The sequence below is a fragment of the Tauraco erythrolophus genome, chromosome 16 (genome assembly GCF_009769465.1).
Source record: "Tauraco erythrolophus isolate bTauEry1 chromosome 16, bTauEry1.pri, whole genome shotgun sequence".
Classification (NCBI taxonomy): domain Eukaryota; kingdom Metazoa; phylum Chordata; class Aves; order Musophagiformes; family Musophagidae; genus Tauraco; species Tauraco erythrolophus.
In genome coordinates this window covers 8,680,304-8,883,533 of record NC_141480.1, presented here as the reverse complement: position 1 = coordinate 8,883,533, position 203,230 = coordinate 8,680,304, and the positions used below count along the sequence as shown (strand labels likewise).

The following is a 203,230-nucleotide window of genomic DNA, read 5'->3' as shown; positions in this document are numbered from 1 at the left end:
TCACTTGCTTCATCATTGTTTGGGCTCTGGCTCAGGAAAGCACTTACATGGGAATTCAGCTCTAAGCATGTGATAATGTGCTTTCCTGAGGACAGGTGTGTTTAAGCACATCCCTTTGATGCCAAAATTAGCATTTTGATGGCATTTGCCATAATTTTGTAGGTATTACTTTAGGAGTTTTAGCAAGTGAAACAATTCTGGTTTATGTCCCAAATGTAATTCGTGCTACAGTAAAATAGTATAAGGCCTAGAAAGTGAAGCCAAGAATGATTCTGCAAAGCTCTGTATTTTTCCTTTGGTGAGTCATTTTTAAGGTTAACTTAGTTAATTTTTAACTGTAGTCTGTATTTGTGGTACAACTGCTACATAACACACTGAAAATTTACATCAATTTCAGTAATACCTTGGTCTGCAACCAGGTCCATTAATAAATGGGATTGCCCAGAAGGTACGGTGAGGCATGGCACCGTCCAGAGAGCGGAAAATGGATGGGATCTGGCTCTGTGACTGCCACTAGTGGGCTGTGACTTGATCCCTCAGCACAGTTAGTACTGTAAAGAATTTTCCAGAGAATACCAACTGCTCTGAAGAATATCAAAGGCTTTTAACAGAGTATCTGTGCTGACCTCAGAGGGTAATGAAATTCAAAATTTTTCAGCCAAAATTTGTAATTTATGTTACTAACTTTTTTTTCCTCACCTGTTTTGTGGAATAGAGGGTCATTTTCTTCTGGGAATCCTGTTATTTTGCAGTTGTTGTATCTGAATAAACTCACCTGAACAATCTGTCCCTAGTGCTTCATTTTATGTCATGGACATTGAACTGAGTGGGGGCAAGAAAACTGTAATTCGTGTAACTCACAGACTTAGCGAAGCTGCACATGCCTAGAAGGACGACCTGAAGTCACTTTTTCAGACAATTTGGACTACTAATACTAGTATATATATGTGTGTGTGTATTTATATTTATTATTATGTAAATCTAACTACCAGAGAAATATGGGAAGAGCTGAAAGCCATGAATGGAGAAGTCCATCCATGCTGGGCTGCCAGAGGATGCTAAGGAATGATTCAGAGGAAGATAGGCTGACCATCTCATATAGGACATCCTGTATTTTTTGGGTTTATCTCACTGGATCTGTTGGACTCTGAGTGTCCTGTCGAACCTGAGGCTTAGGCCCCCTGTATCCATTGAGACTGCATTATTGATAAAGACCAGGTACAAATGGAATTTCCATATGCCTCAAAAGCTAGTCCTAAGTCAGTGTAGAGCAGATATCCTCTGGGTTCTTTGCATTTTAAGTTTTCAGTCTTATAACATGTTCGTGCTTTTCTGCTTTTGTGGCTCATAACTCTGTTTTCCAAGTCCAAGATCAAAACCTCTCATTTGAGAACTCCTGCATTGTGTAGCTAAAGGACCCAAAAGAATGAGTAAATCCTGCCTGTCCTACACATTGCAACTGTGTTGTAAACAGCCCCCTTCTCCCACTGCATCTGCAGTGCAGATGAATCATTAAGTGGAAAGTCTTATAAATAGTAGAAAACGCCTGTTCGTTTCTAAATTATCTTCTCACTGAAAGCTGATCTGGCCTGCAGGAATGCATGTTGGCAAATGTGCTAATTCCTACACAAGTATGTTTCGGGGTATAAAACAGCTGTTTGTGGGATTATTCTCTAGGTCTAACTTCCCTCTTCTCCCATTTTTCTTTTTATACACTATGGAGTAGGATATAAGGCATATTGCAGTGCACCAGGATCTAGAATGGTGGCTTGCCATGGATAATAGAAATTTACTCCCTCTTGTATGGGGCTGTCCAGGACTGTTTGAAGGGAGGTGCCTCAGAGCTGCTTGCCTGTAGCCTGTACTTGTTGAGAACTGGGTGCTGATAGCTCAGATGAGCTTCAGTGGGTCGAGGGATTTGGCATTTGCTGCACAACATCAATCTGCTAATGGGACCTGTGCAGTTCATTTAGGAAAACACAGTATTACACCCTCAGTGGGAATCTGCTCTGTTTAATACCATAAAGGCCAGAAGAAAAGTCTGAGGTTTAACACGTCCTGGATATATCAACGTGAAACAAAACATAGGGCTGATCCCTCCTTCCCTTCCAGCTGCAGCTGAAGTCCTGAATCGGTCATGTGGGATCTGTGTCTGCAGATCTATGGCATCAGACCCAGCCCTCAGCTGAGCTCTCTTGAAGATTATTGTGTCTTGTCTACAATAGGAGTGAAAATTATAGGAACACCCCATCCAAGCCTGGCTTCCTCTGAATCCTTCCTTGCGATGGAAAAGGTTTGTAGCTCCACTTTCTAGGTCATTTTCAGCCCACCTTCAATCTTACCTCTTAAATGCAGATTCCTGAAGTGCCAAGTATCTGTGCCATTATTTTTCCTCTTGCAATGTGTGAAGTGGGTCATAGTGCCAGTCCCGTGGCGACCAGGTGCCCTCCTGCAGGCCTGCTTCATGGCAGGGCAGAGGGTACTCAAGACATGAGAGAGACATACTCTACTCTCTTAAAAGATAATTCTTTTCTTCTTTATCTGCCGTTTACCTTAATCTAAACTAAAAATCACCTTGTACGCTTTTCGGCTTGAAAAACAAACCAGATGCAGATTTGCCAAACAAAGTTTGTTTTCCTCCTGCTGCTGTTAATGTCTGAAGACATTCAGTAGTGCTTCCTGGTGCCTCACTGCCAGTAGCTATCCTTTTGCAGCAACAAGTTTCTTCTCCAAAGTTACTGAACAGTTTTATGGATTCGATGTTATTAAAAGCCCCAGTGCTGTTATACCGGTTCCCCTTCTCTTACAAGAATAAATTACTTCAATATAATCGCTATTGTGATGGAGAAGTTTGCAGGCAGAGTGGAGAGGACTACAGCGCTTTGCATGTACAAATACAGTTAAAAAGATGCAACGTGTCTGCATATACAATCTTCCACCATTAAGTTCACTTGCCTGTAGGAATGAGGTAAAAGTAGCAGCAGTGACCCACCCTTTAAAAAGAGCATAGAGAGCACTTTGATATTATTTCACTAGCAGCACATCGGGACAAGCCCTTGCCTAGTACCTGATCATCTTACAGCACTTCTCCCTCTTTGGCAGGACAGCTGCTCTAGGGCTCTTCCAAGTATTCCCACTATCCTACATGGGTGGTGGAAAACCAAAGCTAAACAGAAGATTCTGGGTGAGCCGAAGCTGTTCTCAACCATCAAGACTCAAAATAACGAAGTTGGCTGTTAAATCACCATTTCCCTTCATGGATTCACGGCCTTGCTCTTTTGATGGTTTCAAATGATCTGAAGGAGAAAATGTTCTGAAAAACTGAAGAGTTCACATTCCACTCAAATCAGCCAAGGACGTAAAGTTTCTTTCATCAGTGCCGGTGTCTGAAATGTAAAAGTTAGGCAGGACAAAAAGTTGTCTACCTTCTCCTTCTAAGACTTTGATTCTTGGCAACATTTTGTCCAGTGTCAGGAGGAATCCATTCGGAGCAGTTTGTTGAACAACCTTCCCCATTTCTGAAGAGAGTTCCGATGAAATATCACTGACCTTTTAGTCTGATACGTGTCCGAGTCATTCTCCACATAAGTCTGTTTCTTTAGCAGGTGCTCTCCTCTGTAGGCTTATCTTTCCATTTCCTTCTAGGGGGCTCACACCTAGTTTACTATGAACATAATGGGAGAATCATAATCTTTTGCTTTCCAGCTAACAACGATAGTGTCAAACAGTCTCGCAAACTGTGAGTAAGTGCAGAAACCCTACTGCAAAAGTCTTTGCATCAGCTTTGACCTGGGGAAACTGAAACACCTCATTTTCAAACCTAGTGAACGACAACACACAGGGACACTTGTTCTGGGTGCTGCACAGAGGCTGCAGCTGTTATGTCCATCCCTTGATCACAGGGGATGCAAAAGATAAGGAAACAGAGCACAGATTCCTGAATTCCCAGCTGATAATTTTAATTAGGCAGTTGAGATCCTGGAGGAAATGAGTGTGAGTCTGTGTAATTCCTAGATAACCAAAAGCCTGACCCTGCGCTGTGAATCAGGCAAATGTCCCATTGACTTCGGTAAGAGCTTTTTGAAGAGATGGGTACAGGCGGGATCTGACTCATCCTGTGCCAGAGGCAGGTAGCCTTACAGCATCGGAGCACTGTTAATAAGGCTAGAATATCCTAAATCTTTCCATGCAACAATGTCTCAGCAATGTAAGTGACATATTATATATATATATAGACTAAACTATATATAACAACTGCACAGAATGTGGTTATATTTTTATAGAGGGAGTTTCTGGTGATTATAAACTAAGCTATCAATTCTCATATTTCCAAGATCCAAAGATAAAAATATCACTATATAACAAATGCAAATATTGCATGTATTTCATTTTTATTATACTTGAATGCTGACAAAAATCACAAGCAAATAGTTACTAGCTTAAATATTTTAAAAGTCTTACAATAAGGCTCCTTTTGTTCCATTTTATGCTTTTTTTAAGCTGATCTTCTTTCAGAGCAATATATGGAGCAGTTCCTGTGAAGATTTGTGGTAGTGGGAAGATTTGTGACAATCTTTCAGTGCAAATATGCATGTTCCTCATCAAAGTATTGTTCTTCCTTTTGGGTAGACAGAAATTCTATGCAGGGATGAAAGCAGAATAGCTAAAGTGGTCTCTAAATTTGCAATTTTACTTATTTACAATAAAAGCATCAACAATAGTGTCATTGTTTTCTTCTATGTTACAGGCAGCTATAAATAAATGAGAGAGTTCACAAAAAAATTCAAGGTTTCACTACAAGAGACTCCATATGATTAGAAAAGAGCTGAAGTTTAGTCCCTGGATATTTGCTCCGGGAAATAACATGATTTAGGTGTGTGACTAAAATTTGTGATCTGTCTGTGGGTCAGCTAAAATGTCGTTTACAACATGCTCACCCTGATTGTTCCTTCTAAGTATCCCCAAGATGTCCTGGCTTTCTTTTCTCAGGGTGATACCAGAAATCAACCAACCTTCACAAGATCACAAAGGTTCGGTGTGTGAAATGCTTGAGGAGAGAGGGGACATACATGAAAGTTATAAGCCAAAATGGCATCTGCAAATGGAAATAGTCACAATTCCTTTGGGCACAGTGGCAGGAGTCAGGAAAGACGTTCAGTAAAAAAGAGTTCAGTGGCTTCAATTGCAGAAATAAACAAACCTCCGGACAAGAGACAAAATCATTACTGTTATCTAGCAAACCTTTATTCTAAATGGAATGTTAATTTCCTATCAGCCTGATTTACCGATACACTCTGAAACGTAGCCAGGTGCAAATTCTCACCATTTCTTAAGTCGATTTCCTGGTGGTTCACCTACCACAGACAGTTTAAGTATAGATATGAATGGAAAGAGCTGCATGGATAATGCAGATCAATGGCTGTCTGAGGAGTGACTCAGTGGTAATGCCTTTCCTCGCCACTCTGAGCCAACCCCATAAAAAAGCACGCCAGTCCAGCCTTGCAGCCTTGGTAGTGTGGCTGCAGTCAAGCTGGCTGGGAGCCACAGCAGAGATACACCGACATACAGGAAGGCAGTCGCTTTTCATAAGCTCATCGTGTGCAAGGAGCATCTACAGCACCATGGAGCTCTGGTGTTTGCAGCTGGTAACCTCAGCACAGCCCCACTAACTTGTGCTCTCCTCTCCTGGTGTGACCCTGACCCTAGTGGCTAACTGGCCCAGCAGTGCCTGGCAGTCCTCCCGGTGCTCACCAGCAAAGAGATGATGTGTGGGTCGCAACTCGCAGGTCAGCCCTGAAGAATGCAGGAGAAGACACAGACGCTCCTTTGGGAACCTCATGGGAGTGAGTGGATATCCTTGAAGGGCAGCACAGGGAATACGGGCTGTGAATGCTTCCATGCCCTTTCCCAGTCTCAGCCCCTCCATCTGCCTTAAGGGGAGAGAGGCAGTGAACATCTTTGCTCTTCTGCCCTTTTATATGGGCACAATAAATCCCAGCCTATATACCTTCAGCCATAGAGGGGCAATGCATTTCCCGTGAGCAGAAGGATTTAGAATGTCTCTGGAAACGGGAGTTCAGCCATGAAGGGACTGATAGAAGTACATATAATAAATAAATAACCACAGCCGCAGCCCTGCTTCTACAGGAGCCTCCTGACAATGATTTGGCTGATTCCTTCCACCAGGTCTCTTCTCTTTGCTGGCTTTTGAGGCACAATGGATTTCCGTGCTGGCGAAAGAGCTGGGGCGGGGGTGGGGAGGTGGCGAGGTTTTGCAAAAGAAGCCCCAGAGGAGCCCCACATTGGCGACCAGGCTTCTTCCTGCCCCAGGGTGCCGGGGGGTTCGGCACAGCCCAGCCCAGCCCCGTGCCGCAGGGCAGAGCCGCTGTTGCATTCGGGGTGCACGCCCGGGGTTCTGCCCGGGGTGGGATGGAAGAGGAAGAGACACCCCCCACCCACCCCCTCCCCTTGACCAGAGCGCTGCTGGGGCGGATTTCGGGCTGGCGGTGGGAGGAGGAAGCCGCGCCGAACGTCGTTATATGGCGGGTCGGCGGCGGCGCGTCCTCTGCTGCCCGGAGCTATGCGGGGCCGGGGGCTGCTCTGCGGCATCGCCCTCTCGCTGCTGCTGCTGCCGCCCCGTGAGTACGGGGTGCCTGGCCCGGGGGGGGGCTGCACCGGCCGACCGTCGCCCTGCGCGAGTGCCTCTGGCTGCATGAGCCCCCGGGGAGGGAGGTGGTGCGGAGGGATGGATGGAGGGATGGATGGATGGATGGTTTGGTGAGGGGATCCTCCAGCTTCTCCTACAACCGGCGCTGAGCTCTCGTCTCCCGCCCCGGCTTCGTGCTCTTTAACTCCCGGGGGTGCGGAGAGGGTCGGGATCGTGAGCGGCTCCTCTTGTGTCTCCCCAGGCGCGGGCGTCGCCGCCGGCGCGGAGCTGCAGCCCGAGGTGGTGGTGCCGCGCTGGGCAGCCCTGGACAGCCCTGGCAGACAGAAGGTAGGTCGCGCCCAGCGCTTTATTTATGTTTTGTTTTCAAACCCCTGTATCTTTCTTTGCCAGGAGGAGGAACGATGTCGTGATTAGCACAGGACCTTGTGATGTGCGCTTTGGGGTTTTTTTAAACAGCTCTGTGAGAAGGTGCAAGGATGAGCCAGGGAGCCCATCTGCAGTGCGGGGAGCTGCTGCAGCTCCACTGAACCCCGAGAAAGGCTGGGCGAGCTGGGTGGCACATCTCAGGCACTGAGCGTGGGACCTTCACCCTCTGCAAAAGCTTGTAGTCGTTTACCTTCTGTCATGACTTAAAACCTTGGTGAAGTCCACTTGATCTATATGCCTGCAAAAGGGCAGTGAGGCAATACAACCAGTGGCATTTAGGGAACAGCTGAATAGAGGTGTCTTCTTTAGGAGGAGATGAAACCCAGCTGTGAGGTTGCTTCACTGAGAAAAGCCAACCAGCAGCTCAGGTGCGTCTAGCAGTCTCAGACACCATATGTATTGATAGGTCTCACTCCACTTCTCGTATGTGGACGGATGAAGTGATGAGTCAGTAGTCCACAGCCGCTCTGAGAGTTGCTGGGGTGCCAGACTTAAACTTAGCCACAAACTGTGGTTCAATTTCCCAGTATTTGCATTGCCACAATCAAGAAGCTGTCAGTTGCGTAGTCTAATGAAAGAGGAAAACCCAGATGATATTTATGTTGTGAATGAGAAAAAGGGAAGCCACAGCATTATACTAAAGAAAAATCATACATCTCCCTGTAAGTGGCGTTATTTTGTGGTTTGTGCTCTCTCCGTATGATGAGACTCTCTAAAACTTTTTACTGTGTTGTATAAAAAAAACCCTACAATGACTCTGTCATGATCTTAATTCTCTTTAAAATGTCCTTGTAGTGCTGCCTGCAAGTTTTGGTTCTCTCTGTTATTGATAGTGACACAAATACATCTGGACAGCATTTCCCCTTATACAAATCTGCTGGGTCTCAGGGGTTGTACTTGGTTTGTTTCAGGCAAGTTCCTGTTGGCTCTAAAACCAGTGTTAGCAAAGCTTATGTACAGCTGGGATATTTCAGTTACACAGCAATTGATGGACTGTGAAGTAGTGGGATTATTGAAGGAGAAGGGAAAGTGTTATTAGTGACAATGAAGTTTGCACAACCTTGATGAAAAAATCCTCAGACCCCCCCAGTTATGGGCCAGGCAGACGCCATTGCTTACATGTTAGCAAAACAGACCTACCCTGAGCACCTGCTCCTTCAGTAAACTAAACTCAGCCCCGTGGAATTAGCTGCTGTTGTATATATTAAATGTATTAACTTGTTTTGCACCATCTGTGTGGGCCTGGTGTGATGTCCTGGAAACTGAAGGAAAGATGAACAAAACCCAGAGTGTGAGCAGGGAGTCGATGACAGGAGAAGTTTGTAACTGAGCTGGGAATTGATGAAGCGGTACCACAGCGTGTCTTTGGGCCAACAGATCGTTCCACAGAATATCCTATTCAGTCAGCCTTGCTTTAGTTTGCTTTCAGTTGATCCGTTCTGCAAAATCCCCTCCAACACTGAGTTCGAAAATTGTATGGGTTGATCATCTCATCAGTTTTTATGACGATTTTTTTTTCTTTCAGCAGAATAGAGAATTCTGTTCTTCTCCAATGGGTTATTTGTCTTCTAGGGAGTTTATTCATCCATTTCCTTTATGAGAAAGCACTCAGACTCAGAAATCCCCAGCTGGCCTTAGCTTGTGGTCCTGCTTTGAGGGAGGTAAAACTGGAGACCTCCAGAGACCCTCCTAGTTGGTTCTTTAGAAAGCGTATTCTATACTTTCAGTCTCTTGAATGTTTTGTTTTTTTTTTTTTTTTAAATTTTGGTTTAAGTGGATGCATTTGCCATTGTGCTGAGAAATTTGGGTGCTTTCTGTTAACCCCAGTAGGCTTTGGAGAGCTGGCTGTCCTGTGTTGCCGTTCGGAGCTGTAGGCAGATTGCAAACCAGGGCTGCGCCCATGTGCTTGAACACATTAGAAAGTTGCTGTCATGGTTTCCAGTCCCTTGCAGCCTGGGACTAATATAAAAGCAGCTGTGAAATGCTGTCTGAACAACAGCTAGAGCCTAAAGATGTCTAAGGGACCCTGTTGCATGCCTTTTACTGTCATTTTCTGCAAGTAAAGGAACTATCTGAAAATCTCTGGAAGAGGCATGATTCCTCCTGTCCTGAAATAGGCTCTTAAAGATGTTTTTTTCTGCTGTGATGACAAAGGAAGCTTTGTTGACTAGCTTATATATTTGACTTGTAAACCTCTGCGACAAGTTAGGATGCCTTGTGATGTGGTCCCGAGCACAGTGTAGAGAAGGGGGTGCAGTGCACCCCTCCCACCCAGCTTCACCTCCAAGCCCTCCAGCACCAGGACTTATTGCCTTGTCTGAGCTGTTATTTCTTCTGAGCTCAGACACGGTATCCCACCTGTACTGCTTCCCGACCCTGCATGGCTGTGCCATGGGGATGCAGCAGCATGCCTGGAGCTGGGAGCCACTGTGGCCTGTCCCTTCCCTTCCCCAGCACTCCAGGTCTGAAGGTAGGAGGAAGGTGAGGAGTGGTTTAAGGTCAGCTGCAATTTCCGGGGGAACAATTTGTGTTTCTGGGTGTGTTCATAATTATGATGATGTATGAGTAACAGGCACCATCTCTTTTGCACTCAGCATCCGTTCAGAGCTGAAGTTAAGGTAAAAGCAGAAGGCCAGGAGCTCATCTTGGAATTGGAGAAAAATGGGTAAGTGTGCTTGTGCATTCCATTCTGACTTGTGATCTCACTGAAATAATGAATAAGGATTACAGTGAAGTCAACAGGAAAACCTCTACTGACTTCAACAGGGTTTTGATAAAGACAGGATGAGGAAGTTCTTTTCTGGATTTCAAGGTTATTTCAGGTCTGAGTCCCCACCGATGTTAATCAGTCAAGCAGTGCTGACTGTAACAGCACTTTGTCAGCAAAAAGCAGATATTGACCTGGCCCTCAGTGTGTAAACTTATTTTTGCATCATAATTCTTACAACTTTAACTAGAAAATGTTGCTGGTATGAACAGCCACATATTTACCAAATGGCTCAATGTTTTCAAGTCAGCGTGACTCTGATGAGGATTTCATTTGCTGTGATCCGAAGAGGTCCTGCTCCGTTTCCTAGGACAAATGATCTGACAGTTTCAATTCCATTAGTGGCCTTCATGCTAAAGTAGACTGAAAAAATGCTTTTGCATTAACTGAAATGCAACCGCCTCCCAGGCATGATACAGCAATGCTGTGTGATATATCAGCTGAAGCTGCAGGAGATTAGGTAGGTAGAAGGATTCTGATCTAGAGGCAGCTCCAGAGGCTCTCTGCCCTGTGAGTACATTAGTTTCCAATGGTGCAACAGCAGCTGGAAATTTAGCTGCGAGAAGCTTGTTTTTGCTAAGCAGTTCACTTTCACTCACTGTTGGTGTTTTATTTATTTTTAAGTGGGTCTGAAGATTTGTCTATGGCAACACAAGCAAGTGTTTGCCTACTAGAATCAGTAGGAATAATAACCTTGGAAAAATGACCCTGATTATATTTTAAATGTCTTGTATGGACATCCCAACCACAGAGCTTGGGGGCTCAGCTTTCCTCCTGAAAGAGTGGAGTGTCAGAAGATCTTATTAGTTCTGATGGCAGTGCATAAACCTAAATGATATTCAGGGTGTTTTGGAGGAAAACCAGATTTTTCTTGGCACTGTCTGCAGTAAAGACTGAAATCTGGTGGCTGATGAAAGGCGAGTACATCCTACGAGGTGTTTTCTGTAATAGGCCACATAAGCTACTGAAAGGTTCAGAGCTGCAAAAATCGGACACGTTTCCCAGGCAGTCATGCACCTGTGTAGAGCTAAACAGAAACAGCTATAAATTCTGTGTGTTTTGGCATCTCTCAGCTGGGAAAATAGAGAGGTGGCAAAAGAAACCAGGCACCGTAAGCACGGCTATCTCAGTCCTGTCTAATGCAGGAAAAATAGCTGTTGCTGACACCAGTGGTCAGCAATGCCAGTCTCTGATCTGAAGCTGGAGGCAATGTAACTGCTAATGCTGCTGGGGGGGTCTCCCTCCTCGTGTCAAGTCTTGCTTATTCTGCAATCACTATGCAAAGGTGGATTTATTCCTGACACAGTAGAAGCTGGCAAGAGCAAGGCTCCTTGCTGAACGAATCCGTTTGTGCTCTGGGCATGATGATGTAACCTCCAGGTGCCTTGCAGGAGCTATTTCCACTGCAGACAAACTCATTGCTGGTGTTAGTAAACAGAATTGTAATAATAGAAGGTTTCTATTGTGTTTATTTCCTGAAATCTGTTTTCATTGATTGAGATGTATACACACAGGCTTAAGTGTGCACAAACACTTCCACTGTGAGATGAATCACCTTACTAGGACTGATGAAATATAGCAAGTGGTTTGGAGTGTTTTATTTTTGTTCTGTAGAAAATGCAAGTGATTCATAGATAGCAGTGCTTCACGTGGGAGTCTCGCCAGGCCTCAAGTCCTTGTTCAAGAAAGGTGATGGCACGATCCCAAATTGCAAGTCTGAACTTGATTAGATGGGAGCCTCTGGAGAGCCACCACTTTTCAGAGACTTGTGAAGATGCACAAGTAGTTTAGAGACACTCAAAAGAGAAATGATGAAGCAAACAAAACCATGGAGTCCCTGGGAGCCCTGTGGATGCTGTAATTATCAGCGTCCATAGAACCCTTCTAAGTGGAGGCAAACTACTTCTTGTCAAAGTGTGAAGCAAGGCAGAGTCCAGCCTGGCTCCTGGGGTTCCCAGCCTGGGGTTGCTCCCCAGAACCCATCACCACTGCTATTGCTTATCCTACAGCGGAGCCTGAGGTTCTAGCTGAGGTTTGAGGTACTGAGTAGTTGCAGCATCAGAGACTTCTTCTTTGAAGGGTTTGTTGGGCACCCAGACAGTGGGAGAGAAGGTGAAATTCCCCAAGTGGGAAGTGTCCCTTCAAAGCTGTCTGAAACCTGGCTGCTCCTGATTTTGAATTCACATGAAAGAGTATAACAGAACTCCAACTTTAAGGAAGTAGCATGGGACTTTTTAATTTAAAATAAGCCCTAGAGTTCTGGGTCATTGAATTGATATGGTTTAGAAACCAGCCTCTGGAAACCAGCTTTGCTTCTGAGGTTGGTGCTCTGCTCCCCCTCTGCCCCTGGGCTCAGCACAGGGGTGCAAATGCACCCGCCTGGCTCCCGTTTCACTCTCACATCCGTATTCCAGACTCCCACCACTCAAAGAAAGCATGAAATAGTTTGGGTCTGGTTGGGATATAATTTACGCAATGGTTCTCAAAGCTAGAAAGGAGATATACCAAGCTAGTGAAACTGTTGTAAGTGATGTTCTCAGTGGATTAGGCAGACTTGTTAGCATTCACCACTCTCCTCATGGAGAGACAAGGCTGATGAGAATATGAGCTTGCTTTGAAAGGGGGGAGAAAAAGCCATAGTCTGCACGGCTTTGGTAGGGATGCACTAGCTTTGAAAGAAGTGCTGTTTTCAATATGTGGAAGAAACTTTCACCAAGCCTGTGATTTCGTATTCCATATGAAAAGGACATTGTGTTCATCCACAGAGTGAAACACAGAATTTACTGCATATCTTTCTTCAGAACTGTGCACAACTCTGTATTTTGTAATAAGCTCAACGTACATCTGAGTTTGGGCTTCATATATCTACAAATACAATGATTGCATTAGCAGTTAACATAATATTGCATTATTTCCTGTTCAGGAGTTTGATAAGAAGGCGGAACCACACTGTAGTTCCAAGCAGAGTTCACAACTCTAGTCAATGTTTCTCAATAACAACAAAAGTATATCCCCCAAACGACTCAGCCTTCTTTTAAGTGACTCAAAACCATGTCCTGCAGCTGCGGGATTGGAAAGCTCAAAGTTGCACAAACAACAAATATATGGAGAGATGCCTGTAAAGCAGCTTTAAAATTGGCTGAGGCTTAGGAACGGAAGAATCCGAGTTGCAAACCTTGGATGAAAAGTGACTTTTTCAAAAGGCATTTGCATTTGTTAATAAAAAGCAGCTTTCAGCCAAGCAGGGAGGGGACGCTGAGACACTGTGAATGTGTGTGGCAGCACTGCTTGGTGAGAGCCTTTTCTTTCCAGCGAAGGGGAGAGCTCATACTTGCACAGCAGAAACCTGCGTGGAATTTGTCATCTCACCTGAGTGCAGGAAAAGTATGAACAAGACTTTCCTCCCTCTTCTTCTCCTCCTCTTTGTGTGTCATATGGGGAGAGCAGTCTTGGGAAGGTCCACTCAGCTGCAAGGGGCAGTGGAGGCTTCTCCAGGAGAAGTCACCGTCTCCAGGGGATGTCCCTGCCTGCGAGTGAATCCCGTGGGCATCGTGGGGCGTGGCCATGTGTTTTAGCTGCTGCCTGCCCACAGCAGCCACGGTGGCGTGGGGCACTCAGTGGCAGAGCCCCAGGGGAGGTGTGCAGCAACTGGCTTTCTTTGCCAAGAAAGTCCAAAGCTCATCTGGTCTGACCTCAGGAGAGATCCAGGGAGTTATTTTTAGGCAACTGGATCTGATAGGGAGCAGTATCATTTCCAGTCTCTTCTGGCCCCACCTGGGCAGGTGACGAGCACTCCAGCCCCGCTCAACGCTCTCAGCAGTGCGATAAAGATCTGCGTGTCACTTGTATTTCACCGTTTCCTGCTTTTGCTCATTTTCAGGGCCTCTTCTACCAACTGAGTGAGGGAGAGGGGAGTTTGCTGCCTGCCTCCAAGCAGGAAGGATATATGAGATTATTCCAGTGATGGGCTACACATCATCAGTGTCTAATGGGCTTCCTGCATGGGGAGGGGGTAAAGGTTACGTAAAGGAGGGAAATTGAGTTTATCCTGCTCTACTGTCTCTTGGAGTCATCAGAAAAACAGGGTTGGGACTTGGAAAGCCCTAGCTGCTTTTCAGCCTCCCGATTCCCTGGGGATATTCGGTGATTTCTCTGTGTTCGCGGCAGGGAAGAAGAGACGAGGAAACGGAGCCCTTTAAATCTTTTGCTCCCTGACTCATTATCAGCCAGTTTCAAATTTATTTTATTTCCTTTTTCCTCTCCAGGCTACTTTTATGGTTCCCATTGGTAAGCCAAGGGGCTATGTGATAAATTTTGCTTGTGTCCTGTAATGTGATTTACACAGTGAATGTCACTGATGATGTGGATGGCAAAAGGGGATGGAGAGTCTTTAGCTTGGGATATTTTCCTTGGCCTTTCAAACAGCTAGTTTAGTTCCATCTCAGTAACCGAGAAGCTACTTCTTCCTTCCAAACTGCTGCTCTTTCCACAATGAATGTGTTCTCATATATAAGCAAAGGCTCTTGAGGAAGTGAGCTTAAGAGCTCCAGGCTTTGTCTGGATGAGACTCACCAACACTAAGAAAAAAATTTTGGATTTCAGGGATTTAATGAAGTGCCAGATTTTGGCTGGAGGATTCCAGAGAGATGAAATCTCCAATTTCCCACTAGTGGTGGATACAGAAAGCAGGCCTGCCTTCTTGTCTTGTCTGGTGTCATGTATTGGTGGGGTTCAAGATCAGGTCACCTCAGGTTTTGATAATAAATTCTGACTTTAGGGAACACTTAAGTGTCTGGGAGGTAAGGGATCAAATTCCCCTTCTTATCCTACTTGGGTCCTGTTGAAAGGCTATGGAGTGGGACCACAAATTGTAAATGGAAATCTGATGTCTAAACTTTCTTGGGAGAATCAGTTCCCTCCACCCCCAGATCCTGGCAGCCTGGCTGGACAGATTTATTGTGATTTGAGGAAAGGGACAGGGAAAGAGATGTAAGAAATTGCAGACTTCACTTTTCTTGGTCCCACAATTGAAAAATTAAGAATCAATGTTTCTCATGAGAGCTTCATGGACCATTTAGCTTTTGGTTTTTAGGAAGAAATAAAAAAAATGTGTGTCTCTTAGATACTCATGGGTGTTTTTAAATTGGCAGCTGTTCATGCAGACTAGCCCCTCTGTAAAATGAACCCAAACAAAGATGCTAATGGGACTGAATTATTAAAAAAAAAAAAAAAATTACTTCTTGCTCCAATTAGCAAGAGCAGTATTGTGCCTCCAGGGCCCTCCCAGTGCCGATGGGTGATCTCTGGCTGGTGGAGCTGAGCATCTTCATGGTGATCCTCCCGGATAGGGGACTCCAAGCCCCTCTGAGGCTTGTGCTAGCAGTGATGTTTCACAGGCGAGAGAAAACTGCTCCCATTTGTTAGGAAAATAGGGGTGAGGTTCTCCAGAGCAGCTGGGAAAAGCACACGCCCTCAAATGAACATGGTCGTGTGAGAAAGGCCCCAGCTTCCCTCCTGCTGTTTTTAGGAGCGTCTGGGTGTGCCATGTTGCCCTTCTCTCCCCAGCTGCGGTGGCCAGATGAGCTGGAGGCCATGTTCTTGCACTGTCCCCGAGTGCCACGGGGCATCTGCCCCCTGAGAAAGCTGGGTTCTGCCCCGCGCCCTCAGCCTGCCTCTCCCACTGAATATCCTTGGCTCACGTGCGAAGTACGTGACCTCCCTGGCACCGGGACTCGATGTGGCACACCAGCCACGCTGCCCGACAACGTCAGCTCCGTGCCGCAGGGCCCTTCCAGGGAGCAGCACAGCGGCAGGAGGAGGGTTTTGTTTCAAACAATGATATCATTGACAGGCTGGAGTGGGACCAAGATCGCTCCATGTCGGTCATCAGCAGAAACAGTCTCAAGCCATCTGTACGTTATGGCACTGAGCCACTCTTCCTTCGTTTGGCTTCCTCACTTGTATTTAACCCGGCTCCCAAGGCTTTCTGGGGAACAAATCCTGCCAAGAGCTGGCTATTCCACCCTGAGCTGGACACTGAGCTGGATCCTGGGGAGCGACTGATCTTGCCGAAGCCTGTTGCTGTTGGAAAGGTGTGAGGGCTTCTTTAGAACATCCTGAGCACCCATGTGTAGCTTACCCTGGCCTCAAACAGCCCCACGTGGCTGCAGCCGTGATCAAGGTTTAGCACAGGAGAGTGCTCCCATCCAAAATGAGCTTTTCCTCTGACTTCATCAATTCTTCATGCTGATAACTCCTCTAATGAGGGACTCCATGCTGCCTTTTAGGAAGATGATGTGTGCTAGCAATCTGTCAGCTGCCTGACTGGATCTCAGAAGCCTTTAAATGATGTTATTTTGCATCCAAAATTTTGCAGCTTCATCTTGAGCTGCTGGAGAGGTAGTCACTGAGACACATAATGTAACAGAGCAGAAAGGATGGAATTGTGTTGTGACTTTCAGGCTTTCCACCTCTGGCAAAGGTGAATCAGATCCGTTAGTGTTTTGCAGGGCTGAGCTCCCCTGGAACCAGCGCTTCAGCCTGGTGGTGATACTGTCGTGAAACAATGGCAGATAAAGGCCACTGCTAAGGTTTTGGGGTACATGTGTCTCACTAATCTCACCAACTAATCCAACAACTGGTACATGTGGAGAAGAGGGATGAGACTGGCTGATAAATTTGGTGTGCTCTGTGATGGAAAGAAGGCTTCTTTCCTATTTATTTACGGTTTGATGGAAGGCTGGATGCTAGCTGAGGAAGTGAGCTGGGCTGGGAATGAGCTTTCACAGGCTCTGAGGTGCGATAGCACCCCAGGGGTGTTGCAAGACATCCTGTTGTTTTTCCTCTTTCCTCGCTGCCCTCCCCACCGCACACCGCGCGATGCCCTGACAGCCCTTCTCTGCGGTGCTGCAGGAGCCCCCAGGCTCCCCCGCTTTAAGGCAGGGAAGCGTCTTCAAAAGAGGACTGTTTCAGCACAGAACAAGAAGCTGGACCATGCATAGGGTGCCTGCAATGTAGGATAGGAGTCAAGTGGTGGAGAGAGGCTTGAAAGTCATAACATGGCACCAGTCAGCCAGACGATGCATGCTTTCAGCTCAGCAGCTGCGTAAGTGACCCTAGAAATTCAGGCAGACCTCTTAGCTCCTTAATCCACCCTAGAAGGTGGCAGAGCCTGAATCTGCAGGTAGGAAGAGATGTGCACACACCCCATGTGTTGTGGGGCATCATCCTGTGCCCTGAAACTTGGTGTGTTGGGCTCTGGAGCTCAGCACCGTGGCTGGGCGGCAGCACTGGGGGCCGGGCGGGAGCCAAAGCACTGAGGAGTTTTATGGTAGATGCTGGAGAAGAGAGAAAATAGCTGTTCATGGTGAATGCTTTCCAAGAATAAAGGAGCGGGAAGAAAACACAAGCGTGCTTGTTTGGGAATGAGACAAGTAGGCTGTGCAAGCCTCAGCTACTGGAAATCCATGGGCTGGCTTTAGTAGCACTGGGCGGATGCAGACTGGTTTACTGTCTGCTCTCGAGATGACAGTCTTACACAGAGCAGATACCTGCCAGAGCACATTGCTCAAGGCAATTTCCTGTGAGTTAATGCGATCTGTTGATTAAACATTTGTTTCTTGCAGCCTCATGCTGAGCAAGCTACTGCAGTCAGAGAGATGAAGGGAGTGATTTTCTGTGGGACGGTGCTTCTTATCTTCGGTTTCCAGACCCGGGATAGCTGAACACAGCAATCTTGCCTTCTGATCACTGACAAGATCTAGTGATGAGAATTAACACATCAGAAAGAAACAAAATGAGCTTTCCTGGGCTACAGTGAACTTTGAAAGTGGAAATAAAAACTCTTGTATTCCTGACATCAAATGCTGTCGAATACAACAGTGGCACACGGTTTGGTTTGACACTAAGCCATCCTTACTTGTTCAGGTGTCTGAGCCTTTGGATGCTAAATGGGGGAAGCGCTTTCAAACGCTCTGATAAAAGATGTTTCTTGTTGCTCTGGCCTAATTTAATTAGTTATCGTCAGCACCCAATCCCTTATTCAAACAGGGAAGCCTTTAAGGTAGTTTAGACCTGACTGACACATACCAGAACCAAAAGCAGATGGAAAAATCTTTAGTTTTGCTTCTGATACAGCTTTCTTCATCCAGCCTAAAGAAATCAAGCACAGAAAAGAAGAAAACTTTTTCTTTCTTGCAGGTCATAGTTCAAAACTCTGGTGCATGAAATGCATCGAACGGGGATGTGGAAGGACTGAGCTGCAGTGTTGCCGGTGTCGCACTGCCCAGGATGCACGTGGCATCCTCGTGGCATGTCAGTGGCCCGACAGCACTGCAGGGTTGCTGCAGAAGTGCGTTTCATAGATGGGGTGTGTTCTGTGATCCTTCTCCAAATTTTTGGAAGTGAGGCCATTGTTTAAAAAACTCTTTTAAACCTACATTTTACTGCTGCTGAGATGGACACAGGATATGACCTTCTTGGTTTGGCCCAGATCTTGACTCGCTGTACTTTTTTACACCACTGTTTTGCAAATGCAGATGTTTAAAAAGAAGGGGAAGGCTGTTTCCTCTGGAACCAAATCAAAACGCTTACTATTCAGTGTACAGGAGCGCCTTTTATAGACTTTTGGTCTGATCCTGGTCTGAAGACAGGGAGAATATTGTCTATATGAGCATGACACAAACAAATTCAAATTAGGGAATCAGCATTTTCCCAGCACAAAGATGTGAATTGGCTTCTAGGCAGAAGTTGAAATGCAGATGCAGATTGGTTTATAATTATGCTCAGATTTGAGCACTGGAGAGAGTCTGGATTTGAGCTGAGAACTCACTCCAGTGCCCAGATGTGTCCTGAACTGGCCTTTCGTGTGCTTGCTGTGCTGGACTTGGTGCACTGAACCTAAACTTAGTATATCTGGGGCATAACTTTGCAGTAGTAAAGGAAACTCTGCTTAGAGACTCACACCCATTAAGGCAGGATGATGATGATGAGTTTCCAGGTTTTTTTTAAGTCCTTGTGTAAAAATTGAATTGTTCACTTGCAGCTATTGGAACTGGATCTTGGCACCTACTCAAACTCAGTGACGGGCTTTCCTTTATTGTTTTAATTCAATAAATGTCTTAAAAGAGCACTTAGGAAGATGGGTCACTGCACTCTTTCAGAAGTGGGTGTGCTCCACAAGAAGTGCTCACTCAGCTCCTGCCCAGGCAGCAGATGGATGGTGACAGGGTCAACCATGCTTCCACCTTCTGACCCTCTGCCATCCCAGTGCACTCTGCACAGGGAAGCACAGCCTGCGGTGCTGGTCCTGGAGCGGCTCTGATGGCTCCTGTGCCAGCAGGAAGCCATCAGCCGCTGCCTCCCTGGGGACGGCGTGTTATCAAGTGCCTCGCAGATGGAGAGTGCCGGTCCTGAGCCGAGTGCAGAGACACAGCACAGCTGGTGTCCCCCAATACCTGTCTCCTGCCTGCCCTCTCTGTGTGCTGAGGTTGTTTTTGCATTACAGGTAGCAAATAGCGACCGCCCCAAGTCCACAACAGTGGTTTGCAGCTACAGGAATATTTGCGCTGACCTCAGAAAGAGCAGGATCTGGCTGATTTTCTAGCACACCTAGGAAGCAGAAATCCAGGTCTAGAGAAAGGTCTTATTGTCTTTTTTTTTTTCTTTTCCTTCCCCCTCCTGTGTCTGCAGAAACCTCTTTGCACCAGGCTACACGGAGACTCATTACAACCAAACTGGACAACCCCAGACCACCTCTCTGACCCACACGGTGAGTGCAGAGACCCTTTCCCTCCTGCAGCGTGCAGGGGAGACCAGGCAGGGGGCCCAGAGGAGCGGGCGACCTTCTTCCTTCAGAGCCTTTCTTCCAGGCCATGGCTCTACTTTAAGCTGAAGGGAAGGGCGGTTTGACTTTCTGACCTGGGGAGTTCCAGCAAGAAAGTGTCTCCATCCCCCAGCAAAAGTAAAAATGTCTTAGAGTTTTGCCCGAGCTCTGTTAAGAGAGCCAAGGTCAGCTGCCAGTATTGTTCTCCTCTCTCTGGGTTCTGGGGAATCATTTATTCCTCCCACTGCTCAACCTCTTGCTTCTACTTTTGCCACTGGGTTCTCTACACTGGGGACATTCCCAGCCTTTGGGAAAACCAGCCCGTGTAAGCTGTCTGCAGTTCAGTAAAAATCCCATGAATTACTGGTCTCACGCAGGCCTTGGCTGACTCTCCGCAGTAGTGGCACAAAGATGCGCATTGGTTGTGCTGCAAAAAATAAAGAGATAAAAACCCCATGAGATCATCTTTACTGATGCTGCCCCGCAGCGAGGGGAAGGGATGTGATGAATATGTTGTCACTCCTGCCCCAAAGCCTCCTTGTCCCTGCCGGAGACCGCCTTTGTCTTGCCAGGAGCCCCCAGATGGGGACTTCCCCACTGCTCGTGGCGTCATCCTCGCTGGGGCTGAAGGCATGTCCTTTGGGGCTGAAGGCACGTCCTTCGGGGCCTGACCCAGGGCCAGCTGCCATCGATAGGCAGCTCCTGTTACAGGCAGAAAGCTTTGGATCGTCCTTAGTGCTGCAGCCAGCTTGAGTTGCTTCCTTGAGGATTCAAAGCTCTTAATTTTTACTGGCAACAAGGAGCCGTTTGATGCGTTCGCAGAGGCCACATATGGCAGCTGAAAGGCCAAATTTCGCTGCAGACTCACAGAGATTTAGTTATGGCAGTCAGCTGCTAAATGCAGCGGAAAGAGAACAATTACTGGAGTGTTGGCAGCACTCCCATGGGACTCAGTGATACCTAAATATAGCATACATCCATCCCGAAACTGCATTGCCAACCCTGCTCCCCTCTGCTTTCCAGGACCACTGCTTTTACCACGGGGTCGTGAGGGGCCGGGAGCACTCCAGCGTCACGCTCAGCGCGTGCAGAGGGCTGCGGTAAGTGCCCGCTGAGGCCGGAGCTGCAGGAATGCCTCTGCTCAGCTCCTCAGCCTGCTGCCACTCGAGCGCTGGTCCCCAGCAGCCTGCTTGCCTTATTTCTTTATGGGCAGATAGACCTGTTCTCAAATGCCACCCAGCCAAGGATCCTGAGCGTAAAAGGGAGCGTGTCGGGGGAAATGTAGAAACTTGGGTATCATTAGTAACCCCGGCCTCCTGGCCAGCTCCTGAACTCCTTCCCTCTTTGTTCTGGCAACATGAACTCGTGCAATGAGTGAGTTTACCTCGAGAGTCCACTGGAACAAAAGACTCTCTTGTTAGTGATTCAGGGCTGCATCCCAGACAGGGACAGGGACAACGACAGGGACAGGACTCGCCACGTCCCAGCCCAATACTCTACACTAATGCAGAAACCAGCCCCTTCTCTCAGTCTCTCACAACTGGCAAGTTTTTGTGCGCATTTTGGGGCAAAGTCTTCAAGTCTGAACTTCCTCCTGGGTTATCAGCCCCACCCTCTGCTTTCTCCCTGGGTGATGCCGGGGTTGTTGTGTGTGTTATGAATTTAAAACCTTCACTTTGGTAGTAATGGAGTCTTTGGCAGGAAAAGACGGTCTGTATCCTCGGCAGGAGTAAATGAAACGGCTTGTTGTGACTGAGGAGCTGCGTTCATTTACACCAGCTCAAAGTTTGTTTCCGAAACGCCACATGGGCTTTATTGATATTAGTGGTCATCTGCTCTCGAGCGCTGATTGGAAGCTGTGCTGGTGGGACCAGCTCCAGCCAGGAAACAGCCCATGCCAAAGCAAACCCGAGACTTCTTAAGTGAATGTAACGCAGGCCAAAGAGCCCAGGGAGATAAACAGGACAGTGCAGCCACCTGTGGTTTGCAATAAATAACCCAAAAGCAAAAGTAGCCACAAGTGTGCCTTGCTTCTGTCAGCCTGCTTTTTCCTGGGATCTGCCTTCCTAGCTGCAGAGGAGACAGATGTCTCCTTGGTGTACACATGTGGTGGGATTCCTGCGCTGCTGAGCTGGCAGCTCCTCGGCATTGTTTTCTAATTGCCAGGAAGGCACATGAGCCGAGCACGCGTGCGGCTGTTTTCGCTCTGAGCCTTTGCAGGGAGCCATGCTGCCTGTCGAGCCAAACATCTTCTAGTGGCCATCAAACACAGGAGATTTCCAGCTCTCCTGGCTGTAACATGCTCGTTGAGAAAACCAGAACCGTATGACCATGTGCAAGTCCCAGAGAGAACTGTGGTTTTTTTCTGTTGACAAAGTCTTCACATTTTTTAGGTCTTCTGTTGAAGCCAAATTTCTTTGATTGGTTGAAAAGCTTCCACTGCCCCTAAAGAAAAAGCTGTATTTAAAAAAAAACAGTACTTCTCAGGTTAGCATCATTGCAGCACATGCTCCAGTAGCCCCTTAATTGAATGCCTGAGCCCACTGAATAGATTTTAATATATGTAAGTTTGGGGATTCCCCTCTCTGGACTCAAAATGTTCCCATCCTTTTTATTAATGAACTGAATGGCCTGGTAAGGATAAATGCCTTGCCAGGGTCAGATGGGACCTCAGCAGCAGAAGAAGGGTTTGTCTCCGGTTGCATGATAGCAATTAACTTTCCCTCTTATTGCTTCCTGTTTCAACAGAGGACTTATTGTATTGAGCAGCAATTCCAGCTATATCTTAGAGCCGGTTCCCGACAGCCCAAATCAGCACTTGATCTACAGGGTGGATGACCTGAGGTTGCAGAGAGGAGCCTGTGGCTACCAGGGCACTGGGGACGCAGCCAAAGACTTGCTCAGGGACTTCACAACTGGGATGAAACTACCTCGCCAGAGGGTATGCAGGGCTCAAACTGGGTCCATGCGTGATGCTTCAAATTTCCCACCCGTTCCAAGCCCACAGAGCCTGTTGTTCTCTGGGAGCATAGTTCAGCAAGTCAAATGAAGGAGAATATTTAAGAAGGTTTGTAGCAAGCTGGTTGCCAAATAGCAGCTCCAGCGGGGAAAAAAAAGAGTGTTGGGGACCATCATGTAGCATGAGGAATCTGGGCTGTAGTTGTTCATGCACAGATTTGTGCATCCGATACATGAACAAATGAATGTGCTGAGGACAGGCTCATGGGCACTTGCTGTAGCTAAGCTGACTGGTGATACCTGGTTGCTAGAAGTCAATCGCATTTGGAGGTCCCTGTGTGCGATGGGATGCGGTGAATGGCCAGTGAAAAACAAACTGGGGAAAAATGGCCTGTACGTATGTTTTGCGGATAGTTTCTTGGGGGATATTGGGGAAATAACCTGTGTTGCTGCTGCCGCAGGTGAAACGGGAAACTCTGCAGTCTACAAAGTACGTGGAGCTTCTGCTTGTGGCGGATTATGCAGAGGTAAGAAAAGGGATCATGTTTATACCACCTGAGCACCAGGCTCAGAGTGAGCATCCCACCTGCAGCATCTCTTGGGGCAGGGAGGGAAGCTGGAGCTCAACAGTTTTCCTCTTGCCATCCCAATGGTCCTGTCCCCACCAGCAGACAGGGAGAGCTGTGTCTTGGTCACTTTTGTCCTAGCAGCCATAACTCCTCTGCTATCACTGTCAGTCAATGCTGGCCAGAGGAGAGATGCAGGTTGTGATTTGGTTGAAGGACTAGGGTTGGGGGTCAGTGCTTGCCTCCCAATGTACCAGTGATGTGCCCTCATTATTAATGGGAGAGACTGCCTTCAGCCTAAGGTGACTTGGGGGTTTCTAGGAGTGATGTGCTTGTAACTCTGCAGTACATTTAATCTCTAGAGAAGATAACCATGATTATCCTCTGCTCTGAGATGGTAGCAAATATATAAATAGACGTTTTCAAGGCTCTAGATGATAGAACAGGGCTGGAAGAGACCCAGCGAAGTCAGCAATCTCTCCCCCATCCGCAGCCTGGACAGCACGCCAGACATACTTACTGACAGTGCAAACCACGCAATGTTCTGCTGATCATCTAATCTCCAGCACAGACAGGAGTCAGGCTGGTGCTATTTGTTATTTACAACTTGAAACTCCAATAGTGAAAGCCACGTAGTGCTCTGGGCTATAATTTATTCAGAACAAAACTAAAGAGGCAGAACCTATTTCAACCTTCTCTATTAGGCAGCAGGATATCAGGAAACTATGAGAAAACACATTACACCCAGGAACTGCCATATGTTGTTCACCGTTTCTTTAGACAAACTAGAAGAGACACCCATGCAGTGTTGTCATTAACTGCCCTTACGCATTTACTGTCCCCCTCAATAGAAGAAAAGTCCCAGGTTTTGTTGTCTGTTAAACAAAAGCCTAAACATTTTGCAACTTTAATTCCTTGAATCAAACAGTTTTCTAAAATTAACTTGTTAATTGCCACGTAGTTTAAATAGACAAACACGTTGGATGAGATGAATGAGATGGGACGATTGCTTTGGCAGCCTCAGACCTGAAGTCATGTTACCATATATTTTACTTGAAAAATTTGTCAGTTCTTTGTCAGTCCCTGGCTCTGAGGGCTCTGATAATCTTGGGTTGCTTCACTGAGTTACTACCACCTCTTGAGTAACATCACTGCTGTGGGATGCCAGGAATGAATTCTGAATATACATGTATGGGTGGGCTTATAGTCAGATGTACAGTGAAGGAAAGTTTTTGGGCTTCATCTGATAGTTACTTTCTTATTCCCAGAGGGATGTGACTTGCTTTAATACATTTCAGCTCTTCCTAGTTGCCTTTGTGCTGTCTGACATGTTCATTTTGTTCAGTTTCAGAAACATCACTTCAACATTGAAGCAACAAGGCTTAAATTAGTGGAGGCTGCTAATTACGTCGATAAGGTGAGAACAGGTGTGCGTGAACTGAGGGAAGCAAAGTCCAAATCATGAATTGGGATAATTAATTGTGACAGAGGAAGACTGCCTTCTTGGGAGAGAGAATAATGTTTTAACAGTTCTCCCCAGTGACTTGTGAAGTGGAGAGCATCTGACAAACAATTCTGTTGTTGGACATCAGAGGCAGAGTCGTGGAATCTCCATTCCTTATCTTGGAGCCAGCATGAGCATCTCTGTGTTTTGATACATCTCTGTATTAACTGTGTTACCTAAATACTGCTTTTTGACAAAAGACTAAGATATTAATTTCAAATTGTAGAAATCTTGGCAAGTAGAGGTGGAAGAAGCCTTCAGAGGTCGTCCTTGCAGCGGTACCCTCTGCTGCTGAAGTAAATGTCACAACTTTTTAGATCTACTCCCTTCATACTCCCATTCTCCCTTTAAACTCCTTCCACCACTCCCTTCGCCACCTCGTCCATGAGCATTTGTCATGATTGTACTTGACACGGGCAACAGATTATTTCCTTCTTATTTTCAGGAATTTTGGTGTATCTAAAGATAAACACGGTCTCAGTCTCCAGTCTTTGTTTTCCTAGATTATTTCTCTATCATTCATTTAAAAATGAAGGTTCAGCATCTCTAGTTCGATTGAGTTTAGGTTTGTGGGTGTTGCACATTTCTCTCTGCAGAGATGTGGCGCTAAGTTGAAATGCATTTCCAGAGAGAACATCCTCTCTGGACGTGTGTATCTGTAGTAGCATTTAGCAGGGTTTATATACAAGTTTTAAACGACAGTAAAATAAATTAATGGTGCTCATTTTGTCATCTCTTTTCCTTCCTGTAACTTAGTTTTACAGATCTCTGAATATCCGGATTGCCTTGGTGGGGCTGGAGATCTGGAGTAACTGGAATAAATGTGAAGTAACTGAGAACCCCTACTCCACCCTGAAGTCCTTTTTGGCTTGGAGTAGCAAGGAGCGGGTGCACAGAAAACACGATAATGCCCAGCTAGTCACGTAGGTTTATTTCTCCTGAAACAACCTGTTTCTGACTAGTACTTTGGGTGGATGAGAAATCAGTATGTGAGATTATGTCATTCTAAGATTCAGAGTGGCAGATTTATGTAGAGGCTGCTCAGCCAGTGCTAAGCTCTGGCACCCAGAGCACAATCACCTTAGGAAAGGTGGAGATCACAGCCTATGCAACAGTCTCAATACACAAGCACTAAAGTGCATCAACTTGATTGTGTTTGCATGTCAGAGGCAGCTGCACATGATCTATCACAGCTACATGTACAATTTTAAGAAAATCTGAACCATAAGCAAGACCTGTAGAGGGGAGCTAAGCCCTTTGAAGAAGCCATTTGTTCCTAACTCATCCCTCTGAGACACAGGATGTGGTGCTGGGAGCTGGCTGATGATCTGTGACTCATCCTACCAATCTCATTAGGGCCAGTAGCTAATTTCTGGCCATACTGTCAGAAACACAGATGTCATTGGAAGAAAAATTTGCAGCAACTCTTAGACCTCTTTTCCTCTCCCATGGTAATTCATCCACCAGTAAATAGTGGTGAGTCAGAGAAGAAACCTGTAGGACTGAAATGCGGAAATGCAATGCCTTTTCCCTTGGTTTGTTTTTTGTTTTTTGTTTGTTTGGTTTTTGTTGTTGTTGTTTTTTTCCCCTTTAACATTACTGTATTTCACTTTCACCTAGTCATGTCCTGAGCACAATTTCCAAGGCTCCCATTTCAGACATGCTGACAGGGACAGTGCAGAATTTCAGCTCAGCAGGCAGGAGCCGAGCGTGGCTGCACCTCCAAGGTGTTATGTAGTACTCTGTCAAGTTCCTGAATGCCAAGCCAGCAAATAGCAGGCAAAAGATAAAATTAAGTATTCAAAACAGTACCCAGGAGGATCCAGAAATAGTCTTTCCTGTGCTTGTTGCAAAGCTCAGCGGGAGCACTTTTTGGCACCAAACCATTATAAAAAATAAGATTGGCTGGTTGGCCCATAAAATGAAGTAGTAGTCCAAGAAAAATAGGTCTTAAGGCTTTGTAGCTCTGCTATAATGTTCTGTACTTCAAGATATTACTAAAGAAAATGTATTCACCTGACACACTATGTGTACAAAGCTGTGGACTGCAGGATGCGTTTCTCTGCCGTGCCTTCTCAAGTGTCTTGGTGCCATTTCATGGTCTTTCTGGATTGATTTTAGGGGTGTGCCCTTCCAAGGTACCACAGTAGGCTTGGCTTCCGTGATGGCCATGTGCTCTGATTTCCAGTCAGGAGGAGTAAACATGGTAAGTAATTGTTAATATCTTATATGATGTTACTTGCCAGCAGTCAATATGTAGGATAGATGCCTCCTAAAGCCCAGGAAGAAAATATTCCTGGGAACTCCTCTAGCTCATGGGCTCATAGGTGGGAACACCTTCAGCAGATGTTTTCTACATGTAGTAATAAGGAGTGCCACCTACCCCGTTGACTCGGGGGTGCACAGGACAAGCACAGGTAAAATGCTGATGTGCCTCTTTGGCCTTGCACAGGATCACTCTGATAATGCCATTGGTGTTGCTGCTACCATTGCCCATGAGATGGGACACAATTTTGGCATGAATCATGATTCAGCTGGCTGCTGTACTACCCCTGCAGAAGATGGAGGCTGCATCATGGCTTCTGCAACCGGGTGAGTTCATCTTATAGAGTCTCACAGAGAAATGTAAAGGGCTTAATTACTAGAGTCTTGGTGGTGTAGGAGATAGAAATGCAGACTGAAGGAGGGTCTGTTGCTGCCTGTTGGAGCCAGTGTGTTCATTGAGAAAATACTGCTGAGCAAACCCTGGCTCGTATATCAATAGCAATTTGCCATATTCCCAATGAACTCGTTCCTGCCTGAGACTGACCTTAGGTAACGTAGTGACCTGGCAGCATTTAGAAGTGGGGCTTCAAACTGTCTGGTAAAAAGGAAAATTTTCCTGTCTTCTGTTCTGAGAGACTGCCTCAGGACCCCTCCAACCCCTCGTCTCTGAGTTTGTGCTTCCCACTCTGTCCTACCAAATGATCCATCACCCCAAAGCAAGTTCAATGCATCTGTGCACACGTCCTTCTGCAAAACCTGGACTGCCTGTTGCCAGCAAGTACAGAGAAATGAGAGGTGACCAGAAGGCGTGGAACCTTGGCATGTAGAAGTTTATGTGGGTTTCATGTCTGTGTTGCACACAGGATACATAGACAGATAATTGATAGGGTTTCTAAAGCATCTCATGCAAAAGATAATGTGTGTTACAATGTGGCAAAGAGAGGAAAAAGGATTGCTTCAGGAAAAAACTGGTTTTATTAAAAAGCACAGCAGTAGAATTATATTTCTGTGTTGGAAGACATGAAAACAGATCAACTGCTTGATGTCTTACGAATGCTGTTTGGTTTCAGTGAGCCACAGAAAGCCTGTGTTTAAAAGGGAAGAAATAACTGGCTTTAAGAGAAAGGGGAAGAAAGAGTGACTCTGGAAACCCACAGAGATTCCAGATCTTGTTTTGGATGATGAACCACAACAGCTTCCATATTTCAGTCACGTAAAAATGTCAGCTGAACCCACTCACTTAAAGCCACATTCCCTGTTTCTTCAAGCCTTGCTCCTTGTGGTTTCGCAGTTTTTAAACAAAATTGTCTCCATTAGATATCTTCTTTTATGTGAATGATTTCCTCCAACTAAGGAAAACCATTTAGGTAAGAAGTGGAAATATATTGTCACGCACGTAGAACGTGCAATACACAACATGTACTCACACAAGCATGGTGATGAATAGAGTGCATAGGCTCAAGCCCTGCAGCAACAGAAATTAATAATTCATGTAACAGAAAATATTCATGTCCTTTGCAATGAGGCAGTAGGTAGGAAAAAGGAAATGTTATTTATATCAGTTAAATTCACAAGCAGTTATTCACAGTCTAGGTGCTGGATTCTTAGGCTTATTCAAGCAGAGTTAGGAATAAGCCACAGCTTCAGCATTGGGCAGGTAAGGACAGCCATGCTTGTCAGCTGGCAAAGTCAAGTCTAACTCAACACATTTTGTTTTAGTAAAGTGTTTTTGTTTTTAAGGCCATTATATTACTAGACAGTCTTGCAGTGCAATCACCTTATTTTCTAATGTGATCCATATGGATCTGATTTTGAACACACACACACACACGTGCGCGCGCGAAATACCGATCCACTTTTTCACAATTTCAGAGACTTCAGAGAAGGACCTGTGTCCTTTGAGGCTTGTCAGGATTTGCACATGCTCATTTCTGGTTCTCTAAACCATTTCCCAGATCTGTCATGATGTTTTTCTACACTGTCCATATTCAGGCACCCGTTCCCCAAGGTGTTCAACGAGTGCAATAGAAAAGAGCTGGAGAAGTATCTGCAGTCTGGTGGAGGGATGTGTCTCTCCAATATGCCGGATACCAGAAAAATGTATGGTGGGAAGAAATGTGGAAATGGCTACTTGGAAGAGGGGGAGGAGTGTGACTGTGGAGAGGTGGAGGTAAAAATTGTTCAGATCCAATCATTTGGGGTTTAGTGGGACGCAATGATTTTATTATCTATTTTGCAACTACAGTTATGTGATATGTAAACAGCTTCTGTTTGTGCAGGAGATATGCCTGCCTTCGCTGTATGAAAATGTATATGCAGTATAAATCAAGGTTGTAAAGCATCATGTCTAACTAAATTCATAGTATGCAGTACACTGCGTCCCGGAACTCAGGGATGGTGTAATGCGTGGTTGAACAGAGGTGATGAAAACTTCATTTGAAAAAAGAACAGTAAAAGTGATCTTAGATGTTGCAATTTCATATATAAGTTCACTTTACCTATGGCTCCATTCTTGGTAACGATGAGGCTTCACTTAACACCGTGTCTCACTTCTCCAAATCCATACTTTGACTGATAAGACAAAAGGGAGCTGGAATCAGCAGCGCAGGCTCACCAGATGTAGTGAGCACAACCTATAGTAGCCAGTCAGTCCAACATAGGATACAATTACGCAGTCCTGTAATTCAGCACGTGCTGGGTATCATGAACATATTGCGGAAGGAAGGCTGTTCCTCTGTTCACCTGTAATTCATCGTGCACGAGAACAGATTAGTGTCAGCCTCACGCATTGGTGCTCTGGCACATTCTTGTCTTGAACATCTGCCTTGTAAACTCTGCTGCATCTCGTTGTCTTCCAGGAATGCCATAACCCCTGCTGCAATGCCAGCACCTGCTCCCTGAAGCTGGGTGCCGAATGTGCCCACGGCAGCTGCTGTCATCAGTGCAAGGTGGGATCTCTGGGTTTTCATAAAAGAGGAGAGATTAACGGTGGTGGAAGTGTGAGGCTGAAAAATGGAGGGGAGAAGGGAGCAAACACAGCCAAGCACGGAGTTCAGCTCCTCATCTGCAAGGAACATGGTCTGATTTTTAGTTACAACAGCTACGAGTGCAATCAAACTAGACAACAAACTATCTCAAAAATGAACATAGGCAAACAAACATTTCTCTTAAGCTCATTTTTGTGTTTGTACATTGACTGCGTGCTCTTACTGACATAACCTGAGCATGTGGAAAATATTTTTCCAGGAATCCAGCTGGACTCAGTCCTTTCACAAGAGACTTGGAAAAGCCTCCTAGACGTAACTGTGTGCCCGTCTGTTCTCCGTGTCCATGGTGGACAGGACAAGAATGAACTGGGTAAACTTGTAAGCAAGGGAGACATAAGTTATGCATTAGGAAAATGTCTCCAGCAGAAATGACAGGCAAACATTGAAAAAAACTTCCCAAACAGGGAGGGTTTTGAGAATAGATTGCACAAACGTCTGTCAGAAATTGTTTAGGTAAATCAGATCCTGCCCTAGGGTTGAGGGAGATGAATTCATGTCCCCTTGAGACCTGGCAGCTTTATTTTCTGTGCATGATCTCATTGCTACCTAGGGAAGGGATCCAGCCATTAATTTGATTCTACACAGCTCATGCAGTTAATGAAGATACAGAGTCATTTGGATCACAGCTGACCTCAAAAAACTTAAGACAGGGTGGATGAAGAGATGCATGCAAGATTTTTTCTTATCTGCAGAGTGACATTGTGCAGACACGAAACCACAAAGGAGCCAAGCAATAATTCATTTTTTTTCCCTTTGTATCTTTTTAGCTCATGTCTCCGGGAACTCCCTGCAGGGAAAGATCAGGACTCTGTGACCTCCCAGAATACTGCACTGGCGAGTCACCATTTTGCCCCCCCAACTCTTACCAAATCAATGGGGCTTCCTGCGACGGAGGAAAGGCCTATTGCTACAGCGGCATGTGTCTCACATACAAAGACCAGTGCTTGCAGCTATGGGGGCCTGGTAAGGACACCACTTGCAGTGAAATACATTGTCTGTAGTAGGCAGTAGTACTTTCCATACCTGTTATCAGTGGCAAAGTCTGAGGAGCCTTTTCTCCTGCCTTGCTCACTTGGAGGAGGCAGCAAAAATTTCCCATGTTCAAAACCATCCCAGAAAAAGAACAAAAAAGTGGTTGGCATGGGGTGAGATGGGCTGCAGGGCTCCACAGGAACCAGCTACATGAGTCTCTTCCACGCAGGAGCAAGGCCAGCACCAGATGCCTGCTTCGAGAAGGTTAATGCTGCTGGAGACATCTACGGGAACTGTGGGAAGGACATCTACGGCAACTACAGGAAGTGTGAGATGAGGTAGAAAGCAGAGTGGCAGCCAAGAGTTGCTTTTTGGAGATGTCTTTATATATTACAAAATTATGGGTCAGTAGATAAAGCTGCTCCATGCTTTGGTTTCACTCCCTGTCTCTGCCTTCTGGGAAACCACCTGCATCCTTGTTGGACTTTGAGTCCTTACAACTGAAGCTTTTAAGTTTACTGTTTTCCCTACCTTTTGCATTTTAAAACATCTAGTTGATTTTTTTCAAAGCAATAGGAGAGAAGATTTTCAAATCCAGAAGCTAAAATGTAGCCTTTTAACTGAGACAAAAACTTCTTTGTCTTATCTGTGATTTTGTTGGGGCTGGCCTACTCATGGGGACTGTGACATGGTACCATCAGTACCCATCAGACACTGTTGCTTGGGCTAGCTCTTCGATGGTGCTTGATCTTTTGTCATTGAACAATGACTCAACACTGCTGCTTTAATTTACTTGTAGAGCTGATGCCTGTGAAACATGCAGCAAGCCAGAAATAATCACTTTAGCCTTTCCTTTGAAATCAGAGATGCTAAATGTGGGAAGATCCAGTGCCAGAGCTCTGCTTCCAAACCCTTGCAGTCCAACGCAGTGGCCATAGACACAACTATCCACACACAGAGGACACAGCTGAGGTGCCGAGGGACCCATGTGTACAGATCTGAGAGTGAAGAAAAGGAGATGCTGGATCCTGGATTGGTGTTGACGGGAACAAAATGTGGGAGCCATCATGTACGTACAGTCCTGCCTGTAACGGCTTGGGGGAAGTTCCGGGTATCGCTTTTCCATCTAGAAAGTGCTTTGTGGTTATCAAGCCATTCATTTCTTATGTCTAATGCCTTTCTAGGGAATTTTTTCTGTTTGTTAAAAACATAATTTCTTAGAGGCTCTTGAGAAGCAATGGAAAAATACGCACCGAAGGCCATACCTTCAGCCTTTGCCAGATGCCAGGGCCAGTGCTACATTTGGGATTCACTAGCTGACTGATATTGTCTTGCTTAGAGGTGAGACACACAATTAGAAATCAAGACACCTGAGAGCTCCTCCACAGATTTGCCACATGGACATGGCCAAGCTATTGACTTCTGAGCTTGCTGAGGTGTGTTAGCTGGGGTTTAGGGTAGTGATTAAATGTTTGCTTGGGAGTCAGGAATGTTGTTCTGTCCATGCTATTACTTGTATTGCCAAGGTGTGTGGGACCTCGCAAGTCACAAAGTAACGTGAGGCAGTAATATGGTACATAACCCACAGAGCTAACACTGAGCTTTTGGATCCTTTCTCTGCAGGTTTGCTTTGAGGGACGCTGCCAGAACACATCCATCATCTTTGATTCTGAAAGCTGTAGCAAGAAGTGCCACGGGCATGGAGTAGGTGTCTTCCTTTTCATCTCCGTTTCAGATGAAGCAGGATGGGCTGCCATTCATCTGTGGGTAGTCGTTCAGCTCAGTTCTGATACCATGCTTAGATACGCTCTGGACTTCTGCTTCTTGATTATTAATTTGCACATTCCTTTCATGTTTGATGAATTTTCTGATCCATTGAGTGTCCCTTTGATGTAGGATTTGAGGTCTACAGGAGGGATATGAATTGCAATGAATGAAAAAGAAGAAGGGGTAATCTTACAGAAAAATATTCTGGGCCCAGTTTAGGTTGAATAAAAAAAAAAATCACACTTACTGAGGGAAAAACATAGTAAAAAGTCATATTTAGAACAGTTTATCCCAAACTGTGCTCTGCTATGCCTCCAGGGATGGAAAGAAAAGGCTGGTGAAAAATTTTTATACCTTTTGCTGATGTTTCTGACACAAAACATTCGCATCTCTTCATCCCTACGGTCCAGTTAGGCAATGGAGAGGAGCGATAAATCCAGCAGCGTGAAGCAGTGTGCGCCTCCCTGAGCAGCTTGAGAAGCCCCATGATGAACCTACAAGGAGAGAGGCTCACGCTGCTCTTTCACTCCCAGTTTGCTTCATTTCTTATGATGCATGAGGCTGATAGGAACTGATTGCCAGCTATTCCACAGAATCAAATTAAACACTACAATTAGCACAGGACACCCCTAATCAGAGGGATCAGCCCCTCTTCAAGGGGCTGCCTAGAAAACAAATAGTGATGGGCCAAGCAATAAACCTAAACAGTGAGGAATCTTCACTGGATGAAAGGGAAGACTCCTGTCCTTCAGTTTAGAGATAAGAACAAGAGAAAGGAATTTCTAAATGCTGCTTTTTCTCCGGAATCCACGTTAGTGGCACTTCAGCTGAAGAGCCCTTGTCTTTTGGAGAAAGGGAAAATTTCTCAGGAAATAAAGGGCACTTTCACTCCCTGAAAAGAAAATGTTTCCAGGCACTTAACTCCCTATTTATGGTAGTAAGAGTTTCTTCCATAGTGTTTTACCCAGCAAGGGCTTCATGTTTTTTAGTTTGTAGATTCTTTACGAGCTGGCACTAAAGTCTCTGAGTCTTCCTGCTCCAGGTCTGCAATAACAACAAGAACTGCCACTGCAACCAGGGATGGGCCCCTCCATTTTGCAACAAGCAGGGAAGGGGAGGAAGCTTGGATAGTGGTCCCCCCATGCCCGAAGGTGAGTGGGACCAACTCTACTATGGTGGCTCTTCGGAAGGACTTGAGTTAGATCAGGAGCAGAGTTTTCTATTGAACTAACAACTCTACTTTCTTGTCCTCAGGCCCGTCAGTGGTTGTGATAACTCTGGCAATCCTGGCTCCCATTCTCCTCCTCATTGGAATCATGTTTTTATTCTATTATCTGAAATGCTGGAATAAATTTGGCATCTGTTCTCTAAAGAAGACCCCTCAGTTCAGGTAAATAGTCAGTGCTGTGCCTTGTCTGCTTCCACCCACTCCTTTTCAGTGTCAGGACAGAAAAGAAATGGCAAAGGTTGTGAGGAATATAACTAAATGGATTTGTTGGTATAGTCAGTATTTGCTTCTCATTTTTTGACTTCAGTTAAAATAGAATGGAAAATACAGCAAAGAAAAAGAAAGGAAATAATACTTATTCTTTTCTTTCTCTCATTGTCAGCGACAGCTCTGGAAATGGGCACGCAAACCCTGCCTTCAAGTTGAAAACTCCTCAGGAGCAGAGGAAGGTAGGGGCACGGTCACCGTCCACCTCCCTGGGGAGACATGCAGCTGCCCTAAGATGTGGGATGTGGTTCCCTCTGACACTGCAATCCAGGGGGTGGATTTATCAAAGGATGGGAAAAATAGACAGCCCCCATGGCTGAAAGTCAGCGGGAGCTGGATGTAGCATCTATTTCTAGCCATTTTCTTAATGGTAGGAGCTGGGATTTGACCAGGCCTGTGTGGCTGCTTGTCTCTCCTGACAGATCCTCTTCTGTCACATCCCCTTCTCAGAACTTAGAAATTGCAAACACTGGATTTATTTGGAAGTGTTACTTATAACACTAATGCCTGAGTTTCTCTGTTACTCTTGATTCCGGTTTCTACTTCATGATCCCAAATTATCCCAGTCTGTCTAATCAACGCCTGCTAGACGTGTGTAACACATACAGGTGTTGCATACAATGCTTTCTACTGTGTGACTCAAAGACCTCATGAAGATTCTCAAAAGCGTAGCAGAGAGTAAAAAGGTGGTTTGAAGTGGAAATACCTAACTCCTGGGATTTGTGGGTCTTCTGCGCAGGTGATTGGCTTCCCGGAAATCCCAGCAAAACCTCCTCCCCAGCAAACTCCAGCCCTCCAAATGAACACGCAGCACCCACCTGCCTTCTCCACGGGCTACGGCTGCGGCACGGGGCAGCCCGCCAGGCTGGCACAGCCCGCACCCGCAAAAGATGCTGCCCGGTGGATACCCCCAAGCAGGCCAGTGCCTCCGGCTCCCAGACCCCCTGTCTCTCAGGTATGGAGTCACGCTGTCGTCCTACAGGTATGGTTTGATGGGAGGTTTGTTCCCAGTGAGGCTGGGGCAGCCTCTCTCACCCCGTCAGGGGTGTAGGAGTCGCCGTGCTCACCAGTGTGTGCTCCATCTTGCCACAGCACCATTACCAGTGGTCCTTCTGGCTTTGTAGTGTGGCAAATGACCGTGCTGGACACTATCATGGACAATTACTCTTTGTTCAGGTCCCCCGATGCCTCTGACCAGGAGTCAGAGCCTGGATCACACAGCAGCATTCACTTTACTAAGGTCATCTAAACATTTTTTAGCTGCAAATCAAATAAATGATTTTCCAGGAGCAAAAGGGCTGTACAGATTTTTCACTAAGCAAGCCTAGCAAAGCTCCTCTTACCATTTGCATGTATTTCATTACCTGGAAGCAAAGCCCTCTGAGATGAGCAGTCAGTGATAAGTCTGAGGTTCAGTGCTGAGTACAGGATCTCCGTCCCTTGGGATGATCCCCCATGTATCTCGCATTTGGCCATTCCTGGACTAAAGCCTGGAGAGCCTCAGACAAATTTTAATGTGGAGCAGGAATGAGACCTTTAGCATGTTGCACAGGAAGCAGTAGATTTATCTCAGACTGATCCCATGTTATGGGAACATCCTAGCCACGAGGTTATTTTGAGGGTTATAAGGAAAGGGTATTGATTTACTTCTCTTGCTGGCAATTTTGTTCTAAGCTTAGTACAGACCCCACATTCTTATAGAAAAGATGACCAATCACTCAGACTGACTTAACCTTGTTTTACCAGAATATTTCTCTACTAGCTTTATTAGGTTAGGGCCAGCAAAGGAGCAAAGGGCTCAGTGATGGGGGATAGCAGGAGACTGACTCCCAGGCAGTCTTTTCCTGAAGGATATAGAGGAAAACAAAACTAAAATATATTAGTGGATGAGATTTGTTTCTAGCTCCATTGTTCCTGTGAACAGCTGGCACTTGAGCAGGAAAGAAAACTAAAACAAAAGCAGGAAGCTGACTGTAGTCAATAAGGAATAGGTATCCTTCCCAGCTGGTTGTTGACACGTTCCGCACAATCTCCATCAGATTCCCCCTCAATGCATCCAGTCTCTTTATATCAGTCAGACCTACTAGATGGGACACTTTTCCTGGGATTTCCAAAAGAAACCTTGCCATTTCTGGGTTGGAGGAGAGCCACAAGATGTAGAATGTACAAGGGAAGTCATTAATTTCACTGTTTACTAGTGTCAGTGTCCTTCCTAGATGTTTGCAGTATCTGCCGGATTTGCTCTCTTGCTATTCCTGTAGGAGCTCTTTGGACCCGCTGGTTGGTGGGATTTAGTCTGCTTCGTCCTTCCTGCAGTCACAGGTCCTTGGAGAGCAATAGATCCCCAAGCATCGGCTGATGCAGCCGTTGAGCATCACATTTGTGCATGGTCTAAGGAGACTGTGGGGGTTTTGGGTGCCCTTCAAGTTGTGAGTGCAGCTGTGTTTATTGAATCAACACCTGTAAGCCAGCGACTTAGCACAGAGCCCAAGCAACAGCAGGCAGTTAGCCCTTGTGTGGGTAACTTCTCCCAGGGGCGTGCTTTACACTGAAATTCGTTAGATGAATGGAAAATATAATGCTCTGAGTATCCTCTTAGGGACAGCTGTGTGCACAAACAAAGTAATAACTGCCTGTAGGTGGGTGCAGGGCTGCGTTTGTTTGTATGGGCACACGTATATACATAGTTTCTTCCCTCTGAGGGTGATGAGGCACTGAACAGGTTGCCCAGAGAAGTTGTGGCTGCTCCATCCCTGGAAGTATTCAAGGCCAGACTGGATGAGGCTTTGAGCAACCTGCGAGTGGAAGATGTCCCTGCCAATGGCAGGGGGGTTGGAACTAGATGATCTCTGAGGTCCCTTCCAATCTAAACCATTCTATGATTCTATGTATGGAAGGTTTACAGGCATTATATGGGCAATTATATAATGATTGTGGGTGAAACTTGCTTCCAACCTTAAGTGCATCAATAATAGGGCTAATTAAAAGGCTCTGGAACATAGCTTCCCTATTACTTGCAAAATTCAAGGCTTAAAATGTCTGTATCTTCTAGTAGCCAGAATATAACGTGCTTTCAGCCCACAGCTCCATTTAGGCAGCAGAGCAAGGTAACCCTGTTACCCTGTTTGGTTGTCCTCGATTTGAAGCCAGCTGCCCAGCAGCCTAAAGCCAGTTATCTTGAAACTTAATAGGTGAAAAACCCTACATATTGAAAACCACTAGTGACCCACATAATACGGCAAGTAATAGCAGCAGCCACCAGCACTCCCTCCTTGCTTCAGAGAGGAAGAGGTCTTTGTAAGCATGGCTTTACCTGTATCCCTTCAATCCTTTGTCTCAGGCAGGGATGCTACAGGCTGAGATGTGATGGAGGCTCCTGCCCAGTCTGTAAAGTTTCTCCTGTTTTTCATCATACAGCCATTAGATTGTAATATCCCTGGGGCTAACTCCAAACCAGAGACATCGAGGTGTGCAGTTGCACACCCAATCTGCTGTCTCAGACTTACAAAAAATCAGAAATACTATCTCTGTTTTCAGGCCAGGCACCTCAAAATTGTTTCTTTCTTGGGCAGGATATTTCCAGGCCCCGGCCACCCCAAAGAGCTTTGCCAGCTAATCCCGTCCCAGCCAGACCCAGAGCCCGGCCAGGGAACAGCCCTGCCATCCCACTGCCTCCTGCGCACCTCAGAACCCCGGGACGACTCCAGCCTGAGACAGAGGTAGGCACCGAGCACTGCGATGGGAAACTTGGCAGTGTGCCCTCACCCCAGGGAATAAAACGACTCTGAAGGGAGTAACCTTGCCATCATATGGCAAAACGCCTTCATGCACAGACCCAATGGGTGGAAACAGAGAGGCTGGCGGGTTGGTTGCCTTTATTGCAGGGACATCTGTTTTCACCCGTTTCTTATTCAGCATTTACTAGTTAAGCCAAACAGTTAATTCAGTCTTCCACATCCCTGAGTGCTTCCTCAGGTAAAATGTTTGTGTGAGTGGGGCTGAGCAATGAGGGGGTGTGTGACCCAGAATGGTTAGCGAAGAGCAGCAAAACAGGAAGGTCCACACAAGACTTGAGGATCACAGTGCGGAAGAGAAACCTTCTCCAGCCTCTTTAGCCATGGCAAAGGAGAGGCTTTCTCTGCAGGGAGTGTTTCCCAAAAGTGTCCTTAATAAGGGACTTTGAGTCGCAGAGCTCGGGTCCCTGCAAGCTGGACACCTTAACACAAAACACCTGCACTCCGTGCACCACAGGTGCTGCCTCCAGCCAACAATGTATTTGAGGTCACCTGAAAAAAAACAAAAAAAATCTGCATAAACTTCATTGTGCTACTGGTGTGAGGGTTTCCTACCTGATGAATTAGGGTGTGAATGCATGTGAATGGGGACAGGCTTCCCCTGGCCCACTATAACATCAGCTCTGGGAGGAGGAGAGGGCAGAGTGTGCTCTTTCGTCAGCACTGACCCCTCTCTCTTTTCCCCATTTTCCATCTCACCCAGAATACTGCTGTTGGGACGGCTGGAGCAGTGAATGTCTTGAAAGTGGGGCAGCCGGGCTTCCGTGGGCACTCATGAAGCAGTCTGTTCCCAGCTGGCTCTGACCTTCACAGGGGACTGGATGGCCTTCAACACCCAAAAAAACCATTCATAGCCACAGACAGTGTCTCGGTTCCTCTCCTCTAGCCTCACCTGTTTCTTATGTGACTCAAGAAGCTGTGGTCAGGCTTGGCAGGAGTGTGCCCAGGAACTACACCGGTACCTGCCAAGCTGAACTCAACTCTCTCTGCTGATAGCCTTTTCCATATAGGGATGACTTGTTTATACGGTATTTAAATATTATTGTGCAATATCTAATGCAGGGATGGGGTAATGGGGGTTTCACATGTTTTTAATGAGTTATTTAAGTGTTACCAGGGAGAACAAGCTGCGAGTGCAGGTGCTGGCCCTGATGGGCTTTCATGTACGACTCAGCACTGTTGGCTTCCTCAGCCCATCCATGCAGCTGCAGGAGCATTCGTTGGTGCTATACAGAAACCATTGCCTCTCGGGAGAGCAGAAGGCAGCCGTTGATAACATTCCTCAGCTTATTCTCAGTTTACAGTGGGTGGCGAGTGGGGCCACAACAGGGAGCAAACAATGGAAATATTCCTGGCTAAAATAATTTGTGGGTCACTGTGCATTTTGGTTAGCTTTATCAGAGCGGCTTAATTATTTTTCCCATATAACCATCTTCAGCAAGAGCGTTGCAACCTGCCTGTTCTCCAGCACTCACTTGTCCTGCCCCAGTGCTGTAAGACCTGGCAGCGTCCCCAGCGCGGTCTGTGCCCTCTCACCCGTGTCACTGGGACACGGTCAAGGTACGACAGGGAAACTCTCTGGCCAAGATGCAGCGTAACTGCCCAGAAGGAAGGTCAGCAAAAGGCAGTGCTGAAACCTCCTCTCCAGCATACGGTACTGTGGGTAATCAGTAGGCACTTTTGGACGTGTCTCCTCAGGCTTCAGTCTGTGTTGAGCAGCAATTCAACACAGGCTGTCTGCTCCCCACACCAGTGAGAAACCTATCTGAAAATTGCCCAGGTGGTAAACCAGCAGAAATATTAATGCAACACATGGTGCTTTTGTCAGGCAGCTCATTTACTCACATTTTTTCTCCAGGACATGGATGGGGAGAGCTGTCTGTGTGCACTTTAAGCAGCTGATGGTTCTGACCCTGAGAACTCTCCCTTAAGAATTTTTTTTTTTTTTTCTCCTAATGGTTTATGCTTTTGTACGTTTTTTTTCTCAGGATTTTAAATTATGACCTTTTGTTATGCCAAATTTTTTTCTTTTTTTTTCCTTGAAATTATTTCCTAGGAGAACACAGGGAATTCTGGAGCTATGGTTACAGTAATAATTCCGTTGCCTGATTGTTATCATAAATCCTCAAACAGTGTGATTGCTGCTGGACATGTGTAAAGTATATTATTGGTGTAAAGAAAAAAAGTCTTGTCTAATGGTTCTTTTTCCCTAAGGTCTACTGATTGAAAACAAACCCAAACAAACAGTTAAACCCTGAGCACTCATTACATTTGTAGTTATATGTAGCAGTGTATCTGTAGAATGACTTAAACCACATTAGTTTTTGCAACTTTACTACCTCTTTCTCCACAAGAAAACAGTACACAGGGCGTGTCTTGAATTTCTGGTTGATTATTCTTTATCTTGATCATTTTGGACCTTTTCTTACCTTCTATATACTTGGAAAATTTCTCTCAAATAAGGGATGCCAAGTGAAAGACATCAGCTTTCTAATTTTCTATGTCTTTTTCTATAGTTGGGGTATATTACATATAAACAACTTATATATTTAAACAATCCCCAGATTTATTGTTTCTTTGGGATGCAGCTATAGGCTACTGTGCCTATGTAATGGCATATTTACGGCTCACAGGTGGAGCAGTAAGCTGGACACATACTGTACATACACTGTAGTAGCACAGATCCAACCACGAGAACTTGATCTTCTGTCTGAGCCCTCACTGAAGACAGCAGCGTGCTTCTGCTACAACCCCTGATCCTTATCAAATGGACATCAAAAAGCACTAAGAATATTTTCACTGCATTTCATGTGAGCATCGGATCAAGCTTTTAAAAAATTCCCCCCAGATTCACAAGCTCAGAGAACAACTGGACGTGCTCAAACCCTAATGGAAAACTTTATTGCTGGAGCATCATAAAATCTCCAAAAGGTAGTTTTAAGTAAGTCTTTTTAAAATTTTCATACGTGTGCAAGTTGAGTGAATGACAATAGGGGAAACTGCAGGAGGAGTAAAAGGTGGTAAAATCTGATTTTCTTGAAAGATAATGTTACTTGGGAGAACATATACCAAAATACATCTCACTTTCTCCTGTGTCCACATTAATGGTTTACAATAATGCTCTCTGTGCATCTATGCAAATACTTGAAGAATGCAATTCATTGTGCCTTTTGCCTAGTTTTAATAAACTTGTCAGTCGTCATTAACTGGTTTATATTTTGTCACTGTGTGCTATTTCGTTACCTGGGTTCAAATTTTCATTTTATATGTGGAATTTGTCCAGAGATGGCAGGATAGCTGGAGGAATGGCTTTTATGAAATGCAGTTCTACACAGTGAGAATGATAAGTCCTGGTTACGATCTCTTTCTAAAATAAAATGCATAAAGCATTACACCAATTAGGATGCCAAAACCAAAGCTAGAGTGAATTGGATTATTTTTTGCTACCAAAGGAGGTCGCTGCTGGTTTACTCTTTGACCCAGATGCTCTTTCTGCTGTACTCGCTGTCCTTCAGCCTGTTTATCCTTTAGGGCTACATCAATAAGATCAGAGAAATCATTAAAAACTTCCAGATCTACCTGCAAGGGTGTGGTTTTGGTTTTTTTTTTTTATAAAAAGACTTTATTTCCCTTTCCACATTCAAAAAAAAAAGTACTGAAATGTTATTAAAATAAAAGATTGCATATTCCTTTCCCCCCAACCCCAAGTTGCATGTGCTCAGTGATGCTCAGATCTCGGTATAACCTGGTCAGCATCTCAGATGATATCAGTGTGTGCTGTGGTCCAGGGCTAACCCATCCAGAGCTGCCTCCGGACCGAGCCAGCTTGGCAACGCTGTCTTAGGCTTCCCTGCTCCCTTTTTGGGATTTGCTGTGAGAAAATGGGGTCCAGTGCCCCTGTACTCTAAGACCCAGCAGCAAGATGGCAGAAACTTTTAACTGCAGTAACACCTTCCTTTTCTACCTTCCAGCTCAAAACGTTATTTCTGTCATCCCTTCATCCTCATGACATACAAATCCAAGGGGGTTTTGAAGGTGAGCCGTGAGCAAGAGTCCAGGTAACATCCATACTATACTGAGAGGGATGGAGACGGGTGAACAGGACCACTCTGGGATAAACTGCATCCCTATAGCTGTGCTGAGCATCACCCACTTATGACTGTTTGGCTTTTAGCATGCAGCTCAGACCTCCCTCTAAACAACAAAAAAGAAGAAATAAAAGCTTTTTGGCTTAAACGATAGCAGGACAGGTCATGGGGCTCAAACAGTTGGGAGGCTCTCCAAGGTCAAGACATTTCCTAAGGAAAAAATACTTAAAATTTACAGATCTTTTAGGCTGAAAAGATTTTCACAGACCACAAAAAGTCTTGAAGATGATGTTGGTGTTTCTCCTGACATGGAGTTTAACGTGCCAGAGCTCCCCAGCCTGAGTGGGGAGCTGCTCCTTGCTTGAGCGAGGTCTGGATCAGGTCCAGCGGCTTCACCAATCACATCAACGTGGCCTGGGCATCATAGGTGCTAAGGAAAAAAAAACCCAGACAAATAAAACCCCACATGATTAACACTGTGCTGCAAGGAAACTCCTGCACCCCACAAAAAACAAAAGCTGAAAAGACTTCTTGGCCACAGTCCTGTGAAAACACTTCATGGTTTGGGTCCTGGCACTGAGCCTAAGGGAGCGCCTATTCCCGTATTTGCCATGTTTTGCCTATATTCACCAATATTCTTGTCCCATATTTGCAGAGCAAGTAATTAAACATGGATGAGCAGAGTCTGAATAGCAGGCGGGCACCATTCAGTCCTTGTCTCTCACCTCTGAGATACTGGTGTGTATTTTGTTCATGCAAGCGTCTAGAAAGGGAGAAAAGACAGAAAACACTAATCAATGACTCAGTCAGGGCCTGGAAATAAATACATCAACGGTCACCTAGGGGAAGGACTGCAAGAGCAAACATTAGCCCTGCCAAGAATAAGAGATGGGAAGAGGCCTCAGAGAAGAGCTTTGTCCCAGGAGTATCATATTTTAAGGGGATTTTCATTTTCAGTGGCTGCATGTATTAAAGCCCAGTGAGGATTAAACGCACCCCTTGCTGCCACACCATGGCAAAGATCCAATCCAAAAGCCCAGAGGAAGACTTGGCTTGACTCTACCAAGCTTTGGATAAGACACTGTTGGTTTTATTTTCCGCTTTTCCTTTTTCAAATTGCTCACTAGCATCTGGAATATTGACATCTACCCATCCACCCAACCTCCAGACCCTTGCATGTAGCATGCTAGGTGCAGATCATGAATACTTTGGGTTTATCCTCTGGGGTGATGCTGGAGTTGTCCACTTCTATCAGGATGTTCTTGTCATCTCGGGTGACTGGTGCTTGCTGTCCACTCTGGAGGACTTGTGGTAGATTTCCTAAACTAACATCCATGTCTTTGAAGGCATGGAGTAAAAACACCCCCAAAATGATAGTGAGGAAGCCGCAAACTGTCCCAATTATGTCCACTACGGTCATGGTGACCCACTCCTTAAAGAGGATAATGGAAGTTGTGATGACGATGGTGGTGAACAGCACGTAGTAGATGGGAAACACCAAAGAGGTGTTGAAAATGTCTAGAGACTTGTTGAGGTAGTTAACTTGTGTAGTGATGGATGCCACCAGTGTGGTGACTAGGATCCATGTCAACGGGTGCTGCAGCACAGGCCGGCCAGCAAAGAAGCCCTTGATGGCAATACCCAGGCCCTTGACTGAGGACACAGAGAAGGCTCCAATAACGGAGCAGATGGTGAGGTAGATGAGGATGTTGCTCTGGCCATAGCGGGGTGCGAGGTAGAAGATCAAGAGGAAGCAAACAGCCAAGAGGATTGCAGCATAAGCCAGGAAACCTGGAAGAGGGAGAGAAATAACTCAAAACTGAGTGGCAGGTGTGGGGGACAGAGCAAAACACACTACCCAGCCCCAAGAGACAAAACACGACCTCCTGTGTACCTGGCTCTTTCAGCTTGGACAACATTTCATCCAGAGTGGTGACCTCCTCGTCCTCTGGGGCATGTATCACCATCACAGTGCTGCCCACAAGGCTCAGCATGCAGCCCAGCTTTCCCAGCAGGTTGAGCCGTTCTTCAAGCAAATATGAAGACAGGATGGCACTGCACAGGACAGAAAAACATCAGCTGGTGCTTTAAAGTCCTTTAAAGAAAGAACAGCAGCTAAAATAAGGTAAAGAACGTCTTCACATGATACAAATTTGGAGTATATTTGTTGGATTCCAGTGTGTTATTACGCAATCACATTGCATCTACTGACAGCTGAACCTGCAGAGATGCAGGTGTGATCTGTAGATCACAGCTCAGGTATCAGCAAGGTGAAAAAATACTGAATGTGTGAGCACATCTTCAGAAATATTTTCAAGGTCTTCAGATTCACTCGAATTGTTGGGCATTATGAAGCCTTTAGTGCCCAAGGAAATGACTGCAAGGACCAGTGTAACACAGACAAAACCCCAACCAAGCAACAAAAGAGTTACATTAATTTTAACTAAATCATCAGAACTATTACTCCCCAGAGAAACTCTGAAGGTACTGGGGCTACAGATGTATCTGCAAAAATACCTAGTTGTGCATAAAAATTTGGGCCAAGACACCAGAGCAGCCCTAACTCTCAGTGTGCTTGTGCATTTCACAAAAACGCTCCTTCTATAAAACCTTCAGTACCCGGAGTCATGTATTTTGATATGCATCTCCTTTTTAAAAGAAACAAACAGACAAATAAAATAGAGTTTTAGCCCTTTTGGCAACAGACAGAAATATAAAACCACAACATCAGAGCACCTTAAAAGCTTAGAAAATAGAAGGCAAATGAATGACACAGTTTAAAAACACACCTGATATTTTTGACCCTTTTAGATTTTTAGTACTGTTTACTACAAAAACAAAGCAAAACGAAAAACAACCTTGAATTGGCTGAAGAGCTGGAATAAGGAAGGAAGGAACACTGATATTTGCAATAATTTAACCTGAAGCGTATGTGGCTGCTACCCACATGCAGCACTTCCAGAAGGGCATGCTACTGAATTTGGTGGTTTCCAAATGATCCCCCAAAAGAACAGCAACTGTCAGAGCATTTTTTAGAAAACACTGAGCCACTTTTTTCCTTCAGGCAGAATAAACCATATTAGCATTACTTCAAGTCTTTCTATCTTACAAGACAAACAGATAAATAAAAAAAGGCAAATTATAGACACATAAATCACCTTATGAGCACGCTCAGAGCCCCCAGAGGCGTGACAATTGTTGCAGGAGCAAAGACATAGGCGGCAAAGTTGGCAGCTTCTCCTCCACCCACTAAACAAACACAAGAAAAATAAATACCAGTGAGTTACAGCACACTTTTCGTGTTTTCTCTTGCGGGCTTGCAAACTAGAAGGACATCAGTTAGGAGTGGGTGGGTTTGATTCCATGGGTGTTTGATTCTGCTTCTAAACGGGGTGGATAGTGGGTGAAAAATCTCTCTATTACAAATTAATGCAAGCAGAGAGCCCTGCACCCACATGGAGAAGAGCTGGGGGGTGCCAGGGCTTGGCCATGTCACAGCTGCCCATGTTAACCTGTTTAGCCCCCATAGCCCAGCTGCAGTGTGTCTGGGTGATTTGGTAATGAGTGGGTGGGCAGCTGTGGGAGCTGCTGGGAGGCTGCTCCTCACCTACGAAGTGTCTCCTTGGGGCTGTGGTGCTACCCTCTGGCTGAGCTGTCCTTGTCCCTGGGTGTTGGGTGCTTGCCTCTGGGCTGTGCAGCAGCAGGAGCTACAAGGGCAGAGCAAGGTGGGAGCACCTTGAGCTGCTGCAGGGAGAGCCAGAAGAGGCTGATCTGAAATCTGCTGCTCTCTGCACAGCTGTGAGTCCAATTTGAGAAGATACTGTAACATTGCAGAATGAAAAAGATTTAAGGCTTGCTCTAAGGGAAAACAGGTTTTGCTCAAGAAAGAGGCTGCTACTAACACCTCCTTCTTATCTCCCTTGTGCTGCAGCAGTAACCTTTCCTGGAATAACCTTTTCCATACCTGATTTACAGGGACAGACCCTGGAAAAGCTGCAAACTTAAGGAAACAGCTTCTACTTACTGGTTAACAAGCCAGCCCACCAGAGCCAGTCCTTTAGGTAGCCATGGCCTCCGTCTCCTGGGGAAGAAAAGCACACAGGTATGCAGGGGTTAACAACCCTGTTCTTTGGAGTAAGAGCTGAGAAATGTCCCTTTGGAGAGTGATAAATGGCAAGGGGAAGAGAGTGACAAAGAAAACAATTGGAAGGACAGAATATGCAGACATCTCATCCCACATAGAAATTATGTCAAGTCAGGGGATTAGTGGAATATGGCACTTACGGCTGGACAATGCAAGTACAATAAAAGCAGTTGTTTAATCCTGAGTGGCACTGGGAACGGCACCTGCTGCCCCAAAGTCACAGAGGTTATCAGGGTGCAGCATGGAGCTTGGGGCTGCCCTTCAGCCCTGGGAGCTGTGGTCATCCTCTCTGGTTCGTCAGGGTGCATCGGCCCCTAAAGCCAGCAATAAACACTCTAGCTGGGGTTCCACAGACCGGTCACGTTTAGTCTTGTATGTTCTACTTGCCTGTTTGCTCTGAGGCACTCCTGGAGCAGAGGGAAGAAGGATGGCAGGGGGCTGCTCTGTGCTGGGTGCCCCCCACCCAAAGGCTGCTCCCTGGGATGCTGTTACCCTGCATCTTGCCTGCAGGAAACCTTCGCTTCTCCTCGCATTGCACCAGCTTGCTGTGGAGTCCCGCACATGGGCACTAAGGTAAGGCAATGAGTTTTCCCAAACCCAGCTCAGTTGGGGGTTATAGCTATGAAAGATGAAGGGGGAAAAACCGGTCGGTTGCTCTGCGTGGGCGTGCGGTGCCTTAGTTCGTGTTGCCGTACAGTGATGGTGAAGGCTTCCTGCGTCCCGTTGCAGAAGCTGTCTGCTCCTTTTACACACTGCTTTGCATCATGGTTGTATCACAGGGCCTCAGCCTGAACTGCCAGAAATCCTAATGTTGACTTTGTGTGGAACAGTCATTCTGTGACTGAGCTTTTCTGATGAAAAATGGTTCTTGGCATCGGAACAACTAAATGAAAGAAAATGTGTGTATAAATGAGGAAGAATGGACATGCTGTGTTGGGAACTAATCCAGCTCTGGTCTTAACCCACAAGCTGTTAGATGTAGGGAGCTTGAGCCTGCTGACACTGTGAACCCTGATTTTACTGGGTCAGAGAGAGTCCATGGTTTGGATGTCTGACCTGACTGGTGACGTCAGTAACAGCAGTGTCTGACCTGCCCTGGAGAAAAGTGATGTGCTCAGAGAGCAGAGGTGAAACACGCCATCGAGAGATTAACAGGCGAGATGAGGAAAGGAGGAATGAAGAGGCGGACAGGAATTTGTCAGAACTTAGCCTCTTCTGGTTCCTCAAGTTCACAAATGCTCAAGTTCAAATGTTATGCTTTGGTATTCCTTAGAAATTGCTGGATTGTTTTGGTTTTTCTTTGGTTGATTTTTTTTTTTTTTCTCAAGAGCTCTTTGTCAGCTGCAGTTTTCTGTTATTAATCTCTAATTCCTGGTTAAACACTCTGAAAAATAGTGAAGGCTTTGCTCTCGTTTCACTCTCTGGGCTCTGTGGTGGGAGGAGTTCATTGAGGGAAGGAGGAGAGAGAACTCTTCTACAATTGAAACAATACTGCTAAGGAGAAAACACACCCATGTGAGTTCGGAAGTCGCACGCAGCCAGCCTAATGGCAGGGAATGGAGATGGACTTGAGACTGGACTGTGGCTCAGGTGCTGTTGGTAACTTTGGTGATTGACTCCAGCCAGTCACCTCATCATTCCATGCTTGTGTGCCCTCATATGGGGATGCAGTAAAATGAGGACAGTGATACTGTCTTCTTTTGTAAAATGATTTAAGAATTGTTCCTAGGCCAGAGCTGGGAAGCAGTAGTGTTTTAATTATCATTATTTTGTTTTGTAGTTATGCAAGTAGGTCACCTGCCAGGCAGGACTTACGCTGCTGCTAGAGCGAATGCTTGCAATGCTGATGGGACGTGTCCAATTCCACAGCGGAATTCCGCTGTAGGCAGTGCTCCTCCATCGTTTCCCATCCATACAGACGTGCACGTAAACACACACCTCACCCTACGAGCTTGGTGCTAGAGGAAAGTTACCTACACATTGTTGAGCAACATACCTCAGAAGCATCCCTTCTGAAAACCACAAGCAGAGTTCACACAGATCGCAGCCGTGCAGTCGTGCTCTTGCTAATGCAATTAGAGCACACGAGGCCGTGTCCTTGTCTCAGTGACTTGGTGGCAAAGCTGCCTGGTGCATTAGTAAGAGCAGGGTCATGGAGCTGTGCTGTCCTGCTCCGGTCTGCAGCACAGGGACGACTTGCACCTCAGTGCAAAGGGGCACGTCTCAAATTGCTTTCAACGCTTTGCTTCCTCCTGGCCTCACGCTTTTCCACACAAGAGCTGTGATGGGCACATACTGTTCTTCTGGTGAGCGCACATCTGATCACACAGCACGTGACTTGCTATTTGTGGTGCAAGGCAGGGGAATGCTGCTTTTAGCTGAGCTTTTCCAATGCAGAGCTCTGTAAATTAGCTCCTCAGCTCCACCACAGCACACAAACATACATGCAGAAAAGATCTGTCTTCCATTGCTGATGGAAGGCTGATGTGTAGCTGGAGGTGTTCTCTTGCCATAGAAGTTCCTGGTGTTTGGATGATGCGTGTGTTCCTAGGAACAGGTGCACCTCCTCCCTCCTGCCCCCCATGAAAGCCTTACCTGCCCTGGTGCCGCCCTTCTCCACCAGCCGTAGCAGCCCCTTCTTCTTGAGGATGACGCTGCTTCCGATGAGGAAGCTGGAGAAGACAGCCAAGCCCAGGCCAATGTAGAATCCATAATTGCTTTCCAGCCGAGTTACCCAGGAGTTATCCAAAGTCCCATTGTCCTGGACAGAGTCAGCTGGGTCAGCATCACCGATCACCTGGCACACGACCCGGTGGGAAAGGCACGAAAGAGTGACCAGAGACCCTGTGAGGCCACCATGGAGATAAAATAGCAAATTACTGATGTGACTATCAACAGTGCCTCTATTGCTCTTTGGACCCATTCAGATGTCCCTCTGAACAGCCACCCGTGCTGTCACCCTGACATCACATACCCAACAGCTCTCAAAAACTCAGGACACCTCTTTACTCACATGTGGAAATGGCCAGGTGCTGAGTGACAGATTCATGGAGTGCAGTTCAAGCAGCTTGTTGACACTGGATGTGTCTGCCAGTCTACACACTGAAGGCTACAAGGACCACTATAATAACGTAATTTGAATTTCCAAACATCTGTGCCAGAGTCTCTCCAACAAACTCTAACTTTACAAGTTTGAACTACGCCTTATAACTTTGTTGATTCAAAGGCTTTTCCCAGCCGACTAATCCTCATATCTGCCAGCTCGTCTGCAGCTTACAGCTCTGGGTTCAATGTGGAGTGATGCCCGTACTTCGTAACCGTGCATCTGTTCCAGCTCTGTGTACCAAGAGGTGCTGTGGGATCTCTTGTAAGACAACAAAAGGCTTGTCCCGGACAAAAGTTTCATCTGTATGTTGCCCACACTGTTTAATGGTTTTATTCTACCTATTTGCAGAATTCCTGAGTGCTTGCAAAGCACATCAAGTCCTGCCAGTGCGGAAGGACTGAAAGCAGGCATGGTTTTCTGCTGTTAACACCAAGAGCACTAAGCCCCTGTGTCTCTAGCCAAGGTGTGTTGCTATGTGTGGGTGGGAAAACTGCGGAGCTGCTTCCTACCCTCACACTCCTACCACACCCAGCACATCTTTCTATCGCAATCTTTGAGTGTAGTAAAGGCAGGGTGACTGCAACTGTGGGGAACAGAACAGCCAGGTGGAGCGTCACAAAAGGCCCTTTGTAGTAAAAGGCTTTAATTTTCTGCCAGAGCTCGCACAGGAATTATGAAGCAAGTATTTGTGTCTCTGCAGGCAGGGGTATGCAATGGCTAAACAGCTCACAGTACTGCCGGCAGCCTGGGCATGGGTCTCACCTTTTTCCTGAACCAAGAGACTGGCTTAGACCTTCTGCAGCTGCTCCGTTTCCCCCGCACATGTAGCTCAGGATTTGGATCTGAACTGAATCCCAACTTTTTCTAATGGAAAAAAATCCACTGACTTACTAGACGAGTTTCCAAAGGTTCCCTAATAGGTTGCTTTTCCAATGGAAAAAAATCCTTGATTGTGGAAATATTTCCTGGGGAACTGGGGGGACATCTTGCCTCCTCGGCTGGGTCAAAGTCTCTGCAATGTGTTGCTGGGCACAAGCATAAGGCAGTGGGATGGGATGATTACCGTCTGGATTAGGTAATCTTTAAAGGGAAAAAAAAATAAAAATCCTGGTTTCTCTGTAAGTGCAGTAAGGCTGACACAGCGCGGTGCTGGCAGAGCAGCCTGTGTGTGGCTTTCGGATAAAGGGAGTTTTCCCATTTCTATACAGACCTCCGAAAAAAAAAGGAAAAGAAACCTCAAACGCAGAGAAACCGAGCAGTGACAGAGAACCGCCCCAAAGCCGGGTGGGGGGAGAAGGCCGGGGGGGTGCACTGGGCTCAGCCCCCGCGGTGAGGAGCCGGGGCTGCCGCCCCCTCCCCGGGGACCCTCCCGCCGCTCCCCGCGGGGCCGGAGCGGGGCGGGCGGGGCTGAGCCCCGGCACCGGTCCCGCTCCCCCTCGGACACCCACCGTTGCTGCAGCTGCTGTTCGCCTCCAGCGGCTCCATCTCCTTCGTCCTCCGGGACGGCTCAGTGCATCCCGGCGCCGAGGGCAGAAGCCGCTGCTGGCGGGACTGGGCAGGGCTGGGCCGAGCTGCCCGCACCCCGGCCCGGCCGGCTCCTCCTCCGGGACGGGGCTGGCTCCGCGCACCGGCAGCAGGTGCCCGTGCAAGCGCTGCGCCCCAGCGCCGGCTGCGCAGCCCCGGTGCTGCCCGGGCCCTGCGTCCCCTGACCGCTCGGGGCTGGAGGGGGAGAGGAGGAGGGTGTGGTGGGTCAACAGCCCCCCCTTGCATAGATCGAGGCTCCCCTGGCTCAGCCCAGACGGGGGTGGTGAGCTCTGGAGTGGCTTTTTCTTATTGCAGAGGTTGGGAGAAGAAGGTGCTGTGAGAGCAGGGGGCTGTGCGGCGGGTTAGGGGGTGCGTGAGGCCGGTGGCAGTGGCCGGGCTGTAGGACGCCGGGTGGACGCTGAGCGGGCTGTGCATGCCGCAAAGCTGCGGGCTTCATACGTGCGCAGAGAGCGGTGGAACAGAAATGAAAAGTAAACACGAGAAATGAAAAGCTGAACGGTGCTTGTAGTCCTGAAGATATCTCCTGTTACTAAAAGAGACCGTAACTGCAGTTAATGTAGCAAGGAAACATTTCAGAAAGTGTGCTGTCGCTTCAAGCATTGGTTTTATTATTCTCTACTTAGTAGTATGGCTGTGTGCAGTAGGTTGTTGGGCTGAAGGATGTGGTTGAGGGGCTGAGAAACATGTAGAGGTCTATGGAAGAGGGATATATCCTAATGGAAGTTTTGTGGTGGGTGTGGAGTTCCTTGGATCATGTGCTCGCTGGGCAAAAGCATGTTCTCTGCTGAAGGTCAGGCCAAATTTCCCTAATGAGCCTTCCTGCCTTTTGAGTTGTACAAGGAAAGGCCAGGCTTCAGGCAAAGGTGCATTTGAAAAAGTAATATCAACAAAAGATGAGTGTGTAATGACAAGGTCACTCTTGTGCTGTAAAGTGTTGTGCAAAGGGAGATGAGAGATCCAGGACACAATTTCACCAGCAGCAGCTGTGATTTAAGACTTAGCTGTCTCCGCGCTGAATCCCAGCCCTGAGAAAGTCAGCTCCAGCCCATGGGCTCCTCCATCACTTAAACTCATTTTACACCCTTTATTTTGTGACTGTTTAGTTGTCAGGCCTCATCATGGCCACGTGGTTCAGCCCATACTGTAGATTGGGGGCTGTAGCTCCCCAACAACTCCCTGTCCCGCTGCAGCCAAAACCTCCCTAATGTGAATGTTTCGGAGCGTGTTGCACACCAGTGTGTTTTGCCGTCATCCTCCTCTGTCGATGTCCTCCATTCCCGTGTTTGTGTGAAGTGGCTGTGTGTACACAGAAACCTGCTGCTGATACAAAAGCCCTTTCGTCACACAGGGTCCATTAGCCAGATTTTGTTGTAGGTCAGCAGAGAGAAGTAAAGCCAATAGTAAACCCAACAGCTTTTCTTCAGCAAGCCCAGGTTTATAGGTAGAAACAGTCTCTGTCAAAGCCAATATAAAGATGTAAGATCTGCAGGATCTGAACGTGTCTGAAAATTTGCCTTTTTCCCTCCATAAAATATCTTACTTCTTACTACAGAAATTGCCCTTAGAGCACGAAGCTGCAGCATTGCTAGCGCCGCATGGCTCCTTCGCTCAGCGCCTGATCCTATCTCTGTACAACTCCTTCCTCCAGCAAATGGAACGCTCGAGTGTTTTGTGAGTCATTTAATTTTAATCGGGTCTGTTCATCAGTCACAGACCTGCGGGTCACTGGCTGGGAGAGGCGCTGTGCCAGCCAAATCCCATGTTCTCCCCTTTACCACAGGAGCACTTGATAATCAATCCACATCATGCAGCAGCAGGTTTTGATGTAGAAAATGTAGCGTGCGCTGATCTATCAGCAGTGTGCGAGCAGCTTCTGCTGCTGTTACATATTACGCAGGCAAAAGGCACCCTGGGCAAGATGGCAGCGTTTGGCCTTTATTTAGTAAATTTACTCGCTGATGCTAAGAGCTATTTATGCAACATATGAATATGAGGCTGATTGTAGAAACTGAGATGATGGCAGAGTGGGACAAGCGTTGCTGTGTTTGCAGTGCTGACTGCCCACGGCTGGCTGGGGGAATTCATGTCCCCTGTCCCCTCCCAGGCTGCTCAGGGGCACGGTGGGGTTCTCTCCTTTGCTGCACCCTCTCCAACACTCCGAGGTCTTGCTTGTAGCTGAGGACTCCTGATGGTGATGTAGTTATTGACAGTTAAGCTGCCTACAAAATAATTTCCAAGACTTTGTGGGTGAATGGTGTTGACATCTGCGCAGAGCACAGTTCCCCACTGTGCACAGGGAGGTGTTAGGGAGGGAGCAAATTTTTATGGAAGGGATCTGGGATTAGAATAATCTTTTTTGTCATGGTGCAACCTCATAAATGACTGTGAAAGCAGACAGGGTGGTGCAGTCAAAAGCAAAAGGCGCTTTGAGCCACAGCTTTACCTTCCCTCGTCAGCTTGATTTCCTAAAGGAAAGGACTAGTGTGACCACATACACGTGTGTTTATGTACCCCACTTCATACCCAAAGATATTTGACCCCATGGACCACTTTTGCCAGATTCAACAAGGGGTGAGATCTCTAAGAGAAGCGGCTCTCAGTTCTGGGAAGAGAAGAGACGCGAGAGGGAAGAGGTCCCAAAAGGAGGGGATGCCGCAGTGTGAGCTGACCCTCAGGCATCAGGGAAGGAGCGTGCCTGGTTGTCACCACCGTGGGAGAAGCTTTAGTCAGATCTTGCAATCAACCACGGAATACCAGTGTGTCATGTATCTCTTTCTCTGGTGCCAGGGCTGTGGGGGTGTGATATATAAAATCACTATGTCACAGGAGTTGCATTTGATGGATTTAGCAAGGCTGCGTATGGAAATATGGGAGCTAAAAGCCAGGTAGGATTGGCATGGAATTGCCTACTACGCTTAGTCAAGGGCAAGTTCAGACTGATAACAATAAAGCAGGGATGCAACCAATGCCTCTGTTATTGGTTCATATCCTCCTTTTAATGGGAAGGCTGTAATTAAGGGAATTCAGCTCCAAGCTGTGACCTCAATGGTTGATACTCGCATCAGATGTTTCCTTTAAAAATAACTCATCAGAAAACAGGGAGTCTTCCTTAGCAGCTAATCTTCTAACAACGCAGTTCCTCCTGAAATACTGGTTTCCAGGCCAAAACACTTGACTGGAATCCAGAAGGTAGAGCAAGACAGCTTTGCATGCAAATAACCTCTTTAGCAACATCAAAAGGCTTTTTTTTCCCCTGCTCTTCTCTGCTCATCTCTTCTGGTCTGGAAAAAATGATGGAAAAATACTGAGTATCAATTGTCCTGTGTTACGAATAATAGTGGATGTATCCTGCTAACAGGTGATGGAAACTTTGGCCCTTGGGTGTCTGTGAGGCACAGTTCCTGTGGAAACAATCGTAACAAGGTTGCAATATTCTGCTATCGCTTTGAATATTTTGAGGGCTCCAAGAAGCCATTTGCTGCTTCAAAGAGAGGATAAATTCTTCTCTTTCTGACAGTGACCTGATGGTGCCATTGCCTGGTATTCAGATGATTGCAGCACTAAATGAAAGGATGTTCAAAGCTTGAAAAACTGGACTTTGTTGAGCAGACAGCTTTTAATTGAGCCTATCTCAAGGTAACTGTGTCTGCCGTGGCTGAGGCTGTCACTTCGTGCTACAACAGTTTAGATACCACCGCCGACATGGAGAGTTCCCAAGCCCATCACATCCATGGTGTGTTCTCACCCTGATACTGCCCTCCTTGTGCCAGTGCACATACCTGTGGGTCTGATCAAGGGTCATTAGGCCATAAACACACCCTAACTCGTTTCTCCCAGGGTTGTTAAATGTTTTATTCAGATCAGTTCAGTGATCTAGGACACTGGCCCCATAAACCATGTATGTTGGCAGAACAAGAGTGGTGGGTCAGTGATGGACAGGAGGTGGATGTTCAGCGGGCATCGAAGGCCTTAAGGCATCAGAGCAGCAGTGGGTGCCACGAGGTGAAGCAACATGTAATCAGAAGATCGTATGTTTGCAGACCTCTTATCTGCCAGGTGTTTGCATCAGAACTCTAAATCAAGCAAAATCAGATGTGAAAGGCACTCCTGGCTTGCAGAACGGGTCACAGAAAGGGTCATTTTGTTACGCTTTTGAAAGAATAAATCATTAATGAGCTGTTCTTTGCATTGGTGAAGTACCTTTAATCTGGAGACGTAAATATATTTATAACTATTAGGAAGGAAAAAGATGTGGGCCTGTATCTTTGATGCTGGTCTCTTAGGGTTGGTTGTCCAAAAGTCAGAGTCTTGGACCCTGCTACTCAAAGCAAAGACGGTTTCTGGCTCCAGGAGAGACCATGCAGCCTGTGAGCTCTCAGCACTTCTTAGGGCTGGTGTTAGTACTGGGGTGTCCATGAGACAGCAGCTAAAATTAGGAAAGAGAAAAAAAAAATAAAAAAAAGAAGGAAAAAAAATCTCCATGGAGGAAAGCACGAAAGTCAAACAACCTGCCTAGTATCAGTGGCTAAGGCAGGAAGAAAGTCCTGCTCTGCTCCCTGCCATTTCCCGTTGCAGAACTATGTTGAAATCAGTAAACATTGGTCAACTTTCAATCATCAGGCAAACAGTCCTCCACAGCTGTCTGCTACACACAAGGCTGCAGGCACACCATGTGCCCCATGACTTGATCGACAGAGCTGCCTGGTCACAGTGTAAAGTTCACTTCCAATTTTATGTGAAGAATCACTGTATTTTTATTCTTCTTAAGCTAGGGAGCTGTTCCCATGAGGAAACCTTGGGAAGAAGCTATGAAAGGGAACATTGGTTACAGTATTTTGTCTAGAGCTGATGAAGCCATAGGTGGTCCCACTCTCATAAATCTATGTCAGTTGTTTCATCCTGATTCCTCAGCTCCCAGAAGGTCTTTTCTCCTCGGTTCCCACTGCTCCTTCTGCAGTCAACAACTACAGCTGCTCCTCAGTTGCATTTAACACAAACCTAAGAAAGGTTTCATATGGAAATTTGGAAAAAAAAATAGCAAGGAGAGTCTCCTGGAATAAAACGGCCTCTGGTGAGTTGACAAGGCTGTGGTGATGAGAGGAAATTAGCTCCTCAGTTTGGTTTTGTTTTGAGTAGAGCCTGTCAAATTATATTAAAAATAATTATATAGTTTTCCCTCCCCCAGCCCTTTTATACTGAAACAAGTTTTCAAATGAAAATTATGGCACTAATCATCCTTATCCAGCTGGACTGAGTTGAGCTAATGAACTACTACTAATTAACTAATTAACTACTCAACTCAAGGTACCGACCCTGCCCACAAGAGGCAGGCCATTTCCTCCTGGCTGCGGAGGATGCAACAGCGTCCCTGGTGCCGCAGCCCAGGCTGGTGAGCAACAGAAAATTTGTTGTGGAAAGATGTTTTTCTCAAAAATCATTAACTTTTTGATAGGAAGATTTGTTTGTTTGTTTGTTTTGGTGTTGGCCACAAAGTTTCTTTTTTTTTTTTTCTTTTTCTTTGGTTTTGACAAAAGCTCGACGTTTTTATCATTATTCCTCTTAGCTTTTTCTTTCTGCCAGGTGCAATCAGAGGCTCTCCTCAAATAATAGTTATTGCAGCAATGATTACAGCACAAGATAAAGTCTGCCCATTTCATGAATGAGCCCAATTTTTATTTCTTTTCATCACAAAAGTCATCCCACATTTGTTGTACACACTGTTGGTTGCTGTGTTACGGGACATATCACCATGTACCAGATGCTTTACTCTTGCAGAAGCATTTCTAATGGAGACGGCAGCTTCTGCCAGCTGAATTTTAGAACAACAGCAAAAAATAATAATACAAAACCAAAATATCATCTTCAGCTGCATAGCAAATATGGATTGAAAATTTAACACTGTTATCAGATCACGAGCGTAAATATACCTCACCATAAATAAAATTCATTGTACAAAATAACTCAAGCAGCTTTTCATACAAATATGGTACATTTGACAAGAGTTTTTGAGAATATTTTCTTGTTTTTTTACACCTTCAATTCTTTTTTCTTTTGTTCTCAAACACACATGAACCTACTGGGCTGGAGTAATGCACGAAAAAAAGGACTAACATGTTGTTCAATGCTAATAAGTGCTGTCAGAGTTTAAAAGGAAAACCGCTGAAGTGCTGTGCTTGAATTAGTTTGCTTCCCCTTTCTGTTGTATCACTGGAAGTCAAGTGTAGCATCATCCAAGAAAGGCATGTGCACTGCCAATAGTCACATTTTACAATGTCAAAGCTGGAGGGAACATTAAAATAACCTAGTCTGACTGCATTCACGACACAGACCGTCCCTTCTTCCCCCAATAATGCTTGTATCAAGCCAACAACTTGTCTTTGAAGTAGGTATTCCAAGTGGTGGCTGGTAAATCCCGGGGAGTTTGCAAACTACTTCAGAGTAAGCAGGAAAACACAGGCAAAAAAGCAAGCCCATACTCAGCGGACTTGAAGTATCCAGACAAGGGTCCACAATTCCCTAGGGAAAAATATTAGGGGTCTGCAGATTGTAAAAGGCTGAAGACTACAGGATTAGAGCATACCTGCAAGAAAGATACTCAGACTTGGCAGAGAGTCTGCAAGTGTTGAGAATGTGCCCGACCCATGGCAACCTGTCACAATTTAGCCCTACTGTTACAAATTCACTCCCTATTTCCATTAACAATTATGACATTAAGAAAAGAACAGGAGGAAAAAAAAAATCCATTTTCATGGAGTTCTTTAAAGACCTAAGCCTGGACGTTTTTCTCAGAAACGATCAAGGAGGGTTACAGAACTGAAGCTAAAGACTATTTGCATCCTTTAGATAATAAAAGGACAATAACATCAAACCTCAGAAATGAAGACCTTAAGATTATTCCTAGCTGATATCTCACACTACTTGAGCAACAAGGCAAAACACCTGCATACGCTCTACAGTCAAAAACACTTTACATTTTGTTCATGCATTTTGGACATTTTGCTCTAAACATTTAATCCCTCGGAATCTGAAGGGATTTTATGTTTTTGCCAGCAAACCTGAGGGCAACAAATAGTTTTCATTTACCTGTTCTCTGAAGTATACACGACTCTGTTTTGCAGGATTTCAGAGAATTATTATGGCAAAACTGCAGCAAAAGAACGTAAAGTGATATTCATGTTTAGGTACAATATTTCACGACTCACTGCAGACCTAAACAGATGAAAACAGGCATTTAAATTCACCTTACTACATCCTATTTTGTCTAGGTAGCTGAGACTGGGCCGTGTGGTACAGTTCATCCTTCTGTTTTAACTTCTTGCTCATGCTGATTTCTGAGAAGATTCCAACATCCCGTAACATGTCAGACACAGTAGGACGTTTAATTTGTGCTGTGCCCAGAGGTGGCTCTGAGAGCCAGACAGGGACTTGTGCCACCTTTTCAGCAACACTTTGATACCAAAATAACAAGCACTTACTATTTAGGTCAGGAAAAACAGGATCTTGGTTGGATCCATCTTCCACATATCTTGTTTTCCACAAAAAATAAAGTGCTTGATTTTCCTCTTCCTTTTAAAAATATATATCTGTAGATAACCTCACTCCAGTAGTGTAGAAGTGCTGGAACATGATGGAGAACCAGAACTGACATCCTTAGTGGAAGAGTAACTAGAGAGCAAGAGCCCTGCAGTGCCATCGAGTCCCACATGCTCTTCTGCTGCTCTTTCTCATGACACAGAGGAAACAACTCACCTTGCTGGGCTGGGTCCTTGCCTGCTGCTCCAAGACTTCAGCCAGACTTCCTGAGAGTTCATTTTACTTTCAGATTATTGTGCTGCACAATTTCCTCCCTGCAGTTTAAATGTCTGTGTTGGTAATTAAAGGAACCTCAAGGTGTGAAAACGTCCAGCACTTTTCATGTGTGGGGTATTTATTGATTATCGAGGGAGTAGGTGGTGAGCGTCTGGGAGACGACATTCATCCCATCCAGCAAGATCTCCTCTTGCTAGAAATAGTTTGCTGGCTGTTGTTTCCTAAGACAAAATACTCCAGCTGGGATATTTCTGCTAATTAATTATATGTTCCCTCTGAGAGAATAAATGCCTGGCCAGGCTCTGCCTTTTTAACAACTGTAACAGCATGCAGTTTACAAGGCTTGATGAAATTCATGAAAGGAATATATATTATCACATTTGTACACTGTAACAGCAATTATCTGCTGTGACTTGGCTAAAGCTGAGAAACTAAAAGATTTCCAGTGGTGAGGGTAGCATCATTTTCTCTTGGAGTATGCGGTTTGATCTTTAACTTCAAGCACAAGCTTTTGTATCACTTCAATGACACTACTGAGAGGACGCAGGGAAGACCATGAGTTATGAAATCCTCCTTGAAGTTCCTACTGAATTTTTCCTCAATATCCAGGGATCTTCAATTAGCTGAGTGGGAAAAGGAAACGGACTCTAGTGTTCCCTCTGAATGCCTTTAAATCTGGAGAATTCTGTGTATTTTTTAATGCTTATGCTGTATGTTACCTCTTCTAAACAATCACATAATTTCTGAGTGATGGGAGGTTTCCTAAGCCCTGCTGATAGTCATCATTCTCTGAAGAAAGATATTTGGTTGCTGTGCCACTAGGAATTTGTCTAAAAGAAGGGAAAATAGCATCCCAGAATATATGCAAATTACATACCCCAGCTCTCATCCTTGGCCAAAGATCATGTATGTTCTAGGGGACTACACCTGCCTCCTGTGAGGACCAGTGATTATTTCCATTCAAATTAGTATGTTCAAGAGAACATTCACAAGAATGCAGCCTCTTCTGAAGTCCGTAAGAAATCTCGTTTAGTCCAGGGAAAAAGCTAGGCCATTTTCTCTTTCCCCAGCCCTCTGAAGCGCTGAGGAGTTATTTGGCAACTACATCATTGCTGTTCTGAAACCCAGAGGCCAAACCTCCCTATAAAAGATACTAGAAAGGCCAAAGAGTTGGCAGAGAGCATGAAGCTAGCCCCAGCCTGGGGCATGCAGCCATCCAAGACCAGCCCAGCACGGCTCCTCTGTGCCCATCACTTGATCCTCAGGGTGCTGCCACAGGTGACATCCTGCCTTCATCCCTTCTGCCCCTAAAGAGTGAATCAGGGATCAATCTTCAGCCCCTCCTGCTCCATGGCTGGTGGCACGTGTCATGGCGGGGATTGATTTGCCCCATTGCTTCTGCAATGGGAGTGGGCTCTTGACACTTCGGAAACATGGAGCTCTTCCACCAGGACTTCCATATTTGGGGCTGCAATATGGCTTCAGAGTGATGTGTTGGATTGAATGAATCACAGGGAAGAACCGGACCACTTCATGGAAGAAAAGCACATTTCGCCCTCCCGCCCCCACCCACCCCCAAGTCTGAAAGCTACAAGTAAAACCGATCACAGGGATGGTACAGAAGAACATGCACTCAAACAGGGCCGGATGGGAAGATGCGTCCTTGTGTGTAGTAGGCACACCCAGTCTTACTTTGTTGCCAGGTCCCACGCCGTGGAGTTTACCCCTCCCAGCTGTTCTGGGTTCAGTCCCTTCTCCCTTCCCAACCCGCGCGGGGTCAGTGTCCACACTAGCAGGTGGTGGCCAGTGACTGGTGGATTGGGGGCTGGAAGCAGCGCACATGCTCCACCGTGGAACTGTCTGTTTCCACTGACTTCATGTACTTGTTCAGGATGGCAAAAATCTCGTTGTTCAGGATCTGATACTTCCTGATCCTGTCGGCCATCTTCTTCAAGGGCTGGAGGGATGGTGAGGGAGAAAAACAGCAGATGAAGAGAGTTTTATGTCCTCTGACCTGCTAGAAAGTACCAACGCCTCTGCCCTGCTGCTGAGAAACCTCTGCTAAAGCAAAGCAGCTACAGCACGTGTTACAGTGCCACTTAGCACCTCCCAGGGACAGGAGACTCACTTCATTACAGGGTCTGATGACTCAAGACAGAGCATTAACAAGGTCAGTGAGCGGTCCTAACTTAACCGATCTAAAGTCTAGACTCCCAACTGCTTATTGATAAAGCCACAGAGATCACAGGATGGTTGCTGGAAATACCAGCTTCTCTGCTCCAGCTTCCCAACCGCAGGAAGAAGGGAAAAGGTTTAGGAGAAAAAAAAGATTAGATTGTCAAGCCAATTAAAACCTTGGCCTCTCCGCTGAGACTGCAGATAGAAATCTCACAGTGCGCGTATTCAGCTTGAATAAGGTTAACACCAAGCATAGTTGCAATTTATGAGTTTGAACAAGGCAAGACAGAAAATAGAGACAGAAGGGTGCTGGTTCAGGTCCTTTGGGACCTCACCCTTCAACTTACCACGTTTTTTATGATTTCGTCCTTCCCATCCTGCCTCTGCACCTTCAGCAAGTGGTAGCAGAAGTCAAAGAGGTCAAAGCGCCGTTGCTGTCCAAGCAGAACAATGATAGAGCAACCTGCCCAGTTCAGACCATCTCCAAAGCACTGCCTGGAAGGAGGAAAGGGTGATGGGGTGGGGAGAGATGACAGGATAGAGGTAGGTAAGAGAAGTCCTGCCATGGCACCAGGAACTTTCCTTGGTGAATTCCTAGGGAAATCAGATTCTGTCCTACTCCTAGAAAGTGGGTATACACCTGGAGAAAATGAACTCAGGAGGAGATACAGAGAATTACACCAGGGCCAGGTTATGCAGGGTGCATCACAGGGTAAGAGGGACTTGGGTTGGCAGCCCATCTACCATTCTCCTTCTGCATGTCACCTTGGGCATGTCCTTTTGCATTGCTCCTTTCCCCAGCTGTTCAGATGGAAAGCTCTCCGGGCATCTCTTTATGTCCATGCACAACAAAGTCCTTTCATCGAGGACCCATGTTTCCCCTCTGCCTCTACGCTGAGCTGAGGGCATCCCGGGGGCTTGCTGGCCCCGCAACTCGTGAGCTGCGCTAACGGCAGGGACGGCCAACAGATACTCACTCTGCAGTGAACTCGTTGGTGCCCACGGGGATGCAGTACACAAACTGCATGGCGCTCCAGAGCCGGTGAAACTCCACGCACTCGTCCACGTGCATGACCCCGTTCGTCGGGGGTGGCCCGCGCCAGATTGGGTCCTGCAGGTAGCTCCTGATTCGCGTCAGGATCACCTCGAACATGGACAGCCCGCAGCATAACCGCTCCTTGGTCAGCAAGTCACCCTCCCGGGCGATGGCTATTTGCTGAGGAGGAGGACAACCAAAGAAACAGAAGTGACAACGTAATACAGACGGACCTTCTCATTGGACTTAACGCTCCCCGGTCTCCCTGGCTCTTTCAGAGCTAACACACATCCCGTGCAAGGTCCATCCTTACCTCTGATGGCTGCTCCCATGGCACTCCCCACCAGAGAATACTCATCCCTCAAACAGAAGAAGACTTAATATTGTGCTGGGTTCTATTTTGCCAACCTAAATATCTTTTGAAATAACTTTGTATGTCAGAAAACAAAAGTTGAAGGCAAAGCTCTGATCAGAAATACCGATCTTTAATTCCGCTAGCATGCTGTTCTGTTGTATTAGTGCTACTCAGCATTGCTGGGTTTAATTTCAGGATTTCTGCAGATTACAAAAATAAAACAGGAGAAAACAGGGACATTTTGCTTCCCAGGACATTGCCATCGTCTCTTTAAAATGTAGATAGCCTATGGCTTTCTTGATTTCTTTTGTAGTTAGGGTTAAAAGATGAGAAGCCACCGGAACCTTAATACTGGAAAACCTGTGGTTTATAAGAAAGTCAAATAGTATTTTTCTCCAGATGTGGAAGCTTTACATGTGTGGAGAATTTCTGTGACATCCCCACTCAGATTTACATGTACAAATCTGGAACGGCTCCATTGGATGGAGTTCATTTGGCTTTTAGATTAGAGGAAACAGAATCTACTTCATTTCAGCCCCATTGCTCCCTCAGAGAGAAAAAAAAAAGGGGGATTTTTAAACAAGCAAGCAGGGCCTCCCCCCTTGCTCACTGACTCCACTGAGCTAACTGGGGGCTGGGCTGTGAGCGTGGACCTTGCTCGCTGCCCTGATATCCTCTGAGCTGCCCCATTTCTTGCCATTTCCAGTGGCATTACTGACTTCTCTTTGCAGCGCTGCCAAAAATAACATGGGAAACGGGAGCCAAGTGCTGTCAGAGCCATGCCCATGGCTGTGGGAAGCTCCAGCTCGGCCGTGCTCACCCCAGCAGACGAGTGGCTGCCATGGTGCCCTGGTCTCACACCGCTTTGGCAGAGGCATGCAGAGCAAGCGTGACGCTTACCGACCCCCTGCCTATCCCAGAGGACTTCCTGGAGCTTTAAGCAGTTTTTAAGCATTTGTTCCATTTCCAGCTGTCCCTGTAATGTCTATAAAAATGTCATCCTGATCAGAATCATGATGGGGCCTCAGAACATCTGGTACAAGGGGCAGACACGTGTCCTGGCCAGACATTAAGAATATGAATTATGCTCAGTTTACTTGGGTCATCTTTATTCCACTCTACAAAAAAAAAGAATGTGCCTGCACATCCCCTTTCCTCACTATTAGTTTATGCTGGCAGGAACCTAAAGCGGTTTTAGTTTGGTGGCTGTTGAAACTAGAAGAGTCACAATTCCTGCCTGTGTCACAATTTCAAGGACATTCTAGGAACCTCAGGGTTCAATTAATGTTCAACTAATAGCAAATATCAAGGGAAAGCTATCTTGCTGTGGAGAGGCCAGATTGGGTCTGGGATCCCTAGATTTGTTAAACACGGGAATGATATCACCAGTTTCATGGCATGCAATTGCATATGTTTGCTTAGCAAGTAAAGGTTTATTTTATCCAGCTTGTTTTTATAGTTAAAGGCCGTACACTTTTTCTCCTCACCTGCTCCAAGCTCTTGTGGGTACAGATTAGCATCTGCACACTCTAGTTTATGATGGCAAACTGGGGACAAAGTAGAAGTAAAGTCATCTCAAATATAATCAGGTGTTTGCATTACTGCTTGCAAAGATACAATGACAGAACAGGTACTTTTGAAAATAAACTAGTTCAATGATCTTGCTATGCTGTTTTGGAAGAAATTTTAATCTAGAAAGGGATGCAACTGGCTTTCAAAGGATGTAGTGCCACTCAGTTATGCACATTCACAGACAGAATTTGGTTCTAAAATTCATCCTCATAAGAACAGTCTTTGATACAGGACTACTACTGTTGGGTACATATCTAACCGTTGATATGCACATATAAACATATACATTGATACGTTGGGTACATTTCTAACCATTGGGTACATATCATGGTGAAAGCAGCTGGAGAGCTGTTAGTCTTGTGGCCAGATCTGCTTCACAGTCTGCAGTCCCACTGATTTCTAAGATCAGGAGAGGAAGGGTGCTCTCAAGATAAAGGATCCCACTGTGCTGGCTCAACTATTCCTTTTGTCTTCAAAAGCAAAGGCTCCCATTGCTTTCAGTGAAAAATCAGACTCATCAAGCACTTTTGAAAATCCCTTACTAAATACCCCTATGATCAGTATTAAAAGGGAGAGGATTCCTTTAATGAACCACTTTGATCTCTCTGGTTCTTTATGAATCACCTATCAAACAGCTGCTTCTGGATTCCCAATGCAAGACAATTATTTACAGCAATCACCAACAGTTCTCCTGCCGTTGCACAAATCCCGTTGTGCCATACCTCTTTTACAGCCTCTGAACTGGCAAGCTTGCAAGAACCGTAGCTAAAGCCTGCAAAGATTGATAGATCCCTGCTAACTACAGCAGCCTCTGCTCAGCCCTTTGACAGCATATAATTATATGAAATGCACAGGGCCACCTTTCGGGAGAGGCATCTAGCAGGTACCTTCTGCTCAGATTCTGGACAATTGCTAAAAGGCACTTATGCGTTCTGCAGGAAAAAAATCCCATATGGCCTGTGTCCAAAACTGCATTTCCAAAATGCATGTCCAAAACTGCATAAGGAGCAAGCTTAGAAGCTATGGAGGCACCTATAGAGAGTGACTCTTGTGTTTATTTACACCTGAGCGCAAAAAAGGTCTGGTACTCAACTGTACCTGTGTGATGAATATGGGAACAGTTTACAGAAAAATTAATTTTTAGCGGGACATGAAATTCCTTTTATTTTCATCACTATCGTAACTATGGCAGGGATAAGCAACGAGTGGACTCTAATAGCAGATTTCAATGATGATTTTGCATGGAAAGAAGAAGAGATAGAAAGACCAACACAAAGACACAAAAACATAGAGGTGAATTCTTTTTCTCGAGTGTCTCCTTTAAAAGGAAGTAAATGGGAAGTGAGAGAAGTGTCTACAAAGTAAGACAAAGCCCTCAGTTATCCAGCCAATTTCTTTGTTTCATATGATTTCCAATGAAGCAAAGTTCAAAATGTCCTTGATCCATCAGAAAAACAGGAAAAAAAATCAACAACTTTCTGCCTGCCACACATCTGTCACCTCATACAACTGAGTGTTCGTTCCATTCCCTCGGCAGAACATTACAAAAAAAGGGTGTTGATTCATTTAATACTTTGAATGGCTTTTATCCCATCAACCCCACTAAGTAGGCAGTGGAAGTTTGGCTATTGATACCAATGGAGCTCAAATTTTGCCCATTGTTTTGATCAATCGATGGAGATATTTTTAACAGTACTCAATTTCTGCACAAGAAATCTTTTCCAAGCCGAGACCCACCTCAAGAAGACATTTAAATGGAGCTGTAATTTTAAGCATGTGCTGAAGCTCTAAGCATGTGCTAGGAGGGAAACCATTCTCAGGTGTATTCCTTGACAGGGATGAGCTTAAAAAGGGACCACACTGCAGCCCTAAATGGGATCCCCAAAAGTGACGGCAATTGATTAAGTCAGGGACAGCCCTGCAAAGTTTCCCCTCAAATCATCCCAGCAATTCTCCATCTTTTTACAATGAAGGAGAAGAGAGTTTTTCAGAATCGTCCTTATTCAGAGCTGGCTTCTAGCACGCTTGCCTTACAGCTCCCTGCCAGCTCTCCAGAAAGGAGGCAGCAACACACCATCTCTGGATCTGCTCACGAATTTCCCTTCGAAGTATCTGCTAGGGCAAGGACTCTGATTTTCTTGTCTGATTGATGTTTTGGGGGGGAGAAAAAGAAAAGAAGAAAGAAAAAAAAAGAAGGATCACTTTCCCAAGGCCAAACAGGCCATCTGGGGACTGCTATGAATTTTCAACAGCCATCCCTTTCAATGAAATCCTTACCTGCGGAGTGCCCAGCCTCTCTATTAAGGGAACCAGGTGAAGTGGGGCATACTTGGCTTCGAGACGCTTCATGCGCACCTCCAAGCGTTCTCCTTCTGTCAAGCGAGCAGCAAACAGTGAAATGAGAGGAGGAAGTGGAGACCCGCAATTTCCGCCGAGTTTGCTCAGAGCTGCCCCCCAGCAACCGTCCAACGAGACTGTGGATCAGCGAGCCAAACCGACAGCGAATGAGGGAACCAGTGATGCAGAGAAGGGAGGGATGTGCGATTGCAGTCTCAGCAGCAGCTTAATCACACATGTCCAAAAGCATGTCCCTGTTACTGACCACTCCTGTTGAGATGGACATTTCATGCCGTCACTCTCCAAAGAGGCTGTGAAATGGCTTTAAAACCTTAAGGGAACCCCCAAACTGACTAAGGTTTCAGTCTGTAACTAGGCTACAGAAAATGCACCCTTGGCATTTGTTTCCACCTGACTTTTGGCTGTATCCACTTATCTATTTCGAGGGGGAAGCAGGGCCAGAACTAATCCTCAGCAGAAATGGGAGAGAAACAGCTTCTGGGCAGAGACCTCTGAGTCTGTCCACTGCTTCCCTCTCAGCTTCTTACCTTTGATGTAGACCCTGGGCAAAATATTTTGGAAGGGAGCAGCATGCAGCAAATCACAAACTTCTTCCTGGGACTGAGGCAGGAAGAAAGAAAGATAAAGTAAGTTAAAAATACCTATAGGGGTTGAGTGTATGGCTCAGGGGCCCGGGCAACACTACAACAATTCATGTCTATGGCACCTATTCAAATCCAACCCAGCTCAGTAGTAGCTCTGATGGTTTGAACCTAAATGAACTAAAACTGGAAGAAATACCTCTCAACTTAAGCCAGGAAGTTTCCTTAACTCAAATAAGTTACTTTCTGCCTGTACAAGGCCAGAGCTTTATATTTATTTTCTGTCCCACTTACTAGCACTGCAAGTACGAGGGGATAAAGAACATGGAGGTTTCAGTTTCATCATCCTACCCTGATGACTTCCGGCTGTTTATTTTTACAGAGACTGTCCAGGTGGAAATAACCATTTGGCTTAGTAATTTTAGGATGTGTATGTGTAAAATATACTGATGCACGGCTCTATTGCAAATAGGTACATAATGCATTGGTCTGAAATTATTTGTTTGTTCACATGATGTTCTCAGCCAGGGCTATCAGACCAGAATCCCAGTGGTGTAGGCACTGGGGAGAATAATACAGAAGTCCAGAGAGGAGTAACATCATGAGATGCCCCCTGAGAGAATGCATGCCGATGCACTTGAGAAAAAATAATCCCAAACACAGATGCACAAGGAGGAGAAACCTAGAAATAGGCAGGTGGAGACTGAGGAGCGATGGCTGACAATACATTGTATACGAGTCTGCAATGGGAAACAGCAGCAAGGAAACCAAAGCTGTTTAACACAGAGGCATTGCGTCACAACAAGGCACTAGTTTGCTCCTACAAAAGTCCAGTTCTAGGACATGCTTTCAGTTCTGGGCTTATCGTAGAGATTTAGACACACTCGAAAGCAGGTCATGACAGCGCAGCAAAGATATTTGGGGGCCAGATGGAATGACTCGGCTGGGTCCGTTTGGGATGCACGGGTGGGTGGATACCCCACCTTCCAGCCAAGAGGGAGAGGACAGTGTAGCATGGAGCTGCAGGAGCTGTACTGGCGCATGGATGCTGGGATGAGAGCAAGTTTGTGGGAGTGCAGTTTGTGACACAGTACTGGGAGGACAGGAGCAGTCCGGGGTCCCTCCATGCGCAGAGAGATGCTGATGCTAATGGAGTGTGCCTGTCACCTCAGTTATTTTGTCTGCAAAACACTACTTGTTCCTAGATGAATGTTCTTTCACTGCTGTTTCCCTCTGATAAGGAGAGTATTTTTAACCATCTGCAGCCTGTATTCACCTGATATCTGTCCCAAAATTAGTCATGTTATTAACAGATCTCCTCCCCAAGGCCCAATACCTGAGAGTAAGAATTCTGCTTAGAAATTTAGTCCCAAGCAACCCTTCATTCCTCAAATTTAAACAACAAAAAGGGAGTAGAACGGAGCAGACTGCACATCTTCACTGGAGCAGTCTCTGCCAGCAAATACCACCCGCCTTAGATCATTCTGACAGCTATGGAGATAACTGCACCGTAAAAGCAATCGCTCCTGCTGCATAAGAGCTCCATTAGAGGGGAAATCTTGTTACACGATGGCTCTATGCATCTGACATCTTCCAGCGAGCGAGAACCAGCACCCGCTGCGTGCAAAATGGCTTTATGTTCTGAATCTATTTCTGTGTGGAAAAACAGGGGATCAGAGAGGGAGAGGCTTCAGCTGGCGTGGAAAGCGGGCAGACATGGACTTTGATGGGCAGCCTTCCTAAACGGACCCCAAATTCTCACCATCATCATTTTTTTTTTTATTTTCTGCTGTTCTAAAACAGCATACTGCTGATGTACAGCTTCTGGGACTGGAGGAACATTTTTGCATCAAAATGAAGCGTTTCTAAAAGAAACCACCATGTGTCCCTGAAGTATCCATTTAAAGATGGGACCAAAAAGGCAAACGTAGTACAACCCGTATAAAATCCAACATGAGAAGAGCAGAAAGCAGTGACAAAGCCACAAAAGGAAAAGAAACTGCCAGGATACAGTTGGCAATTCTGGTCATTCTATAAAATAAAGCCAAGCTGCTAGGTGATACACATCTCTCCAGTTTTCTTAATGTTACACAACTACTGCTCACTGCATGTGTTTGATACACCATATCAGGAACTAAAAGTATACCTGGGGTTAAAATGCAAAGGCAAGGGCAGAAATAATCCATTTTGAGGACATGCAGAGATTTTCAGTTTTCCCTGTGCTCTACGGTTGGATAACTTGGAAGCTTTGAACTTCCTCCTGGTTTTGCTCTAAACAAAACTTTCTGGCTTTGCTTGGAAATGTCATCATATGCTAGGGAAGTCTTTCTGAAATATTTCTGGAAAAACTGAAACAACCCTGCCAAAACCATTATGACATGAAATACACATTTTTAATGTAAAATTGTGTTGTTGAACATTCCTCAGTTGGTTCTAGGTCAAACTGTGAGATAAATTCATTGCGAAGTAAATTTATTGTGTGAAAAGATAGAAGCTAAGAAGATGTGTGGCACTCAGCCGCAGCCTTTGCCCATCACCAGAAAGGGCATCACATGAGCTGAGAGACTTGTGCATGTGCAAAACACTTGTGCAGGGGCCAATACAAAGTCATCACTCCAGCTAAGTTTTCACTGAAGATAAGTCATAGGAAATATATCATCAGCTCTTCTGAGATTTCCTTCCTGTTGGATTGCTTTATCCTTATCACCATTAGAATCAATCAAGTTTTTTTTTCATGGCACTGGCATCCCAAAAGAGCAAAGGGCTCAAATCTACTTCTCACTGTACAAATATGTACATTAAAAAGTATCAATCCCTGCCCCAGAGAGTTTACAACCTAGAAATAAGCTCCAGTTGGTCTTACTTCTGAGAAGGTCGAACAAGAGGTATCTTTGGGTTCAAGAATTAAATCTAGATCTTCCAGTATTCAGATTCTCCTTCCGCAATCCCAGATGTCAGTGACCAAGTGCCAATGCACACCATCCCCATGGACATGCCCACAGACCCCAATAACACAGCCCCAGAGAGACCCTGAGCACACGAGAAGCTGGAAAGTAACATTTCCCAAACTCTTCTGCTGGAGAACCCACTTCCACTTACACTCTTGACCTGGCAATTTCAAGTATGATCTGTTGGTGCAGGGGGGATTTTGCCTTACCAAAGCCTGCTCGATAAGGAGGCAGAAGAGAATGGCATTGCCCACTTCTCTGAGACTCTGGAACACGTCGGTCTTCAGCTCTGCGTACTCAATGATGTCCTTCAGTTGATGGTGGAAAAACTCCAGGATTCCTTAAAAGACAAGGAATGACGGTCAGAAAAGTGAGAGCAGAATCACCCTCCAGTAACTTGGATATAAAAACAATCAGTGCCTGGTATTTCCTTAGTCACAAATTGCAAGATGCGACTGCTAAACAGATAGACGGGGACTGGCGCTGGGGAGAACGAGCACGCAGTGTCTTATCCCGCTTTCAGTAACCTTTGGGAAACAGGGAGTAATTCCTGTGAAGTCCTTGGATTTCCTCACCAGAGGAAAAAAAGAGATGCACGACTGTAGTGGATGTCTTGATGCTGGCTCATGTATATCAGCCAGAGTTCCCCCATCCAGCTCAATGGCAGACCGACTGCAGTCATGCTGCAAAAAATCTTTGCATCAACTAAGTAGAGCTTTTGAAAAACATCAGTGAGCCCACAATAACAAAAGCTTACGAAACCTTGAAAACAAAACAGAAGCTACCAGAAGATATTCCCTTATCAGCCATTTGCATGTTCAAAGGGAAATTTCCAACAGGACGTTTCCTGGAAAAGTTTCCTATACAGGTTCCGGTGTCAATAGCAAAGCAGCTGAAAGTGTCTCAGCAAGCCCGGCTGCACGTTGCACTGGCACGTCAGGTGCCAAACCTCATTTAATTATGAGTGTGAGCCTGAGTAAACGCTGTACCAACACGCAGGTGAGCTCTTGCTCAAGCATCTATCCGCAGCACCCACCTGGAGAGCCATATTCATGTCTTGGCAAGCGGCAGATCTTGGGCATTACTTCGATCAGAGTCTTCACATACTGCAGGATAGTGCCTTGTAGCTGTGGGGGACAAAGGGAGGTTAAACTGGAATGACGGCTTCTCCTGGTGTTGGTTTTGAAAGAGGCTGGTTGTGGATGGATCCACATCTGACAACACAGGATGAAACTTCAGCTGGAGTCCAAGAAGAACTTGCTTAATTTGGATTTCACTCAAGCATAAAATTCATCCCAAGTGTATGGAGTTAGAGTGCTTTTACAGCTTCCTCCCAAATAATAAATCACAGCTGCATGGATTTACAACTTCAAAATACAGCTTGCTGTGTTTGCATTGTTTGCAGCTGAAATCCAAACATGGCTCAGTCTTAGATCCAGCTGGACTTGTGCTCCTAACCCAAAAAGTGTTTCACCAGAGCTGCTAAAGGATTCATTCCCCAGCACAGGAAATGCTCCTTCCACCTGAGGAATGATCACTAAATACTCAGGGTTTAAGAAAGAATGTACATGCCTGTAGAACAAGCTGCTGCAGATCTGATGTTTTGAACTAACATGGACAAGAGCCAAGTACATTTCCTAGTTAAAAGCGCTTGCTGTCATTTGGAGCAATACACCTGCATCCTGTAGATACATTATACGGGATTATGCACTAAATACTATTTAGCTAAACATAAAATCTTTGTCTTTGTGCTGAATGTTGTCTGATCTCAAACACCAGCTACAGCATTTTCGACTAAGTGACACAAATTACATCTGCAGTAACTACGGTGCTTTACAGTAGGGAAACTGGATATACGCTTGAGATTTTCAGTTTTACACTGCTTTGTTAGACAACTTCAGAATGACGTCATTGCAGTCGAAACAGAATTTTGAAGATTTATAATGAATGAAATTCATCTTTCCAGTGAAGCAAGGGTTTTAGTAGAAAAGCATGACCTGAAAAATTATATATTTTTGCGCACTCCCTCCTCCTTTCCTAATGCTTAGTATTGTTAGTGCCCTTAGGGAGCACACAGGATCATTTCCCTGCGGACATCACATTTCTCTTCTGAAAAAGAAGAGAGAACTAGAAAGCAGATAGGGCTGTTGGCAGCCTGGCTTTGGAATACTTGATGAGAATGGACAGTATGGCTTGAATAAGGACTCACCTCCAGCACACATTTTCTTATAAAGATTCAAAAAGTTGGTTTCATCAGTTTTGCTGCCTGCTCTCTACCTTCCTGCAGCTCTCCAGGGGTATGACAAGGTTGTGATACCGAGTGCTCTTGTGTTACTGCTGAGCACGAGCACGTGTTGTAGGTCTCCCAGGCTGCAGCACAGGCAGTGCTGAGGGACCGTGAGTGCCATGTCCCACCCCAGCACTTCCCAGTGGCTTTTAGCAAAGCAGGATGCCAATTCCACCACCCCCAGATGTAGGTGGCTGATCACAGTTAACACTCCAAGATGGTGGAAACATTCCACCATCTCACAGGAATCAGCGGGATTCATCAGCAACAGTGAAAATCAGACTGTTAATACAAGTGTTTCAGTGTAGATCAAGGCGCATGAAGGTGCCCCGATTTGAACAGCCTGAACCCAAAGCCCAGGCTGACTGTCCAACTTGTGCCTCTCAAGGCATCGAGGTTTCTCCGTCACTAGAATGAGGCTCAGAATTACCAGGCTCTTGACGATCTTCAACAGCTCTTCCATGACCACTGCGATGCCTTGATAGCCAAGAAGCCTGCAGATCGTCTTGAAATGAGGTGGCCCCACAAAATTGCGGTAGGAGCTATAGATGTGACTGTAGGCAATGTTGAGAGGCTGAGAAATTAGAAGCACAACGACAGTTAGACAGGAGCATTTACCAAACCTGTAAGCAATTCTCTTATCACAGTATTAAGCTCCATCACTTCAAATAATTTTTAAGATAGAGAATGAGAAATAATAATACCCATGACTATTCCCATTTCTTCTACTTCATGTGGCAAAGAGGAGATTGCTTTTCTTCCTAGATAGTTAAGACACATTCTAATCTCAACACACTGTCACATCACACGGTTTATTATCCTGCTATGTAGCAACATCACTTTCATTTCCATGGTAATTTACTCTCCCATACATTCCCAATCAAGGATTTCAGTTCATTAGCCCTTTGCCTCTTCAAACCCAAATTCTTCTCTACTAAACCGAAAAGGTTTACATACAGGTAATCAGACAGATGTTTTTTCTATAAGCCCTTGCTTTAGGATGATGCTTATTAAGAAAAGCAGGAACTGCAGCATTGCAGCCTAAGGACAGTTGGAAGAGACACGGAAAAGAACACTTATGCATCCTGCCAAGCTCTATATCAGCCTCTGTACTTGACAGACATCCCCATGGGACTGTGAAAAGGGTAAGAATCTAACCCTGGCCTAGGGAGAATAATACCCAGGGCTCTGGCCCTCCAAAAATTTTAGCAGCAGAAAACAGAAAGTGATTTCTAGGAATGTACTCTATCAGTGTAATCTTGGAAATGTGGAAATTGCTGCAATGTTTTATCACTGGAACATTTATAGGATTCATTTGGTGTAAGGGAAACAGAAGTAGGGGGAATTAATTCCCTTGTGTGATCTGCCAAAAAAATACTGACAATCAGATTTAGCTGAGACACTGCGTGCTCGGCTCCGGCTTTGCTACAGAAGTGTTGGCATCATGACACAGCCCAGCAGAGAAGGGCTGCGGTCTGCCCCCACGCCATCTATAACCAAAAAAAAATCATGTTCTTGAAAACTTTCTGGCATGTAGTGCCCCTTCCAGCAAAACACAGATAAACCCCTGGGTCATGCTTACCAAAAGATCTTTCTTGGGCAAGGATAAGAAATCAAATTACACTGTATCCCAAACACACCATGCAAGGTTGACTTTGCTTCTTGTGCGAATGCTGCATGCTAGAGGCACACGGCATCCTCAGGCAGCGGGGAGCTTGCTTCCCTGTGGTTACTGCAGACCCCACCCTACAGGGATTCCCTTCCTTGCCAGTGACAGAGCCAAGAGAGCGGAGGGACCAATGCATTGGAGAGCTCAGGGTGAAAGGGAGCAAGTGCTGAAGTAGTAGGACAGGACAAAACATTGTCTATCCTCCAACACTGCTGCTCTCAGCGACTGCAATATAGCCAGCTGAAGGCTTCAGTTGCCCTCCAGTTCTGACTCACTTCCTCGAGATTTACTTTAACACCTTATTTGAGTTACTAATGAGTTACAAAGTGAAGCCATTTGCTAAAAATCAGAAAAGTATTTTCTTTTGCTCTCAGACAAACAATTTCAGTGGACTGATGTACTGACTGTGCTTTCATAGACTTCTCAGTTGCTTTAATTAATTAATTAATTAATTGGCCCATCCTTTTGTCACAGCCCCACTGCTCTGATCCAGCAGTTTATTGCCTACTGTAATTCTTAGGTGCTCTTTGAAAGAGTTGGCAGACAGCAGACACAGTTAGAAAGTCCCCTACTTTGTGTGAAATATAATTTCACTTTCTGTGAAATATAGTCTTCTGTTATCATAGAATCACAGAATGGTTGGGTTGGAAGGGATCTCAAACATCATCCAGTCCCAATCCCCCTGCCATGAGCAGGGACACCCTACACTACACCAGGTTGCTCAAAGCCACATCCAACCTGGCCTTGAACACCTCCAGGGACAGGGCATTATGTACCTCCAAGGCCACCTTGGAGGCTCTGTAGTGCATTCATTCATGAGCATGAACTTTTTCTCCCAGTAAAACAAAACAAAAGAGCCCTGACTAAGTACAGGCCAGAGTTTAAAAATTATTCAGGCAGACAGAAGCCTACTTCCAAAGCTCCTTGGATGTCACCTCCTGTTAAGAGAATGGCATTTGAGCATCCTGCTTAAGCTTCTATCTGCATCCTTAGATATCCAATCTTTAAAAATCTGTTTGGTAGAGACTGATCCAAAGCCAGTAGATACGCACACCGATACACGTGAAAACAAGCAATAGTTTATGTTTTGAAAAGCGTGTCCATTTAAACACCAGCTAACTCCCTGGGACACTTGCCAAACGGCTGACAGGATCATCCCAGCGGGAAGCCAGTAACCTGCCAGGGCCCCAGCCCAGCCGCACTCCCGCGGCGTTCTGTTGCTGTGGCTTTCGCAGTGGGTCGTTCCGGCCCCGGGCAGCCCCAGACAGCACCGTGCTGCGGGGCTGAGCCAGGCGGCCCCACGATGCCTCCTCGCATTCTCGTTCCATGTCTCCCCGGAGGCTCCTTTCCCCTGTTACTTCCCACGGTGAGCACACCGGTGGCTCGTCCAGGCTAGAGAAGACTAAACATCCCCACTTCAGTGGGCTCATGAATCCACACTCATCTCTGGAAGCCTTTTTGCTACTCCATGGCTGGGAGATGAGTCTCCTGTCTGCACACGTGCCATGGTGCCCCGAGATGGGTCACCACCAGTACCCACTTGTGGAGCAACTGGTCAGATTTTCCCTGTAACGGGGCTGACATTTCACTGTACAGGCAGTGAGTGGCCAGTGCTGCCAAGCAGCCCCTTGCCTCTCAGCGGGATAATGGCACTGGAGAGCAGCTTTCAAGCAGGCTTTTCCCTCAAGTGGGGGTCTCAGCAATAAGCCTGATTGGGAGAAGACATATTTTAGGATGTGCATTGGCTGCAGATGAGCGGCATGATTCATCCCTGCCTGTCTGCAAGATGAGGTAGCTTCATCGAGCTCTCCGCAGAGCCACACAGCGCATTAGCAGCAAGCTCGTGTCTAATAATACTACTCTGCCAGCAATTAAAAATATAACTCCATTTAAGGGTGAGATACACAGCTTGGGGTAAAGACTGTAGGATGTAAAAAATGACACCAGTGGGTATTTTAAGACAAAACAGCTGAAGGTACAAGCTGGCTGCATGGCACGGCATAGCTCACTCTCCCGCGTGGGACAGCCGCTTCCACCTCCTTGCAGAGCCAGAGCAAAGCCCCCAATCTCAGCACCCCTTGGCAGCAGCAGTTGCCCGAGACGCTGCGGAGGTTTGCTCCACCTTTGATTTGGGGCTGAATCGGCAGGTTTTGGGGCTGGCAGGCTGGGATTTGCAGAGCAGAGTTCCCGGTGTCCTCCAGAGCCCAGGTGTCCCACCCTGTGCCCAGGTCTCAGGGACCGCCATCCGTGCTTAAAGCATGTGGGGAAGGCCCCCACGTTGCTTTGGGAGCTCAGGAGGTTACCAGGGATGCTCCGGAGCTAACTCATCAGCAAATGAAGCAAACCAAAACCCAGTTGTGACTTCCATGTCTTTGAGCTTGTTGTTGGCCACCATGCAGACCTGTCTGAGCTCACCTGAGAGAAGGCAGGGACTTTTACCCAATAAAATAGACTAGAGAGAGAGACAATAGACAGATAATACTGCCTATGCCAGAACCCCCTTGGAAACATGAAGAGCTAATGAAAAAGGAATATACTTAAGAGACAAATAAGGACTTGCACACAGCCCAAGACTCATCCTGGCTCCAAGCCAACCTAACTTCAGCACCACAGCTGAAATGGTGTTGTAGAAAGTGAAAAACAATTCTGACCAGAATTGTCAGAGGAGGTTCTCTCAAGTCAAAAAGCCTGAATACGGCCTGGCTCCTTCCCCTGCCACAAGCAACCTTCTCTCTCCCATGAAGCTTTTACCATATTCAGCCGGTTGCTAAGACTTTCACGCAAAAAAAAAAAACCGAACATATTCCCTAGCCCGGATGGACAGGACATGTACAATGCAGCAGGCATGTTTATACACTGTACTGAGACTGTGTCTGTGTATGTTCTGTGTCTCAGCAGAATGACTCACTATACCAACTCCTGATTTTCAGGAACTGTATACACTATTATTTCCGATGGCCGCGGCAGGCCAGGTAGCACAGCCCGCGCGGTTGGTTGGAGGGATCAGCAGCCCCCGCTGCCAACACCTCCTGTAGCATCAACAGCTCCTTAACACCTTCGTGCTGTTGCTGCAGACACGGCAGCAGAAAATAGAGCAGCTTCATCCCATTCACACGCCGTAACTATTTTTACAAGCGCCAGCAGCATGCACTGTCCTTCAGGTTACATCTGCCTGCGCGCTCACTAAAAAAGGGGGGGGCATATTCAAGCAGGGAAAGGGAAACAGGGATTTCCAGAGAGTCTGGCGTGACCCTGGGTCTGGCAGTGCCAAGGAAAACAGAAGCACTCATGAAAATACATAAATAAAGCCCAATCTAACGCATTTACAGAGCTAAGAAGTGGTTCACAAGCAGTAAGTAGTGGGTTACTGGTAATTTTGCAGCTTTTTTGTCAGAGACTTGGCAACCTGCTGTGTTTCGTAAGTGGCTGAATGGCAGAAAATGGCTCTGTTTCTGCTGGCCACTGGAGCGCACCCACAGTTTGCATCCTACAGTGAGCAGCGAGGGGCTCCAGGCAGGGCCACAGCCGGGTTCACCTGCAGATATGGGCAACACCAGTGCTGGAGCAGTCCTGGCACTGGCGTGGTTTTGGTATCCTCTCGTTCTGGAAAATGAGAATTTCAAGCTCATCACCAGTGTAAACTGGGGCAAGCTTGATTTTGGGAGCAGGTAGTACCAACACCACTGAAAACTTTGCTGCAGTTTCCTTTGAGCCAGTGGTATTGATCACAGCATGCAGAAAGGTCAGCTGGACCCTTTCCTGGCCTCATCCAGCTATTCCTGTTTTCCTTGGTTCCCTCTCTTCCAGCTAACACCTCTTATTTGTGAACAACTGAAATTTAATTTCGAAGCAACTGTGAACACTGATAAACTCAACAACCCAAACGCCAGGAGAAAGCAGTTCTCTCATGACAACGTTACCACCGTGTGTAACGCACCTTTCTGAAGCATGGATTTGTACCCTCAGCACTCTCCCTGCAGGCAAGGATGTACTTTACTCACAGCATGGGACCAGCTAAGAGCTCTCTATCCCCCTGCTCTCAGAAGCAGGACCGAGCTGTGTAAACGGCAAGAAGCCACCTGGGAGCACTTTCATTTCCATCCCTGCTCATAATAATTTTCATCTCTGCTCCCAGTTTTCAGCTCGCTGGCAGCCACAGCTCACTCACAGAGACAGAAGGGAATGCAGATCTTGGAAGACAAAAGCAAAACACCCAGAGCTGCAAAACATAAATTAAAAGCAAGGGCCACACATACTCCCTGGGCTTGTAATAGCCCCTCTTGATGCAGTTTGCATCATCTCATCACTGTTGATATTGAGAAGATCTTTGAAATGTTGCAAGCACCTTCCCAGGAATGACATGGAATGAGTAACTCCAGACCCAGAACCAAAATTCTGAGAAAGTTCCTCTCTCAAACACATTTTGGCTTCAGAGAGCAGCAAATCACTTGTTCAGAGCCTCTCTTTACCAGGCCCAGCGCCACCTCTGTCCCCTCCTGGCCACAGACTCAGACTGCTCCCCCGAACACCACTGGCACTGGCTTTGCCTCTCCCTCCTGCCCTCTCACCAGAGAGACAGGGGACATCCCTGAGTTGTCTATAAGGCAGGAGCATTCAAAGAAGAGACTGTCTTCATCCCACGGAAGTTCAGCAGGAGGTTGAGGTCTTTGAAAACTCAGTTCCTACTCCCACCACACAGCTTAGAAAATAGTAAAAAGCTAATGGACATTTCTGCAGCATCAAGGATGAAAATCTACTGCTTTGGCTTAAATCAGTAGTTTAAATGTGCAAGAAATCATAGAATTAAATGCAAGAAATCATAGAATTAAAAGACAAAGCCCCTGAGTGCTAAACTATCAATATGTACCACAGGTCAGGATCCCAGACTTCATACCACGGGCTAACGTGTCTCTAACCCCAGACCTTGCAGTGATGGTCTTGCTGGGGGACTGTGGATAGGGGGAAATAAAGAAAACTCCAACCAAGCCAGCAAACGAAACTACCTGGCTTGTTTTTTCTGCCTCAGAGGTACATACTTCTCCCAAGCAGCAGCTTTTAGGGATAACATTCCCACATCACTCGAAGATGCCTGCCCATCCTTTCCTATTGGTTGCTATGGTGAGAGATGACGGAGCCCCAGACGGGTATAATACGAGGCAGCGTGCGGGGAAGGGATTCAGCAGAGGCAGGAGGGAGGCAAGCGGTGGGAAGAGGGGAAGGCTGCTTGCCCGTGGCCACGCTGCTCACCAGCACCGACGCGGCCACTGCGGACCTGCCCGGGGAGGTAAGCAGCTGCCTGTGGCTCTGGGAAGGCTCAGCAGTGGGGGTGTGTGCTGTTCTGCTCTTCATTTAAGAACGGTCAAAACAGTTGTTAAGATGAGATGCTGCTTGAGTGAATTAAGGGAAAGTTAGTTATAATAAAAGAGAGGAAGAAGGGGAAAAAAGAAACCAGGTCTACCACGTGCAGCTCCTGCTCAGAGCACTCGGCCGGTGGGGAGAGAGAACCCTGCAACGAGGCTCAGAGAGCACTCAGGGGATCTAAAGGAGTGATGTACTGAAGTGATTTGTGGCTGTTGCTGAACAGTAATTTGTCAGCAGTCAGCGTCTTTATCGGGGGGAGAGCTTTGTACTTATTATTGATATTTTTGTACTTCCCTAAACGCATTGATTTTATATTTCAACAGCCTTCAGATTTCACATTTGAGATCCAGTTATTACAGTGTGAGATGCTGTAGGAATAGAAAGAGTACATACTCTATTAAGCAACAAGTTAGGTACAGAAAATGCAGCAACAGCTTAAACCAGTAAATTAATCACTGGTATGCTTTTTAAATAGCATTTAAAAAGCTATGTAAAATCAAAATATCTATTGGAAGCTCTGCAAGGCAAGCTGGAGCTAGCCTAATTATCAGTTTACATTAATCACACTTGCAGTATCCTTTCTCTTCCATGGGAAACAAAAAAGCTAAAAAAGCTTCCTATATAGACAACCAGTCAAAAAGAAAAGAGATTCTTAAAAAAAAAAATCTAACCAGAGCATTAAGTGCACCCTAAGACCCAGTTGGTGTTTTTGGTCATGAAGCAGGGTGATAAGAGCAGTCTGGGCACCAGCAGGATTCATCTTCTGTAATTTTAGCCACCTAAGACCTAGCATCTAATCTAAGCTAGCCAGGCATTGTCCTGAGTCCAATCTAAGGGCCAGTAAAGCCGGTGGAAAGACTTCACTGATGTCAGTAGCCTTCGAGCCTGTACACGAATCGGGAAACTCAGCCTCTCCCTGCATCTGGTTTCAGGGGCACGATGAACATTGAAGTGCACAACATCACTTACACCAGCGCCACCGTCTCCTGGGCCATGAACAACCCCTGTCCGGAGAACTACTACCACGTCATGTACCGCCCCAACTGGAACAGCGTCTTCGCCGGCTATTTACGCCAAAACTTTCACCGCGAGGAGCGAGTTCCTCACCCCCTCAGCTCCCTTGTCCTCCACCAACTCACACCGTCCACCATCTATGTCCTCTGCATCACGTGCAAGAACTCTTACCCCTCCAGCAACCACTGCACCACGTTCCACACTCTGGACAAAACCCCCCTTGTTTTTGGCAGCTCTAAGCACGAACCTACCACCTCCATGTGGATGGTGAGCAGCCTGCTGCTCCTCTGCTTCATCGCTCTCCTGGCCTACGGCTGCCTGCAGTTCTGGTCTGCACGGTGCCATCGGGCTGCGAGGCTGAAGCATCCCAACAACAGCCCCGAAGAAGTGGGTGAAGGCAGCAGCTCGCCAGAGGGTCCACTGAATGACGGACTGAGAGAGGAGCTTCTGGAAGTCCCCATGACCACTGTGCTAATGAGGAGCTCCAGTTTCATCAGGGAGAGTCCATATAGCTCCCCCCACTGCTTTTTTTCCTATAAAAATAGCGACGATAAAAGGGCCATCTTGCCACAGCACGGCCTTCAATGAGCAAAATATGGGGAGACCCTACTCAGAGGTTTGGTTTGTGCTGCTCTTTCCAAGCTCTTGCCAACAGGACTGTCCGTGCGTCCACGGAAGCTGTTTGTCCCGGGGTAGAACACGAGGTGGGGACATTGGTTGCAGGGAGAAAGAATTTTGTCAAGTGACAAAAATATTCTCATTTGCTGAGGGGTTTTTTAAAAAGAAACCAAGGCAGCTCTCTGGGAACAGTCAGGCTCGGCTGACCGTAGTGTCGTTTGCTAATCTGCATCAGTGTGGTAGGTTCACTTCAGAGTCATCAATGGACGTGCACAAGAAATAAAACTCCACTCAAGCAGTTTCATACTTGAGTGATCCTCCAGTAGCATCACGCCCCAAGCCCTCACAACGCCTGTATAAACAGTCATCGCAGCCTGACAAAGAGCTTTTTGTCAGTATTTAGTAGTCTATATTCGCACACATAAGTATTTCAGTAATTCGCATTCTGAACTATAAATGGAATTCCTAAAGTGGTACCTTCCTCAGGGAGGAGCACTGAGCTGGAGCTCCAACTCGCTCTCCTCTCTGCGCATTTAGATGGATGTGACTTGGTCTCAGTGCCAACACCAAGCGCAGAGCGGTGTCAACATCCCCTGACATAGGCATGTTATGGAGAAGAACGTGGGAAAGCAATAGCAAAAGCACACTGAATCTGCTTCTTGCATGGCTTTTTGGTTTCACACAGCAACGTGACCCTGCCCGTTTGCACTCTCCGTTCTGTTAATGAACTGGTTCTTGCATTTCTTTCTTCCTCAATAAATACTTCCAACATTCACCTCTTCTGGCTGTTGTGGCTCATTTACTGACCTTGGATCCATAGAGGTAATATGGCTGAACGTTGGCTGGCTTGTCCCGCTGGGGTTCCTGTGTGAACGGGATTGCTGTCCTCACAAACCTGTGGTGGGCATGGGAGATGGGGAGGAAGGTGGTCAGAGTCCGGTTAACTGTGTTGAGTACAGATATGGCACGGTCTGGGATGAACTGCAGTTACAGACTAATTAGCAATTCATCATCATGAATTGGAATGAACTGGAATGCAAACTCCTGCCCCAGTCCATTGATGGTGTAAACTATCAGTTTAACCTACCAAAGGTGAGGTTTCTTCTCACCTGGGGCAGGCAAGAAACCCATATATGAGCAGCTACCACAGCTCTGCTGCTCAGTAAACCAACCCTCTAAACCAAACTAGCTCAGTTGCTTGGAATCACTGTCCAACTTCATTGCTTGAATTTGTTAGTAACGTTTTCAAGATCAAGGGCAGCTGGTGCACTTTAACTTCATTTTAACTGAACTGTTGCATCCCATAGGGAATGAAAACCTCACCGCAATGCATGTGAATTTTATGTGGCAGGTCTGACATTTTGAAAAGAAAAGCAGGGTCTCCAGGTGTCCCCTGCCTTGCTTTTTCTCCTCACCTGTTGGTGGATCCATTGTAGCAGTAGTTGGGTAGAAAGTCAAAGTTGAGCTCCCAGAAGACGTGGAGGGTGATGCGCCCATAGGGCGCGGAGACATTGTGGTTGGCCTCCCGGAACATGGCATCAAAGCTGTCCAAAGTCATGTGCTTGCACAGCAACCTGTGAGTCAGGCGATTTATTTCCAAGAGCCACTCTAGCTCCTGCAGCACATAAAGCAGCAGCAAACGCCACATATTACCAAGATGACAGTAAAACCAGTTGATTTAATTGCCAGGGGAATGGTTTTATACCCACACAAAACTTTCCAGGTAAGGATGCAGCAAATGTTAAAGACACCAATTTAACTCAGTGGCCGAGGCCAACTGCACTTCTACTCAAGGGGTCCTGGTCCATTATCTCCTAAACCTGCAGGAAGCAAAATCAATTTGTTCCCCACTGAGCACTGGCTGGTTTTCACATCAGAATCCTTCAAAGGTGGAAACCGGTAATCTTACAGTACTTGACTCTGATGCTCCTGCAACGTACCAAAGGCAGCAAATCCTGTACACACACAAACGATGTCTCAGCCACCTTCATCCAACTGGAGGAATTAAAAGTCAAGATTTCCTTCTCCCAGATCACAAGACTCTCTTCTACGAGCTCTGCAAAATCTAACTGCTGACTGGCACCTTATGATTTACACAGATACTTAATGGTCCAATAATAATGCAATTAAAGCTGCATAAATGGAAATAATAGAGACTCAGCAGCATAAAGGAGGAAACACGGATGGCTGAAACCTACTGTTAATGGGACTTGAAGCAGAAGACAGCTGACTGTGTATCCATAGCAGTGTATTACTCTCTCTAGTCACACTCGCAGTCAGTAACGGTTCTTACCACTATGGATGTCAGGTCCTCGCTCTCAAAGCGGCTAATGGCCTGGTCTAACGATTTGTACATCGCTGCTGAGATCCGCTGGGTAATGAGCCTGTTCAGGTCAATCGATCTACCCAGCAGCTGGCAAAAGAAGAGAAGATATTCACCTGTTATATACAGATGGTGAAAAGGTACTTTTTTTTTTTTTTTTTTTGTAACGGACACAAATTAAAACCAAATATCCAAGTTTGCTTAAATGTGAAAGCAGTGATGCAAACACCTTGGTTGAGTTTACCACTACTTAAGAGGGAAGGAGGAAAATGTGGAGTGTAACTCATTTTTCCCTCAGGCCGCATGCCCTGAGTGTGGTGTGTCAGAAACAGGTTCAACCCTTCTCAACCCAGCATTGATGTCGATTGAGCCAGCACTAGGATTCCAGCCACTAACAAAAGGATAACAGACCAAGAGCTATGAGTACTGGAGTCTACTGCTTGCACTGTACCTGGACATGCCTCTGCTTGAGCAGTGTTTCGTAGCGGTTGGATGGTGGGTATGGAATAATCACCCCGTAATTCTTACATTCAGCCCGGAAACGTTTGTCCAATAAAACACTGAAAAAGAGAAGCAGCGTCAAGAAAATAAAGAAACATACACTATCAGCTTCTCTGGATCTCTTCCAGAGTTGTTTTCATTCTTCTCTTCATCTTGCTCTGCATGCCAAGAAATTTCCATACACTAATAACTCTGCTTTCACTACTAAATCACACACCAGCAGTTGTTATCTGGGGACTGCCATGCTGTTGTCCATCCTTCCTCGCTTTTATGGCTAAAACATTCAAAAATGTGCTGAAAGATATCACTAGTGCCAGGTACTGGTGTGCTCCCACCTCAAAGATCTGCTATGGGAACATTTGGTTAGCGACGGTGATAGCTCTCCCTCTCTAAGGCCAAATGGGATCTAGAGACAAAACTCTTTGCAGAGCTACACCAAAGATTTGGTTCACCTTTTGGGACATGGGAGGAACACTCTCATTAGAGTTCATCCATGTTCTTTAAATGGTTAGAAGGAAATGTCACGAAGGGCCAATCTCCCCACAAGGGGGCAAGAGACTGCAGAAGTCCTACCATCAGCTGGTCTAATATGTGACCTAAGACATTGAGTACCCTTCTGGCCACTACAAGTCCTGCTGCTTTGCTAAGGTGAGGACAAACATGTTCCTGTTTCTTAGAGATGAGAGGCTTCCGCTCCTTAACCGCCTGGTACACAAACAGGTCAAGCAAGGACATGTCTTCAGCAGGCTCGGTTTGCTTTTCTGCTGCTCTTACAAATTGTACTCAGACATCTACTTAGGATGCCAATTATTATTTTTTCCCTTTAACCATGTCTCCTTGCCACCATTAGTTCATTTTCTCCATCTACAATGGCCTGACATGGACAGCCAGCTCTGTGGGACAGGGATGATCTATTTTGTTGTGTCTACGTGCAGCTACTCCCTGAGGGGAACCTTTTAGTTAACAGCAATTTGGATGCAGCGATATCATCACTCATCATCAGCAGTCCGGTTCTCCTACCTGCCAGCCATGGCTTTATAATAGGCAAAGATCTGATCTGCCAGCTTGTACACAAATTGATCAAAGCACAAATTCACCTGAGGGAGAAAAAAACAAGACAATGTGAGGGTGTCATCAGCACACAGCAGCTCCTTCCTACGCACGCAAGATCAATACAACTCAACACAGAGCTCTAATTTAATATGTACATATATGTCACGCTATCTAAAAACCGCACTGCAGTTCTCAGATGCTAAAGGTAAGCAGAAAATTGCAGTTACATTTCTCTCTTATAGTTTCCACATGTTCTAACAAGTCCTGGTCCCCTACCCTCAATCATCCTTCCTTCTCAGGGATCTCTGGTTTCTCATTTTCTACTGATGTCTCACAACCCTCTGCCCATCAGACAGCCTCTTCCATGCCTCCAGTGTTTGATAGCCTTTGGCTTCCACTGTTCCCCATGGGTACAGTTGAGCTGAAGCCCATAATCAGCAGAGCCTGTAAGCTCTCTGGCAATTCTCATCTTTTTAAAACTGCTCAGTCTGACAGAGCATTTTTTTCAGGAGATGCTTATAATGAATTCAGTGAACTGCTGCGCGGGGCTGTCAAACAGGGCAATGTGACCCCAGTGAGCTCTTTCCATACAATAAAGATGAGGAGAACTTACTTCAGCTTCAATTTCATCGTATAGGAACTGCTTTTTGAACTTGGTCAAGGCATAGTATGCGCTGTCATTATAGAGGTCCAAGGGGTACAGTACATACCTGAGGGCAAGAAGACAGATCATGTCTTAAAATAACTTTGGAGCATATCAGCATAAATCGCAGCCAGTGCACGTGCCCTGCTCGGTGCAAAAAATGGCTTTTCTCTGACTTCACTCCTATCACCTCTGCTCACTCCAGCCCCTCAAATACTCCCTCTCACTCTTTGTGTACTGCTGGAAGCAGCTAGAACAGATGTGGATTTGAGCTAGCTGTGACTTGTTCAATCAACATTTGCTCCTTCTCTGCCCTTAAAAAAAGCCTTCATCCTGCCCCCTCTCCACAGAGTGCTCGGACAAGGGCCATAAAACGGAAAACAAAGTTTTGCTAATGAGGAAGATACTACGAACACAATTATACTTGCATAGCAGCAATTCGTCTCATCGTTTATCACGTATATTAAAAAAAAAGTGCTCAGGTGCTTTAGCCAGGGCCCACGTTCCTTTGGTTGTACGTGCTGTCTGACTGCTGCATGCGGATGATGGTACCACCAAGTTCTGCCCACATCTGAACAGAGCAGTTGCCAACTGCTGGTTTATGACACGTAAGTGCCAGTGCCAGGAAACAGCCCGTGCGTGTCTGCTAACGAGGTATTCATACAGTACACATCCATGTGACAGCAAGGCCAGAAACATGTTTTCCCTCCCACATCAAAAAGACTGTTCATCACCAGCCTACCCTACTCCACAACAAAATCCCAAGCCCCAGCGCACGCACGGTCCCAACACAGCCCATCGACTCTTACTCCATCATGGAGGGTTCTTTGGTTTCCAGAATATGGTCCGTGAGGATCCAGGGCATGGACATTTCAATGGGGAACTGGATGCGGCGGCCCATGGTCAGCTCCAGGAAGAACTCCCGAAACCAGAGCTGGGACAGGTCACAGCACTGCTGCAGCGCTTCTGAAACACAGAGGAGATCCCCCCCAGAGGGAGGGCACTCATGTTACCTCCACACGGATGGCAGCGAGGGAAGTACACAAGAGGCAGCTGCTGCGGCCTCATATTGGACTGGTTTTAAGTGTGGAATATTTTCCTGGGGTGTCTCTGTTTTTAAACCCAGACCATGTCCATGCTGTCTGAGCACTTTGTATTGGAAGAAGAAAGAAGGGATCACTCTTTTTGCTCTAGAGCTGCAGGGAGAACATTTCAATGGCTCAGAGTTATCCTGGAAGATTTCTTCTGTGCTTAGTGGCTCAGAAGTTTGTCTAGGACAGAAAGAAAACTCTAGTCCTAGAAACTAAACTACAACCTGTAGCTATTTGTCATTGCTGACTCATTCCTCTTCACATAACGATTACTACCCAGAAACACGCCTGTACCAGGCAGAAGCAGAACATTTGGGAAAAAACAAAGAAAATCTTCTCCATCTGTCAATGAGAAGCAAAGATGATCTGATCTACCTTTGCCTGTCTGAGCATGCAAAAGTTGGAAACAAGCCTCCCCCCGCCATAACCTCACCACTGATGTTGAGAAGGTGGGTGAAGAAGAAGGACTGCTTGTGGAACTCCTCAATGGCCAAGACTATCGGCCCATCCAAGCTGCTCCTCAGAGTCTTCTTTGAGCCACTCTTGTCTGCTATGAGGGACTCCAGCATGGTCCGCACCATGTAAAGCTTTGGAAGAAAATTAGGTGTTAACTTTACAGTTACCACTCTTCAGTGAGACACCACCACACATAGCCATGGTGCTCTGCAACAAAAAATAACACTTCTCCCGGATGGCTACTACTCTCTGCACCCATAAGCCACCATCATTCTGAGCTAGAAATAATTACACCCTTAAAAATGGAGGCTTTGGGAACTATACAATAAACTAGGCACCAAAGCAACATTTAACACACAACAGTGGGAAGACTTTGTGGAAGAGACCATGGAAATAGCTCCTAATCCACTGGATGGGAGACTCCTACATGGCTGTAAGGCCATTAACTCCCTACACAGGAGACTTGAGGCTTACATACCTGCGTACTTGATGGTCCTACTGCTCGTCGTGGGACTTTAATATCAAATCCACCTTTAGGATCCTTCTCACCTCTCAGACAAGGATCATTTGGAGGCTCTCGACCTCCCTCCCAGTCACAGATTGTCTTCCGAATTGCCTGAAGGACACTGGAGTTGGGGGGAGAAAGTATTGCTTAAGCTTGATTTTACTTCAAGATTAAAATATTCACTGCTGTGCACATATGGGAGGAAAAGTATCTGAAGTGCGGACACAAAACTGTCGTTTTTCGGGGAGTCATGTCCAAAAGTTACCTTGAAAAGAGCTGCTGGCCAAGCTATGTTGGCTGGTTGTATACAATGAGGTTTGTGCAGGGCCAAATGTGTTACGTAGTACAAATGTGTTACACAAATAAACACGTGGGCTTTGCACCACATTCAAGGACAGACTGACCTGATCAGAACGTTCTTCTTCTTCCTGACTGCCTGCCTGAGTGGCTCTCGCAGGGTCACCTGGGCAAAGTCCTGCAGGGCTGCATAGATAGTGTTGCGGATGGCTTGGTTAAAGACACTCTCCATCCGGCCCATCAGCACTTGCAGACCTTTGATCATGGCAATTACCTGAAACGAAAATTAAAACCAGATGTATTTGCTATTTTTCCATTGTACGAACAGGTCCATAAGCCCAATGTTAAGAGAATTTGGGACTAAATTAATTCTACTCAAGTAACTTGGGTCCACTAATTAGGTGGCTAATTTTTTTGACGTTAGCTGCTTTACAGATCACAACAAGCTGAGGAGAGCATTTATGCCACCAGTTTCTCGCAAACAGCCCCCGTCCCTTGGCAGGCTCTGCTTCCACTCTTGATCTCTTGATATCTTTAATAACACACAATCCCAGGAAACTGCACATGCTCCACCCGTGGGTGCAGCCGTGGCTTGCACAGACCTGCATCCGCACCAGGGCACAACCTTCCCTGCACAAGAGCACAATGACAATTCCCAGGAGGGAGTGAGCCACAAAATTAAGGCAATGTTCAAACCACCTTGGATTGTGTGAGGCAAGATGAAGGTGTGAGGGCCTCCCACAGTCAGGCGCAGCGGACTGTTCCCACTGTCCACAAACAGTTGGACCGAGAGTTGATGGGTCCTGGGGACTGGCTGAGGATCTCTTGTGCTTGCACAGCACCTAAATGTAGCTCCTGGTCTTGCTGCAAATCACGCTGCTCTGCAAGCCCACACCTTTTTTTTTTTTCCAGGAGCCCTGAACCCCCTTTTCAGGTCAAGAGAGGCTTAATACACCAATATTAAGAAAACATACGGATTCACCTCTGTCTTTCTCCAGCACACAAACACAATATAAGAGCAGGATCGGGAAAAGATCACGCACGGTACGGTGCTCCTACTGCAGCAGGAGCTCCTAAGAACCTAATTTGCCCCTTAGTTCTGGGCAAATTAAGGGAAACAGGGATGTGGGAACCCTTATAGAATCAGAGAATCATCTAGGTTGGAAAGGACCTTTAAGATCATTGAATCCAACCATTAACCTGGCATTGCTGAGTCCGCCACTGAACCATGTCCCAAAGCACCACACCTACACATCTTTTAAATATCTCCAGGGATGGTGACTCCGCCACTTCCCTGGGCAGCCTGTCCCAGTGCTTGACAACCCTTTTGGTGAAGAAAGTTTTCCTAATATCCAATCTAAACCTCCTCTGGTGCAAGCTGAGGCTATTTTCTCTTGCCCTATTGCTTGTTGCTTGGGAGAAGAGACCGATCCCCACCTCGCTACAGGCTCCTTTCAGGTAGTTGTAGAGAGCGATAAAGTCTCCCTTCAGCTGCCTTTTCTCCAGGCTCAACAACCCCAGTTCCCTGAGCCGCTCCTCATAAGACTTGTGCTCCAGACCCTTCACCAGCTTCGTTGCCCTTCTCTGGACACACTCCAGCACCTCAATGTCTGTCTCATAGTGAGGAACCCACAACTGAACACAGTATTCGAGGTGCGGCCTCACTAGTGCTGGGTACAAGGGACAATCACTCCCTAGTCCTGCTGGCCACGCTATTTCTGATACAAGCCAGGGTGCTATTGGCCTTCTTGGCCACCTGGGCACACTGCTGGCTCATGTTCAGCCAGCTATCAACCACCACCCCCAGGTCCTTTCTGCCAGGCAGCTTTCCAGCCACTCTTCCCCAAGCCTGTAGTGTTGCGTGGGGTTGTTGTGACCCAAGTGCAGGACCTGGCACTCAGCTTTGTTGAATCTCATACAGCTGGCCTTAGCCCATCAATCCAGCTTGTCCAGGTCCCTCTATAGAGCCTTCCTACCCTCAAGCAGATCAACACTCCCGTCCAACTTGGTGTCATCTACAAACTTAATGAGGGTGTGCTCGATTCCCTTAATCACTTAAAGTGGATCACAGGGATGAGGAACTTGCCGAGTATGGTGAGACACTCTTCTCTCCTCTTCCCCTGGCCTGAGGAACATGGACAGGAAACCAGCCCTGGCTGGTTCTTACCTTTGCGCAGTTGGCACCTACCTCCACAAAAGCAAACTTCTCTTCACTGGTGTAGTTGTACCGGGTGGCCCTCTCATACTCTTCTGCTGTTCCTGGGCAATCCTTGTTACAGAACTTATCTGTGGGATGAACCAGCTTCCAAGAGTACTGGAAGATGGAAAGAGACACCATCAACATTGCAATGAGTAACAAGCAGGGCTAGAGAGACTGAAGAGGGCCCTATGCCAGGAAGATGCTCCCTGGACATTACTACAGTTGTCTGATGGAGCAGAATTTGTGCTTCTTCCTGGCTTTGCTATCACTGTACTAAATACTGTTTTTGTTTATTTGGGAGGTTGCCAGTCATATTTGGCTTTGACATTCATGGACTTGTGTTGAGACATGGTCAAAATTTTCCAAATTAAGAATTTCCATCATTTGAACTACGGTTTTAGTTGCTCAAGATCCAGACTCATCCCAAACAGCTTTCAGTATTTAACCGAGGTGTTCAGGTTAGAACAGTCACCCAGTCCCCCTCTAACATTGGTGAGGACCCTCCAGCACCTGCAAAGAGCAGTTCAGGTCCAGGGTGAGATGATCAAGCTCTCTTTCTCCATTTGGTACAGAGGTTGTTCAAGGTCATTAGCTGCCTGATCTTAGCGCGTTTGTTAATGACTTAAAGTTAAGTGGCATGAAAGCAAACCCACCTTTCCACAGCCCTTGTTACATGCCATGTTAAAACATTCACCTTCACTTGGGAAGAGGAGGACATTACACACTCACCACCTCCATGACATGGGCACTCCACTTGGACAGCAGCTGCAGTCCCCGTAAAGCCAGATCAAAGAGCTCCCTGTACTCTTCATCTGATTTCTGGCTGTCCAGTCCTGAGCCAGTGACCACCTGGAGAACACCACATCACATCACGTCAAGGCTAGACTCGGCATCTTGCTGCAGAGGCTTCTCTAAGCCAAACAGCAGCCACAGAGCTCTCTCTGAAATCCCAGCTGAAATGAATTCCCTGTGACCTTATGATCACGCTAAAATCACGCAGTGCATGTACTGTCCCTCAGGAAAAGGGGTGTAACTTGGCAAGGCTCTTTTTACCCAGGCAGTTCATTTATTTCCTACAGAAAAATGAGTCAGACCTGTCACCTCAGAGCAAACAACTGACTGTTTTCACACCACTTTCCCATTGCTTTGTGACGGTCTAACACTACTGAAATCCTTGAGAGTCCTTTACGGATTTAAAGTTCAAATAAGCACTTACAAATGCCAAGAAGGGCTGAGAACGCTAACAATTCATTAAACTAACGGTGCTGAATGAGAATCACACGTTTGCAAAAAACAATCACAATGGCATCAGAGTGATGAAAAGAACAGAGATGCCCTCGTGAACTTTCCTCGAAGCCCTGACCAATAGCTCTGTGTAACAGAAAAGACCCATTTGCAAGACGTGGCTGTTCTGCCGCATTTAGTTGCAAAATTTTTTCTGCTTCTTATTTTAACAAAACTGTGGCCAAAGAGCAGAAGCTGTTGCAGTAGATCTTTTGGTGCATATGATTTTGCACCTGCAGGTTTCATAACTTGCTTTTTCATTGCTGGATTGAGAAGTGGTTTGTTCCACTTCTGCCCTCCTTCCCTCCTCACAGACCATACTCCTGCCACACCTGTCCTCTCCCAGCCTCGTCCGTCTATCGAGCCTGATTATGGTGGCTACCCGCTGAGCTTACCTCGCTGTTGCTGTAGCGAGCAAGCTCTGAGATGAAGCGGATGTGGTCATCTCGGATCTGGACCATCTGTTCACAGATGTTGTACTGGGGACTTATGCTGCTCTGAGTGCACGTCCACCTGGGCAAAAAAGCAACGTTTCAAGGACAGGACATGAAGCTCCACTCAGACACCCCCAGGGACAAAGCCTCGCACTCAAATGCTCTCTTCAACATGCTCAAGACATGCCACCTTCAGGGCATGTCCCCTCATGTGCCTGGGGTGTGTGAGGTCTTCCAAAGGTGATCTCACAAAAAGTGATGGGGTTGGTTGCCTCACCTTTCAGCCTGAACATCTCTGCTCAATCTACCCTGAAGGCTGCTCTCCATTTTGGGCTCACTTACCCTCATGGTCAGAGGTGGCTATGCCCCAGGCCACTGTTGGGCAAGCTTTCAGGGAAGGATGAACTGCAGAGCCTTCGTTTGCATCCTTTCTGCTAAACTTAAGCATAATCATTCCCTTAGAGGTCATCCAGCCAGGTCTAAAAGTGCTGGGTCATGCTGCCACCTCCTGCAAGGGGCCAGCCAGGAAATCTCTCTCCCACTGTTTTTGGTTCTGGCTAACTCTACATAAATGACGAACAGAATATCATTAAATGAACTAGATATTCATTTGCATTTAGCCACATGTACCATGTAACAGTGTAATGGAGTCCTAAAAGAAGGCAGCACTCCCCTTCCAAAGGCACAATCACATGAAGAAATGGTGCAAATCAAGTCTATTTAATTTAACATTTTCTTTTTCCCCATTCTATATCAGCTACAGATGTAGAACCAGAACAGCTCCACCAAAATGCTTCGTGCAAGCAAATGTCTGTCAGTGAGACCCTCATGTCTTACTCTGTCATCACAATGTAAATGTTCAGATCTTGGGGTTTTTTCCCCCCTAAATAATTGTCCATCTTAAGACAAATAGTCATCTTGTCCAATCTAGATTGGCCATACAAAAGGAAGGTGAGAAACCTGCCTCTGATGTGGACCTAGACATGAAGACATATTCCTACAGTTAACTGTGAGGCACCTGTTGCCAGTATTTGTGGTGGTGGAAGGTCCTGGAAGTGCTGGACCATGTCATCCCTTGTGAAATCCATCCTCCCACAGTCCCATCACTCGACTCTTACCCGTTCCAATGTCCTGTGCTCCCCACCGGACAATCGGCAGGTTAGCAGGAACGGCCAGGGCTGCACCAGCCCTCCCTGCCACACACAACCTAGTCCACAGTGCAGAAACAAAGCGCCATGCAGGAAAAACAACAATTAATTCCACTTTCATAGAGACGGAGGGAAAGAAAGTGACAAAAGCCATATTAGTAAGAAATGGAGATTATATGGAACCACCTTGGCAGAGTTAGCGTTGGGAGGCCCATGCAATTTGCTGGGAAAGCAAGTGAGTGAGGAAGAAACATTGGTTAGTGAGGTACGGCACACAGACCTGGTAAGACAGATTTCAAGACAGACATTAAAACTGTGCACAGGTGAACAGCCGGCGAGCTACCTTGGTTTTGAGATGAGAAAACGAATGCAGCTGACACATGTTTCGTTGAAATGTGCGTTCTAAATGATTTGGGATAAAAAGGTGCAAACTTTTAGACAATTTTTCCCTTTTAAATCCAGCTTTCCAAAATATTCTTTAAATTTACGTTTTGTAGAATTTTAATTTTTCTTCCCTTTTTTGTTCAATTTTAATTGAAAACCTTGTGCTCAGGAAGTTTTGCCACGTTGTTTTCCAATTTCTCATGAACAATTAATCGGCACTTTTCAACCAGCCTTTGGGAGGGCCGTTCCGGGGTGAGCCACGCGGTGGGCGGAAAAGCCAGACCCTCCAGGGTGGAAGGGGACGAGCAAACAGAAGCGGAGAGATGAGACTGCAGGTTAGTTCCTGTCCTGCTGAAGAGACAGCCCGGCCGGGCTGCTCCTCACAGACGCTGGAGAAACCTGACTTCCCCACGATCTGATCCCACGGGTGAACAGCCGCTTGCTGCCGGGAGCGGGGCTGCCATCGGCCAGGACAGCCAGACCCAGCTCAGATGGGCTTTGCTTAGGTGTGGTTGCAAACGCCATTCCAAGGATATCCAAACCCAACACTGATTCTTCTAGCGATGCTTGAACGCAATCGCAAAGCTCCAAAGACAAGCGGGGCCTCATGCGCACCCAGTGTGATCCAAAACAACGTCTGCACGTTCATCTGACGGGAGCAGCGAACTGCCTGCGAGCCCAGGCTGGGGAGCAGGGCTTAATGCCGCCACGCCGCTCCTGAGCTCTCCCATAAAGACTCTGCTTCTGCCCTTCTCCCACAATATTCACTCATTTCCAGCGCACGAGCCCCCGGTTCAACCCTCGTTCCTGCTGCCCTTCCCCACAAAACCCGCCTGAGCTAGAGGAGACACCCTGGCTACTGCAAAGGGATCCACTGCTGTGTTCACGCTCTGGAGGATTTTGTCCCCGAGGTGAAAAATGTGGAATAAAATCCCTCCAGAGCAGGGACACGCTGCTCGCACTCACACACCTCGCAAGCACTCGGATGCCTTTCCCTCCTCCTGCCTCGCCGCCGGCCGCCAAGCACCCTCCCAGCCCCGGCCACGACACACGGGCATCCCCGCTGCCCTGCCCGCGCAGGGGTTCGGCGACACGGCTGCTCGGGGGCTGGCGAGGACATCTTCCCACGCGGGAACAGGGAGGTGCACATGGAGAGGGCACGCCGGGACTCACACCGCACAGGGACACGCACGGATACCGCAGAGTCGCGGCTCCCACGGCTTTCGGGACACACACAGAAGCCAAGAGACATTACGGCAGGCACTCACTTGGATTTGTTCTCCTCATAGTGAGCACTGGTCTTAATGTATCTGGCCAGTTCTATCTGCATATCGCCGAATAAAGGAACCACCTGCAGCTGCTGGAAAAGAAAACAAAAGATGGTTGAAACACGGCAGAGAGGGAGCCCGCGGCCCCAGCACAACACGGGGACTATGGAACAGCAACCGGCGTCTCTGAAGCTACAGAAAGTGTCAGGCTGTTTAAAGCAAGGTTTAAAGCTGGACACACAGTCATTTCACACTGAGGAAGTGATGGAAAAAGATCTTTGTGTGAGGAAAATCACCCTCTGCGAGTGCTCTGGAGCCCTGGATTCGCCCGCACCGGCTGGTTATTGCCAGAACGGTTCAGTGCTGTAACCGGCCAGAGGAAAGGCTCTTTTTACAGCAGAAAGAGAGAAGTGCACTCCTGAGCAGGGCTTATTGCCTCCCATACAATCCTCCAAGAGAACGGAGGAACCAAAAGCCAGCACGTTGGTACTTTGGCAGCATGTTGCTGCGGCTGCCTTCGGGGGGGAGCTGCAGCTGCTTTGCTGCCAGGACTGCCAGGGATGCGGCATCTTTCCCCAGAGACTCAGACTGCACCCTGGCACTGCGGCTGCTAGTGATGTGTCTTAAAACTTCTCCATGAAGGGAAAGACACAGGCAACGGCTGCCTGGAAGATATCGTGGCTTTGCTCGCCCTTTACGTCTCAGGAGGATTTGGATGGGAAATAAATTCAAAGTGCACTGAATGTACCTCAAGCTCAGCCGGGTCCCTGCTTCACTAAGCTTTCAGCTGCAAACAAAATTCAACCAGGAGCTACCAACAGCTCTTCAATAAAATACAAGGCTTTGACTTCACCCAGCTACAAAAGCCTTGCCCCAAAATTCAGGGAAGATGGTGGCAAATCCCCTGTCCCAGTATCACATGCTTCTCTTCTCAGGCTGACTTGTGCCAAGGATGTGCAACGCTGTCGTCAGGGATTCCCAGCGGCACTTTCATAAAAGGTTTAAATGAAGGGGTAGTTCATTTTCACTACTCAAATTCCTGGTCAATCCACTAGAAATTCAATCAGAAGGCAATAAGCAGATGTAGTAAGAGGAGTAGTTGGCCTTTTCTTATTGAGATCTGATAGTCTGGAGTGGTACTTAACTGATTAGGTGAGACCACAGCAGATGTTGGAGAAGTGCAAACAGAAAAAAAAATGGAAAGGAGAAAGTTATTCCATGCAACGGAAAGTATTTTACCTGCTTCTCTGATGGCCCACAGCACTTTGCAATGAACAGCAAATCTGTTTGAATGCACCCAGATGACCAAACTCTACAGATAACACTGAGGACTTGATTTAAACTGAGATTCAGTTGAACGAGCAAAGCTGAACCCAGGAAAACTCAGAAGACTCTGAGGCATGGCATGATAAATCACCTTTGCAGAGCTGCAGTCCTCAGCAGTCTCCCCAGTGACTGGAGGGTATTCAACCACCTCATTATCACCCCGTCCACGAGGTTACAGAGTCTGTCTGTAGTTCCCTTCATGGGAGTTTGAGCTGTGCTCTCACAGCTGTCTCCAGGAGATCAGGCAAATTTGGGTACATAGGTCCCCACTCACTCAGGGTGAGGATATAGCAGCTGCAACACCAACCTTTCATGAAACCAGCTACCTGGGCTTGTCCGTCCCCTCCCCTTGCGCACACCCAGCGCATCGCCTATAAACTGCAAATCAGGGCAATAAGCAGGAAGGCATCCTGTGCCCTGTCACCACCAACAGCCTCATCTTCCAGGGTCCTCAGCAGCTCTCTGGGTGAAGTGGCAGAGGGAAGCCACTCTGCTGAAAGAAAGATGGAGAAGAAGCACTCTGGGGACCCCCAGAAATCATTTTCTCATTTCACTGATGTGGAGCAAATGTTGGTAAGAGAAACTAATCTTTCCATCTCAGGAGAAAGAACCATATGTGGAGGACTCTGGAAGGACTGCTCGAGCTCAGTAGGTCTAAAAGAAAACTAACTGCTCCATTTGGGAAGTTATTCTGCTATCCTCCGGCTATACTGTTATTCTTTGCTGCCAGTACATTTCTCCCTTGCCAGATCTCACCATGCTTCCTAGAGCACCAGATTTTGGGGGGAAGTAACAGGGTTATCCCAAACCTTCCTTTCCCTGAGTGGCCCCAGGGCAATGCAGCTTGGCCTCCGGCTGTGGACCAGCCCATGGCTATACAAAGCTGCACATGTGCACGGGCAAAGGGAGGCTGCACAGCTGCTTCCCACACAATGACTGGGAGCATCCAGTTCTCATGCGCCTTTCCCCAAAACCCGGATCTCAGAGAACACAAAAATGGTTCATCAAACCACCAGGTGAGCTCTTTGAGGAACTTGTTAAGCACCATTAAGTCCCAGCTGACACAAACTCCCCAAGAAGCTTTTTCTGACCTACAGGGAGCACAGTTCATACATGAAATAAGACTGCCAGATCACAGGTTGGCTGGCCAGCTGCAGCTGCATCCCCTGTCCCTCAGCTCAGCGGCTTGCTGAGGGAAAGGGAAGCGCAACCATCACTCGCACAGACCTCCTCACCGGCCTGAAATGACAGTGCTCCTCAGGAGACTGCAAACCTGCTTCAGAAACATGCAAAGAGATAGAAGCGATGTCAATCTGACACACCCTTCTCTTGTCCACAAAACAGACGTGTCGTCCCCATCCTTCACCCCTCAGCAGAAGCTGGCAGAGCCGCAGTGGCAGCCGGCCGCCTGGCAAGCCGGCCTCGGCTCCCACCAGCTCCCTGGCTCCAGCACGAGCAGCACGGGAGCAGAGCCAGCCTTGGGCACCGCTCACAGATCCACAGCCTTGTTGGTACCCAGGGTTGGCATCACTCATCTCACCCATACTGCAGCTCTGTGCCTATACATGTTCACAGCAATCCCATTCCTCATCCTTCAGCCTAGATAATTTCTTGGCCCTTTGGAGCTGTAAATGTTTCCTGCGGTTTGTTTTTTGCTGGCAGCATGGGCAATGGTACGGGTCATTGGTCTGCAATAAACTCCAGCCTCACCCAGACAGGTCACTGACCTTGAAGAATTTGTCTATTTTGCTAAGGTTGATTCTCTTCTTGGCGTCCAACTTGTAAATGTTGCTGACATTCCCATCCATGAGATACAGGCCAAACCCCATCACCTGCAGAAGACAGAAAAGCTCAGTTTCATTAGTGTGAAGTCAGCAGCACAAGTCAAAAGCAGTTCTCCGTCACTTAGCAAGAGGAAAGGCCATTTCAGGTTCCTGTACCACCTGACACTCATGAGAGGACTGTATACAACGTGCACACATCTGCAAGGAGGTACATGGTAGGCAGAGGACACGTAATTGATTGCTCTGTTTTCTGTGCAAAAGCACATGACGATCACTCTGGTAATTTGTTCCTCCTCTCTCCCACATAACAACAACCCAAAAGTTTTCTCCACCCAAAGGCAAACATTTCATCCCAGAGAAGAATTAAAAACATTAAAAATATTCTCTTGGATTGATTTTTCGCCTCTAATTCAGTACAAGTCATTACAGATATTCAAACTACCCACATTATTCTTCAAAGAACTGTAGTTGACTCATACTGTGGTAATGAAGCTCTGATGGTAATAGTGACTGCAATCACTGTAATAACTGACTTACAGTAAGGACAAATATACAAAACAAGCAGATACTTTGGCATGTTCATCTTGATTTTGGCATGTCCTATGCAGTTACCCAGCTCAAGCCCATGATATCGCACATCCATGCACAAAAAAAAAAAAACCCTTCTAGCTCTGGAAAGCACAAGGCACCCACTGGTGCTCTTGTCCACCAGCTGTGGACCACTGCCATGCACGTGCTTAGTCCCAGGCAGACAGAGCTACTGGTAACCGTGGGAAGGATTGGGGGAAAAGACAGAGATGGAGATGGAGAAGAGCAGAGGCAAGGGAGGGAGGAAGGAAGATTTTCATATGGGAATATGGGAGAAGGTCAGAAAGGACAGTAGAGAAATGATGCGAAAAGGCCCAAGTTACAGTGGGAACTGCCGCAGCTCATGGCACTGCCTGACAGAGGTGACACTTCAGAGCACCAGGGTGGGACATCTCTGACCACGTCCAGTCTATTCAGCTACAAAGAAGAGGTGAAAAAGGAGAAAATGGGAGGACTGAGGTGTCACAGAAGAAGACACAAAGTAACAGAGATCAGAAGGGAAAGAGGAAGAGGAGGAAGGCAGCTTTGCTGCTGCATGCAGAGAGCCTTCCCATCTCATAGCCCCCCGTGTGTCCAGAGGACACTGGCTCTGCAGAGAAGGGATGCACGTAAACCCAAAGGAGGAAGAAATAGAGAAAATTAAGAGAAACATTGTCCCGGGATGGAATTTCATTTTACTGAAACACAAGTGAAGCTACGCAAGCACCCAGCCCCACAAGCATGGCCCAATCTCACCTTTAAGAGCATATGTTTCTCACTGGGAGTGAGATACATCTTGTTTTCATAGTAATCCACGCAGATGTTGACAATATCAGCCAGCAATTCCTCATAGCCAGGGATAACCTCTAGTTGTTGGTGCAGACACTGAAACATCAACAGGGGCCACATTATCCACATGGACAGAGGAACAGCAGGAACCAGGGGAGAAACATATTTGAAGGATTAAGAGCAGAATCATACAAGGTTTCTTAAAGCCTCGTCTGTGCGCTTTTCTCTAGTTACAGACAGAAGATTGACCTCACGGTGCCACCTGTAAAGAACAACCTTCCTTCTGCAGGACAGCTTTCCCCATCAGACCGATCTCAACAGCCAAACATCAGACAGTGAGATGTAAAGAAAGATGTCTCAGAAGCAGAGTTTCTGACTCTCTCCTGTCTCTGTGCAATATTTCACCTAATTAGCAGAAGCTACAGAGCCTGTGGAGTGTGGAGAGCCACAGAGTCTGATCTGCAGTCCACACGCAGTGGCAGAGACAGAATGGGTGGATTTCCTGGAAAAAACAGGGGAAGAGTTTCTGGCAGAATCCACCCCCTCTCCAAGAACTCTTCTTGCATCTTTTAGACTTTCGTCTTTGTCTTGACATAGAGACCTTCAAAGCCACCAGGATGACCCATGAGAAGGATACATTGCTGGTGTTAAACAGCCTGACTCAAGACCACCCATCCGTGGCAATGACCCAACAGTTATTGCCACAGTCTGGTCTGAAGTGCTGTCAGCCTTGGTGAGATCATTGCCTCTACCCACCTATGGAAAGGTTAACTGCTTCAGAACAAAGAGACCTGCCTGTGTGATGCGGTTGTGGTTTGCCAGGAACATGGAGAGGTTCTGGGACTCCTGGATGGACTGGGGGTCTGCCATCTTCCGCAGAAACTGGGCAGCTCTGGAAGGGAGAAATCCAATGTCACCAAAGATCAGTCACCCAATGTGAGACTCTCACCACCCATCTTCCATTTCACCTGCAGCACCCTTGGACCCCCCTGCAGTGCAGCTCTGCTCTCTCCTTGCTTTACCAAGAGGGAACTGAAACACCACAGGGCTCAGAGATATGCCTAAACTCACAAAGAGAGCCTAAGAAAGCGCAGAAACCCGACCTCCAGCCTCCTGACGTCCACCTGACCTCACTGCTGGGCAGACCCGGTGCTCCCTTGAAGACCAGGTCCAGTCCTGTCCCTCCTCCCGCCGCTTTGCCCCTCCTCACCTTTTGTAGGCGGAGTGGTCATTTTTGACACTGCACTTCATGTTCTTCAGCTCATCCAGGACGGCGAACATGTTAATGAACTTGCCCAGCGTGAGGAGATAGGCCTCGGAGACGAAGTCCTTCCTCCGCTCAGCATGGCACAGGCGCTTCACCTCGCTGCAGAACCGCTCGATAGCCTTGCGCTGGAGGGCAGTGGGACAGGGTCACCCCAGCAGTGGCTCACACATGATCACCGCAGCACCGATGGGACCCCCCTCCACGCACCCGCCACCTCCTTCCTTTAACAAAAGCATTTTTCTGCTGGGGATGGAGGCTCCAGGATCCCCCTCCGCTGTTGCCATGAGACGAAGCAGTGTTAGAAACCACTGCTGACAAACGTCCTCAGTGCTGGAGGGGAGGATGGGGTCTCAAAGCCTCAATTTGTGCCTGCCCTGAGAGCGACGTGTTCTCCAAAATCAGGCTCTAGTTTTTAAAGTGGGGCATAAGGACCTCATAGGACATAAAACCCGAACACGCCAGTGAAACCCAGCTGCAGCCAGTTATAAACACAGTCAGTGATGGGGAGAGGTCCCCGGAGCCTACAACATCTCTGTGTTTGCCACACAGTCATTGCTCTGTCGCGATCTAAGCACATTATTTTGTGAAGTGCCTCAAGTGTAGCAACTGCTGAATTTAATCTTTGGTGCTCTTTGCCAGGTGAGCCCTGAGTTTAGGGGTCTGTAAGTACATCCCCTGGCCCAGCAAGAGAGTGTCCAGCTGCATCGCTGCATCCCACTGCAGGCACCAGCTGCACCACCAGCCGTCAGCTCTTCCTGGCTTTGCTTCAGAGGGAAGAGCAGAAGAGTGAGTGGTGGAAGAACTCCTCTTCACATTCACCAGCCAACAACCCAAAAAAACAGGAGCCTGTGGCACCATTTGCTCCATGTAACGAGGGCTCTGGTCCTCCATGAACTTCAGGGCTGAGGTGTGCTCATTCCCAACTCGTATACAAGATTTCAGGGCTGAGCAAAGGACACACAGCACAGATTTTGCTTTGGACAAGTCTCAAGTATCTGCTGGTGCCTGCAAGGAAGAGACCTACTAGGGGGCTCAGGGGCTCTCCAGGCTCGCCAGGCAGGCAAGGACAGCACAGCCCTGCTTAGGATAAGTTAACACCAAAGTTACAATTTATTTTTGCCTCCCTCGACTGCTTACCTGAAAATACATGAACTTCATAAGCTTGGTGACTTCTGGCTCCAGGACTTCCACCGTCTTCTCATAAATCTCCACTCGGTTTGGCTGTTCGTTACATTTCACCTGTGTCGCAAAGACAAAAATCATCCTTGTCAGCATCAGTTTCTAACACAGCTGTGGACCTGCAGCAGCCACCACCTTCTGCTTGTTTCACAGTGAATCCTGTCCCTGTTTGAGGACAATGGAGGGACCCAAGAGGCAGCTTGCTTTCAAGGCAATAGGTAACAGCAGAAGGGGCTACTTCTCGGATGTGAAATTCTCTCCATGCTTTATGAAAAGGCACAATCCTGACTGAGAAATAAAAGTCTTCTAATGCATTTGTCTGGGGCAGAATTCATAAAACAAAGTCTGGACTGGCTGCACAATGTGGGAACGTCGTATCATAAAGTTATCTGAGGCTTTGTGTTGCAAAGTGCCACAGACACACAGCACCATACCATGGCTCTGCTATAGCCTTGCTGAGATAATTTTGGTTCTGTTGCTGACTTATTAATAATCCCTGGGCTTGGATGTGGCTGGCAGCAATGAAGTGAGTCACCTTCATTGGAATCCTAGGAAACTAAATTTAAGGAGACTTATTCAGTTGTCACCCATCTCATTTCCAAACAGCTACTTGGAGTCATTACCAAAATTTTAGGGAAAACCCTAATGGCCCAAGGCAATGCATCCTGCTGCCTGCCTCTGGTTTTGTTTCCAGTTGTTGCTGACACAAGGCTGCGAGAGGGATGACAGCTCTTGTGCAAATTTAGTAGACCAGCAGCTGATGCACAGGGTGCGAGGGGACAAACTGGCCGGTGGCTTTACACATGGGAAGATGCAAAAGTAGCTTTGCCCTCTCTGTAGTGGGGAATCTAATTCCCTGGTGTTTCATACCGCAGCCAGGCAATATCGATGGTCCTGAGGATAGAGCTCGTGGCAGGGAGGAGTGGTGCACATTTAGATGTAAGCTCTGTTCTTCACCTGTAAAACCACCGTCCCTGATGTAGCACATGTAGTACATGACTGCGCAGCCAGACTAGGGGGCTGGGAATAGGACCCCACCGGCAGCAGCCATTTGCCCCGTGGCAAAGCACAAGGGCCACTGCAAGATCAAATCTGCTGCATCTGAAAACAAACCCTCTGCTGTGGTGTCACCTGCTCCTCCATCACATGTGGCTCTGCCTGCAGCCCTGGGGGAGGATGGGGCAGAGAGCAGGGACCCCACAACCTGTGCTCAGAGAGGCACAAATGTCATGGGGGCAACCAGGATGGGAGGAGACTAAAACGCCAAAGCAGCTGATGTGCAGCACTGTCTCACCATCAGCCCAGCCATGGTCTGCTCTCTGTTAGTGTAGCCGCGAGAGGCAATCGCAGCACAGCATCAAATACAAAGGGGAGATAAGCAAATATCCAATCAGCCGCAGAAGTCTCCCCGTAGCCACGTCTCACGAGACCATCAGCAGAGTATAACCCGAGGGGAACTGAGGTTTGACCTTTCATGTGGAACCACAAACACAGGCATTGCCAGCCATGTGGAAATATTTTTTCCTGGCTCCACGGGAGTGCTGCAAACCCTTTTATCAGGGGGCTTAATGGCAGCACACTGCACCCGCCCGCCACGTTGTCAGTCGGTGCTTTCGCAGTGATCCAGCACGTGTTCACGTTGCTGAGGACAAGCTCTGAGCTGGAGCCTGAATCACGATCAGCGGGCCACGTGGGCAACCTTACTCATTTCTGTAGGTGTTCGCAGAGATGAAGCCACTAAAATTCAGGTTGGAGAGAAACAGACTAGAAAATGGTTGCAGCAGAACTACCAGTAGAGGAAGAGAATGATTAGAGAAGAGAATGAGCCCGCTGTTCTCACCCCGGGCTGCCTGGAATCCCTTCTTCACAGCGTGCAAAAGTCCCACTAGGCACTGGAGCAATATTTAACTGGAGTTGAAGTTCCTGATACAATACTATGGTATCAGGAAAATGTGACATAAACCAGATTTTATGATTTTACTCTCAACTTCCAAAACCTAACTGCCTTTGCCTGAAGCAAACTCCATCTCCCCACAACACAAGAGAGAAAAATATTCAAGCAGTGTACCAGGAAGGAAATAATCACACTGTTTTCATTAAAGCAAAGGCTACCTTTTTTCCAGACAGAGAAGTGGATAAAGACCCAAGCGATAAAACCCAGCACTATCCCAAGGACTATGCTGGAGCAGAGCTGTGCTAAGCTGAGTCCTGTGGCAGCTGTAGGACAAACAGGCTGATCCTGCGGCAATGAATAAACTTCAGGTGTGACTGCTTTGGGGAGCAAGGGAGGGGCTCGTGAAATCAGCAAATGTATATAAGGCAGTTGGCTTGTGGTGAGTATGGTTGAGTTGAGAAGTACTGTCAAGGATGGGACTGGCACATGGATGAGGGTACAGAGCAGATGCTCTCTGCTAGGGCAGCAGTATAGAGCTGCTTCTGAAATGGTTACCAGCTGCTGAGAACAGTGGTTGAGACTTTGTTGAGGAGAGAACAACTTGAAGACTCAGTGGTCTCTCTTTTCAACCTGTCTGCTTCAGTTTTCTCTGCTGTTTTTGTTCTTCTGTCTCCAGTCCAAACTAACCCACACTGAAGACGAAACCAACTAGGTTCTCTGGGAAGGGCTTGAGTACCTGGGGGATGGCTCGTGAGCAGCTCCTCCACGTGTAAAGCATCACAGCGTACTCGTGGCCTTCTTCCAGCATTTCATTCTGAAAGACAGAGAGGTGTTGCTGGGGCAGGGTACGTGCCAAAGGCTCAGCATCCCTGGGGCAGCGCCTGGGGGACTCACCATGCTGGAGTGCACTGTTGCCTGCTCGATGTACCTGGCAATGCCAGTCACAAAGGCATTTCTGTCTTCAAAGTTTGTGTCAAAGTTAGCCTATGGGTGAAACGGAGAGAGAGGGATTAAAACATAGCTAGTTGTTTGCTCACCTGAAACAGTCCAGCATGGGATATGTTGGCAAAAGGCAGAATCAGGAGGGCTCCTGGGGCATGGGAGCAGCCTATATAGGATTTGAGGTGCTGGAAATCACTGCACCTCTAGGAAGCAGATTCATACATGCAGCCTGTGATGCTTCTGAATCACATGTGTTCATTAGAGGAAATCCTGCAGATTATATGTGTGAAAACACGGCAATCAAGATGGATAAACCCTCGTGAAATCAAGCCAAACAAGGTGGGGATCAGTTACAGGGAACTGCAGCCACGCCAGAGAGCAAACCTACAGCAATTATTCTAAGGCTTTTGGCTTGGTAACTCAAAGACAGATGCAGCCTCATTAATTTCTGTTTGCACCCTGGCTGCGAGGGGAAGACCACATCCTGTCAGCAGGAATTGCAAAGAATAAACACACAGAAAGGCCAGGGAGCAAGATGCCTGAAAGACATAAATAGGAAAGTCAGCACTCATCCAGACCCCATTATCAGTGCTAGTGTTGCTTTTACAAGCAGCTGCTTTGGGAGGAATGGTTGTTTTGGAAGCCGAGCTACTGCTTTGGGTCAGGATGGGAACCAGAAAGTGCAGAGCAAGGCTGGGGATGAAAAAGCAGCTCCTCGGCCCCTCTGTGCTGAGTGCCCGTTCACACGCTCTGCGCTCGGGTAATTTCCTCCGCGAAGGCTGGCTGATGGTATCTGCTAGAGACAAGAGTGCACAGAAGTCCCAGGCGCCTGAAGCTGCTCCTTGCAAGGCCATTAGCGCTGCAGTGACTGCGTTCACCTCAATAACTGATTTCCTGAGTAGGAGGGCCGGGAGCTACTGCTCTCAGTGCCTCCAGGACACCGCATGTGACAAGAATGGCTGAGGCTGCACATGCGTTTCTGGCTAGCAGGGGGAAAGGGCTCCATACAAATCAAGCACGATGAGGAAACAGGCTTGGCCAATATCTCCAGGTCTGGTTTAGAGAAGGTTTTTAGGCCCAGCTGTGTGCACGCTTGCGGCTCCAAAAGGAGACTGTGCCATATGGCTGGACACTGAGCCCCTTGCAGGACACGAGCCAGCAAAGAGTAAAAACGTATTTAAAGAGGAGATAAGCCAAAACGATATGAAGGTTTTCTGGGGAGAGCTGATATTTGAGCAGCCCAGAACTGCCTCTGGGTCTGATAACCCGTGGAGATACTAATACTACTGAGCGAGCCCGCAGCCTGACCTGCTGAAAGAGATACTGTCATTCCAGACCCCTGCGTACAGAGCACAGCAATCACTGTGCGGGTATATTTATACACTGCCACGGGTAAGCCATGAATTCAGGAGTGGCAGGATGGAGAAACTAACCCCACATTATATTTAACCCTGGGCGTGTGCTATAGGGCGGGTGTGGTGGCCAAGCAGCCGCGGCATCCTGCTGTGGATCCAAAAGCAGGAGGTTGAGCCTCCCCCTGGGCTCATGCCAACCTCTGCTTGGTCAGGTTCTCCAAGGCAGAGAAGTGATTCCAGCACCTGCCCTTCCTTGCATGCCATGGGCTCCCCAGACCGGCAGCTCCAGCTGTGCTAGCGGCACAGGCCGGCCAAAGTCAGGCAGAAGTTTTGATTTTGACCTACTTAGACACACTACCATAAAAAGGAAGCACAGAAGTATGCGCATAATAAAACATCGCTGAGAACTTTCTGCTGTTATCACAAATCTTATCTCCTGCCTCTCACCCTTTCATGCACTCTGGTCCTTGTTTTCAGCTTCCCTCTGTCTTGCTCAGCCTTACAGATCCCTTTCACCAATCTCTAGCACTTTCCTTCTAAAGCTTTTAGGAACAGATTTGTGCCTAGATCTGTTCTGAACATGTCCTTAAACATGGTGAACCCAGGACATTTTAGGCTAGTTCTCACAGCACCATGTGCCCCTGTGCTTTGCATGAGCTACTGGAAAAACCCTCCCTGCCCCTACCACCTCCGGGAGCTGAAGGTACCTGGTACATGATGGAGGACGGAGGCGGTTCGATGCATGGCTGCTGGTCTGGCAGAGGCAGCTCCTCCAGCAAGTCCACGTTGGACAAGGCATCCTCTAGCGTGACGTGGGTGGTCATGGTTCCGAATGTTCAGTTTCCGCACTAAATCCAAAGGAAAAGAGAAGGTGATAGAAAGACAGACAGACAGCAGCCAGACGACGGAGTGGGAAAGCGCCAAAGAACAAAACCGGAACCACAACTGCCTGGCACTGCAGGAGACATGATCCTGGTTTATCTCGTTTTCCTTTTCCTGTGTATTTAACCTACATCTCTGTGTCATCTCTCCTCCCATGATTCAACAGCAGAGTAGGAATGCAGAATAAGAGGAACACAACTACCCACCCATGCCCTTCTCTGCTTAACTCTATGCAAAACCACTGAAGACAGAGCACAGCTGGGTGCTGCCGCGCAGCTTTAGCCGCCCCGAGTGAAAGCACGTGCTCCGAAATGCAAAGCAGCACCATCAGAAACCTCTCTCGAAACAGCACGGTTAGAAAAGTATGACCGATGCTGACACTCGCATGCTGTTCTTCTCACACATGTGAACAGCACTGGAAACCATAAACAACAAATTGTGTTCTCCACGGTGAACCGGAAAGGACGGAGTGCTGTGCAGGCAGGCTGGGGCACTGCAAGCACCAAAAAGAAAAAAAAAGCTGCTGTTAAAATTTTTTTTCCCCCATTTTTACCACACACGCATTGTCCCCTGCCCAAGTCCCAGCCTGCTGTGGAGCTGCCAGCGGTGCCAGCTGCACGCACACGAAATAACAAGCAACGGGAAACGTTTCTGGAAGCTCACTGGAACTTACCCTAACGGGAACCTCAGGACAAACCTCTATGTCCCTTATCTCCTTTGCCATTCACCTTCGCTGTAAGAGCACGAGTGATGGCTGCTGTCACCCAGGCTGAGTGCTTGCATAATCACAGCCACAGGGCTTCCCCAGTTAATACCTAATCCATGTGAAATAGTTGCGGCCGACCTAGAGCTTGTGTCTCCTAGCAAAACACCCCGCTGCATTTAAACATTTGCAGAGAGAGAACTCGCTGTAAATATTGATATGTCGTTCGATTAGCAAATCGCCCACCCCAGTGCTTTTTTCCCCACTCAGAGCCTGTCTAGTTTCAAACACGAGCCATCAAGTTTTATTGCTCTAATCTGCAAGACAGTAGAGCTCTATTATCAAAGTTCCCATCAAGATACTCACACATTTCAATAAAACACCCTGCAACCTTCGCTTTGGCTCAGGCAAGCGGACTGAGCTCTTTGCCTGCCTTGTTACAGAGCGTATTTTCCAATCCTTCAATCATCTCTTTGGCTTTTCTCTAAGCTTCATCCAATTTTGCAACTTTTTTGCTCAAGCACGGACACCGTAGCAGGAAACGGGGCTCCAGCAGCCTCTGCACGAGCACCAGATACAACAGCAACATAGGCTCCCTCCTTGCATACAATCACAGCAGCTCCTTTGGTTGCAACAGCAGCTCCACAGGCACTCATATTCAGCCGATTATCTGCTACAAATCCCTTAGGTTCTTTTTTTTTTTTGAGTCCCTCTTTCCAAGAATATAGCTTGCTTTTCCTTTGCAGCACTGGGAGCATGGAAGGACAATGGCTTCAGAACATCCACAGATAGACACACACATGCACTTGGCAAGAACCACGGCCAAGGGGGAGGCATGTTGTGTGGAGTCCTGGGGTGGTTTCTTGTTGGGTGACGGGAGGGACAAGCCTGCTGCTGTGCTCTTTATCATCATTGCTGCCTGCACACATGGGCTGCAAGAATATGCATGAGCCTTGTAAAACCCATTTCACCTCCACAAATGCCTCGCCAAGGTACCAGGCAGCTGAGAAACAGGCTTGGTTATACCTGCAGCTGAAGCACCATGAAGTAAGTGCCTGGAGAAAGAAATCTCAAGCAGCCCTTTCCCTACATGCTCAAATTTCTGTTTCCTTCACCCCTCTTTGCTAAAAGGGTTTCCTGTTACAAATTGTAGCAACTGTCAAAACCAGACATTACGTCCCAGCACACCACCGGCAAAAGCAGCTTCCTCCCTGCCTGCCAGCACCAGGTGCTGCTCTGTGCCAGGCGAGCGGCTCCACTCGCCCAGCCCCATTGACCTCCTCAGCTGCCCACCACTCTCCCCCGTCCTCCCGTGCCTCAAGACTCTCCTCTGGGTTCCCGGAACAACATCCCTGGTACTCACACGTGCTTCATGACATACTTCAGGTTTGGGAAGACAAAACCCTTCCATTTCATAGCTTTGAGGATGGTGGCTGTTTACTTGGGCTCATGTCTCATTTTTCTGTACTTGAAACTCTGTGGCCATTTATGCAAAGTGTTGGCAGTTTGCTGCAATCAGAGACACTTCCCCAATAACCCTGTGACAGCCAAAGAGCTCAGCAACTCAAGGGACAAAATTACTGCTACTGTTTGGTCCATACCGGGAGATACTTGGTCAGCCCTGAAGTGGTCAGGCAGTTAGACTAGATGATCATTGCAGGTCCCTTCCAACTGAAAATATTCTATTCTATTCTATTCTATTCTATTCTATTCTATTCTATTCTATTCTATTCTATTCTATTCTATTCTATTCTATCCTATCCCAATTACAGCGTCAGGGTCCTGCTGTGCTGGAGAGCACACAAACAAGACACTAAGCCAGTCCCTGCCCCAGAGATCTTGCACTCAAATAGAGGAAGAGAGGCAGCGTGTAGAAATACATGAACAGAAAAGGAAGTGCCAAACCATAGTGAGCAAGCAGCACAACCGGCCGATGGCCCACCCTGTGCTTTGCCAGGTGAATGGCAGATGGAAAAACTACACAGACTTTGTGGGTTTAACAGACGAGTCTTCACAGGGACTCTCAATTTCAATTCTATGCTTTCTTAAACCCAAGTGCAAAACCAATGGAGTCTACGGGGAAAAGCATGGTCTGCCAGGACTTCCCCTTGGTCTCATGCCCGTAGCACACTGCGGCAGGCAGCAACCTCACTGCTGGAGTGCGTGATGGAGGGGGTACCAATCCAAGGTTGGCAGACCTGGATCCTCACCCCAGATCATCCATGGAGGAGCAGCCTTGAGCGATCCCCTGTCTGCCCGTGCCATGGCCCCTCACCTGCTCCTTGGGGTGGCTGTAGGGCTGGTGAGGGCCCTGGTCTTGGTTGGGGTCCACTGCCCATCTAGCAGGTAGAGGGGTTGTGTGCTGGTACAAAGGTTGAGGAAGGCTCTGAAGGCATCAGCAATCACTTAGCATGGCCCATGGGGTGCAGTGCGGTGTCTCCCCGTCATGCGGGCTGCCCGGGAGAGCCGAAAGAGGAAGTCCCACTGCCACAGACCCACACAGCCCTCCTTCACCTTCCTGCAAAGATTTCTAACACCAATGTGCTGGGGCTGCCCTGGCAAATCCCGCTTCACCCCCTCAGTCCAGCGACAAAGGGGGCAGCTGTCAGGTAATGTGGCAGCGACCAAGCGGCTCCAGCCTGGAGAAGATGGGCATCCTTGGGGACACTCTTGAAAAAGTCCTCATTAAGCCTTAACCATCATCCATCACCTGGGCTACAGGGCAGGGACGGCTGTGCTGGGGAGAGTTAGCCCATGTTGGTGATTTGCCGACACTGCTTTGGCACACGTGGCCATGGGGCTGGGGGCCACACCACTCGGGGAGCAGTGCAGCAGCCGGCCCAGGAACGGGGGTTTTTGCTGCCATAACGTGCACGGCAGGGCGAGGCTTTCCTTTGCACACAGGAAGCACATCCTGCCTGCGAGGACTCAAACACAACCTCGCAGGCTGCTGGGGACCGTCTCGCAAAAATACTTTCTTCTTCATATCCCACCACTGGTCAGAGAGGCTGAAGTCCGCTGAAGTCCCTCCGGTCCTACATGTTTTGGCAAAACTGAACATGAGCCTGGCAGGAGCCAACCCCACCCCAGAGAAACCCTGGAGAGAAACACAGCCACCGGGCTGATTACCTCTTCTGCTAATGAGCGTCGGTGTTAACGAGTATTGCCCACACTTTCTACCCATCTGCTGCAGAAACTTCCTCTCCCCCTCCCACATCTCAGTTGCAACCCCTTTGGCCATCTCTTACATCTTCTATAGCCAAATGACCACATAGAGGCTCTGGGGCTCCTGGACACTGCCGGGAGAGTCCACACACAGGGCTCGGCCCCACCACCCCAAAATGGAAGTTCAGAGTTCCTGACATGGTGACCCTGTTGCGGCAGCAGCCTGGGGCCAGATTTAACAGACAGCGTAAGAAGGCTTTGAGAAGGAGCGAACATGGACATCCCCGATGTCTGAACTTGCAGGGCAGGTCCTACCTTCCCTACCAAAATGCCTGCCCAGAAGTATCGGTGCAATATCATCCTCTTCACAGCAAGAGGAACAAAGACGTCTTTATTGTTAGAGCAGCTTGGGGGAACAAAGGAAGACTTTTAAAAACAAGGCCATAATGACTATGTTGCATGCGTGTGCGCTCGGCTTCGAAGCTGCGCAGCTGAGAGCTCTGGGGAAGTGGCACGGGCTGATTCGGTTTTTCAGCTCGCCTCCTCCTACAGCAGACATTCATGCTGGAGCTGCAGCAACTACCAAGAGCGGGAAAGGAGGCAAGAAAAATGGGAATTGCCCAGGAGATTGGCAGTAGGAGAGGGTCCAAGCCCTGCAAGCCTGGGGTGAGACAAGTAGCAAAATGACTTTTGCTGGGGAGATGGCAATATGAGGACAAACTTTTGGTCACCTCCTGAGGGTCTGGGATTCTTCTCCAGCTCTGATGTCCAGTCCCTGGTTAACTTGGGAAAGTCACTTAATATATTTTCACCCCTGTGATAATGCTTCTCCCTCTTACTCCAAAATAGCATTTAACCTGAGGTCAGGAACCATCCTGGCCCAACAGGTACTCCAGGAGACTGATGTCTCAGTGCTCAAAACCAGAGCATTTCTGGTACCCACTGCCTCACAGCAACAGGAGGGTAAACACTCCTGGGCACCAATGAATTTTTAGTCCAGTATAACTTCAGGATGCAAAAGCTTAGTTTGACCCTTGCCTAAAATGCACAGGATTGAAGTCCTCAGTGTCTTATGATGCAAGTCATCAACCCCTTCTCTCATGCTGTAAGAATTACTCCTAATTGCAACCACCACCACCACTGTCAGGAGGTTCTCAACACAGGCAGGATGAAAGCAGCTGGCAGAACTGGGCTCCTGCCCTACACAGACACAGATGTTAGTAACCATGAAATTACCCTCCCCAGTAAAAAAGGAAACCAGACTGCAGGGCTCTCAAAGCTGTTTTTTTGTATCTCTGCTCTACCTTTTCTGCTATTCCATTAGGGCTAAGTTCCAGGCATTCACACCGTCCTTGTCTCTCAGCAACATGATTATTTTGGAATTTATTTCTTTTAGAATAACGTCAACATTTTTTTCTGGTGCCAAAGAGGGTCAAGGAATGAGGCAGGTATAGGAAACTACATTTGCGATATAGTTGAGAAATTTACAGCAAGTTTTCAAGCTGACTGTCAAAGGGCTTCCTGGGACAATAAATCATACAGGACAGTATTGTCAATAGCTAGCCAATTATTGATCTTCCAAAACCGATCTTATTTTTCATGGAAAGAGTATAATTGTGCATTAATAAAACTGCTATCATGAAATTAGCATAGTCTGCTTTGCTCAAAAGACCCTGCTCAGAAAATGGAAGATTTTTCCATATTCCTCAGGCTTCATTAATGACAATTAACTGTACAGAGAAAAGCAGAAAAGAATTCTCCTCTGCAGGTAATTACCCTGGAATTACACAGCTGTGACAGACACCAAAATACCGGGCTAGTGACTAACCCCAGACAACTGTCAGCATGCAAAATGTGAGGGTGCTTTTTCTTTCGGCATCTGTGCAGGGCAGGAGGAGCGTGGAGGGTTTAGCGACTCAGCCTAATTCTACGAAATCTTTGTGATCCAACCCCCTCCAGTCAGGAACCCCCCGTGGAAGGTGGCAGATGGCGAAGGGGGACAAGCCCTGCTGCTGGCGGTGTCCTCTGACGGCACACGCAACACTCACCCTTCCCCCTTCTCCAAAACAACCCTGAGCAGACAGGGAGGTTTTAGTAGCTGTCTCTTTTTCTTCTCCTCGTTCCTTCCCGGCCCTTCCAACCCACGAAAATTTCCTGCGAATCCCTCCGTTCCTCCCCAGGTGGGATGCCGCTGGCACCACGCGTTTCCAGCGTCCTCGGGTGGAAAGTTCAATACAAAGAACCGCTGCCCGGGGCGCACCCCGCTCCTCAACGGACTCACGCCCGGGAAACCCGGCGATTTTGGAAAGGAAAGGTTTCGCCGACACCAACCGACGCCGAAGCACGAACCTGCGGGCGCAGCTCCGTCGCTCCCAACCCCGGCTCAGACCCCGTCGCTTCCTCCTTCCCCCTCCTCCCCCAGGGACACCATATTTTCACGCCACGGGTGATCCGGGCGCTGGTCGGGAGCCCCCGCCGGGGGGGTTCAGCCGCTCCTCCATCTCCTCCATCCCCCTTTCTCCCTGCGCCGAGCATCGCCGCGACCCCCGGCTCGGGTTAGCGCTGCCGTTGCTGCCCGCGGCGGGGCCTGCAGCGCCCACCGGGCCGGGGGCTCGGCCGCCGCTCCCCGTCCTGGGGGCGCGGAGCCGGGATGCGGAGGAGGTGGGGGACAGGGGGATTTGCGCTATTTTTTTTTTTTTTTTCTCCCCCGGCGTCTTGCAGTGGCTGCGGGAGGCTGAATGCTGCAGGTAGCTCTAAGCATTATGGGATACATCCCCGCACATCCCGGCCCAGCCGGGCCTCCCGCCCTCCGCCTGCCCCGGGCGGCAGCACCTGCCCCACCGCTGCCCCCCGCCGCCCCCGCTCAGCCCGCCCGGGGCGGGGGCACCGGGCTCGGCGGCGGCGGGCGCAGCCCCGCGCAGCCCCGGGAAGGGTGGGAGGGAGGCGGTGAGGCCGCGCAGCCCCCGCGCCCACCCCCGCCCCGCTCACCTGGCGCTCCGCGGGGTGCGATGCTCCGCGCCGCGGGATGCTCCGCGCCGCCCGCACAAAGAGCAGGAAATGGCTGCAGCAAGTGCACTTCCGCGGCTCTCCGCCGGCCCCTCCGCACGGCAGCGGGGGGAGCCCCGGCCCCCGCCGCGGGAAGGGGCTGGAGCCGTGCGGGCGGCTCCTCCCCCGGGCAGCGCGGGGGATGCGCGGCGGGGCCGGGGGCCGCATCCCCCCGCCGCGGGGGCCTCCTGCCGCTGCCGCTGCGCTGGGGAGGGTTGGGGCGGCGGCAGCGCGGCTCAGCGGGTCCCCGGCGCGGGGGGGGTGGGGGTGGGGGGGAAGGCCACCAGCCCCCCCGGTGCATGGAGGGGACAGGGCCAGGGGCGACTGGGCAGCCCCCCCGGAGGCCCGGCGCTGGGTGAGCGCGTTTGGGTGCCTGAGAAGGCAGGACCCGGCTGGCACCCCATCTCCCTGCTGCTGAGCCTGCTGGGTCTCAGGTGTTCGGCCTTTCTTCCCCTCAGAGGACCTGTGCCATCGTTAGGTTTTACCTATCATTTTAACGAAACCCCAGTTCACAGAATACACGTGAAGCCTTGGATCACTGAGCATATAAGGGACCAAAGCCAGAAGGCAATGCCTTTGCTCAGAGCTCCAAGCCTCTTCTGAGTCAGCACCGTATCCAAAGGATCTTCCTTTTGGCATCTGGTGTTTCTTCAGGGACAAGTTTCCAGCACTTCTGCTCATGCATCTTTTTAAAGCTCCAATACAGCTCTTCAGAACTACTCCGAAATCCAGACTGGACCTCTTACAGCTTTCAGAGGTACATCACCTCATGGTGAGGTGATAAAAACCCTGTACGAGGCCTTAATTCATTTTTCTGCAGCCCCCACGTTCTGATGCTGCCATCTGTTTGTTGAAGGACAGTGGTGGATATCCAAGGACTCTTGAAAGTCTAGATACAGGTCTAGATACGTTTCCTCAGTGGTCCTGGCAGCATCCCTTTCCTGAGCATCAGCCCATGCTAAAAATGCACCGCCATCCGGCCCCTCCTGGAGTAGGGTGACCGCTCCTGATTCCTTACAGACTGCTGTTCTGTTGTCCGTGCTAGTACAGGGCTGAGCTTGCTCCCCATGGGTGTATGTTGGTTCCACAATGAAGCCTGGACACCAGGTTTATGCCATGGCTCTGCCACTATAGGTTGAATGGATGCCATAGGCTGAAGGCACTGGGGTCTGCAAACTACAAATCCACAAAACAGTCTTAGAAATTATCTTTGTTTTAATAGACAGGATCACACCTAAAAAAAATCTATTGGTAGCATCTCTGGGAAGAGACTCCTCTCCTTCCCCTGCATAGCATTTCTTCTATCTCACCTTTAACTGGAACATTTTGTAGCCATCGTTCCTCTTTTTACTATTTATTGCATGTCAGAAAAAATCAGTAAGTGAGCATCATTATTGCAGATCTAAAAGATTTAACAGCTAATATTGCTCTGAGGCCATGGGTGAAACAAGGTCAGCTCAAGAAAACTGTGGCAGTAAAAACTGCTGTGGACTTTTTTTTTTTTTGCATAGTTTAATCTGCTCCCATTATCAGCCAGGCTCAGGGGGATGGGAATTCCATGAATGTTAACTTTATTATTTTAATTTTCTACTCTGTGTTGTCTTAGATTGTAGAATAATAGAATAAGCTTCTCTGCATTTGTCTTGCAGATCTCTCTGCAGGCTGGGAGGAATGGCAGTGAGGGGCAGGCCCCATGCCGCTGTGGACACAGGAGTGTGCTCATCAGCTGGTTACGTGTGGAGGGGAGAGATAACACGATGGTGGGGTGAGCCGAACACAAGAATACACACAAATTTGAAGTGGCTGCCAAGTGAGATTCAGCAGAGCTGTTCACCTGAATCCTTCTGTGCTGCAGAGAGTAGCGTTCAGAGAGGACAAAACCAGATGCCACATAGAAACATGTTCATTAAAAAATGTTTCGGGAAATTGGTTTGTTTGTTTTTTTTTTTTTCAGGCTTGAATTTAAGGTAACTATCCACCGGAACAAGCACCCACAACCCCCGCTTCCCCACGGTGATCAACACATGCCCAGGAAAGAGCTTTTCATGGTTAACGGTGCTGCGCTCCAGCCCCTGGTCTCCACTGAGAAGCATCAGCTGCTCTTTCTAGATGAGGTTACTGCTTGACTGCCTTTTCCCAGCTGGGACGCCAGCATGGCTGGGCCAGCCTTTGGCTATCGCAGCAGCAGGTCGGGGACGTGCTGGGACAGTGCTCTGGGCCTCCGCTCCAGCCAAATGTTCAATGTAGGCAGAGCTGTGCACCTGCTGCCTCTGACCACCGGCAGGCAAAAGTAGGGGCAAGCACAACCTCCCACCTTTCTGAAACACAGCCAAGCAAAGAGGGTCGAACTGGCAAGAGAGGAACAGTTTAAACATTCAGCACATGGCAAATACTTGCCAAGAAGAGAGGGAAGGGGTATTCAGAGAAGGGTTATGTACTCTGCAACAGGAGACAGCTGATTTCTCACTTTTACTTTGTGGGGAACATACATAGTTAAGCCATACAGAGGTCACAGGCCTAAACTTGCCATAGAAACTGCTATGGTGGGGGAAGATTGTGTTATGGTGTATTAATGTTATGCAGTTATCACAGTATGGCACTGGCCTTTTGAGATTTGTGAAGTCCACTGTAAACAACCCTTTGGGAGCACTCAAATATTGCTACCCCCATTTTATGAACATTCGGAGACTTTAAAGACACCACAATGGATGTTTAGACTTAAAAATCAATGTGTCCATATAAAAATTTACCCATTTTGCAGAGATTCTGAATACTTCCTACCCCCATAAACCCAGCACATAATCTAACCCCAGAACATAGCCATAGTTTTGGGGAACAGAGATATTTCTGAAAGCCAGAACCAGCCTGTTTGCTTCTTGGTGGGGAGGATTTGGAGGAAGATCAAGCTGTATGATTATAAGTGCATGAGGACGGTTTTCGCATTTTTGCTAACGTATAGTGAAAGCCACAGTTGGGACTCAGCAATTTTATTGTTTGTAAAAATATGTATCGTGTACATAGAAATACTGCAAAAGAAAACTGAACATAAAACATGACAATATTATTTTGTGCAACACTCTCTAGCTAATAAATATTACACTTATCCACATATAAATATAATCTCAGAAACATTATCTAGCGGAGCAATACTTAATAGCAGTTGCTACTTAATAGCAACCTCCTCGAGCTCAATGGGCCCCTGGTTCCTCCCAGGATGGAGAAGGCAGCAAGCCAGAAGCTTAACTTTTTGAGCCTGCAGATACCCCTGCCACAGTGTGCTCAGGGAAGAATCGTTTCAGAGTATCCTGTGGTTGTACTGATTGTCTAAGTGCAATTGAGAAGGGGAGATGGTGGCATTATGGCCAGCTGTCCTCAAAATCAGCTGTAGATCTGCAGTTTAACATGTTTAGGACTACCAAAAACTTCACTGGTTAAATGCCAAATTTAGCATCACCAAAATGTGACAAGAGGCTAACTCAGATTAAAGGATCAGAGGGTCAAAAAGCTTAAATTCACTGTAGGCAAAAGCTCAAAATCAGTTTATCGATGTTCATATTCCGTGTATTGGTCATATTCCACATATTAGTTCAGACTACCAAGAAATTTTGGCAGCAATCCTGATTTGAAGGTAGCACTCTGATCCTGCATTTAGGATTGACAACCTCTGATCTGAATGTTAGGATTCTCCTTGCCTAGGAGAGTTGTTCTGCGTGATATTTGCAGGAGTAAACCAAAGAAAATAATGTGGAATCAAAGTGGGAAGATGTATAAGGCGGGAACTAATGCCTTGCCTGTACCCATACACCTGAAAAGACACTCTGGCTCCTAAAAGCCTAAAGGCTCCATGGGCCTGAAAAATACCAAAAATTAAGCCTCCTTCTATGAAGAAATAGTTTGACACAGGATATGTGAGATCATGGGATTACATTATTTCCTTGTTCCATTTTTGTTGGCAAACATATTTGAACCTGACTTCTGTACTGACAGGAGAGGTTGCTGCTGGAAGTTTACACCTCAGAGTTTTTGTAAACTGCTCTCACGTAAGATTTACTCATGTTTTCACCTGCCCAAACAGAGAAGCATCGAAAAAATACTGCACATATTCACATATCACCTGTGAGTCCTCTTGACTTCTCTAGTTACTGTTAATGCTAAGCAGGAAATCCTGATCTTATTTACAAATTCTGTACGACACCAACACCCATACTTTTAGTTTTGAGGTCAGTTATGTCAAAACAGTGTCTCTGTCTTGCAGTGAAAACGTATTTTCACTGAAGTACCAGGAGATGGATACTGTTTATACCTTCTTCTGCTGTCACCGCATAATATGGAGCTCCTCGTGGGATGAGTAACCAGGCAGTCCATTCACATAGGACTTTTTCTTTAATCGTTCCTAGAGGATTCACAAGTTTGTTCACAGAAGAGATGGAAAAGTTTTTACTTGTGATGAATCAGTTACTCTTTGAAGCAGGAGAAAACTCTTCTCATTATCACTGGTGCACTGAGTACATACTCTGCATGTTTTCTCCTCGTAGCTACTCTTCTGGAGCCCTCCGGCTCCTTCCTTCCAAACATGCTAGTTAGGAGAAGGAGAAGGTTCCTGTGCCTTTCACAGGTAATCAGATTCTGGGATCCTGCCTTGCCCTGGACTGGAAACTCATAACACTCCACACTGCTCAGTCCTCCAGACTCCGTTCAAAGAAATTGGATGGAGAGCATGTATTTATCTTCTGATGTAGAAAGACTGAAGAAAAAAACAATACATACTTTCAACCTTGACTTCTCCCTTCCAAGAACATCTCCATTTGCATCAGAGTCTCCTGTTTTCCCACTCATTATACAATGCAATTTGAGAGAATGTCAAAGCTCTTCAACACGTTGCTTTTTATCCTCCTCCTTTACAAACACACATGCGTACACAGACACCTCACCAGCTTACCAGGTACCAGAATCCTGCTCCTGTTATGCCACAGTTTCAGGGAAAATAGTGCAAAGCGAGAACAAAACCACCTTGAAATATCAGCATCAGAAATGCAGTCACTAAATCCAGTCTGTTCCCGTGTGTCCCAAGCATATTCCTGTTCAGAGCTTTCAGGTCCAGCCCACTCTGAATTAGAGAGACATGGAAATGTCTAAATGTTCCTCTGCAGTTAAAGACAGGCTTTTTTTTTTTCCCCAGGGAGGACCTTATTTTAGGAGTTCACAGAACTGGAATAGCAATGTCAGATCTCTTAGTTTTGAGGCTGTATCTTCAGGAGAAATACACTTGCTGGATTGTGGGCTCAGGACTCTGTGCTCAGTTGCTGCTTCTGCTTGTAACATGCAAACCACAGTCTTGGCCAAACCAAAGTCTGTGTCTGTCTGGGCTCTGGAAGACCTGGGGATATCTTGTCTGTCTGGAGGTACCAGGCTCTGCCCTCTCCTTCTCCTCAGGCATAAGGCAAGTGTCTATGGTGAGAGGATTCCTGTTAATGCTTTGTGTGTGGAAAATCCAGCCATCTGCCTTCTGAGGACTCTCTTAGCTTTGCTTAGCATCCAGTGCCATGATTACAGATCAAACTCAGAGATTTCACTCAGCTGATACAGCAGAACAGAAAAGGACGGCCGGTCATCTTTCCTCTAAGCAGGGGAGAGAAGAAAGAGAGAGAACATTAACGTCAGCTGGAGAGGAATGGTGAGGTTAGGAAGGAAAACCTTGTGAAGAAACTGAGTATTAACAAAAATACAATCTATTGTTTCAGAGAAAATGCCAACAGAAGAATGAGCTTCCTTCTGTGCAATGTTTCTTTTCTACTAGCAGTGAATTTTGCCTAGTAGACACTAAGTACCTTGTAATAGGTTGGCTGTCATTTTTACCATCACTATTAAAACTTGGCCCCAGAGATACACAGCGTGCTTAGGAAGCCAACTGTTGAGTTAACTTGAGTGACGTGCACTGCATAGACTTCTCAGTGAAGTCACGCTCTATAGAAACAGCAGCTTAAATAAAAGGCAAAGAGCCTGGAGTTTGGCTGCTAGTGCAGATGAAAGCTACGAAAAGCCTCACCTCCAGGGTTTTATCTTGTGTTATCATGTGAAGTGTATACCTGTTCCTCCTCCTAAAAGCCAAGGGGAAGGGAGCTCTTGTCTTTGGGAACTAGGGCTCTCCCATTACAATACTAACCATCCTCCAGCAGTGGCTCATGACCTCATAAATAGCCTTGGAGGCCAGCTTGGGTTTGTAAAGCCGAAATCCTGCATTGATTTCTTCTACCACTTCTCCATTGGTGCGATTCTCATAGGGGATTTTACCTTCACTGAAGACCTCCCACATCAGCACTCCTAAAGCAAGCAAACGAGAAAAATCACAAAGAAGGAAATAAAATCCTCAACAGGCCCGCAATCACCTTCCACCTGCTCTTCCCTGCAGCTCAAAGTTGGTGTGTGATACCTGAAAAAGCATGTTCACTCAGATCCTCAGTAGGTATCTGAAAAATCAGGCCCTAACACAGCTGTACAGTTTGAGAATGCCAACTAGGATCTCTGCTGGGCACTGGACTGTGTGGAAGTACCAATCTGGATCACTGCAAATTTGACTTTTCTGCACTCTACTTCATGACAGTCTAGCACGGCAGGGATTTCTTTGCCCATGAGTCAGATGAAGTCTAAGTGTGTCATGTGTCAGAAAATAGATCAATGTTGTATGTCTTCTCCCCAGCTGTGAAGAAGAGGGAATGCTTGTCCCTGTACTCATCCAGATGCGTAATCTGGGGAAGAGAACCTGCTTTTTCTCACTGATTCAGTTTATCTGGTTTTGCTTCCAGTTAATCAGATACAAAGACATATCACTGATGTTCCTGCCTGCAGTGTATCCTAAACCAGAACCTGCTTGTATTTTGGCAAGACTTAGGAGCAAGAAAGCAATATGAAATACACCGTTCCTGTTAGTCAGCTTAGGCTTAGTAGTGAGAACTCCTTGCCTGTAAAATGTCCCGGGTGGTGTCATTCACTGGGATGAGTTCACATGCAATGATAGTGCAATTTCAAAGGATTGTAGCACGTTTTTCCTCTTTTCCTAAACAGTCATAACATGTTTTCCTATGATTATTGTTCAGAGCAGTACAGAAACTTGTGCTTCTCTAGTGTGGTGGAAGAGAGAGAGGCAAAGACAAAAAAACTGTGGAATACATTGTGATTGGCCACCAGATCAGAGAGGGTTTGCAAATGCAGTGAATACAAGGCATCCGTGTTATCATTAGGTTTAATTTCTTTGTCACCTAATATGACTGACTTGGTAAACTGTGTTCACATAGTGTTAGAAAAAGGAGACAGACAGATCTGAAATCAGATTGTGTAACTTTGCTAAACGGTGCCTGCTTTCCAGCTTTGAATTCTTCAAATAGGAAGATGCATAGAGACTGCAGCTCCTCACCAATGATATTGGCTCTGTTGAAGAATAAGCAAAGCAGTGGTACTTCCCCAGTGTGCAGATTCCTGCATAGGGAATTTCTTATATTCTCCTGGGCACAGCAGGATGTCGGGACTGGCAGAAGAGATGAATGTGCTGCAGAGTAGCAGAGCAGAAAGCTTCTCACAGTCATGAGACCGTGACGTGACAGAGGAATCCTCTTATGCAAACGCCACTGGATAGGGAGATAACAAGTTCAACAGATGTACAACACTGCTGTCTGCACGTTTCATGAAGGACTGGCCACCGCAAACAAAGCTCACTGGTATTTCATTCAGCCCTGAAACTGGAGTGAACCAATTTCACCCAGCCTGGCTTGACTGTAAATCAAACTGAGCTCCCTTTCTGGAGGCACCTGGCTCTCACTGTACAGGCCAGTTTCTGATTTGTGAAGCAGAAGAACATTCTTACCAAAGTAGCACCTCTCCCCACGTCATTGCCACTTTGCTGTGAGGTGTCAGAGAGCTCCACTGGCAAACGTTGTCCCTTGTTATTACGTGAGACCCTTGTCATTACGTGGTGAGTGCTGACAGCCTCCTCCACATGCCAGAGGACACGGAAAGAGGAATGCTGCTCTTGAAGCATCCCCGGGTTGGGTTGTTGAAGATCCTGCACGGTCTGAGCACCCAGCTCCTGCTGCGCTGGGTAACCCACCGCAGGAACGCACAGCTTCCACCCCAGCAGAGCACAGCAAAGGGAGAGGGAAGCGCAGAATTCACAAGCGCAGACTAGCAAAGGTTATAATCCTGCATTATTTACTGCAAGGCCCGGAGCTGAGTGGCACCCCATTGACTGCGTGCTGTGCACAGCACACTGCACTGATTCATCCCGCGGTGCCACGACTTGCGTGCTGGCTGGAGATGGGCCAGATGCGTTAGCGTGCCAGACCAACGGGCCAGGGGATAGCCTTTGTTATCTCCAGTGCCAGTGACCGGGGGGGAAAAAAATACAACAGCTTTCTTATCTGTGAGAGTCCAGAAGGGAGACCAAAGAACAGAGGCAAATCATAAAACAATGCACCGGGGAGCAGGAAATGAGGTGAGAAAATGGGAGCTGGGAAATAATATTTTCAGATCAGTGTAAAGCAATTGGAGTCAGCAGAGCAAACTTGGAAAGGCAGAGGGTTTGGGTGAAATATCAGTGCCTGGGACTAACATGCAGAGATAAAGAGTGCCTAAATGTCTTTTATTTCTTTATATAATTTTGTCAGTGACTTTTCAACCTTTTCTTGGACACTGCTGCTATATCACCATGAAACAGAGTTCATTATTTGGTATCATATAACATTGCATAGGTATAAAGTAGAAGACATCAAGTTGGCAGTATTTCCAGTGTTCCAAACTGTCTGGGTAGTTTGCTTTCTTTCCTTTCTTTCATTTAAATGACTCAGGCTTGCTTTCCTAAGCCACTATTCAGGCAAAACACCCCTGGAGCCCAGAGGATGTAGTGTTTAGGAGAGTTTACTTGAGAATTGGGCCCCTAGGTTTTTCTAAGCTGGTGTTTGTTGAATTTTTTTTCCATTCTGACAATCGATTCTTACCAAATGACCAAACGTCAGATTTGGTGCTATAGTTGCTGTAGGAGAAAACTTCTGGAGCAGACCACTTGACTGGAAACTTGGTACCTGTGGAGCTGGTATACTGGTCATCAAGGACAATCCTGGAAAAGGAAAAGAAGGGAGCATGCTGAGTAATCACCCCATTCCGTGATAGTCCGCAGGGAGTGCGTGCAGCTTCAGTGGCATTACCTCGACATCCCGAAGTCGGACACTTTGACTACATGGGATTCCCCCACCAGGCAGTTCCTTGCAGCCTGCAAGAAAAGAAAGGCGCGAAGGCAGAAGGTCAGAGCTGAAAGACTATCACAGCCACTGAGTTGCTTTTATTCTGGCAGAGCAGATAGTGCTCAAAAAAGGGAGAACTGAAGTGACATCGTAGTATACAAAGAGGGTGAAAACTTTAGATTCTCATGCTTTCTATACGTTTTATGGCCAGCATGATCCTGTTGCCACAAAAGCTGTTCAACCATCAGTCTGACTTGCAGGCCCTTGGTGCCCAGAAAGGGCAGAGAAAGACCCTAAAATATCCACAGTTACCCACAGTCTTTTCTCCCTAAAAAAACAAGAGCAGTGACTGATGCAGCTTGATTGAACCATGTATTTTATCGCCAATGTACGTTTATGTGTATGTTAAAATAGGTTTTTTGGCATTTTCACTCATTTTAGATATGAAGAGTGGTCAGTCACTGGGGACTGTGGGAGCTGAGGCTCTCGGGGAGCAAAAGAGTCCACTCAGAGAAAGAGACAAACTTTATGTCTGCATTTTTTCTCTCACAAACACAATTAAGGGAAATAGATTAATGGGCGCTCCAGGGGATGCTTTTTTTTTCCTTAAGTATTGATGCTGCTTCTGCAATAAGGGAAGATACTGGATCTCCTGTCAACAAGTAGGCAGGAGGAGTGTGAAAACTGAAATTAAGGAAGTGAGGAAGCACAGGGAAGAGCCCAGCTGGAGCAAAGGAAAAATATCTGGGATCAACATACCAGATCTCTGTGAATGACAGAGTTTTGTTCCAGATAAGCCATTCCTTCACACACATCTTGGCACATCCCCAGCAGGGTTTCCTTTGAAAAATGGCCCCGCTGGCTCCTGAGGTAGTCGGACAAGCAACCATTCTCCATGAACTCAAACACCAGGGAAATGGGAGCGTTCTCAAAGCATACACCGTAAAGTTGGACTAGCTTGGGGTGAGACAGCTTCCTGTGAGAGAGGGAGGAAGGTGAAAAGAGGCTGAAATAGAGTCAGTGCCTTCTATCCTTACAGCACGTGTGTGATATATGGCTGTCCATGCCACCCTGCTGCACCCCTCTCTCTGCAAACACCAACTGTGAAAGCAGAAGGAAGAAAATGTGTAGACGAAGTCTAACATCAAGTAGCACTCAGTATCATCCCAGTTTAATGGTGATAGTCACCAGAAGACTTTTCTGTGTGGAAAAACATCAAATCAAAGAAACAAAAAAATCCATTTCTGTCTACTTTGAAGGAAGGGAAATGTAAAATAAATACAAAAAACATCAATAAAACCAAGGAGAAATATTTTCAGTTGTGCAATGCAAAAAAATTGTGCAGGTAAGGTTTTTCAATAAAATTTCCCTCAAATTTTATGACATTTCTTCATCTGATTATTTGTGACAAAACCCACTTTGCTCTCCACAACACACCATGAATTGACTCTGCCTTCCTGAATAGCAGAGATGTGGGAAACCATTCTGGTTATTGATAAGACTTACAAGCACAGTAATTCACCTACACTTTGAATTGCCTTCCTTTGTAACCACGGGAGCTCACTGCTCTCTCTCATTACTATTTAGATACATAGTAGATAATCCAAGTTTAAAGTCCTCATTCATATCCCTGAATATTATCACAACACTTTGGTTCAATCTTGTGAATCGTACAGGGTCTGACTTTCTTGGTCAATCTACTACTTACATCAAGACTTTAGCTTCCTCGATGAAATCCTCTTCAGACATTGCTCCTTCACGAATGGTCTTTATGGCTACTTTCGTCTTCTCCAGCAAGTAGCCAAGGTAGACCACCCCAAACTGACCACTGCCAATTTCCTGGACACGGGTGAGCTCAGAGGGGTTAATGACCAATTTTCCTGTTGATTGTAAGGGAGAAAGAGTGAGGATCTAGCAGTAAAATGTCAAACAAAAAGCTTTTGTGTGTTAAACATTGAGACAGGACTCAGAGTGAGACTTTCTGGCTCTGTCTCAAATTGCCTGTCTGACCTTTGGTAGCTCATTTGACTAGTCTATGCTGCAGATCATGTTTAAGAATAGGAAAAACAACATCCCCTTTCTTTCCCCCTTTGTCTTGTCTATCCAGTTCTTCAGGGAGGATTGTTTCTGTCATGCACTACTGAGCACGATATGATTTTGAGTTTCTTTGATGTCTCCAACAATTACAATGAAGATGATACCAGCAAAATTCTATAGACAACTATATGCAAATAGAGGCATCTTTCAGAAGGGACTCATCAAGTTATGCTATGCTCCCCCTCCCACCACCTTTTTTCAACATTCATCTCAGTATTTAATGTTGACTTCTTTGAGACCCTGGGGTTCTTATCATCTCCCTCAAGGCACTGCACATCAGTTCATTCAGTTATCAATGGTGATGATAAAGATGATAACCCAGTGTATGGTGCAGTGTAAAGATCTGAAGAAAGCTATTTATTGTGGCTATAGTCACGTGAATATTCTCAGTATCCATGGGGATATTCAGGATCATCCAGTTAATCAGCAAGGATTGTGATTCCTATATGGTCAAGAGAGTAACTCCATACCGTAGCTCAGTCCTGCAGTGATTGGGGCCTTTTTTCTCCAACAAGAGACTGCATACCGCAAACGAGTGACAAGACCTGAATAACAGAGGAAAAGATGGGTTCTAGTTATTGTCACAGTTATGAGAAGTGTGGCTGTCACTACCCCAGAAGGGAGTCTGGATACTGGAAGCAGATATGTTGTACTGAGTTCTCAGCTCCACTTGAGGGCAGTTGAACTTCTATGCAGACTGTGATTTCCTGCCTGCAAAAAGGAAGCCAATTCTCAGCAGTTTCAGCTTGTTTCCCATTTCCACTCTGTCAGCAAATGTGAGCTGTGAGTCTTTACTAAGTCTAATAAAATTCCAAATGATATCTTTTATTTGTAGGGTATTTTTGAAGCCCAGGGTTTCCCTTGGTACTCCGGGACTGTAGGAATGGGAGTCTTTGGTGACTCCCATGTCTGGTTATGGATCCTGGCCATGTCCCTAACTTTATGTCAAATCAAGGCCCAGGGATGTATCACTTCCTGGGCAAGAAGGCCCTGCAGTGTAACTCCAACAGATGGTCTGGCAGTGATGACACACTCCTATGGACTTCAAGGAATCAAAGGGCTCTCTATAGTATGTCATTACGGTGTCTGTGCTCTCATATCAGCCTTAGAAGGACCATGAAGAAGATGAAAAGCTGGAAGCTGGCCCGAGATGATAATTTTTCTGCCATCCACGTGTCAAGATAAGTAGAAGAAAAGGTGATGCCATTTAAAATTTCATTGTAAGGACAGAGGGCTTGGGAGCCCTCCATTCAAAAGAGTCACCTGGCTGCATGGTAAAAGAGCAACTTGCCGGGTCAGCATCAGCCCTCACTCACCTGCCGCGTTGTGCTGGTGATAGTTGATGAGTTCAGGGATGCAGTCAAACACATGCTTTTCTGCCAAGTAGTATCGCTTGGGAAAGTCAGTTGTCTCATTGATGTGATAATGCTTTATAACAGGGTTGTTATCCGTGCTGAAAAATATGAGGTTTTCTTTAAGGAAAACTAGATTGCAGCAAAAAGACAGGAATTTGGGGCATAAGTGGAAGACGAGCGAGCAAGCAAAAGGGAGCACTTTCTTTACACAGAACGAATGGGAGAGGAGCAAGGAGTGAGCTGCAATTGCTAACGAAAGCTGGGTACTTGTGTGTTCTCCCTCTCACTCATAGATGGTCTCATCTCTAGAAAGACTGAGGTTTTCTGATAAGAGCAGGTTTAGTACTAAGTTCCTCTGCCTCTCCTTTCTGAAACAAAACTTTCTGCCCCATCACTGAAACCCTTTCACTAGTCTTGTATTACCTACCTCTGATAGGTCCAGCATATAGTCCATATTGATTCTACTGACACTTCAGCTGGAGGAACAATTTTGTCAAAATCACAACCCCAGTGGTGTCTAAGGGACTATTTATGGGCATATATTTAGATGCAGCGGGAAGCTGAGCCTTTAATACACTTTGCGAATGGCAGCTAACTCTTCTGCCTTTTTTGGAAGTGTTTTCCTCTACCATTTTCATGAGCCTTCTGCTCTCTCTTTATAATGCCAAAACAACTACAGAGATTACACTCTCATGGAAGCCATTTCATTGATGTAATTGATGTGAAAAGCTGCTGAGCTCAGCTGTACCTTAACGCTTTGGTGAAAACAGAGACTGTGTACATGCCAGGCTGCCTCGAATCTCTCACCATGAAGGCACCTTCCCTACCCTGTAACAAGAACAAAGGAGAGAAAACTGGTTAGAAACCTAATGGAAAGAAAAGAAGCGGGCTCGGGGCAAAGCTCTGCTCGTTTCAGCCCTGTCTACTGCTCAGTCATGAGGATGTGCTGAACATGTAGGAAAAAAACGAGCCATCAGCCAGCTGATAGAGCTTGGTCTGTTCTGTGCACAGCTCTGATGGCTGCCCAGGGCCTGCAGGTACACCCAGCTGGTCTCTCTTGGGTGCTGTGTATTTTTAGCTCAGTTTCCTGAGGAAATGAGACTTATGCGCTCATACTGAGTATGTGTGGGTGTGGGTACATGAGTGTGTGTTTCTCTGTCCCTCCAAGCCTCTCCTCTTGAAATTTTGAACCCATTGACTGCTTTCAACTCTATCTGGCAGAACACTGATGATACCAGTTTCCAACAAGTTCAATGAAATGGGCAGCTAGCTGGAAAGGCAAACCCCTTTGAGTGCCCTCCATTGAGAGAGCAGCTACAGAACAAGAGTACAATTTATTCAACACCAGAGACTCCGTATGGGAGCGTATGAAAGATAATTTATCAATGTACCACAAATGGGAAAAGCCTGGACAAGATCCTGTCCTTTCGTAAGTACCCCGGTCACCCAGTATCTAGACATAAACGTGTAGGAAAGCAGGCTTCCTCCACTCTGGCACTCACAGAACAATTTTCTATTTTAATTTTTCACTGTAATTGTTTTGTACTCATCCAAGTGCTAAAATGTATCATAGGCCATGCTCCTGCAGGGCCAAGAACTAATGGATCAAATGGCAGAGGAGAAGATTTAACATAACAGTTTGGATGTAATGTGCTGTGCTGATCTATATACGGATAATAAAACCAGCTTTTTCTTCTGTTTGCAGATAAAGATGCTTTTAATTTGGCACCCCAAGTGCCTGATTATTTTGTTGCCTCCTTTGCTTTGCATGGTAGATTTCCTCCATTTTATATGTTCTCTATCCACCCACAACACTTGGTCCAAACCTAATCCACCGAGTGCACCCTGCCTCGGCCTCCTGCCCACCTGATTCAGCCCCTGGTGAACACAGGGGCCGTGACTGCTACTGCATCCCCTGCCTACGAACTGATGACTTTCAGGGTGCTCTTCTGCCCAGGTGGGACTGGGCCACTGAGCTATAAACCTGCCAGGGTTTTCTCTTCAATGTGTGTCTGCACAACATCTACCATACCTGCACTATACAACATCTAGCACAGAGAAGCTCTAAAAATGGTCCCCAGATGCTGCTGAAGAAACAACTACATCATGGACAGTGAGGGCTTTAAGACTTGTCTCCCTAGCAGTATGGAGTTGCTTGCACAGCTAGGCAAGTATTGGCGACAGCATCCTGCCCGAGTTACTTTAAGCACTGCTCTTGCCTGTCCGTCTCTCTTAACAGCAAACCTGCCCAAAGATTACTCATGAGCTTGGCCACATTTCTGGGGGGAGCTCTCAGGGCTGTGAGGTTCTGAACCAGAAGTGTCTGCAGCCACACAGGGGTAGCTGCCACAGAAAAGTTGCGCTGGTAGGACCAAAAGGAAAAATAAGGTTGCTAAACCATGCATGGACACATCCCTTAGGAGTTTATAGGAACTGAAAGAATTTTTAAAACCTCACAAAAGTGCTTTTATTCCCATAAAATGCTGTTATTCCAGGAAACAACACTTTATTTGAGTCTCCCGTTAGTGTAAGAGTTGATTTAAAAACTAAGGTGTGTTTGTGTGGAAAATATGAAGTAGTTTATTCTTTTTAATTTCACTACAGTCTTCACTGGAAAACTCAACCGAAAAATTAAAGATGCGTGCTCACACGCACACACAGAAAACTAAAAAAGCCACCCAAACCCATACTTTTGGCTTTCACCCAAAATATTTCAGCACGAGATTGCTAAGATTTGCAGAGAACTACTGGCATCCACAGGCCTCCTGCAGAGACAGAAAAGATGAGCTAAAATGGCAGTTTTCAGTCGACACAGTGTTCCAAAACAGCGTTTTCCATCATCCTCAGTTCTTGGGTGTGTTTGATCAACGAAGGATGGCACAGCTCTGCCCACACTCAGCGGCCGTGGAGGTAAGGGGGATGGCTAGTGATCCTCTATCTTGCATTGCATGCTAAGAGTAGCCAAGGACAGCAACACAGCAGGAACCCAGGAGTCATCTCTCTTTTTCACAAAGTAGCCCTCACAGGCTTCTCCTCTTTTGTCATTAATTAGTTGTTATTGCCCATCCACCCCGCATGTAACGCTGGTTTACCTCATCCTTGAGGAGTGTTTCTGCTTTGCTTCTGCTGATGTTCTTATTGTACCATCTGAAAGCATTAAAAGACTTTGAGTCAGCGTTTCTAGGCTGTTAAAAGTCTCCACTAAAAAGCCTCTGAATTGATTATCTCCAGCATTAGCAATGACATGTTATGTTACTGATTAGATATAAGCAAGAAATTTTTTACATTGAGGGTGGTGAGCACTGGAACAGGTTGCCCAGAGAAGTTGTAGATGCCCCATCCCTGGAAGTGTTCAAGGCCAGGTCGAATGAGGCTTTGAGCAACCTGGTGTAGTGGAGGGTGTCCCTGCCCATGGCAGGGGGGTTGGAACTAGATGATCTTTGAGGTCCCTTCCAACCCAAACCATTCTATGATTCTATGTGGGGTAGGGACATTCAAGGCTTGTAGCTTCTAAACCAAATCCAGGGCACTTAGACGTACAAGACAAACATAGGCACTACTTACTCATATATTTGCAGATTCTCGGGTGATTTTTCCACCAGGTAGCTACTCGGCACGTAGCCTTCATGCCTGTTAAAATGCGACATGGTGTGAGTGCACTAGACACAGGATTTTCTCTGCATCCATGGGAGTCAACCTTGAAAGATCTGCTTGCTCTTTGCATGATAGAAATGCTGGTTGTTATGTACTTATTAGCGTTACTGGGAGAAGGAAACAACTGATTGCACCTCTAAACTTGGAGAGTTTCACAGTTTTTCACAATTTTTCCCCCATGTGTATGACAGCGAATATCAGCCTCAGCTAAGGACTTTTTTTTTTTCTTCAAATTAACTTTCAGAAACTTTTTCTTCAGCTGCCGGAATACAGTAACATCAAAGGAAAGAAAGTTACCATAAATAACACTCCCTCACTCTTTTCCTGTATATCAGAAGATGCTTTGCAAAAGTTATACTAAAGGCCAGCAGATATGTTAAAGGAAGAAAAAATTTGGATTTGTAAATTGGCTGTTGAAAAGGGACTTACCCATTCTTATCTTGAATCAGCCACCAATGTTCCTCAGAGCTGTCAATCACATAATATTCCTCGTTGTATTGTAACGTCAACTCCTGTGGATTCTGGGCTTCGTAGTCATATATGGCCATGACTAAGGCTTCCTTTGGGTCTAGCAACAATTTCTGCACAAATTAGGAAAAAGGCTCATCATATTCCTATTGCTATTGCTATTGCTATTACTATTGCTATTGCTATTGCTATTGCTATTCCTATTCCTATTCCTATTCCTAAACACCAATGGCGTGCTCTCTAAAGTGATATTTCCCTGGCAGCACTGGTGTCTTCTAGGTTCAAAAGCCTCAAAGCTAGGAAGTCACTCCAGGGCATCTAGTGGGGTATGTTGACAACACAAGAATTTTTAGCACTTTCAAACAATGGATTTCATATAAAAATTTCAATTGCACAGAAAATAGTTATCTGCTCCTTTTTAGGGCAGAATTACCTTTGTCTGATCTAATCTTCACAGATGTTGCCTAAACTCCTCTTAAAAGCCTCCAGTGATAAAATCTCCATGACTGCCCTAGAGGGACTGTCCCAATGCCCTGCTGCCCTCCAGCAAGGCACTCAGCCCTAACAACCACCCTGCTTCTCCCTTCTCACTGAATAAGACAATGACATTTTGTCCCATTCACAAGTGGTTTTGGAAAATATTTTTTCTGTTCCTCTTTGCAGCAGCTTTTCTCACATCCCTCCTACTTCCCCAGTTTCCCTTTCTATAGATTCTAAAAAAAAGCCACCCCACAGTTGAAGGTGATGTCACAATACGAAAAAACATGGAAGAGGTAAGAGAAAAGCCCAGGGAATGTTATCACAGGTGATATTCTAGGTCACTGTGACGAACCTTAATGAGAATACACTGTCCACTGCTAGTTAAACACACAGGACACTAAAGACAGCTTAGCGTGCCTCACTGCACTCACCCAGTTATCTTCAGGAGTGGGAGGAAGAGGCTTCTTTGAGGCTGAAATGAAATAAAGCAAGCTAATTTGAAGTAGATCTGGACAAAAGCAAGGGAGAAACCATCAAGGTAATGGATTGATAAAGGTGATGATACAAAACCAGGGGGTAGCAAGCCTCAGTCTTTCAGAGTAAGACGTGCCAAGAGCCTGCACCTGCACAATGACTCTCAGCCACACTGCATGGGTTTGAAAATGCTGTACAGGTTACTTGAGGAATCACCCAGATACAAGATCAAATGGTCTTGGGTGAAGAATGACTGACTACTTATATGCTTTTTCAGGAGAAAAAGTGGAGATTACACTTTGGCTCTTGAAACCACAGAGGAAATACGATTAGGACAAAATAGGACTCACAGGGCTGAATGCGTATATCTCAAGAAAGCTGTTATTATGGCTTATTGATTGACCACAGCTGATCAAGTTTTTAGTTCTCTATCTCATTCCAAAGAGAGCACCAAGCATCACACAGAGGAAAATATTAATTCAAAACAAAGAATGTCATATACAATAACAGACAAGCCAGATAAGGAATGTCCCAAGAAGCCAGCAACATGTCTCTTGATGGAAATGTAACACAATATCCTTTGATGTTCTGTACAAGACAGATTTTATCCTTTAATTTTGCTAGAAATAAATATTTTCAAGGTCAGAATGGTCTTGACAAATCCCGTACCGGTTTTACTGGGGTCATACTCCACGCAGCCAGCTGCCATCTTCTCTGTCTGAGCACAACATCTCCACTTGCCATCTATCCAAAAATCTAAATGACACTTCGGAACCAAACTGTTGTTGTTTCTGGTTTCTGGAAAATGTTAGAGGAAGAAAAAGGAGGGGGAGAATGAATTTATTTGCACCTCACCTCTGAAAGACATCTAGAACTGAATGGAAATAATCTGCACTTTGAAGAAGCTTCTTATTCTTGTCAAACCAAGCTTTGGTGAATATTATCAGCCTCCTCCATTAATATTTCTGTTTCTCCTGAAAGGAGTGAATGCCACCATTGATGTGGAGGAATAGCCTTGCTGCTGGTGATGGAGCCCATACATCTCTACTGTTGTAGTACAGAATCCTACCAAAGGAACTCTCCCTTTAAACTGATAAACATCAAAACCACAGAAGAAAGATCTCATAAACAGAAAGAAAACCTGGCAGGCCATATATTGATGACTGTTATAAAGACTACAGCTCTACAGTATGTATGTGGGTAGGACACAGACACTTGCTGCTTTGGCTTGATGTCCAGAAGGAGCTGTACAAGCTGGCATTCACCAGCACTAAACGCTTTTTGCACATGTAAATACCAGTCTTGAATGTCTTCATAAATGATTAAAGGTCCTTGTTTTGGAAGCTCAAACTCTCTATCTCTAATAATAGTTTTCCTAAAAAGAACAAAAAAATTCTGCTGGCCTTTTCCAAGAGACTACTCAAATTTTCCAAGGGACGAGACAGTTTCAAAATGTTGATCAAGAAGAGGTGATAAAGTCGAAGCTTGGAGAAGGTGCACTCCAGAGGGAGAACAACTGGTTGCAAAAGTAAGTGCACAAACTTAATAATATCTCAATCAGGCACAATGTTTTCCGAGTGAACAATACAGCAGCTTGTGTTATAAAGCAGGAAAAAGCTGTGGTGGAAGCCTGGTGCAATTTTCATGTAACTAAATAACACCTTTCTTATGTAAAGTGTTATGCTTCGTTTCTGCCTGCCTGCTTAGTTACTGCGCCTTCACTTCAGAATCATTGCAGCAAACCACAGCACAATTCAGGAAATGAAAGCTACCCACAAAAATGTTTCTTAATAATCATGATTCTCTAAGAACGTTGTCATCTAAATAAAAAATCTATTAATAAGAGCTGAAAAATCTTCTATGCAGAAAAGATTAATTTCTAAAAAAAATTAGCCGTAGAAAAATCCTCATCTTTTCCTGAATTAGAAACCTCAGTTTACATCAACATATTAACCGTTTATCCTAGAAAGAGGAAAATAAAGCATTCCGTGTCCAAATTTTCCACTGCTGCTGAAAACACACCCACCAAATTTACAAGCAATTTGATTTTATAACCTCATGCCCCATTACCACTTTGCAGACTTAGATATAAGACATTGGCTCCTCTTGCACATTTTCTCTGCGTTATAGCTTGTGAGAAAACTACTCTGGGACAAGTAACTTCAACAATCAGGCGGGCACAGGAGTTTTATTACCTTCCTTCAGTGTAAAGACCCATCTCTGCCGGCTCTCACGATTGGGTGCAAACACGTAGAGTATGTAGTTATCGTGGACGATCTGGAGAGAGGAGTAAAGAGGGGAGCCAGCCATTAGAAGCAATCCCAGGTACACTGGGCATGATGGAATTGCTAAAAGAAACAGGCAGCAGCCCCCATACCAACAAATTATGACCAAAATGATGATATGGGCAAGTGGAGTAACAGGGCCTGTTCAGAAGCATCTCTTAACCTCATTATTCTGGTTACTTAAAACAGAGTAGAGGCCCTGATCACGAAAGAACTCTAGATAAGCAATGTTTTAGATCAATTTTATGCTATTAAGAAACGCCTGTGAAATCAATGGAGACGTAGCAATTTCAGTCCGCAGAGGATTCAGCCCGTTACTCGCTGACTGCAGTTTATTCTTCTAAAGTATCTCTGGGGAAATGGCATCTGTTTCTCAGCAGTTTCTTGTGAGATACCTTCACTTAAGATCTAAGAGCCAAATTTAACTCTACTCGTGTCAGTATAAATCCCAAGCGACTCCTTGGAGATTATTTGGATTGCTATTGTTCTTCAAAGTTTTTAGTAGCTTTCACTAGGATTATAGAGGGGAAATAAGAAGCTAGAGCAGATGAACAATGAGCAATCAAGATGCTGTTTTCACCAACGTGGCCTTAATAATGAACAAAGGAAGCAAGAGAAATACAGAACATTTGTGAAGTTTCAGACCAGGGAGTAAAATCATCATAAGAACCAACATGACTCAGAAACTGAACCGGATGACTACATTTGGGCCTAAAATTTAATGTTAACATGTAAGCTATATTACTCTTCCAGTATATATCTCAACAATTTGATTCTAAATGGGACCTGGTGTCTTTGATGCATAGATGCTTTGAAAAGCTTTGACCACCGTCTTTAAACAGAGGTTTCTACAAGAGAGACACTGTTTTTTAAAGTTTCTCCAGGGGTGTAGATGAGGCGATGTTGATTATTGTTTAAAGCACAGCACAGGAAACATTCACTGTCTCCTGGCCTGAAGCCCTTGCAGGCACACACAGCCAGCCATGTGACTCAGTTGCTTTGCGTGCTATGGAGAGATGAATTATACCCTCTTTTACAAAAAATAGAAATCGAGGAGGAATAATTCCCACTCATTTAAAGCCAATCCTGTTGATATTATTGTTATGTCTGTATAATGTTTTGACAATCAGGCAGATTTTGAAATATGCAGTAAGCAGACCTCCAAAAGACATAGCCATGAGCATGCACAACTGCACAAAATCACTCGTTTCATGTCTCTCTGCAAGAGGCTCCCTTGCCAGACGAGCCACACAAAAACAAAAAGCCACTGGTGGTTCCACAGAAGATTTAGAGCTGGGCGCAGCTGAGAAAAACACAGACAATACCATTTTAGAAAATACCGCAAAACTGACTGTGGGACAAAATTCAGATGTGCTAGAAGTAGGAGTGATTACTGCAACCTCAGTGGAGAACTGTCCATCATGACTGGTCCACTGTTACTGTCCCACCAATACTGGCCACTACCTTCACTTTATTTTGCTGTTCCTACAAGCATTGGTGATGTGGAGATACAGATTTGAAAATTCAGACCCAGAACAAAGAAATCTGAGCATTTGTTCCTTCTCTAGTCCATGTTCACTCAAGTTAACAGCAGTCAAGGTTGCCCCATCAAGCTTTCCCCCAGCCAGGCAGCTCCAACCCAGGCCCAGTGAAGAGCTTTCCTGTTGGGCTGCTCGAGAGCCATTTGCAGCGTACGACAGCATCTTCTGCTGCTCCCAAAAGCCCATAAACAAGCCCATAACGCTCTGATCATCTGGTTTCTTGAGTGCTCATTATGCACCAACATAGCAACCTTTTGTAATATTCTAGAACAATTTTTATGATCCTGGCTGGGGACCACTCCAAGCTGGAGGAAGGGTTTCCTGACCTAGCCTAGTTTGGGAAATTATTTCCTCTGCCTTCTCATATCTGTGCAAGGTAACATTTTCCAGGGCTCATACTAGAGCTTCAGTGGATCTCATACAGACAGGACTTGCTGTGGTATATTCATCCACTGAAAATGGTTTCCTGTATCAGTCTTTAGCAGGGCAAGCATGGTGGAGAGACACTTTTACTGTTGAAATGAAGACGTTAGAGAAGACTCTACAAGCTACTTCATGTTTTGTCAGAATGACAGTACCAAGCCAAACCTCCAAACTGCTGCTGGTTTTGAGATAACGAGAATGGCAAAAAAAAAAAAAAAGAAAAAGAAAGAAATCTGGCTTTATGGTTGTCTTTTTTCTTTTTATAAAGTTATTCATCTTTTTTTTAGCATTGATCGTGTGTATGGGTCACAATCATTAGCTTTTATCTGCAAATCTGAAGCCAGATAATTCACTGTTTTAAAGCCATCTGTGAACAGAGATGTCCCTCTATCTGAAATCCATATGCCATGAATATTAAGAAAAATACTGTCACCAATATGATAAAATTCTGAAGAATGTCAGCCCAGGGAATAACATAAAAACTGGGAGTCTGTGTTGCAATAATTGAGCAAATATTCTGTGGCATTTCTGTTTACATGGCAATGTGAATGTATCCCGTACGTATTAATAATTAATACTAGACAATGTGTTCCTCATCTTAGAGCTAGCACTGGCCACCTCTTGGTCGTTAAACCATCTCATCACTAAAAGCTCTCTCTGTTTTTGTCCGGAGCAGTCTCCCTAATGCATCACATTCACCAGTTTCTGATGCAAAGGCCATCGAATGTACTTAGTTTCAGCATCCCACAGGTAAATTGGCCAAAATCCTGAGTGGATTCCCCGTGTGAAAGATGGGCTTTCTCTGGACATGAGTTAGTGGGACAGCTGAATATTGCATTAAACGTGGGATACGATTAGAAGATCTAACTATCCTTTCAGATTTAAAACCAACAAGTGTAAGAGTTTATGGATCTTGTAATAACACTTCATCTCCGATTCCCCAGTTAATTTCAAGCCTTGATTTGCTTTTTCTTCCTTTGTTGTTATTCATCCCGATGTTGGGTTCATTACTGTGAGGGATAGTTTTATTGAAATACATAATGAAGTGATATCTCTATCAGTATGGTCAACAGAGAGACTCACCTGGAAAGGATATTTATACTGACAGGGAATGATGATGTCACTTTTCACAATTTCCACACATTTAATCCTGGAAAGTTCCACAGAACCCTTCAAAGTCCTTTTTTTCTAAAAGACAGAGAAAAGCACTTGGTTAATGCCAATGATTGTGGATTAAGTGAATAATTAGACAAGACTGTCATGTCCACGGGAGATTTAATTTTAATGGAGCAGAAGCAAATTAACTGATTATGTAAGACATGCAAAAGTATAAAGAATCATTCTCATATATGGCATCTCTATCATCTCTATATGGTTACACATACACACACATATGTGCACATACATATATTTCAACTCAGCACGTGGATTCTTAGAGAACCAGTCAAAGCCTTCGGTTGACATTCAGGTTTTATTTTTTCTTCCAACGAAATGCTCTTTTAATGAAAGAGAACTCTTTTCATGAAACGTTCAGTTTACCAACACTCTTGTTTCATACTGAAAAGCTATAAAACAACAAACATTAAAAAAAAACATTTAGGTACTGAGAATTTAAAACCTAAACATTTTATCTGAAATGTAACATTTTTACTGCATTTATTTTCCGAGAAACAAAACACTTCTCTATTTTTGTTTTGTCTGTGTTTTTAGTTAAGAAAAAATAACAGGAAATTTTGAACTAAATAATATACTCAAAAACTTGCCGACAAAACTATTTTTCTGGCAGCCTCTGCTGCGTTATTATTCATCATATACCAGATACCTAGATAACAGTCTGGGCAGTTGGGAAAGGGTAAGAAAAGAACAGACATCCAAGTATCCCAACTGTCTTGGCGTATCCTCTTTCCCACTGAATTCTCACCCGGTAGCTCCTCGGCGAGTGGCACTTGGGTTTTGCAGGAGAGGGGCGAGGCGGCCGGCGGGCGCTGAGCCGAGGCCGGGTATCTGGTGCACGCTAAGGATTCGCTACAAACACGCTCACTCTTCGGAGGCAAACTGGTTTCCTGTTTTGATTTGTTTTCAGTAGGGATTAAACACTAGCTGTCTCCCAGCTCAGCTTCGAGACAACGCGACGGAAATCGGTGAGATTTAAGAACCCCAAAAACACTGCAAAAGCTTCTGTTTTTCAAACACAGGTGACTGTCAACGGGAGAGAGTATGAACTTCAGCGACCGCGTTGTACCTGTTGCGGGTTGTCATTCAGAGACACAGCAAGACTTCTTGGACCCCCAGCCCAGCCCTTTGCGTCCTTCACCCTCCAGGTCCCTCTTGCCCCTTGCTTCCCACATCACTATGACCCTGCAGCTCTGCCCCGGTGGCAGCGGCCATCGCCAGGGCAGGGTGCCTGTCCCTCTGCACAGCACCCCTGTGCCGACCCTCCCTGCTGCTCATTGCTACCATCCATCAGTAAGTCTAGCCTAAAACAGGGAAGCAGCTGATGCACTGTCAAACAGAGAGGCCTCGAGGCTCCTCAAACCTTGTTCTCGCACAACTGGCTGGTACTTTGCCTTTCTATGCTTGGACTTGAGGAAAGAGAGGGAAATTATTACAGCGTGGTCTCATGTTGCTCTTGCAGAACTTTGCTGGCGTTATTTGGTTTCTTTATTTGTGTTTGCTTGCAGTTCAACCAGCGCCTCTGGATTTACTGCCAGCACCATCTCCTGTAGACAGTATCTGCCTACGTAGCTCCATGGGGTGGAGTGGGGTATTTTTGTATCAATAAACTCGAAGCCGTAAAGCACCTCTAAATGTAAATGCCAATCAAAGAGTATTGCCAAGCCTTAGAAGGCCTCACTGCACCCCATTTTCACCGCGCATTTTCTTTCGTTCTTGTCTATTCACTTCTTTCTTCCAGATTTGGCTTCCTTTGTCTCCACAACCTCCTCTATCATTTGTTCTGCCCCTGAGACTTCTACCCCTTCCATGAGACAAAAAGCCATTTATTTCCTACAAAAACCTTCAATTTTGCTAGCATTGAACCCTCCTTCATCTTATTCCTTTGAAGTCCCAGAGCTTAACCACATGCGCTCCTCCTCTGAGGCTTTAGGAAGCGATGCTGTGCCAGTCCCATGCTCTGCTCTTTCACTGCAGACTGGTTTGGGTAATACTATTCCAGATTCTGCTGAAAGAAAGGGTCCAGCCTTCTCAAGGAGCTTTGTGCAGTCATCCTGCTTCTCTCATCACCCAGTGTGCTCCTTTTAATCACATCATTTCAGCAACGGAAGCTCCCCATAGTCTCATGTGGCAGTGCAATGTCAGGGTGTGTCTCGCAGCCAGCGTGCTGCCTGACAGATCTCAGCAGATGGGACTTTGCTGGTAGGAAGCAATTACAGTCCCATAGCAGTGTAAACAACTGGAATTACCACTCACAAACCAGGCATTACCCAGAAACTGGGCTGGAAGCTAAACATATCCCTGCTTTTGTGATGCCCAACTGCACTTTAATCCAACAAAAGCAACTGGGCCATTTGGAAGGGAAAGGAGAGGAAAAGCCTCTTAAACATGGTCTCCAAAAACCTCAGAGACTTGTTCCTAAAAGAGATAGACAAAACATGCTGACAGATCTCCATTTGTTGTTTTCAGTCTGCCCAGAGTGTAATTAAGTAGATGTTTTAGCTGGTCGGTCAGAAAAAATATCAGTGGTCTTGCTGTGTAATGTGCGTGGTAAGATAGCCAAGGCATGCTGTGTCCCATGAGAATTACAGCGTGCTGTCAATCAGTCCATCCTGTTTTATTTCTTTTGGTTCGTTATTTGCAATATGGCAATTCCAGGAAGGAGAGCTAACAGCTCTGAACAGACCCAGGTGCATCACAAGCCCAACGCATTACTGTCTTCATCTTTGGTATTTCACCTCCTCTTGCCACACAGCTCCAGCAGCTCTTTCACTGATTAATCCTTTAGTTTGTGTCTATTGCATAAACTAAATGACCACAATGGTCCCTATTTGCCTTAGATACCAGAACAATGACTATTGGACAGTTGACATAGCCCTGCCCTGCGACACAAGAAGGCATCTCGCCACGCTTGCTTGGGGAACGAGCCACCTGGCATTCATCATGTGCTAAGACTACACAACCACTAACACTTGGTGTTGGCAGCTTGGCCATCCGACAAAACTAATCACTTTTCACCAGCTGAGGGTCTGGGGCAGGGGAAGGAGCGGAGATGTGGAGGCCATAGTGGGAGGTTGAGCGAGCCGTCAGCGGCCGCCGCAGGTGACACAGATGTGCACCATGAACACGCTTCCTGACTACGGCTCTGCACCCTCAGGCTTCACGAATGTCTGAGATCTTGTGAGATACAGGGCGGTGCAGTCTGAGGGAATTTGCTGCTTTCTGGCTAACACTTCACTGTTGCTATTTGTGAAGCCCATTCATCAAACGCGCTGCACTGAGCATTTAGGTTGAAGGTCCCTCGGGTGGATGCTTAAAGGTTTTGCTGAACCCCACTGTATTTACCAAAGGGCCCTGGCAAAAAAAGTAGCCACCAGTGCTGGAAACAGAGGGAAGGGAGGGAGGCCAAATGCTAGGGAGAGGTAAGGCAGGGATGGGCACAGCCTCATCTCAAGGAGCACGGGAGGAAAGAGCAGGCAGCGTTTTCTGGCAGGCAGAAGGGGAGCATGCCATGTTTCACAGAGCTGCCTTGGTTTGAAAGTTGTGTAAGAACCTGTATCTTGGGTTTTTTTGTGCTGATGAGGGGAAAACCAAGTGATTAAGATTCATGCAGGCCCAAACTCCTTGGCAGAGGTCGCTACCAAGGGCTCTCTATGCTGCAGCTAGGCTTTCCTTGACCTGTGTCACTGCGTGTTTGCCTTCACCTCTCTGTCTCCCAGTACCTGATCCCCACCACCTGCGCATCCCTTCCTTTGCAACGCCGGCTGCTCCTCCCAGCCCAGCCAGGCACCTCGCAGCAGAAAGGAGTACGGTCCCCTCTGCAGCCCCGCTGTGTCCTCCCCGGCCATGGAGTCTTTCGTCCCACCGCAAGAGTTTATGAGCCCATCTTTGCCCACTGCTCCCCAGTTGCAGCCAGACGTTTTCCCTCAGCAGGAGGTTAGGGGAAAGCTAATTTATAGCTGCGGTGGAGCAACATAGGAAATTCCAGTCCTCTGTAAGCTCAACCGCAAAAACATTTCCGTCAATAAAAGCGTTTAATGACCTTCTCCGTAGCATCATTTTTTTGTGTAAGAATCTGAGCCAAACTTCATTCCCTGTTTTCACTTATTGTCTTGACTAGAAGAAACCATTCTGAATTGGTGACTAAGCAGATGAGGGGTCTTTGGCTTTGCCCTTGGCATGACCAGCTTTATGCTGCGGGATTCTGAACTGTGGTATATGTGCCCCACGGTGTGATGGAGAGGTCAAAATGGGCTCAGGAGAGCGCATGAGCTAGTTTCAGGGAGTAGAGGCAACGCAGCTGCCCTGGGGCACTGCTTGTATGTAGGTAGAACTTCACGTGTGTCTTTTCAGCAGGGTTTTCTCATGAAAATCAACTCTCTTTCCAAAAGTTGGTAATACAGTGCTCAGCTTCCATCTGTGTAGCTCTCCTTTGGCTGTCAGTAAGTTGTGCTTTCGTATAGAAAACTGGATTTACTGAACTCAAGTGCTATAATTCAACCTGGGATCTTCATGCTTCATGTCTGTTATCATCTGTCATGAAGCCTACTACGGAGGCTAATTTGTATCATTAGGTGTGCCTACGGGACACAACTGTTTTTGAGCACAGAAACACCTCCACTATTGATACGCAGGCAGCAATAGGACAGAAAAAAACAAGCTGAAATCCTTTCCACTCAGTTGATTAGGGCTAAGAGTGAACAGAAGTAAAAACACAGATGGCTCTTGTGTTTCCAGAGCCCACAGCTGTGGCTGAATGCCCACAGGGGTGGGCGTCTTAAGTAACACAGTAACAATTTTATGATGTTGCTTTTAAGAGCACAGTAACCAGTTTTAAGTACTCCCCCAGCTATGAAGAGCAAAGGGACACGGTTGCAGTTGGGAAGCGGAGCGGGCTGCTCCTGGCTCAGCACACACATTCTTGGGTGGCATCTCAGAGCAATGAGCTCAGGCTGACATAAAATGGGACAAGACCCACCATAAAAATGCCTTTCTTTAGAACAACTCAGGATGACTTCAGAGTGATTGAAAAAAATGTTTAAAGTTGAAGGGTTGTCTTCTCATACAGCTGTATCTGAGCTTAAAAATGCAAAATAAGGTCTAAGTTTGGATGGGCAGATCCTTGAAGATATTCCCTCTCAGCTTCCAGGAAAACATTTGAGGCTATTTTTGTAGGTTTACTCTAAATGGCAGGTACTTGAGACAGGCCACTTGGCTCATGGACCTCTGGTGTGATCTGAGATCAAACTTCTGCATTTTCATGAGCATAAATTAAGCTCTAGGAATAATATAGGAATATATATCCATTGCTTGCTCTGATTTTTCTCCTGATAACTCCATAAGAAAGTATTTACCATGGCCATACAGTGTTAAAGCTCTACTTGAGCTACTAAAATGTCATTTTATGGAGGATATGAGTACATAGCCTCAAGGAAAGAGGCACCTTTGCAGGTCTAACCATGGTAGGAAATAAATGGGTCAACAAAGAGACCACTCCAACAGACCCGTCTGTCTCTTTGCAGGCAGATTAACATCAACGTGAAGCAGAATCGTTGTGCAAGGTCTAACATCTTCCAATGGCAGAGGGCTCAATTTGATGTGGTTTGGTGAACATCATCTCTTAAAATTAGTGACAAGTCACTGCCTTTCAGGTATGACTTTCTTCAGGTCTTGCAGAGCTCCTGCAGCAGTTTGGAAAGGAATTTCTTGAATTGCTGCACTACCCAAATTCTATTGCGCCTATGGTTGTTGCAGAGTCTCCAGTTTATTTGCTACTTAGGCTATGGGTCTCTCATAATCATGTGTTGGTGCTGAGGTAGCGATTAAGAACAACACAGAAAACAGTAACTAGGAGCTTATGACATATAACTGGAACAAGATGGACTTACTTTTAATGGTAATTCTCCTGCTACGGTATTTTTCCACTGACTAAAAGACTCGAGCATGAACTTGAACCTCCTTGAACACTGTGTTGATACAATTATTTTCTATCCCTTATCATATCTCTCATCTATACATTGTGGTACGTGCTGTTTTTACCATTAATAGTTAGGCTATTAAGAACTGTTGATTGCTGGATTTATAGAAATTTTGCCTGAACCCTGGCATTGTTCAGTATTTTGGGAGTTCTCTCTCTTATTAGGAACACTGATAGTTCGAGGTTTTATGATAAATAAAACAATTTAAATAATTTAAAAATGAAATTTTAAACCTAAATTGAGCAGTTTGAATTTTAAAAGAAAGTTGTAAGGGATTTCGCATTTCCTGCCAATATTAAGTGCTCCAAAGGAAAATTGGAAAGAGGTGATAATTGGTAATACTGGGATTTTCAGTGGAGCTCTGACTGTTGCATTATACTTTAATACATCCAGTATACCCCATTATAATGCCTGCATTCATCTAAGCAGTAGAGGTGGAGAAGCACACCCAGGAGTGTGGGGAGGCAGCTGGAGGGCTGTGTCTGCTTCACTGCTGTACCTCATCCATGGGCACTCCACTGCAGTCCTCAGCCGCTGCCATACCCGAGTAGAGCAGTTGCAGCCACTAACTTATTTTTGCCATATTTCCAAGGACCTGCAAAGATCTCCCTGATCGTATCCTCACCTGGAGCACAGGACATGGGGCTAGACCTAAGAAAAGAGGCTGAATCGCAGCAGGTTCCTACATCAGAAAGTAAATATTTCATCCGCCTGCGAGACATTACGGTGCTGATGAATAATTCTGCTGCCTGCTGTCCGTACACACCGTTTGCATGCTATCAGTTCGCTCGCCATGGAATGTCACTCCCAACAACTAATTTCGGTATCAAACCTTGTTTACTGAGGCCAATACTGTTTGTAGCCAGTCTGTTCCATGCAAACAATCTCAGTTTGTTATCAATCTACTCAGTTAAATTCTCAGTTTACCCAGGGAATGTCTGCTACAGCAGCATTACTCCTTCTATCCTTATAAAGTCCTATTGGCCAGATCCAGTGTTGCATTTTCATCAAAATAACTTAAAACCAGAGAAATCTAACTCTTTTTTAAAAGGCCAGTGAAGTCAATAGAGCTACACTGAAGACCAAGAGTTGGCCGGTGACCAAGAGTTGGCCGGTTCACCGTTCACTCCTCCAGGCTTGCTAAGGTGTCCAGTTTTCAGAATTACATGATCTGAAAACAGAAGACATACAGGGGAAAATTGAAACCATAAACTTTCTTCAAGGTTTCTATGGTAAAAAGTGTACTTTTTCACGGGCTGTGTGTATTAACGTTCAAGTAAAGAGATCCGATGGAAAAGTGCACTTGACCATATGGACATTTTTCTCTTGGCCTATCACAGGGCCTGACTCATCTGCAATAGCCCGGTATTTTCACTGAACTCCTATTTTAAGATCTGACAAAGCCACTTCCAATGTTCACATTGTCTCAAGTCCCATCTGAGATGATTATCAAGGTGCACATCTCTACTATCAGTACAAGTGGTTTGACAAGAAAATCAATGTCACCATCCAGAAACAGAAGAAAAAAAACCAAGATTCTTGGCTTTGAAATGAGCTTTCTAATATGATGGAAATGAGTATTTTCTGTTACATAAAAGCATATGGAACAACTACTGAATACTGTATTAGTATTTTCAAAACTATCCTTGACTCCAGCAAAGACTAGGAGGAGTGAATTGCAGTGAATGAAGGATTCCATGAAAGAAGAGAAGCTAAATTAAACTGACTAAATGACATCACTTTTTCATTAGAAAAGTATAAGCTTTAAGGACAAAAAAAAAAAATCGTCTGGAAGAATGGAAGAGTATAAAGCAACAGGCAGGCACTGCAACAATATCAGTTACAATGCTGATTGCAATATAAAGCAAAGGCAGCCACTGGAAGCAAAAATGACCACAGTAGAAAAGTTCTATAAAAGGTAACTATTAGGAAATTTCGTATCTATTGCAGTATATTCATACCAGGAGGAATTCCTCCCTTCTTAAAGATATAAAAGAAAGCATGGGTTGAAGATTTTCCTATATCCTTAATGTTCTCCAACAGAAGAGAGATTTGAGCTTCATAATTTAAAGTACCTGATGTTTGTTGGGAAGACATTGCTCAGAAGTAATCTTAAAAAATTATTGAAAGATTAAAGAACAATAAATACCTAGGCAAAGATTTAGTAGGAGCCGAACTGGGTATGCACAGAAAGTGCCAAAAGATAATTATTATTATCAAATTCTGGAAGATAAAATCAGTTATTCCAGCAAAAAGGAGCTATTTTTGTTACTGGACTCTACCACACATTTGTAGAGTTAGAAAGGCTGTAGACACCAGACACAGAACAAGCCGCATTTTGCTTAAAGCATCCTCGTCTAGACAATATCATCACTGAATCAAACGCAGAAGTCATGAACAAGAACTGCAATAGGCGAGAACTTTGTAAATATCCAGAAAAATATTTGATAAGATGCATCGGGACAGGTTGTCCAAAGACGTGAAATCTCTGTCCTTGACTTTGAAGCAGTGGCTAGTGAACGCTACAGCCAACTTGTTCTAGTGTTGGCGACAGTCCCGCTCTGAGCGTTGATCTAATGCTGGCCCTGCGAGGTCCGACTAAATGAATTTAAGAAGTGCCCTCCAGCCAGTATTACCATGATGCTGTGATTTCACAACAGAAATGAGACTCGTTGTGGCAAACAATATGAACTTAATCCTTCCTCAACTCCAGGACTACAATTCCAATTATTAAAAAATCCATTTTAAACGTACAGAGATGTACTAAAGGATTCATTTAACATTAGGCACAGGTTTGTACCTTGTCTCCGCTGTATTTAAGGCTGTATTGATTTTATTGCATAAAAATTCATTGAAACAGCTGTGATGTAGACAGATGCCAAGCCTGACTTCTTTGTGGGTGATATGTGTATTATTAATAAATTAGTTGGAGATATGCATCGGAAGACAGATGGTATTGCAAATTCTGGCAAGCAAACAGAACTTATTAATAAATACATGACAAGTTATGAAGAGTGACGTATCTACTCAGATATGTATTTATTTGGAAGGTAGTCTTTAAAACCATAATTAAATTCACTTTAGATGAGGATTAGAGCTTCATGAATGTTAAGGTATTTAGAATACGCAAAGCAAGGAGAAATGGTATGAATGGTCCCTCTAATGAACGGTCACTCCAATTAACAGGAACATCACAACGGAGATCTTCAGAAGAAAAGTCTTAGCCTGTTTACATTAAATTCTTGGGGGAAAACCACAAGTATTTCCAAGGCAGGATGGACAAGTTGGATTCTGTGTCGAATAATCAAGGTGAATTGGACTGCCGGCCCGAAGAACAAAGCGCTGCTTCGGTTACTGTGGGTAGCTGGACTGTTGCAAGTAACCCGACGTGTAGATAATGCAGCAGAAGCAGCTGAAACATTTTTAGGATGCTGATAAAAGGCTTTTCAGTCAAGTTTATTCCTTTGTTCTCCTGGAACAAGAGACTGAAAGCAAATTTCAAGACACAATAAAGTGCCATCTTTATATCTGAATATCAAAGATCTGAATGAAAGAGTCCAGGACAAGGCTGACTCATGCTATGTGACCTCTTGAGCATCTGACCAGTGTAGGAAGAATAGTGCAGATGTAAATGAAAAGGGAACTTGGTTCTTTTCTGTGTGCTGTTTTCATTGCTGCCTTTAAAATTTGGACTAGTAATAGCCCATGAGTGCATGAAGATATAAAATTTAAAAATATTTGTGTGCCTGAACTTCCCAAGTGTTAGGTGCAACTTTCCCAGCCCTGAAATACTTTTCAGAATGCCTGTATAGGGCAAGATGTCTATTTTTGAAGAGGGAAAACTGGCGTAGGGACATGAAGTGCTTCTCTGTAGTTGATACAGACAGATCCAAGCACTCTCTGCAGGTCTGAGCCACACCAAGATGAGCTGCTCTAACACAGTGATCGTGTAATGGTAACGACACCGTGTTAATGTGGTACCAGCCCAGAAGGCAGTGGCCTGTTCACTAAGTGTGGCATCAGCCTCAGATATCTGTGCCACTTTTAGACTACAGCCAGCTTGAAATACAGGGAGAGATGCTCGTTTCTGGCTATCCCCATCCAGGCAGGAATGTGACATGCTGAAGACTATGCAAGAACCTCTGCTTAGTATCTGAAATACTAAACTATCTCGCTTCACGCTCCTGTCTGCTAATCTGAAGGATTTACCAAAGAACATAAGCACCATTAGGCAAATGAGATATACGTAACTCACCAGTTTAAGTGTTTTTGTTAAGTCATTCAAAACTCTATCCTAGACACCTCTCCAAAGGGATTCACTTGTCTGCTTCTTCTGCAGTACTGCAAGTGTACTGGCACCCTGAGAGCATCACATAGTGTCTTCGCTCTTGGTTATTCTGGTGAGGATCAAACTCATTGAAATAGTTAAAATGATTACTCCCATGTGCTCATTTACTCACATGCACAGTAGCTATAAAATCAGACCCTGGACACGAAGAATTTTTGCCCATGGAATTGATTTGCATGTTATAATAAAGGCACTTCTGATGTATTTTAGTAGAGACGGGGGCTGAATACATGTGCCTGTTATCAGGGCTTTGCTTTATGTTAAGACAGCCCTGCATTGTGCACTGCGTAATGAATTCCAGAAAACACAGCTTCTTATTGTTGTCAGTTATTGGGTGCTCATTCTCCTAATGAGATATGTAAATATCTTTCATTAACATTAACGGCGATTGTGTGCTTGGCCCCTGAGGAGAACAGTGCTTTCTGTTTAGCTACGGCCGTTACAACGAAAATGCTATTACAGTTATTGCAAAAATTTGCCTTTATGATGTTGATTGTCTGGATAGCTTTTGGTATCACTTGCAGAATTATCCTTGTACCCATTTGACCTGTTTATTTCCTTGCTTTGGACTGCTACAATAAACATTTAAATATCTTCTTATACCCACAGAGGCAAAATGCAGAGAAAGGGACTGGGCACTAAACTCTGTTAAATATGAGCAAAACATATAATCCTGGCTTTATCACATAAGTGTATGCTTTACTTTGAGCCACTTGATTGAAATCAGTGGGACTTCTCAAACCGTTAAGCAGTTTGAAAATTGTTTTACCTGACTTTATGCACAGGCTGTTGTTACTGACTGACTGGGGACCAGAGAGGTGGATGCTGTACAGTACTGTCCTCTGAGTACAGTAAGCCACTGGACAGGTTGGTAATGGGTTCTTAAAGAAACTCTTTGAAAACTCTTATAGCAAACATCCACAGATATTTCCCTTGAAAGAGACATGATTTGAAAGCCAAGACAGTTGCGGGCCCCACCATACAGTGCAGTACACATGCCTAGGGATGCTCCCCATCACTGCAGCCAGCTGGCAGGGAACAGCAATGTCCTTTCCACTTTGCCCTAAACCTCCAGAGCACGGGGACCACACGCAAACTGCCTGCTGGCAATGGGGACAGCCTCTCCTAACCCCTGCCAGCCCTGTAAGTTGTCTGGAGAGTCCCTGTGGGGCAGAACCAAACCTGTGCCAGGGCCTGCACTAGAGAACGAGCACTATGGACCACCGATTTCGATGCCTGCACACGCTCCCTGGTCCTGGTTCACTCATAGCAATGGGCACAGGTGGCGTGTTGGGCAGGTACCCTAATCTTCCCTTCACTAGCTGTGACCTCCGTTCTCCGCACAAAACAAGATGGGGCTTGCATGGGCTGCCCTAAACTTGCCTCTCCAGAACAGCGATGACCTGACCATGTGGAGGTCTCACCAGGATGGTCTAATTTTGGGAGATATTACTGAAAAGGCTGAGGATTGGTTGTGAGAATCAGCCCTGTGATTACATATATACCCATTATCCCTCACATGTGTATAAGGGCCTAAAGTTACATGTGTGTTCACATATACGTGCCTACACATATATATAAAGTGTGCATGTTTATAATAGATAACATACAACATAAAGTAGACAATATACCAAACTCTCATGTGGCCTAATTGACCTTTAGGAAGACTAAGGAATAAAATTTCCGAAGACACTCACATAGCACATGAAATCTGTGCCCCACTGAAAGTCACCAAGTCAGATTTTCCAAACTATTTTAGTGTCTAAAGATGTCAATGGACACCTACTGCAATTCCACAAAATGATCTAGGCCAAGTGCATGTTGAATTCATCTCAGGTCCACCAAGACTCAGAAAGCACCAAAGTGTTTGTAAAGATTTCTCTAAATGCCTACAGCAGAATCACTTAGATGCTTTTGAAAATTTTACCCAGTCTAATCAAGTAGAATAATTATAATGGAATTTAAAATCTTAAAATAATGGCATTTGAAAGACAGTTTGGATAGCAGTCAAAGAGAGCGTCAAACCAAATACAGGCACCGTATGCAGTAATAAATATTTTCCTATTTAAATATGGAGGCAACTAAAACACAGACTATAAAATAAAAGCAAGAAAAACATTTTGTTGGGCATATTTGAGAGAAATAATTTGCAAGTAAAAATGACTGTTAACCCTTGATGCTGCTATCTAACCTCAACTGCATTATGATACAATATAAGGGCATATCATACTTCACTTTTATTTTTGGGTTCAGTTTTAAATTAATTTTCTGCAACTGAGCAAGATCAGGTGATCTGAAGTTGCCAATGCTGGATAACAAGGCAACAGAATCCCCTGGTCCTGGTACACTGTTACTGGTCTACGTACAGTAACAGTGCCTAAACATAACGGATGAACAGCATGTTCAGTGACTGTTGGAAAACAAGCAATATTATTTACAATCGTAATGAGGCTCAGCAAACATCCAGCTAAATACAAGACGGAAATCATTCTCACTTCACTAGATCACTTAGCAGAATGGGCTGTGCAGTCTGACTTCTAATTTTCTTCACATTTAGCGAATCAGAGAAGTGCAAGCTTGGGGGAAACAGTGCCCAGTCTGAGCACAGATCTCCTCATCGCATCCCTTCTGAAGTGAACTCTGAGGACTAGACCTGTTACTCATGGCAGCTGAATTAAATCTAAAATGTAAGACTGCTCTCCTACTAGCCATCAGTTTGCTGCCCTGAAGAAAAGAATGAGTGAAGATCTGTGGATGACTTCTTTCACAGATATAATGAGGGTACACTTGTGATCTTCGCAATACAGCGTTCCAGGTCACCTCTGTACCCATGTGAATGGCCAAGCACAGGCTCATGCAGCTGTGACACATCCCAGTTATAACAGCCCGTGCTAAATTCCTACAACAAAAGTAGATCCTTTTCATAAAATAGCAAAGTAGTCTTATTCCTCCATGCACACCAAATGCCCACTGACCAGAAGCTTTAAATGACCCATTTGATCACTTTGCAATTTTCAGTGAATAGTGTTGTAGCAAGGACTAGAAAAGTTAATAAAACTTAATAAAAATAATCCTTCCCTCCATTAGCATCCTTCCTTTTCTTTAACAAATTTTATCCTTCCTCCTATTATTCTATTCTGACAGAGAAAATGGCTGACGTACCCCATGGCGATGTTCATAGTAAGCCAGATTGGATTTGGTTAAGACGAAGAAGCGCACTTTAAAGTTGGAGGGTGAAGTCCTTCTCTTCTGCTGGGATTTTTTGATCAGCAGTTCCTCCAGGAGCACGCAGTTATTCATGGCTGAGCCGAAAATGGTCCTCTCCCAGGACATGGGACGCCTGTCCTACACGCTGAGCGCCCGTCCAAGAAAAGAGACGCAAGAAGGAAAACAGTTAATTTAAAAAAAAAAAAGATGTTCAAAAGGCAGCGTAGGTGCTTTGAGCTTTATCTTCCCATCTACAGCAAAGCTTCCTTTCTGTCAAACCATAACCACATCCTCTCTGAAGTCAAAACGAACAGCACATGATGAAATATATGCTAAGGTAAATGTTGTGGAAAAAATAACACTTGAGCGACATTCAGTAGATGTGAGTCAATGATTAAGGATTAATTAAAAAGGGGTGTGGCATGAATAAGCATCTGTCTCCTACTTGCCTGTTTTGAAAATACAGTTGTAAATGCACACACTGAAGGTGGATGTATAGGATGAGGGTTTCTCCTGTCCTCTTAGAAGTAGGTCATGCATCCATACTTCTTTTTCAAAGGAATGATGCCTTCCCATTTAGAGTGTTTAACAGTTGACTGTGTGTCTCAGAGATTTCATACAACTTATTTTGAGGAAGTTTCCCATGTGACATGAAAGATCCTACTCCGTAAGCAAAGAAAATAATATCCAGGATACACTTGTATAAGGCACGATAAAGATTTGTAGTCGGTAGATATATAAACTGAAAACAAACTGTTACAATAATAAATAATTATACAATAAAATACAATGATAACTAATTAATTACCATTGGTTACTATTTACTGATTACTGACTGCTGCAGGTGCAGTCTAATTAGTCAATGGCTGGACGTTCCAGGAGGCACAGGCACAACATGCTCTCTGCGGATGTGATCAAGACCACTGTAGTCAGCAGTGAAGAGAGTATGAACATCAAGCTAGGTGCAACTGGTTTCCTCAGGACTTCAGGGCACCATTCAGGACAGTCTGCATCAGGCTAAATATAGAATTACAAAAAATTTAATATGTACTTAATGCACTTTGTGCAACAGCACTGTTATATTTTAAACCAAATGCAATTCATTTTTCTCTGCTCTCCCATTTTTAATATTTCGTGTATTTTTCTATTAGTGATGTATAATTTTGTTGTTGATGCTATTGAGGATTGAAGAGATGGAGTCTGGTGGAATGTGAGGAAACTGCAAGATAAGTATTTTCTTGATTAGGTATTTCTGAAAATTGTTCCAGTGTACATAATTTATCAGTGCTGACTTTGGCTTTAATTTAGGCTTAACGTAGCATTAGGGTATAAGGAGGTAGCTTCCTATTGCTGATGTATTCTCAGAGCTGTTTTCAAGCTCCGAAGAAGATACTTCATTATTTTAAATTCAGTTCATGAGGAAAAAAAATCTGAACACATAACACAACTGCAAACTCTTTAAATGAAAACTTGGCTTTTATAGAGCAGTTCTTAGATAGACTTGGCAACCATATTTCTCAACAGAATGTATGGGTTATCCCTCCCCAAAACAAAGGTGGCATATCCCTTCCTTGCTTTTATGTTAAATTGTTTAGGCAGCATATTCCAGGGATCATGAAACATTCCTTACCAATTTTGTTCAATGCTAGCTGAAAAGCTGCATTTGCCATAAAAATAGAACTTAAAGATAGCACGTGACATACAGATCTGTAAGAGAATTTGCTACAGGGAATGCAGTACCATGAAACAGAAATAGGGAGAACCAGAAGCTGTTGTGCAGTTGATCCCTGTGTATCTCTCTATCTGTCTCTACGTGGTGGTCTTGCCGAAGACGAGACATAGCGTCTATTGAAACATTCATTGTGTGCAAGTCTAGCAAAGCTGTTTCGTTTCTTGGCAGAGTGACTGAGTTCCAAGGAACTCTTGTGGTTGAACAAGAAAGACGACACAAGCCCGTGATCTCCTGAAAAATTGTCACTGCCGCCAAGGGGGATTTCATAGCTGCTTCTAGACTAGGATCAACACTTGGGCCAAATTTCCCAATTTGTCTACAAAACAATCTGCCTCATGCGGTGCACATCTATAAAAAACACAGAGTCTGCTGCAAGTTTTCAAAAATTGTGTTCTGTGTAAACAGCAGCTATTTGGATACTCCCAGGCCTTCTTTAGGTGCTTGCACCTCTCAAAAAAGGGCCACTTTTGCCTGCACATAACTTTCCTCATGCTTGAGAATTTGCTGGTTTATATTTTTGTCAGAGATCCTTTCTTGTAGTTAGTAAATCAAACCACGGAAAGTAGAGTGCCCTGACAAACTGCATCGACCTCGCTCTGCTAGCAACAGTGAATCCCTCCAAAAGGCTGATCTTAATAGCACTTTGCTTAATTTGTGTCACTACAGATAAGTTCACAACCATAGTTTGTAATGACATTGCATTTTTAGCTATGAACCCTTATTTAGGACTATGGTCTTCTTTCTAGTCTCTTTTTTGCGCTAACTGTAGTGTGTTAAAGACTTTCTGAAAAGTCTTTAGAGCTTGGGCCAAGGGAGGTTGCAGTCTTGGCAGAGATGTACATGTTGTCTTCTCAGAAAATTAATATAAATAGAAATGTAAGGCTGTGACATTACAGCTCTTCAAAAAAACCCAAGACATATAGGACAGTAGAGATGAGACGTCAACACATAGACCTCTGAGGGGAGCAATGCTGCCGGAGACAAGAGGATGTGGCGGGAAAAGAGATTGAGCAAGGGTGGTAAGTAGTGGGGGGAGAGCTAAGAAATTCTTTGAATGTAGTGACTGGCAGCTTGATTTCTTCATGAGATAAGAGATGAGTTAGTGGAGGGACATGAAGAGGAGAGCAATTTGATCAAACGTTCCGATAAGGGGCTTGGCAACTGCACTTCATTTGGTGTAAAGGTGGTATGACGCAATGCGTTGTAGGAGGTCTGACGGGAAGATGCTGTGAGGGTCAAGGCAAGAGAGAAACAAGGAGCAAACGAGATTTGGCCCTGCATGTGGGAACTGGTCAGGCTGAGCTGCTGTGGAAGAGAAGGTACAGATTTGATACAACACGTAGAAAGAAAGACACACACAGTTTTAAGAAAATAGTCACGGATTTTGGCCTGGAGTGATAGAGAATCTGGTAGCTACATCAGAAATAGCAGGATTTAGCAGGCAAGATCAGCGATTCAGAGTTTTCCATGATGAATTCAAGCTGATGATGGGCCAGCTATGATATTAGATAGCGGGAAAAATAAGAATGACCACAAGGAATAAAACAAGTCAACACAGCCAGATTTGAGTGTCATTGATAGAAACACAGGAGTTGATTTCAGTGAGAGCTGCTATTTCTGTTTTGCAATATCTTTATCAATTGACAACTTCACTGTTGAACTGAGAAGGAAGATAGGGTCTGATGTATTTCTGTATCCACTCTTGTCACTGATCTACCTCTTCATGTTCCTTTCTCACCTTAATCCCAAACCCCATGTGTAGCAAGCACACGAATATTTGAGCATAGCAAGCCAAAAACAGAAAGAATGCTCTCTAAGTCTAATGAATATATAGCCAGGTCGACATGTATATACAAAAACACACTGTCTAACAATTGTACTAATATGTAATTATACATTTATGAGAGAGTAACCTGCTTATGTGTATTTGAATTTTATTTAATTTCAAAGATTATGACCTCTTGTCCAATTTTTAAATAAAATTATTTGTTGTTTTCAAGATATGAACTGTGGACATAAATCATATGCCATCATCCACCTTGGTGATTAACACATTCTAACCCTTTTAAACAAAGCCCCAGTCATTTGAGGGCTTCAGGACCCTTCTACAGTAGAGTAGGAGATATATAGGTTTTTTATATATATATTTATCTATTATATATATAGCTAACTAGAAATACCCCACTTGTCTAGGACCAAGTTGGCTCCAGAGCTGGAAGATGTGAGGACAGGTTTTAAAACTCTACATACAAACTACATAGCCTTGATGAGAGGGCTTCTTAGGTTGAGCTGGAATATCCTGCTGATGCAGGTATCTCACTTCTGGAAGCTGTCCTTGTATGATGGTGCAGTGACACACTGAATGTATGAGCACGCACCTTGAAGGTCTCTTCCAACCAGATGATTCTATGATTCTATGATTCTATAAATATATCCTAAGTGTCTTAAAACCACTGTAAGTCTAAACCTTAAGACAAAGAGACAAAGCCTGATGAAATTTTTAGGTATCCTACATCTTCTCTGTTTAGGTGCCTTTATAAAGCCTGCTACCATGTATCCTTTGACACTTTTCCATCCATATGCGGGAAAAAAATGAAATATTTTCAGTTTTTCTGATTTCAGTTTGAGCTGCCGTGTGCACTAAATACTCCTCTGTGCTGGGCAAGTTGAGGTTACAGATAAAGTTATTCTTATCAACTGTGGCTTCAGTGGGCTCCTTTTCTTTCTTTTAACCACCTTTGTTCTTCCCTTGCTACTGTCTGCAAACTGTTCTATTTCTGCTCCGAAAAATGTTATTTCAGGGATTGGATTTTTTCTTAGGGGATTTACCCAGATTATGCAGTTCACACTTTTATTACTGCAGACTGTGGAAATCTCCCCACCCGCACATCCTGCTCTGATACCCGTGCTTATGTCCTTAAGGTGGCAGAGAAATTTATAAAGTTAAATATAGATATTTTTTGTTTTTCTAAAAAAAACAGACCGGAAGGCTGCAACTATATCTTCACTCTCATAAAACGACCCGTATACTGCTACCATGTGTAATATTTGAGCCAGGTTTACTGTCTGGGTGCCAGCTCTTTCTTTTCACCAGCTGTTCAATATGACGATTATCATTCAACTTTCAAGCTTCCAGAAATCAACCCATTTTGCCGCTCAGCTTTTTTAGAGTGTGAGAAACTCTATTTAGATTACTCAGCTGTCTTGCTTCTTTGTCAGTTCATTGTCACCCCAATAAATATGTCTCCAGTAGACCCAAAGAACAGGACAGAAAGCTGCAGAAAAAGGGAAGAATTAGCCCGGTCTTTATGAGCCAGATGTATCCAGCTTTTCTCGAGGTCTTACAACTGCACCTTTGAATCCGCTCACACTGCTCCCAGTGACCAAGGGAGTTGCTCTTGCAGAACCAGAGCAGGATTCTCCTGTGAACAGTTCGGGAGCCCTGGGAAAGTAGATGCCTTGTTCGGAGCATCTGCTAGGAGGATGTAGTGAATTATCCATGATTTGAATGCCTGAAACGAATTACTCCCAGGCTTACTGATGTTGGCAGAAACATAGAGAACATGTTTTATACTGGTGAACTTGCACAGGGTTAGGACAGGCTCTTCCGTGATGAAGGTACAAATAATCCTTTGCTCAGCTACTCTCTGTAAGGCAAAAATGCAGAAAGGAAAACCCAGTTTCATCAGGTAATAACCAAACTGGGATTTCATTCCAGCTCTTTTTATTAGTGCCTGCTTGTCGTGGTTCCTGTCTGTTACTATTTCCTTCTGAAGACAAAGGCATGACTTACAGTGCTGGAAAACTGTAGTGCTGCAAATCCTGCAGTTTATTCTGGCAATATGACATGTTTGCAGCTACCCAGGTTGCTGATGGCTGGATAGGGATTACTTCTTCATGCAGGCATGTTTTTTGAGACGTGTTCATTTGCAAGTTAGAATAGTCCGTGGTCAGAGATGTGTGACCCAGTAAAGACCCAGCATTAATGTTTGCTTTAACAACCGGTTAGGGGGGTTGCTTCCAGAAACAACATTAAGATGATGAGTGCAGGAAAGAGTGCTGGCTGATTCTATCAAAATGTGCCAGGATTTCGAGCCATGTCAATTTATTAATGAGTATATCTGTTTCATATCTAAATAACCGTCCGGGCTCTGTGCTGAGATTTGAATCTTCTCAGATACCTGTGGTAACAGGCTGTACACAGCAAAAAGCAGTGCTTCTGTCTTGTGCATTGAAGATTGGTGTGCCACAATTTTTACATGATGGGAACATGAAACTTCTTTCCTGAATCTGAGGTGCACCAATAGGCTGCAGCTGATACTTTAGTCTGAGGGGTCAGAAAGAAAAGGCAGCACAGCACTGCACTGCAAATTCATTAATTCCCAAAGCCACAGCAGGAGACAGGGAGATGGGAATTAACCACAGCAGAGGGAGACATAAAGCTTGCTTAAGTCTCCTTCACCCCCAACAGGCTCCTTTTCTCCTTCACCCCCAACAGGCTCCTTTTCTCTTCCCCTCCTCTCTGGTATATCCTGCAACAAAGCCTGTAACAATCACCAAAAAAGGAAATTCCTGAGCTCATTGCTTGACTAGGCTGTAAGATGTAACACTCAACCTAAGCCCAACAAGAGACTGGAAGTGAGTTTTATTTTGAGCTTATATTTCAGACAGTGTGGGGAATAAACCCACTTATGTTTACTCTTTAGAGTGCAATAGTGATCAAAAATGGAAGAAATATGTTCTAGCACAGAAGAGAGCAGCACTGTTCTAAGACCACGCATGAAAATGGGGTTTGTATTTACCGTGCTTGTGCAATGCGTGGATCCAAATTCCGCTAAAATATCTCAGCATACTGCAATGGCACACTGTGCACACTGCTGCTGAACTGACAGAACTGGAATGCCTGGTAATGGAACATGAACATTTGCCTAAAATTAGTTATGAAGAAAACCAAAATAAACTTAACTAAAGTAATAAATCCAGATGTTGTGTCTTTGAGGCCGAGAATATCATTGTACTGATTCACCTGCTGAAGGGGTGTCCAGGTTCATACCCACGATTTGGAGATGCCATAGGAATTGTGCCATATTATCAGCGGTAGGCTTGTACTGAGTAGCACCCTTATTTCAGAAAAGAGCTGAAATGTAGCAGGAAACAGTAGAGTGCTGTGCCTGACACTCGCCATCGTTCTTAATTTCTCATGTGGAACCACTGTAAAGAGAAATGTTAGCAGCTCCCCATAGGCTGAAAAGGGTCATCCATGATTCTGAGAATCAATCATGCTACCAAGAATGAGACTGAAACCCTTTTTTCTTCTTTCACTATTTGACATTATATCCCCACTATTTTGGACATTACATACAGACTGGGAAAATGACTCAAGAAGATCACAGAGCTCATGTGAAAAACAAGTGTTCGCCCCCCTCTTCCCCTCACATCTTCTACTTTTTGAAGTCACAGCATTTTAGATACATTCACCAAGTGCACGGCAGCAGAAAGCGAAGCTCAGCTCCTGTTAAAAGAATGTGAAATCAAAGTCTGGAAAGTCCAAGAAAACCAAAGATGCGTTAGTACCTCCTACTACATGGGTTTTCTTGTGCATCTCTGGAGGCGGTGCTTTTTATTCCTTGCCTGTCTTGTAGGGTATGATGTAACAAGATGATTTGAGACAAGCTAAGAGCTTGCTGCTACAGAAACAAGGAGAACCCTTCCCCTCACCATCTCCCCGACCTCATCCCTTCCTTCTGCCCATGCACTCTCCTCTCTTAAAAGCTCGCCCTGATGCTCACAGGATAGATAGCACAGTGAGCTGACTTAACTCCCTAGAAGAGCAGAAAATGTAATTCAGAAAAATTACAGTCATGTTTTTTGTGGGGTTTGGTGTTGTATCAGTTTACTTTGCAATCCAACTTCTTCTGATGGTGATGATACAAAGTAGTGAGAAGAAAGGACTCTACGGCCAGAAGTAGGGGGCTGGAGGAGTGGTGAAGGAAAAAAAAAGAAGAACAGGACCAGGAGGAAAGAGTAGGGGAGGAGGGTGAAGGAATGAGACCTCCCTTTCCCAAGAGAAAATTGTTTAGTTGCAGCATGGAACTGCACCCTTGCCTGTATTTGACAACCGTGCCTCAGTTCCATGTTTATGTGCCTTTATAAGATCTGCACATCCATCCTTGAATACTTTCACTTCAAAATGATTATTTGTATGCACCGGAGTAGTACTTAGAAACAAGCATGTTAAAAAAAGAGAAAAGATAAACCATCTCAGATGCCCCTGGCTGATAGCACATGATGTTCTGCTCTGAACTGTTTAGATTCTCAGCTGACAAGATAACCAGCTGATGAAAGAAGCAACGTGGTAAAGTATTCTGATTTTATGAATGAAGATCAAAGGTCTCTCAAATCTTCCTACTGACCCCAGAGGACCTTGTGGCTCAATATGGAGAGTTTCAATGACTGGTTTGTGTCAAACAGCAAGCCTGCGGCATGGGATACTACCAGGGCCCCAGTTCAATATCTACACCCAAAGCTCTCCTTCAGTCTGCTGAGACTGTAAGTTCCATAGCCATGGTAGTGAAGTGGCGACTGGTGGCAACTTTTTAAATGTCTTCATTCTTTAACTTGTTTTTTAAGTCTTAATTGTCAAAATAATTAAAGCATACAGCACTTATTTTAGAATCAAATTACCTTTTGTGCTTTCCAGTTCTCTTAGAGGTGGCTCTTACTAACAGGTTGTGTACTAGCACAACTCCTACGATTCAAAGGGACAGTTAGGTCATGGTCCAGTGCTGAAATACTGAAAACTGAGCACAACATGGGCAAACCACCTTATCCTGGTACGTTTCTTCTGCATTGTGTTGTCCACCATGGCTGCCCACCAGTATATTTCTGCACAAAGAATAAGAGCTTTCTGTACCCAGGCTTCTGAATCTGAGCAAGCCATTCACACTTGTGACATTTCAGTCCATATGGATGTGTTTCTGCGAACACTAGATTAATTCACATCTTGGGGCACCATAAAACCCTTAATGTAAGGACCTTTATCTCGATTTTTAAGTAGAAGTAATGGCACCAAGGACAGAAAATGTGAAGATATCACTTCAGATATCAGAAAGCATCAGATCTGGCAGTCTAGAAACTATTGACAAATACAGACTGAGCCCAGATCAACTTAGTGTCAGTTTTCCCTAAATTAAAGTTGTAAGTCATTACCAAAAGACAAGAATACCCTCCTTTGGACAATATGCATAAATTGTGGTCTAGTTACATAAAAAAAAAAAAATCCTTGAGCCTGTATTTGAAAACATAACATAGGCCATATCCATATACAGATACACGTGGATAAATAGTAAAGTATAATCACACTGATGACAGTGACATTCAATCTGTGTGAATGCAGAGAAAAGACAAGGACAAACCTTTAACTCAGACTAAGTAATGAACAGATATAAGACTAAGAAACAATGTAATAATTGAAGTCATCAGGAACATCATGTAAAATGTGTAAATACTGTACAGCATCGCCAGAGAAAACGGGCATCAAACTTTGTAACAGGGGAGCTCACTGAAGGCCATCCTTCCTTCCAACGTGACAGATGCTGGCTAAATCATGAGAACAAATGTCTCAAAGAGGATTGTTCCTCCCCAAAATGTACTTAACTTACAAATAAAAATAGCTCAGCTCAGTGTATTTTGCAGCCAGGGTTGCACTCATTGTCAATTGTAGAGTGCTTAGTTTGGAGTATTTCAATATTCAGATATTCAGTAAAATGTGAGCTATAAATGTTTTTCAGGTTTTCTAGTCAAATAAACTATTTTGGAGTTTCTTTGAATTGTTTTGGAATTAACAGCATCCAGAGTAACTACCATTCAATCAAAACTTTTTGGGGGGGGGAATGATCAACCTGGAAGAGTGAATCTGTAAACGAGACTGCGCGTGCACACAGCGGGCCCCTGCCAGGCAAAGGCCACTGCTGCCATCTGCTGAGGAAGAGAGAAAACGGGACGTAAACGGCCAAGCGTCAAAAAATCCTGTCGTCTTGGCCGTTCCAGGGAGAAATCCCTGCGGGGGTGATGCCAGCAAGCCCAGCTCCATCCACAGGGCGAGCAACTGAAATCCGCAATTTTTAATTCAGCTCCTCCTAGAACGAAACCGAAAGAAAACCACTGCAGCCCCGCCGTCCGTTACAGCGTTCATGACTCCGGTCTGGCGCGTTCGGCTGACGAGGATGCAGACGCTTTCCAGGGTGATGGATTCACGTCACGACCCGGGTAGTGCCCGCGTTTGCGATGGATGGGAGCACGGCACAACACATGATCACACAGCGGTTAACGTGTACGAATCATGTCCGCAGATGCCGATCTAAGTGTGTTCCGTCACGTTTCCCAGCCGCAGGGACACACCGACCCAAACCCCCGCCTCCGCGCGCTGTCCCACCGCCGGCGGGGAGTTCCCGAGGCGGCCCCGGGCCTGCAAACGCTCCTGAGGCCCAACAAGTCTCTGGCCTTCCTGCCTCAGGAGCGGCTTCTGGCGCGGGAGCCCGCCCGGGCTGCGCGCTGCCATGCCCGGGAAAGGCTCTGCCGGGCGGCACCGCCGCCGCCACCGGGCGCGCCCCGCCCTCCTGGCGCAGCACTCCGCCCCGCCCCGCCGCGCTGGCACCGCCTCCCGAGGGCGCCCCTGCGCTGAGTGGAGCGAGCTTCTGACCGGTGTTCAGCAGGGCCAATCAGAGCGTGCCCTCCCGCGAGCGGTGAGCCAATCAGGGGCAGGAAGCGGGCTGCTGGCCGGAAGTGGGGTGTTGGCGGCGGCGCTGAGGGGAGCTCGGCGGGCAGGTGAGGACGGGCGGCTCGCCGCGGCCGCGGGCTCCGGCTCCGAGCGGGGCTGTCGCCCGCGCCGGGTACGCGGTCGGTCGCCGATGAGTCTCGCTGTAGCGCGTCTCCAGGTTTTCTTTCCTCAGCAATGGCCTGGCGAGCCCCGCGGCGGGGCTTGGGCCTTCGCAGAGGCTGGCCTGGCCCGGCCCGGAGCAGGGCAGGTCGGCGGCAGCGGCTGTGGACCCGGGGCGTGAGGCCGCGTCCGCTCCTGAAGGCACTGCTTTCCCGCCGCCAGGCTGCGCGGGTGCCTCTCTGGCGGGCCGTGGTGTTACCGGGCCAGGCCTCAGCTAGGGAAGGGGTCTTTTCCTGTGGCTGCTCTGTTTATAGGCTGGTTCGAGCAATGAATGTTTTATGTGCCTGTAGTGAAGTTAATCCTGATAAAAGCATACCTTAGTGAAAAGTTAACACTGATTCATTCGGGAGTTTGCTGTATTCTGCACATGATGGCTTTTTTCTGGCTTGTTTTCTCACAACCAGCTCGCTTATGTTGTGTTTGTTTTTATTTATGTAATAAGATTGTCACGCAATTTGTTTAACATGTGTTTCTTGGGACAATCCCTAGGTATTTTTGTCTGCCAAAAATGGGTGAACCTCAGCAAGTGAGTGCCCTTCCTCCACCTCCAATGCAATATATAAAAGAATATACCGATGAAAATATCCGTAAAGGCCTGGCTCCAAAGCCACCCCCACCTGTGAAAGACAGTTATATGATGTTTGGTAATCAGTTTCAATGTGATGATCTGATTATTCGACCCTTGGAGAGCCAGGGTATTGAACGGTTGCATCCTATGCAGTTTGATCACAAGAAGGAATTAAGGAAACTTAACATGTCTATCCTGGTCAACTTTTTGGACCTCTTGGATATCTTGATAAGGAGTCCAGGGAGTATAAAGCGAGAGGAGAAGCTGGAAGACTTGAAACTGCTTTTTGTTCACGTTCATCACCTTATAAATGAGTATCGCCCTCACCAAGCTAGGGAGACACTGAGAGTCATGATGGAAGTGCAGAAACGTCAGCGTCTGGAAACTGCAGAGCGATTTCAGAAGCACTTGGAGCGAGTTGTAGAGATGATTCAGAACTGCCTGGCTTCCTTGCCTGATGATCTGCCTCATTCAGAGGGAGGACTCGGAGTGAAAGTGGAAACAGTGGATACTGATGATAGCGGCAACTGTATCGGACAGAGTGAAAAGCAAAGAGAGCGATCTGGTGGCAAGAGAGATCAGGTTTTAGACAAAGATGCAGCTATGTGTAGCATTATTGATGAAATGACATGAAGAAAACCCTTTTTTTTTTTTTGTTAACACACCATAATGAGACGCAGAATGGATTCTGAGAGGAAACATTGAGTTTTGTTTTGCTCTTATACAAGCAGACAAAGCGTTTATTGTACACCTGTTGGAGGTTGTGAGTGACTGGGCAGATGAAAATGTTTAATATTTTGTGAGCTGTGTGTTTATTGGTAGAAACAAAAAATTATACTGTTTGTTAAATGTATCATGTGAAGCGGTAGTCACAGATTAAAGTTAGCTTTTTCTGTTGTACTTTTATTTGTCACTTTCTGCTTTTTTGGATATGCTTATTTTTTTCTAATTGCTTTGTAGTGTGGAAGCAAGTAAGGGGTCTGACTGAGAGGAATTGCAGTTGACAATTCCTCCATTTCTAGTAAGTGCTAGTTGTTTGTGATTTCCTTGGGTCCTTTCAGGAATGCATAATTCAATATTAAAAGTAAAATTAGCGTCAAGTCTGCAAAATCCATTCCTTTCTAGCTTTGTAATAGTATAGCTGCACTAAAGAGAACTTAAGCATTCCTTTATTACAGATGTAATGTGGTGTAACTTGCCTTGCAGAGACATGCTGTCAGGAATCTCAGCAACTAAGTGACTTAAAATTAATTGGATTTTGATTTAAATGTAAATTATAACCAGTCTTGAGCTTACTAAAATGCCTACTTTTTTCTTTTTACACATAGATGCTTAGACTAACTTACATTTCCTGTATGGTTAACACACATGCATGAAGTGAATAATTTTGCAGTGCAGGTGCTTTATATTTGCCTTTTAGGTGGGCTCTGTGCCCAGCAGAGCATTTTTCTCAGGAAGGAGAGTCTGATTGGGTAATTAGCCTTTATACTAATTGAGGACTTCTAAGTTTGAAAGAACCTGTGAGTATTCCATCAAGTGGAAGCCATATCAAGCATCTTCAAAGAACGTTTGAGTTGGATCAACTCCCCATAGCCAGAGGAAAAGAGTGATTTGATAGTGGTGGCTTCTTTACCCTGCCACTTCTGTCAGGGAAATCCTGCTTCCATCTTTTTGCCATGTAACACTGTAGTGTGTATGTTTTCCAAAGTGTGTGCAGCAGCTAAAGCCAGGTAAACTTTATGGGTGATGGAACTCGCACAAACTCTGGTTTTAACTGTGATTTAACAAGCTATGTCTCTGTTTCATTCGATAATTCCACTGTTTTCAGAAATGTTACTCAAATAGGCAGGCAGAAGTTCTTGGCTGCTGGGTGGTGGAGACTGAGCTCAGTGCAGATAAAGATGAACTGAAGCGAGTTCGTGACTCATTGGAGGACATCATCTGCTATTTTAAGTGCATGTGGCATCATAAGTAACAAGAAGTAGGAACATTTTATTTTAGAAATATATAAATAATTTTACAAAGTTCACTCTTTTCTCCTTTATTACCACTCTTTCCTTCCTTCTCCCTTGACTAGACTTAGATGACGTTGCTTGCAAGTAACTAACACAGTTAAAAGTGAGCAGAATTAAACTGATACCTACTTTGCAAACGTTGTTTCATGTGGAAGATATGAAGAAACATTTAGTGCCTCCTGGATAAGGGAAGTCTTGCACTGGAACTACAGTTTGTCACAGACGTTTTAACTTTGCCATTCCAAAAGAACGCTTGTAGCTGCTCAATGGCTTTCTATTGATTTTTGTCTAATTTTTATGCTTTTAATAAAGTCACAGACTTGGGTGCCATAGCTTCAAAATACTGTACAAGCTGGGTCCGAACAGCAACTAGCAATTTCCATGAACTCTTTTACTGAAACCATTGAGGTAAACGAGGATTATGCCATTTAAAGAATACTTAAGATTGCTTTCACTTTCCAAAAAGTTTCACAAATGACTTGTTCATTCTATATTAGTTTTTTTCTATTTTTAAGGTAAGCCCTTGGAAAGCCGTGGGTGGCTTCCATGGCTTTTTTTTCAGCCAAAACATTGACTTTTTTTCTCTATTGTGAGGTCAAAGCAATTATAGTTTTCCTCTTTGCTTTTACAGCTTCACTTTGGGGAAACAGCGGACTGTAGCTGCAGTGAAGAGGGTGGCATACGCCTGTTGGTGTGGGTAAACGGACACTACACGTTCTGTAGGGTGATGTGACTTACTGACTAGCACGTGAGATTACAAATGTTGTCTGCTCTAGTGTGTTAATTAACCTGCCTCATGATGAGATCTTACCTCGGCAAATCCCGATTTTATTTTTGGATGTGATATCATCTGAAGTATTCTACCCCTGAAATAATGTGTACAATATGTGTTGGATTATATTTGCTTTATGAAACTTGATGAGATAACATTAATATCAGGTGTTAAGCAGTGTTTTGTTGGATGGTTTTTTCTTTTTTAAAAAAGGGAAAGAAAAGAACCCCAACCATTCTGTTATACTATCTGAACAAGCATCAGGATTAACAGAAGTACGGTTAGTTAAAAAGTTCCGAGTTTCTTGATACAGAGAAGCCAAGTGTCACCAGTGGGGAAAAGGGAAAGGTGGTAGCTCTGATCATCTAGGGGGAAGAGGAAAAAACCCACTATTTAATGATACAGCTTTAAAATAGTGCAGTGAAGAGATGCTTCCAACAATGCTTTAAACTTATCTCAATGTTTAATGTTTCGGTTTGGTTTTATTTTCACAAAGTGTGATCTGGGTATATACTCTGAGTCATAAAATGTGCAGCTACATTAAGGGCTGCATGGAAAAGGTGACATTGGCACCTTTTCTGCAGAAGTGGTGCTCATTTCTTGCACAAATGAAAAATAGGAACTTGGAAAACTGGCATGTAGAAACTCGGAAATGATATCAAGGCATTCGATATGGTCTGTGTTTATGAAATGAGATCCAGTGCAAGTAGGTTAACTGATGCCCTGTATCTCTCACGTTCTGTTACTATGTGGCCAGAATGGCTTTCCTGGGGTGCAGACAGCACCTGAACTACTGTAGACTTATTGTATGAACAAAACAACCTGGGTGAAGTGAGCAGAATGGGCTCCAGCAGAGCTCTGGGATAACAGTTTCCTTATTTTCTTATCCTGTGTATTTGTTTCAGAGCTCAGACGTGGCCCATGCAGAGAAGGAACCCACGTGGACCCACGCACACTGCGTGTTATTGCATTACCTGGCAGAAGGGACGTGTCCCAGTCTGCGGGTGAATGTTTGCTGCACACTGAGCCAGCAAGAGGAGTTCATCAGCTGGTGCCATGCACTGCCATGGCATGGTGGTGGCTAATGTGGTCACCAGCCGTCTGCCAGAGCCAGGTTGCCCTGCCTTCTCGTTTGTGCAGAACAGTTTCAGGATCCTGCCATTAACGGTCAGAATTGTTCCTGTAGCAGCTGTCTGCAGTTTCCTGTTTCCCCAGGAACTAGAGGAGTGAAGGAGGAGCATTTTCTTAAGGGTCCTGCTTCCAGCCACTGCATGCGAAAATCCCCCTTTAATCCCTCTTTTTCTCAGTTCTCTCCTACAAGTATGTGGCTGGTGTTTGTCAGTCTCTCGCCTCCTTCAATCCCGTGTTTTTCCTCCTTTTCACTTAAAGAAACTGTCACTTTGGTGACTCTGCTCTCATGTAAGGTAGTCAGTGTGAGAGCTCTGTTGGTTCTGATTCAAGCCTGACGTTCCTTTTCGGAAGCATTTCTGCTGTGTCAGTTATTGATAAAAAGTAGCTCCTTAGAACCTAATTTTGTCTGTATTAAACAGCGTGAGGTAGATCAGTTGCTTCAGCAAAGAAGATTTGTTGGCCCTGGATCGAGTGCCCTTGGTCACAGCTGCAGTTCTAGTCCAAACGATGTAAAGAGACAAGCTGTCCTCAAGAAGAGCTAGGGAACCCAGGGACAGGGAGAGTGGCCAGGGAACACCATTTCTTAAAAACTGTGTTTTGGCAACATTTTGTCAAAGGGAGCCTTGAGCCTGGGACGATGTGGTTTCCACGCTACTTTTAAAGTGATTTCTGTGTGTTTTACTTTATAGTGCAAAGGCCCAGATGCATATAGAGGTTTGAAGAATTGGATGAAGAAAGACTGCAACTCTATTAGGCTACAACTGTGTAACTGTAGGACAACTTTTTAACACTACCAAACTGTAGCCTGGAAAGAAAATAACGTTTGCCTGAAGGTGCAGGACGCAGTATGGGGCAATGGATTACTGAGAGTTCTGTCAGCTCAGTGGTGCTGACAACAGCTTCATCTTCTGTAATCAAGCAGATCTGGGAAAAAGCAGAAGTAGATTTCTGAAGTATTTTAGCCTTTTAGTGAGACCACAGTCAGCAGGAGTTCAGCTGCGTGCCCTATGCTTGTCTGTGCCGCTTGAAACGAGCAGACTAACCACAGGAAAAGCAATCCGCATTAGACTAAAGGGCGTTCTCAGCTGTGTCTGAAGGTGACGCACTCAGAAGTAAAACAAGAAGCTTGTGAAGATAAGTTTTCTTGAATGTAGGTGCCCGAAGGGTGAACAGGGGTGTTCCTCGTCTTCGGCCACAATGTCGTCTTATTTCTGTATGAACTGGGTTTTTCTGATCCTGTTTGCAGGTAACTAAGTGGGCCTAAACAAACAGGTGGAGGTGGATGGGGGTAACATGCATCAATGTTTCTGGGGGCTGCAAAGAGAGATTTTATGTTACGACAGGAAGAGGGGCCATATGGCACAGAAACTGCAGTTTTGCGTTATGGATAGAACTTTATCACAGTGACTCGAGTCATCTTCTGGCTTTATCTCCTTTTAAAAACAAAATCATGGTTTTAAAGGCACTGCCTCTTGGGCTGTCTGCTTGTTTAATTAGTGAATGATCTTTTGGGTTTTTTTAGATAATGATTATCTGAGAGGAGTGGAGGACTTGAAATCATTTTAGAAAAGATGTAGGACAAGGACATCTCACTTCAACAGGCTTTGTGAAGGTGAATGCTTTTATGAAGATAAGCGAAAAGTCAGCTCTGGCTTCTGGTGTTCTTTTGCCAATATGAAATTTTATTGGGAAAATCGATAATTTTTCCTTTTTTATTCTGAGAAAGCAATCCTCCTAGGAAAACATTACTAAAGGCAATAGCACTGAAAACAATAGATTGGAGAGCGGTACTAGTATAGGCAGATAGACATTAAAAATTTGTTGGTAGGATATATTCATCAGAAAGAAAAGGGATATTACAGCTATTGTTTCTTATAGCTCTTTATAAAGCCTTTTATGATGAGATTAATTTTGAGCTTGCTTTTTTATATTAAATAGAATACATTATTTTCAGAGATTAGTTTCTAATATGCTACTGTGGCAAAATCTCTGCATGCAGATGTGTTTTTAACTGTAATAGCTTAGGAAAATGACTGAGCTGAACTGGGCAAAACAGCTTTTCCACAAGGAACAGTTGCAATGAAGCCGTGCAGTGCTTGACATCCACTGGCCCGTGTTGGCTGACCTGCCTCGGGGAGCTCCCTTCCTAATTATAGACTGGGCTAGACTTTTAATAGAGATTATTTGTTGCCTGTACTTCCTGCAGTGAATTCTCCCTCTTGAATGTTAATACGGCTAGATCAAAATATTTACGCATATGATGTCATGTTACTGAATTTGGTAAAAAATGTGTAGTAGCAAAAATATGTGGCAAATACTTTTTTTTATTTTGAAGTACAAGAAGAAAGAGCAGGTACCTCAGAAGCCCCATAGCGTAACCTGTTAGAAGGTGGTGGTTACCAGATGGCTATGACTGGATCACCAGAGCACAAACGATTTTGGCTGGCACTTAACACAGCTTTTTATTAAAACGCTCCTAAAGGGAGTATTGACTGGAGTGATCTAAATACAGCAAAAGCAACTGTCTCACTGTGATGAGTGGGCTCCTGGCTGCTAGGTCTTACTGTTTTGACTTCAGTAGCGTGACACAACCTTCTGGAAGCGTGAAAAATGACTTAATGAAACAAAACAAGTGAGAAACGGCATAAGAATGAGGAAAGAAAATAAGGTAGTGAAAAAAGATCATATAAAGTGTCTTAGAAAAGGTCTGAAAAATCTAATAGGAATGGGCAAAATCTGTCATCAGGCAAGAAAAAAGGAAATGTGTTCAGTAGCAATCATTCTGATGAAACCTGCTGTTTAGTGGCTTTTCATTGAAAAGGGGGAAGAGTTTCATGCAATGGGTTTAATGAAAGTCTGTGTCTTACTGTTCCCCCATGCGTGACTTGGATTCAATCTGAACTAAGGATTAAAATAAAGAGCTAACAGACCAGACATGGCTAAAGAGAAGTGACAGGGCTGTGCAGATCCAAACTCTGTTCTCTCTTCACCTCTCTGCCTGCCTGCAGAAAGTGCTTTTCTTCTTTCTCTGGCTAGAGACAATATTCTGAAAAAATCACTGCCTGATCATTATTCCTCACCGTGTTGATCCTGCTGGATTCACATCCATTCATGGAAAACCTGATCCAGCAACGCCTGGTGGTGTTTGCGAGATGGGAGTTACTGGGTCACGTAAGATGCATGAGAAGCCTCTGCTTGCTTGCACTGCGCTCAACAACTGCGTTTGTCTTTTTGTCCACAGGCCCCACAGTATCAGAATTACCTGTGAATGGAGACGTTGGTCAGAATGTCACTGTGCCCTGCTCTTACACTGTTAGGGGGACGCAAGACATCACATCGATGTGCTGGGGTCGTGACTCCTGCCCTGCTTCAAAATGTAACTGGCCCATTATCTGGACAGATGGCTGGAAGGTGACAGAGCGGTACGGCAGCAGGTATATGTTGAAAGGGAACCTGCTGAAGGGCGACGTGTCCCTCACCATCGTGAACGCTGAGGAAGCAGACAGTGGGAGGTACTGCTGCCGCGTGGAGATCCCAGGGTGGTTCAATGATCAGACAAGTAATCACTGGGTTGTAATTAAGAAAGGTACGTGCAAAGGTGTGTGCTTGTGTGAGTACTATTGTGGTACATCTGCTGTTGAGTCTGGATTTCAAAGCTTGTGGTGGAAATGATTTCTATAATAATCCGTAGGACTGATCTTTAGGACTTTGCAGATCTTCTGTTTAAATTAAGATGTCTTTGGTTTTGTGGTAATCCTGGCACTGTTACTGCAATTAAAAAAAAAAGGACATGGTGCTTTGTTTCATGGTGCACAGCACTACTGAGCTTTCTTAGGAGCTCTGTTTGAAGAATTTAAGAGAAAGGGCAGCATAGGGTACTTAATTCATCCCAAGTGTTATACTTGCACCCTTTTCATAGAAAGCGATGCTTCCTTTTCCATGCTTGATTCTGGAGTAAAGCACAGGGGCACAAAATTAGCATAGACAATTTTTTAATCAACTCTTCCTTTGATTTTTAGTTTTTCTCTTATCATTCTTTTTACAAATATGGAATAAGTGGCTGATAGATGTACTTGTGTAGCTGGTGCTAGCAAATTTTTATTATAGAAACACTTTATCTTTCACTACCTAAATGCACACTAAAGTGAATGATAACGTATGTTGGTTTTGTTTTATTTTTTAACATCAGCTAGGATCTCTACTGCAAGTCCTCACACTTACACCTCTGAACAGACCTCAGGTAACTTTTATCCAAGTATTAATCTCAATAGCATATATAAGCTAAATTGCAAATGAGGATCTTGGGAAGGAAACAAACCGATATATAATAGAAATGTCTTGATAAAATATATTAAACATTACTGTAGAACCAGAAATCAGAACTTGGATTTAAATTCTGCCTGAGAGCATATGGAGAGCCCAACAGAAGGAACATATATACATGGGAGGAACTTAGCTCTCAGGTGTTACGCTTAGGTAGATGTTTTATTGATGCTGCAAGCATTGTTCTCCTTGTGGCAGTTGTTTGAGTGTGTTGTTTTCTTTGTGGTATAAAAATATCACCTTGTCTTCTGGAAATACATCCTGTGAACAGTAACACAAATTTTTAGGAGACGAGTGTGCTCATTATTAAATCCATTTATTTGTTGCTCAACGTAATATGACATAGAACAGTTTTACTGGGCTAGCTCAAAAGTGCATCTAATTCAGGATCCTATCTCCAGTAGCAGTCAAGAGCAGATGATTAAGAGGATCATAGAAACAGGGCAGTAATTTTGTGATACAGAACCAAAGTATTCTTCTACCCTGCCATAACTTGTGTCTCTGAGGCTGCCCACATCCACTGTGGCATATGCATATTTCATGCGAGGGCCCCCATTGTAGTGGAAGAGACAGTGAATGACTATTCCTCACTGTTTCTCCATTCTACTCAAGTTTTTAGACTTCTATTGTGTACCCACTCAGCTGCACCTTTTTCAGACTGAAAAAGACAATTTTAGTTTCCCTTACACAAGAGAGAGCTCGTAGTGTAATGATAGCTTATTCTCTGGATTTTGAAATAAAAATCAGGGATTCCATTTGTATTTCTCCCTCCGTCTCAGATGTTTCCAGCTAAGCAACTCTAAAATGTTATAGCAGTTGCATTTCCTTTTTGGAAGAAGAAGTGAAAATTTTCTCAAACTGTTTCTATTCTAGTTGCAAATAACACAGCTTCCAATCTTAGAACTCACGGGTTTTGTTAACCCTGTGACATCTTCCTTAGCTGCTGGTGGAAAAATTTTTTATGTTTTCAGAATAGAAGTTATTATGTGCACATTCACACAGAGGGAGACTGGAAAAGGCAGATGGCCAAGTGCCTCTGATGTAGAAACACTCCAGCATCTCCTATGGAAGAGAACAGTAGAGCAGATGATCCTATCCTCTTCAGAATAAAGCTTCTGAGATAAGGGTAACAGTTTAAAACATCAAAGGAACCAGCTGGGATTGTCATAACGTGAACAGGAGACTTTGTTTTCAGGCGGGCTGTATATCATCTGACAACACATGGAGAAACTGAGACTGATGCTATGGAAGACATAAGTTTGTAGCTCTGAATTTTAAATACTGCAAACAGCTTTGCTCTGGGAAATTACCTTAAAATATGCTGCAAGTCCTTATGCAAACATATCACACTTTGGTCAGTCTGTTTATGGTATTTCTGTCTGGGACACTTGCTTTCTCTAACTCTGCACCACTTGCTCTTTTTAGGCCCTGAGCTAACCTTAGTCAGTTTTCATCAGATGACCTAAGTTTGCTTTAGACATCCACTGCCTCTTCGCTCCAAAAACAGATGTCTACTTTGGTAACTCCTTCCTTCTAGGCTCTGTGTTGAGATAACAGTGAGAGCTAAATGTTTCCTGGAATGAATTCAAAGCTCTAAAAAGGGCAGCAGGGGCTCCAATATTCAGAGTTTTGTGCTGCCCTCTGAAGGCACCAACTTCTTTATAAGCAGAGCCAAGACTCCTGATAGAGAGATACTTAAGTTCGGTGGTCTCAAGTCAGCAGTACAAACTTCTCTCTGTCAAGGCAAAATGGTTCTCTGTCCAAGTGATGTGTTTGTCTTGCTTTTGCTTAGCTGCTGGGAGCACCAGCGAATCATCCTTTACCATCGCAAGAACATGGCCACCGGCTTCTGCTTCGGAAGCTCTTCAGACCGTAAGCATCTCTGTTGTGCTATAGCGTATCTAGACAAAGTGGGCAGATATAAGAGGTTATTGGGTCATCCCTACTGTTTTAGTTTGATTGCAAAAAATTTGTTTTCTGTTGTCTGCACATTTAGTGTGTATGAAAGAATGCTTATGTGCTCGTTATTAAAGGGGAAAAAGCCCTGCTTTGCATGCAGAAAGTACTTCCTACTAATGTAGGAAGAGATTTCGTAACATCTGTATCGCCTTTCAGGCGTCTGGTCCCTGCTCAGGCGCCTCAGACCGCTTGGATGTAACCTCAGACCTGCAGGTATGGCAGGGTGTGGGGAAGAGCAGAAATTGGACCACCCAACAGGGTAGCAATGCACCTGCACCGTGCGGTGGGCTTCAAACAGGCAGCTCTGTGTCTGTCCTGCTGAGCCCTCCAGCACATATTGCAGGGCGACGGGCAGTAGCAGCACCTGGATTTTGTCAGGAAGAGAAGACAGCCAAGCTAGCCTTTGGGAAGGCCTGCTGTGATGTACTGCCTTGCAGTATGTGCTGTGGATGTTCATACAACTGCATTTGCAGAATGTTAAGTCAGGGACCATACTGTGCTTCAGTATCTTCCCAGCCCTGAGTTCCTCATGAGAGGTTAGATATCTAACTGCTGGCTTCAGAAAGAAATTTTGCCTAAATAATGACCATTGCAAGGAGAAGGCCTGTTTACTTCTAAGTATAAAGCCTTGAATAAGTACTGAATAAGCTAAGAAAAAGGGAATGTGTGTAACACCTGGAGATATTTTCATAATAAGAACTAAATAGAATATTCACCAAATAGTATTAAACCTGAACATGTGGGATTTGTCAACTTCAGGTCCTTCGACTATCTCAAGAAATAATCTGTTTGCAGGATGATTCACACAACTGTTGCAGTGATTCTGCTTGAAACTAGTCCTGTATCTCAAATTAAGCTCTTGCTCTTAAGTATACTTTTACTACAGGGTTACAAAACACACAAATGGCCTTTGGGTACTGTATGGGCTTCTTGCTCCCACTGTCACTAATGCTCATCTGTTTTGTGTTTGACAGAACGTGACTCTCTCACTTTCCAGTCAGCAGTATTCAGAACATGGGCTATACATTGGGATTGGTTTATGTGCAGTACTTCTGGCCATCCTTATTTTTGCTCTGTTCCTTACTAAACGTAAGTACTTTTCACAGTGGTTATTCACAGATAGGTCCAGTACATCACAGCTGTGGCAGATGTCACATGTCTTCTGCTTCAGGGAAGTGAGCCAAGGTCTCTGGATGGCCTCGCTCTGTGCCCTGCACTGTGGTTGCTTGCCCAGATCCCCCCTTTAGGCTCTGGGGCATAGAATGGCAAGGTGCCAATGTGGTCTCATCATTTTATCTCTCAGACTCCTTAGCAATCAGTCGACCCATGGTTTGGTGAGGAGATGTGTGATACAAGCCCACCTCCCCTGCCCCTCTTGTTTTCTCCTACCCCTTCCTCAGTTGCTGTGTTGTCCCAGTCCTTCCCAATGATAACAGGAGAGACACTGGTTTCTTAACTATATCCAATGTTTTTCTATGTGCCAGACTTTCTGCACAGAGACTTTTGATCAGACCAAGCCATATGAATTAGATCTCATGGAAATAATGGAGATTTCCTATTCTGAAAACATCTGTTTAAAGTTCCCTTATTTAGTTTCTTACACTTGAATATTTTTTTTTTTAACCTGCTACTTTGCTTGCTTCTGATGGTTTAAACAAAATGATTTGTTTTCTTTCTTTTTATCTCTTGATTTTTTCATTCTGGATGGTCCTTAGAATATTTATATACAAAGAAGACGGGTGACTTTGCAAAGTAAGTATTCTGTTTCTACTTCAGCTGATAAGACAAACTAGGTTGCAGAAAGAAAATGTTGTCAGTATGCTGACCATTCCACCACAGACTTTGACTTTCTTTTTTTATTCTCAAGTTAATGGGAAACATTGCAAAAATAGATTAATAAATCCTGCTACTTATTATTAGTTAGTAAGCAAAAATGAGTATCAGTTCATTGCATTTGGGAGCATGCAGAATTCAAGTGTGAGCTGTCTCATAAGTGGAAAATGATTCATTATCAGTTCTGTTTAAATAAGTGATTTTACATATTTTATGTATTTCCGGTGAGCTGGTTGGTTTAGCTATCTGCTCTTCTGTGTTTCTATTGTCTGTTTTTTGTTTAACAGCATGGTTTTTACTCTTTTGTGCAGCTTCATTACCTATTTGAGGCCAAAACGTGCAGGGAACCATAGTGCCCTGGAAGATGAGATCCATGCAGAGGAAAATGTTTATATAATACACTAAGGACTGTATGCATGCTTGCTTTTGTCATCCCTGGGACATTAAATAGTTTGCAAAATGTTAGCTGCTCCCTCTGCTCAGTGGCTAAACGTGACTGGACTACTGAAGCATTATTTACATAATTCTAATAAAACAAATAAAAGCTACACTTCTAATTAAAAACTTTACCAGCCTGTTCCAGAAGCAGAAACTCTACTGGCTTGAATGGAAATTTCCAGAATCCACTAAATAAACCCTAAATAAAGTTACTCTTATATTTATTATCTACTTCCAATTCTTTCTTCCTTTTTGGAAAAAAGAGGAGGTGCCAGAATGGACACTCAATTACAGAAGGAAAAGCGTGTGTGTTTTAAAAGTTTGTCTCCACTGTGTGTTCTGTCTGCCAGCTACAAAAGAGTCCATGCCATCAGAGGGCAGAAGCAATCTCATAGCTGCCATGACAAAGATGACACATGGAAAAACTTGGTAATATTAGTATTTCAATATACATTTAGTTGAATTTTCATTAGTCAGATATGCTTAGTCCTGGTAACAGCTCAGTAATGCAATGTACTAATTCCTGTCCACCTGTAGTTAAATCTGGAGGAGCTATTGATGCTCACCTCCTCATGGGATGTCCTTGGAGCCTACAGGATTAGTACTTCAATGTGCAGAATATTCACAGCTTGTTTTCAGAGAATGATGACTAAGTGTCTTTTCCTCTGCCAAATACATCACTTTTTTTCTCTGGCTTTTTCCTTGGGCCTGCCTAACCTCTGAGAAATCCTCAGGGTGCAACGTCTTACTTCTAGGTCTCTAAAGCAACTAAATAAAATATAAGTACTTTGTAAAGTCAACTAAATTCTCACTTTTCTTAGCTTGTGGAGAAGTTATGGACACTGCACAAAATATTGACTGAAAGTTCGCCCTGCCCTTACACCCCTCTAGATACCAAACAACTCTAATGTCTTATGCTGAATTTGTTTGATGGCTTTTAGCTCATAAATGGGGAGTACCTGTGGGCTATCGCCTTTCTCCATTGTTCCTCAGTTAGACCTGGCTCTTTGCTTTTGTTCTCTGCAACACTAAACTTTTGTTTATCTAAAAAATAAACGGAGGCAGCCCCATCAGGATGAATCAACACTTTATGCATTGTTGAGCACTAGACACAATACACCCAAATCAGCTTTAAGTGGAAGAATAATTTTCCTGGATTGTTTTTAAAAACATATTTTTAGACAGAGGCTGGGGACCTCCTGAAAGAGCAGAAAAGTAGTGCAGGCAGGACAGAGACCAACTCCTACCACATATTGATCAATACAAATTTTTCCCTGAAGCTCATCCCAAGCAGCAGCGTGGAATACCTGAAGTAGATGTTGCTGCCATGGGAAAGACTTGCAGATTTGCTGCAAACTTTCCATCATTGAGTTCATCATTTTCAAGGGAGTCATGTGAAGAATAAAGCTGTATTATCCGATGAGGTGTAAAGGAGCAATAATAAAACCAGTGTTTATTTGTGTTAACAGCTGAGACACTTGGGGCCATGGTCTGGTTGTGCTTTAAGGGGAGCTGGGGTCAGTGGAGCAGTTACCCATCCTTGCCCCAGCTGGTGGAGATGGGAGGGCTTGAGCTGGCTGGGAAGAGGAGTGTTTTGCCCTAGGAGTCCTGGAGAGCCTGGCTAAGGTGGGGTACTGGAGATGAGCATGCTTGCAAAGGCTCACAAAGGAGGGAAAGGCTCCTCATCCTGTTGAGGAATGAAGAAATGGAAAGTAAGTTGGGATAGATGAGCCTGGTGTGCTTTGTATTTTCACTTGTGCTGTGTATTGACTTGGGGCTGTGTTGCAGCAGACCTAAAAGGCTGAAAATGTGCAGGTGAATTCGTGGTTGACTATAGAGCACAGATATTAGGTGATTACTGATCCCTGGGCCAGGAAAGGCAGTGGAAGAAACCAGCTCTGCTGCTTTCTGTCTTCATGTTATGTGTTGCTTTGTGTAAGAAGGTACCGAAACTAGAAAGGATCTGCTTGTGTCAGACTCTATTTTTGTATTTGACTATTCATAACAATTACTAAACTAAAATTACTGACCCTACTGCAGACGTTGTTCTCCTTCTGCCTGGCTGAGCATGTCACTGTGGTGGGCACCAGCCTATGACCAGAGCTGAAGGAAGTCTGGTCTGAGCCGATCTCTGAACCACATCTCAGAAAACATCTTCAGCAATTTCTGCTTTCTGTAACTTACCAAATCAATCTCTACTGGAATCAGAGCTAGGCAAGCGTGGAGTTTCAAAAATTATCTAATTCCAACCGCTTGTGGTCCTAAAGAGTTTGAGGGCTGTCCTCAAGACTGCTAATCATGACAACTGCTTGTCCATAAGGATATTTTTTTCTTAGTATTATAGATTAATTCAGACTAATTCTTATATCACTGAGTTTTCCATGTAAAATAAAGTCCTAGGATATCCAATAACCAAAATCTTGATCAAAATTTTCTTTCTGCTGTGCAGTTCCTTGGCAAACAGACTTTGCAAAGGTTATGTGGAGCAAGAGCTTTGCCTTGGATATGCAGTATAATACATACAAATACATGCAGGCAGAAGCTTCCTGTGCTTTTTCATTACTTCCACTCATGTCAGTGGGTCTTAGAACAGGCATTTCAAAATGAGCCCCAGAGAAATGCAAGTGGCACTTGGAGCCCGTTCACCCAGTAAGAGATTATCCAGCTGCACAGAAACTGGCAGCACATTGAGCACGATAAGGCTAACGGTTGCGAACCAATATTTTTCAGACCTCTCTGCCTTTCTTTTTCTAGCTGCAAGAAGCCACTAGATAGCAGTACAAAAGCAGAAAGCAAAGCACATTTTTCTGGTTCTTCCCAGCGTGCTCGGATTTTGGGTGGCCTTTTTCAATGCACTATGCTGCATTTAGCCCAGTCTTGCTAAAGAAACGAAAACTGGCATGATGCTGTGTTCATCCCCTTCCTTCCCTAGTCACCTGCAACATATTGACCAATTCTGTTTTGACAAGCTTCTGGGAAATTGGTAGCTGGATAAACACCCAAATTTGTGCCCCAAGTGGGATTCAACTGCTCCCTGCACTGGCATAAACTGGGCATCAGCTCACAGCCACTGCTTGAGTTAAAGAGGCAAAGGAGAAACTGAGATCATTGCAGGGAAAAAGTCTCAAGGATATTGGACATATCGAGTTTCATTACTTCTGTTCACAGAACGGCTGGGGCTGTGTGTGCTTGGCATTGTATGAACCATATCTGGTAGAATATAGAAAATCAGATATTTTACTGATTGCTGGTTAACCTGCCTTATGATGTTGGCAATAGAACACTGCTGAATTGTGTCTGTCCCCTCTGGTTGCTGTTTATGCTGCACTGAAGCATGTGAAGGTACAGGAGCAGCATTGCAGCATCACTTTGATTCAGAATAAACCCAGAACAGTTCTCTGAGCTTCATGCTGCTTGAATCTGCCACTAAGCTGGCTCCAGCAGCATCAGTTGGCTACATGCTGGTGGAAGAAACCAGGCATCCTGGCTTTGCTGGAGCCTAATCTATTGGGGGTCTGCTTCTTGCCACTGTAATGTAGTGGTGATGTGATGGATGAGGATGCTTATGCAAGGTAGCATCCTACTCTAATGTACTACTGAGTCCAACAGGTCTGCAAGCACTAGAGTCCTTCTCTGATTTTGTGTTGGGCGGATATGGAACAACTAATTCCTCTACAAATTTCCTGTGCTACTCAAGATTTTGTAGACTTGTTCATGCGCCCCTTAGGTTATCTCTTTTCCAGGCTGACTCATCTTGGACTACATATCTAATCCTCCTGTGGAAGCTCTTCCATACTTTCCACCATTCTTTTTACCCTTCCTGGAATCCTTCCTGGATCTAACACATGATTTTGAGGGTACTAGAACCATATGTAGAATCCAAGGTAGATTTGTAGAGTGATGTAATGTTGTCTTCTGCTTTTTTCTCTATGGCTTTACTAGTAACTGCTAAAATTTGATTTGCTTTTTTCAATGCTGCCAAGGAGAGAGGCGATATTTTCATGGGCTTGACTACTCATGACAAGCCCAAAATCTCATTCCTGACAGGGTAATGTCTGGTTAAAGCCCACCATTTTATCATTTGAACTTGGAATTGCTTCTTCCGTTTGCACCACGCTACATTTGTTTGCACAGAATTTTATCTGCCTGCAATTCTTCATTCCTGACCTTAATGCCCTGAATTACTTTCGCTTTATTACTCATCTTTTCCAGAGAAGAACTTCCAGAGAGCTTCATTATCAATTGGTCAAAAAGAGTAAAAAAATGTTAGAAGGAGTAAAAAATATTTCTTGGAGATGCTGTTGTAGATCTTTGGGAAGGACATTGTTCTGGCAAGAAAACATTTGTGAGAGTTCCTCCAAAGCTGCCTTTGCAAATAGAAAATATGAAGCTGGGGAGAGAAAAGAAGTCTTCAAGCAGCAAGCAGAATCCAGGGAAATGAAGGGATTAAGAAAACAGAAGTGAAGACAAAGTCAGAGGTGGAGATTAAGCCAAATGTTTAGGAGTGCAAGAGCACAGAGCTTGCTTGTTCTTGCCGCTCAGCATCACAGTAATAGGTACTGGGCCTTAAGAGCTCCATGGAAAGACAAAAGAGTATATTGACATCTCTGGTGGTAGTACCATGCTGAGTGTCTTGGATGAGGAAAGGAGAATAGGATAGAATGGGACAGGGTAGAAAACTCAGTTGGGAGGGTCCTACAATTATCATCTAGTCCAACTGCCTGACCACTGGGCTAGAAGTTAAAGCAGGCATTCTCCAACTGCCTCTTAAACACTGAGGCTTAGGCCATCGACCACCTCTCTAGGAAGCCTGTTCCAGTGTTTGACTACCCTTTGGTAGAAAAATGCTTCCCAATGTCCAGTCTAATTCTCCCTGGGTGCAGCTTTGGACCATTCCCATGTGTCCTATACTGGATACCAGGGAAAAGAGCTCAGCATCTCCTCTCCACGGTCCCTCCTCAGAAAGCTGTAGAGAGCAATGAGGTCACCCCTCAGCCTCCTTTTCTCCAAATTAGACAAACCCAGAGTCCTCAACTGCTCCTCAGAGGACATTCCTTCCATTCCTTTCACCAGCTTTGTTGGCCTCCTCTGGACACATTCAAGGACCTTCACATCCTTTTTAACTTGTGGATCCCAGAACCTCACACAGTGCTCAAGCTGAGGCCGCACCATTGCTCAATACAGCAGGGAAATCACCTCTTTGACTTGCTTCTATCCGGAAGTGTAGGGAAGAAGCAGTTGCAGTGCATAAAATCTGGAAGTGGAGAAACAGGACTTCAGTGGGGCTCACTCAGCACCTCTGGAAAGTATAAGATATAGTTTTCTCTCCTTCCACTCACTGCCCTGGAGTCTCCATCAGCTAAAAATGTCCCATTTTGTGCTGTTTCACTGGATTATGATACAGATCTTTATAGGTGAGTCTTCACCTGCTTTTTGTATGCTTGCTCAGAAAACAAAAAATTTGTAAAATTAAAACAGCGACACTTGTTTTGTGAAAACAAAACGGTGAAAAAGGTCATAATTTTATACAGAATTTCAAAAGTTTTCTTAACTTACTGAGTTAATACCAATTGAGTTTTTGTTTTGTTGTTTGTTCGTTTGTTGCTTTTTTTTTTCCTTTTTAAAACTGTTTGTGGTTTCCTCTGTGTATAGGCTTGGTTAATTCCCCCATTCCCACAAATTATATAATTTCTTTACTACTGTTAAATGTATAGTGCTGGCTTTGCTTCTTCATCTATCACACTACAGTGCTGACACAGCCCAAGCGAGGGAATTGAAATATTAAAGAGTAATGAATTCAGAAAGGATTTTCTGAAACTGAGGGCTATCTGCTGCTATGAACTGAATATGGGAAAGCACAGATGGAGTTTCCTCTTCTTTTACTCCCAAGTGTTCAGTTCAACCATTTAAAATCTGATTCCTAAAAGAGACAGAAGTGAAAGAAGAGTGACTTGGGAGGCTGAGTCTTGCATGCGTGGTTGATATCAGCTACTTTTTCTACATGCACATTTAGACATCAGCCATGCAGTTTCCAAGTTGCCTGAGGTGGCTCTGGAACGTGACTTCACCCACTTTCAGTGGGACATGAGCACTTAATGGAAGTTGTGCGTTTACATCACTTAGACATCTCAGGAAATTCTGTCTCAGGTGACGGGATGCACTGAGGGACAAGAGGTGATCTCTGTCCCTTTGAGGAAAGGTAACACATCCTCCACAGTGTCTGCTGTGCAAGTGGAGCTTCGCCAGCACTTTGCTGTAGCCCAGGGAATTCCATAATACTTTTTGTCTTTTGCCAGTCTCAGCAGAAGAACAGGACGTCTCTTTCCTTGCCTTATCTTCAGCCTCAAAATAAATCGGAGATACTCATCTCCATTTGGTCTTATTTTCAAAAACTTTCGTATATGCAGAGCTACTGAAGGGTGAGGATGGCTTTTTGTTACCTTCTCTTTAACTCTGCTCAGTGCTGAGAACGAGTAGTCTTGAGACTAAGGTAACCGGCAGAGTGGGCAATTAAATGTTTCTTTTCTGTTTATCAGTCATTTTCTCTGCAATTCCATCAGTACAGAAGCTTCAAGAGAAATAAAAAAAAATAGCGTTGATAGGGAAAATGTGCCAAGTATCTTCTACAAAGAAGGAAAATTATTCCAGAAATAGATCAAGGAAAAAAATTTCTTTTTCACGCAGCTGTCTTGACTGGAGGATGTATGTTCTTTGTCCATCCAATGACCAGTCTACCGAGAGAAGAATACTACAATAGCAACTATTAGAGTTAGTGCTTGATACCAGCTGTCACTGAGGGTTGGCTGAAGAAAGACTATATATAAACATGTGTTTATCCATATGATCTAAACAATTATGAATACCCCTTTCTATTTTGGAAGACGTATTAAACATTTGGAGTCCATTTCTCTCTCACTTGGATTAAGGACTTAGAAGGACAAACCTCACCTACTTCAGTGGGACCGCCCAGCCATAGCTGATGCTCAGCATGCCTTGGGTCAAATCTGGGTGCCTAGGAGGGTCACTGCCATGGACGAGGGTAGGATTCCTCTTTCAGTAAGACTAAGGTGTCAAAATATAACAGTCTCAGGAACCTCTTAATTTCAAAGACATGTTAATTCAGTCCTATATACTATTTCTTTTGTAAAATGTGTCTGTGGAAGAGGCTGTCAGTGGGAAGGAAGTTATTTAGTCCTTGCAGAGGTTCATGCTGTTGAATGCCGTTGTGATGTTGGAGCTTTCCATACCAACCTGCAGTACAGGCAGATGTTACAAACATTAGTTTCACATAAATAAAAAGAGGATTTGAAACTGCGAAGGCTTGAACTTTCCAGCACCAACACTGGTGGGAAACTGCACTGGAGACACTCTGGTGCTTTGAGTCTTCCCTCTTCTTCTTTTTACTTATTTATTTTTTTAATAAGCTCAGGGCTCTGCTTCTTTCAAAGAGAAGTGCTGGCAAAGTTTCATTGGTTAAAGGGTTAATTAATGAAGCTGCTTTTGTGCTGTGAAGGATTGCGATGAAATAAGAACAGAAAATAAGCCCATTTCTTCTCAGGCAGCAGTGACCTCAACTCCAGGAACAGTTCAAGCTGGTCTTGGTTTTACACTCATTGTTGTTGGATTGACTTGAAAATACTTGTTAACCTGCTCAGTAACACCCTGCTTTCCTGAGAATACTTTCAAGGTCAACTGGATGAGCTGTTTTGTTCTGTCATCACAGAAAGAGGCTATTTTCTCTATGTGTTTTACCGTACAAGGCAAACGAACCTACCCTTTCCAAGGACTAAAAACAAGCAGCCATCTTGCAAAGCCCTATCCTATATTCAGGAATTTTTTTTTTTTTTTTTGGCACATCTTACATTCATTTCACTGCAAAAGCTTCTACCCTTCACACCATATTGCTCATTGTTTTGTCTGCCTCTACTTTTAGCATTTGGAGCTGTGGAAACCTGAACCAGCTGGCTTATCTTGCCAATGGGATAAGCAATAATGAAGCTGAAATGTCATCCCAATAACAAGTCGTGAGGCAGCCTGCCACAGACTAAAACCTCACCTGGGGTATAGTCCGTTAAAGACAAAACAAAAGAGACATGGACACAGTTGGAAGCATCTGTTTGCTATCTGGGAGTCATGCCAAAAGGAAAAGGCATTCAAACAGCTGGCAAAATAGAAATGTTTGGCAAACCAGGGCCAGTGGTGGTGATAACAGCAGCAACTGCTGTAAGTCCTCTTTGGGCTAAGCAAGCTGGCCATGAGACATCAGATCTGCAGGATGATCCTCTTGCTGCACCAGAGGACCAGATCTGGATGCTCCCCAGGTCCTTCAGTTCCTGCTCCACCATACGTAAATGATAATGTGAGGGAAAAACACAGCAAGATAGGAGGACCAACACGGACTAGACGAATGTAAACCAGAAAAGATTTGTTAATGTAGGGGAACCTTTCTTCCTATAGTGCCTTTCATGAAGAAGAAATTCCTTTTAGGGCAATCTGGGAACTGCACGGACAGTTAAGAGGGAATAATATGTAGCAAAGATTCAAACCAGATGCTAAGGTGGGTATTGGCTGTAAACACCGAGTACAGCTGGTCATTAAGAGGAAGAACACAAGGAAAGCAGGCATATGCTCTTTTAACATCAGCGTAACGCTAGCAGTTAAAGCTTCTGTGTACACAGTGCTCTGCAAGGCAAGGGGGTAGCTGGCAGAGCTTGCTCAGAAACGGAAAAAGCAGCACACGTTCTGAGAACAGGTTCCCATAGAGAAATCCCACTGCTCTGCCAGCTTAATTAGGCCCTAATTTCACACATGAATAGGTATTTTGGACCCTGCTATTGAGACTGTCAGTGAAAGGCAACTATGACAGCATTTCCTTTTTGAAGGAGACAATGGTGGACTGAGAAAACGAGATGTATTTCACACCAGGTTTCTGCACAACTTTCAAACAATCTCTCAGAAGAGGAGATGGAATAGGAGCAGAGTTCCCAAATTCTGTTTGCACAGGTCTAGTCTGCGCTTGGGCTGCCAGCAACAGACCTCAGCTTTGCTCACCACGTGTTTGATGTGAATGATGTATTGTGTGAGCAGCCCTCCAGCAGCTGGCCGAGGCCAGGGCATGGAGCACTGCAGAGCCAGCCAATGTCTGTGAGCTCCTGGCTGTTGCCTGTAGTGCCCTGGGCCACTGCTTGCCACAGGCTCCTGGCGAAGGCTCGGGAAATCAGTAACTGTGGCCTGCTTGTGGGCAGGAGTGTTTCTTCTCCTGCCTCATTGCGTTGCATAGGTAAAGCCGAGCATTGGAGAATGCCAACACTCATCTTTCCTTGTTCTTCCTTGACAGCACACGTCGCATCCGAAACTGTTGTTAGAGGAGTAATAGGGCAACCTGTTCAGCTGCCTTGCTCCTACCAGGTGACACGACAAAAGGACATCTCTGACATGTGCTGGGGCAGAGGCCCGTGCCCAAATTCAAAGTGCAGTGACAAAATTTTGCACACCACTGGGAACAGGGTGACATACAGAGTATCTGAGAGATACAATCTCTGGGGCTATATTTCCTATGGGGATGTGTCTCTCACGATTGAGACAGTGAAAGCAGAAGACGCAGGTATATACTGCTGCCGTGTAGAGATCCCGGGTTGGTTCAATGACATCAAAAAGAACATGCGGCTGGAGGTGGTCAAAGGTGAGTTTGGGGACCTTTGTGATACCGCCAGCAGGGAGAAACCTCTCACTAAATAAGAGTTTAAAATTGGAGTTTGTGTGTGCTTTCGTTTGTTTGTTTGGTTGGTTTGGCAAAAGGTGTTTTTCCTGAATTACATAGTTTTCAAGGGATGTGTGCGACCAGTTGCCAGTTTGAATCACATTCAATGAGCAGTTTTGATGAGAAAATAGCAACTACCCCTTTTTTGCCTTCCAAATTAAATCTTTAATTTCTCATCATGTAAGTATATTTGACATTTTAAATGATGATTGAATTAAAGAAGAGATTTATCTTTCAAAGAGCCCTTGGAATGAAATTCAGTTTTTCATTTGAGGTTCACCCCAACACCAAAAAAGCTTTAGTTTGGGTCATGTCATAAGGAGACCAACGTCTTTAGAAATTTTGTCTTAGAGTCTTGAAGGACTTTTTCCCCTTCCTATTATTTTGCCAAGGTGCAAGATAAAGCAAGGCTCTTACAAAGTTGAGAAGAGGCCAAAAAACATTGCAAAGCACAGGAAAAAAAATGGTATCCACCCTTCACATTGCAGAAAGACTAATTTTTTCCTGACCTTTACAGGGTGTTCAGAAGTGCAATTGGTGTTGATGTACACAGAACTCTTGTTTGCCTGTTGTAAGTGATATAACAGGAGAGTGAGGGAAAGATGCTGCAATCCTATGTCTATCCCTCAGTTTAAGGGCAACAGAGTTCATAAAAAAAGGACCAGTTGAAAAGATTAGCCAGATGCTTGTAGCTGAAAATTGAGCTATTCTTTTTATTTTATTTTTATGAGGACATTGAAAAGAAAATCACAAATTTTGCAAGTATTTGGGTTCTACCACACAAGGTTCAGGCCTCTCTGACCCCCTTTCTGTAAGAGGGTCAAGGAGCAGGTATTTGAGCTAAAAAGAAAAAAGCAAATCTGTAAATCTGGCAATTGCTCTGACTGGGGCAAGTTTTCTGGTAATTAAACAACCTTTTAAAATAGTGAGTCTCCCACCTTCATTCTCAGTATTTTAGCAGCTAGATAATTTTCATTTGTTTCTGAGTTGGCTTTCCCCAGGGTCAGTTGTGAATGCTCTGATCTAGCTTTTCTTTTGGCAATGTTTTTTCCATGCAGCCCCTCCAGTGATGACAACTACCACGAGAAAGTCTCCTGTTTCCCCTAAACGTTTCAGAAAAACAACTTTTGCTCCCCAAACAACCTCTGATCATCAGACAACAGCAGAGACTGCTGTCCTCCTGACAACCACTGTCCCCCCAGCAACAACTGCAACCACCAACTCTCCAGCAGTAACTACACTGGAGACCATGGCTCCACCAACATTTGTTGTGACAGCAAGTGATACTTTTCCACCAACTATGGTGACAACCAGTGCTCTCTCAGATTTTCCAACTAGTTTCCAAGAAGCTGACGTGAGGAATGAAGATGACTATGTGTTCTTGTCATCAGAGTCTCTGTGTCTTCCTGGAGGTACACAAAGTAATCAGCACCAACCCTTTCTTTTTGCTGTGTAGCAGAGATAGTCTGTGTTAGCCTGACTCTGGCATCATAGAGACCCTCCAGATACTTCTATTTGCATCTGGGAGGTTTTCTCTGAGATGCCTACAGGTATGTCTCGGTAGGCTTAAGGAAACACAGGTCCAGTGTTGTGGATGATGCTAAACTGGGGTGAACAGCCAAGATAGCAGAGGGTCAGTCTTGCATTCAGAGGGGTTTTAACAGGCTGGAGAAATAATGTGACAGAAACCTCATGAAGCACAACAGAAATAAATGCAAAATGCTGCACCTGAGATTGAGTAAGAGAGATCCACTAATTTTTTTCTTGATTTGGGAAAGGCAATTGAATATGAATCAATTGAAATGATCTGCTGAAAAGGTTAGTTTAGAGTATGTTCTGCTTGAGCAATAAAGTCAGTGAGAATTCAGAACACGCTTAAAATTGAGTACTTACATTGTCATCCCATATGAAAGCTGCTGTTATTAATATTTAATTGATCAGAATGACTTATTATCATCCTAACCTTTCCTAGGTTGCTACATCAATGACTTCTTTCACACAGATTGATGTCTGCACACAAGGCTGGTTTTTGTACATTTTTGGGATCTTCTGTCACTTGAAGTTCTTTCTGGCCAGAACCTCTGAGGAGAGCTTTTCTGTATCATCTCTTGTCTTCCAGCCATAACAATGTGGTCCAGTTAAGCTTGGCAACAATTAATTACATCCACAGCTGAACAGTTAAAACATCTAACCGCTGGCCATGCTAGTAAAGTACATCAGTTGTCTGAGTAGGATGAACTGCAGATGATGAAAACCGAGGTGCAGATTTTCACCTCTCAGTTACAGATGCAGAACTGTGCAAGCAATTTTGAATGGCATATGAAGACCCCTCTAGTCCATGATCTTTATAAGCTTTACTTTTTACTTTGTTTCAGTGACTACTGAATTCCCAAGTACGCTTCCAACTGCAGAGGGAACCAAAAGTGCTGAGATTTCTCTCATGGTTGAAGATGTGCCAACTGCAGGTGAGTAGGATAGCAAGGTCAGAAGTTGAATGTTCAGAGAAATGAACAAGCTTGTCATAAACAAAAGTATTGACTATTCTAAGATTGTACCAAACACGTACTGATAGCTATTCATTGCATCTGGAAGTAACAGGTATCTGGGCTCCACACAGAAATTGTTTGAAATCAGGATGTAACAACAGCTGAGAAAAACATGTTTTTAAGCCTCCAAAGGAAGTAGATTTTGAGTCACTCACTACTGTTGGGTATCTCAGGTCTGAGAGAAGTTAAGAACTGGTTTTTGTCACTGTCCACACTGAATTCTCAAGATATCTGATTTGTCATCACTGTAACATTGAGCTTTCCATTTTAAATCCTCTCTGAGTGTTGTGAGCTTTGAAGCTCACTGAATATATTCAGCCAGATGTGTCTGCAGGCTCAGCTGTCCGGCGCTCAACACGTGTCCTTGGTCATGATGGAAAGCAGCAGGCAATTACCGCAACAATCAGTCATTCCTTAAAGAGAAAAGGAACTGGTATACAAAACCTTACCATATCTGAAAAATGAACAGACTTACATGAAGTTTACACTTTCTGTCTCTCAGTCAAGTGTAAAAGTAGAATGGCCCAAGCTATTCAGGTGTGATAACCTACCCACCAGATGCCTGCAAATGAGGACTTAAAAAAAGGAAAGCTGAAATTCAAGGATGACATGTCATATTTGGCTGTTAAGAGAGTCCTTTGAATTTCAACTAGTGCCAAGAATCTCTTCTTTCTTAGAAACATGATATTTAGATTTTTGCAGGTCTTCTTTTGCTAGAACTTAGAGACTTACAGCAGAAATGGAGTTTAGGAAGCTGTTCCTTAATGGCCCTGGAGAGAGCTCACAAAAGAGATTTAGCTGGTCTCTTGAGCATTTGTGAGGGTTTTTCACCCCTGTCTCACTTGTCATCTTTCTGATACAGCTCTGGATAATATACATACTCTACCATTGTAAATAGGGAATTTTACAAAGGATCTTACCTCCAGGATTCTGGGGACAACTTAAGCTGTGACTGTGGGCTAGAAAGAGCCACCGCAAAAGCAATAACAGCAGAAAACATATCATGCTTATGTGAGTCATGTACACTCCCACCCTTGCAAAAACTTATGTCATGCTATTTCCAAGACCCAAACTGTCATAATGTGTGAAAATGCTGCAGCGTAATTGATCACTCTCTAGTGAGGACCATAAGCCAAGCTCTTAACTCGGTCTCCTTTTACTCTTTGAAATAATGCACTAAATGAACTAACTCCAGCCTTATAGTAATGTAAAGAAAGGCTTATTTGTTGCTGAACTCTGTGTGGATGTTAGCACAGTGGCCGGGAGAGAAACCCATGATTGAGAGAGAGAGTGCTCCATCTCCAAGTACAATTCTTGCCAGATAGGTTGGGTTAGCTGGGGTGGTTGGTTCCTGCTGACCAGGCTCTGATTTGGTTTCTCCTCTGTCTTTGCCTGCTTTTCCCCAGCAACAACCCCACCAGTGCTAACCATGCTTTGGACCCCGAAGAGAATCCTGGCACCTTCAGGTATGGAGAATAAGCAGCAGTAGTTGCTCCCATCAGCCTGGCTGCAGCATGCTGCCGGAAAGTTCAATTTTGACTTGTGGGACATGCATGACAGCATGAGATATGCGCTTCTTGTGTATCTGGGGGTAGTTCTGCTGAACTACTGTTCCTTCTCCTCGCCTTGCCTTGCCTCACCTCTCCTCTCCAGAGGAAAAGAGAGGGGTTACAAAACAGATGTATGGCAAAATGCAATATTCATGTATCCCTGAGACTTTCAGCCCTTGCTAGGGTTTTATTATCTATATTTGTTTGGCTGTAGTGCTCATTAGCCATAATCTCTTTTCTACTCCAGTGCAAAGTTCTAGCTACAGTTACATGCATATGTGCTACCTGTGCCCTGTCCATGTCTGATAAAATGCAAGCTTATTATTTGGTACATGGAGACAAATCAACTCAGCTCTCATAGAGAGCTGATCGGAACTGATAAATTTGGGGGCACTTCACTGAATAACATACTCTGAAATGTTTAAAAAGAAAAGAAAAAAAAGCAATTTTTCATCTAATGGGATTATTTGTGGCCATCTGATCACATCTATCACCCTGTGACATTCTGGGTATCTCATGCGTATAGTTTCCTTCGGCTGCGGTCTTGGGCACCGCAAGCCTGTGACATATACATGCCTCAACAAATGACTCATCTGGCCCCTGGTACGTTTTGCTCAGACGGAGACTCCGTGGTTGTTCTCTTGTCAAACCTTTAGTTTAGCACTAATCGTCACAGTCTTTCTATACATTAGGGCATGACCTAAGGCATAGGACCTTTCCTGTCGTAGGATGTGAGCTGAGGTTTTGATTCACTAAGCTGCATGACTCCTCTATTTTCAGATGCTGCTAAACATTGCGTGCTTCCTGTGACAGATCAACTGCTCCAAATACTTAAATGCTTCAGGCCTTTGTAGCATGAGGTTATGAAGAGCCAAGGCCCAAGCCTAAATCAACTTTTTGTGACTTTAAATTCACTAGCAAAAGTAAGAGAGTAGGATCATAGGATAACAGCAGAAAAGTTTGCTGCAAGAGTTCTTGAGCATTCATTTAGTTCATCTCTATTTCCAAAGCTTAGAAGACTAGGACTGAATTATTCTTAATATCCCCAAATAGAAAAAAAATGCATCATCTGTATAGAACTTTCTTAAATCTGTGGCAAGTTACCTGAACATAAAGATGTTTCCTGTGGTTTTCAGTACTAATGCATCTTTCGAAACTGCAATCACACATTAAGTCTGACCAAAATTAAACTGAGGCAGTCCCTCCACTTAGACTTGTACCTTGTTTACTGCCTCTGCTCTCTATGACATCTTGTCCTGCTTACGGAAGTGAAAACTCCTTCACAGCAGACAAGTTTCTACTGTCTTGCTTTATGGGCTATCCCTGGGAAGCCTCCTCTTTCCCTGATGAAGACTGACATTTCTCAATGACTGCCTGATACATCATTTGTGGCAGAAACAGGTTGTAAGCTCCTTTATTTCTCCTGCTTGGGGCCGGATTTTTCCCATCTCATTCCCTGAGAGATCATTACTCCTTGACTAAAGCAATGAAAACCACAGTGGCCCTCACTTCTTCAGGTGACTGTGCCAGGAATAATTTCGATCTTTTTAATTTTCAGGGATTTCAGGAAGTTCAGACAGCAAGGCTGAGAAACATGATGATAATGGAGATAAGGTAAAATTTCCTCCAAGTTTCAAGAGTGTTTAACTAGAAGCTGAAAGAACAGCAGGGCATGCTAGTGATTTTCAATGTATTAATAGTAAAGGGACAGTGTTTGCAACAGTAGCTTGTACTTTTGTTTAGAAGCTCAGGAACCACCTTTTCATCTCTCCAGTGGATAGAGCCAAAGCCTGCGACCATCCCATCTGGCGTGGACACTTCAGAAAAACCTCATTTCTCTGACACCCCTGTAAGAGAGGCAGAGGTAGCATCCTCAGGGTGCTGTCTCTAAGAGAAGGGTGAGGGTCTACTTTAGACACCATATTGAGAAGTTCATAGTAAGTGGGGTGAATCTAGGATCAAACACTTCAGACGATTTATTAAACACTTAACAGATAATTCATGTTGTTTATCGTGATCAACGTGATGTGTCTTCACCATACTTTGTACAAGCAAGCTCAGAAAAGCATTTCAAACTCCAGCCCAATGCAGATATTTCAGAGCTCTTAGCCACTAGGGCAACCCACTCCCACGTGAATAGGTCTGAAGCAAACATGCTTCTAAAGGCTTTTCAGTATTTCTCTTCTCCCTTCCAGTTTCCCAGCTATGTCATTCTCATTGCCTGTCTCATAGCGGTGTCCATTCTTTTCATATTGATACCCTCATTGCTGTTTTGGAAACGTAAGTATCCCTAAGCACGTAATTGATTCGTGTTTCTTATGCTGGCCTAGTGCAGGTGTCCTTCTGTATCTCTGATTAATCTGCTGGTAAATCTGCCATGGCCCCTGTGACAGCACTCTGTTCATTTTATGGGGTTTGCTGTCCTTACTCCAGAACTGCGTCACCACGAGGAGACCAGGGAGCATGAGTTGGTGGGGATGCAGCAGGAGGAAGCCTGTGCAAAGAACCTGTTCACTCACTTGTTGCAGGTCTGGCTCTTCTTGTTGGTTCTCGTATTATAGTAAAGTGGTCCCATAGACTCCTGGAATTGCTCCTGACAGATGTTGATGTAACTTAAATCAGAATGAGATCCTTTCCTGCTCAGCCCACAGAAATTTTGCAACTTGCTATCTTTGCTTCCAAACTCGCTCGACTGATTCATTAGAATTACAGATTTCTTTTTGCCATTGTGACATTAATATTATTTTGCTTCTAGGTAAACACACAAAGAAGTTTATAATAAAAAGGTAATTAATTTTTAATTTCCTATTAAAAGTTCCAATGTAATTTTTCATAGAGGCAGGAAAGTATCTGCCACTGATGGTAATGGGTGTAGTATTGGCTTGTGGTGCTGACTACCGAAGTCGTATTATGAGCAAGCTTCAGATAACTTCACCTCAGAACATCAAACAGTTGTTTCCCAGATGCTGCTGCTATGTAGCTATGAACAGACATCCAGAGCACTGGAGAACTTCAACAACTGGTACTTGCTGTTATGTAGTGACTCCGCTTAAGGAAGTACCTAATCTGCTGTATTCTTTGATCAAACACCAGGGCATGACCCTGGTGGGGTTATTTTAAAGAAATGAAGAGTTAAATGGTGATGATGATCAGCTGGCAAATGGTTGCTCGGAAAGAGAACTGGGATTTATGAACAGTCCTCCCTGGAGTGGCAATTCATGTCAATACACTCAGAGTGGGCCTCATGAAGGGCACACTGCAGCGGTGTGGCAAACCCAGCTTTCCACCACTAGATAAATCTTGCAGCTCTCATGGGGCCACTGCACCCTCTTACACAGAAGTATCTGAGATGATCACTGAGGTGATCGTTTTGAGGCAGATATGAAATGTGGAAGTATGATGAGTCACCCTGTGCAGGTGTAATAACTGATAAGTTCAAGTCTTCTGGCTTATCTTGAAAAAAGGATTTTCTCTAGACAAATCACAAGGTAGTCCCTTTGCCAAAGACCAGTAATTTTTCAATGGTACATGGTGCCCCACTGCATACCCCACCTAGGAGATAAGGACTGGGGGCCAAGAAGGGACTTTTTTCCGAATCCAATGATGCTTACCTCACAGCTGTGATGGTAAGATCTGAACAGCCCTTTCCTGTCCATTAGAATAATGCAAGCAAGGTAAATACTTCTCTGGTGTAAAAAAGTGTGTGTGGCACCACTGAAGTCAGTGGACTCGGTAGTTCTGGTATCCATTTCAATGGGAATTTACTGACATCACAATTCAGACAGGATGCTCTGAAGCAGCAATGTGCTTTTGCCCCATCCATAGTGATCTGTGCTTCTCACTACAGCCTTGGACCAGAGGAACACCTTGAAAAAGTTTTCAGTGGCGCTGAAGGAGAAAACAGCTTTTTTTCCCTGTGAAGAGCTCCTACATCATCTGTAGATGCCACAGAAAACAGAAAGGGTCTGTTTCATGCTGCACTGATAGATGCTTATGAGCCCTCAAAATATCAACGGGTGTAAACAAAAGGCCAAAGCTTCAACTGTGAAAATTTAAAATCTTTGTGCAAATTTTGCCATGTCACCTTTAAAACTCATTGCATGAAGAAGCTTCTTTGAGAAGGTGCTTTATGCATTATTCATAGGTGTTTCTGGAATCTGCCTTCTTACTAATACCATGTTACAGAATTGAATTTATTTTTCTCCGTTTTCACTAATGTTCTTCCTTGAATACAACTTACACTGTAAGGAACAGAAGAGAGAAGAAATAACATGGAATGCTGCCTAACTTCAAATTACTGAAAAAAAAGAAAAAAATCAGCAAGTATGGTTCTTATTGCTTTTATATAATCAAGAGAAAAATTAAGCCACAAGAATTCTGCGAGTATAAATCAAAAATGCAGATTACTTAAGGGGTACCAATGCTGCCTGTGATTCAGCGTGTTTGAATGACCCTTGGAGACTATGTTAATAAACTTTGTAATTTACTGCTAGCAATTGTACTTTTTATGCCAAATCCTAAGGCATTTGAACGGGAGTTAGTTATTCCCCAGGTGTTGAAATGACTGGTGCGCTGTCTCAGCTCTCCAAAGAAGTACTGCAGCATTTCCAGAGGTGGGAAAATGCCCAGAAGTCCGACCTGCGGGGAAATGTTTCTATTGTGCTCCCACAAACCCCCATACTACTCATTTGTAGATCCATATCTCCCCCATCAATGTCCGTAGGGGATCCCCAGGCATTTGTTTGGAGTTGCCTTTTGCTTTTCATGATAATGACCTGCAAAAACCAGCAGCTCTCGTGGTGGAGTCTGCTTGGCAATGCAGACCTGCACCGTGTAACCCCAGGGTGTTTCATTTAGGGCCCCAGCACCCAGACACATGTTAGCATAGTGTGTCTGGCTGGGTTTTGTATAGATGAGACTGGGGTGCCCAGTCCCACCAGTGCTGCCCAGTTATCTTTTAGAGAAGCTGCAGATGAGGAGCACAATGCAGAGCACAGCCACATCTTGGAAACCTGGCTGTCCCTTCAGATGCCCATGGGAGGTGGCTGAAGCCACCTCAGTGTTTCTGAGCAGCATTGGCAAAAATCATGTGGCCTCCATTGAAAGGCTCTGGGACACTAAAAACAGCGAAGAACAAGATATGAAGAGTGACATTCATCTTCTGGTGCTTCTAGTGGGACAGAAGGGCTGTGAAGGACAACATTGTGGCTGCTGGGGACAGAATTTGTCTCCAGCTCTTCTCTGCAGCAACAAGCTGCCTCACACTCCTACCCCAACCTCAGGGGCACCAACCAGCAGGACCTGCCAGCCCTGTCCCTAGGATTTTGGCATTGCAGAGCTGGCGAGCAGGCTGTGGCTGTTTAGCTGCTCAGACATATCTCTGTGTTGTGCTTAGAGCTGACCCTGAGGATTGGGATAGTTTGGACACTGGACTGCATGGGGACATGTGTGGTTAGCACAGGGGGAAAGCCCAGCTTCATGCTGTGGACCTTGGCTTGGCCCTGGGGTGCCGGAGCGGGAGGCAGGGCTGCCGGCAGCACAGAGCAGCCCAGGGAAGTCCAAAATCATCCCTGTTATCCTCAAGCCCTGTAAATGCTGCCATAACGATAGCTCTGCAGCACTAACCTTGTCTTCTACTCAGCTGGGACAGCTGGAGCCTTCAAGTGGCTGCAGGGCAACTCGTGGCAGAGCAAAGCCCATCGTTTTGCCATGCTAATTACACCCTTTCTGAGGGGCTTTTCTTTGTGTTTCAGCTGGGTTGAGATTTAGGCTTTAAAAACCAGACTGAGTTGGTGACAGCCTGGAGGCTTTAGTGAAGCATGTCTGGCCATGGAAGCTGGGAGATCATCCATGGGACACACTGCAGAGCTTTCGTCTGTGTCATTGGGGTCCTCTCCAACTCTGCTGCAGTGACTATGGGAACGGCATGGGAGAAGGTTCAAATCCACGACACTGTTTGCTATCTCCATTGCCTGGAGTTCACCAGTCCCTGCTACAGCAATTCTGGTCAATGACCACTTGAAGTAGGAGCACGTTGTGGGAATAGCATTTGAGCAGAAGAAAACATTATATGGCAACTCTGGACTTCCCCGCTGGTCATGCTCAGGGCAGCAGGGAGACTTTTTTGGCTCTGCAGCACCTTCTCACAGGCCACGAGTTAAGGGGAGGTTCTGCTTTGGGGTCCCTCTCAATCTCGCCTGGGTTCAGCAGAGGCAGAAGAGAGTCCCAGAGCAGAGGATGTGGCCCATGGGCTCCCCGGTTGGGTTTGCTCAGCCGTGACCTGTGTCTGTCCCACGCTGGTTAACGCGGCTGCCACCATCCCAACGCACAGCACGTGCTGAACCCAGCAGCCTGGCGCCTGGCACCACTTCTACGCACGAGTCCATACAAATCTGTAAAAAATAAAAGGGGAAAAAACGCAACTGTTTTGATATACTCCTTTAAAAAAAAAAAAGGCACTTCCCCATCTCCAAGTAAACCTGCTAATTAAGCCACTAATATCTTCATTGCAACCTCCAATTGGCAGGGCTGGGCCAATCGTTTTGCTCTTATTAATTAGCTCTGCACTAATGACTTCTTTATAGCAGGGCTGGCTCTGGTTGGGGAAGGTTCTAGGATGGTTGCTGTGGTGCTGGTTGAACCTGAAGGCCCTGCTTTGGGGAGCTGCACAAGGGCAGAAGAAACAGGAGCCAACAAAGTGAGTTTGATTGGATTAGCCATGTGGAAATGCAGCCCAGAAATGCTGTAGGGAAGCTGTAAGTGTAGCTTATGTCACTGAGCATTTTTATTTATCTTTTTATCCACCCCAATTACTGAGGCTGAGGTTTGGGTTTAGAGTGGCAATTGGAGGCAAGGAATCTGAGAGAGTTATGTTTAAATGGAAATACATTTGAAGTAATTTCTGAGGAACTGACCCTGGCTGTCAGTATGTTCAGTGAAAGGTTAAAGGGAGCCTTTTAAAATGTAGCTGGAGGAAAAAAGAGATGCTGTTTTCCAAAAGCAACAGAAGCCTTAGAATGCAGTTTCTGTGTCTGGTGAAGAAAAAAATATATGAAAGCAGCAGGTTTTTAGAAAGAAAAGACTGTCAGAGAGTATGTCATTGGCATCTGGAAATGTTAGTCTTTATTTTTAAGACTTTTATCTTGGAAGGCAAAGAAGAAATGCACTTGAGTAAACATAAAGCGCTGCAGCCAAGAAAACCTTCTGTAAGCAGCTTAAATCAATCCATAGGGTTTGAGCTGCAAAGCCCTCCTGGGGCCGGTGCTTCAGGCCGGGAAAGCTTTGACAAAAGGCACCGGGCAGCGCTGAGGGGCTCGTGCTGCTGTGTCGTGGGGTGCAGCTTTTCCTGAGCGCTGCTTTGCTGCATCTTGTTGCTGCTGGTGGAACTGGCAGAAGCAGGTCTCCCTGCAAAGTCTGCCCATGTGCACCTCCACCCCGACCTCCCGCACCTCCCAGAGAGCTGAGATGAGCACAGCCATTTGCTTTACAACTACCACATATTTCCCAAAAAATTCCAGTCCCTCCCAGATGTCGCCTCCTGCCACCTCTCAGCTGCCAAGTGCTAACACCTGGAATCAGCTGGGTTTAACGCCTCTCCCCAGTGCTGTGAGCTGCTGAAGTTATTGCAGTGTTTGTGCTGGGTTTTAATTTGTACGGAGTCCATGTCGAGCCTAAATGGTGTTATATCTGGGGACTCTGGCTCTGCTTCGTGGAGAGAGGTGGTTAATTAATGAAGGATTTAGCTTTTGGTCCAAGTAATAGTATTCACTGGGCCCCAGTACTTTGTGGACAATTGTCTGTATCAAAATGACCGATTAAATTGGTAAAGGAGGTCTGACGTGAAGAGATAATGACTGAACTACTCGATTAGTATGGAGGAGGTATGGAAAAGCAATTAAGAAGAGACATCTGAATATTTTGGGATATGGGATTGGCTAATGAGAAAACAGGAGGAAATACTAAAAAAAGGCAAGTACTGAGTTAGGAATACAAATCCTTTAAAGAGAAACCAGAGGAATGGATTAAATATCATTTTGAGATTAATAAGAGACCTCTCTTAATAGACTTTATTGGAGCTGACTGCTCTGATGGTCCCTTTCCACCTCAGCAGCACATTTCATTATGTTTCCAGGTTTGTTTCTTAGCCTTAATGTGCTTTTCTAGGCATTTTTTAAGGTTAATAAAAATAAATCTCTGGGTTCCAAAGGTGGAATCTAATTGGAGCTTAAGAAAAAGCAAGCAGAAGGGAAGAATGTGGCTGAGTATATAGGAAATTAGAAATAAGAATAAATAGCATCATGGGACTTGGGGAAAGAACAGAGATAACCGCACAGTGTGAGATGAATGCATGAAAAAGTGGAAAATTTTAGCCTGGCAGAAAGAGGAAATGGGACGTGCTGCCGCAGACATGACAGCAGATGGCAAAATTGAGCTACAGAGACAGAGCAGAGAAACGGGTTGTGAGATGAGAAGAGTCTGTAACAGTGATGCAGATCGGCTGCCCCCAAGCAGAATAAATGCAGCCTCCTCCAGTCGGGATGGAGGTCCTGGCCGGCAGCTGAGCCCATGGCTGGCTCCAAGGCTCGCTTTCGGCGTGCCTGACCTGGGCTCCAGCTTAAGCGTCCTCTAGCAGTACAATCTCCTGCAAGTCTCGGTAGTACCCTGGTTTTCTTGTGCTCCCGAGGCCACAGTGGCTATGCACTTCTTGGTTTCCTCTTCCCACTGATGTCTAACCCCAGCTGGGAGCAGCATGGCTTTGGTTTCTCTTGCTAATTTAAATTATAAACCCCCAAAACTTGGCACATCCTGTGATCACACTGGGGCAGCAATGACTTGGCAAAAGAAATGCCTCTAACCATCCCATAGTTTGTCTCAGCATCCACTCCCTCCTGCTATCAAACTCATGAGAAAGGGTAGTGGTCGTGGCAAGGGGCCCTCTGCATGGTCACTTTGGGTAGTGTTCAGAACTAAGAGAAACACTGAGATTAGAGAGGGGCTTCCTACAGAGAATGTGTTGCTAGGAAGGCTCATTTCCTTATCCCATGGTAAACTCAGCTTAAGAGCTTCCGGTGGTTCGAAGCTGATATAGGAGACCACAAGGACACTGGGAAGATAGATCCAAATTGGAGTGTGCAAAAAGTGTTGGAAGGATTGGGGAGGAGGGTTTTGGGAAGCGGTCTGTGGTATAAATTCATTGACTTTCTGCAGTCTTTCAAGTACTGAGCCCTCTTGGAGAGGAAGAGAAATGAGGTGGTGTGTTTGTTTTTTTCCTCTGAGATGGAAAGAAGCTGCATGTTCTACTGCTGTTTCAAAAATGCAGATTTTTTAAAAAAAATATATCTAGAGAAAATGAAAGGGTTGTGGGTGTGATATTTTTTCTTTTTTTTTTAATACCTAGGAAAAGAAGAATAGGGTAAGTAGTCCAGACTAGGGAATAAGTCCTGTCTATAGTTATGTTTTCTAAAACAGAAAAGGCCTGATTCTCCTAGATTATGTACTGGTGCATGCTCTGTAGTTCTACTGATGATAGCAAGCCTTGAATCCTTGAAGGTAGCCCCTTTCCATGCTTAGATGTACATCTAATGAAGATTAAGGGCTTCAACATTGCTCTCAAACACCACAGCTGGTATCATACTTAACTAAGCCACCCAGTGGTTAATACACACCACACAATCATCTGCATATTTAATGCAGGGTAGAGAATTTCTATGGAGAAATCTATAGCTTTTAATCCAGTGATGAATCATTTATGGGATTTTGGATTATTCACTTTGCACTGAATTAAGTTGTCTTTCTTTCACAAAGTGAGACCTCCCTGACATGGTCTGCGTCACAGACCAGTCTGCACAGTGATGTATGTTGCTGGGATGAATTATTTATTGGACGTTTTAGATCACTTGCCCAGCAGTGAACTAAGCCCATTAATTTTAAATTTGTTCATATCAATTCCTAAGTACACAAAAAGGATTTTATGTACATGAAATTAATCTCTTTCTTCCTCCCTCTCCCTCCAGTGCACTAGTGAATAATGCATGAAGTTTGGCTTGGGTTAGTTTTGGATGCAAACTTTCCCTTAGGGGAGGCCATGGTAGCGTCCTGAAGTGGGGACTGTTTGTTCCAGCCATTTTTGGACCTGGTGTGCAGAAGGTGTTTGTGCGAGCCCTTCAGCTCTCAGTTGTGTCCTACTTTAAAAACTGTGGGACTGAAATTATCGTGATTTCTTAGCTTGCAATGCACATGGTATAGTCCTTGTAGGCCCAAAGGAGCTATGCAGAGAACTTATCAATGGATTTTAGTATGGGAAGCAGGGAAATTCCCATAAACTGTAATGATCAAGCACTGATTTTTTTATTTTTTTTTTTTTAATTTCACCCTGCAAGCCTCAGCCCATGCTGGGTCAGAGCTCTTTCCCAGGGCTTTCCTGTGAGCTCTGCTTCAAGGACAAGGAGGAACCAGTCCCTCAATGGAGTGGTGAGTCAAAGCTACTTTTGAATTCTGCTTGGTGTTTTATGCCCTTGGTCCATTACTTAATGGAGAATATGATGAGGTAATTATGGAAATACACAAATTGCAACCTCATGAATACCAAAGAAATTTGTGATGATCCATGCTAAAAGAATGAATAAAAATGCAAATCATTTGTAAATGGGGAGCGGTAAATCTTGTTAATATTAATAACTTAGAGCATTTAATTGCATCAGGTCTGGATGAATTCTAACCAAAGCCCTCTGAAGAGAGGTTTTTAAGACTCTATCCTGTAAACTGTGTACCATGAGGTCAAGGGGAGCTCTGATTTGGGTCCACTTGGTATGTGGTTACCTTTGACTCCCTCCATAGTCAGGGGAGGGAGGATGGAACTGGTCCAGAAGGTGACCCAGCTCACCCAAGGGAAGGTGGGGGATGCTCTTTTGTGGGAGGACTTCAGAACTCAGTTGGGCATTGCTAACTACGTGCAAGATCGCAGACCCATATCATAGAGACTCACAGTACGAGGCTTTGTGTTTGCTGTGTGACAGCACAGTTAGGTTAAATAGCATTGTCGGGGAAAATGTCCTCAGTGTATAAAACCTCATTGCCTTGTCAGACATGCAGGCTCTGTCTTAGCTGGACCAGTGCTAGGAAGTGTGGCTATCTGAAGTTAATAAGAGTGAATTGTCTCTGAGGTAGGATCAGGTCTCCATCTTCTTCCCTAGGACTGGATGCCTGTGTTGTTCAAGCTTTTTAAAAATAATTTTTTCACAGTTGCATCATTAATAGTTAAGAGTATACAGTAGAATTCTACCAGCACTTCTGGCAAGCTTGTTCCACACTGGGGCTCCAGTGTTAATGGTCATGCTCTGGAAACCATCAGCATCATTGATTCATAGATTTCTAGGTTGGAAAAGACCTTAGAGATCGAGTCCAACCGTCCCTAATCCCCATTAAGCCATATCCCTAAGTAGATCATCCACCCTATTCTTAAACACATCCAGGGATGGTGACTCAACCACCTCCCTGGGCAGCCTATTCCAGTGGTTGACAACCCTTTCAGAGAAGAAATACTTCCTAACATCCAACCTGAATCTCCCCTGACTAAGCTTATACCCATTTCCTCTTGTTCTATCACCCATCATTAATGTAAAGAGCCCTTCCCCTACCTCCCCACCATCCCTTCTCTACAGGCTCTGTGGTGGCTGTATCACAGGAGGAGATGGAATCTGCAGAGGACTTGCAACTTGCAGAAGGCCATTAAATGAATCAGTCATAAAACTGGAATGAGAGGCCATTGACTGTGAATTTCAGTGCTGTTTCTGACCAATCTGCTCTCTTTTCTCTCGAGGTTGTCTAGTTTACAAAGCTGGGGAATGTGTTCCCCACATCCATGCCAAAGATGCGGTTATGGTACTAGTAAACCGTGCAGGAAGGATGAACACAAAGGCCACAGCTCCATCAGCTGGGGATATATGTAGGTGATGACTAAGTGCCTCTGCTTTCCCCGGGAGCCTGATGTGCTGTGGTAACCTCCTTCAGACAGACTTCACGGGGACTGAAACCCCTCCAGTGCTGAAGAGAAATGGAACTGGTTTATTAAGCTTATGGAGAGATGCCTGATGTGGATGTATGGATTACAAAGCCCGGGAAGGTCCTGTGACAGCATTGTCACCAGAATGGTTTAGACCAATTTTTGATAGTAGAAGCAAAATACTGGGAAGCCACAGGGCCTCCCTTTTGGCAGCATAAACACTGCTCAGCCAGTTCTTCTGTGGGCTAACGACGGAGCTGAGATTTGTCCTCAGACTTCTCTCTGGGGTTTGTCTTATCACCTCACACCCCATTGAGTTTGCTAAGCTATGCAGGAGGCAAGGGGGAAGAAATTCCAGCTGTGCTCAGATTTTTGCCCTTTTATGCTGTTTTCATGATACGTCTGGCCAGGTGTGGGCATCTTTTGTTAGGAGTCTACTAGAGTGAGATTTCCTCCTCAATATCTACTCACTGAAGCTTTCCCAAGCCCTTACCTGACTTTCTGTTTCGTTTACTTTAAACTTCGCCAGGCTTGCCAGCAACTGGGTGTTTGTTAGGGTTCATATTTTTCAGCTTGTTCTTCCCTCTTCTCTAGTTCATTCATTTCCTGTCTATAGCTGAGTTAGTCTACAAAAGAAATTAATTTTATAATACAAGGATACTGGATGGCACTTTCAGGCATGATGCCTGCAGCTTCATAAAACCTGATGAAGGAGAGAGAAATATTCTAAGAGTAAACGAGAAAAGGTCATGATTTATTGCTTATAAACAGCTCCCTGGATCTCATTATCTTTGCCATGTAGAAGCCTGGGATCTAGATTGGGCTTTATAATTCACATTGAAATTCATTGTATCACATGTCTCCTGTAAAGCCACATTTTTTGAACGATACGGCAAACCCTATTAAACAGGTACTCATTAAACTACAACACCTTATAAATTCTTCCTGAGTTTTGTTGACAGTACACATCAAACACAAACCATTAAGTGCTTTTCATTTTCCCGGTAGTGTGCGATCATAATGCATTACATGACAAAATAATGTGTTTACATGACAGATTTAATGCTTGATCTGCTGCATGAAATGCTTCTGAGCACCAGAAGATAAGAGAAAAATGTAACATTATACTTCCAAGTGTCTATTAATTCTTAACTAATAATAAATTACAGTGGGATGCTGATAGAAATGGATGAGAGAGGCACATGCACATGGGAGGAATTCATGAGGATCAGTGACACGGCAATGAATACTAAATGCAGACATCATAACTAGAGGTAAAAGAAGCATTTCCATGTTGGCAAGAGAGCTCCTACAGCCTGTGGATTTGCTGCTGTTCCCTGTGTGTGTGTGTTTCTTCTTTTATGTCCTGACAACCTGCACTGCCTTGCAGTGAAGGTCATGTTAGACTCCTTTCACCTGCCCTTCCCTCTCAAAATAGTGCCACCAAGGAGTCCTCTTTTAATAAGACCCTAGCTTGCCCTGTCCTGGGCATTGGCCAGGCACATGGCTGGCGTTGAAACTGGACACCAATTCTGGGGACATGAGGGTGCCCTGCACTGCCCTGACAGAACTTCCTACCAGCCCTTTGTGTTCTGATGGGGCTGAAAGTGTTACCCACTTGTCCCTCTTCAACTTTGTGAACAGCAAGGCTTGCTACAGTGAGTTGTCTTTATAAATTGCCAGCCTGTGTCTATCCTGACAGCTGAGGGAATGCTGTGGGATGGCCCTGCAGATCAGAGAGCAGCGCTGGTCACCTTGCAGCTCTATAGCAAGCCTCTGTGTGGATGTTGTATGGGGATGATGGGTTCACTGAGGGGACCAGGGCACTCACCAATCCCCCTGGGATTGAGAGAGCCAACCAAAAGTCAACACTTGCTTTCAAGGGTTTGCTTGCAAACTGTCTTCCACTAGCAAAAGAAAGTAACCAAGTTTATATTTTTCCCAGCCAAAATGCCCACTTCTTCCTTGGCTCCTCTGGCTGAGAACTGATCCATCCTGCACCTCCTGTGCTGATCCATGAAACCTGTACACGGTGCTGGGCATGTGGCTTCCCACCCTCATCCTGGATATCCCAGCTACTCCATCCTGTGCACCTCCAAATCAAACCCCAAGGGAAGGTTTGCCCTCACGTGAATGAACTGTTGTGTCTGAGCAATGATTTCATGCTTTGGTTGGAGTAGTGCTTCCTGCTTGTCTTCAAAATAGAGGACAGGCATATTTAGTCTCAGGGCATTCTGTGCCAAATTTTGTTTTTTTCTTTTGAAAATTTCTAAGGAAACTGTTTTAATTTAGTTGTTTGTTTTCATAAAAAAATGGTTGCTCGTTTCAGAGTTTCTTTATGAAGAATTGTCTTTCGACAGGTTTCATTTCTCTGCAGTGCTACTAGTCTGCTGCCAACCCTTACTCTCCATGAAGCCCTACTATAATCCATGGCTTAGTTGACTTCCAGCCCCAGCAGATAACTGTCAGGGCCTTGAATCTCGAATTTCAAGAGTGGTATTCAGCCACTTCACAAGTTTAGAGTATGAGGGCAGCTGTGTCTATTAATCTTTAAAAAGAACCCAAATCTCTGTTTTTTATTGCAAGTGGGAGCTACGAAGGAATTGGTATGTGGGAAAACAATGCTCTAATAATGACATACAATCAAAGGGAGGGTAATAAACCTGCTAGTTCTCTATATTTACTGGGGGAGTTTGCTGGGGAGAAGGAGCTGAGGCTTGTTTTAACTACAGACAGCTTTCTCCTTTCTGTTTTTATGGCTTTCTCAATCACTTTGCTCATCTGCTGCTGGAGGCTTTTATTTGCTGATAAGGGCTGTTAACCAGTTGGAAAGTCAGACCAACGAAGCTATGTAAAATGCAGCAAACAGTTTTTGGCGGGTTAGAGCCACAGTGCCAGAAGAGCCATGGCTCCTGCCCCTCCTGTTGGAAAGGGAAATGCTCTGAGGAGGGGACAAATTGCAATAAATCATATTTATATATCACTGGTTTACTGCAATTTGTTCCCCCCTTAGGAGGCGACATATATACAGCTATATAAGTGTATAGGTGTATATATACACATACCTATATCTGTCCCTGCTTCTTGGCATCTGCTGGAGCTGTTGGGACAATTGAGTTTGTCTTACTTGTTCTGTTTTCTCTTTTTCAGAGAAATTTCTGAAGTCTCCTTTGATGAGGAAATGAATAACAGATGCTGATTTGCAATGGGAGGGCTGCTCAGACTGTCTTCCCCAACGTGGTGGTGTGAGCACCATCTTTTGGAGAGGAAACAACCAGTTAAACTCCAGGAAGTCTTGGAGGTACGTTAAATGCTACTTGCAATGTGTCTTTGTAGTACCTTTCCTTATCTGGAAGCAAACAATAACAGAAATGGAAAAAATACCTGATTTTAACATTGCAGTTTTCCTTTGAGCAGTCTTCAGAGTTGTGTCTCTGCAAGAATGCAGGGAATAGTGCTATGGCTGCAGCATTTTCTTTTTTAGTGGAAGAGTTTCTAGGAGCAGAGCATCGAATGTGTGTAGGCTTCCCCATGTGTCCAGGGGTGCTTTGAAACATCCCAGGCTTTGCTGAGAATTCATATTTTCTTGTTTATAAGCTATGTCTGGCAGTGTGATCTTATTTCATGACATTTTGCTCCCGAGACGGTATTTCTAACCTCTGGAGCTCTGTGTATGATGCTACTGCAAAATTCAAGAGGAGAGTGCTATTAGCTTGAGTTCTTTAAGGGACATTCAGCATGGAAAG

General features: G+C 45.3%; 8 protein-coding genes across 12 annotated transcripts; 5 read left to right on the top strand and 3 right to left on the bottom strand.

Annotated features, from left to right (window-relative positions):
- Positions 1-6,580: 6,580 nt before the first annotated feature.
- ADAM19 (ADAM metallopeptidase domain 19) lies at positions 6,581-38,829 on the top strand. The gene is made up of 23 exons (XM_086621325.1): positions 6,581-6,638; positions 6,909-6,994; positions 9,688-9,758; positions 19,551-19,629; positions 20,707-20,783; positions 22,432-22,624; positions 23,103-23,168; positions 24,553-24,624; positions 25,468-25,634; positions 26,833-26,917; positions 27,164-27,303; positions 28,969-29,146; positions 29,835-29,924; positions 30,791-30,986; positions 31,225-31,333; positions 31,860-32,064; positions 32,619-32,699; positions 33,805-33,913; positions 34,017-34,152; positions 34,373-34,439; positions 34,997-35,212; positions 37,830-37,976; positions 38,755-38,829. Exons 1-23 carry the CDS (start codon positions 6,581-6,583, stop codon positions 38,827-38,829), a joined length of 2,703 nt encoding a protein of 900 aa, XP_086477451.1.
- A 4,496-nt stretch (positions 38,830-43,325) lies between these two features.
- On the bottom strand, positions 43,326-50,874 carry NIPAL4 (NIPA like domain containing 4). Its single transcript, XM_086621581.1, has 6 exons — positions 50,838-50,874; positions 48,879-49,127; positions 46,164-46,220; positions 45,298-45,388; positions 44,034-44,194; positions 43,326-43,930 (listed from the first exon to the last, which is right to left on the bottom strand). The coding sequence occupies exons 1-6, from the start codon at positions 50,872-50,874 to the stop codon at positions 43,326-43,328; spliced, it is 1,200 nt and encodes a 399-aa protein (XP_086477707.1).
- Positions 50,875-60,324: 9,450 nt separating this feature from the next.
- Positions 60,325-106,250, bottom strand: CYFIP2 (cytoplasmic FMR1 interacting protein 2). 4 transcript variants are annotated; one of them, XM_086621731.1, is made up of 30 exons: positions 106,118-106,250; positions 104,008-104,097; positions 103,850-103,927; positions 101,178-101,279; positions 99,984-100,165; positions 99,569-99,665; positions 98,741-98,869; positions 97,361-97,465; positions 94,308-94,399; positions 91,469-91,586; positions 90,519-90,638; positions 89,778-89,903; positions 87,697-87,863; positions 87,266-87,413; positions 86,765-86,918; positions 86,050-86,206; positions 85,211-85,307; positions 84,565-84,641; positions 83,495-83,603; positions 83,014-83,133; positions 82,136-82,335; positions 81,528-81,615; positions 72,489-72,632; positions 70,808-70,898; positions 69,981-70,111; positions 66,770-66,842; positions 66,162-66,256; positions 61,899-62,137; positions 61,269-61,416; positions 60,325-60,700 (listed from the first exon to the last, which is right to left on the bottom strand). In XM_086621731.1, exons 1-30 carry the CDS (start codon positions 106,232-106,234, stop codon positions 60,533-60,535), a joined length of 3,762 nt encoding a protein of 1,253 aa, XP_086477857.1. In that variant the 5' UTR covers positions 106,235-106,250; the 3' UTR covers positions 60,325-60,532. The 4 variants fall into 4 exon arrangements, with proteins under 4 accessions (XP_086477857.1, XP_086477860.1, XP_086477858.1 ...); XM_086621734.1 differs by lacking the exon at positions 101,178-101,279; XM_086621732.1 differs by lacking the exon at positions 103,850-103,927.
- Positions 80,028-80,690, top strand: FNDC9 (fibronectin type III domain containing 9). Its single transcript, XM_009980047.2, has one exon. It carries the CDS (start codon positions 80,028-80,030, stop codon positions 80,688-80,690), a length of 663 nt encoding a protein of 220 aa, XP_009978349.1.
- Positions 106,251-118,553: 12,303 nt separating the features above from the next.
- On the bottom strand, positions 118,554-150,044 carry ITK (IL2 inducible T cell kinase). Of its 2 annotated transcripts, none has more exons than XM_009987953.2 (17): positions 149,874-150,044; positions 136,296-136,400; positions 133,159-133,240; positions 131,633-131,761; positions 130,921-130,961; positions 129,971-130,122; positions 129,452-129,517; positions 128,980-129,034; positions 126,636-126,715; positions 125,849-125,985; positions 125,003-125,077; positions 124,144-124,315; positions 123,195-123,411; positions 122,400-122,464; positions 122,193-122,311; positions 119,369-119,526; positions 118,554-118,824 (listed from the first exon to the last, which is right to left on the bottom strand). In XM_009987953.2, exons 1-17 carry the CDS (start codon positions 150,042-150,044, stop codon positions 118,753-118,755), a joined length of 1,896 nt encoding a protein of 631 aa, XP_009986255.1. In that variant the 3' UTR covers positions 118,554-118,752. The 2 variants fall into 2 exon arrangements, with proteins under 2 accessions (XP_009986255.1, XP_086477442.1); XM_086621316.1 differs by having other exon boundaries at positions 130,912-130,961; positions 149,874-150,011.
- Positions 150,045-160,424: 10,380 nt separating this feature from the next.
- MED7 (mediator complex subunit 7) lies at positions 160,425-161,808 on the top strand. The gene is made up of 2 exons (XM_086621657.1): positions 160,425-160,476; positions 161,078-161,808. Exon 2 carries the CDS (start codon positions 161,097-161,099, stop codon positions 161,787-161,789), a length of 693 nt encoding a protein of 230 aa, XP_086477783.1. The 5' UTR covers positions 160,425-160,476; positions 161,078-161,096; the 3' UTR covers positions 161,790-161,808.
- A 4,463-nt stretch (positions 161,809-166,271) lies between these two features.
- LOC147527635 (hepatitis A virus cellular receptor 1 homolog) lies at positions 166,272-173,751 on the top strand. Its single transcript, XM_086621551.1, has 8 exons — positions 166,272-166,320; positions 168,316-168,660; positions 169,264-169,314; positions 171,190-171,269; positions 171,513-171,569; positions 172,331-172,445; positions 173,072-173,108; positions 173,501-173,751. Exons 1-8 carry the CDS (start codon positions 166,272-166,274, stop codon positions 173,592-173,594), a joined length of 828 nt encoding a protein of 275 aa, XP_086477677.1. The 3' UTR covers positions 173,595-173,751.
- Positions 173,752-178,992: 5,241 nt separating this feature from the next.
- LOC104382414 (uncharacterized) lies at positions 178,993-191,403 on the top strand. The gene is made up of 9 exons (XM_086621550.1): positions 178,993-179,041; positions 182,965-183,309; positions 184,446-184,808; positions 185,763-185,852; positions 187,340-187,399; positions 189,042-189,097; positions 189,658-189,763; positions 190,239-190,269; positions 191,331-191,403. Exons 1-9 carry the CDS (start codon positions 178,993-178,995, stop codon positions 191,401-191,403), a joined length of 1,173 nt encoding a protein of 390 aa, XP_086477676.1.
- Positions 191,404-203,230: the final 11,827 nt, after the last annotated feature.

Coding starts and splice junctions, on each gene's coding strand:
- ADAM19 (XM_086621325.1), top strand. CDS start 6,581: ATGCGGGGCCGGGGGCTGCTCTGCGGCATCGCCCTCTCGCTGCTGCTG. Junction 20,784..22,431: donor AGCGCGTGCAGAGGGCTGCG/GTAAGTGCCCGC, acceptor CTGTTTCAACAG/AGGACTTATTGTATTGAGCA. Junction 24,625..25,467: donor CTGCTAATTACGTCGATAAG/GTGAGAACAGGT, acceptor CCTGTAACTTAG/TTTTACAGATCTCTGAATAT.
- NIPAL4 (XM_086621581.1), bottom strand. CDS start 50,874: ATGGAGCCGCTGGAGGCGAACAGCAGCTGCAGCAACG. Junction 49,128..50,837: donor GAACAGCAGCTGCAGCAACG/GTGGGTGTCCGA, acceptor GTGGCCTCACAG/GGTCTCTGGTCACTCTTTCG. Junction 43,931..44,033: donor GTCCAAGCTGAAAGAGCCAG/GTACACAGGAGG, acceptor TCCCTCTTCCAG/GTTTCCTGGCTTATGCTGCA.
- FNDC9 (XM_009980047.2), top strand. CDS start 80,028: ATGAACATTGAAGTGCACAACATCACTTACACCAGCGCCACCGTCTCC.
- CYFIP2 (XM_086621731.1), bottom strand. CDS start 106,234: ATGACCACCCACGTCACGCTAGAGGATGCCTTGTCCAACGTGGACTTG. Junction 87,414..87,696: donor AAGAAGAACGTTCTGATCAG/GTCAGTCTGTCC, acceptor CCCCAACTCCAG/TGTCCTTCAGGCAATTCGGA. Junction 83,134..83,494: donor TCAAGCAGAGGCATGTCCAG/GTACAGTGCAAG, acceptor TTCTTTTGCCAG/CTGCTGGGTAGATCGATTGA.
- ITK (XM_009987953.2), bottom strand. CDS start 150,044: ATGTCCTGGGAGAGGACCATTTTCGGCTCAGCCATGAATAACTGCGTG. Junction 130,123..130,920: donor CCACTCCTGAAGATAACTGG/GTGAGTGCAGTG, acceptor TAATTTGTGCAG/AAATTGTTGCTAGACCCAAA. Junction 123,412..124,143: donor GAGGAAGCTAAAGTCTTGAT/GTAAGTAGTAGA, acceptor CCTCTCTCACAG/GAAGCTGTCTCACCCCAAGC.
- MED7 (XM_086621657.1), top strand. CDS start 161,097: ATGGGTGAACCTCAGCAAGTGAGTGCCCTTCCTCCACCTCCAATGCAA.
- LOC147527635 (XM_086621551.1), top strand. CDS start 166,272: ATGTCGTCTTATTTCTGTATGAACTGGGTTTTTCTGATCCTGTTTGCA. Junction 169,315..171,189: donor CACCTCTGAACAGACCTCAG/GTAACTTTTATC, acceptor GCTTTTGCTTAG/CTGCTGGGAGCACCAGCGAA. Junction 173,109..173,500: donor AAGACGGGTGACTTTGCAAA/GTAAGTATTCTG, acceptor TCTTTTGTGCAG/CTTCATTACCTATTTGAGGC.
- LOC104382414 (XM_086621550.1), top strand. CDS start 178,993: ATGTCCCATTTTGTGCTGTTTCACTGGATTATGATACAGATCTTTATA. Junction 184,809..185,762: donor TCTTCCTGGAGGTACACAAA/GTAATCAGCACC, acceptor ACTTTGTTTCAG/TGACTACTGAATTCCCAAGT. Junction 185,853..187,339: donor TGAAGATGTGCCAACTGCAG/GTGAGTAGGATA, acceptor GCTTTTCCCCAG/CAACAACCCCACCAGTGCTA.